General features: G+C 39.2%; 3 protein-coding genes and 2 long non-coding RNA genes across 8 annotated transcripts; 3 read left to right on the top strand and 2 right to left on the bottom strand.

Moving 5' to 3' along the window:
• Nucleotides 1-12,192: 12,192 nt before the first annotated feature.
• RELL1 (RELT like 1) lies at nt 12,193-110,828 on the top strand. Of its 4 annotated transcripts, XR_012623050.1 has the most exons (9): nt 12,193-12,335; nt 22,912-23,154; nt 24,973-25,044; nt 26,348-26,405; nt 29,013-29,252; nt 29,935-30,122; nt 33,653-33,902; nt 66,790-66,871; nt 110,375-110,828. XR_012623050.1 is itself a non-coding variant. In XM_074822312.1 (7 exons), exons 1-6 carry the CDS (start codon nt 12,248-12,250, stop codon nt 30,113-30,115), a joined length of 882 nt encoding a protein of 293 aa, XP_074678413.1. In that variant the 5' UTR covers nt 12,193-12,247; the 3' UTR covers nt 30,116-30,122; nt 33,653-36,189. The 4 variants fall into 4 exon arrangements, 1 of the variants encoding a protein (XP_074678413.1); XR_012623049.1 differs by lacking the exons at nt 66,790-66,871; nt 110,375-110,828 and adding an exon at nt 34,477-36,189; XR_012623048.1 differs by lacking the exons at nt 66,790-66,871; nt 110,375-110,828 and adding an exon at nt 34,078-36,189.
• On the bottom strand, nt 45,275-90,581 carry PGCKA1 (PDCD10 and GCKIII kinases associated 1). Its single transcript, XM_074822311.1, has 6 exons — nt 90,458-90,581; nt 70,151-70,200; nt 67,533-67,623; nt 64,698-64,752; nt 48,814-48,861; nt 45,275-47,719 (listed from the first exon to the last, which is right to left on the bottom strand). The coding sequence occupies exons 3-6, from the start codon at nt 67,567-67,569 to the stop codon at nt 46,774-46,776; spliced, it is 1,086 nt and encodes a 361-aa protein (XP_074678412.1). The 5' UTR covers nt 67,570-67,623; nt 70,151-70,200; nt 90,458-90,581; the 3' UTR covers nt 45,275-46,773.
• On the bottom strand, nt 97,089-157,202 carry NWD2 (NACHT and WD repeat domain containing 2). The gene is made up of 7 exons (XM_074822310.1): nt 157,052-157,202; nt 135,126-135,214; nt 127,834-127,950; nt 107,083-107,286; nt 105,228-105,372; nt 104,335-104,924; nt 97,089-102,733 (listed from the first exon to the last, which is right to left on the bottom strand). Exons 1-7 carry the CDS (start codon nt 157,200-157,202, stop codon nt 98,798-98,800), a joined length of 5,232 nt encoding a protein of 1,743 aa, XP_074678411.1. The 3' UTR covers nt 97,089-98,797.
• Nucleotides 157,203-166,963: 9,761 nt separating this feature from the next.
• On the top strand, nt 166,964-170,096 carry LOC141922688 (uncharacterized). Its single transcript, XR_012623051.1, has 4 exons — nt 166,964-167,078; nt 168,938-169,080; nt 169,193-169,362; nt 169,776-170,096. It is a non-coding gene; the product is annotated as an uncharacterized LOC141922688 (long non-coding RNA).
• Nucleotides 170,097-181,149: 11,053 nt separating this feature from the next.
• LOC141922689 (uncharacterized) lies at nt 181,150-183,612 on the top strand. Its single transcript, XR_012623052.1, has 2 exons — nt 181,150-181,398; nt 183,256-183,612. It is a non-coding gene; the product is annotated as an uncharacterized LOC141922689 (long non-coding RNA).
• The last annotated feature ends 39,202 nt before the right edge of the window (nt 183,613-222,814 follow it).

Genomic DNA, 222,814 nt, shown 5'->3' with positions numbered 1-222,814 from the left:
AAAGCTGGGTTGCTTTTAACCACAAATGTGAATCTATGGCAAATGCCAACTTCACTAGCATGTCTTAGACTCTAACTGCTACTCCAGTTACTCTGAGCTGCCCAAGGGGCCAGTCCTCCTCCTGCATCCCAGTCCTTCTGCATCCCAGCCCCCCTCTAGACCATAACCAGTCTTTTCATCCATGCAGGATGAAAGGCTGACAGGGAAGCAGCGTAAACTACCAACACTAAGTTTACAGAGTGTTACTACCTGGCAGTGTTTTCTCTTGACAGAATTTACACCCCTGTTGGACTCTAATTTTTCTCTCGAAAAAGGGTATTTCATATTTTAAAGGGAAAAAAAAAATCCTCTTGTCAGAATTCCTTGCAGTGGACAATTAAGTGAAGGATCTGACCTTATTCAGCAGCACTGTTTTGATTTTCCTTGCACTCTGTTGTTACTGTGACGTATGGACAAACACCACTGGAAAAAAATGCCTTTGCTTTTTTTCAGTCAAAATATTTTGAACTGAAGGAATGTGAAAATATTCAGCAGGACTTTCTTACTTTTACCATAGGCCCTCAATAGCTGAGATGAGATTACATTTCATAAACATCAGGTGGGAATACTGATTATGGTTTCTATTTGTAGTGTGCTATCACCAGAAGCAAATATTTGGAGATACAAGGCCTTTTGTTGACTTAACACTCTTGATGGATTCTATGGAATAATTTGGGTGTTTACTTTAGGAGGCTGAATAAAGGTCAAATGAATCCTTAAAAAAACCCTCTAGTACCATATACTACTTATATGTTCCCTGTGAAGTGATTTAAGAATCTAGGATTTTTACCTAACATAATTCTAGGTGATAATATTTCTCTGTAATATACATTATACATATGATAAAGAGATCTGTATCATATATCACACAGATATCATAGAGGGATATAATATATCTATCTAGGCACTGATACAACTCTAGGCAATGGCTAGGTTAAGTATTGTTCCTGCAATAATGACAATTAAGGATATGATTATTGCAGAGTAGTTTTTATTGTACATAGGGATTCACACAAAAAATTTCCTTTATAAGTCTGTTCTCATCTTAATGTATTAATAATATTTGCACTATTCTGAGATAATGCTTTGCAAGTCCAGGCTGGTTATGAAGCAATTTTACTTGCATGTTTTCATTCCTGCTCCCATTTCCATTAGAAAATAGTCTGGCAGGAAGAAACTGATTTGCTTCATATCAAAGCTGGGGTTTTCCTGAAAATAAAAAGCAAAAACACTTTATCATAAACATTTGACTTAACATAAAGTTAATTATTTCTTTGCAACTATTAATAAGGAAAAATGAATGATAAACTACGGAGGTGTTTCTTTTCTTCTGTCCCAGTATTCCAGCGTTTGCTATATTCTCTCAGAATACTGAAATGACATATTCTGGCAGTGTGCTAAATCATCAAACTGTGCAATGGTTTGAGACTTAGACACTGTTTTAAGTATAAAAAATCTACAAATAATCATTGAGGTAGCAGAAAAGAAAGACAATCTATATCCTTGTGATTAGAACAAAAGATACTGCTCTCTAGTTTCTGCTGCTCTGAAGGTTTGACTAGTTGTGTGAACCAGAACAGCATCCACAATTGAGAAAAAGAGCAGCCAACCTCAGCTTCCACAACCCTGTGATTAACAAAGCAGGACCTAGGGATTTAAGTCATTTCAGATCCAGAAGGAAATCAAATAACTTGTCCACATCCAGAAGGAAGGCCTACACACTGGGCTTTTTGCCTAAAAAGTGGCTTCTCCCTCTACAAACACGTGAACCTGATCCCACCTTTTGTAGTATGTTTTCTCTGTCATCATACTTCAAGAAGTTTGACTGCATTTAATAAATAGTTTGGGAATATCTGAAATCATATATTTTAATGAATTTAGTAGTCACCCCTGCCCTCGCCCCCATCAGCCTAGCCAAAAGAAACTGACTTGCTAAGACTTGATATGTTTGGGCATGTCCTCACCAAAAAAATCAGTTAAACTACAAGGTGTTTTTCATATTAATTTAATTATCACACACCTATTAAAATCCTGTAAAAGATATTGATCTCAAATCCTGTGGCAACAGGAGGTTATACAACAGAGTAACCAGGACAATCAACAAGACTGTGTGCTCCACACAAAACAGAAGATGAGCAGCTCCTTTATCTACTACTGTTTGAGAACACAACCTACCTCTTTATGCTGCCTTCTGGTAACAAAATTATTGTTTAAGTGGAATTTGTATCGAAGTTAGCCACTACAGTTTTTGAAAGTGTGACACTAAAAATAGGTGAGCTCTACAGTGGTTTTAATTTAACCAGGGCAGGCCCAGGTTTGTGACATTCAGTGAAAGGCACCAGGATCTTTCTTGATGCCACAATATCCTCTTCAAAAAACATAGCACCAGAGTCCATTTTGCTTGCTGAGCCTTCTCCTTTCTCCTCAGAGGAACTCTCAGCACTCCTGCTGGCCTTTGGCACTAGTTGTTTTCTGATTACACTTTTTTCTGTTCCCAGTGAAAATTCTAATTAATTTAAAGCAAACAAAACAGAAGATTAGTATACAGATAATATTTTTGGGAAAAAAAAAATGGATTTCTCAGAATTACATATTTTACCTTTTTAAAGCTGTCAAATACACTTACTGTTCATGAGCTGTTAAACCAAAAAATATTCTGTTTTAATCACGCTTCAGATCTCAGCTTTGTCCTGATACAGAAAAGAAAAATCTGACAAAAATTCCTAAGTCCTCACAGTCAGGGGACATTATCTCCTGACCAGCTCTAGGAAGCAGCTCCTTCCATTGAGAAGTTCTCTCTAGACTCTCAACCACCTGCCTCTCCTATCCCCATCCATCCCTTGATTCTTTCTCACTCTTCAAAACTGAATTGACTCCTGAATCAACTGTGCTTCAGTTCCACATTCCCCAGGTAGTTGATCCAACAAGGTCTTGTCAGTACAATGAAAACTTTGTGCATCAGAAATCAGCTAGGATTTCACTAGCTCTTCTCATTTCAGTCCTTGTCAATAAACTATTCTGCGTCTTACAGAGAAAAAGTTATTGCAAGATGCTACCTTGGTCTGAAGATTACTGCACAGCTTGGCTTAGAGAAGGCAAGAGAAGCTGCAGAAATTCACAATACTCCAATTAATTTAGGAAATCCCAAACATTTTCTGCCAGAAAAGAACCAAAATAATACCTAGCATGTTACATTTAATAAGCATCCATACAACCATGTCCACTGTATATCTTATTGTATTCCAGCTTTTATGTTTTCCTAACTTTATCTGTGTACAACTGCTTTTAAGTGTTCTCTGGCTCTAAATGATTCGTGACCTATCAGGGATTATACACACAAATAGAAATATTGTTGTGAATACAATGGAATTCAAACCAAATCTCTTCCCTCACCCTACAGCTTTTCAGTCTGTATGTGGCTTCTTATCTGAACAGTTTCATATAAAAAACAGTGGAAATAAACAGGTCTAACAAGATTTGAAGTTTACGTCAACAGATCTGTTCTTGACTGAGCTTTAAACAGAACTCCTTGCATGTAAACTTGGTGAGTCATATTTGCATAAAGCAGAGTGTGCTTCTGAAATCTTGGAGGAAACAAAGGCTGTCCTCTACATACTAGACTTTAAATTGTAATTTAGCGATTATTTACTTGGATCTGGGCTTTTACCCACATGATATATTCATGCTTAAGGAGATTAAATGTGGTAGCTAATAGATTGGTCAACCAACATGAGAAATCTAACTATATCAGGCTGACAGATCACTTCCCAGATTATCATCCAATGAAAATGTATGAGGAACTGTTACCACAGTATTGTGACTTGTATTTTTCTTTAATAGTTTCAGCCTCAGTATTATTTTTAAGAAGTATTCTATTCCACCTGAACAGCCAGCATGCTCAAATTAAAGTAGGGTTTTTTATGAGGAAGTGAGCCTCTAAGCTAATAATTGAAGCACTTAAGTCCTTTGCTAGAGGGCTCTTGGAGGTCTACATCCTTTTTTTTTTTTTTGTTCCAGGAAATTAAGTTCATAATTCCTAGAATTAGATTCTAAATTTTCTGGAAAATATGAGTGACTAAGATCTGAGAAAGCATCTTCTGAGTTGAGGAATGAGAAATCCTCAAAAGTGGCTAGGCAGCATACAGCTAAGTGTAAATGTTGCTGGTCGGCCAGGACCATAAATCTCGAGATGTGAATGCCAAACAGATATATTTATGCTATATCTCCTTACTAGTTCACTGTCATTGTATTCTCATAGCCTCATTTTTGTTATGAATACAATCTTCAGCACATTATTTTTTCTGTGTGTTCCACAATAAAGCTGCATGTGGCATAATCTGTACAAATTACTGCTATTTGGCTTGTTTACTCTTACATCAGACCAGTATGGAAAAAAATAATCACAATGCAATTGGTTTCACATTAGCTCTTTATACATTTTACAAAAAGAAAAAAAACTTCCATGAAATCATAAGGTAGGAAATGCATTACAAAGCTACTTTTTGAAGAGTCAGTGGTAGCATATTTGCCATTACTAATCACTTTTTACAGGGATTTAACTGCTATCTCTCATACAGCTCTGGAGACTGCTTTAGAAAGATTGGTCTATAAAAAAGACAGAAAATGGGGAGAGCCAAGCAGTCCATCTCCACTGAAGAACAAATCTCTATGTCGCATTTGGGCAAAGTCACTCCTGAACTACCTGATATAGAAACTTGATTAATATTTATACTTTACAAAATAATTTGTTACTCTCCTTTTCAAAAAAATTTAGTGCTATCATTTTACAGGACAGGCAGTTTGTTATTGATGATCAAATCTCAGAAGCTAGGGAGACTTACTTCAAATCTTATCTGAAGTTTTGAACATTAAAAATCATTTAACTTGAAAGAAATCCAGCTTTCAGCTACTCTGTTTTCCTAATAGGAACAGGGATAGAGAAGATGAAGGTAACAAGTATCTTCAAACTGGCTGGATAAAACAAATCAATAGAATTTGGTTAATTAGAATATCCAGGCTTTTAAATTTGTACTGCTCTTCTTACTAGCTCTGGGAATTGGAAAACATCTGCAATGCAACATACAGTGCAAGCCTGCCCTGGGCAGAAGACGGGGCGGGACTCCACTCAGAAGCACCTTCTGGCCCCCTTTACACAGCCAGCCAAAGGCACTGCAGAGGCAAGAAGCGGTTCCAGGTTTCCACACATCTCCATGCATCCTTCCTGCTTCCCTGGTGAAATGTAGAAGTGACCTTCCTCAGTTACTTTGCTACTTTTTTTTATGGATGCTGTCAAAATGATTAGAGATTAATCAAAATATTAATAGAACATTTATACTTCTACATTTCCTTTTATATGTACATATATAGCTTTAGGCATGCAGAGTTTTGAATGCGCTATTCATAACAAGGCCATTAACAAAGCCAATTCTTTCATGCTTAGTGACTTCACACAATACTATTGGGCTTTCTTAGTTTTCCACCCACCAGTACTATCATTGAATTCCCCAATGAGTACTCACCCAACTGTGACGAACTCAAACTCCATTAGATTAATTCATAATACTGTATGAATGGGGGAATGGGAACCAGGGGATTTTGGTTGCATTACTGTGGGAATACAATGGAAGATTGGCGAGGAGGATTGTAAACACACTCAAGTGACTTGCAGCTGGGGTGTCGAAAAACACATATATCTTATTAATCATTGTTTAGCTTTGTGTGCTTGACAGGTAGAATGTCTGCATTCAGATAACATAGGCCTGTGATAGACTCAGAGGCACCTTATCGAACATCCTTGAGATTCCTGTCCTCTGTGGGAAAGATCAAAGCACAGTGGAAAACTACGCCTGCGAAAATCCCTCATATATACAGGCAAAAGCAGCAGGTTCAAGATCGTCTTTTTCTTCTCCTCTTTCTGGCTAGCAAGCACGGAGCTCCATGGTGCCTGCGTCCCCACTTGCGTGCCTCCACCCGGGTGCTGCTGCGGAGATCCCCTGGGTCGTGAGGTAACGAGAATAAATTTAGTCTGCATTTCATCCATGGTTTTGAGGTTGTTCCTGCGTCCTGCCTGTGGTGGCTCACACAATTACTGTAGACCTTTGCTTCACTTTTAGTTTACTTAAAATAAGCATTACAATATAAAACCTTAATACAGTATTTATACACTGATTTTTACTTACTAACTATGGTGTGATAAATTCCTTAACAACTGTGCCAGCATAAAACGCATGAAAAAGATGCCATCTGTAGGGACTTGGTCTACTTCATGCTACTTCAGTTTCTGCCTTTACTACACACCAAGCAAGCCACCCTATACATTGTATATTCATAATATGGTTCTCCACAACATTCAAAAGCACTAGTCTTCTTTCACAACTCCTTTCAGCGTAGGATGGAGTTTGTTTATTCCCGTACTCCTCTTGTCAAGCTCTGAAGCTGCTTTGGTACTTGCTCAACATCCTCTCTTTTCCCTATGTTCCAAGAAGCTGATCTAATAACATACAACTCCTTACACTCCACCAAAGCCCAAAGCTGTTAATTAACTCAGAAGGCACCTGAGCTTCCTAAAAGCCATAGCATAGCCTTTAAAGTTTCCCAGCCATTGAAGGCACATCTGTCTTGATGCTTAGGATTTAGCTAATACCAAATCGTGCCTAAACCTGATCAGAATCCAGAACATCAACATTCCTCTCCTTCAGTCCCCTGAGGAAAGCTCTATCTACCAGACGTTCTTGGGGAACACCTACCAAGTATCAACAGGATCTGGTGTCTCAGGAAATGTAATGGCAACCACAACAGTTTTAAGAATTAAAGCTAATTGCACTGCTTCCTTCATTCCCTACCACAGTTGCTATAATGTTAAGGGCTGGCATCCTGGAGGGATGCGCTAGGCTCCAATTCCTATTTTCAATAGTTTTTTTTTCAATCCACATGCAGGTGATTGTAAAGTATTGGCTCTGTTCTTGGGACAGCAACTGTCTTTGGACCTTACTCTCTCCTCCTCAGGCAAGCAGCGTAACTACTTGGTTCCAGAATCAAGTCCAGCTTTTTTTATTCTCTCTGGTCCAGAGAAACAGATTTTATCCTCATCAGTGGGACCCATCACAAACAAAGCGGAGACAGTCCTGACCAAACCAAAAATCTAGTGGTTAAACTATTTCCTTGAAAGGTAGCAGCCACAACCTTGACCTTACACAGGTACAAATAAAACTGAAACTGAATTCCTGCTTACAAAGAAAGTCTTGTAACCTAACTGATTATTGCATTAGAGGGATAGCATCATGAAACAGATCCAGGGACAGGGAGAGAAAGAGAGGGAGCAGGAGAGAGAGATTGCTTCTAGAAAAACACTACTATGCTTATAGCTTAGTTTCTTTACTGATGTCTTCTCAACCTGACAGGCTGAAATATTGTAAAAATGGGCAGTTTTTCAGGTATAAAGTTTAGAATTTTACAGGAGAACTGTTAGAAGCTGTTAGACTTTAGATATTTATTTTTCTGTGTAAGGCAATACCTTTCACAAATACATCTACTTTCATCACCAGAAAGAGCTGCATACTGGGCAAAGTGGAGAGTAATAATTAGGAGTTTAGCTTTTAAACAGTTTGCTGGGGTGTTCCTTATAACTTTTTCTTGACTAAAGGTTTGATGAATATAGCTGCTTTGAGTTAGAGCTATCATTTCCAAGTGTCGTGGTTTAACTCCAGTAGGCAGCTAAGCACCTCACAGCCAAAACCAGTACACCAAGATAGGTTACACTGTCTGGGTCAATGTATTTTATTTTTTCATATATAATTTGCCATAAACAAATACATAAGATTTCCTAGCCTTCAGATTGTAGACACATATACTTAGAAGTGGTCTCAATCCTATAGAGATTTGTAATAGCAGTTTTATGAATGAGGAATTGAGCTTATGAATATATAAAAACCCAAGTCTGTCAGAAAACCAGCAATTAAACTTGAGTTTTGTAAGTACCTAGTATCTTACTCATCAAATTATTTTGCTTATTCCTCATCATCCCACTTCCTGAAGTTAGTATTTTTTTAACACATCTACATTTTCATTTTGCTCATTCTGATCTGTAAAGTAAACCACTGTCAGATGAGTTACCACTAAAGAGTGCTTCTTTATATGAGTGTTTTAAATACTGCTGGTATTTGGATGCAGCTTTAAAATGTTTTGGAAGTATTCTTGCCTTGAATGTATAGATAATACATACAAAGAATGCTTTTAGAAAGAACTCTTAGAAAAGAGTGATAAAGAAGCCTGTGTCTTAACTGTGATTCCAGTAATAAAACTGAACAATTAAATGACGTGGGAATATATACCATTTGAATTTCAAAGGGAATTTCATATGTTCAAGCTTTACTAGCACTAGCGTTGGTCAGCTTTACACTGAGGTATTTGTGCATACATGTAATAGAGTTTTTTTATACATAATTATGTATATATATAAAACTGTGAAATTAGCATGCTGGTTAATGGTTTTCAAGTTCAGTATAAAGTATCTTGTTAAGTCATATAAAAGGGCTTGATGATGTGACATTTCCAGTGTCATTTTCTTTGTTTTGAAGTTTAAGACCATGTCACTTAAGATGTGAAAGCAATGGGTTCTGTCTTCTACTTACTGCTGCCAATGTTTTTTTCTTTCTGTAGCTTTTACAAATGAGGATGCCTTGCTGTCTGGCCTGTTTAGGCATTCTTACCAATAAAAATGAAATCCAGAAAAAGTCTTCCAATAAAGAAAGTCAATGAAACAACAAAGGAAAAAATAGGTAAATTAGTTAATAGGACATCCTCTGAATAATACATAAGTTAATGTGTGATTCAAAATAAAATAACAGAGAAATACCAAGAAAAACCTACTTGTCTCTTAGTTATAAAGGCCAAAAAAGGCATATCAATTTTCCAGATTTCCAGTAACAGAAGTGAGGACTTCCAAGGGGAATTCAGAAATATCTAATACTACATATGAAAAGAGGCAAAACCTAAACTCTTCAAAGTGCGTGCAGTACAAAATAAGGTAATTAAATTTGGTTTTGAGATGAAGTGTCAAGAATTAGTAGTGGGAAAAGCCAAAGACTACTTAAAGAAGAAAATTCCTTGACTGGCTTGCATTAGAAAAACTGCTTACATGTTTTCTCACTCATTGCATTCCCTACTAATAGGAACAAACCGAAGACACATTTTAGAAATCTTGAGGAAAAAACTGACATAGTTTGGGTCAATTAAACCTTATTGCAACTTAGTTTTGAGTCTGATAAGGAAACTTCAGAGTGTTTTGAGTGAGATTTATTATTCTCCGTAAAAGCTGGCAGGTGGTTTCTTCTAGTGGCAAAGCTGATGTAAGAGTTGCCCTGTGCCCAGGGGTGTTTGTTCCAGTGGGTGAAGAAGGGCAGGAAGTTACTGCCTCAGAAATTGTGCTGATTCACTGCTTTTGGGCTGTGTTGTAAACGTAGATTAGTTCTCTAATAATTTTTTGTAGTACAAGTACAAGTTTTCTGAAGTCAGAGGGAGAGTCTGAGATACAGCCCACCTCTGGAGAGCTTGTTTCATGGAGTCAGATTTGATTCAGAAAACCACCTGAATTTTACAGTTACCTGTGAGTTCGGAACCACAGTGCTACGCTTAACAAAGAGAAAAGGAGGAATCCCCCTCTCCCTGAGTCTGTCTCCTTTACAACACTAAGCGCAGTTGACACAGAACCACACCCTCAAAGAAAGAATAAATCAAAATTTAAGAGACATAGCAGAGGCAACTCGGGTGAGCAGCAGTACTTTCTGTAGGAAACCCAAGAGGAAGAAAGACTTGTTTTTAAAAGCGTGAAGAACCCTGCCTCCTGCTGCTTGACTTCCTCTGTTGAAAAGGATAGTTCTGCTCATTCCTTGTTAGTTTTCTTTGTTAATAAATACATAAGTCTCCCACCAATTCTTCAAATAACAAGAAATCTGAGATTCCATGTTCTTGGTATTTACCTGACTGAGAAGATGCATTTCCAATTATAAACATATTAATGAAATTCCTGAATGCCTTCAGGCTGAGCATTTGATTTGGTACACAAGTTAAACTTGCCAAAATAAAAAAATCAGCAATCCCTACTTATTCTGCTTAGGTACTATATTCTGTAGCTTTAGGGGTTCATTCTAACTGGGCTTTAACATTTTATTATCTGTGTCACAGCTGTTTCTCATGGCTTACATCATCTAGTCTCAGGACTGCTGTACTGCCTTTTCTATTTGGATGCTGCTGATGAGCAAATAGCAGTCAAACTCAGCTAAAGGGTTTCAGAATTTGCTTCTATCGGGACTCAATTTTGAATTGTGAAAGGAATTGTAAAATCATGGTACTAACAGATGCTAAAAATGGAAATGTAAACAAGTATCTAAACAATCAATAGTGCTCTGTCACTAGACTCAGAAAATGCTTATTCTCTGGAAAGGCCTTTTTCCCTTGTGCCCAAAAGGATAAAAGACAGATTTTTTACTTTTTGCTTGTCAACATGCTTAACTCAGATACTAAATCATCCTGATATTTTCATACTTGTACCTCTGAAAAAAAAAAATGTTATAAAAATTAGTGGCTGCAGTTTGTACCATGAGTAGAGCTGACAGTCAAGCACAGAGGAAAAGGGTTAAAACTTTGGTTATTTTCTGAGCGCTTTATCTTTTTCAAGTGCACAAATAGTACTGAGGTACTATTTTCCAGGACATAATTTTCTGCCTATTTTCTTTACCAGAAAAGAAGAAGGGGGTGGGGTGGGTACGGGACACCACACACGACATGGTGGGAGGAGATGTCAGATGGTGGCATTGTCCCAGAGAAGAAGGTGGCAGTCTGGTATGCTGAATCTAGCTGCGGATAGCTCTAGTCAGTGGCTGATAAGGATATTTCTGCACACATAATTGGCACTAGATGAAAAAATCATTCAAGAATGTATCTGCCTTTTAAGAAACAATATTGCAATAATTATAATGAGTGCTGTTTTTTGCTTAGATATTTAAAATGAGTAAAAGCAAGTAAATAAATTATTTAGATTAGAATAATTTAGAGCAATATATTTGGAACTACAGGGAAGCTATAATTGCCTGTGCCTTGATATAAGAATATGACTTAGTTTCATGCCATGTCAGTAGAAAAGTCCAGTTGCAGATGCTGAAGTACGAAGTGGGCCAAAGTCTAAGCGTGGGAGTTAGTTTACCAGAGTGTAATTCTAAGCTGGAGTTTAGCTGTGAAGAATTAAGGAATAGAGCATGAATTTGAGGCCTTGCAGATGGGAAGAGGTAATAGGGTGAGTGTGAGCAATGTCCCCATGCACTAAGGGGCAGCTAATGCAGGGTCCTATCTAGTTTCTGAACACTTGCAGGTCCCAGCGCGAATGCTGCAGTGGTGACAGCAACATCCACAAGGCCCTGCAGCCCCTCGGGGGAAGGGGACTGCCCTGCCCTTACACTAAGTAGCCTCAGTGCAGCTCGGGTAACAAACAGGCTCCCCGGGGGTGTCAGGGGAGTCCCCGGTGCAGAGTGACTGTCCCTGCTGCATCTCCTTGGCCCATGTGCCATGCTACACCCTGGCAGCAAAGATGCTCCCAGGACGGTGAGCAGGGCCACTGGGGTGGCAGTGGCAGATGAGCTTTCTCTGGCCACTGCTGAAACCCACGGGTCTCAAGGGAGCCAGGCCTAAACCCACCTGGATGAGAGGCCCTGGGCAACCCCACGAGGGTGGCACGGCACCCCAGGTGCTCGGGAGCTACTGTGGCACATGACAAGTGCTAAGCAGGTCGGGTGAGGAGTCAGCTCAGCCTGCCCCGCCTCCATCTTGCCTCCCCGCTGCACCCCAGCTTCCCGGGCTGAGGCTGGGGGCTGGCCGGGCTCAGAAAACCATGTCTAGGAGCTGCAATATTAAACTGCTGCTGGGGGTGGGGGACCACCTCGGAAAAATCCCCACAGCAGCGCGTAAGCAACACCCACCCCCTTCGCCAACGCCAGGCCAGGGCCCCCCGCGTGCAGCCGTTTCCCGCCGCCCAGCCTGTTTTCCCTACAGCCCTCCCTCACGGAGGGCGGGACGCCGCGGCGCGGCACCGCCCTGGGCCGGCGGCTCCGCGCAGGCGCCGTGCGGGCAGGGCGCGCCTCTCCGGCGGTGGGCTGGGCCGGGCCGAGCCGGGCCGGGCGGCGGCAGCAGCGGCTGCCAGCGCGGAGGCAGCGCGGGCATGGCTCCGCCAGCGACGGGCGGGACCCCGCCGACTGCTCCCTCGCTGGGCCCGACGGCTGCCTGGCTGGGCAACCGCTCCGCTCTCGGTGGGTCGCTGCGGTCTCGGTCCTTCGCCGCGGGCGGGAGTTCTGTCAGAGGGGAAGCTTCAAGGCGGGACCCCCTCGCTCCCCGCCGGCGGCCCTGGAGCCTCCCCCCGGGCTCCCGCCGCCGGCCGTGACCTCGGCGGGGAGCGGGAGCCGCCGGACCCCGCCGGCCTTTCCCGCCGCTCGGGTGTCGGGGCTGACCCCGCTGCTTCTCCCCCGGGCGCCTCCCCCCCACCGCGGCGGGGCCGCAGCGGGTAACTCGGGGGGACCCGCGGGTACCCGCTGTTCGAGTCCCTTTGCCGCGGGCCGCTGGAGAGTAGGAGGAGCGGGGCACGTTCCCCCTCCGCGCCGGCCCCCGGGCCCCCGGGCGGAGCGAGCGGGGAGGAGGTCGAGGCTCCGCGGCGGCAGCGGCTGAAACTTCTCCCGCCTGTCAGCGGAGCGCGGCCGGCGGGGGCGGGAGCGGGGCCGCCGAGTTCCCGCTCGGGCGGGCTGGGAGCACCGCTGCGGGCTGCGCTCCCCGGGCCAGTGCCATAAAACGGTTCTTCGTGTCGCGACAGGCCCGACTGTTAATTTAGTCATGTGTGGCCATGAGTTGCAGCAAAAAAAAAAGAAAATCCTCGTATGAGCTGTACAAACTCGAGTCTGATAACTGCTCCGTAGTTGATTTCACTTTAATCTGCAATCCGATGTCTCACAAGATAGAAATGCATCAAAGAATCGCTCTTACTTCGCCATCTGTTGTGAGATCAAACTTGGCTTCGCGTTTAGGTTTTGGAAATTCCGTTGACTGTAACTCCTGAGATCTCTGGAGAACACCCGCACACGTACAAGCGCCAGAGGAAGTTGGTTTTAAATGACATTTTCTTTGTTTATATCTAACTCCAAGTGTTATGCTACTAATAATCTCAAAACTGATTTTGTTGCCTCTGTAGCCTGGAGGGGTTTTTTTTTTTGTGTGTGTGTTGTTTATGCTTCTCAAACATCTGTGTTTAAGCTGTTGATCATTTTTACCTGGTGTGATTTTTCAACTTGAGCAGCTTTATTACCTTTAGGTGGTATGACATTGATAAGAGTGTACCAGCTTGTCTGAGAATAAACTTTAAGCTTAGTGGAAATGGTTAACATGGGCATGCTTATTAGCGTAAAATTAAGCAATAGATGTTTCTAGTCTTTCTGTACTTACTTTTGTACATCTGTAATTATTACTTGGTGCAGGCCAGCTTGGTATTTGTTTTCTGAATGAAAGAGGAATGGAAGGCTTGTCATCCAGTCCATCCTTCTCTTCAGGAGAGCAGAAAGAAAGAAGTACTGCTAAGCACAACTGGGGCCAATAAAATGGTGCTAAAGATGCTAGTATTAGCAGACCTTTTATTTTTTCCCAGCTAACTGATTTCACTGAAAGAGTTTAAGCATCTTGAATTTCAAATTTGTATTGACTGGTAGCTAGTGCTTTTCAAGGCCCTAATTCTTTTTTTCAGGTTTTGTATACAGATAGGAGGAGAGGAATTGTGGATTTTTCTTCTCTTCTTGATTGTGACCATCTTTTTTTCCTCTCTTCTCAGTTGCTTTAGTGTAAAATATTTTTTAATGGATAAAAAATTAATTTGCTCTTTGATGGTTGTTACTTCGGCATATTACTGCATGTTTCTACATGTCAGGATTATTATACAGTTTGCCTACTACAGGCATCTTGGAGAGAGTATAAACATGTTTTAGTAAACCAAAGGATGTGTATGCATAGTCTTATACTGACTTTTTACAAATACTTATACTCAGGATTGGTTTATTGAGCTTGAAGGCAGTGATGCTGGAGGACTGTTAGTATGTCATGTGCATTGGTAGGATTTAATAATGATAGCAGTAATTTGGTATATCTAGATGAATAGGATTGTACTTATGAAAGCTAAAAGTTGGCAAGTCTAGCAGGAAATACGAAAGCTATGAAAAAATTTTCTCCTTCCTTTGAGATTGCCAAATGCTTTCTGTCAGTTTATCTGCTATATCTTTACACAGGAGATACACTGGTTTTGGTTAAAATTGACTTTTGACTTAACTAGAGTGGATGTTTGTTTGCATACATGTATTGACATGATGTGTTTGGTAGCATTGATTTAATGCTGCTTTCTGGATGCTGCTTGCATCTGTAAATTTACCCATGATATGGAATACTTTTAAATATCTGGTCTGTCCAGGAAGGATTTTTTTATTTTTTTTTTTTCTGAACAGCCAAACTGGTGAAGAGTGCTTTATTAAATGCACGTGGTAGCTGCATGCAGTGCATATTTTATTTGAAAACTGAAATTTGAGGAAAAATTTTCCGACAGAAATGCAAAGCACCAGTTCTGTGTATTTTTACAGTAGAAGCTATGTGCTGCATGAGTAGTGACCAAAGCAATTAAACCGTAAGTGCTGCAGTTTTAACACTGGTAAACAGTGAAACATGAGCTTTTTGTCTCTGTACATGTTTCTGCAGCATTGTCAACGGCTTATTGTGTCACGCACAACGAATGGACTGAGTCTCTGTTACTGCCCTTCATATTGCAATTTTTCCTTTTCTCAACAGGACGAAACTGCTCTAGATACTCTTCTTGTTTTTCTCATTGAATTCTTAATAATGTCAAGATGCCTTCATGGTGAGATTAATTGGATTGGCTGGGTGACTGACAAGATGATTTATTAGGTTTGGTCTTCCTTTTTGGTTCCTAACAAGCTCTATCTGGGAGTGTAGAAATTGCAATGGTTTAAAATTGTTAAGGGTTATGTGCATTATACAGTGTTCGCCATTAATAGGCCCCATCCTTACATAGGAGGTGTCTCCTCTCTGAATCCCCACCCCACCCCCAGGCTTTCAGGGAAGCTTGCCTAAAACTTTTTGGAGACAACTTACTGAAAGTGTTGATAGGGCATGTAATTGAGAAATAAATAGGGATTTAGGAAAGAACTCATCAGGACAGAGACTTATCTCTGAAGAGTTCAGCGTAGAAAGCCCACAATCACAATTTTTGTGGTGACTTCAGTGACCCAAAGACTCGGTCTCTAATTTAAGGACTCTTAGCAGGCTCCAGCTTGAGGTACTATAAAAGACTTGCAGTTTTATGGTTTTGAATAGAATGTTGGGTAGTAAGGACACTGCTAGGTATTATGTTCATGTAGGTGAGCCCTGAGACTTGATCGTACTATTAGTGTTGTCAAAGTAGGTGCAGTTAGAACAAGATTTAAAGAAATGTCGTTGATCCTTCTCATTTTTTGGGATACCGGTTTTGACAAATCTAATGAAGGTTTTGAGATCTGTTCTTAACAGAAAACCTTAACCTTGCTTAACCTCTAAGGCAATTAGCAGTACTGTTACTGGTTGTCAGTGTGTTCTTTCATCATGTGGCTTCCTTTTTCTCATCAGACTTCCTGCTTATTTCACTTCTGGTGTAGGTTCTGATTACTACAAGGAAGCTAGAAATTAAGCGGAATTCACAAACTTGTTGAATGTTCCTCTTCGATGATAGGTGTTTTTCCTTTGTTACTCAGTTTAAGGGTATTCCCTAAAGTACAATTTCCTTGAACAATGGATGCAGCAAATGGTAGGGAATAGGTTTTCTTCACTTAAGAGTTTTTTTCTCTAGAAAATAAACTTTTTTTTAACCTGTTCTTTGCTGCCTTTTCTAATTTGCCTGGTGTCTTCTGTAGCTACCACCCTACTATAAGGCAAAGAAGCCCAAACGTTTCCTAAATACCTTTGTGTGTGTCTGTTTTGGGCAGTGATATATTTTGACTTGTGATTGAAATTGCTTGTTATTTCATCTGTGTAGTTATGCAAAGGCAATTTCACTGGAGTGTCCAGAATAGATAAATACTGTTTAAATCAGATAACTCTTTAAAAGTATATTTAATTTGAAGTTGCAGCAAACTGTTCTAAATTTACTATTATTAAAATAACTAACCCCCTGTATTAAAAAGTACATAATTACCATCACAGTTTTAAACAAATTCACTGCTAAGCATTTGAATTAAGAATCTAAAAAATGAAATTAGACTTTGATAACAGAAATCTACTTCAGCTCTAGTGCAATGCTTTATTTTATATCTAAATAAGTTGAATGTGCTGAGTGAAAGTAAATAGCTGATTTAGAGCTTCTTTCTTTTAAGAAAATATTAATTACTTCTGAAATGTCAAGGGACATAAGGTGGTAATTTTTGGCATTTAGTTAATTTCACTAACACTCCTTTACCTTAGGAAGTTTTTAAAAATAAAGTTAGTTTTCTTAAATTCTTGAGAATGAGGTATTTAGTGTGTGTTTAGAAAATTAATAAGCAAGTTCTTTTATTTTTATGCCTGAATTTAAAAGTGGGTAATTTAAAATCAAAAAAGTTTTACTTTAAATGTTACTTAAAATGAATAGTTTAAGTCAAAGCATACATCCATCCACCTTAGAAGTCCGGCCTAGAGGTAGGAAGTGTCATAGTTTAATGCAGTTCAAAGTGTACTTCCCCTAGACCCAGGAGAGGATGAAGCACTAGGTATGATCGCTAGTGCCTCTTCCTTGCAGGGTGAAAGGAGGTCACAGCTGCCTGACTATTCCTCCTGGTCGCATTGCCAGCTTAAGCAGTCCTTTGATTATGCCTTTTAAACAGTGTGTAGGTCCACATGGTGAATTGAACTGGAAGTGATCCAGGAATGAAAGAAAGAAAAAGAAGAAAAAAAACCAAAACCCAAACAAACAAAAAAGAACCAAAAAACCACCCAAGTAAACCATACTCTGTCTAAATTATTTTGAACCTTAAGTGATTGCTCATTTTCCACAGATGGGTGAACTGTCACATTAATGGTGAGGAGGGGGAGAAATGCACAAGCTGATGTTGCTACTGAGATGTGTTTTCTATCTATGCTTCTCTGACATGTTTGAGCAGATCATATGCCATATCTGAATATTTCATTTGTCTTGTACTTCAATAGGCTGTACATTGATTGTATTTAATTTCTTTAAATATTAATTAACATTAAGGTCAACAATAGTTTGTTTCTGTATACTGTGAGATTGTTAGCTGCACTTCATTTTTGTGCCTGAAAGCAGGAAATCATGTAACTCCTTGAACTTTATGGAGAAGAAGATAGTGAATACGTATGTACTTATTTGTAGCAGGTAGATTGCTAGAACAATCAAATTCATGAAATGGAAGCAAAGTTCTTTAAAAGGCATGCTGTAAGAAATAAATAGCATGGGTGTAATGGGCAAAATCTAGAATAACCAAATTCTTTATCAGTGGAGCAGAGAGAAGATTATGTCATTGTTTGTGGTCTACTTTCTGTAAATTAAACAATAAAAAAACTGGAATGTGCTTGAAGTAATCGGCTAGATGTAGATTATGCTTAAGTTTAGTATAGGAGATGTAGAAAAATATAATGCATTATTTTAATGATGAATTTTGTATTGCGTATATAACAACTAAACAGGTTTGATCTTTGTTATAAAAAGGAATTATTTTTCGAGAATCTGAGTTGTTCTTTAAGCAATATTAAATCTGTCTAGAGATTTCTTATGTGCTTTATGAAAAAGTTTGAGAATTATCTATTTGGATCAATACTCAAGGCAAAGCTTTGAGATAACGGGCTCATATTCGGGACGTCCTAGTATGAAATCTTTTCAAGTACATGCAGCTAAAACCAAGGAAGAGTAATTCTGTAACTCAGTGCAAGCAGAATCTGATATGTGGTAGTAGGTATTAAAGGAGGAATTGTTCTGACCCTCCATTTGCAATGAGAAAGAAAATAGGTGTGGAGGGCAAGCTATTACCTTTGTAGGATCTTTAGCTATGCTTGGCAGATAGTTGTCTTGATACAGTTAATCCTGCTTTTTGACAATGGGATGATCTCTCTAAGGTCTCTTTCCTGTGAGTTTATAAAACCTTAAGGGGAAAGAAAATCTATTGCAGAGCAATACCTTTGCTTATGTGGTCTGCTCCAGCTTTAGCCTTCAAGACATTGTAGTCTTGGAATATTTTTGTGGTCAAACATTATTTTACTAATATGGGAGGAATACAGTGTTTAACTAGAATGTTAATAGATATGTCTAGGCCATGTAAAAACTGCAATTTAATGAAGGATGACACTTTTTCATTAATGTGCTAACTTTTTTCCTCCTATATTGTTTCCTGAAGGTGCTGTAAAATTTTCTTGAGTTGATGCTGAGATAGAAGAACACTATCTTTGTGTCAGAGTAGTAGTGATTAGAACAAGTGTAAAAGGCTTGTCTGAGGCTGACTGTCCGTAAGGAGGGACAATATTCAAGGTCAATACCTAACATAATTCATTTTGAAGCAAACAAGTACATGGGATCTGAGTTAGTAGCATAAATGCAATCTGTGATCTGCAGTTTAAGCATCGCTTTAAATGCGCTGAATACTGCCCCTAAATCTTTTTATTTAGATCACAGCTTCAAGTAATTTTGATATCTAGACTTGTATACAATGACAGGTATATAAAAATGCTAGGACAGCAAAACACCAAAGCAAATGAATTTCCATAGGAATTGATTTGAGTCAAAGATGGCGGCTATGGCTTGAACTTGTCATTAAGAACCATTGTGAAGCAACATCATACATCATGAGAATGAGGTAGACTATCAACAGTCTGTTAATAAGCATAATATGCCTCTGGAAGAGAGGAATAGGGAACGTACAATGAATGATGTAGCTATGACTAGGGACATAAAATATATTGCTCATTAGCTAGGCAAGCCTTGGTCTTGCATTATGTCATAACTGCTGAGGTTTTTGAGGGCAAACTACTTGATATGTGTAGGGTGTTTGATAATGAAAGCTGAGTGCTTTGCTCTGCTTGTAAGGTTACACAGTACCAAGTATCTGAACCAGCTAATTAATTTCTTCTGGGATATTTTTGGTTTGCTTTTGGTGAATTTTTATATCTCTGAAAATAAAATGAATGGCATCAAACAGTTTGTGGGCTTTGTGTAAATTATGTATATATAGAAATATTATTGATTTAATGTTTTACTAGTAATAGGCAAAATACCTCGCAAAGTTGTTTGTATCTTGTTGAATTTTAATGCAAGAATTAGAGTTTTAGGTATCTAAGGACAACTGAAGAAAAATCATATAGGCCTAACTATGTAGGCTGGTATGTTGAAGTATCTATGTTTCATAAAGTATTTTTAAAATGAAAAAAATACTTTGTTTTCCTGCCTAGCTCAAAATCTCTTTAAATCACAATCCAATTAGTGGACTAATCTGTGCTACAGAATATTCAGTTTTCAGGGCTACAGTCTGTCAGGTGCACAGCCAGTGGGGGAGCAGAGAACTGAAGGGGAGGGGACCTCTTAAAGCTACTGGAGCATCTGAAGAAATTGTAATGAACCACAGCTTCAGAGTCTGAAGTGTGGGCCTTTAGCTGTGCAATATGGCCCACTTACTCTCTAGGTTTGAAGAGGGAATTACCTACCACGGTTATGGAGAAAAGATATGTTATTTGTTTGGGCAATGCCTGTCACTCTTGCCACAAAGAGAGTTAGAAAACTTGAAAAGTTGAGTTGGATTAATTTTGTGGCCCTTCCACCTGTTAGCTTGACTAGTAAGTGGCTGTGGATGTCTTAGTGTAGTAGGCCTTTCCCATTCCTTCTTAAAATGAATAATGTGCAGCAAAATCCAAAGCGTCTGCCTATTTTTGTGTTATATTTGAACATGAAGGGTGCTTAATTATTAATACCCTTCTGAGCTTGTGTTCTATACTGTTTAAGTTGGATTTCTTAGATTCTGAGATGTTCTAGTCATCAAAACAATACTTCTCTGATGTGATGGCTTTCCTGCTGTGTGGGAAATAAATTAAGCTATTTTGTGTGATTAAGTGGGGGACTTGGTAGCTGTTGCTACCTGATGAGTTAGCAAAAATTTTTTAAAACGTATAACTATTTTATTTTGTTATATTAAAACATGAATTATAAGTTCTTAGAAAGCAAATAAACTGTATGTAAGATCAACTTTCTCAGTTATATGATTGTGTCCGTTACCCTTTCCTGTCTTTAGTTTCCTTGTAGTGTAAAACAACTGCAGCCTTAAAGTGTTAAATTCTATATCTTGTTCAATTCCTACTTGGGCACAAGCTAAAGCTTCTGTGTCCAAAGGAGGGCACCGAAGCTGGTGAAGGGTCTGGAGCACAGGTCGTATGAGGAGCGACTGAGGGAACTGGGGTTGTTTAGTCTGGAGAAGAGGAGGCTGAGGGGAGACCTCATCGCCCTCTACAACTACCTGAAAGGAGGTTGCAGAGAGCTGGGGATGAGTCTCTTTAACCAAGTAACAAGCGATAGGACAAGAGGGAATGGCCTCAAGTTGTGCCAGGGAAGGTTTAGACTGGATATTAGGAAGCATTTCTTTACAGAACAGGTTGTTAGGTGTTGGAATGGGCTGCCCAGGGAGGTGGTGGAGTCCCCATCCCTGGAGGTGTTTAAGAGTCGGGTCGACATAGTGCTGAGGGATATGGTGTAGTTGGGGACTGTTAATGTTGGGTTGATGGTTGGACTGGATGATCTTCAAGGTCTTTTCCAACCTAGACAATTCTGTGATTCTAAAGGTTACTTATCTAGTAAATTCTGCATACGGTTATCTGTAGGATTGCTGGCCTCTCTTAAAAGTGAATAGCTTTCTCTTTTGGTTTTGGGAGCAGGCTAGTCCATCTGGCTTTGTCCAAAACAAACATCCTGAGATTTTGTTTTAACGTTTAGCCTCGTGATATATTCAGTTGGTTTTTTGCATTTCTTTTCATTTTTCTGCATTTCTACTATTGTCTACAAAATTAGTTTAGATAAATTCTTAACACATCTTTTTTTCTTTTTGCTAATTGCGGTTTTATCGATTATTATTTCAAAGAATTTCCGACGTTTTTTCACTTTGTGCAAGTCTGGTGTTATTACCTACTACTGAACTGACAATTCAAGAATGTCCTGAAAAATTCAGACATAATTTAAAAATAAAAAGGTTTAGTGTTTTGAGATAAAGAAATCTAAGGTAAATACCTAACTACTTTTAAAAATCTTTTTTTAGCTACCTGTCACCTTAGTGTTATTTTTCAAATACAACTTAGTTATACAGCCAATACAGTTGAGGTGTTTGGAGTAAGTCTTTCAGCAGTTTTCTGGAACCTTCTTTTTTTGGTTCGTTGTTTGCTTTTTTTAAGGAAGGGATTTGATTGTTCTGGACATTTATTGTGAAAGTGTCACTGTCATGTAAATGGCTTTCTGATGACTCTTCATTCCTTCAATCAGTTTGATTAATGGAACAACACTGAATTGCCTTGTCCATTTTAGTACAAGTAGATGGAAAATATCTTGAAATAGTGCTAGACTTTTTTTATTGGTCTTTTTTGTTGTCATTCTTCCCTATTCCAAACAATTGTTTTCAGCTTAAGTGGAGGAGAAAAATAGAGAATAGGAATGCAGGAATATTCTTGCATGTTGAAAGAGTTATATTTACATCTTTATTATGTGGGGCGAGGAGTGTGTATAAACTCCAGAGGCTCAGAGGGAATTTTGAGTATGTGAACATGTATTTTGGGATTTAACTGAACAGTTGAACTTGTATATTTGATCAGTGAGAAGGTACTGAGAATTTAATTTATCTGTGTACGTTGGCCATAGAAGTGGGCAAATATTGGAACAGGTTGCCTGGAAATGTTGAGTGTCCATCCTTCAGATGGAGCTTACCTGGGCAACCTGATCTAATCAGACTCGCTTTTAGCAGCAATTGGACTAATGAACTTCAGAGGTCCGTTCTAAGTGTTCTATAATTTTGATCATTCAAAAGCCTGATCTGTAACATGAAATATCTGCTAAATTCAGAGCTTAATTGAAACAAAAATGCTTAATTGTGGGTGTGGAGTTAGTGTGTGCATATGCTGCAACTTAAATTCTTACAAACAAAAAGAAAAGCCTCTTTCCATCCTGTTTCAAGTTTAAATACAAAATGGTTTCCAAATCTTAAACAAGTGAAGAATGAGCCCACCTTATGCTGATGAGTAGAGGGTAAATGTTTTTTCTTCTGTGCTGTGAAATCCCACTGTTAAGAAAATATCAAGGCTATTTCTCTCACACCTGATACTTTTTCTTTGCAAGGATCAATACTAAATCCTGGATGTACTCTCATTTTAGGGAAGGATCCATAGATTGGGTTTTTTTAGCAATTTTGCATGAACTTAGGACTGGAGGAATGATGTGGCATTTTCCTCACTGGTGGGAACAAAGAGCAATGGTGGTGTTTTTCTTCAGTGAAATATGCAGGCCCTCTTGTTGAGATACCAAGCCCATCAGGCTGGAATATTGTTTGTTCTTCACTGTTGTATTGAAGTATCATGTGGGTTTTTTTGTATGTTGGATGTTTTGTAATCATTTTATGAAGAGGGGATATCTACTGTTACGGGTGTGAGTTCTCAGCCAGTAGAGCGTGTGTTGTCCATTCAAGTCATCACAGAAGGTACATCACATTGATGCTATGGGGATCTGGTCATGCTTGTAATTTTCTAAATGCTTTGAAGTGATTTACAGTGTATAATAATAACAACTGTGTTTGTTTGTTTATGTAGTTAATAGGGAGTTTCTCCAGGTATTGTCAAGCTATAGCTTACAGACAACTACCTCAACAACTAAAACTGATGGCAATGATGGCAAGACTGAACACCTAGAGTATATTGCCTTTGCATTGGTTCCTGTTTTCTTCATCATGGGTCTCCTGGGGATCCTCATCTGTCATGTCCTTAAGAAAAAAGGATATCGTTGTACAACAGAGGCTGAACAAGTAGAAGAAGAAAAACTTGATGAAAAAATAGGTAATCAACAAGTCTAATAAACAACTTCCTATTTCTGTGCATTGCAATACTATGGAATAATGTGAGACTTCTATCATTTCTCTGTCTATATTTGTCCTCAAAACAATATTAAGAAAATATTTTTATTGCCATTATATGTCTGTTGGGTTTTGATCTTTGCCAGTCAAAGCTAGGAGTGTTCCAGTCTCTCATGCACATCCTCTAACATCAATTACGAGCTTACAGGAGGATCAAAGTATCCAGTATATTTGTTTGCAACTATACACGGCAGTTGGAGTCACCAGGTCTCTGTTCTGCATTCCACATGCTGTTAGCAACAAAGTAGTTTTATACAGAATTCTGAGGAGTGACAAAAAGCTGCCATTGAAAGCCTAAAATCTTGGTTTTATTTTTAGCAATTTTGATTTGTTCCTGTTGTGCTGTCATTCTCATCTCCCCTCTCATTATAGAACTGAGCCTTTGTCTGTCTGTCTCTGTTCTATGTAATGTGCATAGCTTACAATTTTTTCTTAAATCTTTAACGACCTTTGTTGTTGTTCTAATGCTTGTTTGTTTGTGCTCTTTGTTTTTATGGTTCCTTATTTCCATCTACTCTTACTTGAAAAAAACCCCAAATGAGTGTTATTACTTTGGAACAGCTATAGTAACCCAGTATAGCACTTGGCTAAGTAAATACAAGGGCCAGGTCACTTGTAAATACTTTGAGCCTCTTCCTTTCTCCCAATTAATTACTGTCAGTAGGTTCATAATAAGTGCAGATTACAGTGGCTCTGTGGTAAGGGTAGAGCCATGTGGTGCAGTAATGATGTGTCAGTATGGTCTTAAGCATTTACTGCCTGGGGCATGTACGCAGTGAGTGGGACTATCTGATCTGAGTGGTAATGAAAGGGGGACAACTTTTAGGTCTTAGTTTGGCAAAGTAGCTGTGTCTAAGTTGCATTGCAAAGTTGCAGGTATTAGGATGAAGATGAAGCATGGGTACAGAGATGGAGAAGCCCCTAATTTACTACTTAAGTGAAACCCTAAATTTGTCTCTATCAAACTTGTCTCAATCCTGTGTTTGGTTTTTTTTTTTTTTTTTAAATAAAGCTAGTCATAACAATTATTAGGGAAGGGCAGAGCTGTGCCTCTTCATTGTTCTGTTTCTCTCCTGGATCTTTCTCTGCCTTCTGAGGTTATTCTGGGGAAGCTTCCACTATTGTTATAATGGGTGCAATCGATTATGAAAGTATTAAGTATAGTCATGAGGTTTCTTTCTTAAATCCCTTGCTCTTGTAGTCATATGATAATTTTTTTAATTAAAAAAAAAATTATCTTCTTGTAGATGTGGTGAAAAGCTTAAATTGAATCCCTCTTATACTAGAAACTGATAATACCTATTTTAAAATAGTGACTTGAAACAGCTTAATGATATTTTTGTTTGTTTTTTCTTTTTTTGCTTCTTTCCCACACTTCCCAGTTGTTAGGATTAGAAATACTGCTCTCTTGTTTGTCTACTCCTTACTAGCTAGAGAAGGAATTTTGACATACGCTTGTGAACATACTGAGTTGATTCAAGTCTTAGATGAATATGTTAGAGCTGATGTGTAGGTTCCATCAACTTGTTTGGCTTATTTCCAAAATAAGGACTAAAATGTCGTAACTAAGCTTTCCCTCCAAAATGACAATAGATCTTGCCTTTTTTTAATGTAACTTCTTCTGGTGTGTGTTTTATTTTTGTTCTGGCTTGGGTTTTTTTGTTTTTGCTTTGTTTTAAAATAGCTCAATTCTTGATTTGGAAGGCCAAGATACTGACAACATATTTATTTCCTTGCACAGAAATGAATGAAACCATACATGAGAATAGCGACACTGTGGGACAAATTGTTAACTATATTATGAAAAATGAAGGTATAGTATTGTGATATTGAAGTTATGAGCCTTTGTGATGGTGTTCTGTAACAAATTGTGTTTTCCGATATTATCAAGTGTGGGATGTTCATATGTATTCATGTAATAACCATTTTGTACATACTTAACTCTTGGAGATTGCCTTCAAAAGGCAGTAACTTCAAACAAAATAGGGAAGTTTTTCACTTACCTGAAAATCACTTTGTATGGTAAGTTTGCTTCATGCATTGGTAAGTTTGCTTCATGTATTTCTTGGAATTTTAACTATTTGGGCGTTCTTTTTTTTTTTGGTTCATCCTTTTGTTTGTGAAATAAAAGCTCAAGGTTACTTTCATAATGGCAGTGTTTAGAGCATGCAAAATTTTTGTTTTGAGCAGATTAAACTTTTTGTCTTGAAATGATTCTTGCAGCTGTTATCTGATGAAAGGTTTGTGCATAATTGAGACAATAGGGTAGGTTAGCACTAAGGTTAAGTTTGGGACATGGTATTTTCATGCACTGTGTGTGCAAAGTAAAGGATAAAGAAGAAGATATGACTGAAAAAGAACTCATGGTTAAGCAGCCCATAGAATGTTTGGTTAATTCAGAATGTATTTGCCCAGTAAAAGAAACATTTAAGAGTCTGTATGTTTTTATAATACAGGAACCTTTAGCCTTTTAATTTTACATTTGTATAAATCGAAGTTTTCCTAAGCATTGACCTGGCTTTGAGTTACTTCTGAATGAAGATCAGGCCTGGAAGAGTTGTATTTTTGGGTGTGTTTGTGGGTTTTTTTGGTGTGGGTTTTTTTTTTCCTTAACTGTTAGGACTTTGAAAAGCTTGTGCATTTTTTCTCGAGATTGGGAATAAGTACCCTGTGTAGTTTTTAGAATATGTGAGCAATCAGTAGTTCTTGGCTGATAATTAATTTGCATTTTGTAGGGCTCACTTAACTTCAGATTAAAACCAATAGTTTTCTTTATACATGTGAGATGATGATACTCTGTGGTCAAATGGATGTTTTAAAATTTTCAGAGATCTTGTTTGGGAGTGTTGTGCAGATGGCTACGTTATGTGTCTTGTACTGGGGCAGAGCTTTCAGTGCAACCTGAACTGTAATTTTAGTAGCTCATGTAAGAAAATACCATAGAATTATATTAACATTTTTTTTTGCATAATGTTCTCATGCCTTTTTGGAGATATACATAATGCAGTCATGTGTCTTTTAGATGAAATTTCTTTGAGGACCTTTAATTTTGCTGTTTGTTTTTCCTAAAGTTAGAACCGTACACTTTTGAAGAATTCTATTTATTCTCATTGCAGCAAATGCTGATGTGTTAAAGGCCATGGTAGCAGATAGCAGTGTCTTTGAACCTGAAAGGTAATTACTCGTCTTTTTAATGCATGTTTCCTGAGGCAACTAAAACTGTACCCTTTCAAAGGATTTTTATTTCCTGAGCACTTTTAAAGCTACATCACTTCTTTGAGTTATCAGCTAAGAGAATACTACTTTGATTTCCTCGTGGTGTCTGAGTCACTAAATTTTAATGTATGCTCAGGGCTAGTATCTGGCTCTTCTGGTTAAGTGTTTTAAGTGTGTGATAGAGTTACTGCTTTTTGGGCTAAAGATTTACAGAGGCTGCAAATAGTTGTTTACTTTAGGGTGAAGCTACTTCCAAGTTGGCTTAGTCCAAAGCTACTCTGACTTGAAAGAACAGAAGCAGCACTTGTTTCATTTGTATGGATGCTAACATAAAATAGACACCTCTTTCTATGTCTCCTTCTGGTTTACTTTTTTCTTTATAATTGTGGTAATATGGATCGGCTGACTTAGCTCTTATTTGTTTCACTACACACCTATTTAGAGAACTATGTAAAGGAAGTAGTTCAGCCCTTGAATTGCAGATGCATCATTTGTGTAAAAGTACTTATATCTGTACATAATATCTTTAAACTATATCTGTAGTACTCTAAATACTCTTCGTATGTAACCATGTGTTCATATTCAAGGCAAAGATGATGAAGGTTCAAGTAGTACTGTGTCACTAATAAAAGAAGTGGGAGTGTATAGTTTTAGCAAAACAAGGAGTTGGGTATGCAACTGTTTATCACTTGCTTTAGTGATGAGAGGCTTGGTTATTGAAGAAAAAAAAATGAACTTATGAAAGCAGTTCTTAAGTATAGGAACTATTTTTCAACTTTTATGGTGCAGCAGAAATATTTGAAATTTAACTAAATCTTTTTGCATAGGCATGTGTGGTGTTATTTTGGGAGTTTTAGACTATTATGTCAGTGGTGAATTAAAATACAAAAAGGAGAAGGAAAAATTATTGTTTTCTCTTCAGTCATTTCTCTCAGGTACTCCTAAAGCTTTAGTAACTCAAATGCAAATCCAGTGTATTTCTTCGTAAGTTCAGTGCACTGTGAAATGCTTCCTAACAATAGGAATAGTAATGGCTAAGTAAAATCTGTACTTCTGCCACTTAAAGACATTACTTTCTGTCTTTGCTTCAGATGTTGAACAGATTTTATTTCACTTAATAGCATTTTCTTATTTATTTGAAGACCATTAAATTCCTCCTGTCAATATTTTTGTTTTGAAAATAAGCATCCAAGTAACTCCAGTCTTTTATGGCATGCTTTATTTCTTTATTTTGTTCTTTCTGTTCTCCTTTGGAGTCTCTTCAGTTTGTTAGTATTTTTCTTGAAATAACATTTCTAAAACTGGATGGAACGATCAGCTGAGGCATGATTAATGCTGAGTAATGTAACTTTAGGTTCACAGGTTATACTTCTGTTATTTCCACTGTGAAATTTGTCCTTTTTAAGCAACATCATCATAATGATTCATATTCAGCTTGTGATCTTCACCTTTTTGTGAAGAATGATCATCTGTCTAGTTGCTTTTTAATCTGGGTTTGTAAAGTTTTTCTGTTAAACCACTGATATTTGTGTTGTCCTTACTGCAGTACATCCATTATTTTTAATAAGATTCATGTATGTGTGAATATGCCTTTCACACACATGCTCTCATGATCATCCTAATTTCTCATCTTCTACGGTTACTATGGGTCACCCAGAGTTTATGGGTCCTTCAGCTGTTCTTCTATTCCGTTGCCCAAGGAGCTACTTGAAACACTGAATATTATCAGGACCACAATAACCACATTTTGTATGTCTTTCCAGTTTCATAATAAGCTACTGATATATAATCTTCTGGTATGTCTTTGTCTTTTTTATTCAAACAAGGTGTTCTACCTTTTGCTACAGTAATTTTTCCTTTAATGCACTGAGCTCTAGCTTGCTTTAGGAGAATGTGTTGCAAGACAGTGTCAAAATTGATGCTGAAGTCCAAAAAAGAACATCTTCATCTTCTGGTTTCTATGCAATCTGCTTTTCTGTTTTAGAAGAAAATTAGATTGATTTTATTAGATATTCTCAGTAAATGCCTTTTGGTAGTTGTACTGCTTTTTCTTTCTCGGTACTTTAAAAAAAAAGCTTTTTCTGAAACTTACACTGGACAATCTGTCAATTCCTTTTCTCTTCATGGTAGACAGTTTTGTCTGTTCACAATATTGTGGGACTATGCTCTTTTTCTGTGAGTTCTTAGAGATACTGTAACAATTCTAAAATACTTTCTGTGGTTCTCCAAGTGTGAATTTAATCAGCTAATTAGATGTCTTCATAAGTATAAGTTCATGTAACCTGTTCTCTCCTATTTTAGCCTGATTTTTTTTTTCTTCATTCCTATGCCCTTTGTGTTAGTTACCTTAAGCACATGACTGCAACTGAATTAATTTATGAAGTGATTTTAATTGCAAAAAAATCATATGAGAGGGAACCTTAAACCAAACATCCTCACAAACAGTCCCTGAAAAAAATAGCTATTCACTAGACATAACTGAAGGTTATATTTTTTTCCTTTTTACTTTTTGAGAAACAGGATTTTATAATAAGCATTAGATTTTCTTTATACTTTTTCCTGCAGTCCTTTATCTCCTACATCTCCTGGGAGTCCAACAAGTCCAGGGTCTCCTCTGTCACCTGGTGCAGTTCCGTTTAAACACAGCTGCAAAGGCCATCACTTCCATACTGTTGGAGGAGTAGTAGAAAAGGATGTTTGTACTCGTTGTAGCCACAAACGATGGCACTTTATAAAGCCAGCTCACAAATCTAAAGAGCACAGAAGAAGTCGTCTTGGAGAAGTTACAGTCCTGTCTGTGGGAAGGTAAGACTTAGGTCATTTTATTGTATACTTTTCTTAGGGACACTACAGTGGCCCATGTTGTATCAGATATCCATTGATTCTACTCTGTTACAGCATCAGTGATTGATTTTTGTAACCCTGTTACTATTAGGCTGAAGTTATCTCTGGAAGATGTAAATGTGATTTTTTTTTTTTTTAATTATTACTATTTTTTTAGAACTATTTGAATAGATGGGGATTTACTGTGGGTATAGATTCAAAGCTATTGCTCTGTTGATAGTGGCTAAAAAGAAAGAAGGATTGCACATTAATAAATTCCTCTGTTTCTGAATTTGATATTTCCCAACGAAGTGTGAGCTATAGAAACCACTTCATTCTGCTTTGCTATTTTTAATTCCTAGCTTATGTTGTAGTTGTCTTAGAAAATTACTGTTCTAAGAAGTAGTATGCAATCTGTGGATTCTGCTTTAAACCATAATTCCCTGAGAAAGTGTGATTCAGCAGTAGTGAGTATTAAAAGTTACATGTAGGTAATAAGAAGGAAGATTGCTCTGGAGTGAAGCTGACAGGTCCACATGTGTGTCTGATCTGATGTCTTGGTCTTGGGACCTGAAAATGTGTTCTTGTCCATACACAGGGTACTGAGAATGATCTAACTAATCTCTGGGGAAATACAACTGAATCTTTCTTTTGCTAACCTCAGATTTAGAGTCACAAAAGTGGAGCACAAATCAAATTCCAAAGAACGGAAAAGCCTGATGTCTGTTACTGGTGTGGAGAGTGTCAATGGTGATATGCCAGCCACGCCTGTGAAACAGGAAGGGAGCGAAACACCTGCCACGCCTGTGAAACAGGAGATGCAGGAGAGGAGAAGATCAGAGTAAACTGCAGGTATCAAACATTGGGAACTTGTACTGAAAGTGGTATGTTGTGAAATAAGTGAAGGTAATCAATAATGAGAAATGAAGTTGAAAATGTATTGGTTCTGTGTGAAAACTCCTCTTTCAATTTCAAAAGTTTCTACAGAAGTCTGCAAAAATCATATTTGATCACTCAATGATAAATTAAAGGCTAAATTACCCACCAAATGCTTATCTAATTGTTTATTTAGACTTTGTAATTAGAGTAGATGTTGAAATAAAAACTGCTTCGGAGGTGTCATCACTTGTCCAAGAAATAAAACATCTGCATATTAATTTTTTGTAATAAATGATAGTTTGGATTTAGTGGCAATGTGCTTATTACCAAAAAGAAACAAATGCTTCTGACAGCTGCATCACTGGAATAACTACAGTGCTTCTTCCTTACACTTGCCGTCCTGTACTGTGTGCTTGTATAAGTTGATTGCTTACTAAATACTTCTCTGATAGATCAGTGGAGCTTTCGCTAATAAGAACGGAGACACATGAAAATGCTCGTATCGCAGGGATCTATGGTAGGTTACTGAGCCAGGAGGTTGGGGTTTTCTTGTGAGTCATTAAACTTCAGTGAATTACTTGAGGTGCCCCATTAAGCATGTCAAACGTGTCTGGCATGGTTTTGGAATGCACACCTGACTACTTTTTTTTAACAGTTAAGAATGTTGGGGGAAAAAAAACCTGTAAATTAATACGGTTTGCTTCTAGCTGATGACACGGATTGTTAATCTGAAGGGGAAAGGTGATTTTACACAGGTGTGATTCAAAATACAGATCTTGACCCTTGGGGAAGAAATGGGCCCTGGAGTGACAAAATAAAAGCACTGGATTTGAAGAAAGTGAACAAAGTGCACAGTGCCAAACTCTTTGTATGCTGAAGGGTAAAGTCATGTTATGTCAGCTCAGTCCAGTTCCAAACTCTCAGTAACTTTATATATGAGGGAAATGCATAAGTGGAAATTGGGTATGTTTAAAAAGGTAACAAGACCCAAAACCCCTCGGGTGTCTTAAGTTCTGAAAGGCCAAGGTGCAAGATGTGGCTTTTTCTTTATATCTGTTGTTTATTCATTAAGAAAACATTCTGTAATTGTATCAGTTTAGAAAGGGAGACAAAGTAGAGAGCTGCTATGCAATGGGGTACTTCCTCCCAACCTTTACTGGCAGCACAGGTACGACTGTTGAACTAAGCAGAGTGTATTTGTCTGGACTCTGTGCCTCATCGTTAAATTACACCCAATTTTTTTGAACTGTTGCCATAGAGGAAGTAAGACTTGGAGATGTGATATGCTTCCAAATGTTTAAAAAGCTCTGGAGGTTAATGAAGTAAATCATTCTTTTTGCTCAGTGTGTAAGAAAGCAAACAGTAGGTTAATTTGCAAGGAGGTGGAGTTCAGCTTTCAAAAATTAAGAAGTTGGAATAAGCTGTTTTATCTTTATTGCTGGACACTTCTAAGACCAGGCTGGACAAATGCTTGTCAAAGCCAGTGTAAATACAGCTGGTCCTGCCTTGAAGGTAGGTGGTAGACTGTAAGGATGTTTGGGTTTTTTGTTTTTCTTTTTGTTCTGTGGCAAATTTTGTCATATCATAGCTCTCTAGTGGCTGCTGTCTTATTGCTGCTCTGCAATCTGTGAAGGATCTACAGATGTCAGTGAAAGACAAACTGTACTGTTATTTTCTGATTCAGAATTATGTCCTGGTGCTCAGGGTTTTTTTTTTTTTGTTGGTGTGGTTTCTTTTTCCTTTCTTCCCTTTTTAAAAAATCAATATTATCTAAATGCAATAGGAGATAACCTCTTCCTTCACTGGCTGCATTGGCATTTTCATGTCCAGCTAATTTTTTGTTACTTCTGTGACTGGTTTTTTTTTTTTTATTTTCTGTATCTCTAATGGTAGCATGATCAGACTGTTTATAATAGGGTTTTTGACTTAAGGGCAGACAAATTACATTTTCTTTAAACATTAGAAATAGAAAGAAATTGGCATATATGAAAATAAAGTTAATTTCAGTGTGCTTTGATTTAACAAAAAAGAAAAAAATTTTTAAATCACTCTAAAAATGTTCGGTAGTCCAATTTTTTTTCTAATTTGTTCTTTCCTCCCCTAAATAAAAAAGCTGTTCTGTGTAATTACCTAAAAGTTTTCCTCTAAATTTAAACCGTTACTACTTTAATCTAAAAATAAGCTGTTCTCTAGAGAGATATACTATTATAGCTATAAAAAAATTAATGTCCATGTATGGCAGCTTTTTATTGTAGAATCTCCCTTACGATTAAAGTATTGCCCTTTCTGAAAACAAATGCTCTAATAGAGAAATAGCTCCATGGAATCTCTTGTAAAGGTCTCTCCAGGCCAACAGAACTATTTTGTAAATCATCTGGGAAATTAGCCAGGCCTGTTTGATGTGTACTATAAAAAATAAACAGATCTTGCTTGAAAGACTATGATACTGTTCCCTAGCATGGTTCTAGATCAGTTTTTGACCACTGCCATGAAAAGCTGTTCACATACAAACAGGTAGTAGGTAGACCTTTACTTCAATTACTTATTTCAGACTTTAATAAATTATTCTAGCTTAATTTACTAAAACTGAACAAAGAAGCAACGTTTAAGACTTCTGTGCCTCCAGCCAATAAATTAATGCTAAAAAGCGTATAGTTTTGCACAATTTGGCTCAGATCTTCAGATGTAGAGGGAAAAGCCACACACAAATATATGTTTAACTGCTGCCAGAAAAGGTTTGTTCCAGCATTTGGAGGCAGTAGATTTGTACTTTGTGGCCTGACTTTAACTGCTGTTATTGAGAGTTCCTGTGTGAGATGGAATTCCTGAGTTGGGCAGTACTTGAATGATGTAATATTGCTGGTTGCTTGTGTTCACTGCTCCTCCTGAGTTCAGGGTTTTTTTCCCCTAAACTGACGTATTTGTAGTATTGTCTTGAAGTGGCCTCTACAGTGTTTCAGCTTATCTTAGTGCCTGTCTGGCTGCATCATTTGAAGTTATAGCATGTGTTCTCCGTGTCTCCAAGGCCCATGTTCTTGGTAAACTCCATTTCATCAGTTAAGTTTATTTAAAATATGCTTTTAGTGGCACACAAAAAAAGTGGTAGATATACAGCTGGTAGTTGAAGTAAAAATTTTGAGTTGAGCTCTTGCACATCCATTGTAAGCTACTGGGTCAACAAAAACTTAAGATACTGGTGCACTGAAGCTACGTAGCATTTTCCATTCCTAGTATCCTTTCAAAGTTGTGCGTGCTTTGCGTTGTGATGTGATTTGTCAGTTTGTCGTGTGTTTGTCCATCCTTTTCATGAGTACCAGCTGAATTTTTAGTTCCTCTCCTTTAGGATTTCACATGCTAAACTTGCAGTGCACAGCAATCACTTCATGCTGTTGTGGCATTTTTTTCCATTTCAGAGCATCTGCTAACTTTTAAATTGGTGTGTTCATCCTAAAACTAATTTTGCTATTTAGGCTTGTATTTAGAATTGTTTTCTTCTCTTGCAGGTGGAACTTTTAGAAGCTTGTCTGCTAGCACTTTGGAGAAAACTGAAAATTCCCAAGAGATGCATACTATTTAAGAAAATGTATTTATGGCACTGTAGTATTTTACAAGTTCTGTGATGGCATCCATGCAAGGTTAAGCACTTAATGGTTGTTACCAGTAAAATCAGTAAGATTTAGACACTTAAACACTGTTGAGCTGTGTGGACCTCATGCCAAATGTTGGGCTTCATCTTGGAAAGAGAAAATACATGTAAGTTTTTTTTGGACAGGAAAGGTAAAAGCCTTATCAATCTTAATTTTTTTTTTCTACTTAAATAAGCATTTTTAATGAGCTCAATATTATGAGTAATATGATCACCCTGTGGATAAACTGTGTTCGCCTCTCTGGTCCATCTGGATTTTTCTCCTCTGTTCTTCCCCTCCAGAATTGACAAGTGTTTGCTGAAGATAAAAGCCAACCTTTGGAAGATGAAAATATTCTTTTAATCTAACTGCTAGTAGCCAAGCAAAACATACAAGGAAATAATTATGTCAGTCAAAATCTGCATGTATGCCTTTAGTACATAATCCCTTGGACTCTGTGAAGGGTACTTCACAGGACAGAGTGGTTCAGCTATATGCAAATGTTAAATTAATTTGTCTTCCCCCTCTTACCTCCCCCTTGCTCTTCAGCTTATGTTAAGCAGTATCTTTTTGTATGCAGTTGGGTGAGCTCTTGGGAAGGTTACTTTCCTCAAGGCCACTTGTTCTCCCATTTTCTTGTAACTACTCACTTGTATTTGAAGAATGCCTAATAGTTTTGCCTTTTTTGTTTTTATTCACAGGTTCCTTATTAAGCTAAGGCAACATGTTTCAACCATTAGATAAGGATATGGAATATTTGGCATTAAAAATTTATGGAGTATATACTAAAGTACTTCAGAGTGGCTTTGTTGGACTGAGGGTAGCTGTTTTCATTGTCACCACAATCTTAAGCCAGTGTCACTCCCTTCATATATTAAGTGTGACTTACTGCTAAAAATACCAGTGATGGTTTTGTGATGTTAATTCTTTGTCTCTACTTATCACTTGTTTTTGGGAGAGAAAACTTTGCAATACTTCAGCAAACTTTGCTGTGTAATAGAAACTGAAAAATAACATTTGTTCTGAGTGCCTAAGAATATAAGCTCTAATGTAATGCATTTTAGTAGAGATTGCACTATATTCTGAGAACTATAAAGTAACTTAATCTGCTTTATGAACTCAGTGAAAATCAGTGTGTATTTTGAAATTGATTTGTTTTCAAATAATACTTTTAAATCCTTTTAGTCCAAGTGCTCTAAACTGTGTTTCTCCTTCAGATCTGAGAATCAGGTTTCTTTATCAGTTTATGCAGCGTTAACAATCAATGTGTACAAAGAGAAAAATTAATATTCTTGCTTATGTATTAGATACTCCCACATCTTGTCAGGAAATACCAAGTTTATTTACTTTTGCTGAGAGTATGTGCTGCTGATGGTCTTCCTTTTACTTGTATCCACAAGGTACTGAATAGACCTATGAGTATATACTTTTCACTGATGCTATATTTGTGAAAAAAACAAAAGCAAAACCAAAAACCAACCACCCACCAAGGCTCTGAAAGGAATAAATGGTTTATTATCCTTTTAAAATGGATAACTTCAGAGGTAATTGTCCATCCTTGAGGACCCAAAATAACTGGCCAGGATTGGAACTTGAGTGTTTAGCATCCCTGTTCCTGTACCCATTAATTTAAGCCTGGATTATGAAGTCTCTTCAATATTTAAGTATAACACAAACACCAAGCTCACCTTATAGGCATACATTTAATATTCTTGAATTTTTTTCTTCTTCAAGCATCTCTTGATTATTTGGATGAAAAGCTAATATGTCTATAAGAATTTAATTAGTATTGATTATAGTAGTTAGCTTTCAATTTCCAAGAGATTGAGAGCTATGAGTATAAAACATTACTGGAAAAAAGGAGTATTGGACAAAACTGAGCAGTTTCAAATAATTTTCAGAAAGGAGATACACAGTTATAGACTGTCCCAAAAGCTTTTTTTTTTTTTTAAAAGGGTGGGAGCATTTTGATAACATGGTGTTTTGATACATGATCAGTTAGTACTGCAAATCAGTTTGTCAAAAGGATGGAAGAAAGTTTAAATGGAAATATGTATTTTTTTTACTTAATTTAAAAGTAGTTTCTATCTTGATTCCATTGGAAATATGTAGAATAAAATAAATGAAAATGTGTTGGATATGTAAAAACATTGTTTACCTGTATAAAATACTTAAGGTATTCTAAGACCTGATGCGTGCAAGAATTTAATTTGTGCATTGCTACTTCAATAAGAAGATTTAAAAACTGTGCCTGTTTCATTGCATTTAACACTACACTGCTATTTTGTAGGGGTATGGATATTGCCATATTAGTCTGCCTTTCTTAAATTTGCATATCAGATGTATTTTTAACAAAAAAGTTTATATACAACTTTTGTACTACCAAGCAGTAAATAAAAAATATTGATTCTTAAGCTTGCTTGTGACTTCCTTAAGCCTGTATCCATTGCGTGAAGTTTAACCTTTGCACAGTCTTAATGTATAATGCAATCTTTTTGCATCTTAAGTTTTTGTTTATAGAGGTAGTGAGAAGGTTAGGTTGTTATGTGATGTACTTCAGAGCAGTTTTATTTCCTTGAGAAAGAACAATTGCAAATATTATTTCCGTGTTTTACATGGGAAAGAAGAAAATCTATGCTTTAATCCAAGCTGGTATCCGATTAGTTGAAGACTTGTTACCTTGAAAGTAACTTTTTATTATATTTGACATTGACCTTTTAAAATATACACAACATGATCTTTATTCTCAATTGTTTTCATAAGGTATGGATGAAAAATTAAAATGACAGGAAGCTCTTTGCAGTTGCTTCCTCTCAGCCAGTGTCCCTGTGTGATACTATAATGTGTGTACGTTTACAGATTACTGTGATCTGTAAATGCCATTAAAAATAAGTTTTTCTGTATGAATAGTGTGAAGGAGGCTCAAAGCAAATTGTTGTGGCTAGTTGAGATGTAATTATCAGTGTACCATCCTGTTGGTGTTTTTTTGGTTCGTTTTATGAATGTTCCTAGCTGCATCACACAAGGTCTGTTTTGAGGTCTGTATTTGAGTTTTAGTGGTTTATATACAGCTGTGGTTTATATTCAGAATTAAAATAAAAATCCCTCCAGGCCCAAAGTTTCAAAGATAATCAAGACACTGCTGATTGTGAAGCTTACGGAAATTGAACACACTTTCTGATTCTCATTTTCAGGGATTTTTTCTTTTTTCCTACATAACAAAATAGCCTGAGTGTAATATATTCTACTACTTCTTGTTCCCTTAGCATGTTTGCCCCCTGCTCCCTTTTCCTTGGCTTGCTAATGCTTTCAGTAACAATTTCAGGTTATATTGAAGTTAAAACTGAATGCAAATATAACCATATCAACAAACTTTGATGTAGGAAAAGATAAGGATAGAAGATTGTAATTTTGTGTAATACAGTTTTTATAAGATAATATGTGTATGTATTGAAATACAAGAGGATTGCTGATTTTGAGAAATTCTGTTATAACTGGACTGACATGAGAGCTCAAATGTGAAGAATTTTTTGAGATGGAACGTTTTTTAACATGAATAACACTTCGGTTATTTTTCCCCAATACAGACAGAAAATTCAGTATACTACCTCATGCTGCTGTAGCAAAACAGATGAGGGAGCTATTTCTATCCTTAATAAAATCTGATTTTACTTGTAAAGAGCACAGAGCACATGTGCAATGTATTTTTGAAATATGGTAAGGATTAAAGCATTTATTTTCTCTTATTTCTGAACCTCTTTATAAACAATCTCAGTTGAAAACATGCCATAGTGTACGTGGTAGCTCATTGCCATTTTCTTTCTGAACTGTCTCCCTATTTTTCACAAGTACAGAAGCCTTGACAAAATTGGTACCTTATATGATCACTGTTCATACAAGTGTTTTGTGTGTCACTTGTGGAAAGACAGTGTTATTTCAGCCAGCTGGTCTCATTTAGGGGAAAAAAAAGCGCTAAAGCACAAGTGTTTTCTGTGTACTTCAAGTCTGTGGATAGATGTTGCATCTGCACTTTCTGTAGAAATGAGCCCAGGCTCCAGTATTCCTGAAGTGTGTGTGTGTACAGCTTGGAGCGGGCGCTCTCTTGAGCCTGCTGGAGAGATGTGGCTGCCTGTGGTGCTGGGCAGCAGAGCCATACTGAAAGACACAGAAGGAGGGAGATGGGCACTAAAAACATGATAGGAAAATACAGGAGAAAAGGGTGTCAGATAAGTTTGTGTTTTGGTTGTTTTTTTTTTTCTACACGATTTGAGCTTGTACTTCCTGCGTACTAATACAAAGTGATGGGGATTAAAAAGTGCCTTTTAATGAGATTATCTATTGATGAGAGGAGGACATACGGTCTGTCCTGGTTTGGTAATGCTGAAAGTGCCTACTGGGTTGAATCATCAGAATGTCTCTCCTAAGGAATTAAGTTTTTGGATGTTGAGTACTCCTACCTGTGCCCCAGATGTAGTCTGAAGTGCAGATCAGTTAGTATCTATTAAATTAGGATTTCTGTGCACATTAGGCCTGTTCTTTCCTTTTTCCTTCTAAGTGTGTAATTCTACTGCTAATGAATAAACAGAGTGGTTAAACCTTGGCTATCTAATATTAATGAACAACATGTAAGACTTGGCCAGATAAAGACGGATTTAGATTTTTTTATTTTTTTCAGTGTTTTGTGAAGTCCTGTATTTTGGAATTTTGTTTGAGGGAAGTTTGTAGTTAGGCTCAGAGGACTGTCAGACGCTTGATGCAATTTCCATTTCTCTTTTGGTTTTGGTATCCTTGTTGATTTTTGTAATTTTTTTTTTCCCTCTCCAGTTGTAGGGGGCATGCACTAAGGTGCTTCTGGTCTTTACTCTTGTTGGCTTGCTCTTGCCGTAATTTGATTGTATTTCTTGCTCTGGATGCACAGTTCTTCTCCTCAGAGAAAAGAAGGCTGGAGAGATGCCAGGCCCGTAGTGCTGAAAGTGTGAAGATGGCCGAAGCCTGTGAAGAGACATACTGGTGAGGTCTGAAAGCTGTCTGTGCTGTTAAAGCAAGCAACCTCTGAATTATCTGTGACCAGGAGGGATGAGTGGGTTGGTGGTATGTTTTGCTGGTAAGTTTAGGTAAGAAGAGATACTAAGTCACATGTGACATGGATGAGCCTTAGTCCAGACCCTGTTACGTGGATAGTGCTTGCCCGTCTGTTTCTGGACATGCAGTCAGGCTTGCTTTGTCTTGGTCTGTGTAAAGTCTTTGCAGAGTAGGCCTGTTGTATCTTAACTGAAACAACTGTTCTTAAATTGTATCTGTGCAGCCCCTAGTGCTGTAGAGATGCAATGGCATCAAGTTTAGCTGCAGCATAGCTGTCTTGTATAAAGGAGGCTATACTGAAAAATGTACTTTCTGTCAGTGTAATGCCTTTTATATGTGTTAAACCCTCTAATTTTTTTTTCCTCCTACTTCCCATGTTAGCTTTTTTTTCATGGCCTATTTTCAGTTAGTCATCCCAGTCCTGTTTCTTCTGGGCTGCAGCGTTGTCAAGTGTGGAGCAGTGGTGGATGGGAAGCATTCGTGCTTGTACTGTTGTGTTGGTGGTCTTGAAATGGTGGTTATGGAGAATAGAGAGCATTTGCTCAGCAAACTTTTCGTAGCTGTCAGCAGGCAGCAAACCAGCCATTTTGCTGTTGCAAAATCAACAGCAAAACAACTAACAAACCTAGCTGATACCTGCTGGCACTGATGGCAGAGGGGCAGGTATGGAGAGGAGGTTCAGCTACATTCAGAGTAGGAATGACTTGGGAAGATGGGAGGAAGACTGAAAAATAGTAGTAAGGGCGGCAGCAGCAGTTTGAGACAAACTCCTGTCTCTTAACTGTCCTAAAAAAAGCCATTGCTCCATGCGTGTCACTATATATCTAGCTAGATAACCAGGTAGTATGGTGTGACTTTTACATTGAATAAGACAGTATTTTGAAAACAGTGTGTATTTAACTACTGGCCTTCAGTATTTTGATTTACAGTCAAAATAATTATTCTTTAAAAGCAGCAGTCTTAGGAGAGTGTTAAATTAAAATGTCCATGGTATTTCCCAAATCTTATTTTTCAGAGATTCTACGTACCTGTGTGTGTATACACATACCCACGTTTATATGCTTAGAGACAAAATGTCAGATTTCTGTCAGCTGTGACCAGGTTTTGCATAGAGCAGCTGAAATACATATTTGCTGGCAGCAGAGGGAGCTATTGAAGTTTTTATTGATCATTCAAAAACTTTCGGAGTGTGTCAGTGTGTGGGGAAAAAAAAAAAAAAAAGTCCTAATTTAATTGGAGATGGGGAGTGCGTCCCTGTTGTTTGCAGTAGCCTTTTGCTGCCCTGGGGATGAGCAGGCCGGTCTCCTACGCCCCAGGGCAGGGCAGGGCAGGGCGAGGCAGGCGCGGAGGGGGCCGGCGGACCCGGGCCCGCTCCCGGGCCGAGTAGCTGCTGTGGTGATTAAAAGGAACAACGTAAACTTCGCCCTAAGCCAAACTTTTAGTCAAAGCCGTGAGGAAGAACAGGATCTGTGTGGCGTATGTCAAAACAATAGCAGTGTGCGTTGGGTTTGTAATTAACACTCGTGCCTGACTCTGGAAAAGTCATTCCCAGTCAGGGTGGAGTATGTGTATTACTTTGTTGGGCTTTTGATAATTTGTCTTGATTTTGATTAATGTTGGATCTTTAGTACATTTCTTTTTTGCAGATGCTAACTAGATGAGTTTCCTATGCAAGTTTGCAAAACCAAGAGATTAATGATTAAAAATGAACCCAAATCAGCGGCTTTGTTCTGACAAAATATGCTGTATAGTTGTTAGATTAACCCCTCTGTCACTTTATCTAACAAACTGAAATTTGTGGGGTTAAAAATCTGTAATATTTCCTCAGTTCTGGAGAAACTTGTACCACTTCTGGCCACAGCAAAGTCTCTTCATATAACACATCTTGTATTGGAAATATGAAAATTTACATGGATCTTATTTTTTCTGAAGATTGTGTGGAAAAAATAACCTGAGGAATTTGAAATTCATTTGATATCATCTTGCTTTTGGAAGAGGTTCTCAGAACTAAAAGCAAGTAAAGCTTTATTTAGATACCAGCTTTTAGACATGAGATAGAAACAACCTAGGTTATTAATTCTTGGCCAGATCCCTACAGTTTGTGCTCAAATACTTAAACAGTATTTTAATCTTATTCATACATTCTTTTTGCTCTGTAGTCTTCTTGCCTTTGTCATTTACCTTCCTTTCCTTTTCATAAGTCTAGGTAAGTTACTGGTACAGCTCCGAGTGTTAAGAGCTGGGGGTAGCACATGTGATCACAGATTACTGAAGATCTGGCTATGCTTGAGGTTAAGGTGAATAGCTGAGGGTGTTGCCTTGCTCCTTTCTGCTTCTACACCCTCATAAAAATCAAGCTAATCTCTAGCTCAGAGTAAATACAAGGGAGCTCAATGAGCAAACAAATGAAATGGCAGCCCTTCATGTGACATGGTTTTATTGTGGGGTTGGTTCCGTATTTAAGTAATCTGCAAACTGACATAATATTGCTATGCTGTATTTCCTGAAAGATTTTTTTTCTCTGTTTCACCACAGTATAAAATGTTTTTCAGTTGGTAATGTACAGTAACTGAATTATGAAGTACAGCAAAAACCTGTTAATCTAGAAATAGTTTCAATCAAGATTCAGAACAGGGAATGGTGTAACCTCCATAGTTTTGTTCATGATGGTTGTGAGGTGACTGCTTGGGATCTGTACTTCAACAACTGGATTAAAACCAAAATCAAGACAGCCATTGTCTTTCCTGCTTCATTGAGGGAATTCTGTTCTCTGAATTAAGTTTTACAAGGGAATACTGCTTTTCTCTGACTAAAGGAGGAAGAGGTGGGGAGTGGGGGAGTAAGTCTGTTTAATAAAGTTATGTTGTGAAATTGGATTAAACCATGTTAACAAAGTTAAAATTGTATTTAACAATACAAATGTTAAAAGTACTGACTGCTTATGTGAAAGGCATAAAATTGCTGTAATCTATTTCAGTCTCTAAGGATGCACATTTACCTTGTTCTCAAATTTCAACAGCTCATTGTTTGAAACGGAAAAAGTCCCAAAGCAGGTGGGACAGTTTGCAGAAGTGGTCAGTCAGTAGTAGTATCATTTGTAGTTGCAGGCAGTATTTCCTGTTTTCTGGTAATCCAACTAGTTCAATTCAAGGATTGCCTGATACAAAGTTTAGAAGATGATAGTGAAGGTCTGAAATGAAGGAAAGTTAAAAAACAAACCTCCCTGAAATGCCAAGTGAAGTTGTGAATGGATAAGGGAGTCCTGAGACTGAGGTCTCTAGCTGTGTGTGTGAATGCATGAAATTTGGAAAGTCTGTCTAGAGGAGGAGCTGAGAAGTTTTTATTTCGATTTTGTGATGGTGAGAAAAAAAATTGTCCTTGCCAAGGACAGTTTGTGTTGGAAAGACCAATGAAAAAGTCTTAATCTGCTTCTAACAATTACTGTTAAACATTGTATGATGTAGGTGTTCTAAAACCAGGAAGGACACAATGACTGAAAGAATTCTGTTGATACAACTTCCTTTAAAAAATAAATTAATTTTAAGATGTAGAACAACTTTGATATATTTACTTTCTTGTGTATTCAGTGTGTTAAGTTTTAATAGTTTAATTTTGAAGTGATGCTCTTGTGCAATTTAGATGGATTCCAGTTTCCATCTACATGCAAGGAGAGATATGACAATTCAAGATAAATAATCTATTAAGATTCATTGTTTCAATATAATTAAAAGGTACAATATAGGCATTTGAGTAAATGTATGAAATACCATATACACAGGCCTTAATAAATGTTGAGATATTCTATTCTTATTTAGCAAAATGTGATACATCGGCAAGAATTAATCTTTTGGAAAATTAAATCGCATTTAGAAAATTGAAACTATAAAATACAGCATAAGGTCAGGACTAATTTTTTTATTTTTAAGTCAGTGGTTTTTATTTCATGATTTAAATGATGATGAAAAATAATATTTTTAGATTAAAGCAATAAAATCTGAAGTATATTTTAGAAAAGAATAGACTTTCTATTTCTGGATTTTAATTTTTAATGGGAAGTCTCCATAGCAACACTTGCCCAGCCTATTGCCTTTGTCCTTTAAAATGGAAAAAAGCCACCTCTGTGTGGAATTTATCTATTTCCAGGTTCCTGCTTTCTTGTTAGGGTTTTGTTTGCTGAACTGAAGAATTGTGCAGTATCAAATTTCAGGTGGTTCTGTTGCTCTGTAAACAAACTTCCCCCATAACATTTTCTCTAGGAAATAATTAACTTCCTTGAGTTGGCTGGACTGGGCCATCTTCCACTCCTGTTGTCATATCTGGAATCTCTGTAGTGATCTGAAATTTTTTTCAGAATCCAGTGGTGACCCACTGCTAAATGAGAAAGCGCGAAGTTTACTCTTACTCAATGTCTCTTTGCTTATGTACGGAAAGATTACAATTTCCCTTTAAACTCTGTTACTAGCTTTGGAGAATACAGTTTGGAGTAAAACATGAGCTTGCAAGATGAAAGATCTTTCATAGAAAGACTGTGTCTTACAATAGTTTCCCATCCTGTTGTTTATTGCTACACGTCTTTATACTCACCACAGAATTGCATCAAATAGAGAAACATTAAAAATAGATATTGGCCAACCAGCTCCCTCATTAATTCCTCCTGTATCAAAGGAAAATTGAATTGGTATCTGAAGTTAAGGTGTTTGGGGTAGAGAGGAAGAGGTGTCTTTAAAAGCTGTGTAGTTTTTGAGAGAAGTCTTAAAATAATGCAGCTTACTTGTGATTCCAATAGCTTCTTTCCTGTGACTTTCTGTTTTCTCAAGATACTAAATTTTGCTCTCACAACTGTCTGAGCCAAATTGATTGTTTAAGCTGGCATTGTTTGTGTTTCATTGCATCAGCATCTGAGAGATGTGAATAAGATTTGGTTCTCGCATAGTTATTTAAAAGCTGATTTTTATGGAGGAAATTGTGTGTGGTATTTAAAAATTATTTCTGAAATAATTTATTTTCTTTCACATTTGTTGTGAAAAGTGTACCACAGTCTGAGAAATGGCTAAGAATTCCTGACACTCTACTGTGACATGGTGGAGCTGAAGGGAAATAGACACATACGTAAATATAAAAACCATATATATATTTACTTAAAAAAAACCCAAATTGCACAGGGCACTTCTAGATAGCAGATAAAAGAAGTCTGAATGTTGGTGATACCTCATAGGTTTATTTTATGGAAGCTTTCCATATCCTGCAGTTTCAGGTATGCATATACCTGACTTCTTTTTGGTTAAGAGAAGCATTGACCAGTTACTTCCGATGCAGTGAGTATACTTGCTCTTCGCTGGTTTTTGTCTGCCTTACATCTAAGACAACGTAAACTTGGGCCGCAAGAAATGCGATGCCTTGGCTCAGCTGATCTCTTGCAGAGGATTGAAGTCTGGCGGTCCACGATCGCAGGCAGCTGCCCGTAGAAGAGATGCCAGGTTTGGAGTGCCCAGGGCAACGGTTAGGTTTGACTAGGGGCTCTCCTCTAGTGTATTTTAATTCTTGGGAAGGAAGATGAAAACTTGCTGTGATTTGTGGTTGGAGTCCAGGTTAGAAAATTCTAATCAAGTGGATAGTGAAAAATTAGTTGAGTTTCCTGGGAGTTTTGTTACATTTCGTTCTTTAATCATACCGTGGTGTAGCAGGGGCTGGCAGCTCCCTGGGGCTGGGATGTGGGAAGTGGTGGAGGCTCTCCTGGGGACAGCAGGGCTGGACCTCACAGCCAGAACCTGTCCCACCACCCCAGCCAGGGAGAGGGGCAGGCTGGGGGGCACCAGGGCCAACCCAGCCCCAGGCATCTCCTGTGGGGCCAGGCTGAGTCTGGGCCGGACTGTAAGCCTGCAGGTAGGCCCGGCTTGGTGGGGCCCATGGGCAGGCTGAGCAGGGCTGTGGGGAGCTGGGGCAGGGTCTGATGTCCCTGGGGGGGCTGCCATGGGCCCAGGGCAGGGCAGGGGGAGCCCTGGGGGGTGGGCAGGGGCAGTCAGGCATGGTGATGCCCTCAGGGCTCTCACAGCATAAAAGCAGACATGTTATGTCCTGTCATAACCATAACTAGTAATATGCAATGTGCAAATAGTCTTTCACTGTCATTCAGTATTATAGTAGTCTTTGATACACAAATGTGCACATAAAACTTGTATGCACTTACAAAAATGCTTAGAAGGGCCTGTTAAAGTAGGAAAGTGGTAGTCAACAGTACTACAATACCTTACAAACATATACAGCTTTTTTATTTTACAGATACAATGTAGTGACTCATCTGTAGCTGAATATAGTTCTCTTGAAGCTGAGACTTTAGTTTTTTTTAATTGCTCCTAGGGGTGTCATTAATGTTTTGAGAAATTGAAATCTTGATTTGGTCTTGCAATATTTGGAAGAAAAGAGGGAATCTGCATTTAAACAGAAATAATTTAAATATCTACACATTACTTAAATATCACCTCCTAATATTCTGATCCTTACATATGTTAATGGTTAGACTAGGATTCAGCATATACTGTTGGCAAATACATAGTTGTGCTTTTCATGTATCTGATGAGGGATATATCTTATAGTACTACTTTTATGTAACTGTTATATAAGCACAAAACCAACCAGATTTTTTTATATGAATAAAAAAAATTTATTAAGAGTTTATAACAAAAACTCAGAAACCACAATTTCGGTATAAAATGTCACGCACTTTCTATTTCAACCATTAAGATCCAACTTCTGATGAATTGGCAGCACAAAGTTGGTTTACCTCCTTTTTTTTTTTTTACCCCCCACAAGAAAGGCTGACATACTAGCCTGAAAATCAGAGGAAGGGTAAACACTCCATGAATGCAGCTGCTATTTTCAGGTTTTATGCTTAATTCAACTTGGAAGCTTGATCCCTTTCCTGCTGTTAAGTTTAAGGACTGCAGCAGAGCCAGGGAGGGGTCCACACTGTCTCTTAACTGTATATAAACAAAACACATCTTGCTGGGGATGTTTGAGACGCTACCTGTTTGCAAGCTGTGTTGTTAAGGCAAGCGATGTATGCCTGGAAAATTTAACAGAGCTGAGAGGTCTCAGGCTGTAGTTTTACAACAGTTTTAATCTATCCAAACTGGTAGGGCTGAGTTTTGATCCCTCACCAGCACCTCTGATAGTGTGTGTGCAATTCTTGTGTGAGCTAGTTCAGCTCATTAAACCAACAGAAAGTTACACACTCTCTTGAATTTGGCTAGGCTTCTGCTGTTTTAATGAACTCAAGCAGGTCACTTGGGGTATCAAACAAAGGCCAGGGGAGGTGTAAGGGAAAAAAATGAGGTTATCTTAACACCAGTTGCACATGCACAGATTTAGGCTTAATCAGGAATGGAACCATGACTGCAGTGAAGTGCAAGCCAAGCTACCTTCCCTATTTTATACTTCATTAGATCATAGAACTTTGAGTCAGTGTTATTTTTTTTTTGTCCTAACATGATGAAAATCTATGGTTTCTAACTCCATGGCTTCTATAGTTCCATTTTAAATAATGGAAGTTTTCTAAACCTGGAACATACAGTGTGCTCAGACCCTCCTGAGGGTCAAAACCAAGGGAAATGTTTGCATGAGTCCAGGTGAGGTGGGTATGCAGCAGAGTATCTTGTGTGGGTGAAATGATGCTTTGCGCTCCTGGCTGGCCCCATAGAAAAGAGTGTTAGTATTACCACTAGCCAAGGGAGCACTTCTGTACCTCAGACAGTAGAAATTAAAAGGCTGTGTAAAACAGCTGAAGGGACAGAGGTTTAGTCCCAACTCCTTTTATATATGCTGTTCCTAACAGCTGTCCACATGTGTGGTACATGTGTTCATATAGATCCAGAAATAAGATCTGGATCTTACCCAGTGTATTAGAAAGAAACCTTCATCTAGTAGTCATCATCATCTTCCACATCTTCCCCTGCAGTTGCAGCTTCCAGTGCAGCCAGAGCCGCTGCAACTTCTGCATCTTCCTCCTCAATTTCTCCATTGATGTCTTTATGGTTGGGGTGTGTGGGTGCCTGTGCGACTTTGGTAACAGCCACAGCAGTGATACCACCAGTAATGCCCTCACTCAAACTCGCGGAGTCAGTTTTAAAAGGTTCAATACTGCTCTCCTTCATAGGCGAAGGTGGGGTTACACAAAGGTCCTGGTCCTGTATTGCTGCAGGTCCAGCATTCTGGTCTGAATGTGCACAATTGACTGAAAAGCTATCTTTTTCAACATAGTTCCTGGTTTGGTTGCCATTTTGGGGATAATCAATAGCTGGCAGTTTTAAGGCATTGTTTTGTGTCTCTAGTATTGCACTTCCTTTGAGAAAGATGCTGTCTTCTGCAGACTGGGAGTTCTCGCCTTGAATACTGTTTGGTTTATTGCAGGCTGCCTTCCTCTGCCTGCCTGCCTCTGGGTCAAGTTCTTGTCCAGACTTATTTGTTTTGGTGTAAAAGTGTCTATTGTTGGCTGAAGAAGCCTCTGACTTGCTGGAGGTTCCCTGTTCACTGGCTTCTTTTACTGGGTTAGTGTTGGGATTGAGCATGGAGTGCACTCCAGCACAGGAGTTGCTACCGTTGACTGCAACATCAAGCTTTGCAACACACTTCACAAGGCCAGTCTCTTGAAAATCTTTGCCTCTGTGGTTCCAGAGAGTTTCTTTTGTGCTATTTACCTCATTTTTATTTTCTGTTCTGTCTAGCTCATCCTTCTGGAGTTCATTTTTGTGTTCTTGGATTTCACTGTTCTCTTTGGATTTATTGCTGCCTTGCTCATTATGTTTATAGCTGTTTACTTCATGAATGCATCCAGGTGATTGTACTTCTTCTGGATCAAAAAGATAGCTAGAATAAGGAGAAGTTGTGGAGGAAATGTTAATTACGTTGTTGATCAATATAATTAGAAAAAGAATTAAGCTTAATTTTTAAGCTGGAGATTTTGAGGAACTGGTGTCACTGAACTTTACCTGGGGTCCTGAGAATGAGCTAAGCTGAATGGAAATGCTGCATCTGTGCTGTAGGCTGCTGTCTCCCAGGATTGATCCTAACTAACCCCTGTAGTGAGATTTACCAGGAGCATGAGGAGGATGTCAGAGAACCTTGTGCTGGTTGTTGCATGATTCCAACTTTATTTTTCATTTTCTCTGGGGGGTTGACTAGCCAAGGAGTAGTCATCACATAGATTGTTAATTAATATGTCCTCATGTAGTTACGAAAATATCTCCCTTTTTTTTCCCTGGTGTTCTTCCTTTCAAGTCTTACCTTTTTGTCCTTTTTAAATTTTTGTCCCTTCCTTCTTCCTTTCTTACTTAATTTTTCCTCTCGCTCCATATTTTTCTTGACATTTCTTTCAGAGCCCCTCTCTATTCTTTATCTCCCTTTTTTTCTCTCATAGCACCAGTTTTCTTTCCCACTTCCTTACCTTTATCTAGAGATGTGGCCAAGGGAAGGAGTAACTGTCAAATGGGGCTGAAGTGTTGTCTTTCTAAAACTAGCTAGTCGTCTTCTCCAGGGAGACTTTTTATGTGGGAATTGTTCCCACAATTAACTACATTTAAATTTATGATGGAAGCAAGGATTTGTAGTTCATTTTCACTGCTTAGGAGAGAGGGAGGATCTGACAAAGTCTGTGCTCCTCATTCTAGTGAACTGAGGAAACCTCATGCTACCTAAATGCAAAAAAGATGAGTCTTCAATGCCACACAATTTTTCTGTGGGTTAGGAATTATACAAATGGACCTCAGTTACAGTAAATCAAAAGGACATTCACAGGAAATCAGTATGCCTATGCTCTGGCATGACTTTAAAGATACTGTAAACTTTGCGAAAACTCCAACCTTGTATATAGGCTTAATTTAAGCAGCAGGTGTAGGGGAGCACAGACACATGTTTTAATGTATTTCTTTTATTCAGTCTAAGCAAGTCTTGTTCTGTGGTACCTTTGTATCATTTTGCAGCACCTGCACCCCATCTGGATTTTCTTTAATCTGAAAAGAGAGAGAAGGGGAAGGCAAGGGAGAGGGAAAGTGAGTGAAGCATTATGAAATTAATGTATGGGCAATTGCATTGAAAATTACGCTCATGTGTAGAAGGGTTTTATTAGATAAAAAGAAAGATGCCTACATAAGAATGAATGCAGTACAGTTCAAGGACATTCTAGGTTGCTATCTTGCACTGACAGTGGCCTTTAGTTGAGGAAAAATCTGGTGAAGAATTTAACAGTTCTTAAACAGATAGTGGTGTTCTCCTGGAATATTTTCTTAACAAATTTTATAACTTGGAGACTCCTGAGTCAGAGTAGTGGATTTTTTTGTCTTCCATGAATTTGTCCAGTTGTTTTCTGAACTCCAGTAAACAGCTAGCATCTACAGCATCCTTTGCTTGGGAGTTTCACAGCCCAGCCTTGCCTGTGTGAAGAAGCACCTGCTTTGTTTGACTTGAACCTGATTCTTGCCAGCAGTATTTGATGCCTTCTAGTTCTTGTATTAGAAGAGATGGTAGCATCATGTCCTATTGTCATTATAGTACAGGTCCTGTACTGCCCCTTCAGATCTGATATGCAGTCTGAAGAATCCCCATGTTTTTAAATGTTACCCATACTGACATTGTTTTGTGCCTATAGATTGTTCTTGTGGTGGTTCTCTGGGTCTTTTCCATTTCAACATCCTTCTTGGAGGAGGTGTGGGAACCACAGATTCATACTTTCCTAATAACTCCTGTCCCCACTCAGTTAGCTCTGTGACAGCTACTGGGCACTGAGGTGACATTTCTGTGGAACTGTCTCTTAGACACAGACATATTGCTGGGATTGGCACTTTATTATCTGCAGTGTGTTGCACCTGCATTTTACTATGGCAAATTCTTCAGTTTGACTAGAACTAGCAGAGTGTTTTCGTTTCACTACATCTCTGTATTCAGCAAGCTTTTTTTGTATGTGTGTCATTGCCTGGCCCAGTGAGGTGCTAAAAGATATCTGTTAGATGGTTCGTATGCCAAAGTCTTTTATTTTGGGGCTAAATGGTTTGCTAATTTGGACCTCTGAGAACTTTTATGTTGTGAACCTGAAGTGAAGACACATATCTAGCACCTTCCTTATGAGGACAAGGTGAGAGAGTTGGGGTTGTTCAGCCTAGAGAAGAGAAGGCTCCAGGGAGACCTTATAGCAGCTCTCTAGTACTTAAAGGAGACCTACAGGAATGATGGGGAGGGACTCTTTATCAGGGAGTGTAGTGATAGGACGAGGGGTAATGGTTTTAAACTGAAAGAGGGTAGACTTAGATGAGATGCAAGGAAGAAGTTCTTTACTGTGAGGGTGGTGAGACACTGGAACAAGTTGCTCATAGAGGCTATAGATGCCCCCTCCCTGGAAGTGTTCAAGGCCAGGTTGGACAGGGCTTTGAGCAACCTGGCCTAGTGGAATATGTCCCTGCCCATGGCAGGGGGGTTGGAACTAGATGGTCTTTAAAGTTCCTTCCAGCCCGAACCATTCTATGATTCTGTGATCTGAACATCCCAAAACCTGAGAAAAAAACATTATTCTTTATGGGTTGGGGCTATCTTATTTCAAGTTAATCAAGTCAGGACAGTTTGCTAATATGTTTTGTCCATTGTTATTCAGGCTCTTTCTTTTTCTCTTGAGATGTTCTGCAACCTCGCATACTTCTGCCATTGCCTAAGGACAACAGCTCACTTCCCATAAAACAGAAATTGATGATGCAAGGTCAGGGTATTTTCTAGAGTGATTTATTTACAAAACACCAAAGGCAAGTGGTATTGATTTATTCTTACCAGGCATGGCCTGAACTGCACACCAGTGATTATGCTAGAAGAAATTACAATTAAAACTCTGCTGTATAGGCTTATTGTCTCACTTTTTTTTTCCTCTAAAATCTGACTTTCTTTGGTGTTAGCACTGCACAAAATGCCTGATGTCAAGTCCCTCATTCCTGGAGCCTCTAAGGACCTGCAATCATTCAGAAGCTGGTTTTAGCTAGGGTATAGGTGCTCCAACCTCTGTTTTTTGTCTTTGGATGTGAACTGTTTTGGAGCAGTAGCCAGCTTGCTGTAGCTCTGTGCATGTTGGGTTGGCTGGTAAGCCAGCTGCTTTGTTTCCTCTGTCTTGGTGCTGCTTCTCTCTTCCTTAAATGCACTCTTCCTTCCACATCTCTGCTGATCTCGTGCTGTGTTGTCACCCCCACACCCCTCAACAATGTTAGAGCAGGAATTCTGATACAGGGTTTTTCATCTGAAGAGGATGCAATAACTGGTGAGGTGGTCATGTGTACTGACCCTCATGTGTAGTTGCTCTGAAATACAAAGGCGTTTGTATGGGTTTGACTAGATATGGGGCTTATTTTGAGCCATATAGTAGCCATCTTTTCCAGCCAGAGAGGAATTCTTAATGCAATTTGCTTTGATCATGTTATAAGCTGAAGTAGCTACAGCCGTTCTTTAGGTTAAGACTGATTTGAAGATAATTCAGTTGAGCTAAGCCCTATGCAGACACTTGTTTCGGTTTGACTGACATCTTTAGTTTTAGCTTAAACCTGCTTGTAAACTGAATGAACAAAAACTGCATGAAGTTAACCAGCTGTTGATGGACTCAACCTTCAAGTCTCAGTGGTTGGCAGGTTACCATGTGTTAGGTAAGTCACTGTGTGATCTTCATGGGAAAGGCAATGTAACTTGACTTATGTTAAGCCTCTTTCTATACAGGCTCTTACCATCCCTCATACTTGCCATGGGCTAAGAGTATGCAAAAATTATTTCAGCTCTGCTAAATCATGATAACTTCAACTGCTGTCAGTTGCCACGTGAGCCCACTGAAATGCCCACACAGCCTTTGGCTTGGCTTTAAAATGTATAGGTTTGGTGAAACCAGTCCTGGTTTGTATGTAGACCAGTTCTGAAAACAGATACTGCGGCTAGCTGGGTGTGGGCACTTCAGGTCAGACTGCTTCTGTTTAAACTTTTATCTGACAAATTTTCTGCTCAGTGCTTTTGTTTATAACTCCTTGTGATTTTTAAAGCACAAAATCTTGCTCATAGGTTTTAACCACTGGGGAGTGCTAATTGCTGTCCTTTATTCTGTTGTAAAGACACCTGTGATTGTCATAGAAAGCAATCACAAATGGAAATTACTGTTGTTGTTTTCATAGGAAGCACCTTCCTGGTTGTTTTTTTTAATTACAGTTACGGTTTGAATTATCTCTGGGGCTACTATGTTAAGCTTTTTCACTGATTAGTTACAACTGGATCTGTCCTCTGACACGAATAAACTATTACATATAGAAAATACTTTGTGTTGTATTATCTTATAAATTACTTCACATCCCTGAAATAGGAATATAGTTTTACAATGTCACTGAACACTGGTTTGGTTTCTTTCCCTTGCCCTTTTCCATATTTATAATAATCTTTCAAGTCAATTTGGAATATAATTCTGGGGAATGCTTTTATAGCATGAAAAGGCATGCTTTAATCTACTTATCTTGGTTTAGGTACCTTGCTCTAAAGACTTGTGTATTGTGTGATGTTTTTAGTTCCATTAATGGATAAGTAGTATTAATAAGCTCCTGTCTGGAGCAGTTTGAATCAAGCACATGCTACAGACTTGCAACTAAAAAGGATTAGAGAGCTCAAGAAATGGATAATGATATGTTATCTGATACTGAGTTTAGAAACATTGCATCCTTTTATGTTCAAGTTTTTTTGCCTTTTTATACGATGTTTATTGTGTTAGATATTCTGTGCTGCTAAATTGATTAGATAATGTCAGATGAACATGACAAGATGTGGAATCCCCCCTCCTTTGGGGGCTAGTCCGTGTGTGTGTGTCCCGCCTGCCTGCAACCACCACCACCCCCCCCCCCCCCCCCAAAAGCCTGCCTGTCTAAAGCAGCAGGAAAATGCTTGGCCTTGACATTTAGAGCCTCAAATTTCAAATCAAAGTGCCATTAATCCTAGATGTCATTCTTTCTCAATCATGAAATTCCTGAAGGCCTGCAAATTTGTGTCACTGGTTATTATGTAGTCACTTAATCTTGAACACTAACACATCAACTGGCATTAAAGCTCTACTACAATATTAAGTACAGATTTTTTTTTTTTAAGGCATATACTGGAGCACCTGGAGCATTTACAGGAAGGAGATGAAGCAGTTCAGGTGAGAGGAATAAAGGAGGAATTAAATTTTTTTTATTCTGCTAAATTTTGAACTTTCCAACTTTGAGTAGCTGCTGAATCTTCTAAAGTGTGTCTCTGAAGTTGAGCTTGTACTAATTTCTATGAAATAATCAGATTCTTGCAGCATGAGTAGGATAGCCTTCTGGTTTGCATATTCAGTGTCAGTGCTTGCTTCAGTTAAAGTTATGATACTTTTCTTCAGTTTAAGAGATGGAAGAGGCCCAACTCTGTGTGTTTTCCCCAGCAAGGCCAGCAGAGCTGTAGCTGACCATGTGAAAGATAGTCAAGATATAATGTCCTTGCACAAAAGATAGTCTAGGTGTCCTTGCAATGTATTAAATGAGTATTCACAGAGAGACCAGGAAAACTGCATGTTCTGAAAGAGTGTCATTCTTCCTTTAAAGGAATATTATACAGAAGAGCAACTATTTTAAAATCAGTTGGAAAAAATCCTTCTATGTCTATTGAGGAGGTGGTAATTAGACTTAATTTGAGGAGAGCAGAACACCAATCCTATCAGTACAACAAATACTGAAAAAGGGGAGGCTGTTAAATAATTTTATGGTGGCATCTGCTAAGAGAATGAAGTGGGACTTAGTGTGAAACCTTGCTGAGGATAACAAGAGCGTAACCTTGCATTTCAAGCCACAATGTGCTTTAAGAGAAGTCTACTTTGCTTTATCAGATTTGAGAAACACAACGTATCTGATTTTAAATTATATAACAACATAGCTTCTATTGTCTATTTAAACTGTAGCTGTGTTATGAATAAACAAAAGGCAAATGGAAGATAATGGCATGAAAAGGGAAGGAGAAATATTTTTGAGAAATAAAAATGGTTTGTCAGCCTTTCCTGATATTCTTGGAAGTTTACATAGAAACAGAAAAAGGCCAATCTTATTTTTTGTTCATGGTGTGTTTTCTGTCTTAATTTTTTTTTAAAAATTAAATTTATTTTTTTAAAACCTCTTCAGGAGCAGAGGCAGAAAGCTGAAGCAAGAGCATATTAAAATAGTTTTTCCAGTAGGTCTCAAATTGATAAACACTGGCTTGGTGACTTTTGATCTGGGTCACTATTTTTAAGCCAGTTTTGGGTTTTTCCTCCCCCACACCCTGGTACTTTATGAGCTTTTGCTGTTTGGCTTTTCTCTCTCCTCTATCCTCTCCCAGTCTAGATGACAAAGTAAGGAGGTTTTTTCTACATTTGTATTATCTGGGCTGCTGAGCCTGAAGATTGATCTCTTAGGGGCCTGGGGCACCTCTTTCTGATGACTTTTTCCAGTAGAGGCACCTTTCAGACTAGAACCTGCCAGTGTCTTCCCCATCAGTCGTCTGTGCTTTGCACTTTTCAGTGAAACCTGTCTGTTCTCGGGGTACTGGCCTGAGCTACCAGTCTCTTTGCAATGGACAGAAACCCTTGCTCATCAAAATTAAGCCTGGCTGCCACACTACTAACACAAATACAATTTAGTTAGTGGGGTTTTTTTTGCTAGCGAGGTCTCATATATGCCAAATGCTAACCAGCTAGGAGACTTATTCACAGAAGCAAATGTGGGAAGAGAAAGTGCAGAGAAATACGTACAGAGTGGTAGGAATAACCTTAGAGAGCTCTAGCACTTGGCAAGCTTCTCCTATGGGAGGTATGGTTTGCCTTCTGTGCTGAGTAGGCATTCACACATCTCAGAAGATTTCAGAGGCTGTCCTCAGCATGTGCCAAGGTCTGAGAAAGGGTCAAGTGTATCTAGGTTGGAGGAGGGAAGTGCAATGTGTTACTGAGGGGTGGAGACAGGAACAATTGATCTGGGAAAGAGGCACTGGAAGTTCGTGGGACAGATGGTAGAGCTGAGAAGAACTACATTTAGAATTTTAAAAACTAGTAAACATACAGTAGAAAAAAATCACTGTGGTAGAGGGATAGAGAGGATAACAGGGAAAAAGTTGTAAAGGAAGAAAGAGCAGGGACATAAATTCATTAGCCATGTACTGTGCCGGCTAATCACTACTGTAAGAACTGTCTCACTTTGCTTAAAATACAGAGAATGCTTCAAATCCTGTGGGCATGTCCCTGACCTCAGTCACTGTTCTGAGGCCAGAGGACCTCCAAAGGGTGGTAGTGGGGAACCATTCATCCTTGCCCCAGAACCATCTGAGCAACCTGATCTAGTTAAAGATGTCCCTGCTTATTGCAAGGGGGTTGGACTAGATGATCTTTAAATGTCCCTTTCAGCCCAAACTATTCTATGATTCTTTGATTCTGTAATGCCCTGTGGAAATTAACACCATCGATAAAACCTGTGGAGCTGACCGATAAGTGTCTTCTGAGAACAAATTACTTTCCTACAAAACTCCAGAGCAGTTCTATTCCTGTACCTGAAAGTTATAGCCTAGTTTGGCTGGAACGGTCACATTTAGCACATTTAGCTTATTGGTGAGAACCAAAAAAAATTTGAAAATTAAAATGGCATAGAATGCCTGATATTTTTTATCGAGTCTCAAGAATCTTTGGCAATTCTCATCTTAGTGTAGTTGTTACAGAGGCAACAATTTGATAACAAATATGTGCTTAATTCTGCATTGAGACCAATACTGAAAGCTGGACTGAAATCTATCTACTTTCATTCTTCTTGACTGAACCTTAGTCTGGAAATTTATTTTAAAAGTGCTTCAGGGAACAACTGAATTGTCATATATGATCTAAAATAAATGAATTAACCTGAGGAAATACCATAATATGCTCCCTTATAGGAAGCAGGGCCCACCTCATGGCCTCTCTTTGTCTGTCTGTTTTTCTGTAGCTAAATTAACTTCAGTCTCTTTGTTCACACTTTCTCAAAGTGCAGGACTGAAGTGTCATTTCCGTGCTTCAGCCATCATGCAGTCCAGCCCTAGTGAGATACCTGCCTGTGCGTGCTGTCCTGCTCGTGGAGTATGACCTGTGGACTGACTTTGAGTCACCATGCAGTCCCTGCTGTCTGCATTGCTCTGCATGAAAAGGGAACTGTGCAAGTGCTTTTCCTGGTGCAGCTTTGTTTACCCTCCTGTTTTGAGGGAGGCAGGCTGTATATTTGGGAATAAGGAGTGTCAGAGTGTCTGCCAGAAAGAGCCTTAGGCTATCCTGCCAGCACAAGGTTATTACCAAGGTTATTGTTGCCTGTCATCTTTTCATTTATTTTACAAACAGAGCTGGAGAGCTGCACAGGTCTGCCAGCCACTTTTATTCTTCATTGAGGCCTTATTTGCCCACGGAATGGTTTGCATGCATCTCTAGTACAGCTAACTGTGAAGATAAGAGAAGCTGACACCGAGGGACCCATGAAAGACTCATATAAAACTTCTTCAGCCACAGCCTAACTACAGTGGTAACTTACAGCAGTCAGCTTTGGATGTTTGACTCCTGTTGCCACCCTCTGCTTGTTCCTTTTCAAATCAGATCCCCTGTTTTTCACAGATAAATGTTATCATTGCATGAATGCAAATAATCTTTACACTATCTTCAGTTGTTGAGAAGAACACTTATGCATTTTTTTGAAGATGATTCCCTTTTTCTCCCTGGCCAAGCTGAATCAATCCCATGGATTGTACATTGTGTGAGTGGACTGATTCTTCAAGTGTTTTTGTGATTGAAGTGTCAAACTTCTGGGTGATATTACACACTGGCACTGTGTACAGACATGACTGGCTGTTTCAATGAGAAAGTGTTTGATGTATTCTGTATGCTATTCAAGGCATGAAGTTTGGGGTTTTTGTGTGTAGGGTCTTACAGGAGTAATTTATGCTTCTTCCCAATGAAGCTGTGAAACTGATTTAGACTTGTAGCTTTTTCAAGTGAGAAAAGGGGCTTTAACCAAGGCAGGTGTCAAAAGATGGAGGTTCTCATGCATCAGAAGCATGTGTTGCTTGTTACCTGGGATTTTATAGGATTTGCTCAGTTACGGCTCCATAAATTTTGATGTTTTGTATTCTGACATAGAGTAGTTCTTTTGTTGCTGAGGAAGTAGTTCTGATATCACAACATGGTTTTGCTTCATCAAGGTAGTACATGACAGGATAACAGAATCCTTACATGACAAAGGTATGCAAGCAGTCGTAGCAAGGGGAAAAGCAAACCAAACAGAATTGTTTCTAATTAGCTGTATCCCATACTACTTAGGAGATTACAGAGCAAAGTGATTTAATATCAAACACCCAAATAACAAACATTGTGCTTGCCTGATGAACATTCAAGACAGCATCAGCTAATTGCCAAACTATGGCCTACTCACCAAATAACCAGTGGGAGTAATATTATCATGATTTTAACATCTGTCTGCATGTCATCTGAAAATGTATGCATGTATTAAGTATTTATCTAGGAAATTTGCAATAATAATAATAATTGACAAAAATTTGCACTTGCTATGGTCTTTGTCCCAGGATCACAACATTAGCAGTCAATGCTAATTACTATGTACATGAAATAGTACAAACTGCGTATTATATCTTTGGATTATTCATAACAGAATCTGAGGGAAAGTGCAGTCTGCTAGCTGAGAGGTGTGTCTACTGTGCAGGAGTCAGTTATATCCTCTAATTGTAGTTGTGTGTTGTACCATTTCTCAACACTGGGGAAAAGCATCCTGCCAGTGTGATGTCCAGCTACAGTCTGATGAGAAGCAACTCTGGCAGTCAGGATGCTCGGAGTAATGGAAATAGCTGCTTACATTTGTATTCTCACTCAAAGAGTGGAGAAGAAGTCAGATTTAGCCCGATTCTGCTGATTTTAGAAAAATACGTGCTAATTATCTTACGTATGTGTAGTTGTACTACCAAGAAACTATACCAGTATAGTTGGCAATGACAATACCGGCCAGTTGTTACATGCCCGTGTAAACACCTTAGTTGGAACGGGGAGCATCTGAATTGATGCAAATGCAGCATGAGAAACTGCTCGACTTCTTTACAGCTGCTCTCTCCCCATGCCCCCAGGCATCTAGCTATGTTTTTATCGTATCCTGATGGTATTTCTGCTCCCACCTTGCCCCTTCACCTTCTTGCTTTTTCATGTGGCTGTTTTGCACCAAACTAAGGTGTAGTGCTGGGCAGGTCCCAAGGCAGGGAAACTTGAGCACACCTGCACTTGTTGTTTGCAGGTGTGCTGGTAGAAGGGGAAGATAATGAAAAGTAGATGCTATCAGTTTTACAAAAGATGTTTTATTTTGAATTGTAACTGTTATTTATTGCCTAAGCTAATCTTCCAAAAAATGGAATAATATGCATAGCTATGTTAAGTCCTGCTAGCTCCTCCTCAAAATGTCCTTCTTTCCAAACCAGTAAGGTAAGCCAGATCTTCCGCTTACCTCTAGTGGCTTCCTGAGAGTATTAGTCAGTATATGAAGTCCCATGTTTTATTCTCATCATAGATTCCTATTTCCACTCTGCCAACATGTTTTTATTTTAAAGTCATTCTTGTACTATTTCATTCACTGACTAATCTCTCTGGTAGCTGTAGGCTTTTTTGAAAACACCTCTGAGAAAGTAAGGCTAGCTCACAGGGAATGTGAACCTTTTTGTGATGCCCTTATTACTGTAATAGAGTGCCTTAGAGGGCACATGGGCTACAACTTGGAGGTGATCTGAACATTCCTTTTTTTCCTGTTACACTCTTTGCCATTGATTTTAAATATTTATAAGATACTTAAAAGGAAATGCATTCTCTCTGACTAGTTCCTCATCATTCACAGCACTACGTCACAGCACATTTCCCGACCCCCATTATTTACAATACAAAATGTTTGGTTTATTTTTGATGATTAAAAGGAAGAGTGGAGCAAAGGGTAAAACTCTCACAATCATTAGCCTGTTCGCACAAAGGAAAAACAAATATAGCTTGTAGCAGAAAAACACTAACTTCCTCTTTAGCCAAGCTTATTCCCTACATCTGGTCTTCCCAAACTTACATCACTGTCTGGTGTTTAAGTTGCTGAAGTTTATATTTCCTGTCTTTTAAAATTGTTAATCCTGTAAAATATAATAGCTTGTACTCTAGTGGGGCCTAAAACCCCGAATCATGTTTAGGACCATATTGTGCAGAGGCAAACATAAAAATGCACCCCTTCCCAAGGGATGCGTGGTCGAAATGTGTGACAAGGCAAAAAATGGGTATGATAAACAGATGGTCATGTACATGTGAAAGAAGCAATCAGCAGAGAAACTATATTTGATTCAGTAATTGTGTTAGGCTAAGCCCAAGTGGGGATCTGTGTTTGGGAACACAGCTGGAGCCTCAAAATAGTTATAGCCAATTTTTATATAACACAGAGGGACTGTATCTGAAATATCATCTCTCTTGGGAGGTTAAAGTGTGTCTTTGCAGTCTTGTGTGACTTTGTACTTTGGAGAATGGATTCTTGGGTTCCAACCCTTGGTCTGAAAAACCTTGGTTATATCTGATGTCATCTTAAAACACTTAATATAGAAAGGGCTGAAGAATCAGGGGCTGAGATAGTGCTGCCACAGGGCTACAGTTCACAGGATCCTTTGCTTACGCTATGCCTGGAACAGCTCCCTTCCCAGTGGCAGGCTTCAGCAGCCTTCTTCAAAGCATGCCATAAAGGATGTGACTTTGATAGCTGTGAGACTTGAGGCTGAGGGTCAAACTGAACCAGGGCTCCTAATTTATGAAGGAATTCTCTAACGCTTTGAATACTATGTAAAACAATCACTGCTGCCTCTGTGGTTTTGGCTGGGAGTTGCTGTGGCTGCTGTGTTTTAGGTTGAACATTGTGCTCTTAGTTTGTGTGAGATGTGGCCTTAATGCACCTGCCAGGCTTTGGAGCCTCATCAACACCATGGGGTTTCAGGGCACAGGAAATCTGGTATAGTCACACCTTAGGGCAATGGGTTCATAAGCTCTCAGCAGACTTGGCTGGGTATCCAGCTGAAGTGCCTTGTCCCTCCTGGCATAGACGCATGTGGATATTTGATTATAAATCCTTGCTCTTAACTTGGACTCCCTGTCCTATCATGTCTTTGGCTGGACAGCCTTTCCTGATTCCTCATACAAGTAGTCTGCTTATTTTACAATTCCCAGAGGAGCTTGACAGGCAATATTTTGCTGATACCTGTCAAGATGGTAGGAGCTCTGGTATGTCCATCAAACTAGCTTTAGTCAGCTGGACATCTGGGTGGAAATGCAGTGCCTGTGCACTTCCAGAAAGTGCTGTGGATTTCAGTTTAGGGCTTGGGCACTTAAAAGTCACCAAAGTGTGACCAGGACACTAAAAGTATTAGAGTGAACACAATTAATAATGGAGTTGGAATAAGAAATCCTTTAAAATGCCCTATTTTCCTGACTCATAAGGCTCTATCCTGCTGGATGATATACATCTGTGTGATATACCATAGATTGGCCTGGGCTTAGTGAAATAGAAGCTTGAATAGGGTCTGAGGACAGGTTGTCCGTATGGACATATGCTTGTCCATAATTTTTCTGCTAGCTAGGGGTTACAACACAGAGAATCTGTGTCCCACTGACATAGCAGTGGTACAGGTAGAAACTGAGCATTGGCAGCTGATCTGTGACTTTCCTCCTTGAGGACAGTGGAGACTTCATGTGTGTGATGCAGTGAATCTTCAAGAGAAGAACGTGACTCATATGCCTCATTTGTCCAATTTTGCAGGACAACTCAGATTCAGCTAGAGGAAGTGGCTTGTCATTTTTATGCCATAATCTTTCTAATAAAGAAATGGCATGGCGAGTATATAGAAATACAACCTTACAATCTAACATGTACCTCTTCTTAGGTATTTATAAATGTACCTCTCCTTAGGTGTCACACACGTATATGTATAATAAATAAAAAGATTTTAACCAGGGAATAGGTCCCTGGTAGTCCAAGCAGTTTTCTCTTCCTGTTAATAAAATTGTCTTATTATTTGCTCCCCAGCTTTCAAAACACAACTACTGAAGTCCTTGTTATGGATTTCAAAGGGTCATTGCTCTTATGCCTCAGGGACTTCTCAAGGGAATAGTAGAAAGACATCATACAGAGAACTTGTTTGACTTGGTTGCATGAAGTTGCTGAAAGGAAAGTGCATGGCAATTGATGTATGCCATAACTGTCCAAGTTCCAGCTTTTTATGTTTATTTTAGAATATGAGGTACCTTATAAAGATGTTGCAGTAAAAATAAAAGCTTTAATTTGGAAATTCTGTTCCATGTTCACATCATTTTAGTGGAGCTGCTAAAAGTTGTTGTTTGCTCCTAATAATTTCTGAAATATTTGAATACTCCAAAATACTCCTCTGTTCCCTGTCTTCTCATATAGTTCCTATTATGTATCTTCACAAGAGGCTGCTTCCTGGTTCTTACTAGAAATACCTGTACTTTGAGGTTTTACCTAATGCCTGTCATATTAGCTGGAGGATCAAACCTAAGCTTGAACTGCTCTGTCCTACTTCAGTGATATTCTGTAAATTCAATCCTGTTCAGTGACCTGGTCTGAACATCCTGAAGACCATGAGCCTTTTACACTGGGTGCATCCATATTCTGTCTGCCTACTTGAGAAACAATCATACACTGAAAACAGTGGAGACATTTTGGTTTACTTTAAAAAAAATCTTCATGAGTCCCTTCATTGACTGATTTCTCACTAGTTGTCTATTTCACTGGAAACACTGAGGTTTTTGTATGCATGTTGTTGTTCTTTACACTTTATTTTAATGGATTTTTTTTCCTAATGGTTGAATCATTTATCCTGGCATAAAAACTACATACAACTCAAAAATCTGGTGATTCTTTTTTTTTTTTTTTTTTTTTTTTTTGGTTTCCCCCTGTAGGTGTCTCAGATCTATCTTTAAAATATTAAGGAAATGAGGAAAAACTAAAGGTCTTGTGATAGATTTCTTACGGATGCTTCTAGTTCTGTCTACATGGCTAGTTGAACAAGCGCGATTTTAACCTTTGGATGAAAGATGAGGTAACAAAGGACTTAACTTCACGTGACTCAGTAAATTTAGGTCTCAGAGTAGAGAGAGAGGACTTAAGCATGCTGCTTGATCTATTCATATATTAAAGGCTGTAGTAAATTTCGAGGACTGAGAAAATTCAACAGTTGCTGAGAGGTCGAGGACATCTGTTAAAGATAGCAATAGTTGCTGTCCCTCGTGAAAGATGAGATTGACATTTTAGCTGAATTTGAAGAAGGGCAGATGCTGAGGTCAGAAAGGTACATTTGAAGAAAACAACAATATGTCAGTGTCTGAAGTTGCATCCAGCCCTTGACAGATTTACTTTTGGCCATGTCCCTTTTTGGTTGTGTGTGAGACGCTGCTGAGCAAACTGATGAATCAAAGTGTCTAATGAGGCATAGCTGGGGGATCTCAATGCCTATGTGTGACTTAAACGTGAAGTAGCACTAAACTCTGGTACTGAGTTGAAAGTTGGGATATTGTTGGTCACTCAGGTCACTGGTTTGGACTGGTATGGTGGTGCCTAAGATCCTGTAGCAATGTGGGATCCACATGGCAGGGTGAATACAAAGCAGATTCTCTCCTAGCTATGATCTGGCCTTAGTTTCCTGCACCATCACCAGAGGGGACTGGGAGAATGCAAATAAGAGCAGAATCTGCCTTTCGGAATGTTTATTACTCTGGGGCTGAATGAGCCAGAAACTGCATAGTTTGATTTTTCTCTGCAGTACTGTCAGGAAAGCAAACAGATCCTTTGACTTGAATTGTGTATGTCAGCACAACTGGCTGTGGAGCTGCTTGTTTTCTGTCTTCTGGCTCCGAAGTTACTTTTCCTTAGACTTCTATTTGCAGAATCAGTTGAAGACTGTAAGCCTGCTTAAATACAGAAGTATTTTCTAGATGTGGATTGTTTCTCAACTGAATATATAATTATATATATAAAATATGAATATATATAAAGGCTATTTTTGTAGCCTCCTGGAATAATTGAACTGTTATTGTATCAGTTTTATGGATGCTGATATCAATGAGAAATTCTACTGGGGACATTAGGAAAATGGAAAGTATCAGACAGCAGGCGTGAAGGCTACAACCTACTGCCACAGGATTTAGTGTGTGAGAAAAACTTGGCAAGCCAGACTGGTTCCCAGTTACGTTACGTGATTATGCCATCTACACTGTCACATAGCTGCCACTAGCTTGTGGCATAGCAGCACACTGTACAACGCTATGAACTCCAGCTCTTTGGTGACCCTTCATCTGCTGGAAGCTGTTGCCTCTTGTATTTGCCTGTGAGTTCTGTGCAGCAGTGAAAACCCAGAAACAATTTATTTGCCTTCTGCAGCAATCTGGGAGCTATAGATAGCAAAACCTTTAAGAAATGCTGTTGAAAGATTTTGAATTATTAGGTGATCTGGGAAACACTTTGTGAACAGAGGAAGACAGGAAAGGAAAGAAGATGGAGACCTCATATGTTTTAGATGTCATAAAATTCTTGTAAATTAAATTAAGAAAATAATAAAACCTAGAAAAACAACAATTAAGTGTAAGTGCACTAAATGGTACATGTTAGCCCATGTAACTTTGGCATTTTAGTGTACTGAAAACTTCTTTTTTGCTGCACATCAGTTTTGTGGATAGGGTCAGTGCTTCTTTGGTTTTGTGGGTTTTCTTCCCCCCTGTTGAGTTTTTGGAAGTGGGCATGAAGAGACACTGGAGTTTAGCAGCCTTTATCCTTTAAGTATGCCATATATTTTTATTTAAGGGAGCAATATTCTGAAAGTAGGCTTGGATGTCTGTGGAGATAGCTTCAAATAGGTATTGGAGTTTTTTGCATATATGCCTTTAGGCAGCATTAAGGTCAGGAAGGATATGTGATCTTAGCTGTGGTATTCAATTGTAGCTTTGTGTCCCCCAAAATCATCTTGCTCTGAATATTTCAAATGCTTCTGATTTGTTTATATCATCCAGAATATTGCTAGTGGCAGGTATTTGAGGTGGTGTACTGCTCAGAACATCAGCCTCTTTGAATACAAAGAAAATTGGATAAAGCCGTAAGCAGTTAGTATGAGTCAATGATTCTCTTCTGTAAAAAAAATACAAACACATGGATCAAGGACCTTGCTTAAAATTGTCAGGATATTGCGTCTGACCATTTGATGGAATAACCTGCAGCCCTTTGTAAGGGAACTGTTAGAAATCAGCGTGCTCTTCCTCTCCAGCCAAAAATCAATCCTTGTGTTTTCCAGTTTGTTCTCCTACCCCAAATCCCCCTTCTTTCCCCCCCTTGCCTTAGTTTATTCTTCCTGTACCATTTGCCTGCATTTCTATATTTTTTTCCTGCCATTTTTCACTTGTGTTAACTGACTTAGAATGAGTTAACTCTGTATTTCTTTATTTTTTTCTTCACAGTATCTTTTTCTAAACTTCAGAGCCCAAACTAGGAAGCTTTTATTTGTTACATCAGAAATATCAGGGGTCGGAAAGAAACACAGTTCGGAACCTGTTCTGTCACCAGACTTGTGTCGCTTTGTAGCAGCAAAGCTTCACCATTAGAAAATATGGTGGAGTACCACAGAGAGAAAAATAATCCAGTGATGTTCTCTGTTGTGGAGTGCTGAAGTTACAATACTGAATGGCCAGTAAATTTTAAACCTACACAAGGAGAATGAAAAAAAATAATCCTACCTTTCAGATTGTACTCCATTGAATGCTTGAAAGGTTTTGTTTAAAGGTCTTGATCCTGCAATAGTAAAACAACACTTTGCAAGTGGTTTCTTCATGTGCCCACACAAGGATACTCTGAGGGTTAGGCTGTCTACTGCAAACAATGTGGAAATATAACAACCTCTTCTTCATGCCATTGTGAATTTTTAATTTAGACAATGATCAGACAAATCACTTGAGTAGTATGCTCATCCCCTTGAGCTGAACTGGAATGCTAACCTGCTTAAAGTGAGCATGAGCTTGCCTGCTACAGTGGATTAGGACTCATGTGAAGTGTTTATACTTTAAACAGCAACAATAAAATTAGAAAACTTTCAAATATGCAGTATTATGTGATTTCTTTTTTTCTTTGGGAGCCAGGATATTTATAGTATCAGCTAAAACTTTACTGTATGCTTGTCAGAACTTTCTCCTTCAGATTTTCACAAATTTTGGAACTTAAGAAGTGCCTCTAGCTGGTAAAGCTATTGTTCTTTCAGATATGTGTGCTTCAGGCTAAATGGAAAATTCAGCAAAATGCTTTCTATTAAGAATTTACAGAGAGACAGATAAATTAATGAGATAATGATAGAATTAGAATGAAACAATGCAGATGTTTTTTCTCCTTTAAAAATATGAATAACTTCTGTATTTCTTGTAGTGAGTGGAATGTGGGCATATGCCCATGTGCATCTGTGTGTGCGTGCAAACCTGTAATGAATATTAATCACCAAGTCAAGCTCATTTCAGTGAAACGGTCATTGTATTTTGCTGTGGATTTTAGAATTTGGGCCATGTGCTTTCTTTCATTCTCAGCATCTCTCTGCTTGAGTGGCAGTAACTTGAAAAATCTCAGTGCAGCTTACAAGACACAAATCCAGATAGAGCTGTGCTTGCACCATTCTTGAAACCTGCAAGGCTTTTCTTGTAAGAGAGTGAGGTTTTTACTGGCCTTGAGATCCCTTTCAGCAGAACTCTCCTAGGATCTAAGCCAAGGCAGTTCATTCCTGAATTCTGCATCCATAGGTAATGGGACTGGGGAGGGACAGTACAAGGCAATTTCATGGTCATCGCTGTTGCTGCTGTTTTTGCTACAGTCTTTGCATACATATTCCTTGCGATAATACTTTTCAGAATTTATGGGTAAACTCTGAAAAGTTCTCATAAAATTTCACTGCTCACTTTCAGGTTTGAAATCACCCTTGGCTGCATAGGTAGTTTTATGCTTGCTGTTGGCCTACAAAGTCAAGAAGACAACAATGCATAGTATCTGACCCATAGGTGATTGTTAGAAGATTTTCTATTAAAAGCCTGAAATATGACTGAAAACTAAATGCAAATTGAATTGGCTGAGGTATCTGATGTGACTCTTGCTAAGGAAAACCTGGGAACCCTTGATTCATTGCATTGCTCTGTTGCCCTACAGCAAGTCACTTAACTTGTCTTGTATGCTACTGTTTCATAGCCTTCTCAGAGCTCAATATTTGTGCAGCACTTCGTAGGCTTATAGCTCTATTCAATCTTATTATACTGTTGCAAAGGGTTGAGAATATTTCTGTGCATCTGTTAAAGGTGCTATCAGTACTTTAGGTGGAGTAAATAATAAAGCTTATGAAGAATGAGTCATTGTGTGTTCCTATTTTTATGCAACCTTTTACTGGGATCATCTTGTGTTTTTTTACCTTAATTCTATTATTTGATATAGCTGTCATTATTAATTACCAAGTAGATTCTTCCATTTAATTTTTGTTCCAATCTCTAATTAATCTGACTTACAGTGTAATTCTGTCTTGATGTCCTTATTTGTTTTGTGTAAGCCATGACCTAAAGATTTATGCATACAATGAAAGTAAAATGAAAAATAAAATCCATGGCCTCTTGCCCCATGTTGAAAGGATACAGATTTTATTTAAGAAATGCAAAAGATGTAGCCTGCTTAACTAAACCTTACAGTGCATTCTTATCTCCTGTGAGTTGCTTTTGTCTGTTTAACAAATTTTGAAGTAGAAAGTTAACTATAGGGTTTTCTTTTAATTTATAATTGGGGTTTGTTTGTTTATTTTAAATCTTCTAGGAACTATGCTTCTATAATTCCCTGGAAATTTAAAATGAAAATACCAAAAAGGAAAGCTGATGGGAGTCATAGCTGTTGGTAAGTTGTAAGCTTACTCATTATATCATGTAAAGTGATAACTGATTTCACTGTGAACTTGTCTGATGTGTGTGACTGGCTTTTGATCCAAAAGCAGAATGTGTTTTGTCTTTAAGGAAAAGGAAAAACAATTATTTAGTGAAACTGTTTGCCTGTAATGTTTGAATGAGTGCTGAAAACTCAGTCATAAATGCTGGATATTTAACAGAAGAATATGTGTTTCAGTTGAACCAATAGTTCAATTTCTTTCTGTCAGACAGGATCAGGCATAAACCGTTCTATATTTATACACAAACTTGAGTTAAATATATCCCCTTTTCATTGTATTCAGAGCTTTTTCCTCTTCTGCTTGGTGATGGTTTGGAACATGGCTGTTAGTCTTGCAAATTACTCAGACATCTTGATTAAATACTCTTTTTACCATCATCTTTGCTTAGCAACATCCCTTCTGAAATATTTTGGGAAACTTAATACTTGCCTGGTGTGTAAAACAGTGTTCGTAAATCAAGGAATGTTGCCACATCCTACTTGCTTATGTTGTTTAATACTTTTTACATTACTCTTTTTGAGACAGAAACATGAAGCCTTACACATCCAGTCACTCCAACTTATTGCATGACATAACTACAAGTGACCTGAGACCCAATCTTTGGTATATGGCTTACCATGTTGGTGTAGATCATTAAAGTGAATGAATAGCATCTACATGATTGTCATGGATCCAAGCAACAAGTAGTTTTCACATTCCAAAATAACCTGGAATTTAAACAAAAACATTAGGCTCTCCTATTTGCATTTTCCATTTCATTTAGTTGCTGAAAGACATGCTATCTCAAAGTCATATAATCAAAATCTAAATGCAATACCCTAAGCCTGCTTTTGTGTAGACCATGGGTATGCTTCAGACCCTGTGTGCGCTTTGTGCTGGACAAAATTAACCTCTTGGACACCGAGCAGTTATTTCTGTATTTACTTTCTAGTGCTGCTGTTGAATCCCTTTCTAGGTTTCTGGTTTTTAAAGTCGTGTTGGTTCTCAGTTTGAAGCGTGCCTGGGGTGCTGCTTTCCCTGCGCAAGCTGGACAGTTCCTGCTCTGATCCACCTATTGTCCCGCTCTATTAGGAGCTCCCACCCTGAATTTCTCAAGCACCATACACAGTTTCTCTGTTGTATAATGTTGTGTGAAGTTGACCAGCACTTTTCACAAGAAAAGAGCCTCCCTCACCCTAAGGATCAAAGAGAGCTAACATATGTTTTATTCAAACAGTACAGGGTTTAACTCTTTCTTTCCAGAATTCATAATTTGATCTTCCAACCTGATCTGAAGATCAGTTGACATTACTTGTTTTTCTTTGTAGGCCAAACATATTAGAACTCCATGCTGTCCCTGACAGTTTCAGAAAATGTTCAGCTATCAACAGTGGCTTTCATTTATGCTCTGAGGTTTGCATTCCCCTCACAGTTTCCTTCCCTTCTCTAATAGTGTTGGGCCTGCCCCATGCGTGCTTTTGTGGTATTGTTCAAATATTTGCTCTGCTGCAAACTCTGTTGTCCAATAGCTTTTTTTGGGTCTTTTTGATCAGTTCAACTCTTCATCTCAATTCAAATTTCAGTGGAACAAACCTCTGATTTCCATGCATTCTTTGTGGTTTTGCCCGTGTGTTTCACTAGAATTGTTTACATATGGTTGTATTAAAGTGCTCTTTGCGTTGTGCAAGGCAAGCTGAGATGCATTTTGTATGAGGGATACTGTATGAAATGTAGGCTTACTGCATGTCGATGGTAAAACTGTGATTGGCCTTGCTAGGAGTGGAATCAAAGTTAAGATTCTGTTGCAGTGTCATGAAAGGGAGAAGTTTTGTGAAATCAAAGTTGAATTTCAAAATCTTAAATTGTTTCTGTGAATGCTTGGAGTCAAGAAATAGTCTTTCAACTGTAAAACTTCACCCTTCTCCCCTAGGCTCTATAGGATTGAGGAGAAGTAAAAATGTAGGTAACTATAGCTGTCTTGGTTTACTGGGGGAACTGAGAAGGAAGACAAATGAATAGTCAAGTTTTCTTTATGAAAAGTACCTAGGAAATAGAATAATCTTGGGGTTATTCTATCAATCTTTCTTGGATTCAAAAAGTTTTTCAAGATTTTTAATATATTTATCGGCACATTAGTTCTTGAATTCTGTTGTTATGCTCCTTTGTAAATATCAAACGTCACCAACAACATGAAGAACATAAGCAGGTAACTGAGATACCACGCACCAGTTAACATTTGAATGAACGCTGTTTAAAAATTCTTTGAGATCTGACCAATCTCCCTGATTTGTGGAGAGCCTGATCAGTAACTGAAAAGGCAATGGTTGTTACCCGAGTGGTAAAAACAAGCTGACAAAAGGAGAGATCCTGATCCATAGCTGAAAATAGGCAGTAATCGTCTGGAAGAGCTCTGTAATCTCGCCAGTTTCTGGCTTGCATGGGCTGAACTTCCAGTTTGCACCTGTGTGAGTTGAGTTGTGCTTATTTTGCCGTATATTGAAAATGTCATAAACTGCTGGTGTGTTGGACTGTAAGAAGTGGTATATTCAAGTATGTGCAAAGGATGTCTGGAAAATTACCCACCTCTCTGTTAGCTAAGGCAGCTTAGGATTTAGTTGATCTTGCAGTCCATTATCATGTGTCCATTTGTGTCCAGATACAGGTTCTTAGCTACAGTCATTTTTTAGTGAGGCCCCTTTGGGTCACTGGCAGAAAGAGATGCTTTTATGTCCTGTTTGTTCCACGGCTTTTGTAGACCATGCTGGCTACTTTCTATTTCTTCCTGGCAACTAGTGATGATGAGCTGTTTTAGATGGTAGTATTCTTGTTCCTAGCAGGCTTTCTGCTGCCTGGACTATGAATCACAACAAAATAAATTTGTCTTATGTTTTATGAAGTGTCATACAGAATCATAAAATAATCGATTGAAAGAGAGCTCCAGAGTGCATCTGGCCCAACTTTACACTCTGTAGAGGTCAATATAGGTCTACAGCATTGAATGAAACATGTAACACCCAGGTTTAGCTCATTTATGCATGGAAAGCTTTGATCTTTATTGGCAGTGTCTGCAGCAGCAGCATATGGCTCTGCTGGGCAGGTGATGCAGTGTCAATATACTCTGTCTATGTTTGTACAGTTCTTTATTAGTAAAAATCTCCCAGAAGGCTAGGGTGAAAGTTCAGCATCCAAAATTTTCCACGTCTGTAACAGCTTCCTGTTCTTAGATTGGGTGTTAAATGTGTTCTGATTGCTTACCTCCAGACTTCAGCCCAAAATGATAGCGATCTGTCTCCTGTTTAAAGAACCTAGAAGAAGAAAAGAACATACTGGTGTGTTGCTGTATACTGCTATTTGCATATATCACTATGTGCTATGGCAATACAGAAACATTTACATTCCCTCTAGAAAAAGGTATTTGTGGCAATTTCCCTCAGTCTGTTGTTAAAAAGAGAATTTTTTGTTGCAGTAGATTACACTGTTCCTCAGGTACTGCTTTCTCATTTAAAAGTTTTTGTTGTCAGGAAAAGTAAAATAATGACTACATAAGAAATGTCTTATGAGTGGGACCTTTTACAGCTTCATCCTGCAAGTTGCTTGGGCACAGAGATGTTCAGGTACCCAATTCCTGTAGGCACTCTTCAGCCAGCACTGAGAAACCATGGCAATCTGACAGACAGTACTTTGCATGGAGCAGCTTCCTTTTCTTTCTTTGTAGAAATTGAGGACATGCAGCCTTTCGTATGATCAGGATCTGAGAAATCAACCTACCCAGATGCTTAAAAATTAATTAAGGGGAGGGAGTGAGCAAAACCAGCTCCTGGTTCCTGCAGCTGTCAATGCCCATAAATCATCAGCTTTGTTTTTCCTTTTGAAGCAGGACAAGACCATGAATTTAATTAATGGGTTTGACTTGCTCTGGAAACACACAGTAGAGAAATCGCCCTACCCACACCTTTCACAGATGCTGTAAACATACAAATGTTATTGTGTATTTACTCATGAATGCTTTCCAGCATCATTGTGCTAGATACAGTTGAATGCCTCAGGCAAGTGGCAAGCCAATGACTGCAACAAATCCTTGTTCTTGGGACACCCAGATCAGAGCCACAAAGGAGCAGCAGGTGAGCTCCTGTTTTCTTGGTTCCACCCAAGTTCTGCTCAACAAAGGCATTAATAATGGCTGCTACAGAAAACTCTAAGGGAAAACAAAATGAGTGCTTTTGTCTGTTTTCTGTGATCGCGGATTTAATTATTGTATGAAAAAAAACCCAAGTAGATTTATCCTGCTACTCTTGTTTTCTTTCTTTTTTTTTTTTTAAAAAAAAAAAAACCAACCCAAAAGCTTATTATTTTTAAAACTGTCCCTGCAGTGGATCATCAGGAGTATCTCTGTATTGTTTGATTTTTCTTGTATTTTTAATTCTACTTTATTATGTGTAAGGAGATGCAGAAACTGTCAGACTGGATCAGACCCCAGTTCAGCCCTGCAGTCAGCATCGGACACCTTAGAAGAAATTGTGCAAACACCCCTTGGGGAGTTTATTATGCAACTTTTACATCACATCAAACATAGCTTAAGTCTATGAGTTTGAAGACTTACAATCTCCTAAAATTTATAACTTCTTAAAACTTATATTTGATTTTGTCATGTTCACTGTTATGATGCTGGATAGTGTTTGTTGTTTTCTATGGAAACCTCATTACACTCTTTTCCTTGGTAACAAATTTATAGATAGCAATTGCCCAGACTAGTTAAGCTGGAGGAAGAATGTTGTTTGCTCCATTCTGGACTAGTCCCTTTTTTGATCTGACTGAATGTTCCCTGATATATTGTATTATATAACAAGATGGTTATATTTCCCCTTTAGTCTACAATGCAGTGTAGGATTTCACTGTCTAGACAGCTAGAGGACTTTGAAAAATGTACACTGAGAAATGCAGCTTCTTCTTTTTTTTAGAAGAAGAGTTATTGAGAGAATTATTTGAGCTCTTCTATATGGATGGGTCTTTTTGGTTAGCGTGGATTCTCTGAGATGTGGAGTTAAACTATTAAGTAAACTGGAAAACAGTGGTGTTTCATTCAAATACTGAGAATAAGCTTGAAAATACTGAAAAAATGGCTGAATGTTGCTTTATACGCCCTCTGTTGCCTACAGGTGTGAGAGCATTCTGGAAACTTTAGGTTCAGAATAGCATCCACTCTCCTATGATTGCTTGAACCCCGTGATGTTGTACCAACAGTATGAGTTCTAGCTTTTTTTGTTGCTTAGAGAGAGTTTTTGACAGGACCTATCTGTGGATTCAAGGAGAATCGGGCCTCTAAATTTCAGAACACCATTACCAGACCTTTGTTGAGTGCATTTATGAATATTTATCTACAACTTAAGATTTAGAATGAGTGTTAAGAGTGCAAGTCACTGCACATTTTAATCAGGCAAAACCCTCAGACCTCTCTTCCTTTCCCTGTCATGCTTATATCCAGACAAGGTCCATGGTCCTTGTTTTTTAAACACTCATGCCAAAACAAAAGCATCCAAAACAAATTTCAGTCAAAAAATGCTTCTGCTTCTGTAAGATTAAATATTTAAACATGCTTATAGCTGTACTGGCCAGACACTGACACTGGTAATTCTGGGAAATGTTCACAAAGAGTGCCAGACACAGGGTGACTGGTGTGCTAGGTCTTTGTTTGTTATAAGAGAACATTTTTTCATTTAACTGTAGAATAAATATTTTAGCATTCTCATCTGTATTTAACAGCTTTAATCAAAAGACTTTAATAATTTCTTAAATTATTATTAAAACTGTACCTGGCAGCATTTTATCATGTAAAAAATCTTCATTAGCTGATTGCACAACTTCATGTAAAGGCTGGGTTGCATGCTCTGGGGTCTTATGTAGGGATGGCTGGAAGAGTAAATCATCATCCCCAGTTGTGGGCCTCATTATTGCATAAGGCCATTTTGAGTGTAGGGAAGGTGAAAGAGGCTGCATTTCTTCTACTCCTTTTGACCAGGGTTCACAGCACAAATTAATGTGAACTGAAGGCAGTTTAGCCTTCATTGCTGCATGTTCTACCATGTCTTCTCCATGGTAGTGGGCCTTCCTCCAAGGGGAAGAAACTTGTGTGGTCCTTAAGCTTGGTAAAAGCTGGACTGTGAATCACTTGTACTTGTGTTAGACTCAGGTCTGTGTCATTTTACTGCTTGATTGCTGAAGCATCTGACAAATTAAAGGCAGGGCATTATCTGCAAGTCATGCCCTGCTTTTAGAGCTGTTCAGCCTGTCTCTGTGTTGTGTCAGGAGCTTCATGGGGATGCGCTGGGGGAAAGGCTTGTTTTCAGCCTTTTTGTGCTGTACTGGAAAACACTGAGGCTCAGCGCCTGGCTGTAATGCTGTGGTGTCACCTAATGTTAAGAGGTGATTTACAGCTGGGCAGAGTCAAGGACGTGCTGTAAGCCTGACCTTACACTGTTACCCTGATGCTCTGCCCCCTGCAGCGCCTCTGCAGACCTGTCGTGGATCTTTCCTTTGCTTGCACTTACCAGGGAGCTTGTGTTGTCTATATTCTTACAACAAATCATGTATTTAATGGTGGACAGGAAGGGGAGATGTGTGTGCTGTGGATGTCTGTCTTCTTTTTTCACTACCTTTTTTCATTAAAACTGTCTGATGTGGCATGCACTACCTGATGCAAATGTATCCACGTGATTAGCTGGTCTTGACAGCTTTTATCTTGGTTGCAACTGTCTTGATTAGGACCTGGCTCTGTAAGCAATATTCCCAGATGACCAGTCATCTCCCAGTGTGACTGTTTTCAGGCAGTGGTGACAAAGCAGCATCTAATTTAACTAAATTGTGAAGGCTTCTGAAGAGTATAATGTGTTGTCATAAGCTTATTAGCTTTTCTGTCGGCAAAGAGCCATGAGGAGCCACCTGTAAAATGGGATTTCCCACCATTCATGTTTTTGAGGATGTGGAAATGAATGATGTTAAATCATGGACTATAATTTAGACAGTGAGAAGATTGCAGACTGATTCTGTAAGTAGAAAAATCCCTTGAGGAAACACATTACATCTATAATCCTGTCAGAAGATTAGTGATTCAGTCTAAAACTAACTTATATAAATGGACTAATAGTAAAGATTGTGCTAATAGAGGTAAGAAATGTATTTTGCTGAAGGCTACGAAAACTGCGGAACTTTGAGGAATGGTATTTCTTTTCTTTTCGAGTAGACATAGTAGCAAAATATTCTGAGCTATAATTGAACATGACTCTTCTATTGCAACATTTGAAATAATTGTCATTACATAGATATGTGGTTGAAAGAATCCCAGTATACTTAGCATTCCCTTACATATTTGGATAACATCTTTGTTGGTGACATGGACAGTGGGATTGAGTGCTCCCTCAGCAAGTTTGCTGATGACACCAAGCTGTGTGGTGCTGTCGACATGCTGGAGGGAAAGGATGCTATCCAGAGGGACCTTGACAGACTTGAGAGATGGGCCTGTGCAAACCTCATGAAATTCAACAAGGCCAAGTGCAAGGTCCTGCACATGGGTCAAGGCAATCCCAAGCACAAATACAGGTTGGGTGATGAGTGGATTGAGAGCAGCCCTGAGGAGGAGGACTTGGGGGTACTAGTGGATGGAAAACAGACTATGAGCCACCAATGTGCGTCTGCAGCCCAGAAAGCCAGCCATATCCTGGGCTGCATCAAGAGGAGCGTGGCCAGCAGGTCAAAGGAGGGGATTCTGCCCCTCTGCTCTGCTCTCGTGAGACCCCACCTGGAGTACTGTGTCCAGGGACTGTTAAGTGGGACCCCCAATTTAAGAAGGACATGGACCTGCTCGAGTAGGTCCACAGGAGGCCACAAAGATGGTCAGGGGGCTGGAGCACCTCCCTTATGAGGACAGGCTGAGAGAGTTGGGGTTGTTCAGCCTGGAGAAGAGAAGGCCTTATAGTGGCCTTCCAGGACTTAAAGGGGACCTACAGGAAAGATGGGGAGGAACTTTTTACAAGGCCATGTAGTGATAGGACAAGGGGTAATGGTTTTAAACTGAAAGAGTGTAGATTAGGTTAGATATAAGGAAGAAATTGTTTACTGTGAGGGTAGTGACACTGGAACAAGTTGCTCATAGAGGCTATAGATGCCCCCTCCCTGGAAGTGTTCAAGGCCAGGTTGGATGGGGCTTTGAGCAACCTGGTCTAGTGGAAGGTGTCCCTGCCCATGGCAGGGGGGTTGGAACTAGATGATCTTTAAGGTCCCTTCCAACCCAAACCATTCTGTGATAACATATGCAGCCTTTACGTCCCAATGTCAGAGTGGGACTTGTCCATTATAATTTGTAATTCTGTGTATATTACACTGACACAATTAAAGAATGAATCACTGTGGAAAAGAGGTGCTTCAGATGACATTTTGAATATTCAGTGCTAACAAAGAGAAGTTTGGGAGCATATTTTCCCCATCACTTCTCTTAGGTGCATATATGTGTATATATTCCTGCTTGCTGTGGTTAGTATATGGAAAGCCCTACACTACCAAAGTTAGTTTTTAATAGTGTACATTTTTCTATTTAGAAAGATAAGTGAGTTACAGTGGCTGCTGCTTCTTTCTTCTGCTTTTGGTAAGTACATGCTCCTTTTGAAAATGAGTTTTTGTTGAGAGGGTGGAGCCAGGTTTCCTCTTGCTCAGGAAGTACAACACTGAGTGAACAAATGGCTGGACCCTTATTTTATAGTTGGCATACGTTTATGTAGCTCATCTTACATCATTTAATCAATGTAACCAATGTAACCAATATATGCTCAAAATGACATATATTTGTTTTGCAATTTGTTATGAAATACTTTCACCCGCGTTATGAACATGCCTGTCAAATCTAGGGGGTGGGTCTTGCAGTCCAGGGGAGTTTGGCTGACAGCTTCCTGGTGTCTGCATCTCTTGTGGAGCACCTGCTGCTGGAGAGCCGAGACTGGAGCTGGTGTCAATGAAGTGAAGTGTTATTACGACATTTACTTGAGGCTTACTGGTTTTCCTGAAGTTGCTCAACTTGTGTGAGGGAGCTGTAAAGCTGTCCCCAAAGGCCAGAAGACCCCATTGTTGAAGTAGTCAACAGCTCTACCTTTTTCTTTCTGCTTTCTGTTCAGGCAGCATGCTGCATAAAACAGACCCAGACCAGACTGCAGTAGGGTAGCTCCTCTGGGTGAAAAACAGGTTGGGTGTTTTTCATAAACCTTAATGTGCACATAAGGGCGTAAAAGGCACATGAAATCCTGCTGAAGCTAGCTTCTCCTGGTCCATTTGAAAGTTCTAGCTTTAATGCTAGTGATGTTTTCACCCTCCAGCCAAGTAAAAGCTCAGGAAGGTGTATCAACAGTGAGTCCTCTGAGCAAAACAGGCAGTAGCAAAGATGAAGATTTTGAAAGTCTTCTAAGCAAATCAGGCAGTAATGAAGAAGATGATTCTGAAAATGAAAACATTTCCTCTAACACCCTTTCAAAGTGGGCAGGAAAGGTGTTTTTCAGACAAGCTACTGCAGGTCAATTGGACTGACCTAATTTTTATTTCTTCTCTTTCTGCTACAGATTTTCACACTGATAGAATTTAACTTTCTTAAGATCATGTTATGGCCTGGATGCGACTTGGGTTACAGCACCATTAATTGACAGAGTTTAAAAATAGAGAATGTTCTCTGAATGATTGCCTTTTGTATATGTACATCTGAGCTAAGAATACTGAAAAAGGCCTTTTTTGATTTGGGGAGATGAAACTTTTTAGATGGAAAGTTAATGCTGTTACAGCCCAGAGCAAATGCTACTGGGTGTGACTTATGCAATTTATATACTTGTTTAATCAGAAGTGGAGGTTATAGGCCCACTCTTCTACATATCATTATCTTTGTGCTGACTGCTCACAGTGACATATTAAATGGCACAAAACTCTCACTAAACACCTATAAACTTAGTCGTGTGCATCACATCCCATGGTTAGAAGAACTGGTTATGCATTTAAAGCAGTTTTATCTAGAAATAGAAAATCTTACTGGGCGTTTCTTCAGCAGCATCTGTCTTCCTTATTTAACTTAATTAAAAACTGCTTTAAAATGCACTGATGACACCAACGATTGGATAAGATTATGGACTGATGGTTCTAGGTTCCAAGACTTTGAAATAAACAAAAGTTCTTTTTGAAGCATGAAATTACTTTTTCTTGCAACCTACTCCTTAATTTAAAATTACTGATCCTATGAGACTGACAGTCTAAGCATCTACTTAAGACTGAAGCCTTGTTTGCCCACAGAAACGGCACTGTTGTGAAGCAAGAGTAAACTAATTAAAATAAACCAATTTTAAATCAGTGCATCATTCTTATGTACCAAATTGCTTGTTTAACTATGCCAGTGCAACACCACACTTTTTTGAGATGTGCGTGTAGTACACATTGGTCTTTCCATGAGCTGCTCCAAGCAATGGTTTTGCAACTGAAGAAGTGGTACTGCAGCATTTAATACAGGCTGAATTCTCACATCTCCTGTGCCAAGAGGCCCCTGCAGTACCCTGGTGTGACACTGGCTTCCTTGGGGTTTGCCAGGTATTGGTATTTATTTGCAATCTACGTATGCAGGATTGAAACCAAGGATAGTTTTAAATGGTGAGAGACATCCTCACTGTCTGCAGTCTTTGATCACTTAATCCGTAAAGGTGGTTTCAAATTCAGGTATTTATTTTTCTGTTGTAGGTTTAACTTACAGATCATGCCAGTTAGTTATTCCTGAGATTTTAAGCAGACAACACAAAAGTTATCATTAATTAGTATTCCTTTTGATTTTACACTAACAAATGCTATGTATCACATTTTGAGCTTTACTTAAATTCTGGAGTTGCTGAGGATGGTTAAATCTGTAGCAAAGACTTCCTTTTTCTGCAATGTAGTCAGATATGACTGATATCAGTCCTTTAGTCATGTGATTTGATTCTCACAATAGATTATTCCCCAGCTTTGACAAAGCCAAGCTTTTAAATGTTTAGATCAGTTAAAATTAAAATCCTGGACCTCCATTATGCATCCCAAAGCCAATATTGACACAGTGCCTTTCTTTTACAGATGGTCTTTAATTGAGGGCCTAAGTGATCTATGGGAACTGAAAATTAGTATTATCCCCAATAATAAAGACTTTTTCCCCCTCAACTGTTTCAGTTTTTTCTCAGGTCCTCGTGGAAGGGATGTCTGTATGGACTGGGGACACTGGAGCCTGTAAGAGTCCGTGCTGTCCATTGCACTGCAGTGTTCTAAGTCTTTTGTTGTAGTGATTCACTATACACATTTCCCAACATTTTGACATCTAGAGACATTTGCATTTATTGTATATATTTTTTCAAATGGCATGTGGTAATAAGGATGAATGGGGAATGGTAAGTCTGGCTCAAAGAAGCCACAAAAAATGTAGCTTTGTTCTGGCTGATAAAACACGCATTGTTGTTTGTGGTTTCCTTTCAAAATTCTCTGTGAAAAGACCATTTTCCCCTTAACTTTATAGGATGATCTTTGTGGTGGTCTTTCCCTATTTGAGAGAGCTTTGAGGTTCTTGTACCCCTGGAAAAAATATCAGGGCTTAGTTTTTGCGCTCCTTGTCAGGCTGCCAGTTTGATATCCAAAGAACTGAACTTCTTTCCTGGTTTGGATCACAATGCTGGTAAGATGAGATGATGAAGCGACAGGAAAGTGGTTGAGTTGCTGATGGAGACCCAGATAGCTGCTAGATCCTATGAAATCCTGCCTTGTTCATGTCAAAAAGACATCAGAATTCATTTCAGTTAGGATGGACTGGGAAATCTGCATAAAAATGTAGTCGGTGCTTTCCTAACCCTTCTGCTATCTGATCAAGTTTCAGTCTACATGGCTCATTGTGATGAGGTGAGGAAGGGGTCTGAAGGAATAAGATATTTTTGTTCTTTGCAGAAAAGAAGGCTTTTTCACACTGTGTTATCTGGCATATTACCTTTTGAAATCCTTTAAATGTATCAAGCTTATATTTTTATTATCTCTGTAGCAAAACTTTATTCCAGCAGAAGTAACATGTGAGTGACTTGCGGTGTAGTTTCCTGTCACAAGTAAATTTCTGTGATGGTGAAATGCTGCTGAGAGATGGCTCTTTTCTCACCTATTCTGTGTGCTGTGCTGTATGTATTCAAAAGGAAAAAAGGGAATTTGAAGATTCACAATGAACAAAAGTCCTGAAAAAAACCCCAGTCTGCTGTGGTTAGAGCTTTATCTGAACTCATAAGGTGAGAGCCTGTGAACCAGAGACCTTGACTCTGCTGAAACCCTTTAATTGTCCTAAGATTGAGCTGAGGGTATCTTGAAGGTGGCCCCCTGGGCACTTGGCTCTGAGCGCAGCATCTGGTGGCCCCCCGTAAACGGGGGAGAGGTTTTCCCCAGAGGTGAGAGGACAGAGAGGCAGCTCTCACTAATTTCCTCCTTTCTTCCTCTAACAAAGGAGTCTCCTTATTCAGGTGGTATTTAATAGTCAGAAACCAGCAAGGGAGTTTGCAAAACAAGCCTGCTGTTTAATGCCTGCATTGTTGTGACATTGTCTTGAAACACCAGCCCTGCTGTAGCCTGCGTGGGGAGAGGGGAGTGGAAATGCTTTATTGTTGTTGCCTCTGGGAAGGAATACATTGCACATAATGTTGTACAGAAGAAACAAAGCTTGTCTAGCTCAAGCTATTTTGAAAGATCCCCTGATATTATCCTTCTTTTCATTTATTACTTTTCCAGATAGTAGAAGGTTTTACAGACATGAAAGAAGTGTGGAAACTTGGGAACTCGGGCTAAGGGAAAGGATGTCTCCATAGGCAAAGCCTAAGAAGAAGGAAACAGGTGGCAAACATTAATATTAGGACAACTAGCTGTGTGGTTTGGGTGGAGCAATGGTTGGGGAGGACAGCTTTGTGATTAAGATGCCGAACACCCAGCAGTCTGTCTGTGGCTTTCCTCCTGGTGTGGCCTGCCTGTGCTCTCCATTGCCTCAGCAGTGGGTGGGCTGCAGGAGTGGTCTGTGGGATCAGCAAAGTGCCACATCACAGCAGAACAATTCAAAAAGGCCGTACCTAGCTGGGTGGGATATTAGTGCCTATTATGTACAAGATTTTGCCCCACAAAATCTGCGTAGCTGTCTAAAGTCCTGTTACTGGGCTTGACAGCAGCATGCTGGTGGCAGGTACCCTTCTGTCTGAGCAAGGCAGCTTGACAGCCACATTGTCCAAAGCAACTTACATTCAGAAACCTGGTGTTTCCTTGACTTTGAAGAGTCCCTGCTGCTCTGGGTCAGCTCTGAGCCCACATCATGCACAGGGCAGACACCAGAACCCACTGCTGTCAAAGCTGCATGAGGCACCGGCCACCACGTGTTGTGTAATAATCTCCTGATGTCACCCATCACTTGGGATTTCAGGTACCTGTGGTTAATGCGCCTCCTAAATGCAAAAGGATTAAAACCCAGAGTGTTTATTTCTTGGGGATAGTGTTTTCTTTGCTAATAAGCAAGATGGAATTGGGTTATGCTTCCTTATTCTCCCCAAAGTAAGCAGGTGCCAGAAGTCTGGAACTGTCTAGGTAATCTATAAATGTTTAAGTAGGGTATGTCTTGCTAGGTGTCTGTGACAGCCAGAGCAATGAGGACTTTATTGCTTCTGGTGCTTGTAGATGCTGCTGTAACACAAACAAGGAAATACTGCAAAAAACTGAAGGTAACTCAGTGGCACAAAGCACCTACAGCCTCTTATTATATGGGGAAATCCTGCAGGCAGGGAGGGGGCTAGAAGCCCTGCAGTATGATGGGAGATGGGTAATTGCATGCCGTGAATAACAAACACCTCAGAGTCTTCCAGGCATCTCACCTGGATGCTTCAAAAAGGCCATTCATGGAAAGTTTTGTGGCAATTAAGTGCAATCTTTGCTTCCATAAAGAGATCTTCTGGCCTTCTGGAAAGCAAAAGAAACACCTGGAGATAGAAGAAAGGTGAAGCCTACACTCTGTTTCAGGCATACTTTTGTTACCGGGCCTTTCAAAAGGGCTCATTGACACGAGAGCTAAGTCTTTGTTTCTGTTGCTTTTTGCTGGACTAGAAATACAGTGTTTCTTAGTGGGAGAAGAGTGTATTGGCTTAGTGAGGAGAAGATTTTTTTCAAATCAGGCTTTTCCAGTCTTTGTGATGCTCTAGCCTTGCTTTTCCACATAGGTGTGTTTTTTTTTTTTTTTTTTTCCATGGAAGGAAACTAGCAAAACATCTCTCTGTGTGGGAAGGTGGCCTGGAAGGAGGGTGAAGCTATTTCTGCTAACAGGCTTGTTTCACCCTAGAGAGAGACTCTGCAGATTTTGTGGAGACTGGGATCCATGTGGTAGGTGGGAGGGGATTTCTGTGCTATTGATTAATTTGAAATTGTGTGGGATTTTCTTGGCATAAATGAATGGGGTCTTTGCAAATTTAAGCTTTATTTTCCTTCTGTCAAATGAGCTAAGAGTTGTGTGATGAGGAAGTTTTGAGAATGAAGGACTCTGGAATCTGCAGGGCTTGATGGAGTTAACCTTTCATTTGCTTGGGAGAGGGACCATGGCTTTTCCTGGGTGGTAGTATATCTACTCGTGTAGTTTCTTTTGCAGTGTTTCCAGAGTCTTATTCAAGAAACCCCGTATATCTCCTGGAGCACAAAAGGCTTTTTTATTATATCTTTGGATATTATGCTCCTTACCAGGGATGCCACAGAGATGAGGAAAACTGAAAAAACCTGAGTAAAGTACAAATCCTGCACGGTAACAATAGAGACTTGCACAGATTGGGAAACAGAAGGCCAAACCTAGAAAGCAGGTGGCCCTTGGGTTGGAGAATTTCTGCCAGTATCTAGGTGAGCTGTTCAACTGCGATAGTACTGCACAGTGAGCTGTGTGGACGGAAGAATATTGCAGGCTGTAGGAATGTGAGATAAAGTAAATTGAACAGGCAAGAAAAAAATCTGTTTTACCGAACAAAGAAATCTCAGTCTATGATTAACTTTATTTCATGTCAAGAGTAGAACATACAAATCTAGGCTCTTTCATGGCATGATACTGAACAATATAAGCCCTATAGCACAGAGAACATACCACTGCTGGATTATCTGTCCTAAACGTACTTTAGAGAAATACAGTCAGGTTTACTTTATCCTAACAAATGCTCATTTAATGCAGCTGTTACACCAGTGCAAACCACAGATTTGTGATAAGCCATGCTTCTGGGGCTCATCTCGAATACTGGCCTTACAAAACATTTTTTTGCAATTTGTCTTTTTGCATCAAGGTGGAATGATACAGAGAATGGAAAATAATTCCATAAGATTAGAAGAATCAATGGTTTACAGACTTCAAGATCGTGTGACAAAGGCAATTTAATGTGTGTGGCAGCTTAACAGGTTAAGGCAACTCAACAGGTTTGAGGGGAAAACACGAAACTTTAGCTCCTTGAAGGGCAAACAGGCCCATAGGGAAAAGAGTCCATGTTGATTTCATTGTTTCAAATGAAATTTAGGTAGATATAAGAAAAAAATTGTGTTTTCTGTGGCTGGCAGACTGGAAAATCTTTTGGGAAGATTTCAAGTTATAACTGGATCTTCAAATTGGAATGTAAACAGAATGAAAAGATACTGAAACCTGTTTATAAATAGCTTGAGTTTGCAAGAGGTACATCCTTGGTTTGTTACTGCTAGCGCAAAGTGAATCCTACACAGACGAGTAGGTATGACCCACAAAGCACATGCTAGAAATTCCTTGTTCACCCAAAACGTTTATTTTCCTGGCAAGACTGAAAGAGAACAGCATGAATTAACAACTCAGCCTCCTGCCCAAATTCATGGCTGCTAGCAGGTCTGAGAATCAGAAGGCTGCACGTAGGGCACAGTATTTGAGCTAAGGCATATGCAGAGAAATGGAGTGGGAGAAGTAAATGTAAAACCTGGAGAACAGTATACTTGGTGCAGATGGGTCAGTGGAGTTGAAAGAAAAATTATACTTTGCTCATCTTAAACTTCAAAATGTCTTTACCTAGTTGTCCTGTATGGAAACAGCAGTAAAATAAATTTTATCACTCTCATCATTATTCCTTATCCTTCTTGCTTTTTAACTGGATCACAACATGAAATCCAGGTAAGTAATATAGCTTGTGTTGGGACACCTGAAGAAGGTCCTTTCCTCAGCAGAAGAATTTTACATATTGTGGGAGCAGAGTTGGTTTATTTTGTGAGCAAAATGGTAATATCGTTAGTTTTGTCAGATATCAGTGGTCCAAAGTTTGGATGAATGCCTAGCATGTAGGGGCACTAAACGTTTAGAATCTGGTATTTCAGTGAATGGTAAGGCTATGGTGTGCCTGGCTCAAGTAGTTATTTCTGAGGTGATCTTGAAGCCTGTAAGTAGAACTGCTCAGACCCAGTCAGATATGTGGATGTTTGAGAAGGATCAAATATGTACACTGAAAATAGGCATCCTTCTAAAACAGTATAAGCCATATAAATCAGTTTCTTTATCAGGTTAGATCTGAATCAGCTTTCAGATTAGACATAGCTGGAAAGATACTAATGCGCTTGATGCATTTCTTTTTCCTTCACCTTTTTTGTTTTTTTGTGGGGTGGGGTGTCTTCTCCCCCAGTTTCATTGCTCAAGGTGCTCCCCCTATATGGTACTGCTTCTATATAACAAGCATGGGATACATACTACAATGCATTTTTTAACTCCCTGTTCCTGAACATTTCATGTAGAGAATGGTTAGCAGAGAGTAGAAAAGTAGAGGATTATTTGGGCCATAGTTACAAAGTACTGTGAAAATGGATAACAAACCTTTTAAAAAAGAAATACAGAAAACATTAAAAGTCACACTCAAAAAACTTCAAGAAAAAACTCTGATACAATACCTTAATAAAAAGACCCTTTCATGTGATGTGACTTTCTCTTACATGAGTTCTTTTTGATTCAAAGAGGTTTTCTTTTCTTTTAAATATAACACTTAATGTGTAAAGCATAGTGATAATTTAGAGCTGTTTAGAGTGCGGGTGAGCTTTTCCATTTGGTTATTTGAAACCAATTTCCTTCACAGACATGGAGTGATGATGGGTTGCTAAGGGAATGATTGGACACAATGACTTTGTGAACAAGAGCAGAGTTTTTATGTTATAATTACAATAATTATTTCTCAGAACAAGGCAGATCCAAAGTATTGACCACTGCATTAAAAAGGCCCAAATGTGGCTAAGAGATGGTAATGGTGAGATAGCAGTGAAATACAGCTTCATTTCTGTTGTATTATTGAGTTGCTTATCTTGATTCCATTTACAACCTTTTTCAGTCTCTCAGTAGAACAATACTTGAAAGCTATTGAAAAGTATTCATTGCCTTAAAAGACTTAGTGTTGTCTGGCATCAAGCCACTTTAGTAATCCTCTTTTTTTCTTCTTTCTCTTAATCCTGTGCAAAAGAATGGACTGTATTCACCAAAATTATCAATGAAAACTGCACTATTAAGTCTGACTTGCTGGACTGCGTTTCGGCAGTGGAGTGCTCATGATACTGTATGCTAACAACAGGCTGACATTTCCAGCAGAACAACTTGTTCCAAAGAGTTTATGCCATGGCTATAAATGGTCTCAGGTAGCTCTATCATAAGCAAATACCTTCTGCCTGTGTGTTAGAACTTTATTTATTGGCCAGTCTGACATATTGCCCCATGACAAAGTTATTGACCCTGGTTTGGATTTTTGAAGGGTGTTACTCTCTAGAGGCAGGTTTGGCTCTTAGAATGTTTGGGAGACTTAGATTCAAATTCTGATTCCTGCACAGAGCTATGGGGCTGACTTAGTTCCTTGTTTCTCAAACCTGGCCTCCCCCCACATGCAAAATGTGGGTAACAATATGTGCCCTGAGCTAAATAGGTGCTCTCCCACTCTGTCCAGGAGGAAAGTCCAGCCACATTGATTTCAGTGGTGCCACTGTAAAGCTTTATTGTGGAATCACAGAATCATCTAGGTTGGAAAAGACCTTGAAGATCACCTAGTCCAACCATTAACCTAACATTGACAGTTCTCAACTACACCGTATCCGTAAGCCCTATGTCAACACAACTCTTAAACACCTCCAGAAATGAAGTATGGCAAAGCAATGAAACAAAGCTAAGGCTGTAATTTGATGAATACTGGGTGCTGGTATTGGCTGTGAAAGCAGCAAGCTGGCCTTCCCCTAGTTTTTAATGTATATTGGTAAATATAGACTAGCCTTTTAGCAATCTGTGTGCGTTCATTCAGAGCAATGGAAAATATTCCCAAGTGATTTTAAATTAAAAAGAGATGTTAAGGACAGAAATTGGACAGTGTACATGGCTGTAGCTTCTCAGGGCCCTGAAGACCTTTAGTTTGGGGCTGAGGACTGTAGCTTTTGTTTCATTTATATTGCAAATGAAATCTTAGGGTAGTTTGGTCTTTATCCACTTTTGCCTCTGAAACGGTGTCTGGCAGTTGAATCTGTATCTTTGCTGCACAGACATTGCCTATTCATTACTGATGTTCAGTGGAGACATACACATACTCTGACAACAGAAATGCAGGGCTGATATCAAGCCGTGCAGCATCTGCTAAATTCACATGGGGAAAGGGAATATGAAAACAAATACACAAAGGGCACAGCTACTGAGATGGTAAATATTGTTTTTTCCATGCCACACCCAAACCAAAAATAGAGGCAGAGGGGCCCTTAACAAGGCTTTGTTCAGGTTCCTGACAGCTGACAATAACTGCTTGTTTTCCACTGGGCTGTAAGTGAACAAGACTGCCAGTTTTCTTCAAAAGCTGGAATTTGCCTGAGACTTATCCTTCTTTTACTTATGAGTAGATGAGAAGTAGATGAGAAGAATAGCTCTGTGGAAATTTGTAGTGTTAAAAAAAATCATGCAAATGTGATCGCTATCACACTTGCACTCCATAAGAGGAGTAAGCTGATAACACTTTTTTTTGGAGGGAAAGAAACTGCCTGTAACGTGCAGCAGTGTGGATTAGCTAGCTGGGTAAGAGGAGCAGCAGGCGAGGGAGCCTGGGGGCTGGCTGCAGGCCGCAGTCCTGGAGCTGGCACGGTGGGCCCCCGGGAGAGCCCCTGCTCTACCTCCCCACAAGGACGGAGCACAGCCCAGAAGGGAGAGGAGGAGGAAGCTGTTGGGCGGCTGTGTCAGGGCATAGGTGGTGCTTTCTGCATCCTAGGCTGTTGCACAAAGCTCAGGTGCTTAATGAGGTAGATAAAGCTGGGCACTCCCAAATCTACTGCTGATAAAACAGTGTTGCAAAGTGGCTGTGAGACGAAGAGGGAAGGAAGTGTAATAAATGCAGCTCAGTCAATGAATAGTCATTGCAGTAAATACAGTGGGGAGGATGGGCAGTCAGAGGAGGAACAGACCCACAGCCCGACAGGTCCTCAGGACTGTGGGAATGTGGCTCCATATGGCTCACGTGGGGCACTCGCTGACTCTCCTGCCTGAAAGTTGCCTTCAGAGACTCTGCATTGCAGTGTATTGTGAGAGGACATTAATGCCAACCTGCCTGGGCAAAGTGCCTTAACATCCAGATGCACCTGTCCTGAGCACAGGAGATTGGGCAGAAGTGAAATAATCTGTTTTGATACAGTCTGGAGAACTTCTGTCCAGCACAGGCAAACCTGTACTCCTGCCATGTTGTCGTTTCTGCTGGCAGCTACGTGCTGGGTAGCACTGGCACAGCTGCATTGGGCTATTTCTTGTTCTCCTGGCCTCTGTTGAGAGCATGAGGATTTGATACTATTCCCACTGGAGCCAGTATGAAAAGTTCCCAGGGTGCACTTCAGGTTGAGAGGGTTTTCAGTCATTGGGTGTGTGTTGTTCTTGACATGAGATACTCTTGTCCTTGTTACTCTGCTCTTTCAAAAAGCAGATTGCCTGCTGTAGCAAGGCATTGGACCTTGTTTACATAAAATCAACTGCTCTTTAACAGAAATATATGACTATATTAAATAGTTGTGAAATGATGCAAAGTTGAGCCAGGCTCATTTGGTGACAGCAAAAAAAGTAAGCCCCAAGGAGATGGCTTAATCCTCACTGTCACAAATGGAAAAGTAACTTGTGTGAATTAATAATAGAATATTCAACCAGAAATATTTTTCTAACCAGAAAGCATCTGTGGCTTTGCATCTGTGGTTAAAGTGAAAAAAACGAAGTTAAATAAACTTGTATAAAAACTGCAGACAGAAAAACGTCACACAAAAAAGAAAACTTGGGCCTTTTATTTCCCTGCTTCCTGCTGTGATTAAATGTTTAGTTTCCAAACAATGTACTCGGCTCTTAATGAAATTTTGAAGTTCTTCCATATGTCTAAGTGAAAGTGACTCAGAGGAGAGCTCACAGGAAAATTGCTGCCTTTTTTTTCCCCTTTCTAATAATCCCTTCTGACCTTTCTACCAAAACTCATTTATTTTGTCCATTTTGATATCAAACTTCCAATAAGTAAAACTGCATCGGGTTTTATACCTGTTCTCCTTAGCAATACATCCTGTTTGCCACAACTGCTCTGTAGCTCAGCAAAAATAAAGATTACCATGCATCATTCCTTAGGTGTGACATTTTCATGTTACTTCTCTAATATGGTCAGGTGCTGAATGAGGTGCTCCTGGTTAAGGAGTAGTGGGGATTTGGCTTCCTTGCTCTGCATTAGCAGTGCCCTCCCCATGACAACTTTGTTGTGTGGAAATCATGGGCGTACTCTGCTGACAGGTAACCATATACAATCCTCAGATAAACAGGGTCTGAAGGAGGAATTATAAGTTCCAAACAAATATTTATTACATGACTACATTTCATCGTGTTTCAGTGAGTTGTGTGTGTTGAGGCCCCCCATCCCAAGTGTTTGTGAAACTGTATCAGTGGAAGATGTAGGCAATGCTGAGGCCGTGTTTAACTAGATACTGTGCAAACATAGCAAAAGACCATCCCTTCCTGCAAGACGTGAAGAAAGGCTGTCCTTGGCTTTCATTCAGTAAAGCCTGAGAGCAAATACTTCCTTTAAGTAAGTTTGTTTCTTTGAGATCAAACAACTCTGTGGTTAGAGAAGGGCCTCAGCACTCACAAATGTTTACCTTGCACAGTGACTGCTTTCAATGGGGCTTTCCAAGGAAGCCACAGTTCCCTTCACTTTCCTCTGTCTTCCCACATATCTAGAGCTGCACAAAAATCATCAGGTGGATGATTTTTAGTATTAGCCTTAGATCAGGTACAAGTTTCCTGATATTTGCAAGCCTTTTGGAAGATCTGGATTGGCTTTTGACCAACGCTTTTCTTAGCTCTGGTTTTGGGGTAAAGAGAAAACTATTCCAAACTTCTGGTATTGTTTTGATTTTTATGTTTGCTTAACTTTCATCAAAATCTAAGTAAAAAAAATCTTTCTTGGGCTTCCAATAATCTCAGTTTCTAAGAACCTCTCTCTTTTCTTGTTTATGAGCAGGAATTATTTGATTTGTGTGTCCATCCCATGAAACAACGGTACATTTGACTCTATATTGATATGACAAAGCAAGAGAATAGGTTGGATTATTTAATTAGGAAAAAAAAATAATTAAAGCAGTGCAGATTCCTGTAATGAGTGTACAATTGTGGGTATAAAGAACATCCGAACTGCTAGAGAGCAAATGTCTCATTTGTATTCCTTTCTTTACTAAAGGAGTTACTGCTCCCTCTAATTCAGTGACCAGTCTGTCTTTCTGGTCACAGAGTAACTTTAGTGTTTGTCCTACCTTCCACCCTACAAAGATACTTTGCATAATTAACATTCAACAAATCTAACTACTGAGCTACTAAGTGCTGGTTTACCATGACACACCCAATTTGTACAAACATTTCTTAAAGGAGACTGGCCATGGCACGCTGTTCCTAGCATGCCAGGAGCAATGTTCCTCCTCAGTGAAAGCCTGTGTAATAGGATGGCTGTTTATTTGGGAGCTTGTGTGTTCCCCTCACTCCTCAAGATTTAAATTTAGCTTAGCAAATAAGCCCCTTATCTAGTTTCTAAATAGATTTTTGTAAATAATTGAAATTCAGAGGTCAGTTATGGAACAGTTCTTTTAAAGTGGAGTGGCTTCTTGCTATATTTCCACCAGCACAGTTGTGAGCTCCTCTGCTGGGAGGTTAGGAGTACAATTAGTTTGATAAAAAGTGTTTTGATGTCTCAGGCTGAATATACTAGGCCATACTAGGGTCTCAACCCTTTTCAACATTAGACCTGCACTCTGAAAGTGAATGACAGTATTAATTTTTCTTAAGCACTACTGGTAAACTTATTGGGGCTCAAATTTATTTTAAGTACTGGTAATGAGAAAACACTTTCTTTTTTTCAAAGAAAGTTGAGAGCTTATCTGAAGCAAGGTGCTGCAGGTATTATTATTCTCCTCTTCTTTTTGGTATCCCCTAGCTTTATGTGGGAAGAAGAAAAAATAGATGGGTTTTATAGAATAAACTGAGGGAAAAAATACATCGCTTGCAATATCACCACCCAACCATTGTAGGAGTAAAACAATAAACACTGCTTGATGCTTTTGTGCAGTGGGAATCCTCAAGGGGTGGAAATCTTATGATGCACTAGAGATCTTTTAGTAAATATAGATTCTGTAGCTCTGTAAAATGTAGTCTCTGACTAAATTCCTATAAAGGGATTAAAATGCTGAGTATTTAGAACACCAATAACAATTACAGTTTAAAGAAAAATTTTGATGAGAAAAATATCTTTGTGATAAAAATGCTAATGCTGTACCCTGGAAAAATCCTTCAGCACAAGTGAAAAAAAAAAACCCAACTCCTGCAATATTGCCAGCAATTGTCAGTGAAACTTTATCACTCCATGTGAAAATGGATATGCTTTAATGTAATCTAAATTCTCGATTAACTGGGTTTTAAATGACTTTCCTCTTACTCCCTAATTTGTAATTTTTTCTCCTTTTATGGAGCACTGTAATAGTCCCCATCTGCCATTCATTTTCTTTTGTAAGATTTTTTTTTTTAAATGCACCAAATTCTAGGAGGGGAAATTAGAAATCCTGTAAGTTCAGTGAGGAAGCCACATCCGTTAAAATACACTTTGATCGAAGTGACTGAAACAATGTGCAATTCATGGTATAAGTAAAGTCAGAAGAGTTCTAAATCCCTTCATTTCAGACATCAAAGACATATTAACTCCCCCTTCACCCCACATACTCTAATGCAACCATTTAAATAACTAAGAAATCTTTAAAAATATTACTTTAAAAATAGATTTGGCTTAAAAATTTGCTTTGTTTGGATTTCTGCTGAGCCAACTGTGTTTCTAAGTATAAAACCAATACTCTACAGCAGGTGAGATCAGATATTTTCAGGATAAAACTATTACACTATTCTGAAAGCTAAAAAAGAAAGAGAGTGCAAAATATGCCCTGTAAACAGTTTCTTTTGAAAGCACAATGTTGCAAGTTTAAAGGAAGAAGTTTTCCTACCTGTAGCTTTTGTGCAGATCAGGAAGTGTAGCTTTTTTCTGATTACAATCTTCCATGGCTTAGCTTGGCTTCTGCATTTGAATGTTAAATATGTAAGAATGCCTTGTTTAGCTTGGGAGTTTGCATGACCTCTTAATGAGACACTGTAGTTAGTGTCATTGGGTATTAAGGCATCATGTGACTGTAGATGAAAATAAAATCCTTTAAAGTTTGCATTTAATACTTCCTAGAATCTGTAACCCTTTACCTGCAAGCTGGATAAAAGCCTGATAGAGCTCACTGTTTTCTGGTCAGGGTTAGAAAAAGGAGAAGAGGAAGAACACGTGCCAAATAATTCCTTTTCCTCTGGGACAGTCACTTACAATGACCACAACAAAGTCCAACCCCGTCAGTGTATGATTGATGTAATTTTCATATTCTAAAATTAAATCTCCTCATGTCACAAAGAGCGCTGGAGGGATTTGACAGAAAGTTCCTCTGTTACAGCAGGTAGTTTTGCCTAGCAATGACATTTAATCCCCACTGTTTTGGGTGATGCTCAATGGAGGAGCTTTGCTCTAAGGTTTATTCGCAGGCATCGCATCAGGTTTACCTGTGAAAGTTGCTGACTTTCCTGGAATCGTTTTGGTTTGGGTGTAGGGTTTCAAAGAGTGATATGAAAGATGTGCTGCTGCCGCAATCCAATTAGGAGCGCGTTCCCTGTGCAGGAGGAGAGATTTAACATAGGCAATACCTGCAAGCAGCTGGGGTCAGGTGTTTCCTAGCTGTAATCTTTAATGTGTATTGGTGTACCTGGAAACTGTAAAAAAAAACCAAACCAAAACTCTCCAGGAAAGAACTGGCACTAACATTGCCTCATCTAACTGCATGTGTCACAGCTGGGGGCAGGGCGGGGGTCCAAAGCAGGACAAACAGAGCCTACTCAATAGTACTTTGGAAATGCTCTACTGAATCCTTTCTTTGTGGTGTTAAGGCTCATGGAAGCAGTTACATGAGGTTCAGCTGCTGTACGAGTAGGTGTGCTTTTCTCACCCTAAATAATGCTGGATTTAGGGTCCTCCCTGCCTGGCAGGTGTTGCACCCTTGCCTTCCCTGTGTATAAGGGGCATGCTGGAGTCCTGCTTGCTTTTCGCATGCAAAGTATCCTCCTGAAATCCTACTTCAGCAGCGGGCAGGGTTTGCCCTCTTGTGTTTCCCCTCGTATGCACTGCAGTGAGTTTAAGATGAGACTGTCAAACTCATTTCAGCAGTGGGCTGAGGAGAGCAGGGGCTGCCGGTGCCGGCGAGCGGAGACTGAACTGCGCCGCCTAGCCCCGGCCTCCCTCTGCGGAGCCACAAGCCCGAGGCTGAAACAGCAGATGCCAGCAAAGAAATTACTAAAAGCTGCTTTGGATATGCTTAATTTAAGCAGAGAGCTATGTCATAATGTGAAGGCCAAATATCATTTACAGTCTGTGAGCTAGCAAACTGCAAAGCTCTGCAACAGCTCTTTGGCAGATCTTTTGTTTTTTCCTGCAAGCTTTTAGTGGTAGTTGAAAATGGACTTTGAAATCCAGGAAATATCTTACTACAAAACCTGCACTAAACTCTCCCAAAGGCTCTCTGGTCAGTAAGTAAAGAACTGTCAGGCTGACATATCCCCAAGTTGTTAGAGGAGGTGGGGAAGGTGGGAGTTGCAAACAGTTCCAGGGCTACCTCTGCAGCACAGAGAGTGATGGTGTGCACAGACCCATGCACAGCGTGGGCTGCTGCACACCCAGCTTACAGCCCTGCCAAGCTGGAGCCAACCCCCATTCTGCCATTTCTTTCATGGTGGTTGGGCTAGTGAGCTGGGCTAATAGGTTGGGAAATGTACCAGTTCAAAAGCTGTGCTGTAAGCCAGGAGGCTACTGGAAGCAACCTCGGAGAGTCTGCCTCCCCCTTTCTCCTGATACTCAGCCTCCTCGTCAGACCCTTTTCAGGGCTACTGTATGTTTGGCGTCCCACAGACTATTCATTCTTGTGATTTCTCAAACCCGTGCCCAGTATTTTTGCAGTAGTAGAGAAGTCCTGCCCCATCCCCTGCAGTCCCAACCAAGCATGCTGTGGTCCTATAGTACTGTTCCTGAAACCTCTGGGATCTTTTCACGCTGATCGTTCAGTCAGGTTTTCACAGATGTGTCCTGCAGGAAATGATCACTTGTCTCACCAATCCATAGTTCTTGTTCGATAACATGGGTGTGACAACATTTTTTTCAAAGGAAAAGTAGTTGAGACATACAGCCTGCAGAAATCCTCTGTTTCTTCTAACCTCATTCTTGTACCTTAGTTGACTGTTTTGGCTGAGGTTTTCTGGAGAACATTCCTGCCGAGATAGAAGTCTGCCTTGAAAAATAGCCCAAAAGGTTAGCTTTGTAACTTCAGATACTATTGTCACCATGATATTACAGCAGGAAGTGCCAGGCAATTTATTAACAGGCAATGGAATAATGGAGACAAATGGCAGCAAACTATCCTATTGTTTTGGGGATGTTCTGTTTTCATCTGTGCTACAGCATGTCTGGATTTTTCCTTCATCTCTCATCTTGCAAGTGTGTATTTCACTTTAAATGTGCTGCATAGATCTATTTTAGTCTAGAAGCTTTCTCACATGCACTGAAATGCATGTGGAATCAGAGCCATGGCATGAAAGCGGGAAGATTATTTTATTTCTCTCTGTTATACGCTACATAAAAGTAAGATCTGTGCTGGTGTGGCAGTATTGTGTGGTGAAAGCTGTGACAGTGGGAACATGTGAATATGCCTTACATCTGCTTTTGTATATTCCCTGCTGAGTCTGGAGAGGGGACCAGTGTGCTGCCAAAAGGGCAGGGGCTGCAGGTGAAGAGCGTACCATGGCTGGGAACACGTCAGGGGCTTTGCAGTTGGGATGGGAGCATCACCCACCCTGGTAAGCAGGAGCAGTATGGCCCTGGGATGACAGGGCAGTGGAAGCAGGGAGAAGAGCTTGCTGGGGGCAGATTTTAACAGTCACTTTGGGAACCATTTGTGATTTTAAGAGCACGTTCTGCTGGACTGGACATGTTGGGAGAATGTTTCCTCACACTCTTCTGGTTATTGGCCTGTGTTTTCAAGTTAATTTAGCACTGCGTAGCTGGTCATTGACAGAGAAAGTCCCTTTTTCACAAAAGGATGGTAGTGCAAACTGCTCCTTCTGGAAAAGCACATGATAAAATGCCTCATCTTGCCACAGGAAGGATTGGGATGACTATTCCTTCAGCCTTTGTCCTCCCTGTTGAAATTGAGAATTGAGACTATGATTTAGACCCACACTGAGAGCATCCCTTCATGTCATGTAAGTCAGGAGGCTACCTCCAGAATTCAAGGAAGGGCATTTAGTGACCAGGCTGGAAATGTGAACCATGGAAAAAAATGTAGCTTGTTACTCTCCCTGCAGTGACGTGGTGTTCCAGGAAGAGATATCAAGTAACGTCCATAACAGGGTACAAGAACTTTGAAGTAGGTCCTATCTGTAGCATAAATGCTTGATAATGATTCTTAATAACAAATCCTTGATAACCAAAACTATTCAAAGGCCCTCGTCCACATTTGGATGATTACATAATCAATTTTACGGTTACATAAAAAATAGTGTGAAAAAGTAAGATGTCTTTGGTTTTATAAATTAGAATAAATATAGATTTCAGAATTCTGTCCTTTTGTGGTCTTGATATTTATGTTAAAACAGGTATTTTTTAATCCTTAACAAAATAAACCAATGCAGATTGTTGCTAATAGCCTAATAGTAGTGACCCAAAGGACCCATTTTATGATGTGTTGTACAGACACATGTAAGATTTTGATAAAGGGCAAAATTGTGGGATTTTAAGCAGATCTGGGGCTGAAATAGTTCCCCCCTGCATATGAATGCCATTTTAGTGATAGATTTTTGCTTTATTCCCTTTCCTAGATGGCTAAAAGTTCTGTTTCCAAATGTTTCTGCACAGAGCTTGAGTATGCAGCATGGAGAAATCAGCGTGGGGGAACCACTGAAACCCGAAGCCTTTTCCAGGCTACATGCTAACTCACATTTTGATGTTATCTGATAATAATGTGAAAAAAGTCAAATGGCCACAGGCCATATGAAATGAAGTTATGGGCCATGCATTCCCCAGCTGTGGTGCAAAGGAAATGACTGATAAAAATATTTTTTCTAGCTGACCTCCGGCTTACCTTTGTCTGCCAAAGAATTTCCGGCTAATTCCCCTCTAAAACTTTCTCGCAGCTACAGCCTATTCCTAGAATCTTCTGGGTCAGAAAATATGGACCCCATTTGAACCTGTTTATTGATGCACTTTAGATAAAGAATAAATGAAAGCTTTATTCTAGATATGCATATAGTGCTTCTTAAAAGAAGGTAAATTGCTCTATTCCTATGTAGGGATAGAACAGCACTTGGCATTTGGATGGCTCATTATTAAACTACTTTGTCCCTGTACCACTGCATAGACATACTTGGGGACAGATGTGTGAGGGGCTCTGGAGAACTCCCTCTTGCAGTAGCAAGTATTTGGACACTGAGTGGCTTACTGCCATTCAGAAACCTGTGTCTGCTGCTTAGGCTCAGCTGTGAGGAGTCTGACCCCTGAGAAATAGATTCAGAAAGCTGGAAAGCTGAATGAGTTTATTAAGACATAGATATTATCTATTATCTTACCTATCTTATCTAGTAAGACATAGATAAACTGTGAAGAGGGACAGGATTTAAAACATCATCCTTCAATGAGATTAGGAACCCAATACTTGGCTGAAGGGTTTAAGTGGATTAGGAGTCATGTTCATGTTAGTCTTTCTCATTGTTTTACAATTCAGAAAAATAGTAGTGTTATCCTTGGTTAGAACTTAGACTAAGGTTCAAAGCAGAATGAGAACACTCCTGCCTTTTTATATACAGCATCACTGCTTTCATGTGTCAGCCTATTGCTTTGACCACAGAATCATCTAGGTTGGAAAAGACCTTGAAGATCACCTAGTCCAACCATTAACCTAACACTGACCGTTCTCAACTACACCATATCCCTCAGCGCTGTCAACCCAACTCTTAAAACACCTCCAGGGATGGGGACTCCACCACCTCCCTGGGCAGCCCATTCCAACGCCTGACAACCTGTTCTGTAAAGAAATGCTTCCTAATATCCAGTCCAAACCTTCCCTGGCGCCATTTGAGGCCATTACCTCTTGTCCTATTACTTGTTACTTGGTTAAAGAGACTCATCCCCAGCTCTCTGCACCCTCCTTTCAGGTAGCTGTAGAGGGCGATGAGGTCTCCCCTCAGCCTCCTCTTCTCCAGACTAAACAACCCCAGTTCCCTCAGCCACTCCTCGTACGACATGTGCTCCAGACCCTTCACCAGCTTCGTTGCCCTTCTCTGGACACGCTCGAGTAATTCAATGTCCTTTTTGTAGTGAGGGGCCCAAAACTGAACACAGTAATCGAGGTGCAGCCTCACCAGTGCCGAGTACAGGGGTAAGATCACTTCCCTGTCCCTCCTGGCCATGTTATTGCTGATACAAGCCAGGATGCCATTGGCCTTCTTGGCCACCTGGGCACACTGCTGGCTCATGTTCAGCCGGCTGTCAATCAACACCCCCAGGTCCCTCTCTGACTGGCAGCTCTCCAGCCACTCCTCCCCAAGCCTGTAGCGCTGCTGGGGGTTGTTGTGGCCAAAGTGCAGCACCCGGCATTTGGCCTTATTGAAGCTCATACAGTTGTCCTTAGCCCATCGCTCCAGCCTGTCCAGATCTCTCTGCAGAGCCTCCCTACCCTCGAGCAGATCAACACTCCCAAACTATACAAGGCCTAACTTTATAAGGCCTAAAATCAATTCTCTCTTTGGCCCAAGATGAAGGGAAGACTGCTCTCACTTTTAGGCTGATGCTCTATTTTGCTGGGGACTATCTCCTGCCCCAAGAAGCCATTCCACTGTGCAGAAGACCACAAAATTAATTGAGCCAGAAAACAAGAGGAGCAAATCTGGGTACTCTGTTGATAAACCACTCAGCTAAACTGGGACCAGGAAGCACTTTTTTATGGTTTTGTGTTTTGCTTTGTTTCTATGTTACACTCTTTACTAGCCCAAGTTGGCCACTCTCCTGGCAGATAGGAGATATATTGTTACTCTTCCAAGATAATGAACTAACTTTCCAACATCATGCAGGTTGTGCAAAAGGATTTGAAGGCTGAAATGCATAAGTCATGCCCAGTGTTTGAAAGAAGGTGGAAGTTGCTTATCTTCAGGACAGGAAGCATGGATCACACAGGCCCTTCCCATAGCTCAAAAGGTCTGAAGGGGAGTGGGATTTGAGGTGCTTCCCTCTTTTCTGAGCTTTCTACTGGGTAGGTTACACTAGCCTTCGTGTCTGTTGACTTGCAGGCTGGCAGTATGCAATCTAGTCATAAGCAGCATCTAAGCATGCAACTTTTGGGTGAATTTCATTGGTTTTTGAATTTAATTAACTGAAGTGGGAAAAATACTGAATTTTTCCTTATGAATACAGCCCTTAAAAATTATTTAAATACAGGCTAATGGGAGCTGCCTTGTGTCCCTCTGCCAGACTGAAATTTCCCTAAAATTAAGGGACGCACACAAGTCTGTTTCTTTAGTTTATTAGTACAAACAATGCATACACAAGACTGTATATTGTTTGAAGACTGCAATAGATTTCTAATTTAACAACTCTGTAACAAAATTTAACTAAATTTGACATTTATGAAAATATAAATCTCTGATTGGGTAGGTTTTCCCAACAATACAAAGTTTACATAAAAACATTCAATATGATCTATTAGTTGCAAACAAGTTAGGAAAAATCATTCAAGTCACTTAATATACTATATTGGCTTGTACACTGAACATTCACACACTACATTAAGTTCTAGCTTAGCATTCATTTCTTGGAAATTTGTGGCATGGAGTTCTGATTTTAAAAATAAAATTGTTTTGTTTAAATAATTTGAAAAAGTTTCCACAGGTGTGCCAACTTTAAGATATGTAAGGAGGGAAAAATCTTCTTATCCTTTCAAATGTCCAGTATATTTCTTTTACTTGGGCAAAATGTAATTTTTTTAAAGCATTTTTAATTATTTCACAATTTCTGCCTTGAAACTGGTAAAACTGTAAAAAAGGCTCAGAACAGTTCTAAAGCAGAAAAGTGAAGCTTGTAAGTATGTGGAAGTAAGAAAAACTCATTAAAATTGGAACAGTAAAGAACCTTTAGACAACCTTTACATTTAGTGGAGTATTTCAGCACATATACAAGCAGTCCCAGAGTGTTTGGTCATCTGCTCTGTATTTATCATGGGAAAGAACAGAAATGATAGTAAGGCAAATGTTATCAAGATTAATACATGACATGTCTGAAATTTTTCTATTAAGATTACTTTGGGGATATAGGAGATACTTTAGACTTTCGTACAACAAAATGGATAGCAACCTTTTAACATAAAGAAATTAATGTGTTTAACTGTTCATCTGTAACACCCCTTCTCTTTGAAAAAGTTTTCATTACAACCTGTACTAATACACACTGTGAAAACGAAAAAATTCCCCAAACTAAAAATAAAACCCCAAACCCTATATTTCTTTTATGACCTAGGTTTTTATAATTTTTATCACAATACAGAAACCTGAAATCCCTGCATGCAATTAAAAAAAAAAATCTTTCAGTCCATACTTTGAGGTGAACAAATACTTAGCTCACATGTTGACACGTTTTCAGCTGACTGGCTCCTTTCCAAAGATTAATCCCAATTAAAAAAAAAAAAAGTAGGTATTTTTAAAATGATGATGGAATGTATCAAGTGTTCCAGGTTGGCAGGTGACATCTTGTCATTGCACCATCAAGCAGAAAAACACATTTTTGCAAGTGGGTATAAAGTTGGCTGTTAGCTATAGACCCATCTAGGTGACCTGGTATATAAAATAGTGGTCTGACTCTTCTCACCGATCATGTGGAACTTTAGTTTCAGTTAAAAGAGTTTGTCAATCCCAGATAAGATCACCCAACTTCTGTAATAGCGTAACAATTTTGATAATATTGCTAGAAATTTTTAATCAAGGCCCTGGTGAAATCCTGGACTGAACCTTGTATTCCGAAATTTAAAAAACCCTGCAGCCCATTTGCTTTATGTTTACTTTTTTTGTTTACATAAATGTAAGAATATTTGTTGAGGAAAAAACAGCTGGTCTGCCCTCTGCTGTTTCTGTCTGTCTTCCCAGAAATGCACCAATTTTTATGTGAATTCAGAAGACAAATCTATGCATGTATACAATTATCCAGATAAGCTAGTCCAGACGGTTACTCAGTTGTCAGCAGCAAAACTGTGTCCTCTGCAATCTATGGCTGAGCACACTTTCTCATAGCAATAGTTGTGTTTTTTGGTAGGTGTTGCTTCACTCACCTCAGGCTCTGTAACTGTAATGGGGCTATCCCTTGCAAATACCTCAGTTGATTCCCTCCAAATACAATCTGCAGTCACTTTGAAGCTATAATTGTGACATTTTGGCCTAATCACTTGTGTTGTGTTGTTGAAAATCTGACGGCTGTTTGAAGTAGCAATTTTGATTTTCAGTGCAGCGTCAACTCGATCCACTACAGTGTAAGTACCTATACTTCCATCATCAAATCCAATAATAATATTTAAATGTCTCTGAGAGAGTGCAAGAAAAGTGGGAGTTTTATAAAGAGAACAGGCACCGATGTTTTTGCCATCTGCTAGCCTCATTACTATTAAACTAGAGACTGCACCGTTGTCATCATCTTCTTCGCTGCGAAAACAGATGTACACAAGATAGCGGCCATCCCGAGACAGCCTCTGCCGCCAGATGATACCTGGAGCGTGAACCACACGAAGTTTTCCACTGTATAAATCAAGCACATTGATGTTCTCATCACCACGGGTTATAATTCCTAGCTTCCCATTTGGGGATATTTCAAAGTCTTCCAAATTTTTTAAGAAATTGGTAGGCAATTGTACGCGTCTGCAGATGACTTCCTCTGTTAGGCTCCATATGTTCACAGTTTCAGTAGATGTTATAAATACTATAATATCTGGGCAGTCTGGTATCAGCTTAATATCCACAATGCTTGCACCATCATCACAGCAAAACTTCTTGGTTATACTGCCGGTCCAGAGACTCACTGCCAACACTTTATTCTTCGCCATTCCGACTACGAATGTATTTGCAGTCGTTATAAATGCATTCTGTAAGGCAACTAAAATATTGCAAACCCTATGTCCTGTAGCCAGTCGCCAAACTCTGGATGCATTCTGCTCGCAGAGAGAGACTACAAATTGATCATTATGGGTAATCATTAGCTCTGAGATTTTTTGTCCATTAATGCGAAAGATATTTTCACCACTGACAGTGTGCCATACGTACTGGCTGCATTTATCATCTGATGTAACCATTATCTCTCCAGAAGAGGTCAGCACACAGTTTTCAACAATACCTTCGTGCTTGAACACGGCTTCAATAAATCCAGTGCTGAAGTTCCACTTATGGACAGAATCTGATCCATCCAATGTGTATATTAATTCACCTCTGGCTGGCAACACCAGTCTTTGGATAGGCTTGCCAGATTTGTCAATATTGGACATAGCAGTTATGATGTCTATATCCCAAATAGAAAGGACACCACTGGTGGACAAGGATAGCAGCATGTTATGATGATTTGATTTAATTAGCCTGACTATAGTTCCTGAGATTTCCTGTAAGCTTGCCATACACTGTCCTGTATCTCTTCTCCAAACAAAAATGGCTGAGGTATTTTCCATTGAAGCAATTATACAGTTGCCATTTTTGGACAACACGGCAGATATAAAGCGCTCGTTGTGTTTAGCTCTAAACTTTTCAGCCACTTTCCACACATGAGTGTCAAGAAGTTCAATGCTGAGTGCCTTACAAATTAGAATTGCACTTTGGTCTTCAGAAAGCTCTATGCTGACAACTTCACTGTCTTCTCTCCTGCAGTCAAAGTCATCCGTTAGTTGGGGATTTGTGATTTCCTCTGTATTCCAAACAGAGAGGCTACCCTCGTTGTCCACCATCACCATTTCTTGGGCTGTGTCCAGAATGAGAAGGAATTTCACAAATCCACCAGAAAATTCAGAGGTCACGGTGGCCAGCTTCTCTCCACTGCCCAAGTGAAAAATGGTTGCGGTGTTCAAATACTGTCCGCAGAATGCATAAACTCCATCTGGAGAACACTGCACACAGGTCACTTCGTACCAGCAGTGGAAGTGATAGAGAGGCCAACCATAAAGCAGATCTATAACAGTAACATCTTTGCTGGCCTCCAGCCAAGCAAGTGCATGGTTCACTGATAATGTAAATCCATTTATAAAACTGGACCCCCCCCCAATTCCACAATGTTTTGACCCCTTAATTTCCACCTCAGACAGAAGACAGGAATTTATGTTATCATATATCAAAAGAGTGTTTTTTGTTGTAGCCACTACAAGATACTTTTCATCACTAGTAAGCTTCATCCCTAAAATAACAGATGGAGCTGTTGTGATCTGCCTTAGTAACTGGCGGGTCTCTACATCCCAAGTACTGATGGAGCCATTTTCTAAAGCAGCAATAATTGTGCTGGGATTAAAAGTAGGCAAAATCTCAGTGACGTGCATGCAGCTGGATGACAGCGGCAGGCGCTCGGGGCTGTAAGTCACATCCATGGAGGAATGCAAAGGGACGATAGAGCAGTACTTGGGTCCATCCTTGTCACATTCTAAGAGGAGATGTCTGAGTTTGGGCAATGAACTTACTACTGGGAGAAGCCTCTGCTGCAATTCAGCAGAGAGTGAACCTGGGTATTTTACTACTTTGAACTTTATACTGCGGAGGGTACTGGCCAGAAATTTCAGCTCTTTTTCTTGTGAGTAGGTGTAAGCCAGTTCTATGTCGGAAAGTGCTTTATCAAATTGCCCTATTCTAATCATAGTGTACAACCAGCTGAAGTTCATAATGACTCCATACAGAAGATCATCTGTTCTTCCACATCTTGTCAAGTGATGAATAAGCTCCGTCATTTTTCTGTGATTGATAAAAAAGATATCAGGCTCTAATGGATTACACTGGAAGACCCATGGCTGCTCAGGTGCCTGCCTGTCAAAAGCAGTCTGATCCATGCAGTGCTTTTCGTCCTCAGTCAGGCCTCTACTGTCATGGTCAGGACAACCACTCAGATATTGGTCATTGCTGTAAAAAGGTTTTCTTCGTCCACCTGACCAAACACCAAGGAAATACTCTGCCATGACTGTGTGCATTTCACGTAAATCTTCTTCTTTGTGCAGGTACAATTTCTGGGCAATTAGTTGCAAGTGCCTATTCGCCCAAAGAAGCAGCGTTACATTTTTAACCTGTCGCTCTATCAAGTACCCCTGCAAGCCCTCCTTAAGCCTTGCAATGTATATATATGGAATTCTCAGTGGGTTACTTTCTCTGACACTCTCACTCAGTTCGTACATAACACTATTGTCAAGGGCTAAAATATCTTCCAGTTCCATTTCACTCAGGCCAGATTTGGACATAGTGATGTAGCCAAGTGCTCTTGACAATAGTCTTGATCCACACTTGTTTTCCAGTGACCAAAACAACTGCTCTATGCTTTCATGGACAGTGACACAGAGGGAGGACTCATCCACATCTTTGTGAGATCTCCAGTTCCTGACTTCTCTGAAGGTTAAGTTCACAAACATAGGCAGTGTGCACTTGGAGAATGCTTCATTGACGTAGATTTGTTGCCCTGATGTTACTTTTCTTTTAACTCGCAGCAGCTGATGTTTCAGTACTTGGCTACACATCTTTCTGTCCCTTGCAGTCAATTCAATGTAGTTATCTTCTTCATGAATAAGGCACCTCAGTTTTTGCAGGATCCCATGCTTGTTTGGCAGTGTTGACAAAATTATCCGTACTGAACGGGGAAGGTGAATGGGAAGCCACCAGAGCTTCCTAGCATCGTCACTATCTGTTAGCTGTTCTAGGGCATCGAATATTATCACCAGTGGCCTGTGGAATGAAGACTCATTCAAAAGATTGATGAACAAGTCCCGAAGGTCATGAATCTTTTTTGGGTAACTTTGTACAAGGCAGCGATAGTTGACTGCTAATTGTTCGCAAATGCTTTGAAGTATATTCTTCAGATCTGTACTTGTGTCAGTGGATCCCAAAAATCTTATAACTACCACAGGGTCAGAATCTGGTCCCATCTCTTCTTGCAACCAGGAATAGGACTAGAGTATAGAACATAATTTAGTTAATATCTAAATGAAGCACAGTAACAGTTTATAAATAATGATTGCCTATATATAAACAAACATTTTAAAATGTTACTGGTCGAACAGAAATGCTTTCACTGGCAGAGTTCAAGGCTGGTTTGATTTATGCACACTGAATTAATTTCATATTGTATGTCATCTTTGTTAGGCACAGATAATATCCCAAAACACTAAGACCCAGATCCACAAAAAGGCTTATGTCTAAGGGGACATGAGTACAATGTAGCCCATAAATCCCAGGGTACTCTTTGCAAAATCTATGAATCTATTGAAATTCAGCAGGTAGATTCTCTTATTAATAGAACTCCGTAGACACTAAGCAATGTCATCCTTGGCCAGGCAACCAGCTTGCCACCTCAACTTGTTTAACTTTGATTCCCAGCTGAATATAAATACACGCCCTGATGGTTTTGGAGGATCAGAGAACAGATTGCCCTTTACTAGTAGGTTACCTTAATTCCTGGACCACAGAAGTACACTCTTTCTTGGTGTGCCTGCGACTTTTGCTCTTACACACTGCTTCAAGGGGCAAAGTACCTCTTGCTGTTTTTTTTGGTTAGTATACTCTAAGCAAGTGAGGAATGTGGCTTTAAATCCTCTCAGTCTGTGCAGGCTAACACACTCAGTTCTCTTACTTGCTAAGTCTTTTCACCCCACTTTAAGTTATTACAGAATATTTTAAAAGAAAAGCATAACCAGAGTCTCTAGGTTAACTCATGTACTCAGATCTGAAATGAGATCTTGAGTTGCAAATCCCAATTTCATATATGCAACTAATGTGAATCTACAGGAAGTCACATTTGGGAAAGATACGGGATTTTAAACATTATGGTTCCCTTCTCCATTTCCTTTTGGCTGATGGGACTGTTTTGCAGCCCACTGTGCTAAATTCTCTGAGCACCCTGCAGGGAACTCAAAAGTTGTGACTCCCAGCTGGAGAATTAGGCTTAAAGATGCCAGCTTGGTCTTTTTCTGCATCTGGTGCTGCCTTGCACAGTGTTTCACTCATCTCCCTGTAGTACTCAGCTCAATGACTTAAACAGCATATGTCAGATAAATGAGTACAGGTATTTTTGCAGGTTATTACAGGTAGATTTGTAGCAAGTGTATCAGACTAATTCTGGAATAATTTCTGATGAGACCATAAGATGGCATGACTTGTAAAGACATGTTGTATTTGTGTATAAGACTAAAAATAGCGTATGATGCTTAGATGGTTCCAGATTCATAGGACCTCAGTAAAAAAAGAGGGAATGAGATAATTCTGAAATACATGTTGTTAATTCAAAAACATATTGATTCCTATTAGGTTTTTAAGAGCTCTGATAAAGTATTTTTGTTTTGGCTAAGCACATGATAGAGACATGTTATTAATGAAAGGTAAGTATTTTTCTGAATATGTGTACAATAATATGCAGACTATACTTTTTATTATTTTTATTTTATATATTGAGGGCTGATATCAGATCTGTTGACAAAAGGAAGAATGAAAACTAAGTTGGCCTTTACACACTAATGCTCCTAACATCACCATATTATGTAAAGTATTTATTTACCTTCTTTGCCACTTCAGCTAATAAAAGAGTCTTCCCTGTGCATGGTCCTCCATATATGATAAGAGGGTTAATGTGTCCTATTTTGCTAGGTAGAACGTACTTGTGAACTATGTTTAATGCCTCACATCTATATTCATAAAAAGTGGAGTATGTTTTACATAGCGATGAGTGTTGAAGAACTTCATCGTACAGCAAGTCTGTCTCGGTGTCAAAATTCTGCTGCACTGTTGCTTGGATTATATCAATCATGTCTTCATAGAACTGTTTACCAAGTCCTTCGATGTAATGGTTCTCCACTTCTTGGGAGTAGCCCAGTTTCATGTCACAGTGAGTGACAGATGTGTACACTCTGAGATTGGATGATGCGACGATGGTAGGAATGAATTCATCCCTGAGCTTGATCAGTTTCTCATGGGCTTCGGGATCTCGTAGAAACTTCCCAGCTGTATGTACCACATCCATGTATTTTCCCATCTCTGGAATTTTAACGAAACGCTCAATGTTGGCAATTTTCCGAATGTAGCAAACACACTTCTTTAGGAAAGCTGGTGTTTGTTTACCCAAGGCAAAATCAAGTTCATCTTCAATAGCTGAGGATGAAAAGAGAACACAGAGTCTCTGTATCTTTTCTTTATAAACAGTTCAAGAACAGCCCCCACCCCCAACCTGCAGACTCTTAAATGACCACATCTGTTTTCTGTAAAAAACAGAAAAAGTGCAGAAAAATCACTGAGTGCTTTCATATTGGTTTTGGTCTCAAGCAAGCACAACGAACATTTTCTTTCTCTTCAATTGTATGAGAAATGCTGACAGAAATATATTTTCATGTTTGTGGAAAGGTTGATAGAAAAGATAATAAATGAATATACAGAAATAGTTAGTCTGAACTTTACCAGAGGAGAGATATCTCTTTGCTTGGCTGTGTTTCATTTTTCCTTTCTCATACAGCAATTTCACAGCAGTCTTAAAAATCTTCTTAATCTCTTCTGATATATCTTGCCATTTGTTCTCATTCATAGAGTTTGAAGAAGATTCCATCTTTTAAAAATATCCATAGTTAAACAGTAGCTGTAATACACACATCTACCACTTCAGAAAGTAAAAGTCTAATATTCAAGGTCATAAATAACATGATAATGGAGAAACACAGGCACTAAAAGTAAATAAATAAGAACTCAACTTTTTATACTGCAGGTAATCATAATGTATTCCATTTTAGAATTATAAAAGTTAGCTACTTTGAGTATTTTCTGCATTCCTACTGTAGGCTGCTAATGCAATATTTTTCAAGAGTAAGACCAAAAACACCTTTATAGAAAGAGGGTTTTGAGAACCAAACCTGAAATAATGCTAATAAAGCAGCAGTAATACTGCTAACATTATCGCTCCTTTCATGTTAAGTAATAATAATAATTTAAACTTGGATCTCAAAACTGAAAATGAGGTTCCTGGTACTTGTAATTAAGCACCTCATATTAGCTACTATATTTGAAAAATACAGGATTATATCTGACATTACTTTCATTCATTCATTGCTATAGTAACAGTAACCTTACTGTCATCAGAGAGGGACTCGAACATAAATTCACTAACCCCTTCTGATAGTATCTCACAGATGCCGCAATGGAGGTTTCTCTAAGACAGCTGGTAGTCACTCCTGTGTTACTGCAGGTGAAGTGTTTAAGGGGTCTCCAGTTTTCCTGGAGGGTGTAATAGGAAAAGAACAGCCTCCAGGGTAAGCTTCCTAGCAACTCCTTGACATGTTTAGAGTTGTGTATCTTTTATTACTTACTTAAATTTTATGAGGTGTAACTCTATGTTAGCTTGAAGTTACGAACATCTTTTTACTTACTCCTGTGTATCAGTTACAAAACTTGCTTTTTCCCTTGTGATCAGTACTTTAGAATTAGCCATATACTGTCCTGAACTTATTGAAACTCCTTCCGTGTCTATGTTTTTCATGTTTTCAATGTTTCTTCATGCAACAGAGAAAATATTCTGCTATATGATGAGTGAATGCAGTATAATGGTTTCATTTCATTTTCTTGTATAATACAGTATGCACTCAAAATGAAGTGAATACTCTGTTAAGGACTTCATTTTTTGTACACTGAAATCTGTCCTTAGGTACATAGGATTTGTATGAGGGTAGAACTGAGCCCTGAGTAATATACAGTTTTTATTGTCATCAATTAAAGACAAATGCCTGCTTTAAAAATTATAGTTAACAGTTCAAAAATCTGTTAGAATACAGTTAGTAAGTTAAAAGTATGAGATCTGACTCAGGACAGCACTAAGCACTTGTTTGACTATTAAAAAGCTTTCTTGTATGGGGATAGAAGGGAAAATGTGTATTTCCTCTGCAAATCCTGTTCACTGAAATCTAGCAAAAGCACAATACCAGGGCAGGAGAGCCTGAGCTCTCCCTATTCCAACATCAGGGAAGGGAAGAGAAATCTGTACAACTGTCCCACTAGTCCAAACAGGTTGTGAATGAGTACAATCGACTTGCTCTAGCTGTTATCAGAGAGCACATCAATGCAGGCGTCATGACCCGTTGAGTTCCTTGGTGTTTCACAGCTGCTCCCTTCACCATGTATGGGAAAGGAGCATCACAGCACCAGTTGCTCAGGTGTGGATAGGGCTGCAGAAGCTAATTCAGAGACAGCAGGAAGTCCTTGGCTCTCAGGACTGCCCACCACTTTAACTGATAGAGAAGAATTTTGTAAGGAGGTGACTATGACTTACTGTATTCTGGTAGTTCTTCAGCATTTCAGATTTTGGTCTGAGGTAATATGCTGGTGGAACTGCATTTTCATCCCTGCAGTACCACTCTTCTAAAACCCTTGTCTCTAGCTTGGCCTCTACAGCAGCATCCAGGATCATTTCAAATTCTGCTGACTCAACTTCCCCCGGTATTCGGATGTTCCCGTACTTCTCTCCCAGTAGGCCCTGTGTATTTGCAGGAAAGTAGGGATTAAATTTTTGTTTTTAGTTATGCAAAAACCCTTCTGAAAATCTGAATTTCATAAAAATCAGTGTGGTAGCAGTATAATGACTTTGAAATTACTAGGAAGGGAAACAGATACAGGTAAAATGAATTACTGTTGAGGGTACTGCACTGAGCTGCATCCTACTACAATGACTTGGTAAAATTTCAAGTAGATGCACTGTCTTTCTTAATATTAACTGATAATAATATTAACTGATAATAAAAACACAAAGACATTCAAAAGAAGAAACTAAGAAATACCCAACATACTTTCTTAGCACAGTATTGACTTGTGTATTACTGATTTCCATTAGTCACAGGTTGGCATTAATCTCACATGCAAAAGCGAATATGGAAATCCTTTTCTCTGGACTCAAGATAAGGATGCATCTCTGGATTCTTTACATCTTGTTTTTATTCTTAGTCTCCACAGTAATGGAACAGATTTTATGTTCTGCTTGATGAAAATTCACATCATGTTATGTACAGCTCATACTGGTATTATTAAAAATGTGGCTTATACCAGCAATACAAAGGATCAGTGTCGCAGAACCACAAGCTGCTTTGCTGTCTCATATTCCCTTGTTGCAAAAATGTTCAATGTCTTTGCCCTGGTAGCTGTCCACTGAATGAACAGTGGGGAAAGTGAAAACAGTTTTGATCAAATACCAAATAGAAATAGAAATTTTAGTACTTCGATGGTATACGGGCAAAGCTTTGTGGAAGTCAGTTCTTAAACTGTGGCACAAGAGATTTTTCACCTTCAAAATTTGGGATTAAAATATTGGTTGTGATGCTCTGAATACATTTTTTTAAATATATTGCCATAGTTTGCTGTCCATAAATATTTATGAAAAAAGGATTGGGGAAAACTTTGTAGAAGATAGAGTTGCAGGACATTCCTCATTCTTTTGACAAGATTTTTCAAATTTGCGATCATCAGCTTAATTATGCATTCAAATCTTGGTCCACAGAATTCAGTGAGAACTCTCACTTCCTTTAAAGTAGGATTTTTTATTTCTTTCCTCATTTAAATGTATTCAGTAAAGATTCTGAGTTAATGAAAAGGAGTACTTAATGTGGAGAGGAGCCAACAGTATCAGCATTTTGATTTGAATAAGAAAGATCTCATACTGAAGTAATGCTAATGCAAATACAGTAGTATCCTAAAAATGTAAATGACCTTGTTTGTAAATAATAACAATCTAAATATTCATTATTTTTAAAGCACTCATCATAATGAGAAGCTGTTTTAAACTTTTCCAGCTCTAACTAAACCCTGAAAATCAATAACTGATGATGATGAAGGCTGCTTCACTGATTATAAAAGCGTGAAGCTGCAGACCTCTTTTCTGAATCCAGTCATGTTGGCAGAAGGTACTCAAGCAGCTCACCATGCAAGATGCTGTAGCCTCAGAGCACAGATGTCAGAGCAGTGCATGTGAACACCTCCTAACCTCTTTCAGGCAAACCCACCTCAGTTAGCTCAGACCACAGTTCACACTGTGTAAACTAACGTGGCTGATTTTTGCCTGGAGCAGATTAGGAAAGAGCTCACATGAACTACAGCATTAGCTCTGATGGCAAGCAGTTGGCATCCTACAACAGAGTAGTGACAAAGAGCTGGTGGACAGGAACAAGTCAATGTCTGTCTACTGCTTAGGAGAAATGAAAGCATGTAGGAACTGATAGTTTGTATAGTCCAGGTTTCAGTCTCTGACCAGCCGCAGCACCCAAGTCCTTTAAGAAGCTCCTCCAATAGAGAGCCATTAGGGGTTTGCCTGGCTGCCTATTCATATCCCGCAGTAGCTTAATTCAGGGTCCACATCAAGGAGTCAGGAGAAAGGAACAAATGTGTTCAGTAACTAGAATTAAATAACATTCACTTTAATGAAACGATGAAGTATTTTTGTTACATGCATTTATTTTTTCTATGTGATCATTCTAACTAGTAGCTCCCCTCATAGAGAGCGCTATGTTGCTTCATATAATGAGATAATTGAGGGAAATTTCTAAGTTTTTACTGTTCTGATCTATTCATAGAGCCCTGTAATTTTGGAATTGTGAAGCTGCAGAGGTTAAACGAAATATAGTATCATTTTCCTTCTTTATTCAGGTGAGGTTAATAATTCACATCATGCTGAATTGCAAGCCTTTGCACATTCAGATTGATGTAGAAATCTCATAAATTTCTCTCAGAGGAGCTTTGCTATGCAAATTTTGCAATTACCTTGTATAGCAATTATTACTTGAAATTCATTAGGCTACATTTTTTCTGAATTTAAGTCCAGTGGATTCAATTGACAGTTGCCCAAGCAAAGATCAATAGCTGGGCCCTTCATTAATGATACTAAAATGTCAACATTAAAATGTCTGGTTTTAATGTACTGCATTTAATCAACTAAATTTGTGCTGGAATTAGTCTGTGTACTTTTCTGCTTCTCTGGTACAGTTTGTGCTGTTCTCTCTCCACTGTACTATAGGTAAATAACAAAAGGCAGTACTTTAAAATGAAAAGATGGATTTTTTTTCCTTGTATTTTATCTGTCACTGCAACAGACATTATGTAAATAATCCTGTATTAGGGATCATCCTTCTGGCTACTAGAGCAAAACACAATAAAAAGGAACTCTGACGTGATCAGAATACTAGAATCACTGTGGATGACTGTATCATTAGCTTTTAAATAAAATGGAGGCCTATGCAAATACTATTTGAAAGCCTTTGCATTTTTTAAAAAGCAAATGTTAGACAGTAGAGGACATACATTTATCATGGTGTACCTTGGTGCTACAGATGGTATTGCTAATATTTTGCTAGAAGTCTAGCATTAGTTGAGGGAAGAATAGACGTACATAGAAGAGGAATCACACAGAGTGTCCTCCTTTTGGGTGATACAAGGAAATGATCACCTGCTTTGCAACTTATTTACTTGTAGCAACTTATAGCAATTTACAATGATTTCTGAATATTGCTTAATAATCCTGCTTGCCTTGACTATTCTGTGGAAACTTACCAAGGACTACTGTGTTCATCAAAACAAAGCAGTTTTCTGTGGAAACTTACCAAGAACTACTATGTTTGGCAAAAAGAAATTGGCTAAGAGAATCTGCGCATGCTCCAAGGAAAAGTACAAGGTGAAGAAGACTGTGAGCCTTCCTCCAAAAGACCCCCGAAGACGACCACCAGGAGGCAATGTGCAGGCACAAAGATATAAACTGCTGACACCAGCCTTTCGAACTAACGCAGCCTTACTTATGCATATGTCTATTTGTATTATGTAATCCAATGAATATGTATATCCACACTCTATAAGTTTCTGGTAAAATGTGCTGTTGGTGTGCAAGCTTTGTGGAGAAATCCCCTTGCACCCCAGCGTCGGAGTAAACACGCCTGCTTTATAACTCTGCGTTGTAGAGTTTGTTTCCGCGCATCATGGGATGATGACAGTGAGCATCCATAAAGCTTAATAAACAACAAAATAAAGTCTTGTATCATTTTACTTTGAGGTATTTCTACTCTTCTTGTTTAGTTGTGGTTTATGAAAATGTTTTAAGGTTAATCTTAAAAGATGACACATGCATAGTGCCAGGAAGACAAGGAATGAGCAAGTGTGGAGGAATGAGAAGTCTGAGTGAATATATGTTGCACTGCAAGGTGAAAACAGTCTAGCTTGTTATTGTTGACATCTAGTGTTTAGGAGAGCCTGAAGCTAACAGGTGTACCAAGAAAGGAACACATCAGTTGAACATCATGCAAGGATCTAAATTTACCAAAACATTTAGTTTTAGAACTTAAAAACTGGACCATGACAAAAAGGAAGCTGCAGAGGCCATGCCAGCACCTCACTGCTTCATGTGGCCTGTGTGAGCAGGGATTCCATGTTTTAGCCAAAATGTAGGCATTTCTGCAATTAAAGCAAAGTTAAGGAGCAGCTGAGCAGAGATTCTGAGGACACCTGTGGCACCTACTTGGTGAATATGTGCATTTAGAAAGGCAATTAAATGAGTTAGTGTCTTTGATGTTCTCATACAGTAGAAGTGACAAGTGAACAAAGAGAACAAAGAGAAATAGGAACTGGATAGGGAATAAAAAGAACAGCACTGGCATGAAGAAGAGAATTGATTACACAAGTAGAATCAGCAAATCGTAAATACTGTGCTGAGCAGGTCTATCATTTAGAGCAGGGCAATCCCAGGCACTGTGCTGCAGCTGTGTTCATTTTAGTGTCCCAAGAGAAGTTAGCTGAGGTTCTGGTATTAGTACCTGACTCTGTGTAGCCATTTGAAAAATATTCCAGTAAATGTGGTACAGAACTTCATGGAGTCATTCCTGGTAACTCCAGACTAGCCTCAATCTACAGCTGAGTTTCACTGGCCATTGAACTGAGGTATCGAAACACAACTGCTTTTCATTTTTCTGGGAAGGATAGAAGTAACTGATACTGTTTTTCTAAAGGACTGCAGTATCACACCCCAATGCTGGAAGTAGGAGGCATGCTGAGTAAGTGCAGCTGTTTTCTACTGATGCTTGAACGCTGGATTATGTCACATAAACACACCAGGTTCCTGGGGAACAGTTCTTCACTTAAATACATCCTCTAGATGCACTGTGTGTTTTCCATTAACAGTGGTACTTGTAAAAAAAAAAGACTAAGGACTATGAACAGACTATATGTGTTTACTGGAATCTTAATAAACTATTTGTAAGGCTACATGACAGCCTTAGGATGGGTGTATTTGCATGCACAGGCTTCCCATGTTTAGACACAGAGGTGAGGCTTGGAATTACCTCCTTCTAGCTAGTACCAGGGAACACCCACCTCCCCTCCAATCTTTTGGTGTTGTTATGGTTAAATTTGTATCTGGCTGTATAAGTGTAGTCTATCAGGGTACCACAAAACCACTCAAATCTTTCAAGGCCTAAATGAGAAGCTCTGAATTGAACTTCTCCTCCAAGGGCTTCAGTGTCTGAACTGCATTCCAGAGGCTTGCTACAGCCTCTGGAAATCATAGCATCATAGAATGGTTTGGGTTGGAAGGGACCTTGAAGACCATCTAGTTCCAACCCCCCTGCCATGGGCAGGGACACCTTCCACTAGCCCAGGTTGCTCAAAGCCCCGTCCAACCTGGCCTTGAACACTTCCAGGGAGGGGGCAGCCACAACTTCTCGGGGCAACCTGTTCCAGTGTCTCACCACCCTCACAGTAAACAATTTCTTCCCTCTATCTAATCTAAATCTACCCTCTTTCAGTTTAAAGCCATTACCCCTTGTCCCATCACTCCCTATATTTTCAGTAGGCTCCCTTTATGCTGTAAGGTCTCCTCAGAGCCTTCTCTTCTCCAGGCTGAACATAAGGGAGGTGCTCCAGCACCCTGATTATCTTCATGGTCCTCCTCTGAACCTGCTCCAACAGGTCCAGGTCCATGTCCTTCTTATGTTGGGGGCCCCAGAGACACAGTACTCCACAAGAGCAAAGTAGAGTGGGAGAACCACCTCCCTCAACCTGCTGGCCACACTTCTCTTGATGCAGCCCAGCATTCATCTGGCTTTCTGGGCTGTGAGCGCACGTTGCTGGCTCATAGTCAGGTTTTCATCCACCAATACCCCCAAGTCTTTCTCTGCAGGGCTCCTCTCAATCCACTCATCGTCCAGTCTGTATTTGTGCATGGGATTGCCCCAACCCATGTACAGGACTTTGCACTTGGCCTTGTTGAACTTCATGAGGTTCACATGGGCCCACCTCTCAAGCCTGTCCAGTTCCCTCTGGATGGCATCCCTTCCCTCCAGCATGTTGACAGCACCACACAGCCTGCTGAGGGTTATAAATGTCTGCCCTGTCTCCATATTCCCTATACATTCAAGTAAATGCTGATTTCTTCATATAAAAATGAAGAAAAATAAAGCAACAGAAATGAAAGAAAATATAATTTCTCACAATTATCATGTTGTTTCATACTAAGCCTGCAAATAAGAATTACCATTATTTCAGACTTTTATGAAAAAATCACAGTATTCTTCAGTAATAACCTAAAACTTCAATTTGTGATAACAACATTGCAGAATTTTGATTATTATTATAGGAAAATATTTTTAAAGGGACCAGTAATGTTTATACTATGTTCAGTACCAAGAGACAGTTTTGTATGCAGACTAGTGAATCAAAATCTCCCACCTGATGGGTCATTTTCCTTTAACAGTAAAGCAACAAATTAAAGACTCATTAGATTGAAGGTGATTGAACTGTTTAAAGCTATAAGGCTGACAAACATGTATAAAACCCTCAGCAACCATTTGAATCTAACACAATTTTACAGAATTAACACAGAGCAACCTCAGCAGTAGTCTTGTTAGCTTTGTTGAGCCTGAGGCTGAAGTTACTACTAAATGAAGATTAAAAATTGCTGTTTAGATTAAGATGGGACATATTTTTTCATTCTAATATTCTTGGTGTGGAAAGATATCAAAATGATAGGCACAGTCACAATAATGACCAAAAGGACAAAACTAACAAGATTTGGATTTGATCTTGAGCTATGATGGATTCATAGTGCATGTCATGCTATTAGTTCAGATATCATCACTAAAATGTTCACAAACCCTAATACCATACCTTATATTAATATAGAACAAGTTGAAATTTTTGACATATTTAATTCCAGCTAAGATATTTAGTGGTAATTTTAATAAAAAACAAGCTGTCAAGTAACAGCAAGTTATATTCATTACTGATTGGTTTCGTTACTCTTTTTTAAAAAAAGATATTATATATTAACATCTGCAAACCAAGTAATTTGAGGATTCAGATTTGTAATGTTTTGTGGAGTGATTTCAGATACTTGTCACCTTAAGAGGAACAACTTTTTTTGCTGTTTTGCCAACACAGAAAGCTGCAGATTCATTCAAAATACAGTTTTGTAGCTGGTGAATGATGTGATCCAATGATCTTTTGCTGGGCTCCACAGAATCAGTTCTACCACTTTCACTTCTTGGTCTTTGTGAAGTTCCACATGTGACACTGACATGCATACATATGCCCTCTCTGCTTCCTCTCACAGCAGTCCTGGACTGACAGATTTTGAAGAATAAGTATTCAAGAAATCATCTTTGAAGGAATTAAATCTAACCACAATTAATTTAACCTAAGATACCTCTGTGTATCCAGATCTAAGCACCCCTTAAACTACTTGTTTTTGCAAGATCCACAAGGGATTAGGAAGTATTATCGTCACCATTTGGCATAGGGATTAGGTGCAGGGAATTAAGCCTGGGCAGGGATTCAGAGCTGTGACAGGTATGCAATGGTTAGTTATAACTGGGTAGTGGAGGCTGTTGTTCCTAATTCTTAGCCCTGTCCTTCTTACAGAAACTGCTCACAACTTAAAGAGGAAAGCCTTGCCTGCTTGTGAATGAGGTCCTGAGTGGCTCACATTTAAGCCTGCTAAATTAATGTAAGCTTAAACTGAGATCACTTATTCAAAGTAGAACAGCTCCATTAGGAGAAAGAGTATCTCACATTACTGAAGATGCAGTGAATGCTTCATGTTCTGGGCTGAAAATTGCCTGCAGGCACCCAGCGTCAGCATTCAGGTGCTGCTGAGATGCACCAAGTGGTTCTTCAGCAGCTGCCTGATCTGTAGAAACTTAAGTGCTTTTAAATTGCCTTGGGATATTATGTTCATTTGTTGCCAGGGGTTGAGAAATGCTCCTCTCACCGATGTCCCAGAGGGGTCCTTCTACCATCCGCAAGGGAGCTGTGGATTGCAGTCTGGTATCACACCATGCCTCACCGGGAGGCCTCGTGCAGGAAACTGGTGAGGAGCAGGCTGTAGCAGTAAGTCATAATCTACAGCAAGGTGGGTAATGAGGGAGCTCGCACATGAAGCAAGAGGCCTGTTTCAAAATCTTTCCTGAACTGGAAGAAGGACAAGTTTGTGATCGCCATGTATACACCCTACTCATCAGGCTTCTGGGCGTGAATGATGGGGTAAGAGTAGCATGTCAAAGCTCCTGCTAGCGCAGCTCCCTTCTGTACAAGAAATTGCATACCGTCGTGTAAGTAACTGAATATTAATTGGAGCAGGAACTTATCTTTCCACAGTTTGCATGAGTGCCCTAACCAAGGGCTACAAAGTCAGTCCCCCTCTCTCCTGTGGTCACTTGCTCTGCACTGTGTTCTGTGAAACCTGGGGTTAGAGACCTAAATCCCTGCTTCCTCAGCCTGTGCCTCTAGGTTTCCTTCCTATTGTAGTTAAATCTTTCTTATGAAATAAGAAATTTATTCCTCTTTAAAGCCATACATTTCAGTCAAATAGCCACTTTGCTCAGAGAAATGTGGTTTTTGCTCTACTGACTACTGTGATGTTAATACATCTATTAGCTGATAAAAAGTGTTACTCAGTAGATCAGACTTATATAGAAAAGAAAGACACGTGAAGAAAAAATACAAGTAAAAGATTGACATTTCTATTTAACACCAGGCTTAAAAGACCTCAAATTTCTTCTGAATATTTTCTCTAAAAAGAATACTTATTATAATCAGATGCTAATACCCATCAATTTCTTTCAATTGATATATATGTATGTACAAACTGAAGACAGAATCACTTTAGCATAACTATAAGAAATGTTCCATTTTATATGTAGACTGGCTACATTCTATGTCCTGTCTTTCATATTGAATTTGGAGGTGGTAACACAGTGCATTTGCATGTGTGAACCTCCCTAGGTGGCACATTCAAGTCAGGGAAGGCACACGGAATTTGTAACACGTAGGTGTGTTCACCCTCCTTGTCTGCAGAAATTTGGGCTTAACTGACATAACCAAATATGCCAACCGATTCTGGGCTGCATCAAGAGAATTGTGGCCAGCAGGTCGAAGGAGGTGATTCTCCCCCTCCTACTCCACTCCCATGAGACCCCACCTGCAGTACTGTGTCCAGCTCTGGGTCCCCAACATAAGAAGGACATGGACCTGCTTGACTGGGTCCAGAGGAGGCCATGAAGATGGTCAGGGAGCTGGAGCACCTCCCTGATGAGGACAGGCTGAGAGAGTTGGGGTTGTTCAACCTGGAGAAGAGAAGGCTCTGGGGAGACCTTATGGCAGCCTTCCAGTACTTAAAGGGGGCTACAGGAAAGATGGGGAGGGACTCTTTATCAGGGAGTGGAGTGATAGGACGAGGGGTAATGGTTTTAAACTGAAAGAGGGTAGATTAGGTTAGATATAAGGAAGAAATTCTTCACTGTGAGGGTGGTGAGACACTGGAACAGGTTGCCCAGAGAAGTGGTGGCTGCCCCCTCCCTGGAAGTGTTCAAGGCCAGGTTGGACGGGGCTTTGAGCAACCTGGTCTAGTGGAAGGTGTCCCTGCCCATGGCAGGGGGGTTGGAACTAGATGGTCTTTAAGGTCCCCTCAAACCCAAACCATTCTATGATGCTATGATTCTATGAAATATACAGGTAAATCATGTCTTGAAAATCTGGAACAAATGGTCAGGCTAACAATTTTTAATGGCCTTTTATTTAAAAACCCAAAGATATTTAGTACAACTATAGGTCTTTTGGGTTTGTTGCCAGTATATTGTAATTCTATCGTAACAGTCATACAGAAATTACTTATGCAATACAAGATGTTCAGGCGCAGTCAAAGATAGTTTTAGGAAAAAAAATGAAAACCAAAATAACAGGATTAGCTAGAACCTTGTTTCTGAGAAATAAATATGATCTAAATTGAAACTGAGAATTTACTACCAGAAACAAATGGAAAAGAATGGCCGGTATTATTTTTTTTTTGTTATTCCTTAAGGGAACAACAGCCAATTTGTCTCAAACTCAAAGCAAAAATGCTAATAGATAAACAACAGTGAATCATCTGAATTGAAACCAGGAAAGTATATTTACTTAAATTTATTTTCAATGCACTAATGATTTCAGTAAGAAGAAAAGCAAATATATGAATTAATTGAAAATCTCAATGGAGTATTCATGTTAACTGCTTGTTAGGGCAAACTCCAAGCCATTAAACTGAACTGAATTGAACAACTGAAACCAAAATGGAGAAAGCTGTAATAATGCACTTAATCTAAACCAAGTTTTAGGAAGCTGGAGGTCCAGAGAAGCTGGTGTCCGGAGATGTCCTGAAAATAACTGCCTCTACTCCTTTGTTTTCCTTTTATCTGTAATGAGGTGCCATGTGAGGATCTCATACAAGCACAGAGAGAATATTCTTCAATTAAATACATCTGACTGCTTTTCTTGCCTGTCCATGGTAGCGATCAAAGACAAAAGTTATGTTGCACTGAGATTAAGTCTCCCAAAAGTACTTCCATTAGAAATCAAAAATATGAAAAAAAAAGCCAAAAATGAAGTAATCTGCGATTTCTAGGATGTACAGGTTAAAGTGCCTTCAGAACTGCATTCTTCTTCTACTGCCAAGAGTTGTAAGGCAGTGCAACTCAGCAGACAGAACATCAGAGCTGCTGCAGATCTCTTAAATCTTCTTTCCACTATTGCTTCATCTCAGTATGGAAACTGGTAACTTCCTGATGCTTTTGCCAGTGCCTCAGATTGCCTATCTATAAAATGAGGCTAATGATAGCTTGCAAAATAAGCATTTCTATTTTGAGTGTTGATATGCAAAGGATCTTGTGTATTCAAGTATCAGCAGGGATGGGACTGTTGCTTTACATTGTTTGTCCTGTTTAGTTTTTAAGGGAAAAATGAAAACATAGAGCAGTATCAAACGTTTTCATTTGATTTTTCTCCATACCTAGGTGATGATAATAGTGTCCACACCTCAATCCTTTGATTGAAGCTTATGGGTAAATAGATTTAGTTTTAGAACTTCAGCTGAGTATGCAAAACATGAAGTAAGAAATACAATTTTTACTTGAAATTACTGAAGTGAATAGAAAACTGAAGTCATAATAAAGACATTTCTGTGCTGAGAAAGGTATTTTTTTTTCCACTTGCCTGGATATGCATTTATGTTCCTTGGCTTGAGAAATCTTGCTGTGCATTGTTTCACAGAGCTATGTCCCAATTTCTCTCTTCCTTTTTTCCCTGGAGGTACTCCAGAAGTACACTGGGGGGCTATAGGTATTTCAGAAACTTGAGACAGGTATTAGTTTCAGTTCCACGAAAAACAAAAAAGGGCTGTTGAACTACCATGTAAGAAAACTGACTGGAAGGATGAGGTGAAAGTGCTGAAGTCTTTTCTGTGAGTAATGTTCCTGACATAAGGTGTAAAAAGAAAATGATGGTGGTGTTACTGGATGCTTAACCTGTCTTTCAGAAAATTAAAGCAAGCAGCTGAATCTTGCTGTAAATGAACCAATTCCCTCAACTTTGAACTTCACCCACAGTGCAATATTTTTAAATCTCAAAGCTTTTCCCTAGTGGTAGGGAGATATGAAACAATGGTGAGTAATTTCTCAGTACATAATGGGTAGGAGCTGAGTCCATGATGCAGAGTGAATGTGCTTGCTCAGAAGAAATTCATGATCTACTTCCTTGATACACCTTGCTTCATCAGAACTCTCCTTTCTCCTGGCTGTGAAAGTATCAATAGTCTTCTTCCTCCACACTCCTCCTCCTGTCTTGTACATGATCATGAAGCACCAGTTTAGTTAACTTTGTTGCCTTTTCCTTCACCCTTTGTCACTGCTGGGTCTTTACTCTCCCTGAGTGTGGGTGCAGGTGATACAATCACTCAAAAAGAACAAAATTAGGAAAGAGGTCTGTGAATAAAAGTAGGGTAGAGAAAGGACTGGAGAAGATTTTGCCTACCTCTGGCTGCTCACTGATTTGAGCTGCTCACTCACTCTGATTCCCCTCCAAACAAATGTATCATTCTGACTTTGTTTTTTTTTTTCAAATTGGGTGGGAGATTTCTTGACATGTACATTTTTCCTCTCACATAAAGCTCAGAATCTTGTAGGTAACTGCTACTGCAGCCCAGATTCCTGTCAACTCTCTGACAGGTCCCGTAACACTTCATAACAGTGGAGCTGGGCAGAAAAGCAAACTGCAAGGGCTAGGTTTAATAAAAGACTAGCACAGAGCCCAGACTGGAGTCAATAACCTTGTCTGTGGAAATCAATGCCCTTCCTACAGGGAGTGGGAAACGTAGCTTTCCTGGAAACAGCAAGGAGATCAATCTTGTCTTTTTGAGGAGGGCATGGTGGTGTAACCTCCCCTGCTTTGTAAAATAATCACAACACTCACCCAAGCAGGGAAGAACCTGTCTTGCATCTCATAGGTGAAGTCTGGCTAATAGAGGAAAGCTTCTCCTACTGTTGCTGTTTAATGTGCTTTACTAAGCATCCAGGGATACTGACATCAAGGAGCCAGAAAGGAAGAAGATACTCTGAGCCTATCAGTGTAGTCAGCTGGGAGGACAGGGCACTGGCTTCTGGACACCAAACCCTGGAGTCAGAAACTAGGACTCTTCAGCATTCTTACTGCCCTCTTTGGTATGCCTCATATGTAGGAAAGGGTGCTGCCTCCTGCTGCACCCATGCACCCTCTAAAAAGAAGGGGGCATATCTTTATTTTCTGGGAAATATGATCTTGCTAGTGTTTATCAGAAGCACTGCTTAGTTTCTGAATTCCCATTTTGGAATGGTATTTAAGTGATAAATGGTGAGCCAAAAAGCTTAGATTGAGGTAAAGTTGAGCATGGCAAGAAGAGATGAATCAGGCACTTAAGGGATTGACAGAGAGGCATCTAGTCTATAGTAACCTCCAAAGTTGCAGCAACTGAGAAAGGACTGCAAAATCTATACAAATCCTACTGTAAGCACATACACACGCTCTATTGGAAATAGACATATGTATTTTATGTATTTTATATTTTCTGTAACATAATTAAGCTGTGTTTCTCAGTAACATACACAGCCACTATGAAGGTATTAGAAAGTGTTAATTAATGAGCATTATCAGAGGCAGAGATCACTGATGGTATAATGGAATTTTTAACACCCCTCCCAACTTTAGGAATACTGAAACTAGTTGTAACATGATATGATATATGAATGCAAATTTCTTTTTGCTGTTTTTACCCCTTCTTATTAGAGCTAAACAGATTGGTATTTATTGAGTCTACAAATGAAAGTCAAATTTTGTAATTAAATGTCAAGAAAATTATTTAACAACTTGTATAGAATAATACAGTCACCATGAGCCTGAGTGTGTAGTGAAGCACCTAAAACACTGTTAATAAATGTGTTTTGCAGGGATATAAAATAAATGAAGGCCCAAAGGCAAATTTTCAGTATAAGGGACATTAGCTCTAGCAGATTATAATGCCACCTCTCTACAGCACCCAGATTTTAATCACTGTACACAAAACAAATAGCATAACGTAACATCAAATCTGCTTTGCAAGTACATGTGGAATGGCCTATATTATTTATTTTGACTACTTCCTGGATTTTGATGCTTTTATTTATGATTTTTGTATCCTTATGTGCCAGTTGTAACAAAACATTATTTTTTCCAAGCCAGGTGACATGGGTTTTAGGGCTTGTTATTTGGGACAGTGGTGGCTGGTACTCTGAACAGATAAACACTTCATCAATCTAGCCCTTCAAAGATTAAAAGAAATTATTAGCTAATTGCTTGCACAAGGAGTATAATTTTCCTTCCCCAACAATGCTAGCAGTACGATGGCCCAGTAAACTTGACTGATGTAGAAGTATCAGTCCCTTCTGTATGTTCTTAAATGACATGCATACATTCCTTACTTTTCACATGAGTGGAAAAATAATTTTTTATGTTTAAATTGCTATAAATTTGGAGAAGGCTAGAAAGGACTGTAACATAGCTGCAGGATGAATGGAACTAGTTCCTATGAGAAGAAACTAATAATCTAAACTGTAATAACAGTTAAGGAGAGAAAGTAGAAATGTGGAAGGGATCTTCCAAGAAACTAAACTGAAGGAAAAAGACTAAGGCAAGCACTGTGATAACAGAGATTAAAGCTTTCCTTGGCTTCATAAACCACACCTCTTATGCACTTGACAGAGGTTACGGTTTATGAAGACCACCATTACTTAAAGTATTCAGAGCGTCAACAACCTTTACAGCCAATTCACATCACCAAATATTACAATGAGAATGCTAACCCTACTAATTTAATTTATATGAAATATAAAACCAGCTTTTCATAACGCCAGCTTCACAACTGCCACATTTCAGAAACTGTTGTTCTTCAAAACTACCCAACATTAGTTTTCTATTTATAATACAGATGAAAAAAATCACCTTTATAAATCCTCTTAGTTTTCACTTGCCATACTTCAAGAACGGAATAGATCAAAATAAAACCTTACCTATAGTAGTTTTATATTGGGGTATCTTCAGGCCTTTTCTAACACTAATTTTTAACTAAAAGGTAATCAGTCAGACTTAAAATTAATTGTAAGTGTACAAGCACTAAATACTAAATACTGACTGCAGGTAATAGGTCAAGTCATTAGCCAAATGTTTAAAAGTTCTGTAGCAAATCCCCATGGAATTTAATGAAATATAGCAAAGAACATCAGCTTATGACACTCCTCTCAGTAAAAACACTATCTTGCCTATGTCATGCAATGGCATGACTGAGAGGCAGAGTATATGCTCTGCAAAAGTATGTGGCCAGGTAATGAGCTGTTTTTCCAGCAATGAGTAGCACTACTATTCTAAATTTTTTTTGAACACTTTTAAGCATTAAAGTAATTTCTATACTATGTAAAAGAGTTAACAAGAAAAGAACACATACTTTACTTATAATAACTGCAGTCTCCATGGCATTCTAAGCAAGTATTTTCTGTTTCATTTTTTCAAGATGGAATGGAATAAAAAATTACTGGTGAGGTTTTCCAGTTATGAAAGAAAGAAGCATATGATAATTAGTTGCTACATGGCAAGATAACAGAACAGTAACTCCAAAAAAAGCACCTTGCACTGAAAGCAAATATTTTAAGAGAAAAGAGGCAATACCTTATGGATGCATACCAGTATCGCTATGAATAACACTGATACCATCTTATTTTACTTTTGTAAATTAGTATCTTTCATTGAAGAAAAAAAGGATCCTGTGAAATTATACACTCTAATTAAAAAAACCAAGCACAGCTACTGCTAGCTGGGTTTAACAGTAATCGGACTGAAAAGTGAACTAGTTACTTTGTGGGTAGGTGTTTTGTTTCTGGGTCTGTTACTGGAGAACCAAAGGATCCCTGAAGTGAGTCTCTGTATTGGAGAAAAGGGAAGGTATATATACTACGTGCAAGCAACAGCATTAAGATCTCTCTTTGAACTTACCGACTGTCTGCTAAATACTGTAAAGTATGCTGTTTCTTTACACAGAAGTAGCATTGCAAGGTTTGGGATTCCCCCTCCCCCCTGCCCCACTTCTGCAGAATAGCTGATGTTGGCTTTCTGATCTACAGTTTCATTTGTAGAACAGACCATTACATCTAGTGGATTACAATACTACTTCAGAAGATGGTTTGGTAAAGCTCTTGAGGGTCAAGAGAAAATAAATCTCATAAATCTCATGCAGCCTATTTCTTCCTCTACACATTATACATAGAATGATGGAAATCTGAGTTCATGCTAACCTTGTTCTCACTGATATGGTCATTTATATTAAATATAATACTTAACCCTTCTGGAAGGAAGCACAAAAAATTCTATTTATGTCAAGAAAAAGAAATACAGTGACTTAGCAGAAACTATGTACAATCTTCTGACCGTAGGCTGAAAATGTAAGCTATTCTAAGACTACATCAAAAACCATGCAGTTTGTATGTTCCATGGAAAAGCTGCCTGATGAATCTTGTAGCTATTTTCAATGGGATATATTTAAGAAATGGGTAAGCATTTTTAGACCCTAGATTTTAGATTTAGAGAATGAGAGATGATTCACAGGAACCTACATTCCCAGCCCTAAAGCAGACCCAGGAACTCAGTTACAATAGCTTAATCATATAAAATCACCCCGTGCTTGATTCCACTCTGTGTGTATATGTGTTGTTCAGAGACAAACATGGAAAAGGATATACATCCTTTGCCTGTTATTCTGGAGGCTGTGAAAGAAGACCAAGGTTTGCCGAGGGGAAAGTTGCATACTATGTCTTTAAAATTTAATCATTTTTTCTATTTTGAAGGATTTAAAAAAAGATACAAAGCTCTACTTTGACATTCACAGAAAAATCTTTCCTGTTGGCCAAGTCCATCTAAAACAGGATTAGTGTCTGCAGACATATACTTCACTACAGATTACTGCCAACAAGTCCTATGGAGCCATTCTTGATATGCTGTATGACCCCAAATCCACTTATGTTAGAGGGAGTTCTTACTTGGACAGGTTTTGATTCAGATGTGGATTGAGAAGAAAATTGATAGTTTGATATTTATTTCTTGGAATATACTTTATTGGAAGAGGTGGGCTGTTGTGTCATGTCTGGTTCCAGCTATTTCTTCTCATTCACTTAGAAACTACATAGAGCTGCTTCTTTGAGGAAAATTAAATTCTGAGATGTACCAAGCACGTGTAACTTCTACTGAATTCCCAAAGAGCACTGGGTGTTTATCATACCCCCTAAACTGGCTGTTTTACTATAGACACATTTGATTGACTTCAGCCTCTCTAACTTAAAATGTGTGGCAATTTTCCCAGGAGAGCAAAAGCAGAATGTAACTCAGGTGTTCAAGAACCTGTATATATTCAGTTTTCACATTAGGAATAAACCCTAAAGTAACACCAAAACTGAAATGGGAGTTGAGGAGATTCAGCAGAGCTGGAGTAATATAATTTGGAATTTTCTCTGAGCTGGAATGCACTCAGAATTCATTATCAACCATTTGTACTAAGCAAAGAGAACCAAGTAGCAGTGTACTTCATGGAATGATTAAAGCATGCATTGTACTGTAGGAACAAAAAGATCCAGAGATGTAAAAAACATTTCACTCCTCAATTCACCATCAGGATGATTTAAGGACATGCCAAATATTGTAAATTGCTAATATTCTTTTAAAATTGTACTGGAATCCCAATTTTATAATGCTGTCTTTTTTAATAGTTCATTAATGCTGAAATTAATATTAAACTGTCAATAATTTGAGAGGGATAATGTAAACTATAATGTCTGTTCTGAGTAGGTAGAAAATATTTTTACTATTCTTTGGACCAGATGGTTTGAATGATGGGTGGAGAGAATCTCTTAGGTTTGTATAAACCCAAACATACTTAACTGAGCAAACCATTACAGGTGACAAACTAACATTTTGTTTCCATTTCTCCCTTTCATTTTACAATTTTTCAGTACATAGTTATGCAAGAACAGCAGTTCAGGCAGCGACTGCGTGGTGCTGCACAGATGGAAGAGAGCACCCACGTGTTATAACTTGCAGGGTGTGTTTGAAGAGAAGTGCAGAGAAGCCTGCTAGTTCTCTCATCTGTACTAAGGTGTAATCAACAGCAGGTTAGTACTGGAGTATTAGTTAGGGAACCCCGATAAAAAGACAGTAAACCTACTCCGCAAATAATCACTATAGTCTAATGACACCCTAAATAGCTCAAGGCCTTAACTGATATCAGACACTGTACTTGGGTTCCTAAATTAGCACCTAAATCTAACTCCCTAGTGTTTCCTTGCTGTTAATGGAGAAACAGTGATCCAGAAGATAACTCAGGTATCACTGGAGGTACCTATATCTTTCTATTAGTTGTTAAAGGTATCGAGACTAGATCCATAATAGATGAATCCTGTTCATGATGAATACTAGCTGTGGGATAATAATATAATCTTGATTGTTACTCTACCATCCTGTCTGTATTGCCATTTCTTATGAATTTGCTAGGAAACATAACCCAACAAAACGTAAAGGTTCCAGTGATGCACTGAATGTATTTGGTCATTGGTATCGTTATGCAATGCAGAGTTTAAGCGGTTCACAATTTAATAAATATACTGCATTTCAATCTCCCCATGTAGATTCCTGAGACAAACAGTATGATTTCTGCAAAAAATTTGTACGGAGAGTATTTTTCCTACAGAAATAGTACTTTTCCCCTCATAAATAAATCTTGGTAAATTATTCTGTAGATCAAAACCAGCATAGTATTGTTTACCTACAGTAAAGGCTATGAGTTTTTAAAAGATCATGTGTAATAGGCATCGGTTTTACACAGCAAAAAAACAACCAAACAAAAAACCAACCTATCCAAAGCCCAAACAACTCCCCTCTCCCTTAATTGCATCAAGTGTTGATAGAGCTCAGGTAATAGGTAAGAGTGGGACTGTACATTCCCAAAGACAGTGTCACAGGAAATGAACTACCCACTTTTTTCAGAACTGCTTCCACCTTTGTTTATGGATGTGTCCATTTGGATTTTGTTGTTTCATATCTGAAGAAAAGTTTAGGACTTCCAACGTATGCTCCACACTAATTTAAGAACTGAATTTCATTTTCTCTCCATCTGATATCACGATGCAGGCACAAAGTGGCATAAAGAAACACTTTCTAAAATCAATCCATATCTGCTAGTTAATTTTGAGTAGTACAATTTAATCCCAGATCAGTGTCTGAATTAAAGATGTGGTAATTGAAAAGTAAAAAAAATACCCAGCTGAATGGAAATGGCACATTTTATAGAACTTTCTCAAGAAATGGGAAGTTGCCCAAAGCCTGCAGTGCCAAAGTCAGTTTTTAATTATGTTACTATAAATTAAAACTAATTATGCTTGTTGGAGTAGAATCATCTTCAATTTGTGTTGTAAATGAAAAAAACCCCATCCCACTAAGGTACAACAAAGCAAAAAACAAATGTGCATAAAAAGATTTCTGTAGTTTTGCCAGTCTAGTCATTGGGAGAGCTATTACTCTGGCCCATACTTGGAAAACCTGGAATAAATACTGAAGTTGTTGGCTCACTGCAACCTCTTTGCTAACTGTTTTGTTCTGTTTAGAATTTGTGATTTGGCTTGATTTCTTTCCTTGGTAACAATATCAGGCAGGCAATTCTTAACAGCTTCAAAATTCTGAGCTGCTAAAATATGCAGCAATGGTACATGATGAGGTTTCCTTCACTGTCAGAGATTTTAGAACATTCATGTCTAAAGACACTGGGTGTTGCTACAGGAAAAACGCCACGCCTTTCTGTTCCAACTCTGTTTTTTCATCAAAGGGAAGATAAAAAGTAGAAAAATAAACCCAGAAAACTAAATTTAGTCACGCAAGATGGAAACTACTCAAACTCTCTAGAGATCTGGGCCAGTGTGCGCTTGTAAAAAAGTGCTACGACAGCATCAAACCCAGTCCAGAGTCAGTACGCCAAGCATGGGGCTCTTTATGGTCAAGTGCTGAGGACAGCTTTTGTTCTGCCGGTCTCTGAAGCTAATAACTGAGTGAAGCAAGCAGGTGAATGAAACAGAGCCAGCAAGATGTTTGTGAGGGTGTGATAAAAGTACAGAACAATACATGCTACAGCTTGCTCTTTGTCTAATCTTTGGCATGGAGAGAAGTGATCTCCCGTTTTCACAGCAGGCAGTTTTGTAGCCCTTCCATCCCCATGGGATTCTGTGGTTTCAGTTCACTAAATCTTTAAAATTCTTCCCTTAAAAAAAAATCAAGGACTTGCAGTTTTTTCAGAACTCTTCTCTGCCTTATTATGACAAGTCTAAGAATTAGAGTTCACTTAGCTACGTTCAGGTATAGAGGAGAAATCTACCTTTTCTAAATTATTTTCTTAGCAAATATATTATAGAAAATAACATTTAGAATAGCAAGGCCATGGTTTTAAAATTGTTTTCCATTGAAGTCTAACATCAAAACATAGATTAATAAATTGGAATTAAAGCTGTCAAAGGAGAGTAGCCGGTGAAGTAGCCACTGAAGATCTATCTTTTTTGCCAGCTTTACTGACTCTTGAATAATCCTAAAAGCAACACTTGTTCTGACAACAGTAAAGAGACAGCAGAAAGTAGGAAAAACACAAAGACTCAGAGCCTCCTCGGGTTGTCACTGACCTCCAGTCTTTTCACACTCTAATACCTGGCATCCTAACTTGTCCTAGGTTTACAACACAAACCAGCAAAATGCAAATCAGAGCAGATAATTCTTTGCCACCACTGTGCTTTTGTAAGTCCTTCTAGGCCAGCCAATAACACATGTGTGAGAAGTGCCAAGAATTAATTAATGGTGGCCTCCCTAAACAAGTAGTCCATAACTCTGTAGTGATAGTAGTATAGTCGTACCTTCTGGTTTCCAAACCCATCTTGCTATGGGGACTGATCATGAAAGATCCTTCTTTCCTCTCCACTAATACTGAGTAATCACTGTTAATCGACAGTGCTGTATAGAGAAACATTTGGATACAGTATAGCAAATGTACAGTGAGGAATATAAAATATTTTAGAAATAAGAAAATAATATATTTGTTACTGAATCACACATGTTAGGATAGCTAACATCATTGTATTTTTGTTGTAAAGTAAAACATTATTTTTATACCCACAACAAAACATGGACCTGCAGAACTTTTCAAGCAATCTTCTAACAGCTTCATACGAGTCTTTTGCAGCTCAGGACTGTCCCACTCATCTGCTTCAACTCCCCAGTATAAGTCTATAACCTGAAAAATAGTACACAACATTGTTATTTTATCAAATGCCCTTTCTACCTATCAAATTAAAAGTTAGCTTTGTCAGCATTTCAGGTACTGCCACGTGTTGCTCTGCACTGCAGTAAAAGGCAATGAGGTCTATATCCAGTCCTTACACTGACTGTCAGGGTTTCCTTAGGTAAATGACAGTTCAAGCATCTTATTTTCCCTCCCAGATAGTCCCTCCTGGGACAGTCTCTCATTTCATATTCATATTTTTTTGCAGAGATTAGCATGACAAGATCTTGATTTGATATAGCCTTTATTTGCTACTGGATTGCATATAATGGATAGGTAAGAATAATGACAAAAGCATTGATAAAATTCTGGCTCCATGGAAATTAAAGGGAGTTTTGCTGTGGATCACTGTCAGGATGATGACTTGACACCCTGTGTCATTTGTATCCACAGGATATAAATTTATCCTGTGCACATGGCTCAAAGGAAAGAATATGTGCAGTTCTGTACTATTGTACTTCCTTTGTTAGCTGCCTTTGTTACTTTGGAAGCAGAGATTGTATAGATATGCAATGGCAGACAGCTTGCTGTCCAGCCTTTCATTTGTAGCTACAGACTCAGTTTTGTGATGGTAATTAGTTGCAAACAAACTCCTGGAAGAAACTGGAATATGGATGTTAAACTTACTTGAAGAAATTAAGTGATGAAGTGTGGTTTCACTTCATATTTTAACCAAAAGGCTGAATTCTTACTGTGGGAAATTGAATTTAAAAGAACAGGGATCATATGTATGCATTTCTTTTGGAATAAAAGTTATGGTACCTGCTAGTACTCTCTCATTCAAGCTACTATTGATTGTTAGCATCCTGTACGTACCTCGAGAAAAAGTCCAAATGGATAGTTAAAAAAGTAATTAAAATTGTATTAAGACATACATATATTATGATGTTATTGTAATATTATTTGTACCGTGGAAGCACTAAGCTGTTTCCATAAGAAACAGAACCACAAAACTAGCTGTTGTCTAAACAATCATAAAATCAGCCTGAAGACCTAATATAAGAACTAATAATGGGTTGATGTAAAAGTAAAATTCACCAGTTTACAGCTGGTTAATGTCCTTGAGAAATAAATGCCAGGGTTTAAGACCTAATCCTGGAAGCATTTATGTCCATGTTTAATTTTACTACCAACAGTCTCATTGGTTATCTCTGCCAGAAAAGTTTGGGATGCATGTCAGTGTTTGCTGGTGTAGGCACACTGTTGCCAAACATGAGAAGCAATGTACCGCCTGACTGATGATGAGTGAAATAGCCCAATGTATAAAATGCATTATAGCTTACACTGCCAAGAAAATGCACTCAATATCTTTATTTTTTACAGAAACTCTGTTTCAAAATTTTGCTGGAACAAGCAGCTTCTGCTTTACAAAACTGCATCTCAAACAGCCTTCCTGACTCCCTCATTTGCACTCATTTCTTCTCTGTCCTCTTCTCTTTTAGTTTGATTAGGAAAAAACTGTTTCCTTCTTCCTCTCTCTCTTCTGTTATTTATTTATATGACTTCATTATTGAACTTCATATTGTATTCAGGTGTCTGATTACTTGAATGTCGTATGATAGAGCTTAAGTATTCCAGTCATAAAATTAGAGCATCTCAGCATACAGTCAAAAATATTTGAATTACCGGTTGAATTAATTTATTGTGCTGCTCAAGTTCATCCGAAACATAAAAGCAATTTCTATTTTAATTAACTGTTCAGAAATCATGCTAACTCTAAATGTGAAGAGGAAATTCTCTGGAATAGCAGATATTGTAGGAGCTCAGCAGCTGCCTTCTATGTGTTATAACGTTATAGATTATTTTTATTAGGTAACACAATTTTGGCACAGCGTATCTTAGCATGTTATAATTTTGTCCTGCAAGAAGAAATATTTTAGCCATCAAACCTCTAAAGGCACCAAGAATTTCAAAATGAGAGGCTTATCAGTTATCTTTATGCTAGCTAAAAATAAATAGGATTTACAAAATTAAAGAAATGAAACAAGAAGACAACTGTATGTAATGTTGAAGTAGGTTTTTACTTATATTTGGAAAAACTGTGTGACAAACACCCACTCTAACTTTCAGTAAGGCTGCCAAGGTGAGATGACAACCAGTGCACTGTGCGAGAGCAACTTACACGCAGTGGTCTTACACACTGGTCTAGTTCAGTTCCACACTAGTCACCTAACGGAGACTTTTCATTCATAATTCAGTGTTTCCTTTTGCTTATTTTAGCTTTTATCCTACCAATCTTACAGTTTCACAGATTTTTCTAAGGAAATGAAATAATTTTATCTTTATCACTTCCAAGTGCTTAAAAAAACACTAAAAAATTTCATTCATGCAAAATTCCACTTTTCTTCTAGCATGTATCACATGGTGAAAATGATTTGAAACAGTTCATTGTTCCCAAGAAGAAAAAAGTATGCTGCTAATTAACTATGGTTAGTTATCCTCCAAAAATTTTCTATTACAACTACTTTAACATCTCTGTCCTCTCCTAAAAAAATACTGTATTTCAGGTACAAAACGCCATGCACTCTGGAAGTCTTTTTCTTAGCTTACTTGTTTTCTGTCTTCACCCACACCTGTTTTTCAGAAATGTTTTCTGATTCAATGGAAAAGGAAGTCCATCGAGCAAACAAATTCATAGAGTGATTAAATATATTCAGTTGTGCTTCCACACACATGGTGGTTATGTTCCCTAACAGCTCCCACCAACTTGAGGATGCCTGGCAGATCTCACGCTTTGCAACAACTGGAACACTTATCAGTGCAACCAGATGACTCAGCGGAAGCTGGAGCAATGAACGTACTCAAATTTCATTTGATTTCTCAGGAAGAGGGCGTCTTCAGGACACCCTGTATTATAGTGCATTTGTGGTAGTCACACACAAGGTAGTTCTTGTTTGGTCAGTAGAAGATTACATACCAGGATGAAAAGTTATGTGTTCTGGTCTGTACAGGGAAATATAAATTTATCCCTGTACCTGAAAAGTACATAATACTTTCTTGACATCACTGCACTAAAAACTGTAGTCTTGATTTTGCATGCTAACCTAAGAAACTCAGTGTATCAGGTATGGAAAAGGAAAAAAAAAGTTTTGATAAAGACTACCTCAGAGCCTCCTCCAAAATGCTTTACCACTTCCTCTTGGTAATTTTTTGTACAAATTTTCCTACTTTGCTTCCACAGCAATGTGATAGCTTTCTAGCTGTTTTCAGAAATGTGTCAGTGGAGCTGTCTCTCAGACCTCATATCACTTAAGGATGCTCCTGGTGTTGAACTTATATAATGAAATAATTTGCTTCCATGAATATCAACTAGAGTAAACTTAATTATTCCTCCCATAGAGACTAAATTACAATCCATTTGAAGAAAGATATGTTTCCTCTCACAAAGAATTCAGTGGATTATGATCTACCTGGAAGAGAGATTTCCCTCCTGTCACTGAGATGTCTCCTCAAAGATGACTGAGAAACAGTTTATATTTTCCTTTAATATCACATGATAGTAACAGGAGAAAAATGCGTTATTATTTAAATATCTTTTGCTATTCCTTGCATGTACCACTGCAGCTGGGACTTCCCAATCAGCTGATGAGCTAGGACCTTCAGATGAAGTTCTTTTATAGCCATAATCAAAAATCACTCTGGAATTTACCACCATGCAGATTCAGCAACTCCACTGTGACTCAGGGAATTAAAACCAAATATCCCAATTTAAGAACTTGTTATTTTGATTAAAAACCAGCTGCATGTGCACCAAGAATAATACACTGGGAGGAACAGGATGTTGCATAAAAGGCATTAGTTGTTTCCAAGTATACTACACACGGGAGAGCTGAGTTTTTGGGGTCACTAAGATGGGAGGTTAATACTAGTATGTGAGGAAGTTTGAGGATGTAGAACCAGAATTTTTGAAAAATAGAACATTTTTACAACATTGCATGCTGTATTTGTTTCTCTTAACAGAGGGCCAGTTCCAGGCCTGCTGACATATATGGGACTTCACTGGACTGTGGATTAGGATTATCTGACTTAAAAGTACCAGTGACTTTAATTGTGATGCCAAACTCATGTTTTTTTAAGTCAAATGCAACTGCTATTTATTACCAATTGGCTCTTACCAAAGATGTGAATGGGTCTACGTCTTCCATAACCCAAAGGAAAATATGAACTGACTTTAGCAATGGGAATTTTACAATTGACATTAAAGGAAGCAAATTCCGTAGTATATAATCACAATAGAAATGTTCCACATTCAATTCATTTTGTTAATCAGTTTAAATATTCACCTGGTTGAATTATTTTCCACATTACAGTGGAAGACAAACCCGTAGTTAGAGTAGATAAAGCAATTATGTGAACATACAGATGGTGCTACTTCAGTGATGATTATGTGAAATTAAAAATAGGTAGTATTAACTTAAGTATGGTTTCTAGAAGTACAACATGGTAATTCAGATGTAACATTATTTCTTAAATACTTTGAATATCTAAAATAGAGGTGGTTTCATTAAGTTTCTAATGTGAAAGTTGTCAGTTTGTTGCCATATTGCTTTTACCACCAGTGCAATGTTGCATTGTAAAACCATGTGGTTTTTTAATCTATTAAGAATTTACCTCAAATCTGCCTGTAAAATAATTTAAGTACATAAATTCGCAGAATCACAGAATTGACTAGGTTGGAAAAGACTTTGAAGATCATCCAGTCCAACCATCAACCCAACATTAACAGTTCCCAACTACACCATATCCCTCAGCGCTATGTCGACCCGACTCTTAAACACCTCCAGGGATGGGGACTCCACCACCTCCCTGGGCAGCCCATTCCAACACCTAACAACCCGTTCTGTAAAGAAATACTTCCTAATACCTAGTCTAAACCTTCCCTGGCACAACTTGAGGCCATTACCTCTTGTCCTATCGCTTATTACTTGGTTAAAGAGACTCATCCCCAGCTCTCTGCAACCTCCTTTCAGGCAGTTGTAGAGGGCGATGAGGTCTCCCCTCAGCCTCCTCTTCTCCAGACTAAACAACCCCAGTTCCCTCAGCCGCTCCTCGTACGACATGTGCTCCAGACCCTTCACCAGCTTCGTTGCCCTTCTCTGGACACGCTCGAGTAATTCAATGTCCTTTTTGTAGTGAGGGGCCCAAAACTGAACACAGTAATCGAGGTGCAGCCTCACCAGTGCCGAGTACAGGGGTAAGATCCCTTCCCTGTCCCTGCTGGCCACACTATTTCTGATACAAGCCAGGATGCCATTGGCCTTCTTGGCCACCTGGGCACACTGCTGGCTCATGTTCAGCCGGCTGTCAATCAACACCCCCAGGTCCCTCTCTGACTGGCAGCTCTCCAGCCACTCCTCCCCAAGCCTGTAGCGCTGTTGGGGGTTGTTGTGGCCCAAGTGCAGCACCCGGCATTTGGCCTTATTGAAACTCATACAGTTGTCCTTAGCCCATCGCTCCAGCCTGTCCAGGTCTCTCTGCAGAGCCTCCCTACCCTCGAGCAGATCAACACTCCCACCCAACTTGGTGTCATCTGCAAACTTACTGAGGGTGCCCTTGATCTTCCCATCTAGATCATCAGTAAAGATGTTAAACAGGAGCGGCCCCAAAACTGAGCCCTGGGGGACACCACTCATGACTGGCCGTCAACTGGATTTAACTCTGTTCACCACAACTCTTTGGGCCCGGCCATCCAGCCAGTTTTTTACCCAGCAAATTGTGTGCCCATCCAAGCGACGAGCAGCCAGTTTTGCCAGGAGAACGCTGTGGGAAACGGTGTCAAAGGCCTTACTGAAGTCAAGGTAGACAACATCCACAGCCTTTCCCTCATCCCATAAGCAGGTCACCCTGTCATAGAAGGTGATCAGGTTTGTCAAGCAGGACCTGCCTTTCATAAGCCCATGCTGACTGGGCCTGATCATCTGGGTGTCTCACATGTGTTGTATGATGGTACTCAGGATGAGCTGCTCCATCAGCTTCCTGGGCACTGAAGTCAAGCTGACAGGCCTGTAATTTCCCGAATCATCCTCCTGACCCTTCTTATATAAGGGCATCTCATTGGCCAATTTCCAATCTGTTGGGACCTCCCCGGTCAGTCAGGACTGCTGGTAAATGATGGAAAGTGGTTTGGTGAGCACCCCAGCCCGCTCCTTCAGCACCCTCGGGTGTATCCCATCCTGTCCCATAGACCTGTGTATGTCTGTGTGATGCAGTAGGTCACTGACTGTCTCCTGGACTGGGGCAGGGGAGGGTGGGGGCAGGGGGTGTCATTCTCCCAGTCTCTGTCTTCTGGCTGAGGGGGCTGGATTCCCTCAGTACAACTAGTCTTGTTATTAAAGACTGAGGCAAAGAAGGCATTAAGCACCTCAGCCTTTTCCTCATCACTTGTTACCATGTTTCCTCCTGCGTCTAGCAGGGGATGGAGTCTGTCCCTGGTCTTTCTTTTGCTGCTCACATACTTATAGAAACATTTCTTGTTATCCTTGACTGCTGAAGCCAGATTAATTTCTAGCTGGGCTTTAGACCTCCTGATTTCCGCCCTGCATAGCCTCACAGCCTCTTTGTAATCACTGTGAGTCACTAGCCCCTTCTTCCAAAGGCCATAAACTCTCCTTTTTAACCTGAGCTGCAGCCAAAGCTCCCTGTTCAGCCAGGGTGGTCTTCTCTGTCGCCGGCTTCTCTTACAGCACCTGGGGACAGCCTGCTCCTGAGCCATTAAGACTTCCTTCTTGAAGAGTACCCAGCCTTCCTGGACCCCTATACCCTTCAGGACCATCTCCCAAGGAATCCTGTCAAGCAGGTGCCTAAACAAGACAAAGTCAGCCCTTTGGAAGTCCAGGATGTCAGTTCTGCTGCCCCCTCTCCTGGCCTGTCTAAGAATAGAGAGCTCTCTTATTTCATGATCGCTGTGCCCTAGTCGGCCTCCAACTGCCACATCTTCCACCAGTTCTTCTGTGTTCACAAAGAGGAGATCCAGCAGGATCTCATTACAATTAACATAACATACAATTAACATAAGAAATACATTTTTTGCAATTTTCTATTTTACCAATGATATTTAAAAATGTTATCTGTTCTAAATAGACTTAATTTCAAGAAAAAGTAATGCAAAGATTCAACACAAGACCTACCTGAAATTCCAGCCCATAGTTTTCCCTGCAGAATTCTCTCAGCTTAGGATACACATGTTCTCTTAGTGCACTCCTTTCTGCTATTGTATCTGTGTTGGGGAAAAAGATGTTATTAACAATATTTATATGAATTCTGTTGTTTTAGTCAGATCTAGGTTTATCATGTAAAAACACACACACACACTCACAGAGAAACCTAATCAAAATCAAGTTCTGGGATTTAATCTTCAAACTGTATGTTGTACAAACGTGTAAAGGTGTTTGTATGTGCAACATTAGGCTTCATACACATCTTAATATTTCATCAATACAGCGCAGCTGAATTATTTTTGTAATTCAGCAGTCAGAATTTCTTTATCAGTTTGACTTCTATTTAATTTTCAGGAAGCTGAATTTTATGAATTAGGAACACCATGGAACAAAGAGATATACCAAAGATGAAAGAGATCTCTATACTCTGAAATAAATCAACAACATGAATTAATGACATTGTGCCAAACACTATCACTTTTTTCACCATCTTTAATCTGATAGTATCTTAAAAGGAATAAAGCTGTTAATAGCATTATTTATGGTCTCTTTCGGTCCAGGTGCTATATGCACAGTTACAACATCATGTTATTCTTACCATGCAAAACACAAAACACAAAACATGTGTCTTCATAACTAAGTACAATATGACAATGACACCAAAATTACTATTAAGTTCTATCTGTCCGAGTTAATCTGAACACATTTACATAAAGCTTATCACTCAAGAAACATACTGTCAAATGTGAAGTAAATTTGGTTAGTAATGAAATCTTGTATAGATAATAGATTTTATCGTCTTTCCCAATAAGGCTAAGATATGTGATGGATTTTGCTAGGTCTAGATTGTGACCAGTGTCAAGTGAGTTAAGACACAGAGGGATGACACTGTTGCTAAGTTATTTTCAAAAATAAAACACAACTGTTGTAAACCACTAGATGTGAGCGCCACGTGATGCAAAATAAAGTGTTAACTTATGAATGACGGAGAACATCTACTGCAGTTAAAGCAATATTTGTATAACTGCACTGAAACAAAACAATAGGTTAAAACTGATTTAACAATCCCCATATTGTTGTAAACCAGAGATATGTATGCAAATCTAACAATGTTTTGTTTATCGGAGCTGATACATCTAAGTCAGAATAGAATCATGGTCACAGATTTATAATATTTTTTATTTTGACAATTCTAGGATAGTGTGAAATCCATAATTTAATTAAGTACACCAGATTCATAATATCCTTCTTGATATTTAAATATACCTTTGAAATATTACACAAATATGTGATATAAATACCATTTATTTTTAGAAACAGAAAGCAATCCAGAACACCTCCAGAGAATTTTTTCTTGTGAAATCTTCATCAAGGTAAAAAGGCTATACCACAAAGGCTCAAAAGTACAGCCATGAGCTTAATCCAATTTATCTGAATAACCACAGTTCTTCCTTCACAAACTTTTGATGGGGAAAAAAGTCGAAGACATAGTAGTTTTCATAAAACATCCTCTCAAGTGCACCTATATTATATATTTATGATTTCATGTTTTAAAATATACTGACTATGCTCATGTGTTCTGAAGACAATGGTCCAGAAGCATTAGTCAAGTCCTCGCTCCATCGCAAGCTTTCAATTTGACTGTGGGCATGCCACTCAAGGTGAGATTCCTGAATCTGAAGTGCACAGCTTTTATATATTGAATTTGAACACTGCAAATAAGACAGACCCTGTTCTGGGCAACATTTGGAGGAGTACAGCCTCACTCTCTCTCTCCTCACCTCCCTCTTGGGACGATATTACCCTCCTCTCTCTGGCACTGAAGAGGCTGCACCAGGTGTGCTGTGCCCAGCTCTGGGCACCCCAAATAAGGAGGATGGGGAGGAAGCTGGAGAGGCTACTGAGATGGTCAGAAGCCAAGAGCACATGGCCTACAAGGGGAGATTGAGAGATCTGGGCTTGTTTAGTCTGGTGAAGTGTGTAAGGGGGACCTAACCGCAGCCTACAACTACTTCTAAGGCACTTACAAAGATGATGGAGCCAAGCTCTTTGTGGCAGTGTCAGACAGTACAACAAAGACAATGACAACATAATACAGCTTGGGAAGTTCAGGTTGGACACTAAGAGAAGCTACTCAGTCCTTGGAGCTCCTGAGGACTTGACTAGACAAGTTCATGGTTGACCAAGTTACTGTTGTCAGCACTTCAAAAGGGAGGTTAGCCCAGATGACATCCTGAGTGTCCCTTGCAACCAGCAGTGATCCTGTCTCTCAGAAGAACCTGCAGATCTGGCTGTCATCCAGGCCCCTTGTACAGTGCATGGGAAGACTTTTGTTACTGCACACGCACAAAAGTGGGAGCCAAACTGTAGAGGAAAATAGCTGGTGACAACAACCTAATGTCCATGCCATATGTATTTCAGAAGATTTTACTTTGGATTGGGCTCAATCCCCACAAGCATTTGGAGTGCATTAGGTGAGATCCTGGAGTTATCTTCCTGGTTTTCATTCAAAAGGAACCCAGTTCATGCACACCAAGATGGTTCTATGATGTGAGTCAAAGTATACCAGATAGTGATGATCAAGAAATTCACCTCAGAAATGTGCTCCAGATCTGGATAAATACAGACACATCCTACAAATATTTAGGAATGGAGTGCAAAAAGCAATGCTCTCAGCCCAGAGCTGCCTGAGTTAGTACATAAGGAACAGAGGGACAGATGAGTTGCTCCCTCCTTGGGATCCAGAGTCATTAATCTTCTCTCATACTTTAGTGCCTAAGTCAACCTTTTTTTCCACAATGTAGTATACAGCTAGCACAGCTAACTAATTAGCCAGAGGGTTGCACTGTGCCAACACAGCAGTATTATTTAGGCTCCAAAGCAATTTTTCTCAGTACTAGCTTGGAGTCACTGTACTACATGGTGTTGCTGTACCTTGTGATACTACTACTTTTGCTTCATTTGAAATACTTCACTTTTTTTTTTTTTTTTTTACCTTCACAGTAACTGAAGCCCTTAGATCAATCAGTGAAGAAGACGACTATATATTCTGTGTTCTTTGCTTTAACACTGATTAATTTTGGCATGCAAGTCTACAAACACACAGAGCATCGTATCTTCATGATTGAGTAGAATAAATTCTGTTGAAAAACAACTTACTACTCAGTTACTGAGCTAAAACAGAATGATTCTTGCCTCTCTAAATGGAAATTAATCATTACTACAGCTTTGTTACTAAGGAAGCAATAATTCACAGTTACTGTTTGCAGTTACTTAAATGATCAATATGACAGCAGACAGAACAGTCTTACTAGGGACCTAAAATAGGCTAAGTTGCAGGAACAAAAAAAAATTGCTGGAAAAGGGCAGAACTTAAGCATAAACATGATTAAATGATAAATGGGAAAGATATTGACTGAAGTATACAACAGATAAAACCATATTCTGCTGCTTGCCATTTATGTCCTTAGGATTTACACTGCAGAATCCCACTGGCTCTAGTTTTAGAACATGGTGCTGCTCCTTGCAGCACAACTTGTTGAGTCTTGTTCAGAAAATGAAACAACACACTGGCAAGAGTAGTGCTACATTTCTAATACCTTATAAATGAAACAGAAAGAGACAAAATACTCCTCCAACTAGAACTGTGTTCTGGATAAGACACTCAGCATACCCATCCTGTATTTTTATTCCTACCTCCAAATCTAACAGAATGTGCTTATCTAATTGGAGTTTGTGTCTGGTGCTTATATTAATGAATTTTAAGAATTCCTGTATTTGTAATACATTGTGAAATTTTAAGGAAACAGAAGTGCATATAGTTAAGATGAACAACAGTGATTAGTATGGATGGCAGATAAGCTGGTTTAATTAAATAAAATCTAACCTGATTTACAGTGACAGCAAATCTGTGAAGCTGGCAGATCCTAACAACAAAAATGTGACACAGGCAAATTCCACCTTCCAGGCTGCTGCTGCAGATGAATGGATTAACTAAATGACATTCTTCTAACAGCCAAAATGAGACAGTAGCTGAGAGATGAGCTTTATACATCTCCTAATGTTAATTCTGATACTCTGAAATCCAAATGGTAGTCCACAATAAACTGTGGGAATGAAACTACATCTGCAAAAATATGACAAGACTTAAAAAAAACTCCAACCCTAAACTTGTCTCCAGTATTTAAATGAAACCAAAAAATGACACTGTCTTGAGCAAGACAATGACTTGCTGAATGCACATCTTCCATGGAAGTGCTAACTCTTGCAGAAGATTGCTTCCTAAAACAGTCCTGCCCACCCCTACACTTTGAACTGACTGAGAATGCCATCACAGCCCCTCCTCTCCCTGTGCATCCCCAGTGTAACACTGAAGACTGAACTGAATTAGCCATTTACTGCCTTTCTGCCAAATAACAGGCAATTGCTGTTTAAACACGACTGTTTGTGTGAGGTGTGATTTCTGAAGGCTTGTAGCTCAGTCAAATCACTGCCAGTTTTCATCAGAGTACTCCAAGGTGCTGCTTCTCAGCATGAACTATTTCCATGCCAAAGACTGACCTTCAAACACAAGCTGTTCTGCTATTAAAGTCTCTTATTTTATTTTTAATATTCTTGTGTTAGTAAACAGATGATGTGTATTTACAAACAGTTGCCAAACATTAATCTCTGGGATAAAAGAAGTCATGGAAAATAGCCCACTTGAAGAAAATTCCGAAACATACATGCAAGTGAACAGAAAGAGTTAACATGGAAGCCTGATGGAAATTGTTCATTTTCAAGCACCAGTTATTCTGCCCTAAGACCAAACAGTTTCTCTTCTTGATGGTGGTTGTAGTGGTCTGAGTTCAGCCACAGTGATGGGAACGGCTGTTTCATGCACGTGGGCCGCAGTCACATGATGGCTCTTACTCAACGGAGGCTTGATGCACCTGAGTAAGGAGGTTGCTCAGCCACATAACTGCTATCGTGTGTTGCACAGGGTGTACCAATGTGGGGACAGTGAGCCCCACTCAACCACCCTCAAAGGACCAGCACATTCAAGTTGGTAGTTTGTTCACAGAAATGTAACCTGTGAGTAACCTTACCCATGCACGGTGCAAACTAAGGCCCTCAAGCAGGGGAAAATCCTAAGCAGGGAGGGTGTTTGCTGTCACTGTTTGACTGACAGAGGAACACTGCATTACCCAGCTTGCGGGAGCTGGCAGGAAAATTGTTGAGTGACATAACAGGTTGAGGCAGGCAGCTGAACCTGGAAGAACCAAGGCAGAAAAAGAAGAAGAAAAAAGCTGCCCTTGCAGCTGTTCAAGGCACAACAGAAATGAACGTCATACAGGGTCACAGAGCTGCCTGCAGGTTTCATCTCCAGCCTGTCACCCGGGAAAGAGCAGCTCCTTGTATGCATAGAAGAAACAATGTCTGTATCACCCACCCTGTTCTTGGTGTTCCCGCGCTTTGCAGTGGGTCAGGGCAGAAGCTTGCTGGGGGTCTTGACCTCACCTCTTTCACAGCCTACTTCTCTGCTAGCTTAGTCTCCTGCACAAATGCACACGGATTATTTTTATTAACACATAATGTTGGGAGTCTCTTGTGCTACTATGGAAGCCCTGGATGAGCAGAGAACTTCTAATGTAGTCCTGAATGCACATCAACTAAGATACCTGGCCATTTGTTTCCTCTAAGTATTCTAAATGCTTAGATTTGATGGATGGGTAGAACAGGTTCTTGCCATAGGATTTTTTTAGTGCACTGCAATATTAAAAAATGTGAGTATTTTATAACCATTGTCTATTAACTGCAGTGAGAATTTCTGCACTTGAATTATCTAAGGCTATGATGCAAATAAGGTTAAAAATTACTTAGCAGCAACACAAGTAAGGAAGTGGCTGCCAAACCTCTTAATGCTAGTACGTTCTTGTCATATAGGACTATTCAACTGAGTTACTCCCTTTAAGCTGCCTTTTTTACTAATAATGCACAATAGCATTGTATATTACCCCCAATACTGAAGGCTTTGAATACCAGTAGGTAACAAATGTCCCTAAATATTATGGAAACCTTGTCTCTGAAAATAATACTATAATAATAAGTCATTTGCATTTCTATAGTGCCTTTCATGTGAGAATCTCAGAGCACTTTGCAAGCAATGAGTTTGAATCATGTAGCTGGTAAGAGAGGGAAAAATGACTTGAGCTACATAGTACCCTTGCCTTCCTAGAAAATTAACTGCATAGACTCTGTTGTCATTTCCTTCCCTTAGGGTTTCTGTGAGTACAGAGCATTAGAATAAGCATCCAAAGCTCCCCAAGACTCTTTTTAGGGAATGGGAACAGCTTGATCCAGGTCACTTCTTCCAGTGTGCCCTCCCTGAACAACACCGTCAACCTTCAGGTCTCTGATGGCTCTCTTAAGAAGAGATGAGAAACTGGACAGACTGAAGCCCATTCATTAATTAAACTAAAACCCTTAACTAACCCTCCAAATAAATTTTGACTAGCAAAATACTGCAACATTACTGTGATGTACACAGCTGTGTGTCCTCACCCAGCCTGGTGGTGGGAGCTCTCTCACAGGATGTGCAGAAAGTGTGTGCGACACTCCTGGACTAAGGAGGGCCTAGATCGCAGTCCTTCAGCTCAGAGGTTAGTGCTCTAGCCACCAGGATACTGCATAATAACATCGGTGGCATCTCCCTCTCCTTAACCTTCTCAGTTCTTAAAAAAATAAATACAACAGTGGATTGAGCATTTAAGCCCAAAGGAATGGCCAGTTGGCATGAAAATCAGAAGAAATAATAGAAAATAACATTAAAAGAGTAAGTAATCCTGAAATGTCTCTCAATTGTGAAGAAATGAGAAGATGTGGCTACAAATTTGTGGCCTACACCAGAACATTTAAACAAACCCATTTTCAAAACAAAAGACCTAACTATCTGAGGCAGGATTCAAAATGTAGGGCATAACTGTAAGTGTAAAACTTCTAGTTGCAGCAATTAGCTCTTCTTCAGCCCAAAATCAAACGATATCTGACTTAAAATTAAGTGTAGTTTTAAAACCTGTTTCTCAGAAATGTTCCCTACTGTCAGTTCTGTAAGATGACAAATTTAAAACAACACATATAGAATATTTATTATTGTTTTAATTATAATGCTTAATACCTGGCCACATTTCACAGTGACACCTTATAAAATATCCTGCATCTTGACTGTTAATGTGATTAACTAGTGCCACCTATTGGCTTGACAATAACACCTGGTTGTCAATTTATACACACAAAAAAATGAGGCAACTAGTAAAATCAATGGGGTCAAGACCTGTGTTAAAATACAGAATTTTGGGAAATATCACTATGGAACTGACATGACAGAAGGGAAAAGCAGTTCCTATATCTAAATATCAAAAGACTTTTGATTATTCACATAATTGTGTTCCCAATTTAAAACAAATTCCTGAGAGTTCTGAGTTTTATTATACGTACAATATGCTTACCATGACACAAATTTGGATTCTGATCCAAAGGTTGATGAAGTTAAGGGAAAGATCTGTTAATCTCAGCAAATCTTAAATGATGTTCTACATTTGTATTGAAACCCAGTGCCTTTTGATGCCTTACTGACTTCCACAGAGTTTGGATGAAATCCTTCAATCCATAAATGAATAAATAAGCAAACACTACATACTCATTAAATCTAGTGGGTATAGTATGGGTGAGGACTCTGAAGCAGAACTTAATTTCATAATGTATCCTAATAACTAACCTCACATTACCCCTTGGGAACACAGCACTCTTAACATGTAGATGTTCTTAAAGAGAAAAGAAGAGTTAGGTTGATCTGGAATCCTTTCCCAATCCTGCATATGGTCCCTAGATTGCAGCTTGGGTGCCCAGACATCCTTGCGTCCTTTGACTATGATTTGTGACAAACACTGCAAATGGAAATTCATCTTCATGCAAATGCCAATGTATAGTGAGAGCTTTAGCAGTACCATGGGTTGAAGGCAGAATCTCTACAGGAGGAGAATTTTGCATTCTGCAAACTGCACAAGTGGAAGAATTCAACAAAATCTAATTCTTTCATTTAATAAAGCAAACTAGGAAAAGCTCTTGAAAACATGACAGTTTACAAACAATTATTGTCATACAATTAAATGATGTGACAGGAGAAACCGAAGACACAGCACATTTAGAGACACCAAAATTAAGTCTGAAAATTATCTCTGCAGAACACCAAAGCTTATTACAACTAAGCACTGGAAAACAGCAAAGCCTGCAAGGACACGAATTTGCAACTATAATCAAAATTAACATGAAAGAAAAACTTCTTGTGAAATCTAAGAGAGGACTTCCGAGTGAGCTGTGCAAAAATGCGTAACAGAAGACATATAAAGGGCCAGTGTAGTAACAAAGATCTGTGGAAAATTCCTACTTGTTCATCTAATGGTGTCAACTCACACTACAACACTAGAAAATGTTTTTAACAATTAAGTTGTGTGTACTGCAGTGGCTTTACTATTTTTTTTCTGACATCACTAGACCAAAGAGAAAACAATCAGGGTACGTTACTAAAGCACTTGAGGTAATGAGGCAGTGGCAATCAATAAAGCAATGGCATGTCATAGACATTTTGCCTCCTAACTGAACAGCAGATTCAAGTGCTGGAAGCAAATGAAATAGTGTGTTGTAGGCTTTGGGAAGGCATAAAGCAGAGGCGAGCCATAAAAAACCACAAGAAAGCAAGGCTTGTAAAAGCACACACGTATTTCACACTACAGGCCGATGCAGGCCCATTAAACACACCTCGTTCTGAAGAAATTCCAATAAACACTCCAATGTGACTTTACATCTGGCAGCCCTGCAAAGCTATGCAAGAGCTCTGCAAGCACTGTTGGCTCTCCAGTAAAGTCACCTTCCCGTCTCTAACGGTTCTATTTAAATTCACAAGTCACAAAGTTCTAATCCAGGTCATATTCTTCCTTAAGTTTGGTGGAACAAGGCCACGGTTTGGGTCCCTACAAAACTGCTGAGGTCAGTCATGCCAGCTGGAAAAACATGACTGATAGGGGCTACTCTATGGGCTTCAAGTGAAAGATGTGAAGACTTTTACAGCAAAAGATGAAAAAGTCTTGAACCTGACACTTGTGGGTGTGCAGAGACACCCACAGAAGTGAGAGGGACTGCTTGCTATCACTACAGTAAGTCTGCATCAATACAGTAGGAGTTTTCTTTGCAACAGTTTTTTTTTCTTGATGCTAAATGGAGAGGACTATTAAATAACATCACTGCACAGTCAGAATAGTTCTTGGCTGCTGTAGAAACAGTTATCAAAGATGAAGAAGCTACATGACAATCCCAGCAAAGGAAAGCAGCTGCAGGAGGGCATTAAGCCCAGAACAACGGGACTACATGAGGGAGGGATGCCAGAAACTCAACCACGCCTTGCCTAAATAAGAGAATCTCAACAGATTTCTTACAGGACTATTTCACATACCGACAGACAACTTCTACCTAGCTATAACCACCCCCTTAGAGGCACCGCGGTACAACAGTTTTTAAAACTGAGAATTTCAGGTGGAGTCTGCGCTAAAAGTCATTGAACATGACCAAATAATTCACAAAACTGGCTCGTTTTGATGGATTATGTAATGCCTGAGAGGAAAACAGTGATTGACATGTAAAGGAAGAGTGAGTTATCCTACCTCCGTTCTCCCTTACCCTTTCCAATTCTAATGATTCATCTAAGCATTATTTTTAGTGAAGATTATATAATCCAGTTGAAAAGGCCATTTTTAATAAATTCTATAATGTATCTATTTTTGAGTCAAATATTTTTCTGATGCCTTGATTTTACTTGATACTGTTTTCTTGTTCCAGATTTTATTAACTTCTGCTTGCTAATCACATTTGGTTGATTATATATTAAGGTAATAGTAAATCTGCAGTTTAACAATTTTGAGGAGTTAGTAATTGAAAAAGGACAATACATGTTTTAGTCACTTGAGAAGCAGATGTAGTTGAAACAACTAAGTTCAATTTCCCACAAATACCTTTCACAAGTGTGATACAGAAAATAATATTTGATGAACCTACAGAACTGGCATACCAATTTAATCAATCGGTGACTGAACTACAGACTGTCTTCCAAATTAGTACTTTCAAATTACTTAGCCATCTTCCCCAACTCTTTGCTCTTATTTTCACTATAATGATACCCAATGAGTTACAATTACCTTTAAAGGAGGATAAAGATCTTCTATGATGCTATACTCTCAACGGCAGTGTAGAAGATGGCTGAAAGAGTGGACTTGACTTCATTTCCATTTCTTGCACTGCCAGACACTATCATTCTTTCTCAGTGCCTGTGAAGGTATTTGTCCCTTGGCCATAGAATTGATAAAAACATCTGAAGCCACCTTTTACCTTCCACACCTACATACAGTTAAACACAACTGAATCCACAACTGGGGATCTAATTTCTTTTATTTGAAATTATTTTGAATTGAAATGACTACGACAGCCTGACTGTGGTGTTAACACTGGAACAATACCCCAGAAATGGAACTGCTCAATAGAATTCTATAGTATTATACATGGTTGATTATAGAAAGTATAAAATAGAACATTCATAATTAAAACAGGTGGAGTATAAGGAGATCATGTGCATTTTTAGCTCTGTTTTCTAAAGAAAGAGGAATAAATGATGATCTGTGTCTTCCACATGCCTTCTTTTTTGAAAAATATTTTAGCTCACTGACTGACATTAAACAAATCTAACCAAATGATATTAATCTGAAATATAATGAATATCCTACATGAGAATAAATCACCAGGTAACTATGAGAAATCCTGTAAATCAGTCTCCTCTTTCTATTCATAAATAAACCACCAAAGGAAAATCTGTATCATGAGCTATTAGACACTCCATAAATGCCTCATTTGCAGGAAGGTTTCACCTGAAACAAGCAGGCCACTGCAAGACATACATCCATGGTAAAATAATCTTTATGGGAGTTAATTGCTTTGTACTATCTATCTTTTGCATGGATGCATAGATTGGCTTCCTGACATGGTAAAAGGATGAAGAGGCAGAAACTGGATTTGAGAAATTTATGAATAATGACATACACTAATGAAAGTTACTGAAACTCTAAGCAAGGAAATTTTCAGGGAATTTTTTACCTTTGGTCATTTTTATTGACTAATGAGCTTATTTTCTGTCTGTGTATGTTGCTGCAAGTACTCCTGGTAGTGCTATGGAAGACCTAGAGCAGCAGTATGCTGTACAGTCTGCTTTCCAGTGTAGTTTCTTAACTGGTTTGGAGCCAGCTCATGAAGAGCTAGAATATCTTCTGTCAGGAGTGGCACAGGTATGTTTGATCCTGCTTCAAGCAGAAGGACAGATCCAAAAGCTTCAAGAGGTCCCTTCCAGCCTTCTGGTCTGTGATTTGTACAACAATAAATAACTGCCTAATGAAATAACTGCCTAAGATCCCTTGGACATCTGTTACAGCCACATATACCTGATTTAAATGGTAATGATGTCGTTTAGCTCAGTGACACTCATTTTGTTCTCCAAAGATTGCTTAATTCTTTATAATTCCATGTTGTAAATTACTTGCATGTCATAGTAAATCATCATACGTACTTTGCTAGTTTCTTGATATACCAAATTAATGATCACATAAACAGGAATGCTTCAAGAACCTGCTTCAAGAGCACTGCCTAATTCTTCATCAGATTTAAATGTAATCCAAGAAATATATAAGTAAATCAGGACCATTATCAAACAAAATTATGATTCTGTAATTTTCCTAGTATTTTTCAGTAACCACTCCTAAAAAGAGCATCAACACTTACTGCTCACTGCTCTCAGTATCTGAGCTATCAGAAATATTACAGAGTGGAAAATAAAGGACAAAATCAGGCATTTTCTTCAGAACAAATAACTTTGTCTTGCCAGAACAGTACAGACTATGAATCTAGCCAGGAGGGCTATTATCAAGTAAGAAAATATTCTTCCTCTGATCAACTTTTCTAGAATTTGTGGGGCCTTTATTAAAGAACAGTAGGTACGAAAAAATAAAAATATTAAGTCCTTCATTTTAAGAAAATCACTTATAAAGCAGTCATACATGATCTATGTTATGTTTGATTATGACAGTAAAGCAAGATCCTCTAGATGTGTCATGCTGGCACAGGTATGTGTTGAAAATCCTTGGTAGCACAATAACCCTTAGATTAGAGTTGATGTGTGCCTGACACACTGGACTACTTTAGATGAGACTCCATGCCTTAGGCTCTTTAGATTATTGAACACTGTCATTTCCTTATTCATTTCTTAGTATGGCTCCATTTTAATAACCCCATAGAAATAAGGATATTCAGATAACTAGGTCTACACAGTTAACCTCTCTTTCTATATACAGATAGACAAAAATGGATCATTACAGTGGTGGTTTTGGATAAAGTTACTCTTTTAGGGAGATCTGCTTTTAGGTACCCCCTATTCCACAGATATTTCCACTTTTTTGAGATCTCTTCTTTTGCTGAATACGCATGTTCTTGTTCATACAAAACTCCCACTGAAGTTATCAGGATTAGGCACTTCTGTTGGCAATAATCTATCTCAAATCTTGGAAAGGTTTTTACAAGTACCAAGACTATTGACTAATTACTAGCAACTAGACGAATGAATGGAAACAAAAGACCTCACAGATTATTAAACACAAAGATACAATCTTTATTGGTTTGTCCCCATTGCAATCTCTTATTCTTTCATCATGCATCTGAAACTACCAGGGTCAGAGGAGGGGTATTGGGCTCCTTTGGTCTAACTCACTAAGTACAATCTTACTGCATTTGCTTCTCGTTTATCTTACATATAATAACTGGTGTGCATAACTCTGCAAATATGGGTAACTCCTCTCATCTAAAAGTATTAAACCCACATGGTTATTCAATGGTTCTCAATCATTTAAAAGTAATCTTAATCTAATAAAATCCAGTCAGTGAGATTACTTGTGAATAAACACTGAGTATAAACTCAGGCAGTGTCAGGGCTTCTCTTACATATACTCTAAAGTGCCAATCATTTCTACCGACATTGCATGGTCAGGCATCAATCCTGTACAACACAAATAAACAATACCAACTAACAGATCGTATGTATTGAAACCACTATGCTAAAAGGGGTTTTTGGAGGGTTTGCACAAGCCATTTATTTTGCCAATTATTTTTAACTTTGAACTTCTATATGCTTCTGAATGTTCCGTACTTTTATGAAGTGCTGTAGCTTGTAAGAAATGCAAATGCTCTTTAATAATACGAACACATCAAAGGGTCTAGGCTTCAGAAATGCCTGCCAATAGCAAACACTACGGTTGGGGAGGTCTCTGAAACTAAAGTTGTCCAGATAGGGCTCTTAGTCATTAATTCTCATTTCATCTTAATATTTTGTAAAATGTTGCTAATTGGAGATTCTAAATAATAATTTTACAAATAACATTGTTATGTATCATACATACACTACAATAACTAAATGTCTCAATACCTGATTCAGGTAACAGAGAGTTGGAGGGCAAAGCTGGAGATTTATAAAGCACAGGTGAGACTGCAAAGGTACTAAATTGCCAGTAGAGTGAAATGGAGTCTATTAATAAACATCTTCAACTGAGTACCATGTCTTCACAGAGACATGGTACTATACTGAAGACTGCAGCTGTGCCACCCCAAGCAAATGCTACAAGCAGGTTGTACAAGAGTATTTGTCAGGTTCTGACAATTTGAAATCTGGTCTGTTTATTTCATCAGTCCCAATGACTGATACTTAACAACAGCATGACTCTGGATTAAGTCCAGTGTGGAAGTCCTGCCATTTGCTAGTCTTTCCAGTTTCTGGCACCAAGTGTATTTTGAACAGGCTGATATATCTAGTCTGTAAAGGTGACTTTTTTTCTCTAGGTGAACATTCTGTACAAGAATGACTGTAGCTGGTCAGGCACAAGGTTCGTCCAGCACAGCATCTTGTCTCCAACAATTGGCAATAGCAGATGCTTATAGAGGGAGTTTAAGGCCAGGTCAAACATAGAGGCGGGCATGTAATTATGGTGGTGAAGGGGTGGCTTACAAGAGTTACATGTGGTACATCTCCTCCTTACCCAACACAGCAGCATGCACATTGTACTCTGCACTGACTTGGGGCTCCCCCCTCTTTACCTTGCTACACCCCTTGTTTTCAGCTACCTGTGATTTAGCCCTATTTCCCTTTTGACTAAAGATTTTGTTAGTAAAAGCCTCTCTCTGATACAAAACCTAAATTATAAAAGTAGCATCAGGCCAGTGGAGTTATTTTAGAGTTGCACCAGCACAACCATGATTAAATTGGGTTCTCTAATTCTATCTATTATTATCCTTCTTTAATTAAAATTCCAGTAAGGGGATAAAGCAAATGTCTTGAACAGCACTGCCTATATTAAAAAGTGCCAGATTTCTCTGTATTCCATACACACAACTATCTATGACTACATTATATTTATATCTACTACCTTCAAAGTATTAAAACCTTAAATTACTGGTAGCTAAATATTACTAATGTATTGTTACTGCACCCTGAAGGGATATCTTATTACAAAATACTCTTTCAGCAGATGAAATTTCAAAGAAATTTCATTTGTTTCAGATGAAACAAATTGCTGCTCAGGCACTGCCCTCATATCTTCAATTAGAAGTTCAGTAACTCCTTGACCTAAGGTTTTCTTTCTGTAATAAGTATTCTAAAATTCTCCAAACAAAACTTAAAGTCTAATGTAGGACTTTCTTTTGTATGTTTACACATCTGTGGACACATGCTTATGCCCACATAGTCCTGTATGAAGTTTCTTAAAAGGAGTTATTTTGCTGCATAAGCTCAGAGGTAAGATGCCAAGTTGTACTCTTTGTACTACACTGTTCTTAACGTGATTACACAAATCCCACCACAGAATACACGTGATCTCCTTGAAACACAGCTTCGGAAATCCCTGTTAGTTTGCTGCACAGCAGACTGCTGCTCAGCTGAAAGGCTATCCCACTGCCCTTGATCAGGCAGGAAAGAAGCTCCCCTGTGTTGATGGGGGAAGGCACCGTAATGCTGCCAGCACCGTGCTGCCTCTCGTTTCAAGCTAGGTCTCATACCTTCCTGAGGGAACGACTCACAGTAAGGACTTGATTCAATACTGCTGCTGTCCATCACCTACCATATTACTTGAGAAATTAATATCACATGGAATTTGCACAAGTGTTTCATTGTCCTTCACTGCACTTAGAAACTGTGTCAAGTGTACAGGGGCCGCAAGCTCCCCTTTGTCTGCTGTTGAAAGGATGGCCACTTTGCACCTGAGCGAGGCACGCTCCAGTGTCCTACGTGCATCCTGACTGCTCTGTATTTCCAGTTTAATAAAAAGATGCATGCATGTATATGTATGAATATATACATAAACTACAACATATGGAACCAGTCTAGCATGCAAATACATCTGAAGAAATAAAGCGATATTTGCAAAGTTAGAAAATAAATTATAGGTTCTGCTCTGTTTAAATATTATTTCTTCAATGCTAAGAAAAACAGTCATAGAACCTAAGCTACAGGTGCATACGACCCTGAATGTTTACAAGTTTACTTGTGGACTCCCCTGTAAAGTTTTTACTTTTACAATAGCACTTTTTACTTTTACAATAGCATGTAACAAAACCTAGGCTGTTCTTCAGCAATGCTAGAATAACAGTGTTGAGTGATGCCCTTCGAACATAAATATTTCGTTCTCACAAGGGGTCCTAACAGCAAGTTTGAAAATAGTCTATGACGGAGTGGCTTGAGTTTTATACATCCATTTATAACATTTTATACAATTTATACTATTTTATATAATTTGTGTATATGTGTGCATGTGTGCGTATACACATTATAGACATATATACAAAAATTATAGAAAAAGACAATTTTAATACTTTAAAAAAGAATGGTCATATTGTTAAAAATTTTAAGTGCTCTTTTTTAAGTAGATAAGGTAAATACCTAATCCAAGCTTTTTGAGCTGATAATTCCAGATGCTGCTTAGCGGGAAGGTGGCTGGGTTTCAGGTAATTTTGATATTCTAAATATTAAGAAGAAAGAACAAAACCAACAAACTAAATAGCTTGCTGTTTTGCTGAAAAAAACCACAACCCACACCTCTTGATCTTAGTCTTGTTCCCCAAATGCACATCCTACCTTTTGAGTATGTGAATGAAAAATTATGTTGAAAATTAAACAAAAGTTCTCAGTGTTTCCACTTGCATATTTATTACATTCAGAGCAAATCCTTAGCCCAGTCCTCAGGCTGCATAAGCTAAGAACCTACAAAAAGAACAGGGGGACACGACGAACAGTTCTTTTCATACTGTTTATCAACAACTTCTCAAGTTTATCTGTCCGGCACAATGAACTTCAATCCAATTTGGTCTCCATCCTAGCCCAAAACAATCATTTCCTCTAACAGTAACAAAGGCTTGAGGATCTGCTCAGCAAAAAATCATGTCATACTTGTTCTGCTTGAGATCTACTGGCCCTGACTTGCAAAAAAGAATTAAAGCCTGCATGAGACTTGGTCATACAGTCTCAAGGAGAGTGAGATCTTGATTTCTGCTCAACCATACCAATAGAGTTGTTCTGTGGCACACGAGGGAAGAGAGAAACTTCACACAGAGGCAAAAATACTGAAAATGGGAGGCTTCTTTTCAACCTAATGGACTGTAGGTATCTCTGACCTCTGGACCTCCTGAAATAAGACATATTTCAAATCAAGGCCCACACCAAACCCAGGTATTTCAACCATGATGCTCTCCCAAACTCTGAGTTACTCAACTTTATCTCTAAAACTATTGAACTTTTTTCCCCAAGTGTAGCTTGGTTTGTAGCTCTGAAACACTACTGTGATGTGCGTCACGTAAAACCATAAATAGGTACAAAGTTAGGTAACCAGAACTAACACTTAGCATAAAAAAAGTCCTGGAGTTATTTGTCTCCACATCTCCGCAACACCTCCCTTGCAATTTCATACACTTGAACATCTGTGTTTTCCTTTAGCTCAGGAATAAATTCCACCCAGATTATATAAAATTGTCTTTATAAAAAGATCTTCATGCAATGTATCCAAGTCGGGACACCATATGGTATTTTGGGGCTGTCCAAAATGGACCATCATTAACTAAGCATTATGCTGGCTTTTGAGTATTTTTCCACATTAACATTTTCTCAATTATGTTTTTCCTAAAAGAAACAACATTTCAGGTAAAAATAACATAATAGACCTGGAACATGCTAAGAATGAAAAGTAACACCTTTCTCTTATCTCATATGGCAATAACTTTGTAATTAAAGCAATCGTAATTCTTCATCTGTTATGAGTTATCCACCCTCATGTTCAGTAGCACTAAACTACAAATGCACATTTTTTTTCTTTCTCATGTACATCAACATGATCAAAAATACATGTAATTCCTGCAAAGCAGCCTTCACCAATAGGTCCAAACAAAAACATTGGTAAGGTCCATTTCTGCAGTCATTATTTATAGGAATAACCCTTTGCTAGTCAGCAAAACTAACTGCAGGTGAGAGTTTTGCCTTCTGTATCGCAAGAACATATGTAAATTGGGCATCAAACATTTGCACTTTATTAGAATCAAATGTTTTTCAAATTAATACAATGCTCTGGATGATGCATGTCAATGGAAATAAACTGAGTTGAAAAACTGTGTAATAACTCAAGAAAATGCAAACTCACTCAACAGTGTAAGACAAGGAAATCTCACTCAGGCAATCTATGGAGAAGCTGGTGAGGTTCCAGCTTTACAGATGAGTTTTATACCATGCTTGTACAATGGAGGAATTGAAGTGGTGGTAATACCAGTAGTATCTTCTGTTAGAGTAAGATCTTCATTTTACATTCCTACATGTATACATAGGACTTCATACTTAAGATTGTTAATCATGCCAATACTAGTATTAATTAGGTTTTTTTATACATAGTTGGTTTTACAGTTTTAAAAAATGGGTACTGGAGGCACAGAAATGATGAGGAACATAGCCTTTCTGTATTAAAAAGGTCTGTTAAAGCTTGTCCATGATCTCATCACAATTGTTTCTGTTTGTACGACAGAAATGTTTCCAATGGCTAACAAATGGCTAAAAGGTATTAGCTGTCAAGACCCAGTAAAAGCAGTCCTGTGTTGGAATTTAGGAAGTATGCAGAGGTGCTGCACAGAGGAGAGCTAGCTGAAATAATGGATGGAAAAGGGAGCATCCTTACCCTGTGAAGTGCTAAATGCAGCCCTGTTTACACTTTGAGATAAAACCGGCATACACTACCTATGTCAGGACACACTCAGATGCTATATAAAGCTATTACCATCCTGTCTTCAAGAGAACAACCTGTGTGTAGGATTTGGCTTTATACATATCCCTCATCAGTGCATTCATTTGTCTCTGCTAAATTACAGACATGAAAGGCACCTTCACAATCAAAAGAGCTGAGAGTAAAAAACTATCAATGTCTTAACTAATCAAAGCAATAACGAGACCTTAAGTCAAACTAACAGAGGGCGAATTTACCCACTTTCAGAAGAGCCAAGAGAATTCAAAATTATCGGAGTTTTGTTCCAATTCACAGGATTTTGTTTTCCGGACAAATTCCTAACTCCAGCGAAGGCATCAGTTTCAAGAAGGGCTTGTAATATTGCCTTGTATCACCACATAATTTCTTGAAATAACAAACTTTGCAACTCAAATAATTTTCTGTTTGAAGTAGCGACAAGAATCACTGGAATGTTTTGAACATATATAGGGCTGATGTCACAGCTCCGTGTAATGGGACCATATGGAAGTTTATACCTGTTTTATTTAATATGAACTGTATGTTAATGGCAGGCATCTATACAGGCACTACTGAGTAGCAGAGAAACTGTCATTAACTGATTGCTGCTACAGTCTACAAGTTTCCACATGTAACAGTAAAAGCTCTTATTACAATCAAGCAAATATAACTTACTTATCACTTTGAAGCAATAAAAATATCCTGAGAAAAACAATAAATTATTTAAAGCAAAATCTTCAACGTCTCTTAGCCAAAATACATATTTTAAATACGTCTGATTGCTTATATCTACTGAAATGAGAAAACAGACTTATTTATATTCAAATAATAAAGCAACTTCATTGTTTCTAAAGATCCAATCATCTTCAGTGATATGAAGATTGATTAGTTGATATCAACAATTTGAGCAAGACAATACTGTTAACTACTAGGGGAAAATACTTTTGCTTATCTACAAGATTTCCTCTAGAAAACAAGACTGTAAAATGAAGCAATTTTGTTCCTGTTACCCATGCTCACTGTCGCCACTTACTGTTCTTTTTAGGGATTTCTGTTTAAAATAATTTTCCTACTTGTAAAATAAAGCCATAATATGTTTCAGTCATACATATGTTTGTAAAGAACAGACCAAACACTGATTCACCAGAGTTCTCTAATATACACTTATAAAACTGATACAGTTCAAGAAAACTACGCTTAAGTTTGTACGCTTTAAGTTGCAGATAAAGTTTTCTTGTGACTGCTAGTGGCATTAACCCCTACATTTCTCTGGCACCATGGTTCTGACACGTACAGAGCACAGTCCGGGGGGGTGTGTGTGGGGGGTGGGGGTATTCACTTGGATGCACCGCCCCTTTCAGGGATGCTCTACACCAAGAACAACTGGTATTGATATGCTGAAAATTAACAAGAAAGGCCTTAGTCATGCAAATATTCATTGTGGCTTAGGGCTTAAATATGCTAAACAGTTTACTAAGTTGGAGAAGTTTAACCTTTTTTTCCAGAAAGGTTTCCAGCACTTGCATTGTGCAGTCTTCTAGGTATTTTGCAAACAGTCTTTTTATTTCTAAGTACTTTACTAGATGATATCTAAATCCCATTGTAGGCTACTTTTTCTTGTTTAACCATATATTCTTTTTTTTGAGGTCACATCCTGGTAGTAATACTTCTGTGTCGGTGATATCACTGATAAATAGTCATGGTTGTTTCTCATCATTTAGAGTCCCTAAATGTTCATAATCAGAATCTGTAATCACTCTGAAATTTTTGTCCCAAACTACCATTTCTGATAGCAGGAGCAATGTTGCAGATAAAATTTTGATGAGAAATGTTAATCATTGTGACCATGTGATCCTACAAAGAAGCTAATATAAATAATCCTAAATTGACCGCATTATTTTCTTCCTCTTAGTGTCTTTTCAAAGTTGAAATTTTGAAATAACAATGTGAGGGTACAATCCTGCAAATGGATATCTATGGCTTCAAAACCTAACTTTTAGAATGAGTTTAGCGTTTTGTTTTGTTTTTTTAATTTTGGCAAATAACTAGCTAAGAAACCAAGCTGTCCTGACGGTAAATGCCATTCACGTCAAATACGGAGGTATCAGTAGCTCCAGAGTTAAGGCGATGCTGGCAGAGATCCATTTCTAATGAATTAACATATCTTCTAAACATTCACACTAATTTTCCTTCCGAGCCAAATACACATTTCTTTTCCATTATCGCTATTTATACATCTTTGCTGAGATTGCAACAATAAACTGCAAGCATTTTCATGCTCTCCTTAAAGAATGGCATCTTTTTAAACAAACAGGGATGTCGGATGTGAGAGCTGAGAGTTTCCTTGTGTCGAGAGCAACTCGGAAGACCTGGAGGTGTGGGAATTCTTCAAGGCAACGCTATGCCCACTTTTTTGCTTGTGAGCGCATTTTCTCATGCTCCCGTAAGTATTGGTGCCAAGACAATTTTCACTTCAAAATTCAAACTATTTTGTCATTTCAGGCATGATTTTCAGATCCCTGATGTTTGCATGAAAGGTGACAGTATTGTTGAATTAGAAGTGTGGGGGGGAAGGCGGTGGGTTGCGGCGTGAAAGAGAATTGTGAATACAGTGGGCTCATTTTTACAGGCAAGAAATGTCACAGGTGTGAACGTTTAATTTATTATTTCCACGCTTCGAGTGGGAATATGCTTCAGCAACTTAAATTTTACGAGTGGGAATGACACCTCCTGAATGTATGCAAATTCCTCGTATCAAAGGGTAATTTTAAAAATAGGCTTTAAGTAGCAAGATGCCTAATTAGTTCAGATGCCGAGTATGCGATCCTGACATTATTAAGCTAAAACTGCAGGTTTCAGTGCATGCTTCCTCGGAAGCAGAGTACGGCCGGGATCAAAGGACCACATTTGCTGTCGCCTCAGCCGGCTGAGACCTGCTTTCCCTGTGCTAGGAAATCGGAAACTCTATTAACCAGCCTCCCCAGGAGAGCTCCGCAAAGCATCCCCCCGGAAAACCTTCCCCTTCGCTAGCAGGCAGCCCCCTTCCACGTCCCGAGCTCCCCGTGCCCCGCTGCTCCGACACCGCAAAGAGAGACCCGCCCGGTGCCTTTCAGACGTGCCATTTACAGGCACAAAACTTCAGGAGCGGAGAATATCGGCGCCCCCAAATCCCCGCCCGAGCTCGCACACCGACACCCGGCCGAGCGACCCCCCGGCGCGCTGCCCCACGCCTCCCCCCGCCACCCCCCCGCGGCCGCCTCGCCCCGCGCCCCACACGGCGCCCGGCGGGGCGGCCCCGCTCCCCGCAGCGCCCCGGCCTGGCGGCCCTCGGGGCCGGCCGCGGGGACAAGGACGAGGAGCCGGTCTCGGCCACGCCGCGGGCCCCCGGAGCGAGGGTGCCCGGCGCCGCCCGGGAGCAGCGGGAAGCGCCGGGGCGGCGGCCGGGGCCGGGGCCGTGCGGGCGGCAGGGGGAGCTGCGGGGCGGGCGGCGGGGCCCGGCGGGCCGCGCGTTACCTTCGGGGTTGGCGCTGATGAAGACGCGGACGCTCCTGCCGCTCGGCACCAGGTGGGACGGCAGCGCCGAGAGGTTGCCGGAGAAAGCCGCCCGCCGCAGCGCCGCGTCCCGCGGGCAGGGCAGCCTGCCGCCCGCCCCGGCCGGCCACATCCCGCCGCGCCGCAGGGCCGTCCTCGCAGGCGGCGGCCGGGCCGCGGCTCAGGGCAGCCCCCGGACCGCGGCGGCGGCAGCGGCGCTCCCCACCGGCTCGCCGGCAGCGGCCATGCGGACCCTCCGGCTGCCCGGGGCCGCCACCCGCCTCCTCGGCGGCGGCGCGGCTGGGGCTGAGGCCGCCGCCCGGCGCCGGAGCGCGGGGGCTGCGGGGAGGCGAGGCGGCGGCGGGGAGGGCGCGGGAAGAAAGTTTGCGGCGGAGCGGTGCCGGGCGCGGCGGGACGGCGGCGGCAGCCTGGGCCCCAGCGCCGCCCGCCCGCGGGCCCCGGCCGCCGCCGAGAGCGGGGGGAGAGCCGCTGCGCGGCCGGGCCGGCGAGTCTCTCGGGTTCCCCCTGCGCCCACGAGGGTCTGCGGTGTCCGAGGCAGGGGCGTCTCCGGCGGGGCTGGCGGCGCCTTCCCTCCTCCGAGTGGGTCACAGCCCCGGGATCGGGTTTTTATAGGAAAACTGCTGCCGGCTCGTCCTTTGGGCTCTGAGGAGTTCAGAGCCCTTGCGCTTTGTTCCGTAATCGCCTGCACGGGAGTCCCACCCGCTCAGATATAAAAGAGATGCTCTTGCTGCTTTTTTCCTTCCCCCCCCCCGTTTTTTTTTTTTTTTAATCAGTTATTTATTTATCGGAATAAATGAAAAGCCCCGGTCTGAAGAATGAAAGAGGAAGGAAGCAGCGCGGCCGGCGGGATGCGGCCCCTTTGCAGCAGTCAGTGGCGGGGCATCCCGTCGGGCAGAGCCGATGAAATATTCAGGAGGGCGGCGGGGGCGGGCGGCGGCTCCGCCGGGGCGGGCGGAGGCGGCGGCGGCGGCGGGCCGGTCCCCGCTGGAGGCTGGCGGTGCGGCGCGGCGAGGCGCGGTGCGGTGAGGCGGCCCCAGCCCCAGCGGGCGGCGGGCCTTGGGCGAGCCGCAGAGTTTAGAAACCTCCCCGGGAGGGGCGGGCAGGCAGGGACCTGGCAGCAGGGCGGAGAGGAGGGGCTGGAGGGGCAGGGGAGGGGGGGCGCGGGGCCGCAATTAGCCTGCCGGGTCTGTCGGCCGTGGGAATACCTTCTCGGGAGGAAGATGCAGACTTCGACAGAGGGGCTCGCAGGTGTTTCTGCATGCTTAAAAGGCTGGAGATAAAAGTCTTTAATGTGGCTACCCACGTAATATCTGTGTCGGCTATTTCATGTGCTACATCTGATACAAAGCTGCTTTGTGTATTTATTCATATTAAATATATAATGCACTATGTATAGTATATATAAACCAACCTTACCGTGGATTTATAGAGCATTTAAGAGCTGAGGTCTTCCTTCCGCCGCCCTTTTGGTACTCGCTTGCTTCCCCCCCCGGCCTGCTGCAGTCCCAGCCGGACGAGTGGCCCACGCTGGCAGGCAGGGTCAGCACCAGGGGAGGCTGAGGTAGGCAACACTGCTCAGGTAGGCAAAAGCAAGCTGCTCAGCTCTGTTTCAGAAATGAAGGTGACAGCCAGATGCGTTCCTTAAGCATTGCTGAGCAGATTTTTTTAAAAATCCTGATTTCTTAAAGAAGTCATACGCAAAATTGCATCCTGTGTGTATTTGCATGTGAGTATAAGGGAGTAATTTTGTTGCTGTTTGCTTGCTGTTGCTTTATTAGTTCTGCACCCCATAAGTTTTGGGCCGATTTAAACCAAATGAAACGGGCAAATTTTAAGATATTAATTCTCAAAGAGGTAACATTCCTGTAAGTTCTGTGAACATAGCTGGGCAGGGGGGAGTGCACTTCTCTGCAAACAGGAAAAATATGCAGTGTACATTTCAACCATTAATATTGAAATGCCAACATTGGACAGAGAGGTTGTGCCGCTGTGTTGGGAACTGAATGCCTAGGAATTGGAAAGTCCCTCTGTCAATCTAAAAGGATATTCCTGTAGGATTCAGTGGTGTCCAGTAAGGAACAAATCTTGCTTGAAGCCTTTCATGGTAGACGTGCATATTTCTCTTCTCTGTGAATTCTCTGAAGCTTTGGTATAATTTGTTTAAAAAAATCTGACAGTCATGAGATGCAATTCCCTCGGAAATGAGGCTTCATATATGTCAATGCTTGCAGAACCATTGGTCTTATCTGCACTTCACTTACCGTCTGTATAGCAAATGTGCGTAGACGTGCCTTTTTCTGGCTTGTGTCATGAACAGGTAATTTCTCTAATACAGAGCTGAAAAGCAGCTCCTTGAGGCTGCAGACAGTTAATGAATGCACGAAGGAAATGATTTGTAGTGTAGGCTGAATTACGTCTTACGTACTTTGCTGGGACTAACCCTCAGCTGGGCTATCTCCTTTGCTTCTCCAGCATAAAGTACTAGGCAGTTCTTAGACAGGAATTCGCTTGTGGAAGCAGCTCCTGGTAAGGATGCAGAGACTCACTTCATATTGCTGCTGCCTTAGTGTTATCATCAATACATTTCTCAGACAGCTTCTTTGGAAGATGAGTCTCACTGATCTATCCCTTTACCATGCCAGCCGTAATGCAGTGTTTTTTTTAAGACTTTTTGGCAGTCATCTTCACTAAGTTGAAAATTTGAGTTTGCATAATTTGAATTCTTTTGGATTTTTGTCTTTGACAGCGTTGACAACAGCATCAGCTTTTAACTGAATATATTGTCTCACGAACCCCAGCTGAATGAAATGGGACCAGGCCTATCATTACCAACTGTTCACCCCGTCTGTTTGTTGCCGGGTGTCACCGCTCTTGCGGCAGGCATAGTTGTGTTGCATATGAAGCAGGTAGTCTGTGCAGCTTGCAGGCTCCCACTATGCAGTTCAGAACCTGTGCTGATCTGTATTACTATTTTGATCTGTAAACTGGATTGCCTTTGTGCATGACTCAGCTTCCTGTCACAGAGCTGCCACCTCTGCGAAAGCTGGAACTGGACAGATGCCTCAGAGTGGTAATCTCTTCAGCTGTCCAGCTTCAGTCTGTCTGCGTTTGGGGCTCAACATCCTCAGATTCAGTGCCTGTGAACATAAAATGCTGGGAATGAAGTACAATGAGGCTGAAATGGAGAGGATAATGAAATGATTACAGAGAAACTGTTGCTTTACTTGAGACTTTACCAGTGTGAAAGCACTCTGGGTTCACTTAGTTTGGAAATTAGTTGGTAGCTTTTCTTAAATTAAAAGGAATTGTTTTATTCAACAAGAAGAAAAAGAATATCAAAGAATGTGATGTAAACCCAAATACAAATCATAAAGAGGATACTGCTGTGTTCATTATAAAGCATACATCAAAATTACCCTGTTTCATATTGAATAACAGATTTTGTAAATTTTTCATTTAGGAGAATGTGCTACTTTAGGAGTGATATTTTAGAATCAGTGTCTGTATTTGAGTCCCAAACTAGTTACGCGGAAGCCGCCTGAGCAGAGATTCTCATCCGGTAGAAAAGATTGCAGAGCACTGCCTGAAGGCATGATCCCCAAACTTTCACACTGACTTTACTGTACTTGGAGCAGATCTTTAGTGTCTGTCATTAAAGTTAATGCAAGAAGTATCCTTGTGCTGAACAGGAATTAAAAACAGATTTGTAATTCTGCAAATGGCTTCATATAAACATGGCTAGTAGCTTGATCCTGAAAAAATGCAGATCAGTAAAGTAGCAGGGAATCTTTATTCATATGCATTCAGTATACTTTTTTTCCCTTTTATCTGAGTGTTTCTTGGTTATCATTCTGGCCTCATTTGCTCCAAGTTCAGATATATTTAAATGAAGCTACAGAATGCATCGTTTGGTAAAACACATGAGTTAAACCCAAGTTATTCCTGACGGTATGATCCTGCCATAATTCAGACAGAGTAGTGCTTTACTTCTTGAGAAGTCCCCCAGGAAATGGTAAGACACCGAAGCTATGAAGTATAGCTCAGTAGTCCTGATCCAAATCCATGGAGATCAGTAAAAAGCGCACCAAGTTGTTTGGCTTAAACCCAGCTTGAATAAGGGTTTGCAGTTGACAAACAGCTTCCTGAGACATGTCATTCTGAGTTGAGTTTTGTGTAAAAACGAGCATTATAGATCAGCTTTAATAGTCTGAAGAGCTTGGGAAGTAACGCTGTAGGTAGTGTTGTGATACAAACTATGAGAAACAAATTTATTCTGTCTGCAAGCTGAATTTATGTTCTTGGTTGTATGTACTTTAATACATATTGTGGGGTGCGCAGAAGTGCTTGGTAGTGGCTTAATTTCAGTCTCACTGCAATCAATGGAGACATGCTCAGTGGTTCTGTTGAAGTGAAGGCATATCTGTAGTTAGCACTTTTGGAAATCCTATACCAAGTATGTGACAGGGTCATAATAGCTAAGGGGTTTTTTTAATATCTTTCAAGTGTTTTGCCCTGCACTAAAATACATCCACTGAGGTATGACCTAGGTACTTAAAATACCCATCCATTCTCCTCAGATGTTTAGAGCCTGGTTCCGCCAGGGGCTGCACGTTCAGCCTTCCTATTGTCTTCTTTCCAAAACAGTAGCTATTTGCAGGGGAAGGCAAAGTTTTAAGACAGGTCAAAAATCAAAGTTTAAGGGTCAGCAAATTGACCAGCATCTACCCTTTCACATAGAAGCTAAAAGACTCCTGTGTGGAATTACATCTTCTGATTGAATACTAACTTAAAGCTGAGTGTTTTTTTGCAGCTTCCTAGCAAGCTGGCCCAGTTTTAGGAGCAGGCGAAGCAGGCAGTTGCCTAGAGCGACAGACGAAAGGAGGCAATAAAATCCGATTTTAAGCAAGAAAGAGACCCTGTGACTCTGTGCCTGTTTCTGCCTGTTTAACGAGGACTTGGTGTGTTCCCCAGGCATCATTCTCTCCAAGCTGCTGTGGTGCTGAGACTGAGCAAGCTCCTTACCACGGGAACTATGGCCATGGTCCTGTTGTTTGAACATCCCATCTATTTGTTCTTGTCTCTGCTTCAGTTTGCTGCTGCTGAAACGGAGGGGAGAAACTCTGTGCTCCTTCTCTGCTCCTTTTTCTTGACAGTGCTGTATTACTTTTGTTGGGGTGGTTGGATTGGCAGAAGAGCAGGGGCAGATGTGCTGAGACTAGAGAGCTCACAGAATTCATGCTTCACTAAAAAAAATCCCACCCTGTTATTATTATCCTTGCAAATTAGGAATGACAGGCTGCTGAGACTTACTGAGTTTATATTTATGTCAAGAAACTGATTGCAAGAAATAAGAGATGTCTTAGCAAATCTTATACAGTACTGAGTTCCTATAAGGACCTTTCAGGGCTCAGTTAACTCTATGTGATGTAGATTTCCATTTTCCACCTAGTTTTGAGTGCTAAAAATGTTTGTTTCCTTCCTTTTTTTTCCTCCCTCACAGCTTGTGCTTTGACACCTCTGGGCTTTAGGGATGAATCTCTTCCATGCTGTGAATAGGTTGCTGTATCAGGCTTTGCCAACAGATAGACTCAATGGTAGCCTTCAGTCTCACTGACAACATGGTTACAAGCTGTAACACAGAACCTATCTGGAGCGATAGTCATTTTGCTTTACTGCTCTTCAGAGGAGCTACTTGGAGCAACAGAGTTTTGTGAGCTGACTTGCAAGGTCCGAGACATGACACTGTATTGGTTTGTATTAGGTTCACAGTTAGGTTTATTGTGTCATCCAAAGACATCGGTAGGTCAGCCTTCATCACACATCAGGATCCTTAATAGCGAGATGGGAAATGTATATAGATTACAAAAAAAGACAGTCCAGTAATAAGAATTTGGAAAGCACATTACATATGATTATACTTTGAAATTTTAGTCAGTCACTGCATCACATCAAGAGGAAATTTATGGGAGGCACATTATCCCACATTGGCCCACCAGAGTGTTCTTACACTTTCTCTGAAACACCTGCACTACTGCACCCAAAAGAGGATGCTAAACTTTGGTTTCATAAAACAAGGACAAGTTTGAGTTTCTGTGTTTTTTAGTCCAGGAATACATTTTTCCTGTGGTTGAGCCTGTGATGAAATTCTGGTAACTTCTCCATGTTCTCTGCACAATTTAATGATAAAAAAGTTTTCTTTTTCCATGTTGCTATTTTGCTCTTGAATATACAGTAGTGGAATACGTGTTAAGTCTTCAAACGACATCACTTTCACAAGTGCTAAGGGGGCACTCCAACCTGGAATAAGATTTCCAAATACAGAGAGGCATAAGAACAATCCTGGTTTTCAGGAGCTGCCAAGCAATGTAATTATGCACTTGTATGATACACAGATTAATTTATATTTCAAGGAAAATGGGGAAGATAATACCTCCAAGCTAGGTTTGTACCTTTGTAAGCACAGTGGTGCTTCATTCTCACCTCCCAAGTCCCAGACTTACTTGCCAGCTGGCTCTGGCACAAGGAATTCTACTTTATCCTAAACACAGTGCACCATCAGGAATCTGCCTTAACCCCTGGAATGACAACGGTCTGGAAATGGAAGAGGTCTGCATGGGTTTTGTTTTGGTTTGGTTTTCTTTTTTTTGAGCTTCTTTAGAAATTTTCTGTTTTATTTGAAACCTAGCAAGGCAAACATAGCCATTTCTCTTAAAATATTGTAGTGGCTATACCACATCTTTATCTCATGTCACACTTGATTGAAAGGTTCTTTGCAGCTAAAATAGCATGTTGAAGGCATGGAAATTATTTTTGTCTTAGTTTCTACTGGAAGCTTAAAAGAAACCTGTTTCTTCATACAGAATTAGTGTTCTCTTGCACACATATGTAGACGTACCCAAGGATAGGTGCATACACACGTACACACACACTCAAAAGACACACAAGGACTTGCTAAATTCACACAGGGACTATGCAATAGTCAGGTTTCCAAGTTAGTCATTCCGATTTGCCTGTACAGCTTTAAAGTTTTCCCTGTGGCACGTATGTGTTATACCAATCTTTAACTAACTGACCCAGTACTCTATTTTACCATCCCTTCACATAACTCGGTGCAGAAAAGAGGGGTGTTCACTTAATGAACAGTATTCAACTGCTGGTCAGTGTGCATTCAGTGGCATACTTGCAGCTCACCACTCAGACCTTGTTAGAAGGCAGAAGCACTCTTTTCCTCCTGAGCTTTTCCATATAATTTCCCAAGTTAATAAGTATATGAGCACTTCCAACATCTGAGTAACACCCAAGCCAGAGAAAGTTTCATTATTGAAGCATACTTGTTCCACTGAAACACAGGAAAATGAACACCTGAAGTATCTGTTAATTTTGGATGCCCTCTCTTATCAGCTTCGGCTATAGCTGAGAGCGTTCAGTGGTTTTGTGTTTTAACCTTCAGACTTCCAAGTCAGGTGTCCAGAAAATGAAGAACCTAGAATTAATGACCACCCCTGAAAAATCTAAATGGCTTAATTAGCATCCTAGGAAGTCTTGGTGGAAGCCAGGATGGAATGTAATTCCCTCCCCCTATGGAGCAACATTCACTTTCTTAGCCGTGAAATGACCCTTTCCTTTTCCTGTAATTCCTTGCCTCATTCCTGCACCTCCTAACCTCAGTTAAAAATAAATCAGCAATCTGCTTTGTTTTATGGTCCTGTATCACCCTTAAAGGTTATCCATCATTACAACAAAAAAGGCAAAATATGCATATATTGCCATGTATTTTTAACTTATTCAGTAAGCCGCAATTTCCCTCCTCAGCCCACCGTCACAGTCTTCCCACATGCTTAGTTTGCTTCCCTAGGGATTTTATCCTACTTCACTCTCCATGTCTTTATCCCATTCAGCTTGTCTCACCCAGTCCTTTCATCCTTTTCCCAGATTCTTGTCCAATGTGTCTGTCTCTTTCCATTGCCCACCACCTATTTTTTCCCTCTTCTAGCTACTGGTCCTAGTCTCCCATTACACTCTTTTTGTGCAATCTCAGTGCCTTTTTCTTTTCACGCACCTTGTCCTCATATCTTTGGCCAACAACCCACTTTTTGCTCTTCTGTCCCTGTGCTTTCCAGGGATCATGACTCTGCATAGCTATTTTGAGCTCCCCTTCTCCCCAGTTCCCTGTCTGACTTCAGTCCTCCCTTTCCCCTGCACCTGCTCTGCTGCCTCCCATCCTGGGGGGTGGTGGATGGCCCTTGCTGCTCCCTGACAGACACTTCTCCTAGGACAGTAAAAAGGAGTCTTTAAAATTACGTACTGGTAGTGGTGACAAGCATGTTGAAGTTCCATATGGTGAGAACATCTGAGATGCACCTAAAGGCTTCTGGGTCTAGAAGTTGCTTACAGCAGCAAAGAAGATACACATTGCACTCCCTCTGAGGAAATGCAATCCAAATACAAACCAGAAAGTAAAGGAGGAGGAGGGACAGAAGGCTGAGATGTTTCCCTGTAAGTCTGTCCAAGTTTCTGTGCCGTTGCTTTTGCATAGATTGTTATGGCAAGTAATCTTGGAATCATATTCAAAACAGCAATTAGGGAGAGGCTGAGCCTAGTGCGTATGTACGTGTCTGCAGCAGAGTTAAGAGAGGGCCATCTGCTGTGCAGGATTTTATGAGTGTTTTCTTCTTCTAAGTGAACTACACCTGCTGCACATGTGGCAAGTGAATTTTAAATAGATAAGTCAAAATATTCATGCTGCAAGGTTGCTGATGAATAAAGTTTAACAATCTGATTATATATGTGTGCCTGTGTGTATATTTATTTATTTGTGCACATTACATGGAAAATAAAATTGCTACTCTCTGATGTGTTTGTGCTAATAGAAAATGAAGCCATTTACACTCCATTGTTAATGTGATTTTATGGGATTTATTGACATGGCAAGTTTATTTTAGATGTATGAAGACCCAGGGGAGTGGGATTATAATAGCAACATTAATTTGTCTTCTTAGTGCTAAGAAAGAAAAAAAACCCCAAACTTGCTAAGCTTTGTTTTACCTGCAGGGGTTCTGAAAAAGCAGCTGTCACTCTTTTAGTCTTATTTAGTATATGCCATCATTTTTCATCTGGCTCCTGAAATGATACTGCACGTATGCTGGGGAAAAGGGAAGCTCTCCACCTGCTCCAAGTCCAGAACAAAGTACTTAATCTTGGAGACAAGTACTGAGAGCAAAAGGAAGTTTCTCTGCATGAATCTGGTTGTTGTGCCACAGAAATGATGGCAGTGGATTTCTGCCTCTAGTCTACTGTTGCTGATCCTGATTTCTGTAAACTGATGGAGCATGGAGTACCTTATTACCAAATGCCATCATAGACATGTTTTGCAAGCATTGCTGTGCTACACTTGCACAGTGCTGTGCTCTGAAGTGTTATGAAGGCCCTTAGGCAGCCTGAATGTAAAAACATTTGCTGAAGAATCATGACGACAACCATCATCATCCAAGGGTGAATTTTAATTTGAAATACTCATTATCCCCAAATAAAATCTGTCATTTGGGTCATTGCTGTTGCTTCTGTAAAATGTTTTTTTTTTTTTTTTTTAACACAGAAGCAAGAATAGTTTAGATCTATGCTTGGCAGTTAATCATATTTGGTAAACCATTTAAATAATTCAGTAAGTCTCTTTTATGAGTTATGCATTGCTTATAGTAAAGAATGGCATCAGAGTCTGCCCTTTCATCAATGTACATATGTATAAACCAGCAGATCTGAAAATGTTTCAGAGCTCCCAGCTACACAGTCATATTGAAGGTCGCTGTCAGGGTGAGATCATGTACCAGCCCCTCTTGTGCACTGTTTTTCTTGTGAAGAAAATCTGCATGTTTGGGCTAGATGGGAGCAGCAGCAGGCACCAGGCAGAGACACAACCCCCGACACTCACCAGCTGCTTACTCCAGGCACCAGCCTCTGACTCTCTCTTTGCCAAGTATTCTGTGAGCAGGTAAGTGTGCTGAATGTGTGGTTTAATGTTTCCTATTGGCTGAGCTGCCTGATGGGTGCAATTGCTCCTTTTTTAATTTTCCTGTGTAAGAGAGTTGGTGGCTGGTCTTCCAAGAGATGAATGCCAACTGAAAACAGTTGGACAGCTTTAAATCTTTTATAAAAACAACTCTCTAAGTAAAAGCTTTGCTTTAAGGTGTCCCAACTACCCACAAAAACCTAGTAAATTCCCTCTTGTTCAGAAATAGAGCTGTTCTCCCACTAGAAGTGTGGGAACTTGCTTTATTGGCTTTTTTGTGGCCCTCTTCTATTAACAGAATTGAGGCCTGGAGATGCTAAGTGACAGTTCAGGCATGCTTGGGGAACCGAACCACAAATTCTAGTCTCAATTGAAGTGATTGAAACTCAGCTTCAGTTCTTACTCTTTTTCTGTTAAACAGAAAAGAATGAAAGCAACTGAGAGCATTTTATCACTCCCCCCCAAAATTCATGTGTTCATGAAAGCACATAAAAGCATGCAAGCTGAGGAAAAATGCTCTCTTCTGAGGACACGAGTACTCCTGTTGATTTCAGTAGGAGACAGATCACAGCTAGAGCTGGGATGAAGCTCTCTGCTTCCCGCTAGGTTGTATCTTGCTTGTGCGGACCCAGTTAAACAAATTTCTAAATCTGAGTCAGGAAGATGATTCCCTACAGGCCAGGTGGACTAGGGCTGTTGGCTAATTTTGGTACCCACTGTTATGGGTGGCCTGATCTGCTTCAAGCAGTCATTGAGCATATTTATCCCACAAATTCTCATGCCTACAGTATTTTTTTTGGCTTTGTAGTGTTGTACAAAGTATGCAGGCTTCAGCTTGTTACTGGGTGTTGAAAAATGTGTTATGGTGTGTAATAATATATGGAAATATAATATAATAATATAAATAAATAAAATGGATTTCCTTTTAGGTTTTCTTTGGCCCAAATATATGTTATGTATTCTCTTCAACTCACTGAGAGAATTGTCTACTGAATGAGGCATGGTCAGGGTGTCAGGAGACTTGGGTTTAACTCCCAGGCCTGTCAAAGTTTCCTGTGCAATGACTAAGCAGGTCAATTAGGACTAGATCTACTGAGAAATTTAAGGATATAACTCCATGTGATCATGATCTTTCTTTGGCTGCTGCTGAATCCTTAGTTCCCTAATTGCTAATTTAGGTCACTCAGCCTTATAGCTTCTGAGAGCCTCTTTCCTCAGAAAATAATTCTTCCCATAGATGTTCAGGAGTCAGGGAGTCAAATCTGGGGCCGAAGACTGAATAGCTTTAGCAGTAAGTTTATATACATAATTTCCTCATTTGTAAGCTGTAAGGGAGCAAAGATACAAGCTGTAGTATCTCCACACCTCGCAGGGATGCTGGAAGCATTAGAAATCATGAGGAAAATATAAGCATGAGACCCTCCGGGTACTACTGAATGTCCTTACAGATTTCAGTGGTTGTGATCTGTAAAAAGGAAGAATTTAGTTAAAAAAATTGAAATAAAGTAATTTACCAAATCAGAGTTTGGCCAGAACAGTGGACTTAAATCTTCTACTCCTGAGAGGATTGCTTTTGGTACTCTCGTAATGCAAGTGCGTAAGATGTCATTTAGCTTTCACCTGGAAAACAGCATTTTGATCCACATTCTGTGCTAAATTCGTCCTGTGGTATTGAATCAGTGAGAGCAGATAGGCGTTACAAGTTACCATGGCATCTCCTCAGTGATTTCCACTTCATGGTTCCCTTGAGGAACAGTGTCTTTTATGTGAGTACTGAATTTTTCACGACAAGACACTGCTTCCTGGGACAGTGTGTTTGTATTAAGTGTTCCTTTTTCTAGTTTTGTTTTCAGGTATAACACTGAAACTAAACTTCTTCAGAAGGAACATTTTTCTTTGAAGACACAAACGTTGCAAGCTCAAACCAGGTGCTTGTATTGCTGTCTTTGCTGGGTGTGTCCATCTCTGCAGAGCTGCTTGGCAGGTAATCTGGTCACAGTTTGGTGGTATTTTGGGAAGCCAGCAGCACAAAGGCTTCTTGACATAGGGGTGGCCTGTATTTAGCAATGAATTAAAGTTTCATTCTTCATATCAAGGGCATCACAGAAGTTGCTTGCTGCTCTCCAGAGGAGACGGGCAGCTGAGCTGTTGAGAAGATAAAAGCTCGCTGCCAAATAATCTGTTGAGCAAATAACTGGCTGTGCCTTCAGAGTGCAATGATACCATGACTATTCAGAGAAAACAGCACTGAAAATGTCTGACAATGGTAAAGTATCATAAACTTTAATCTCACAAAATTATTACCTACAGACTTAATTAGATATCACAGTGAAATGCATAAAGCTCTTTACTTCTGTACTCTCAAGGGCTTTTGTGACATTTTGCAGCAGTATAAAAATAGGTGGTACCTTACAGCTATTACATTTCAGAGTCTTGCTGTGTTTTCAGGAGGCACTAAGATGGTCAGTGGAGATATTTTTTCCTCTTAGTTCTAAAACTTTAATTTTATATGTGTCCCAGGTAAACAGGATTAGGTTTGATTAAATGTTTTTTGAGTGTGAATTAATTTGCTACCATACCTATGCTATAATTTAATTAATGTCTTAATGGATACTTACATTAACATTTTTTGGTCCCATCTGCTCTGCTTTCCCTTGCAAATAAACATCCCTGTTATAGTTAACAAATTAGTGGATGCTGAAGAACAGAGTTGCCTTTTCTTCTGTGGTGCAATTGAAACCTGAAGTGACAGCAGTGGAAGGGTGGGCACCACTAAGTTACAGGTAAGTGCATCCAAATTCAGTTTGGGTTGAAGTGCACTTTTCATAGAATCATAGAATGGTTTAGGTTGGAAGTGACCTAGATCATCCAGTTCCAACCCCCCCTGCCATGGGCAGTGTCCTGGTTTAGCCAGGATAGGGTTAAGTTTCCCCAGCAGTGGGGGGCGAAGCTCTAGCCAGGTTATTCATATACCATGATGACGTCACGTCCAGGCGCCAGAGCTCGGGAAGAATCGGTAACCGCGCGGTGTGCGGTTGCTCTACTCGCTGTTGTATCGGTATATCCCTTGTTCTGTTTATTGTTATTACTGTTATTGCTATTGTTGTCATTCTTGCTGTTGATCGGTTTGTTGTTGTTACATTGTTGTATTAAAACTCTCCTTATCTCAACCCTGAGGTTTGTATTTCACTCCCTGCCCCGTCTGGTTGGAGGGTGGGGGAGGGGCAGCGGCAGCGTGGTCTCGGGTCCCGGCAGGGCCTAAATCACCACAGGCAGGGACACCTTCCACTAGCCCAGGTTGCTCAAAGCCCCGTCCAACCTGGCCTTGAACACTTCCAGGGAGGGGGCAGCCACAACTTCTCAGGGCAACCTGTTCCAGTGTCTCACCACCCTCACAGTAAACAATTTCTTCCTTCTATCTAATCTAAATCTACCCTCTTTCAGTTTAAAACCATTACCCCTCAACCTATCACTTCACTCCCTGGTAAAGAGTCCCTCCCCATCTTTCCTGTAGGTCCCCTTTAAGTACTGGAAGGCTGCCATAAGGTCTCCCCGGAGCCTTCTCTTCTCCAGGCTGAACAACCCCAACTCTCTCAGCCTGTCCTCATAGGAGGGGTGCCCCAGCCCCATGATTATCTTCGTGGCCTCCTCTGGACCAGCTTGAGCAGGTGTCTCCCAGTTGTTTTGAGATGTCTCTCCTGGTTATCACCACTTACTGGGTTTTGGCTGGCATCATGCAGTAGTCTTGGAGTGCATGAACTGGATTCTTTTCAGGTGATAATAAAATGAAAGACAAGCTGTGGCATCCATCCCATGGGGCTAGACTGGAGATAATCTGAAGTAAAATATCAAAACCTAAAATGTGTGTGCTGTTGGTGTCAAAACCCCCGCATCAACAGTTTTACTCTACAGAGTGGTCCACACTACTTGCTGATGTAGACCTAGCTAAAAGTTAGCACAAACTAGAGTCCTTTTCTGTTGATAGTTTCCAGAAAACAGGGAACAGAAAATATCCCTCATCTGTGGAAAGACAGACCTCAGGATTTGTATTTTTTCAGTAGTCAGGAAAGAAATAGCATTCTTGTGCATTATTACTGATTATTTAAATTGCACCATTTGAATTCCCGTGCAATTGAAAGATCAGAAATAAGGATGGCAGGAAATAGTTTAATCTGCTGCTCCAGTTTCTCTCTGCTGCTAGATAATCAGTTTTTGATGGAAAATGTGGCCAATGTATTGTCTCCTTTATAGTCAGCACCTTTGACTTTAATTTTAGCTTCCCCTGTTCCACTGCTCTTAAAAAATAAAATCACTTGTAATGAAACTTAAGATGCTTCGAATCAGCCCAGTCACATGCATTATCTGCTTACAGCTGTGATAAACATACTAGGTGAGGAGGACTGTATGATGCACCAGCACATCTACACACTTGTATACACACACTTGTATACACACATAGGGCTGATCCAAACTGATTAGCATTCCAGTTGTTGCTAATACATTTAAAACCATGAATGCCTAACATTTATCAGGTCATTTCTTATAAGATAGTAATATAAATATTATGGCAAATATTTAATAACATTTCATAACATGTAATAACATACATATTATTATAAAAACATGATTATGATAATAATAATAATATATTAATATATTGTAGTGAATAAAGTCAATGTTTAGCCTTATAAATGACAAATGTTTTTTTCTGGAAAGTTTGTCACAAAACTTTTGGTTGTTACATTCTGTAACATGGTGTCCATAATAGAATAAAATGCAGAGAAAGCATATAAATATACAGCATAGTCTGTATATTTAATTCCTAATGAGACAAGGGAGAGCAGGTAGGTTCCTTAGGTCCAAACCAACTGACTTTTCATTGACTTCAATGTGCTTCAGCCATATAGATTCAGCTCTTTTGAGTCCTCACATCTGCCTCACTTCCATCAGCTGGGGCTGACTTCTGTCTTTGGCAGGATGTACTGCAACTTGAGGAGGATTTTCATTATACTCACTCAAATGGCCATTTCTTTGTAGGACATGTACTTGTGTCTGAAATCCTCTTTTCTTGGACCCTGCAGAAAAGCATCAGAGTGAGACATACCATGAATTATTTATTGGAGTGACTGGGTCAGGCATGTGGCAATAGTTTATTCTAAGTGCCAGACAGTGCGCAGTGAATAGAAGCAGTTGGATGTGATTTTCTGCTTATAGTGACTTTTCAGTCTCTAAGAACCAAAATTGAGAGTATATATTGAAGTGGAAACTGGAGTGTTTTTCTATTTTCTGAGTTGGTGTGAGCTTTATGTGTCTTTAAAGCACAAGGCTTGGGAAGCGCTCTTGTTCTGTGGTGTTTGTCTTGGTACAGCCAAGCATTCGGCTGTGCCTGCGGTTTCCAGAGGAGGAGCACACAACTGAGGAAGAGGAGGACCTGCTAGGAAAACAAGTTGTGGGAAGTCCAAGCATTTGTGGAAAGAGACTCTGGACCTGGAACCTCCTTGTGGACTCCTCAGTGAGAAGGCCACGTGGGACGACTTACAGAGAAGGATCCTGCCTGTGGTCTACAAGATGTCTGTCTGGGCAAGGACAGCAGAGGCAGCCTAAGAGTATGTACTGCGAGGATTTCTGGGAAATAGTGAAGCAGGTCAGGTTGACCACTGGAAGAGATAGCTTCCCATTGATTTAATAGGCTAAGCCTCCAGTACTACATGAAGAACATAATCCTGTTCCCCTGATACTTGTCTGGAGGTGGTGGCAGAGGAGGACTTGTAAGCTTTAACAGACTCCACCAAACCTTGATATGACAGGAAAAAGGGAACCCTGGAATATGGACAATAGGAACAGCGAATTTGCTCTGCTTGTCTAGAGTGTTAATTATTCTTTGGAAAAAAGGGAAAACATGTTTGGAGACACTGTAAATCCAGGTAGCACATAGCTGTCATTTATTCATCAGGAAAAAAAAAGAAAGGTCTATTTTTGGTCTTGAGCAATCTTTTCACTTTTGTTCTTCTAAAGTACAATGACAGTTAACGATTAATACACACAGTCCGCAGTGTTGCCAGCAGGAAGCCAGCCTAAGTATGGGAGAAGTCTAAATAATTGAAGGGAAAAGGTGACGGAGGCAGCCATCAGTTCTTCTGGATAAGAAAGTCTTCATTGCCTGACTATTAGCCTGAATAAAAGGGAAAATTTATCATTTGAGTAGTGCAATTGGTGGGCTCATGATGCACTGCCCTTGGGGGCAAAAGAAACAACAGGACTCAGTGTTTCTAGATTGATAGAAATTGATGGAAACCCCCTGCATTTTTAATTGCATTACAACACATTAGCAGGCTTGCAACATAATCAGGTTGTCAGAAATAACTGGGCAGCATTTCAGAAAAAAACCCTGAACACCCTACAGCAGAATGAATGACATCACACTGGGCACTTGCCTTCACAGAATGACTGCCCTCCATGGACATCCTGGTGATCACAGAGGACCCTGTATACTTGCAAGAGGGTCAGTAATTTTTAGGGCTGAGCAAATCAAAGTGGCAAATGAGCAGAAAACTAGCTTGAGTGTTCCCAATCTGGGTGATGAAAAACAGGTATCCAAAATAAACAAACACTTTTCAAGGAGCAAGCTTTAATTTGTTTGCTGAACTGTCCTTTCTGGACTCTGTGTCATGGACATAAGTGGAGAATATTATTTCAGATTCTTATCAGGAGAATAAGAGGATCCTTTCCATCATTTTCTGAACAAACTCTGTATTACTGTCTCATCTGACACTTTGCATAATTTAGTTTCCTTTAATTTCTAGTCATAATTTAACAAGTGCCACATCACAGGATATCCTATCTTCTACAGAAGAAGTTTTCTAGACCCTAATTAGTCCTTTTTGCACAAGCAATAACAATAAGGCAAGTGTCAAATGTGTTCATTTAACTGGTGATGTAAAATGAGAAGGTGGAAGCGGTAGCTACATCCAGCCCTCGACAGCATTGCATCCTGGACAAAGTCATCCAGACCTGTGAGGTGATGACAGTAGTAGCCATACCCTGTGCAATGACAGAGTTGATGCCTCTCCCTGTGGTGTGACAGCTGAGCTTTCTGTCAGCTGTGGCATTCTGGGAAAAAGCCCTGGTAGTTTGTATAAAGAAAATAATTCAGCAAAGTAAATTTGAGATCCTCAACTGTGGCAGGATTTTTTGAAGAATTTATGTCTGCTACTATCCTGTCCTCTTGATAAAGTCTTGGTGCTAGTTCTAGGATGCTGCTTGCATTAACTGGTTCTCACTTCTGTATAACTTTTCTAAGAAGATGATGGTATGTCTCACAGTCTTCTTTTGGCTTACTGCTTTTGAGGGAATGCGTAGAGCCTATGTAAATTAGATAGACTCAGTGCAGTTGTGTTAGCCAGGTGGATGACTGGTCATGGGGATGACTCTCTTAAATACTGCAAAAATTTCAGAAGTTTGCTGTATGCATATACTTTACCATAAATCAAGGGAGCCCCCATAAAAAAATCTTTTTCCTCTAACATTTTTCATTGTGTCTGTCACTTGCAGGTGGCAATGAGCTAACACCTTTTCATGTTGAGATTCTCACTCTTGAACCATTTAATTATGATCCTGATGCACATGCTGTGTGGAGAGTAAGAACTGGAATTAATTTTTAACACTTTTTCATCCAGTAACTCCTGAAAGTTTTTTTTTTAAATCTATAAAAATATGAGGAGATCTGCCAAACATAAGCTTGTACTTAATATCACAGTGAAGATTATATTGTTACTGCACAACTGATTTCTGCACTGGCAGAAATGTAACTATTTACACACATTCACTACGCTTTCATCAGAGAGGAAGTTTGTGACTTTGTGTGATGTGAAGTGGCTCTCCACAACCAAAGTTTTGTGTCTCCATAGTTTTTTGTCTGCTTGAGGTATTCCAGAAAGATCCTGAAACAATGTAAAAGACGGTAGTAGAGGTTAATGCCCTTTTCAAGGAGTTTTTAAATGAAGGATATCCATAAATGCATTTTGTATTCTTTTCCCAGAGGAGTTACACTCAATTATAATAACACTAGGAAAAAAGGCTGAAGAGAGAAACTGGAGTTAATGGACTTTATTTGAGAACAGAAAATACTAGTGATTCCTTGGATGTCAATGACAAGGAAAGATGCCAAAAAAGAGAAAAAGTAGAAGTACAGTAGCAAGCAAAGTCAAGCAAGAGAAGGTTGTGAAGGAGGAAAGAGGCTGTGGCTGTGGCAGGAAAAAGATGGTTGAATGCATAGGAGTAGGAAGAGTTCCTCGATCCAGACTCAGAAGCATTTAGCTAAAATACAGACAACTCTTATGTATGAATGAGAGTCAATGATATATTCTGTTGCTTATTTAAATGTGAAACACCTATAATAGTATTTCCTGGAGGCATTTCGCCTGAAGAGACTCAGGATGTAGCAGCTACCTTCCCACAGTGACAGTCAGTGTAGAAAACTGCAGAGAAGTTGTGTCCTGATCCCACCACTATTTCCCATCTGGTAACTCTGAGGTGATTTTTCCTCCCCCGCTTAACAACTTTGCAGCAAAAGGCGGCTGCAGTCAGGTACCAGAGTGGTGCCTAAGGGAAGGGTCCCAGAGAGGCATTACAGGAGGACGTGAAGCAAGAGCAGGGCTCTTGCCAAAAAAAGTAGTTTGGGGGATGAAGAAGGGACTGGAGTCTGAGGGCTTAATCTGAGAGATCATCTGGGTATTAAAGAGGGGACACATTGAGTCCTTATGAAGGGTGAGCTGGAGACTTTTGTTGCATTGGGTTTTCTGAAGCAAAAGTCATGTTTACTGTGATCTTTTAGAGGAAGTGGAATATAATTATTTCTTCTGAGCAGCAATTTTTATGTGGACAGTTTGTATATTTAAGCTGTTGACAGCAGTTCTAATGCTATTCCTAACAGAGCTAAATTACAGAATAGAGCTTTCATTTTTATTCATCAAATAAGACATTGCAAGTCTTCAGTGATTCTGACTGAGACTGGGGAAAAAATAAAAAATGTGTGTGACCTGTTTTGATTGGTACATCTGTCATGTTTCTCCTCTAATCCTGATTTTTCTTTTCACTATTTTAATATCTTTGAGTTTGATAAATTATTTCTAAACATAGAAATGACGAAAACTACAAGAACTGGCTGTAAGGCTGCTTAGATATTGCACTTTGTGAGGATAGCTTTCATTAAAACCCTACCATATTTACAAAAAACTCAGAAGCTGATTTCTTATATCTCCTGGGCACTCTGCACTTTTCAATGGATATTTTCCTGAGCTCCTGTGACTTCTGGAAGTCTGCTCTCATTTTGGCACATGAGAAATTGATGTATGTGCTGGCTTTGGCTGGGATAGAGTTAATTTTCTTCATAGTAGCCAGTATGGGGCTATGTTTTGCATTTGTGCTGGATATAGTGTTGATAATTCAGGGATGTTTAAGTTATAGCTGAGCAGTGCTTACACAGAGTCAAGGCCTTTTCTGCTTCTCACCCCACCCCACCAGCGAGTAGGCTGGGGGTGCACAAAATGTTGGGAGGGGACACAGGTGGGACAGCTGACCCCAACTGACCAAAGGGATATTTCATACTATATGACATCATGCTCAGCGTATAAAGCTGGGGGAAGAAGAATGAAGTGGAGGAAGTTCAGAGTCATGGCGTTTGCCTTCCCAAGTAACTATTACGCATGATGGAGCCCTGCTTTCCTGGAGATGGCTGAGCACCTGCCTGCCAATGGGAAGTAGTGATTGAATTCTTTGTTTTGCTTTGCTTGTGTGCGTAGATTTTTCTTTACTTATTAAACTGTCTTTATTTCAACCCACGAGTTTTCTCACTTTTACTTTTCCAATTCTCTCCCCTATCCCAACCAGGGAGGGGCATGAGCAAGTGGCTGTGTGGTGCTTAGTTGCTGGCTGGGGTTAAACCAAAATAATGTACCAACCAACTTGCTTAACTTGATGAGAAAGCCTGTGTTATAGGTAGGTACTACCAGTTTTAAATCCCAGACTAATATTTTAAACCCACATTTTAAACAGGTCAGTGCTCAGCTGGATCATCATAATAATTTCAGTTAGACTTCCTCACATAAAGCTGACTGAAGTAATATTTTCAATGCATTGATATCCTTAACTCTTTCTATTCTCTTATTCTCTTGAGCTTTTTTGCTTTTTTTTTTTTTTTTTTTTTTTTAAGGTAGGAAAGGTGCTTCAGGTGCCTTCTACTTTAATTTTTCTGTTGGCTTGCAAAGGAGTTTAATCAGCTTTCATTCACTGAAGAGTATCTCCATCTAAAGAGTTCACTTACTGACAGAAAGGTCAATGAAATCATAAGGGAACCATCAATGTTTCCGTTCCACATCCATGCTGTAAAGTGTAAAGGCTCTCTTATTCCATCTGCTAGCAAGAATATCTTCAACATTTCTCAGAAGAAATGGACAATCTTTTTCTCTGTTCAGTGGAAGCATCTGTCTTTCAAGCTTTCATCTCTAGACTCAGACAAATAGACATAACCATAGGCTCTTCTGAAGATCAGCTGCTCATAAACAGGTATGCAGGTGTGGATTAGTTGTTAATAAGCAAAGTCACTGGTGAAGGCTGGATCTTTACCCTCTGTAAGTATATGATGACGGGAATTTTTTCAGTTAAGAACTGGACAGGAACCATTTTGGTTTTGAGGTTTTAAAAATAATTTTTTTTAAAAACATTCATATATTTTCAAAATCAAACATGCTTGCTATACCTTAGAGCTATTCTGTGAACATGAAACCCTTGTCTAATTCATGTTGGCCAATAAAAAGAAGGCTGAATTCACTGAGCTGCAGTCTAAAATGCCAGGGTTTGTGGTTTTGGATAGAAGTAGGGATTTTAGGTTCCCAGATCCACTGCAGAGCTAGAGTCCTGGGATATTCATTGAAAGATCAACTCTGAAAGGGTGGACTGTGAAAGAGCAGTGCTCCTGACTTTGGGAAGGTCCTGGAGACAGGCACACCTGGACCATTGAGGGCTCTTGAGTCCACTAGGTTCCATGCCCTAGAAAATTCACTCAGCATTTGGCAAAAGCTTGTCAAGCCTGAGATATTTTTAATTAAACAGTTTGTGTTCCACGCATTGACATTTTCTGACAAGCATTCATCAGAATATTTCCAGTGAGTTTAATTCCTGAGTAACATGAGCCATAAGATTTCACCAAGCAATCCTACAGCAATTGGATATATTTGGGTCAAACTACAGCATGCATCTTCAGTGCTAAATTAATATCCTCTCTGCTATTGTTAGTCCAGGCAGCTCATAGCTAGTAGAAGCACAAGACAAGCTGATATCAAAAATTACTGAGCAGTGGCTAAAAGGGCCAGAGAAGTGGTAGTATGTCATGTAATTATCTTGATAGTTGAGGAGGTACTGTTACTACCTATTCAAGTTATATATTTTGCATATATATAGAAAGCCACTCTACTATGACTTTGGAATGATTTAGATGCCTTTGTCTAGTCAGAATTAAACACAAATTTTATGAGAAAAGTAACCTTGAAATGTCCAACAAAAAATATTCAGAATGTTCAAGTGTTCAGAATAGTGCTTTTGAACAAGGATGATTCTCTACTGAATTAATTATGAATGATGTGGGCAATAACTCAAACGTGTTTCCTTGAGGAACTTAAAATCAGGTTTTTAAAAATACTTTTATAGTAGATAGCTGTAGGTTTTCTAAGGAATTAAGCTTAAGTTCCATATTGTGTTATCACTGCCATATGGATTATCTTTGCCTCACCCACCTAGACACCACAAATTGTTGGTGACAACATCTATAGCTCCTGCTCTGATTCTGTGCTAGATTATTTTAAAATAGAGATAGCGATGTTTCAGAGTTACCGTCTGTAGATGTGATTCTGCTGCGGGAGCATAGCCTGACATAATAGCATAGCTACTTTACTACATTGCTGGAAGGATAAGATTTTAAGCACCTGTTCAGATATGAGTGATACATTTACTTCTCATATCTCCACACTGAAAACTCATTTTGCTCCAAAGATAAAAGTAGTTCCTCCTGCCAAATCCCCGAACACCCTCATTTCCACCCAGCAACCTGCCGACCCCTCAGAAGCAATCTGTTCCTCCCAAACTCAAATCAGCTGGTTCCAGATGGAACAGGTCCATCCATCGGAGCAAGTTTTTTAAGAAGGTTATTGGACTAAAACTACATACATGGCCTGGTTGCCACTCTTTCAGATTGCCCCTAATATATCAATCTGTTTAGAAGAGATACTTACAGAGTAGTTGTAGCCCGCCTCTGGGAGAAAAAAAGTATTCAAGCGTTTTACGAGAAGTATGTCAGCCCTATTAAGAAGTTATAGAACAGGATGGAAAAGGTTTCTTTACTGCCCGGAGAAGAAGTCACAAATATGATGGAGGAAAAATGCTAGGTGAAGAACAATCTGGCTTGATCTTGACTTCGTTTTTATACTATGCATCGTATTTTTCATTGTGTGCTTGGATGACTCCAAGTCTAGTACGTGGTAATGCTGTGTGCTCTGGTAGGTGCTTATGAATATGGAGTTGCAATACACCTAACACTCAGAGGCCAGTTATGGGGAAGAGCATATAATGCCTAGACTAATGAAAGTGTGTTTCTTGAATTTACACTGGAGTAAGCTCTGCATGTAGTAGGCCAGACCAAGTCATCTGTAAATAATTTGAAAATGCCTGCTAGGGAGATACTCAGTCTGAAGAAGTAATTAATACTCAAAAGTCCAGAAAGCAGAATTTAAGAGGCTACAAGAATGTTTCATTCTTCTAGGAATGTCTTTGCTGTTATAAAATCAAACTCTTCATGTTGACATTCAAGTTTCTTTTGGGATTCTGTACTCTAAATGCAATTTTGAGTGAGGATTTTGTTTAGAAGACAGAAAGCTCTGCAGAAGATAAGGTTAAAAAAAAAATCATTGGCAAGTTAGATATTGTTAAGCTAAATAGCACTGTGCAGACCTTCTGTGAAAAATTACCTCCAGAACTTACTGTGCTGCTTAAATAAGGCCTGTAGTAAAAAGCAAAATTATTTGCACTATGAGCAGATTAATTCATTTCCTATTCTGCAGGACATGCCTATAGTGGGAGTAATTCTTCAATGTCGGTTTAACAACAATATTTATATCTGTCTGTACACCTCTTCTGAGACAGAGCTGGTAATCCATCCCATTAAAGGCTTAAATACTTTTTTGATACTAAAACATTTTTCTTTATTCCATAAATATTTGGTGGCACTTATTCTAAACTGAAGAGAAGTGGGATATACTGCCTAATGTGACATAGTGAACTACGAGCTCAAAGCCAATGAACAATGTCAAAGTGTGCCTTTTTCAAAGCAATTATTTTGATAAAACTTTCTTTAACACATTCTGTAGGCCTATAAAAAGACCTGTCAACGTTGCAGATTCCTGGTGTAAGTTTTTCATTACTACAGCTGGCTTTAACAGATATAATGGGTAATTTTAAAAATTTTGTGTCAGAAACTTTTAGCAGTGCTGATCCCAGCAGGACAACGAATATAGTGCTGTGTAGTACAAGCACTTCTCTGAGCATTTATCCACCCACCATTTCTGTCTTGACCCAAATCCCCAGCTGCACTGACCTCTGCAGGGACTGGGCCTTTAGGGTTACCTGAAAGGGAATTAAAGACAAACCAGGAACGGAGTGTCCACTTAACCATGGCTTTTCTGAAGAGAACCTGTGGGGCCTTCTTCTGGGAGGCCCTCATGCATTTCAGTGGAAGTTGGTGCAAAGTCTTAAAGTACCTTATCTCTTTCTCCTCCCCAAACTGGACCAAGCCTTGTTCCTCCCCCCTGTCCCAACACCCCAAAACCAGGGTAAGTAGTGCAGATGGGCAAACTGGCCTCCTTGATGTTTCTTGGCATAGGTTTTGTCCAGTCAGGAGAAGGTACTTATGTCTCAGGCTTCTTAAGATAAAATATGGAGTGTCAGTAAAAGTAGCATCATCATGGTAATTGTATTTACATGCTAATAAATGCATTGTGTGCTTGTTTCACTCTAAAATAGAAGTTTCTTTTTAATTTGGTCTTCTCATTTTAATTGGATCATTTAGTATTGGTCAGAGGAATAAATGTGTCAGTTCTTCAGCAAGCAGAAATGTAACAGAAACAAAGTTAAATGTCATTTGAATGCACTGAGTTTGTATTTATCTCATAGGATTTCACCTGAAGAAAAAAATACATGGATTATATCACTGTCAAATTGCTGTCCTATGTAAGGTGTGAGGACAAGCTGAATCAAGGTAATATATGTAAAATACAAGACAAATGTTATTTCAAATGCATTGAGACCTTGCAGAGTCATCATTAGATTTAATTAATTATAGAGGTCTTTGATAGAAATGGCAACAGCAGCAACTCTTGCAGTGCTGCTATTGCTTCTTTGGGGATTTTATCAATATCACAAAACTTTTATGAAAGCTCCAGAACTATTGCCAAGGAAGAGAAAAAGCTGGAACACTCAAGTTGTGGTGTTGAACCAGAAGAAAATAAATAGAAGTTGGCAACTTTTTACAAAGCAATCTTACATTTCAGTTGGGGGGAAAAAAGTGTTAACGTGTGTCAGTATGTGCTAAGCATGCTACATAAAAGTAATTTTAACTTGTCATCTATTAAAGGTTAGTAATAGAGCAAAATGAAGGGGAATTTACCAATGACTTGACATTAGAGACTGGTTAAGTTGGAAATACTCTCTTTATCTGATCTATTTGACATGCTCCGTATAGAAAATTTATGCGGGGTGTTTTAATGTTATTCACTGTGTATCATCTGTTTAGACTATAAGACTTCACCTCAGCTGGTGGTAGTGTTTGACAGTCTAGGTATCTTTCTGAATGGAAACTCATGAAGCTCGTTTCTTTTGGAAATTCTGTAATCTTAGCTGTTGTGGAAGACTGTATAATTTTAGGTTGGTTTTTTTTTATGACACCAGGATACATTAAAACATACACTGGTGTGACATAATGTGAACTCAATACATATGGTGTGTCATTTTCCAGCAGATAAGCCAATTTTTGTGCTATTTAATTCACCAAGAGGTGGCAGCCTTCACTCAATTCCCTCCAGACTTGTCCTCTGATGTAGGTTGACCAGATGTGTATCTGGCATTGGCATGCATGTACAATGGCTGTTGGATATCTGGAGATGTATCCTCAGGCTGTCTCAACACTGTTGGTATTCTGTATTATTTATTTGATAATAAAATAACTGGAAAAATACAAAATGTGTAGAAAATTTAGTTTTGAAGAAGACTGGGCACTACTTCACTTTTGCTGCCATTTCCAGTCCCTGATGAAATCAAAAAGAAGTTTTTTTTCTATTCTCCCTTGGTTTTGGGGAGAAACGTTTGCTTCTCACTGGAAGTTCTGGGCAGTGATAAGTACTTGATGCATTCGTAAGAACATGCATACAAAACCTTATTAAAAACTGATTTTTGTGCTCTTGTGTTGTTACATATTCATTATTTTTAATGCAATTAAAGTTATCAGAAAACACATCATATTATGATTTCTTCCTCTCTGGAGGAGGAAGTGTGATGGCCACTCTTTGCGGTTGTAATGGATGTGTCAGGATGGCGTCTGCATGCCAGACATCTATCAAAACTGTCCAAATATGCCCCTCTCTGATGACACACTAACCATATATTGGTGATAATTGTTTGTTTATTATTTCTTCTCTCTGGGTAGGTAGTATGGAAAATCTAACATAAAGAGTTTAGACAGGATTTTTATAGGTTAGTTTTCTAAGAGTCAGATACCTAACTTTAACCAATCATTTGGGCTGTCATCATTCATGATGAGAGAAAATATCTCCACAGGCTCTACATTGCATCCCGAGAGGCTTTAAGATATATAAGTTGAATAGCTGGTTAAATATGCCCATCTCTCTCTGAAGACTGTGGAAGAAACCTAGGTAGCTAGTTTAGATTAGATCTGAATTTGAAGAATTAAAGTGAGATGTCCTCAATCTTTGTGTCTTTAAATTCTATTTGAAGGTAGGCATTAATTTTCATAATTCTTCTAAGGTCTTGTGGACATGTATGTGAATGAAAACCACACAAAATATTTCTGCTCATCTTTGTTGTCTCTTATTTATTTTAGGAAGAGATGGTGGAGAAAAAGCACATCCCAATTTTCTGGAGATTTTGCACCTTTGAGAAGACAATGTTTATTTCATGAAGATTCTGTAAAATTTATAGCTAACTGAAGTTTCTAAAACATGATTAAGGCCAAAGAGTATATGAGGTAGGACTATATTTGTGAGATTTTGATTCCCTATATTTTGCCTAGTGAAGCATGTAATGGCTTTGATTTTAGATTTTCTGACCTGTGAGGACAAATACTGATAGAAACCAGATTGAGATATGATGCTCTGTTTGTGATTTAATCTCCCATATGCCTTTTGAAAGCAGATCAGTAATTTCCATCATCATTTGCATTAATAAAATTCTGGAAAAACATGTTAGTGATTTCTTTCTTGGTCATAGCAGTTCTTGACATTTGAAGAATTCCTTTGGTAACTGTAACAGAAAAATCACAGATGAAACAATGGAAGGGCAGAGGAGTTGGCACAGATAAACCAGATGCAGTGACTGTAGGAACAATGCAGCTGTGTGAGCATGCTGCCAGTGTCTCATTAGATCACAACACTCATCCCCTGTTTCTGTGACCTACACTGGCTACGTGCTTTCACACATTACCGGCTTTCATGTCATTGTGGAGGTCCTTAGAAAGGTGATTTAAAACACAGGCTGCAGTCTCCAGTTTTTAAACTATTCCCCCATTCCCTGGTTTTAACACTAGCCATTCTGAAGAAAGTAGATGTATTTTATCTGTGATGGGGATGTTTCTTGTAGTTTTCTTATTTCTAGGAATAAGATCTGCAGTGTATGTTTGTACCAAGAAACTCTGAAGGATGTTTATAATGTTCTTAGTCTTATTTGTGCACTTTGGAGGTTTCTTGTTCTGACTGGAGACAATATATGCATGTCTTAGGCTATTTAAATAAATGAATGTCTGGGCTGGAATAGTCTGTGCAGGGATGAAAAAGAGAGGAAGGTTAAAAGCTAAATGAGATCATTCAGAAGATTTACAATCAGCTGTGAAAGATGTTTCCCTGCACTAAAGCTAATCAAGACAATGAATTTTCATGTTTGTCTTGTACTACAGAGGAAATTGAATCAGATGTCTCCTGGGGATTCCTTTATTATTTGGTATTCACACACTGGCACCCACACTTCAGCTGCTGGCAATAAGATAACTTCTATGCCCATATGGTAATTCTTGCAAGAAAGTGAAGAAGCAACGTTTCCCAACAATCCCAAACACATGTTATCTAATGAAAAGAGATCCGGCACTTAGATAAGGGATGTGTTCATTTCCTAGCTCTAGGGTGGTCCAATTTTATCAGCTGCATGGGACAGATTTGGATTTTAGGATCCCTCGTGGGCTGTGTTTTGTTCTCGCGGCTGGGAGTGGGGGAACAGCTGTTGTCTGACACAAAGAGTGGGTTTGTGCTGCTGGGTTGTGGATGGGGAAATGCTGGTGACTAGTGGCAAGAGGCAAAGGCTTCCCATTAGCATTGGTTCCTGTGGCAAACCACATCTGGTGAAAAAAACAGGAGGAGGCCCAGTTTGGGCTGAGTTCACTGAACAAGATGCTTCTTTTCTCCTTTGGGTAAGAGGAAGCAATCCAGGGCTGCCAGTTAGACCAGGCTGCATAAGGATATTGTATCTGCAAATCAAGGAGAACTAAAAAACCATACACAACAGCATTATGCCTTTTTTAGACTTAAGCCTGTTATTCTCTTGCTGTTTCAAGTTTTTTTTTTTTTTGGTTTTTTTTTTGTTTTGAAAGGGGCACAAAATGAAAAGTGACCCTTTAAGTGCTTTACTTTGGGTAAAGAGAGAGACTACAAAGTCATAACACAGCTGACACTATAATGTACAGGTCCGACAGAGTTAAATTTTGCTCAGGTCATCTGTTTTAGAAGATTAGTCTTGGTTGGGATTAATTTGTCCTCATGCTAGCACATAATGTTTTGGTAGTTAAGACTTATTCAGTCAATTCCTTTCTGGTATCTCAATTTTCATAAACTATAAGCCAGTCTTTGACTTTTCAGGATCTGTAAAAGTAAAAGAAGTAATTCAGCAATTCCTGGCTTAGGGAAATGTCACAGAATAACTGTCCTGTTTTTATTAGGTCCAGAAGAGGTAATTAGGACATTTTTTTTCCACAAAAAGAATGTGAGATACTATTTGATTAAAGAAAATATGTTCCAGATTGCACAGAACTACAGTTTTCTTAGACCATTTAAGAACAGCTAAATCCCCCCCCCACGCCCCTCCCAGCTGCTACTTCATAAAAGATAGTTACTCAATACAAACATTTTTTAAAAAGCAATGCCATTAGCTTTCTCTAAGTGAAATACCAATGGAAAGCTGGCAGGGTTTCATCAGAGTTAGTGAAGTTACTGATATTCCATCTCTTTTTAAGCTATGAAAGCCAATTGAAGCTGCTATGGACTCATTGCATATAAAGAAAAATAAAGTCAGCCCTCTCTAACTGCCCTATGGAGCAGGTGTTCCCCATCTGGCCCTGACAATGTGGGTAGGCCACGTGGCACGTGCACCTAGAAATGAGAAGAAAGTCATGTTAGTATTTGTATGGCTTCTGGGGATCATTTTCTGCTCTTTGACTCTCCTGCAGCAATAAAGGAGGTGGGTTTGCTGTCTCTGTTTTTTGAAGGGAAAGGTAGTAGGACATAGGTTTCTGTCTGCTTGTTACCTGGACATTGAAGGAGAAAAGGGGAAGTAGGAGTTCATTTTTCCAGGTACTAGGGAAGAAAAAGAGGCAGGCAAAAGTTCCTAAGAAGGGATTGTGTGTTTCTTACTGAGAAAAACTCTAGAAGGTAGGGTGAGAAAAAGTAATTAGAAGAATAGGGGGCTTCTGAAGGTGTGGGTGTACTTGTGGTGTTGTAGTACACTTCAGCATATCCTGATTTTGTAGTCCTGGATGTAGGAGAGGTACCTCATGAATGTTTCTGCTCCTCCATATAAATTGAGAGGGAACTCCATTAAGAGAAATTGAGGAGGAATGTAATTAAGCGTGCAGCTACATGAGAAAAGAATCTGTAGCTAATCTGTGATAAAGTATGTGTTATCTACTGGTTTGTGAGGAGGAGTTTTCCATGGGAATAGAAGAGGAAGGAGGACAGAGGGGAGGCTTATAAAGGGGTTCCTGGGTAAAGTTTTCATGATTTCCCACCTGAGATGATCTCACTCCATAATGCCCATCTTTTACAGGAATATTGTAAGGCTGCCCTAAATAGGGAATATGCAAAGGCTGAGGAAATGCTTTGTTGTAGGTTTTATAAAGCAGTTATTATTAGTAAAAAGTGTCATACAACTGCATATCTGAGACCTTTGTCAAGTAGTAGTGCTTAGAGGTATTGTCTGATTCAGGAAGAGAAGTCTATGCAAAACTGTGTGATTCAGTCTGAGAAATATCTGTGTTTTGGGTGCTTTTTTCCTTACAACAGCTGGAGTCCCAATACTGTAGTTATATTTGAACATGCCTAAAAAATTAGCATTTTTGCTACTGCACATAATACTCTTTAATGATGGGGAATATCTGTAAATTTTGGGGTATTGAACAATCTCCTCCTCCTCTGTATGGGTACCCTGTGCACATTGGTTTGCTGCTAGCATGGTGAGATGACCTTGGATGTTACTATTCCTTCCTGCAGAAAGGGTTTGTGTATAAGTGAATTTAGCTCTGTGATATGCTCACAGACTCTTTGCATGTAGCAGGAGAGAAAACGAACCCTTCAGCAGGAGGAGAAGGTGAGGGGAGAGGAAGACTTGCTTGGTTTTTAAGCCAGTCAATGACCACTAAGTTGTGCTGACCATCTAATTATCCCCACCTGACTGTAGAAATGAAAATGTTGTGTACTTCTCTCTGGCTGTTCTCTCAGTTCAGCATGTGTCACTCTGTATTGAAGTCTAGTTTTCCCCTGAAGCAGGCATGGTAAACCCCCTTCTAGTGTGACGGCTGTTCTTGTCCTGTTTGCTCAGCCATACTCTGACTGAAGCTTATATCTGGGTTCTGGATGAGTGAGCAGAGCTAGTAATTTAAGTTTTGCAACAGGGAATTGCAGCAACTTCTTGAAGAATGGCCTCTATTTTTGGAGAAGATACTTCTCTGAGGTAATTGTGAGCTTGGATGAAACAGTTATTCAAAATCTGTACAGAGAAATCTCTTTAAACTGCTCCTTCAAGGAAGGAGAATTGGGGGCTTAGCAAAGCCTGAAAGCTGTCTATGCAACTATAATAGAAACACTGTCATGCATGCTAGCAGTTGTGGAATTCAGGAGTTGTAGGCAGAACTTGCAGCTCCAGCACACCAACCCTAAGTTACTTATGTTGCCCATGAATGCCCATCCCTTTCCCATGCCTCTCCTCCACCTGCAAAATAGCTTTGTGTGGCCTACAGATGTTGGAGTTGAGGAGTATTTGGCTTTCTTGCTGTACTGGCTTTCAGGTGTCTGACATGCTCTTGCTGTAACAGTATGTTTAATGTTATGAAGTGCACTGAAATTAGTCAGGTGCTGATGCAAAGAGGTGCTGTCCCCAAATGTTCTGTGTGTACTTGAGTGGAAGACGGAAGAAAAAATTTCCCAATGAGAGGTGGAGAGGTGTTGTTGTTTAGATGTCATCCTGCCTATAAGGGTTAGATTATACTAAAGTTGCCTTGCATTAAATTGTGTTTTGCTAAATTACTGCTAAAAAAGTATTTATCTTGGCCCTTGTGCATCTTTTTCCCTGAGGTTGCAAAGCACTCGAATGTCACTTCGAAAGCTTCTTAGGGTATAAATAGTATGAGCGTCCTTTTTAAAATAAGGGGTGAACCATACTTAGTACATCAGGGAATACGGTGATCATGACTTTTAGTGTTTTATGTTAAGGTGTGTAATAGTGATGTGTATTGATATTCATGGTAAAGAACTTTATCTGTGAATTTTCAGGGAAACTATAGTCTTTTGGAAAATAATTAATACAAAAAGATAATAGTATATCATGATGTCTTCACCCCCCACCCCCCAAGAATTTTTTCAATAAAATATTACTTGTACGGTTTTTAAATTTAAGAACAAAGTAGAAAATGTTAAGTGTGTCTGGAGACACTTGTCATAAAAGTGTCTTTGCTGGGTTTTTTGGTTGGGGTAGACAAATGTATGTAACTATTTTATTTAGCCATTTGTATTTGTATGTAGCTATTTTATTTATCTGTTGAGGTAAGTGAAGTGAAAGCTCTCTAACTTGTATCTTGCTGTAGCTACTCCTGTGACTCATTGTACTTCCGATATATATAACTGGATAGGAACACTGCCTGGTCTAGATCCCTTCCTAAATAGGATTTGTGCAAGGGGAAAATGTTAGATCCAACTTTAGTTTAATCTGTTTCTGGGGAAGGATTTAGTTGCTTCATGCATGCTCACTGTATCTTTCCACCTCTTTCCATCTTTACTGCAAAGTATTTCAAGGAAATCAATGAATTTAGAGTGCTTTTAATGCAGTGTGGATTAGCTGAAATAAAAACAGTTTGAAGACTAAACTTTAATTGGGCAGGATCCCGAGATCTAAACTGAACTCTGTAGTTACCTGTGGCATGAAAGAGAAATGAGCTTTCTGCAGTTGGTTTACATAGTTCTTCCTAAACTGACAAAAATTCGAGTAAAACTAAAAAGTTTTCCATACCTACATATCTCATTTTTCTTAGGAAATGCTTTATTTAGTACCTTTAGTTGATAATTATGGATCTTATCTGTGATGTGAGTTGTTGATGCAGTAGTCATATTAGACTTGAACAGACAGGATATGTCAAGTTTCCAGGATGCTTGAGGAAGCCTCCCGGGGAAAAAGTCACAAATAAGTATCATCTTGATTTCTCTCATCTGAGTGCTCTAATGACCATTGACTGGTATGCGTTAGCAGTACAAAAATAACTGGCTTAACCCAAGTAAAAAAATCAGGTTACTTGGAATGCTATGAGAAAAAGATTTATGTTATAATTGGGGAAATATTCATTAGACTATGAGCACATTGATAGAGTGGGTTGTTTGTGGTTTTTTTTTTTTGAACACTCAGAAAGACTGAAACTGTTTCTAAATTTTGATGCAAAGATATATGATATATTGAAGTCTCTTTAATCACAGGAACTGATGTGCTATGGAGACTGCATTGTGCTGGTCATGCAGTGATAAATTTTTATCAGTTTTAAGGCTTTCCCCAAATGATTAGAACAATAATATTTCAAAACATTTCTGAGGCCTACTAATGAAGAAAATTGAAATAGGTCACTGTGACATTGACCTTTGAAGAAAACTGAAACTTGATTTGAAGAGGAACCTTAAGGCTTTTTTCCAGCCTGTCAAACTTGACCTTTCATCATAGTCTGTCTTGTTTTGAACACAGATTTTCACATATACATATTCATGTCCAACAAATGCTCCTGATGTCAGTTACTGAGTCAGGTATTCTGAACAGAGTAGAAAACAGTTTGCACAAGATGCAATCACCTAATACAGAGTAAAATCTCATTTTAGCATAATGTCTGTTGGGTATCATATCAATGATAAGTGAGGTGCATGTTGGGATAAGTAGTTTTAAAAATAGCTTCAAGAGTAGAATAAGCAGGTTTGACTTTTATTCTTGCTATGGGCTGAAGTATGAAAATTTGCTTTATTTCTGTCTCTGTAAGGCTGCTTTTACAGAGCCAGATGGTAGCCTCTGAAATGTGGTGTAGCTAGGGAGAAAAGAGGCCCTCATCATAAGCATCTAGTCATGAAAATTTAAGGGCTGTATTAGTCTTGATAGAAATGTGCAAATAAATCTGGAGTAACCATAGTGCTGATAGGTATAATTGTGCTGGCTCCAATATACTACCTGGTTTGCTAAACAGTGAATTAGCTAAGGGTGAAGTTACTCCTTGTCTTCAAATGGATGATTTTGTGCTAGCTGGAGTAAAGCAGGTGTACTCACACTTTCAATAATTAAAATCTTGACTTTGTGCGCCTGGCGGTGTGCTAAATTCCATGGTAGAAATTTACTGATTTCAAATAGTTTTGCATGTGTTCTTAGAATTTTAGCTGGTAAGACAGTAGGATAAATGGACATTTATTGCAAATGTGAACATTCTGAGATTTTAAATTAAGAGTGAAATTAACATGTTGCATACGGTGGACTAAAACAGCAATAATCTGTAGTTTATGTTCAATTTCTATTTAGATTTTTATGGTAAACTGTTGAAAGAAGTTTGAAAGAAGGTAACATGCATTTCAGGTGGTCCTCATCCTCGTGTATTCTTTTGTGCTTCCATGCAAATTCTGTGCTCTATTTCCTGAGATTTTGCTAATGCATTCAAACATAAATGCTTTTGCCCTTGCTGTGACAGTATGCTGTGTCCTGTGCTGCAAATCCAGAGTTTGTATTACAAGAGATGTGTTTTCTGTCATTGGTAAGGGAAAATGGTATTGTGAATTCTTTGTACAGGTTTACTGGGGTGTGTTCTTTCCTGATGGTTCTAGATGAATTGCCTTCCAACATAATTAAACATTCTTTCAATGTTCGTGTAGAGAGGTAATCTATGGAAGTCCTCTGAGAAATGGAACTACCAAAGCCTGAGCCTCAAGTTGTCTGCCAACCTGGTATCTGGGGGAGAAGGGTGAGCAGAAAATTAGATTTTTACTTTTCTGCTGACTTTCCTAAAACCTGAAGGGACTTAAGTTTTTGAGACAGCTCTCCTTTGTCAAATTGGAATTGGTTGGGGCTCTAAAGCTTACCTCTTCTATCTTCTAAGCACTTGCAACAGATGTTGAGAGTAAAATTTTAAGCATGCTGTTTTAGTCTTTCTTACTTTTGGGACATATGCTGGTTTTAGTCAAGGATGTATTATGAATGAAATAATCAGCTTCGTGTTGTACGTGATAGTTCACTAACTATAGCGGGAGCAGATCCTGAGTTTTAAAGCCATGCACCTAAAGCTGCTTATGTCTGTGCCAGGGAGTCAGAATCTCAGCAGTTGATGCTGCTGTCAGACAGGTATGCAGGCAGGTTATTTTCTTTAATGTCCTGAAGCCACTAGAAGATTAATAGAGGATACTCTTGTCTGTAGGGAAACCTATGAGCTTAAATGAGATGGCTTTTGAGCTGGAGGGTTACTGTATTTGTTTCACTTTTAGGATTAAGAATGAAGACAGGTGAGTACCAAAGCATGTATGGTTTGTCAGTTGTGACCTGACACCTTTATGAGAGAAATGAATTGGAAACAAGAACAGACTTGACAGAATGAGTCTTGTATGCACAATCCTACCAGGGCCTTCAAAGAAATCAAGGGAGATATCTGTAGGTAGGATTTGAGAGGTCTTCAAGCCTTGTAAGCTTATTTTGTTAATCTAAACTGGAGCTAAAGTAGTAGTCCTCTTTGACCTTGCATGGATTAGTTTGTAAGTACCTGGACTCATGGTCCCGGCTGGCTGGCACCTCAATGGGGATGCATCATTCATCACATAGGAGGTTGGAGACCAGTAACTGCCCAGTTCTGTCACAATACAACTTTAGTAAGCCAAATTGTACTGCCTGAGCAGGCTTTGGAAGCCATGCTGAGCTCTGTGGTGCTAATAGCTAGTTCAGAGCTATCTACCGTACTGATTGAGGATTATTAATTTAGGGTATACCTGTATTGTTTTGTCTGCATCTGTCTGAAAAGTGATGTGTGTTGCACATGGCTTATGTGCATATCAAATGCAAGGTTAATATATTGTGACCTACAGAGCTGAAGAGGAGGAAGGAAACAAAAAAAAAAAAAAAAGAGAATTTGGTGCTTTATGTAGTTTGGAAAGGAGCACATTTGGACAGGAATATCCTATTTTGAACACAATATTAATCCAGAAGTCATTCATGTGGAATTGTTTGTGGGTAAGTCTGTCCATGAATGAGGTGTAAGGAAGCAGGCTATGGATGTAATCATACAAAGAACTTCATAGGTGTCGAAATAAATGCAGATTCTGTGAAAATGAATGTGCTTGATATCAAAAAGGTCATGCTTTTTTAACTAATGATATCAAAATCAATAAATCAGACAAGAAAGCGTATCAAACTGGAAATCTTAACTCTGGAGATTGGTAGGAATAAAAGTATTATCATGGTTTGAGCTCAGAGGAAAACTGAGCACCATGCAGCTGCTCACTCACCCCTTCCTCTTCAGGACTGAGAAGGCGAAAATACAACAAAAGGCTCAGGAATCGAGATAAAGATAGGGAGGGATAACTCACCCATTATGGTCATGGAGAAAAGACAGACTTGTATAGGAAGAAAAAGAATATCCATTTAATTCAGCCACCACCAGCTAACAGAGTAGGACAGTGAAAAGTATAACTACATCGTAGAAATACCTTCCCGCCACCCTTCCCTTCTTCTCGGGCTCAGCTTTGCTTCTGATTTCTCTACTTCCTCCCCCCTGCTCCAGTGCAGGGGGACAGGGAATGGGGGTTATGTTCAGTCCCACTGCTCCTTCCTCCTCAGGGGGAGGACTCCTGGCATTCTTCCCCTGCTCCAGTGCGGGTCCCTCTCACAGGAGACAGTCCTTCATGAACTTTCTCTGACATGAGTCCTTCCCTCGGGCTGCAGCTCTTCATGAGTTGTTCCAGCGTGGGTCCCCACCATGAACTGAAACTCTTCCAAAGCTGCTCTGGTGTGGGTTTCTCCCATGTGCTGTAGTCCTTCCAGCACTGAACTGCACCAGCGGGGGCTTCCCTCAGTCCCACTTGCTCTGGCGTGGGGTCCTCCATGGGCTTGTAGGGTGACTGCATCTGCTCCACTGGTGACCTCCATGGGCTGCAGGGGCACAGCCTGCCCTCTCACCACGGGCTGCAGGGGGGAGTCTCTGCTCCAGCAAAGCTCCCCCCCGCCTCCTTTCTTCCACTGATCTCAGTGTTTGAATAGGTGGTCTCCCTCACAACTCTTCCTCTTGACTCCAACTCCTTCTACCAGGTTGTCTTTTTTAAATATGTTGTCACAGAGGTGCAACCACTGTTGCTAATTGGCTCAGCCTTGGCCAGAGGCAGGTCCTACTTGGAGCTGGGGTTTCTTCGAGAAGCTGCTTAAAAGGGACCACTGCTGTAGCCCCCTCCCCTGCTGCCAAAAACTGCTGCCACACACACAAACCCAACACAAGTATTTAAGCTCTGTTGCATGAGTCATCGTTTCACTGACTTATTTTTGTTCAAGAGTTAAGAAGCTAGAAGAATTATTGATGCATACACCACCACACTGGCTTTCCAAGAAGAAACAGGCTCTATATAAAGACAATATAGTGGCAAATTAAATGCAACTGCACAAAAGGAGAGCTATATTAATCCCTTTTTTTATTGGCAGTAAACACTTGTATAAACTGAAACAGCTGTTAAAAAAAGTGCTAATTAGCGTTTCAGTTCCTCTTCATGAAAAGCAATCCCTTATCACTTCCAGTATATTATAATTAAACTAGGGAGAAGTACTTATACTCTTTTTTACAGTGAAATGTGTATTTTTGACTTGTATTTGTCCAACTGGCAGTGGTTGCATCACTGTAGTCCAGCATAGAAAGTTATTTTTTAAAAATAACAGTAAAACCCAATAGATTGGGTGAAAAGAGATATAGCTTAAGAGTAAAGGATAATAAAATAATTGGAGAACCAATTAATATCACAACTGAACTTGTAATATGCCTATAGCAGATGAAGAATCAATTGTCAGGCTAGTGTCTTGTCCCTGCCAACATACAACGAAAGTTACAGTAACACTTCCATATAGGTCTTTCATCTTACAATAAAAAATAACCTTGAAGACATTAAACAAGAGGTGTGGAAAAATGCAATATTTCTTCTACTGGTACTTTTAAAAATTATAATAGCATTTGTATGACATGCAAGTTCAATCTTTAGGTTGTATGAGTCAACACTTGAATTCTGCTTTTAAAATGGTTTCTAAGTGACTTAATCTTTTCCTGATCTTTTCGGTAGTTGTTAAAAAGATAAGAATTAACAATTTAAAACAGCTCTTATTTGAAAGGATGAAGCCATTTCTGGACTAACTTCAGTGGCTACTGAATCAATCCACAGGAAAGGCATTCAAAGAGTGTTGGGACTGTTTTCCCTGTTTTTCTGTAAAATTAATCCTTCTTCTCATAGAGCTGTGAAGAACTACATTCACACTATACATATCTATGCTCATTTCATCCCTTAAACTGGATCAAGGAATGTATTATTGTCTTACAGGATTTGTGGCCACTTTAACCTAAGAAACCATTTTTCACAGATCATGTTATCTGCTGATGTGAGAATCTTCAAAACTCAATTATGAAGAGAGCTGGCTGAAGATTTATCCCTACAAAAGAAAAGAAGAACTATAATTCTGTAGTACTACTGAAGAAGGAATGTATGACTAGAGATCATGAGCCTGGTTCTTAATTTTTTTGCTTCTGATAGTCATTTAATTAGAAGTGGGTATTTGCCACAGTTGCCTTGATTTGGTAAGTTTGCAGTCCATCTGCACAGGCGGTAGTAGTACATGTGTTCATGTAAAGGGATTTACATGCATGTGAGCAAATCTAAAGCAAGTTTTATTATGACAGTTCTGGAGTTTCTGTAGTCAAAACTGAATGAGATACCCACAGCTACTGCCAGGTAGTACAATACCCCCACAAATACTGCCAGGTATTTAGCTAGAATCTCCCTTCACGGTAGGGTTCCTGCTGTGGTGAATTTATTTAATTCTGTGTCTGTATAATACATAACATGGCTATGTTCTGATTCATGGCAAGGACTAATACAATTAAGTAGCAATGACTAGCTACTTTGGAATGAGGCATTAGTTCTCTACTGTACCCATGGCGCTGTGCAATATTTTTCCAAGAACTTATTTCTGACTTGGCTGTGATGAGCTCATGACCTAATTTTAGATATGGTTAGCTCTTGTAACTTTGTATCATTAGTATAACTGCAGCTGCTATTGTTATTTGTGTAAATGGCATTTTCTGAAGAAGCTTCCTTGCCACTGGATACACTTGCATTCTTGGGAGTTTGTGGTCTTCACAAGAGCTAGAAGACCATACAAGTGTGTGTCTGTATGGAAAAGCAACAGAATTCTCAAAGGTGCTTCCAGATGGCCTAGCTGCATTTGCTTTCAGTAATTTAAGTAGTAAAAAAACTCCAGTTAATTCAATGACAGCAGACTTGGAGGCATTTAAAAAAAATGATTGGAATATTCAGTAGCTCAACTGGAGTGTGGTGTAAAAGCCCTGGAGCAAATGACAGCAGTAGAAGGATCAAGACTATGAAAAGTATAGTCAAGGAAATGATTAAATAGTGGTCATTGTATGTCCTATTTGTGGTATTCCTGGGATCTCAAAATGGGAATATTTTTTTACATAAGTGTAATTGGTGCTCACAAGCAAGCTGAGTTTGCAGAACATGTAAATAGCAAATTCCCATTTGAATGCAGGTTTTCATGCACCTGTGATTAACAACTGGTGATGTGATTGAAAACTCCCCATTAGTATTGGGCAACAACTACAACAGAAATATGTGAGCAAAATCCCAGTGTCAAGGTTTTTTAACCTAATGATGCCATGGCTGGGTTGTCTCAAAGGTAGTTGCAAATGCAGCTTGACATGGAGGTGGGTGAAGGTACAAACCTTAGCTGTGTGGAAGTCAAATAAGAGGCCAATGGGTAATTCAGTTTTTATTGGTTCTAAAAATCTGTTAATCCAAAAGTAGTAGTCTTGCCTCTTCCTATTAGGTTTTTTATTGTAGAAAATATGTTGCTGCTCTGCTTGAGTCAGGAGTGTGAATTGTTTTATAGGTTCAACTTCTAGTCTGGTGAAGGAGTATTATTGTAAGAGACAGTTTAAGCAGGAGGAAACTTGACTGTTTTTAGTTGTCCTTCTGATATATACTGCTTCAAGTCTTCAAAAATGCATGAGTAAAACAGTGTGTGTGATACAATCTGCCCGTTTTCCTGACTTGCTGTCTTCTGTATCTGTAGAAGTTTTGGGCTTTTCACTTTTCTAATTTTTGTTAAAAAACCTGGCAAACCCCAACAAAAAAAACCCCCAAACACCCCCACCCCCCAAAAAACCCCCAACAAAACAAAAATCCACAAAAGCTTTCATAGCTGAAATGCTTTTACCCTCTGTGCACAGTTCCCTCCCTGGAATGGCTGGAGCTGGGGTTAGAGGTAGAAGGGGCGTGCCATGGTGAAGAAGTGTTAAAGTTTGTGTCCCATAATTTTTTTGATCATTGGAGATGCCTTTTTTTTTAAAGGTGTAAAAATCCCTGACATTCCCTGGAAGTTATTTCACCCTACATTCTAGCAAAAAAGCAAGATAGGTGTGAGAGGCCACATGTGAGGTAGCAGCTACTGTCCAGCTCTATCTCCTAGTTGGTGTGCAGGTACTCAGGTGGTGTGTGCATAGGATATGGTAACTGTATTCCTTGCTGTCTCTTCTTTCTGCCTGCCTCCCTTTCCTGTAGAGTCAGTAAAATTAGAGGACCTCCAGAGGGGTTAGGATTGTTGCAATAAGATTGGAAGCAAAGATAGCAAATCCATTTGCTCATGCTGAACTGGGGAAGGGAGGCCTAAGGTTCACTCTTTGGACATATAGCTATCTTCTGTTGCTTCTGAATGTCTTTCTTGACATAAGGTTTTTCTACCTGTATTGAATGAATTTTGCAGGGAACTTTATGGTTTGGTAGTGTAATTTCTTGACTTGATATGTTTAAAGAGGATAAAAATACTGAAACAAATTGGAAGAAGGTCCAAGTGTTTATGCCTTCAGGAATAAAACCTCCCTAATAGACTGTTGTAAGCCATGCAGGCTGTGGGTCCTCTTAAAGCCCTTACAACTGCTCTATTCTGAAAGTAAAAATACATTATTTTGAAATGCTAGAGATATGACATCAGCTTAGCTGAAATATCAAAGAAGGCATCAATGGAACATTTAAAATATTTGAATTGTAACCTGCCATTGACTGCATTGCAATAGACTTGCTGTGAGGTGACAAAGATGTAGATAATTGTAGTGACACTGATATTAAAACAAATACTGCAGACTCATCATGAGGTACAATTGGAAGACCAGTATTGACTGATGGGAGACACCTGTATCTGAGAATCTAATGGATATCTGAGCCTTTAAAGTGTGACTGGATTACAACTGTGGACTGCATGCTGAATCTCAAAAGCTGATAACCTTAAATTATTTTAAAAAATCTTGCTGCTCTTTCAGTTGCTTTTGTCTGGGAATGTATCACACACAATCACATTTTAAATACAATTTCATCATGTATTGTAACTGTAAGGTATTATGTATTGACACATCTGGTATTTTCTTATCACAGATTTTCTAGCTGTTGAATTTCATGTATATGCGGGTGTATATATATGTGTATATCTAATAGCATTTTTACAGCCTGAATTATCTTTATTTTGTGCTTATTTCTGACCTCTTCTTGGGCCTTTTTCTAACACTGCAATTATTGCCTTTAAAGATAGTATTCATTCTTAATGCTGTTTTTCAAGGAAGTCAGAATCAGGCTCTGAGAACTACATTTTTCTGCACTGGTAACTTTTTCAAAGGAGTTAATGCAAATATGCAAACAGTAAAATATATCAGTTTAGAAATTTAACTGACAGTTTATTACTGCCTTGATACTGAGAAAGTGACATGCATGTCCCTTCACAAATACTTTTCCAGACAGAGAAGGAACTGTAAAATAAGCCACAAAGCTTTATCAGAGAAGCTACTTTATAGCTGTGGGATGAAGTTTAGTGTTTTCACCTCAAGAGATACTCTATAGTCCTGAAACATCTTTTATGGGTGCTCAGATTCTGATTAATATTGATTTAAAAAAACTGTCTCAGAAGGAATATGGTGAGCAATTTGTATTAAAGAACTGAGATTTAACTGAGAAATAACTTAATCCACAATTTCAGGTTCACTTAAACCAACAGACTGTTTGATTTGCATGTTTCCTGCTCTCTGCAGAATTTTATCTTTACAATCAGTTGGGGAAAAAACCCAACAAAACACAAAACCCACAATATGTATAGGTTAGATGAGTAACCTTTTTGTTAATTACTGCTCTTAATTTGCCACTGCCCTCGAAGAATAGGTTTACTCAAAGTAATTTTTTTTGAAAGCAAATACAGAACAAGGTGCTAGTAGTGGTTGCATTGTAAAGCAGGGAGATACCTCAGCAGAGTAGATGCTCTATTAATGAGGGAAAGAGACAGTGTTTACTACAAGGGAAAAGGTGACATTTTGTTGCATGGATGCGCTCTAGGGTTCCTGATGAGACGGGCAGGAAAGTAGCAAATGTCAATAATTTAAAATCAGGCAGTGAGTAACGGTGCTGCTTTTATCAACTTTATTTAGATTGCTAAACAACAAATCACCTGAACTTGAGGGAAATCCTTCAAGTTGATCAAAAGCAATGCAAGTCCAGTTCAAAGGTAAACATATATAGGTCTTAACTGTGAGAATATCTGGGTTGATGAACTAAGCTTCAAATTCCTTTCAATTTGCAGTAATGGCAAGAACTTCTCTATACACGCCAAGTAAGTAGTTGTTATTTCTTTAAGACCTAGTCTGTAGTCATTGCCTTTCACTATGATAGCTGATTTTTTGGGTGTGAGGTTGTATTGAGTCTATAAATGTCTAAATGCTCTAGGACTTGCTTCTCTGATAGTCTTGCAATTCTTAATAAAGAAAGAGACCCTTGGTCAAAGAGAGAGAGGGTAACAGTTGAGGTATTTGAGTAACTAACCTTGAATGCTGGAATTCATTCCAGCCTGGTGTAAATTTGCATTGTTTGAGTGCTGATCTGTTAATTCCTCTTTCCGGGATTGCAAGCTGGGACTGGAAGGCTCTTCTGGTATTCTTCATGTCACCTAAGATATCTAAACTAATGGAAACTAGAAGACCTAAAGGAAAACATTAAACTACAAGTGCCAGTCTAGCCTCTCTGAGCATGTTGCAGACTTGTGTACTTTTGGCTTCACATCAGCAGGCTTTCTCAGAAGAGGGAATGAGTACACAAGTGATACTGCAGTATCATTCTCACTCCCTAAGACTTTTACCTTCATGTCACTCTTCTTCATACTATTAGTAAGGTTTGAATTCCTGAAAATTTCAACTTTGCCAGTGGCAGCAAGGGTAATCTAACCTTAAGAACACTTGTGGAGAGAGGCTTTCAAGTTTCTGGCAGTTATAATTGCAACATTTCCCCACTTATTTCTTCTATAGCTCTGACATTCTGGATGTGCATGTTGGCATGTAAGGTGCTTTCCATGTTGGAACTGCTCTGTAGCAGTAGAAGCGGACTTGAGAAAGAAAGCAGGGAGCAGATTTCTTCTTAACCCAGAATTGTTGACTTCTGTTTCATTTATACTCCCTTCATGAATGATGGCATTGATCCAAAGATTTCTGTATTGAATGAATCCTGTTTTCAGTAGAATTAAGTCTTAAATGTAGGCCAAGTAAAGCCTAATTTAGAGATTCAAAAATATTAAATGTTTTGAGATGTGCTCGTACTTCACTGCAATCATTGAGATGCAGGATGTTTTCACATTCAGGAACTAAGCGCATGTATATTCCAGAATCTGTTTCTGGGTTTAAAATGTTTTCTACAGCATAATGTGTTAATTGTGGAGGTTAGAGCAATCAAAGCTGAGGTTTGAAAGGAATTAATGACCTCTGTTTCAAAGAGGCTAAAGAGTTTTTGAAGACGGTTTGTTGGAAAGATACTTCTAAGCTCATTGCCACTCAGTGACATTTGAAAGTTAGCTGCCCATACAAAAGTGCTAGACAGGCTCTTCCAGGAAAAACAGCATGCTCTTGACTAATTTTCCCTCCAAGAGATGTACATTATGATTAGTGCACTTGAAACTACTGAGACTCGCACTATAAATAATGTAGTGAACAATTTCTTGGAGCTTGATGGTTACTGCTAGCAGAAAACAGTTGGTTGCAACAAAGATAATGGTTTGTGTGCTCTCAGGAAGCTCAGAAAATAATGGGGGAGGAAATGTTGTACTTATGATTTTTATCAAACCAGAAATTATAAGCTAGAGTATATCTTATTGGAATGTTCAATATGTATTAATCATAAGGGTTTTGCATCAAATTCTTGTTTCTTGTGAATTTGTGGAATCATAGGAGATTTTTTTAGAAAGGACCTGGGTAGGTCATCTAGTCCAAGCTCATGCTCAGTGCAGGACTGTTGTCAATGTTTGGTCAGCTCAGTTGTGGTTTGTCTAGACAAAACTTGAGAGCCTTCAGGGCTGGCAATTCCATGACGTTTCTGGGTAACCTGTTCCAGTGCTGCAGTAATGTTAATCAAAAGCTGTGTCTAACGTCCAGACTGAATCTTCAGAAGCTGGCAACTGATCAAGGTGATTTGTGGGAGTTGCATCAAGTGAACTGTTTGCTTGCAAAATATGTTCGGTTTTCTTAGACAGGCTTGTGAAGATGTTCACTAGAATTGAAAGATGCTTCCAACTGCTTGTTTCAGATACTCACACCAAGTGTGAATATACAGTTATGGCACAGTCTCTTGCCGCAGATAGTATTTGCTAAATAGAAAATATATTTTCTATGGTTTCAGAAGGTATGTATTAAATTTGATGTTCTTTGAAGTTACAGTAACAAAAGATAAAGTGAGCTTTTCCCTGTCACATGAGGCTCACACCAGTTAAGAACTGCTAAATTTCTTAATTTTTGGATCCTGTATTATCAATCTCGGTTTAATGGTTTTGAGCTAATTTACAGAATGGTTTTGAGCTAATTTACAGAATGTGACAGAGGTGTTAGGTAAGTTGTTGCAAAAGCTTGACCAAAGGAGTCTGTAAGGAAATGTAATGTAGTATGACTGTCAGTCACAATGACACCTCAAATAGACGGTTTGTTGACAGTATCATAATAACTGTAGATTTGATTCTACTTTTAGAATGCCAAATATTATGTTTTAATGTACTCCTTGTTCTCTTGACACTTAGAGAATGCTATATATGGTATCTTAAAGCTCCTGGAGTTTGGCCACTGTTCTGTTTTTGAATGGTTTGTCCCTGAGAAATCCTTACAGTATTTCTACCATGTTTTATGGCTAGGAAAATCATTAGTTGTTATCCTACAGCTTCATATTTGCTATAAAAAAACCCTGCTAATTACCACATCGTTGCTAAGAACAGAGACCATAGAGATGCTTAGTCCTTGCAAATTTCCTAAAAACAAGCAGGTTCCAGCCTAAGCCCAGTGCAAGACACTCATGTTGGTTTAATTGAAGTGGTGGACGAAACTGTTCTTCTGTCTTTTTACAAATACGTGTAATATGTTATCTTTTTTCCAGATGCTAACACTTAGGCTATATCTACTTAACGTGATGTACCGCCCCTGTATAGCTTTGAATGAGGGTGCTTAGATTATCAAACAGTTACAGATGCATTGCAGCAGCATAACATTTGGGACAAATAGCCCTGTTGAGAAGCAGAAGATATTATTCAGAGGAGTGCTGTGCTAATTTTGGTTTCTTGTTCTGCAGATATGCCCCAAACTCTTATTTCTTCTGAATAATATTTAAAATATATTTCTTTTCCTTGTCAGCTAAGAAGCTACACATTTTTCTAACAATTTCCCTGGATCTTTCAATGTAAATCTGATCCAGCAAAAGAATGCATAATTATGAGTCTATCTTATCCCACTGTCATTGAATGCCGAAAAGGACTGTTGTAGTTTAACCCCAGTTGGCAGCTAAGCACCACACAGCTGCCCACTCACTCCCTCTCCAGTGGGATGGGGGAGAGAACTGGGAGAGTAAAGGTGAGAAAACTTGTGGGTTGAGATAAAGATGATTTAGTAGTCAAAGAAAAAGCTTCATGCACAAGCAAAGCAAAACAAGGAATTCAATCACTACTCCCCATCACAGGCAGGTGCTCAGCCATCTCCAGGAAAGCAGGGCTCCATCATGCATAATGGTTACTTGGGAAGACAAATGCCATCACTACAAATGTTCCTCCCACCTCCCTTCTTCTTCCTCCAGCTTTGTGCAGAGCATGACATCAAATGGTGTGGAATATCCCTTTGGTTGGTTGGGGTCTGCTGTCCTGGCTGTTTCCCCTCGCAACTTCTTGTGCACCCCCAGCCTACTCGCTGGTGGAGTGAGAAGCAGAAAAGGCCTTGACTCTGTGTAAGTGGTGCTCAGCTATAACTAAAACATCCCTGAATTATCAACATTGTTTTCAGCACAAATCCAAAACATAGCCCCATACTAGCCACTATGAAGAAAATTAACTCTATCCCAGCCAAAACCAGCACACCCAGGAGATCACCAACTTTAAGAGCTGCTTTGGTGTCACCTCTTTAAATAAGAGGAAACGTGGCAAATGTGTATATATTTTCCTGCTGTGAATAAAGGCACTCTTGTGATTTTTTCAGAGCAGACTGCTATTCTGTGTTCTTTGAGAAAGGTGGTGCGAGTGTATGGGCCAGGAAGGTTCTTTTTATTGGTGACCAAATCTTCATTTGGCTTTACTTTGCAGAAGTGATAAATTATTTGATATGATGAGATGCAATAGTAAGTTAGTAAATCTTTGCTTGTACTTGCACTATATACAATAAATGGATCAGTTTTATTTGCAAATGGGTCTTACGAAGGTCACTGCACCATCCCCAGATGTATATGCATTTAAAATACTTTTGCACAATTTCACTGGGATTTGTTCATTAAAAGTAAGTTTATTACCTTCAGGATATTATGTTATTGTTAGTAGAGTTCTGGAAATGGTGTTGGTAACAATATGAGAATTTTAAAAATAGGCATTTCTGATAGCTGCAAATAAATTACTGTAATAAGATTTAATTTTTAACATGTAAATGCATTCCTGTAGCTAAAACTCTGCTGGCTTTACTTGGACTAGATTGTGTTAACACAGATGTTCTATATTCATGCAAAACTCCTTCTTAATGCAGTGTTAAGACTGAAAATGAACTTTGGATAATCTAGTGTTAAAGTGAAATACACATCTACTCCTCCTGGTCATAGCTTTAGAAATTCACAGACAATAACATGCTATTACAACTATAATCTATTCAATATTATTTTACAAACTTAATTTGATTTTGGGTTTAAGTCACAAAATGAATATTTATCTTTTTCAAGGAAAAGAGCCTTCAACTTGACTTGTGTGTAGGAAAATGTCAACTCTAAAAACAATTTCTGTTGTTCTTAGTAATGAAGTAGACTCTGTAAAGTCTTTCATGCATCATGTGAGCATGGATATTTTGTTTTATTTGGTTTTATTGGTAACCAAAGAGCAAAGTTAGTTAAGCTTTATTTTATTTGCAAAATCTTTTGTGTGTGTACATTCAAGGCTTGTCTTTATCAAAGTCTGAGACTCACAGAATACTTTGATATGCTTTTAACATCCTGAATGTTCCTGTCTGGAGTCTGGCAGTTGTGGCTGAACCCATGTGAGCCTGAGACTACTGGGACAGGCTTTGTCCAACAGGAAGCTGGAGGAGTGTAATAATCTGTGGGTGGCTGTACAGATATCTTTTGACTTTACATCCAAATCTATGTGTCTTGACAGCTTAAAGATTATTAACCAGCAGACTACTGCTTCTCAAAATGCAAGTAAATATTTTGGGTGAATAAATGACGATATGTTTACTGTAAGACCACTATGCCCTGAAAACTTCACTGAAGAGCTCTACATAGATATATGTACACAAATAATTTTGTATGGGTTTTAATTCAAAGGCCTAAAAGTCTGTTGTTTTTTTTTTTTTTTTTGTTAGGTACGTATTGAAGTGCAGTCTTTAGCGCAATCACAATGGGAGTAACACTGGGTAGAATTAATTCATTACTTCATGTGCTCACTTGATAGAAAACCATGACCTAATGAATTTTTTACATTGATTTAGAGTATTTGATTCTGGCCCATGTCTTTAACTTAAATATCTGTAAAAAAACAGATTCATGTTTGTTTGTAACTATTTCCTCTGTAAAAAGACATACTTTTTTCCCCCCTTAGGATATGTTTTTAGGCTTGCTTGAGTGGATGATTTAAAAAAAAATAGCTGAAATCAAACAAAGACTGTTGTTAGATGCAGGTTGCTTTAGAACTTTATTTTGTTGAAGTAGTAGAAAGTGAGGGAACAGTTTCAAAACCCAAGCCTGACTATAAACTGAATTAGTAGTTCCTTTTTATGGTCTAAATATTTGATTGTACTCAAATTTGGAGATGCTCAAATTGAACCCCCTAAGATTAGGTTTTGTATCATCAGGATTATAATTATATAATTATTATTTCATAAGCAAAAAACATTCACTTCAAAATGAGAAATGAGTTAACATATTACTGAAGCTTCCTGAAGTGCATACCTAAGTCAGTTACAGTAAATTAATTTTATGTTTGAACATTTAATCCATCTAAATGTTTTCTGTTAACATTCCAGAAGTAAGTAATGCAAAATAGTTTTTTTGGCTTTGTGCTGATTTGCAATTAGTGATATTAAAAAGAAAGGGAAGAAATGTATCTTTGTGTAATTTTTGTTGATTACCACCATTACTGTAAAGATTTTGGTCACCCTTGAAAGTTATCTGCTCTGTGTATTGGAACCAAATGCATATCACAAGACTTCAGTTATGTTGAGTAACTAGCAATTCCCAAAGGATCTTTTGCCTTCTGGTGGCCTTAAGAGTGGCTGAATATTGTCAAAATATTGTGTGTTTGGAACTACAAAGTATAAACGCCAAAATCCAGAGTACAGATAGCTCTGTGGAAGGGTTATAAGCAAGTGACAACCAGGATGCAACAGGAGGATAGGGAGGTCTTCTGCCTTATGCTATTTTCTGAAGCTTACTGGGGCTGACAGGAGGCAATGGCTGTCACACTTCCCTTCTCCCACTTACTCTTCAAGGAGTATGCTCTCTACTTGTTCAGTTGTGTTGGGGATGCTATAGGAAGGACAAGTTCCAGCTTGCTGTTTCTATCATAATGAGGTGGATTTACCATCATCATTCAAGTTTACTGAGTTACAGTAACTCTGTAGTGTGGGATCTAACTCATCCAAGGTCTAACTCATCCAAGGTCAGATTTTGGAGAACTGGGGCCCTCTCTAAAGTCAGAGGATGAGCCCTTAACTTTTCTCAGATTTTTCTTAGGAGTGACAGAAGGGACAATTTGTACTAATTGACCATGGGGCTTGGAATGTGTGTAAACCTATCAACTAACATAGTGGGGAGCAGAATTTTGGTATATATTCAGCCTGTGTGTTTTCTGGCCTAAAGTGACACTATGTCTTTCTGACAGATTGTTAAACTGTTCCAAACAAAAGAAAAAACCAAAACAAAACCAACAAAAAAATCTAGAACTCCAAACCAACCAGAATACTCCTTAGAAGAAAAAGGAACCTGTAATGGTCCAAGAGGAAAGAGTGAAAAGAGGATCTGAAGTGAATCTAAAGAAGTTGCTCTTTGAGCATAAGACTTGAGGAGAAGTAGCTGTGTACGTAACTGTTTATTGTCTTAAATTTTAATCCATCATCTCTGTGATGATTTTTGTTGTTCTAAGGAACACTGCTTTAGGAAGTTTGTTTAGATACTGGGTGTCACTTTGCTTTAGGAAGTTTTAGTGACTGTATGTAGTTGTCAGCCTTCCCAGAGGGGACAGAAGAGATGCAAATCTGGAAGAGAAGTGTGGTCTGTTGTTGGGCTGTGGCTCTGCTGAGCCAGCTGTGCAGGAGAGCAGGACCATCACACTCAGAAAAAGAAGCTGAAGACAGAAGTGAGGTGAACAGATTCAAAAGCTGAACTTGCCTTGTACTCTTAGCTTGCGGTCACTGTTACCATGTTGAATCAAGCTTGTATTGTCTGCACGCTGACCTTCAGTCTGGCTTTAACTTGGAGCCAACTGGCTGCCTTAGCAATATTGTGCAGCAAAAGCGAGTGGGGGAACTAGTGCGTTCTCAAGCTATTTCCTATGGCAAGATGAAAGAAGCTGGCTCAAAATGCTGGCTATGCACACGTATTGTTGCAGTTCAGACAAAAAGATTAGAAGAGACTTGGAAGTGAAATCCTGTGTGTGGAGAAATTCAGTAACAATGTTACTCCTAGTCTCTTAAATTCATTCAACTTCCAAAACAGTTTCTCACAGAACTTTGAGAAAATATTTCTGTGACTTTTCTTAATGTGTTAATTTTTAAGGGATTTATCATCCAATATTGGACAGTGGTGAAACCTTTTGTTTAAAAGAAAAAAAACCCCAACAAACATGTTAAGTATTCCTGAGTTTAAGATTAACTCAAACAAACCCAGTTAACTTCTTGGAGTTACCAGTTGCTAACAGCAATTCTCAGCATGAGTAGAAGGTAATGATAAAATATTCTTCCTCTTTTTTGGCTTTCAGAGATTAGAATATGCAAATTAAATCTCTTCATGTGTTGGAAATCCTCATGGCCTTATAATTGTGTGCCTGTTCTAGTAAAATATACAATCACAGCCTTGAGGAAAAAGCAATAAATATGTTGCTGAGAGAGGCACAGAAAAGCCACAGGGTGCTGTGTTTGAATGCTCCAATGCTAATTAAGACACTCATGCAGATCTGGAAACAGCTAAAGATAAGATTGTGCTTTTCCATCACTGCCACTAAATGAGGCAATTTTTGTGCATTGTAACCAAGTCATCAGATCTATGTATCTAGAAGAGGACTGAAATTCATGCCCTAAAAGAACAAATTCTTCAGAATTGGGGTTCTTTTGAAGATGCAGTTCTCTACTTACTGTCAGGAGGATCTTTCCAGGCTTTAGAGAATGCTGTGATTCCAAACATCTACATAATTCTTCTTTAACCTTTGTATTATCCTAGAAGAGGGAAGGGAAAACAAACCCAGAAGCAGGAATCCTAGTTAAACATGATTGCTTGCTTTACTTTTGTCTACCTGTCTCTGGAGAATAGCTTAGAGGCATACTTTAGGGAGGCCTTTGCTCAGAGGACTAAACTGGCAAGATTTTTAGTACCTTCTATGTGGATGGATATCAGTTAAGGACCAGTATAGCACAGATGGCTTGATTCATCATATAAGGGAGCAAAGTGAGCATTCTTAAAATATTTGCTTGTTTTAACACTATTTAGTGACGACAGCTGCTCAAAGGCTTCTTTGAAAAAGGCAGGTCAACAGATTACCCTGAAATTCCAAATTTAAATTTGCTATTTCTTTGTTATGATTGGCTCGTGCTGCTTTTCTCTGCATACATGGGCTATTCTCCTCAGTGTGAGAAGTGATTAATATTTTTAAACTACAACAGCAACATCTCATTAAAATCATTAGATATCTTTGAATCTACTGGCAGTGCCCTAACAAGTTCTGCCTTGCCAATTGTGACTCAGTCTTTGTTATACTGCAGAAAGTTTTAGTCTGGGCAGTTTTTGTTCTTTGTTCAACTCCAAGCAAACCAAGTTATTGTAAGATTACAGGAAAAGTGATGCAAGAAGTCTGAGACTGAGCCAATGAGATATTTTCAGCATCTGCATTTCCCTCAACTGTTGTCTGATGTGCAGCTGCAGATTGGGGTGCATGGAGTACCAACTGCTGGATTTCTGGACTGCAGGTGCTCACCCACTTCTCCCAGCTGTGTACTTGGGGACCTGTTTCCAATCCCACTTTTTCTGGGGATCGTACATATGTGGCTTTGCTCAACTGTGGAGAAAATTCTAGTATAACTGGGTTTTAATTTTTTTTTCGTGGCTGCTAAAATGCTTTGGTATAAACAACCTCACCACTTGCATAATAACCTCACCATTTGGTGTCAGGAAATGAGTACGTAGGTGTTATGTACTTAGGATCTTATATCTTTAAAGGGGATCATCATTGCAAACTGCTGAGGAATTACCAGCATCTATCTTGCAGAGAGCAAACATCAGTTAGAATAACTGACACCACCTGCAAGGCACTTTTAACTTCTGTTATGTGAAAGCTGCAGAATATTTAAATATATCAACATCTATAAGAACATAATAAAAGATTAAATGAAACTAACTTGTAAAGAAAGCAATCCCTGTGGTCTGATTTCAGAGTGTGATAATGTCTCACATGTGCTGCTCTTTGAAGGATTATTTTCAGGAGTGTCCAACTTAAAAAGAAGAATTTGAAAAGCGGTAGCCTGTTCTTAGCATGCAGTCATTTGATTTCTTTATGGGCCAGAAATCATAGGGTCATAGAATGATTTGGGTTGGATCATTAAAGATCATCTAGTTCCAATCCCCCTGCCATGGGCAGGGACACCTTCCACTAGATCAGGTTGCTCAAGGCCCTGTCCAACCTGGCCTTGAACACTTCCAGGGAGGGGGCAGCCACAACCTCTTTGGGCAACCTATTCCAGGGTCTCACCACCCTCACAGTGAAGAATTTCTTCCTTATATCTAATCTAAATCTACCCTCTTTCAGTTTAAAACCATTATCCCTTGTCCTATCACTACACTCCCTGGTAAAGAGTCCCTCCCCATCTTTCTTGTAAGCCCCCTTTAAGTACTGGAAGGCTGCTATAAGGTCTCCCTGGAGCCTTCTCTAGGCTGAACAACCCCAACTCTCTCAGCCTGTTGTCAAAGGGGAGGTGCTCCAGCCCCCTGATCATCTTCACGGCCCTCCTCCTGGAATAGCTCAACTAGGTCCATGCTGTTCTTATGCTGGGGGCCCCAGAGCTGAAAACAGTACTCCACGTGGGGTCCCACGAGAGGGGAGTAGAGGGGGAGAATTACCTCCCTTTATCTGTTGGCCACACTTCTCTTGACGGAGCCCAGGTTATGGTTGGCTTTCTAGGCTGTGAGTGCACATTGCTGGCTCATGGTCAGTTTTCCATCCACTGACACCCCTAAGTCCTTCTCCGCAGGGCTGCTCTCAATCTACTCATTGCCCAGACTCTATTTGTGCCTGAGATTGCCTTGCCCCATGTGCAGGACCTTGCACTTAGCCTTGTTGAACTTCATAAGGTTCACGTGGGCCCACCTATCAAGCCTGTCAAAGTTGCTTGAGTGGTGGGCCTATCCAAACAATGCCAGTCCCAATACTGACTCCTGAGGAATGCCACTCGTCACTCCAGCTCCACTTATCACTGTGAGTGATGGTCCTTTGACTTACTTGTCAGGTAGATAATCATAGCATCATTTAGGTTGGAAAGGAGCTGTGGAGGTTGCTTTGAACCTCATTCAAACAGGAGCTTGGAGATGCTCAAAACTCACCTGGGCAATCTGGGTTTTGTCCAGATGAATTCTGAGTATTTCCAGGAATAGAGTTTTCACAGTCTCTCCAGGCAACCTGTTTCTATACTTGACCACTTCCATGGTGAAGTTTCTACACCTAAACTGAATTTACCTTGTTGTAACTTGCCTGTTGCTGTGCACTTCACAGAAAAGTCTGGATCCATCTTCTCTATACCTTTGCATTAGGTGACTCGTCACCTAATCACATCTTAAAAATAAAAAAATCAACTTCTATAAAGCACCATAACAGGAAAAAAAACCATACAAAGCAGAACATGCACACTTAATGCAAGATAGAGCTAAGGCAAACAGCATCTTAAGTTTTGGAATAGCCATACTTGAGTATGACCAAACTGATTTTGCAACTAAAGGTGTATGTTGGTTCTACTGCTATGTTTATCTGTGGGTGGGAAATGTTTTGTATCCACTAACTTAACCTGGACACAACTAAATAAACATGTTTACAGAAGATAGAACAATCTTAAAGTCTTATGTATGGCAGAATGTACAAGTATTTCTTAATGTTTGGTAAGGGTATCAGCAAACTTAATTTTAGAATGTACTTAACTATTTTTCACCAGCAGTGAGGTTCATCTGCTGTATGCTGTAGGACTGTGGTATTGCATTGGAAGTGGAGCTCAAAGTAGGGATTTTGCCTATTATCACCTCTAAACACTTGGAAAATTGACTGTAATGTTCAAAACAGGGAAATACAGGTTTTTAGCTTTCTTTGGAAATACAAGGTTGTGTTGCTTCTCAGACTCTAAGAGATATCAAGAAGGAAGTATAGGATGTTTGAACTATTATGAGTATTATATTATAAGTGTTTATATATATTAATTATATACACTATTATAAGTGTAATGAATGTGTACTGTATGTCAGTACTGTGAACTCTAATTCTCTTCCAGTTTGCGCTTTGAATAACCTCATTTTACAGAAAAGATACTGTTTGTCAAGCCAAATTTTATCATAAATTAAAACCCTTAGGACTTCTGTGACTTCAGCTCCTGTAGTTTTCTTTCTGTTCTTTTTTGTTTACTTGATTTTTTGATTCATGTTATAATCATTCCTATATTTTTTTAATAGGTTGAATAGTTTGACTGGGCTATGTTCAGTAATGTGTTCCTCTTACACAATTTTCTTAAGCCAAACTCACTTTGAGATTTATTTTGTTCACAAGTAGATATCTTTTTATTTCATATTTCTTGCTTTTAGTCTCATTTATTAAAATTTGTTTATTGCTTTGTAACAAATATAAAGAACACCATGGTTTGTTCTGTTGTATAAAGATTTTATATTGACTTTTCTGACAGATTCTTCTGGCTGCTCTGAATTGAAACTCTTTTCACAAATACACTATAAACTGCATACAAAGATGTTGCTGAGAGCTCAGACATCCTTAGGAGTTACCTGAATCACCAGTTTTGCCTTACATGTGTTTCTCTGATTTTGGACAGTGACATTAAAAGTTTTTGCTGTAATAGACTGCCTCTTTAAACAATGTCAATTTAAAATATGAGTAAATAAGCATGCAAAATACATGAACCTATTCTGCATAAAATTTTCTGAATAAGTCTGCTGTTAGCATCAGCTCTGGAACTTGCAACACTAAACTATGAACCTCTTGGACTAGTAGCACTTGGACCTTACTGTGCATTAGCATATGTGACTGGGTTCTTCCCAACCTTGTCCCCATGTACTTGAGACTTCATGCTAACATTGGTATGAAACATGAGCTGAGATGTAATATGAGGATTCTGTAATGGCTGTTTTGCATTCCAAAACCAAAAGTCTTTTGTGTCTGAAAAACCACAAATAGAGCATAAAAATAAGGCAAAGAATGGGAGGGGAAGTACTGCAAATGAAAGAAAGAAAAATAGTTTCTTCTGAACCTAAAATTTTCTGGTGGAGCTACCACAGATTGAAAAGGAAAAAGGAAGAGTAGTTTACAGGAGTGGAACAGTAAAATATAAAAATTAATGCTTGGAACATTCATAGCTATGACCATGAATAAATGGCAATTAATAAGGATACTGCGAAGCATCTGACATAAAGGTCAGGCTGACATATGCTATAATTAGTATATCAGTAATTGTATTGCTTTTTCCAATTTCTGCAGTGAGATGACTGGATTGTGAAAATAAGGGCTTTTTTAAGTTCATTGGAATGTGCTAATATTGATGAAAGTGAAAAATGCTGTGGAAAAGACTAAGAGACCAATTACTGAATACAGGACATGGAAGGGAGAGACAGAAAGAATGCATGAATGCGTTCCTTGAGGCTGCAGACTTCATAAAGACATGTATAGAAGTACATTAGTTCAGGAGATCAGTGTAATCTAGCTATCAAAATATACTAGCAGGCTAGAGGCACTTACTGTTCCCCATGAAGTCAGTGCACATTCTGCCATGTCTACACTTCTGCAGCTGTTAATTTTTTTCCTGCATAGGATATGAACCTCCTGTGGGTTTACATCAGCTAGGGAGCAAGTCTTGCATGCACTCTTTACCAAACTCATGCAACGTAAAGTGAATTGCTAGCATGGGGATAGCAGTGAAATTGTAGCTGAGAAGTTCCCCAGTAGAAAAAACTGTATTGTTAGTACTCTGCAAACCTTTTTGAAGTGGTGCACAAGGTAATAGAGAAGCTGTATCAGTAATTTTGATGCCAGGTGCTCTTGCTGCAATGGTAAAAGGCCAATAAAAAGGTTTATGAAGTCCTGGTTATAATTCATATACACATAATGGAGCTGAAGGGAAGACACTGTTTCTTTCTGAATTTGAGTCCAATACATTGCTTTAACAGATCATTTGAGTTTACATTGTAGGGATAATCCTTCTGATAAAAGAGATCCGTTGTGACGTTAGGCAGCATTTGTTTGTGTGATGTGAGCTGTGGCAGTAGTTGTCTGACAGCTTCTTGGTTTTTGCTTTTTCTCCTTATCCAACAGTTACAGGATGTGACTGTAGGCATGTGATATAGATTTCTGCTGTCTCTGTTGCCAAGAGCAATGTTACACAATGCCTTTGTACAAATATGTAGTTGGTAACATCAGCAATGTTACCATGGCATGTCACTGTTGCGGAGTGCTGTCCTCCAGTGTGTGCATAGCTAATGGCCTAAAGCATTGTAGAGAAGGATAAACAAAATATGATTAATTTTATTAATAAACTTGAATATTTCAAGTGTCAGCTCCTGTGGAAGTCTGGTCCATCTTTATTAATGAACTCACCTCAAGATCTAATTACCTTGGCTAGAGAGGTGTCCATCAACAGTTCATGGGTATGGTCTCAGCTCCCTGCACCAGAGCCAAGGGCAATCAAATAATCCCACATGGCCCAAGCAACATACAGTAGTTTCTTAGCCCATGGAAGAGGTCACAAATCCTAGCCCTGACCCAAAAGACACTGATAATCAGTGTTCTACCTCGTTAATGCTGCTTTCTCTATCCAAACCTATCACCCTGCATATAACCATAAACTCCAAGGAATAATGGTGAAAAAGGGGGTGAAGCTCTGCCTTGGTCTCTTCCCCAACAGCACCAAGTCAAAGTAACTGAGTAGAACCTCTCGTTTGGGTTTTAAGTTGTCTGGCTTTGATACCAGTAGCAGATTTGTTGTTCCGGTGTTGTAGGTTCATAATGACAATGTCTTTCATTTAACATTACTGCATGCTGGGAGGAAGATAATCATCAGGTCATTTTGACTCCACTGACTGCTGCTTTCAGGTCCTGTTAAGAGCCAGTCACCTCATGGAAAACTGTATGCTGAGTCTTTAAAATAAATAGCAACCAGCTGCTTGCACTTTTTTAATTAATAAAACCCCAACCCATAATAAATGCCTCTTCACTGTAAATTGATGTAAGCAGGAACGTGCAATTTTTTAATGAATTGTTGAGGTTCCTGCTCTCTTATTTATATGAGTATGGTGATCCTAGTCATGGAGCTGTACTGTCTCCCTCTGCAGATAATTTATTCTACTAGGAAATCTCATTAACATTATGGCCATTTCCCATGATTTTCAGAGGTGTCTCAGATCTGGTCAGGAAGAGGGTCAATAGGTAAATGAATCATTCTGACAGTTTTCCTGGCATTTCTTTTTTGCAGACACCTTGTAGCCTCACCACACTACTGAGTGGTCCTGAGATGGGCAGTTTACATATGGCAGACACCTTCATTTTGATGATAAAAGACCAACCTAGAAAATATTTCGCGTATCTCCGTGAGAAATGGTCTTACTCAAATGCTTGGATGTACCTAAATGGACTATATAGCTATGAATTGAAGCCAAATCCCATCTTGTATCAGTTTTGATTTAGAATAACTCTTTTTTTCTGCATTTTTCTGTGAAAAAGAGGTTAGATGTGTGTATTGAATCCATATGTTCTTCATGAAGACCTCTAGAAAGTGGTCCGATGGCTGCAGAAAACTGAAATGCTTTGCTCACAGGTGTATCACATTGATTTTGCTCACAGGTAGTATCAGCTTAATAGCTGCTATGAGATACCTGTGATGAGAATAAACAATTTTTTAGGTGCATTGTGAGACTGTTCACAGAACAGTTTTAAAAGTGAAAGAGAACATTCGGAAGCTATTTCTGTAAGGAAAGGTGATGTGCAGTGCTGTTTATTTTCAGTCCTGTTGTTACACGTGTTTTCGTTTGAAAATTTTGTGATACATGAGAACAATTCCTTTAAATAAGGTCTCAGCAGCTCTTCTGACCTAATAGCCAGGAGTACTGACCTAATAGCCTTTAGTTTTAGTTACAATCAAAGAGAAACATAGACAAAATAACTTTTCTGAAGTCAGCAAGTGATTAAAAAATTCGTGAACTCCTTTCTTTGGAACACACTCTTTGGTCTGTATCTCTTTGGTCTGTATTAAGTTCTAGTGGGCTGTCCATCCAGTAAGGAGAATTAGCATGTGCTCATGGGGCAGCCCCTTCTGTATCTCTTTAGAGAGTGTGTGGGAGGGCTGAGGTAATTCACGCTAGTTATTCTTGCTGACATTAAACAGGAAAGTAGTTTATTACTAGTTTTAATTAAGAAATTCATAGAGAAGTTATAGAGAGATCTTCCACAAACAATGGACTTAACTAATGGATTTTAATTGTAATATATAATAAGATCTCCTATTTTAAAGTTGATTCTAAGTTGTCACTTGAGTAACACTTCAAACTCACTTCTCTGAAGTGCTGCAGTGACAGCAGGCGCTGAATTTGCTGCAGCAAGGAAATCTGTTCTGAATTGCTATATCAGGTTTGCTCTTAGTGTTGGTTGGGGAGTAGGCTGTGTGCATTTACAATGCAAATGAGAAAGGACTTCTTTCACTTGCTCTTAGTAGACGTAAGCAGCTTTCACATTGGAAGTCTGAAAAAACATAATAGTCTATACCTTGTAGTCCAGTTCTGTGTCTTACTTCTCATTGATCAGTTTATCGTTAAATGAAGTATTTTATTCCTGTATAAAATTAAGCATATAATTACTTAATCTAAACCCACTGTTTACCCTTTATTGAACAAACATTTGCTTGTTTCTGTTAATCTTTCTGGAACATTCATGGGTCTGACTTTTAAAAAATATCTACCTCTGCAGCTGGAAATCTAATTTGATTTTTTTCTCTTCCATTACATAATCAATACAAAATAATACAAGTTTGGCTCTTAAAAAAAAAAAAAGTTTAATAAGCATACAGTGTAAAAATGGAGGGAAAACTGTAGACATGATTGACTTGAAATGCACATTGTATCTCCCTGATCCAAACAGAAGTGGGGAATTGCCTCTGGTTTTGAGAACTTTCAGTACCAAGGGTGGGAGTGAGGTCTATAACAATTTAAATAATTCACAAATTAGTTTTGAGACAGAACAAGCAGCATGACAGAAGTATATCTTCTAGAGAGATTTATGTATTGGCAAAGTAGTGACTGCACAGAAGAGGTGAGAATTGCATCATTCACAGAGGACATGAGGATGGAGCAGTGATTTTATGAGAAGCTGAATACAAGGAAAAACTCTGGCAGAATGGAAATAGCAGCATATTTGTAGCTAAATTTTCCCTTTAGATCTTCAGCACCCTCTCAGCTAAATATTGGGGTTGAAGAAATGTGACTTTTATTTAAGATTCACCAAAAATAGGTCTCAGGAGGAATTTGAATGAGAATGCGTGTGTGTGGGAGGGGGATGGCATATTGGAGTGAGAAGGCTTTTTCTTTGCAGAGTGGGCAGCATGGAGGAAGTGTGAAAAAGTAGCAAGAGAAGAAGATAGGCAATTCTAAGTTATTGTGACAGGAGGAAAGGTCCAAGAAATAATTTAGGATGGTAAGCCTTTATGACCAGACATAATCTGATGAGGTAATGTGGCAGAAAGTACTGTAGAGGTTTGAAAGAAGGATGCTATTTTAACAAAGAGAGCAATTGAACAGATGTTTATTAGAGTTACCAGAAAGTAATGAGTACTGAGACAAAGTTGTAATGTTTAGAATCTAAAAGCCATTGGACAAAGAAAAGTGTTAGATATCCATTATGCTGGTGAAAGCTCAGTGAATGAGATATGAGCAAAAGCACAAGGCTTTGTTGTGCTGCAAGAGTAAATAATGGGAAAAATGGAGGGTTTGCCAAAAGGAATGAAAAAATGTGGAAGGGGCTGATGTGAGAGGAACCAAGAGGTCTATTTTGTTCATACAAAGCTTTAGCTAGCCATCACTCATTCAAGATATGTGCTAGCTGACAAAGGAGAGAGCAGATGAACTAATAAGTGTGAGAACATCAAAAATCTGAGGAGTAAAGCAGATGGGAGACTGTCAAATGAGAACACGATAGGTGAGAAACAGCAGACTTGCAAGTTCTTAGGGCAGAGATACAGCTAAAGCTGAATCTCAAATATTTTGCTGCCCAGCAGCCACTGTCACCTACCTCTTTTAATATCTCAGTTCAGGCTGTTCTTTCTTTGCCTTTTGTTATATGTGGTATTGTGAATCCCTCATTCTCACATATAGGAGAGATTAATCTCTCTTGGTTGTAATAAAATAAATACTGTGCTTTAAATGCAGTCTAATTAGAATAATTGAAAGCAAAACTCCTATAGCTGTTGAAACACTGAAGACCCGAAAAATGTACTTTGTTGTATTATAAAATCTGTAGGTAACTTAGTTTTTTCAAGGTTAGTACTTTTTTCCAGGGAGAGGTATGTAGACACCTTTGATCCACGGGAGGTGCACAGAGGACCTATTTAGAGGTCTAGTTCTTCCTACAGCATCTGCACCAGAACTGCATTGTCTTGGCTTCTTGTGGTGCCTGTGACCAGGCACGTGGGGATATGTACAGCTTGTCACTGGCCCTACCTCAGACTTGCTGGTATTTAACTGTGGGTTCTTCTTTCTAAGGGGATCAGTTTAAGCTAGGGGCAAGAAAATGAGTGCCATTGATATCTGGACCGTCCCTTTCCACACTTGAAGGATGCAATCTATCAGGAGAGGGCTTTGTATTAGAAATATTAGCTGAGTGATTTGCCTCAGTCTCAAACTTTCAAATAGCTCAGGAGTACATCTAGAGCCCTGAATAGAGGATGATATAAAAGTGCTATTTAACACAGCCCTGTATGATATATCAGTGTTTACACAGTACTTGCTTAAAGCAAATCTGGCTCCAACTTGCCCAGAAGATCTAGCTTCAATATCAATAAAAACTGAAGGTTTCCTGGAAGAAAAATCATAGGTGAAGATGGAAGAACACTGCAACTGAGGCAATTCTTAATTCTGATAACTCTTATTGTTTCATTTTTTGTTATACCTAATTGTCTGTGTTCCACAACTCAGGGTTTACATACTCTTTTCCCTTTCTGTTTTGTTTTTAAAGATCTCCAAAGTTAAGAACAGCCTACCTTTCTAACTGTTTTCTTGAGTCAGGCATTTCTGCCATTTAATTTTAATACAAAAACCTGTATGTTTATCTCATTCCATTTCTTGACATAAAGCTGATGCAATTTTAAATATGGTGTAAATGGAAAGGAACTGAAGGCAGTCAAGTAAACTTGGAAAACATATCTATCTTCATTTTCTGGGAAAAAAGCAAGCCTACTGAAGACTTTTAGTAAACCTTAAGAGGTGCCTGTTATAAGATTATGTACTGTAATATTCTATTAAACAAACATTTTAAAATAGTATTAGGAAACCATTAAATCTTATTAGACACTTTCTATTGGACTTTTGTGTATATGGGTTTTAAAAATGAACTTATAGATTGACAAAAAGTTTGCGAGGCAGTGCAAAGATTTGGTCCTGTACCATGGGGACACTTAAAATTGGATGAGGGCCAGGAAAGGACTGCTACTGTGTCCCATGTGAACGTATGAGTGATGGCCGTAACGGTCCTCATGGCTGTTGAATTCTTGGATGCCACGTGGGTAACAGTGATGAATCTGTGCCTTGTGCTTTATATTCCTCTGAAACCAATAAAAACATCCTCAGTAACAGCTTTGTACACATACTTCACTCATATACATATATACCCTATCTTATTTGTAAGACTTACTGATGGAAGAGAGAAATCTAAAATATCTGCTCTGCCTGAGTCTGGCAACAAGATGCTTTGTCAAATGGCATCTGAGAGTGCTGTGGCAGACACACCAGCTTTGAATTCAATAGAGATCACTGGCATGCTTCAGAAAAACCACTAAACAGATGGTAAACTAAAACAAATTCTGTCCCATAACAAGGTGGGATGGCTTTAAATCACTGGCCTGAACGTTAAAAAAAATCAGTCTCAATTAATATTTCATAATAGCACAGTTTGCATTGCTGGACAGAACTTGTATTAGCTCTGAGGTGACCTACACACAAAACAGCTCCTGAACTTTGCTTGGCCTGTGATCAGAATAAACTATTTAGTTACAATATTTCTTGTGCATCTTAATTTTTTTGGTACTTGCTTTTTGTGCTTGTTCCCATGGTTTTGGTGCACCACTTAGAAGACAGTTAAAACAGTGTATTTTTTTTTCTTTTTTCAAAAAATAGAAAAATCTTCATGGACATTTTAAGTACTTATTGTAAATATATCAGACAGGAGGGAAACTATCTTCCTATCTGTGTGATGGAAGCCTTTCCTCTTATGCCTGATTGAAACTTGCTTTTTGCATGATTACTGCTTACTGCAATCAATAGATTATTTATATAATCACCACTATGGATTATAGAGGGATAGTGTTTTTCACTTGTGTTTAAGTGCTTGTGTGAAAAGCAAAGGTTTGGGAAGTTAGGTACATTTCCTACTCTTTTAGTGATCCACTGTCATTGTGTTATGAAAAGGCAATGAGAAATCTGAGATTATTAAGCCAATTGTGGGAGACAACATCTGGATGCTGTAGACAGCTAGGAACAGGAGACATGACTTTTTATTACAGATCCTCCATACTTTACTTTCTTCTCTTTAAGACTTGACCCCCCCTATATAGCCCTGGTACAAAAATATGTGATTAAAAGCCAGAAGCTGTCACTCAGTTCTACTTGACACTGCTGAATAGTTACTGATTCATGCCAAAACACTGTATACATATATATGTTTTGTTCCTTCCTCAGCCACAGTCCAAGCTGTTATAATCTTGGATTAAGGACTGAATGCCACTTTCAGGATGATACCTGTGATAAGTGCCCCTAGTTTCAATGTTTTTTTTCCCCAGTATTTTGCAGACAGCTCTTATTCAATTGAATTTTTATTATTTTATTCTGTAGAATAAAAGTTCTATTTGGCACCCCTGAAAGTTCAAACTGGGACTTGTCCTTTTAGAGTAAGGGGTCCCAACTTTTTTCTTGTGCAGAAAATAATTCCAAATAGTACTTAAATTTCCTTATACCTACATATTTTTTCTTAAATAACATATCATGAATGTCTGGGCAGAAAATCAAGCACCTGGCAGTGGTAGAATCTTAATTTATCTACATTTCTTAAAAGTTATATCCTGGAATGAAGGAAAAACTTGGAAAGGCAGAAGTTTTTTCTGTCTGGAGCACTAGCTCTCTCAGGCATGGCAGAACAGCTGTTGTGAGATACTGCTGGAGGTGCTGAGTGGGCTGTGGTGACATGCAGTGACCTATAAGAAGGGAAACATGTTGTGAATAAAAATAAACATAAATGTTAATGCTGATGAATAGAATTAAGGTTTGTTTGCAGACCACATGGGAATGTTTGTATATATATTTTTTTAATATATATTAAAAAAATAGACTTGCATGTGAAGAGGCATATTCAGTGCAGAAGAGAATGTGAAGAGTTGTATGAAGAAGCATTAAGAATTGTACAAAGACCTTGATGATTAAGTTAATAAAAAGGATGAATGATTAAGTAATATAAAGTGTTTAGATTTTCCGGTTAAAGGAAGAAATCACAGAATCATAGGATAGTTTGGTTGGAAGGGACCTTCAAGGATCATCTAGTTCCAATGCCCCTGCCATGGACAGGGACACCTTCCACTAGATCAGGGTGCTCAAAGTCCCATCCAGCCCGATCTTGAACACCTTCCAGGGAGGGGCCATCTACAGCTTCTCTGGGCAATCTCTTCCAGTGTCTCACTGCCCTCATAGTAAAAAACTTTTTTCTTATGTCTAATCTAATCTACCCTCTTTTAGTTTAAAGCCATTACTCCTTGTCCTATTGCTACAGGCCCTGGTAAAAAAAAAATAAAAAAAATCTCTCCAACTTTCCTATAAGACCCATTTAATTATTGAAGGGCTGCAATAAGGTCTTCCCAGAGCCTTTTATTCTGCAGGCTGAACACCCCAACTCTCAGCCATTCTTCATAGAAGAGGTATTCTAGCCCTCTGACCATTTTTGTGGCCCTCCTCTGGACCCACGCTAACAGGTCCATGTCTTGTGCTGGTGGCCCCATAGCTGGATGCAATACTTCAGGTGGGGTTTTGTGACAGCAGAAAAGAGGGGGAGAATCACCTCCCTCAACCTTCTGCCCACACTTCTTTTTATGCAGCCCAGGATACGATTGGCTTTCTGGGCTCTAAGTGCACATTGTCAGTTCATGTCCAATTTTTCATCCACCAGTATCCCCAAGCCCTTCTCCACAGGGCTGCTCTCAATCCATTCATCACCCAGTCTGTACTGATACGGAAGACTGCCCAAACCCGTGTGCAAGACCTTGCACTTGGCCTTGTTGAACTTCATGAGGTTCTTGCTGGCCCACTTCTCCAGCCTGTCAAAGTTGCTCTGGATGGCATCCCTTCTCTCAAGTGTATTAGCTGCACTATTCAGCTTGGTGTCATCCACAAACTTGCTGAGTATGCACTCAAATCCCACCATGTCACTGATGAGCATAGTAAATAGTATTCACCTGATATAGACCTCTGAGGGACACTGCTTTTTGCTGATCTCCATTTGGACATTGATCCGATGACCTCAACTCTTTGGATGCGGCCATCCAGCCAAGTCCTTATCCATCAAATAGTTCATCCATCAAACCTATATATCTCCAATTTAGAGACAAGAATGTTGTGTGGGATGGTATCAAAGGCTTTACAGAAGTCAAGGTAGATGACATATGATATCAGTTGCTCTTGCTTTTTCCATCAGTGCAGTCACTCCATCAGCAGTTCTTTGTTACTAACCAGCAACTCATTAGTTGGAAATAATAACCTGATGTAGCATTTGGGACTGTAGGCATTAATATAATATGAGTAAACTCAAAAGTCATTCTAAATTTTAGTAGGCCATCTTTTTTCCTAAGAAAAGGAAGTTTGTAAATTGATATTTCAACTAAAATTTATGATCTACAAAATTTTACAGTGGCTACTCCTTGCTATTCAGGAACTAGCAAAAGCTATCTGCCTTGTAGCTTCCATATCTTATGAGCACAGACCTTAACAGAGTAATTTCAGATCCTAAATATACTGATCATATTTTCAGCTGCTGAAAACTGGCATGGCTTTGCCTTCAGTGAAGTGATGTTCATTTAAAATAGTAAAAAATTTCAGCCTTTAGTCTGCAATAACCTTTAGCACATCTGCTTCATTGTGCTTCTGGGACAAAGGCCTTTATTTACAGTTACAGGCTATAACCAAGAGAATGAATGGAATAATAGTGCTTTATATATATTTTGTTATTTTTCCTAGTCCTTTTTCATGAAATACCTCATCTATGGAGACACAGAAAGCAGTGCAAAGTACTGAAAATTGTTTTTCACTGTTAAATGAAAGAAGTGAAACATGCAATGCTTTGGCAGTAGATTAAATCAATTTTCAGAGGTGGTGAGAAATGATTGCTTGAGTATGTTGCTCTGTGTACTACAATTTATTTTAAGTTTTAGTGAACAAGAAAAACAAATACAGTACTTGATGGAAAATTTTTAATTCACTGCATTTTTTTGCTAAAATGCTTTTTTGAAATGGATAGGAAAGACTGGCTGTGCAAACTGGTAAAACTGACTTGAAGTTATAGTCAACCTTTAAGCCTTAATATTTTCTAAGCTCTTATCTCATACATTTTCATTTGAATTATTGAAAGAGAGAAGTTTTTCATAATATAAACCTTTTCTCTAAAAATATTATTTATTTCTTGCTGAAATGATAGCCTATTCCATCTCTTTGAACTCTGTTTTAGAAAAACAGAAAAACATTTTGTTTAAAGACACTGACAGGTGCTCTTAAAATATAGTTATATTTCTTCCTAACTCCTCTAGGATGCTTGCTTTACAACTGGAATGAGAAATTACTGAAAATAAAATGGAAAATAACCACAGGTGGTAAATATATACTCGTTATTCTGAATACATAATAATTGTTCTAATACATGATCTAATCCTGATCTCTGCTGGACAGGCTCCACTAAAAGGGGAAAAGATAGCTGATGAAAAAAAGAGGTCAAACAAAATGGGAGAATCTATTCTAAAAAGTAAACAGATGTCTGGATCATTTTATCATGGTGCCTAAGATGTCGTACTGATATTCGTCTGAATAATTGGATTTTTTTAAATGAAAAATATCCATCTGTAGCCTAATGTGTAGATGTCTTAATTTTAGCAGTGCAGGTATATTACTCATTCATTGCATACATTTGATCTGGATAAAAACAATGTTATAAAGGAGGAAAAATTGCATGTGGAAATGTACCAGCTAACCTGACAGCATGCATTTCAGTAACAGAATTTCTTTAAGCTTATTAATATTTACAGTTCAAATCTTTCTTATGACTTAAATTTTTGGATGGAAAAAATTCATAATATATTCACTTCTTGTTTAGCACATGTTGATTATTATTTCCTGTGTTGATGCAAATTACACTTCAGACTTGTGGCCATAGAAACTTTT

This window comes from Strix aluco, chromosome 4, assembly GCF_031877795.1.
Source record: "Strix aluco isolate bStrAlu1 chromosome 4, bStrAlu1.hap1, whole genome shotgun sequence".
Taxonomy (NCBI): Eukaryota; Metazoa; Chordata; class Aves; order Strigiformes; family Strigidae; genus Strix; species Strix aluco.
The sequence above is the reverse complement of the archived record's forward strand: the minus strand, read 5'-3'. Positions and strand labels throughout refer to the sequence as shown.

What these genes read in the sequence shown, in the direction of transcription:
- PGCKA1 (XM_074822311.1), bottom strand. Translation starts at nt 67,569, where the DNA reads ATGCTATTCATTCACTTTAATGATCTACACCAACATG. An exon ending in TAATGATCTACACCAACATG is followed by an intron (nt 64,753 to 67,532) that starts GTAAGCCATATA and finishes TTACTATTGCAG; the next exon opens with GATCAAGACCTTTAAACAAA. An exon ending in AATGGAGTACAATCTGAAAG is followed by an intron (nt 48,862 to 64,697) that starts GTAGGATTATTT and finishes CTCTCTTTTCAG; the next exon opens with ATTAAAGAAAATCCAGATGG.
- RELL1 (XM_074822312.1), top strand. Translation starts at nt 12,248, where the DNA reads ATGGCTCCGCCAGCGACGGGCGGGACCCCGCCGACTGCTCCCTCGCTG. An exon ending in GGGCAACCGCTCCGCTCTCG is followed by an intron (nt 12,336 to 22,911) that starts GTGGGTCGCTGC and finishes TTGTTTATGTAG; the next exon opens with TTAATAGGGAGTTTCTCCAG. An exon ending in AAAACTTGATGAAAAAATAG is followed by an intron (nt 23,155 to 24,972) that starts GTAATCAACAAG and finishes TTCCTTGCACAG; the next exon opens with AAATGAATGAAACCATACAT.
- NWD2 (XM_074822310.1), bottom strand. Translation starts at nt 157,202, where the DNA reads ATGTGGCCGGCCGGGGCGGGCGGCAGGCTGCCCTGCCCGCGGGACGCG. An exon ending in CATCAGCGCCAACCCCGAAG is followed by an intron (nt 135,215 to 157,051) that starts GTAACGCGCGGC and finishes TCCCCAACACAG; the next exon opens with ATACAATAGCAGAAAGGAGT. An exon ending in ACTATGGGCTGGAATTTCAG is followed by an intron (nt 127,951 to 135,125) that starts GTAGGTCTTGTG and finishes ACTATTTTTCAG; the next exon opens with GTTATAGACTTATACTGGGG.